The following is a 275,932-nucleotide window of genomic DNA, read 5'->3' as shown; positions in this document are numbered from 1 at the left end:
GTCATCTTATTGAGCTAAGGGGGACAAGGGGCTAGGACAGGCCTGAGAACCATCCCTTAGAATGTCTTAAGATTACCCTTTAGTTGGGAATGTAGGTTTGATTCCCATCTGTTAGTTAATTGACATAAACTTAGCCCATCAAACAATGGAAACTGTGAACTCTGTTGAATACTGGTTGTCAGACTCAAGGCTAGGACATGAATGCATTTTGTTGAACAGAAGACATGGTGAATTGGGCAAATCCTAGAAAAAAAATAATACAAGTTTTATAGCTTTCATTTAAAAGGCTTTTTTTGTGATGCTTTTTTTCAAGACCAAATGGATCTACTTCAAATTGACTTGATCACTGTAGCAAGATGGTAAAACTACAGGAATCTAGGACCAAGACACTGTTCAATTGGAGCACAATGAGATTGTCCTGAAGTCACCAGAAAATAATGACACATTATGTGGGAAGTACTGTAATAATGTGAGTTCAAGGACTGCAACAGAATCTAGGTGGATCTGAGCCTTAAATGAGTCATGTGTGCTCCAGCTCCATCGCCTGCTTTCCGGTGGCTTTCCCGTGTCTTCTCTTTTTTCCTCCTTCATTTGGTCAATACTCCTGCTTCTTTTTGTTCTTTGCAGTTTCTTTCAGGGTTTCCTTCGTGGCTCACTTAGTGCTAGGCAGAGGCAGTGGACACAGAGGACAACCTACTAACTGCTATTTTCTCCTGAGCCATCAAGAGCTGATTCTACAATATAGCGGCCAAGACCTGCTCAGCTGACATCCAACCACAGATACACACACTTGTTAGTTTTCAGATTCAGCAGTGTGCATTCCGTGGAAAGAGAGAAATGCATATAGCTATAGGAAACTCTTCCCGTCCAGCCTTCTAAGACGTGAGCTCTTGTATTCATCAGGGAAAGGGCTAACTAAAGGATGGATTTTCACACCTCTGCCTTACTGTCCAGGAATTTCCAGAGCGACATTATTGCCCAAGGAAGCACAAGAAACAGCAGGCACCCTTTCAGCTTCTTCTGAATGTATCATTGTTCTACACAATCATACACCAGAGCCAGTAAAGTTCGCATCCTTTCTTGAAATAGCTTGTGTTTTCTTTCTGGCCATAGGAGAACTAAAGTTCAGATTATTGTGAGATATGAATAACTCCCTACAGCTTTCCTCTTAGCCCCTTAGCACTATTCCTGCCCCAATGACGAGTTCGCAGCTCACACCAGGTTCCAGACAGCAACATTGTTGCACAGTTCCCCAAGCACCCAACTGATCTTTTTATTTTTTCATATCTATACATTAATTTTCCTCTATCTGGCTGCTTGTCTGTCCTTTAGACCTTAGTATATGTGTTGTTCCTTCATCTCAATACCTCTGTCTCTCTTCCAAGAAAGCTCTTCAGACCTTTTTATGTTATCAGGGCCCACAGAAATGGTGCTGTTTCATCTTGATGTAAGGTCAGAGAGTTCAAACCCACTATTGCTCTTTCGATGTGAAACCACAGAATGGTTGGCCTAAGGTGTGGCTATTGTGTGTCTTGCCTTGACAACAGGATATTTGGATTAGGATGCAGTTACTTGAGGTTTGGGGTATCAAAAAGGTAATCATGCTTGCTTGTTCTTTGTATCTTGGTAAGGAAGTCTCTTGCCTCCCCTGTACACCCCCCCCCACTTTTGGTTGTGATATATAAGAACTTTGAGTAATAAGCTTGGAGCTGATCCTGGTATTCACCAGGTGCCCTCCAGATTCTATCTCTTGTCCCTTGTATATTTCTTTCCTCAATGTACACACCCTCTCAGGTTCCCTGGACGTGACAAGTGCCCCAGCAATGTGGATTTGCTACACCCTGTGGGTTGAATTGCTATGGCATACACTGAATTGCATTACTGACTCTGCCAATTGTTTACTATCTGCTTTACTCAGCCACTGTGTTGTGTCTGCCCCTGAGTTCTTGTCAAATATTTGTTGAGTGGTTAATGAATAAAATATATTAAATCTCGGAAGTACATCTGATTATTATTGCAGCATCAGGAATAAAAAGGAGGCTTTAAAGTAAAGTAACATGCGATTTTATTTTAAAATATTTTAAAAGCAAAAATTTTTTATTTTAAATATTTTAAAAGCAAAAAAAATGTTAGGATGAAACCAAAAGTTGTTGAGGTCAATATAGAAGTAGATTATAAATATAAGCAAAACTGCTATCAGAATCTCCACCTACTTCCTTTAAATTAACCTAGAATCTGGGGTATATTTTTTTTCACAACTTTGTAGCACATTTATCATAAATGTCCAAACTCTACTATATGTCTCTGTGATCTATATCCTATGATCAAATACATGCTTATTCACATAATGAGTAAGGGAATGAATAAATGAAGTAGATATCCTCTCTAGATGCCATCAGTAATCTATACAAGCAAATAATACATGTTAGTCTTATAATATTAAAATAACTCTTTACATAGGTTAGAGAATGAAGATGATCACATGAAGAATAAAAAGAGGGATTTGGTGATTTTACTGAAAAGCTATTTCTATGATTTCTCTCAGTCATTTGTTGCCTAAATTTCATTTGTTTGAAGTATGAGACTATTCATCCAGTAGTAAAATATATTGCATAAAATAATTTAAGTATCATTTGATTTCATTGTGATTTTGTATTTATAGCAACTTCCAGTCTGATGATCTATGTTTACTAGTGAAGACAGGTCAAAACACTGAAGAAAGAGTATGACTCTTTGGGAAATTGGGAAATTGTGACATTGAAAGCACTCTACATATGTTCATTTCAGTACTAATTGTATTGACATGACTTTGTCAATTTTCCAAGATAATTTGAAACTACAACCACTAGAATCTTTCAAGTAATAACAATCCACAGGAAGCAATTGCCAATCACCAGTATCATGGGCCTCAATGGCTCTCAAAACTTGATGTCAAAGAAAAACGATGGAGATTAGATGATCCTGCCTTCTTATGAGCCTTTCCCTTCTCAGGACTTGCTCTGATACCTAAGATCATTTCAAGATTTTTTTTTCTCTAGGTTGTCTTTTTTGCTGAGTCTGTTTAATGTTGCTCATAAGTGCTCAAGATTACTGACCACCTGGAACTGGACAATTTATGTGGGAATTCTTCCTGGGAAGAAACTGATGACTGATGCTCCCTCAAAGCAGTCATTGACTTCCTGTAGTGCTCTTCATCTAGGAGTAAACTGCATAGAACTTTCTCTGTCCATGTTAGCATCTCATCTGGTGTTGCTGTTATACTGATCTTGTTCAGGCAACAATATTGTTGCGGTTTCTTGGGTGCATTTTCCTTGTTCTGTCCAGAGGACACGATCTGGCAGCAGAGGTCCTGGCCCTCTGCATCTTACAACCTCTCTGCCCTTCTCCCATATTTTTTTTTCAGAGCCCTAGGTGTAGGTGTTACATTGCAGATGTATATCCCTGAGTTCCAAAGGAAGGAATATATGAAATATATACAAAGTTATACGCTGTAAGGGGGGTTGCTGTTTATTTATTTGCTTTTCAATTTTGTTCTTACTGCAAAGGAGAGCGGAGATAATGAAACCTAAGATATAAGATAGTTTAACTAAAAAATAGCTAGAATGAGATTAATTCTAGTATATTATATTGATGTATGCATGAGTCATACATTTTTTTAAAAAAGTACAAGATAAAGAAATAAGAGCAACCCTGATAGCTGTTTTTCACAGATACTTAATCCACAGGGAATGAAGTATTCCATAAACATTGTGGAACCTATGGACTTTTAAGTGTGGCTATATTTAAAAAAAAAATTCAAAGTACAAATTCTGTCAGCTAAGCCATCTATAACATGAGCATATTTTTATTTTTGCAAAGCCCATCAGAAAGTGTCCAGAAGCATCTAAGATTGTAAGTAGCAGCCAGGAGAAAACCACTGCACAGCAGTATCTCTGCAGAGGGCCTAGGGCTTGGTCTCTCATTCTGTAAGCCCACTTTAGGCAGAAAATAATAGGTTGCACACTTCTGCTCTTTGCTACAGCCCCTCATGAACGCCCAAAGAGGAGCAGTGTGTCCTAAGACTTGGAGCATGCAGGAACCAAATGGAGAGGCTGAATCATGGGCATGGCATATCTGACCACATGCTAACATTTGGTCACCTAAGCTGGTTTCTCATGTTTTTACCCAACAGCCAATTTGGAATTCATAATTTATGCTCATTTCTTCTCTTCTCTTTTCTTTCCATCCTCACCATTCCTTAAAAAGTACTGGTGTTATTAATATAATTTAGTCCTTTCATCAAAATAGGATAGATGACAGATAATAGATAGAGGATAGATAGATAGATAGATAGACAGACAGACAGATAGACAGATAGACATGGATTGTATATAAAAATTCCAAGTGCTATCATCCAGAAGTAAAAACTCACTTTGTTGAATGCTCTTACAGATCGTGTCCTCTGCTTATTCTGTCTATCTGGACTATAATGTCATAGAGCCAACTTAACTGGTGCTCTAAAGTAAATAGTAACTATTCAAGCCCAAAGGTAAACATTTCTTTAAAATGAGAAAAAAATCATAACCAACTGTTATAAGTAGTTTTCCCACCAGCCTGGTCCTGTAGCTGTGTCAGCCCCAAATAACACAGAGATGCTGCATTAGATATAAAGCTGTTAGCTTGTTACTAGTGTTTCTTACTGGCTAGCTCTGTCTTAAATAGTAACCCATTTCTATTAATTTAAGTATTTCCATGTGGTCTTATCTTACCGGAGAGAGGGTCCAGAACTCTTCCTCTCAAGTCTCTACATCTTGAATCTCCTTACTACATCTCTCAGAATCCTCCTTGTCTCCTAGTCTCGCCTATCATGCCTTCCTGTTTGCCAACAGTGCTTTATTCACTAACCAATAAGAGAAACATATTTACAGAATGACATCTTCACCAATAATATTTATAAATGCTAAAAATGCTACATTTTATCTGTTTCATTTCTTACTTCTGCTAGGATGCTTCTATCCTGTTATGTGTGAATGTCAGTGTGAGCAAGAGAGCTTTTTCACATTTACATTCCATGTAATGAGACTTGCATATGCAAATAATGCTCTGTGTGTGTGTGTGTGTGTGTGTGTGTGTGTGTGTGTGTGTGTGTGTGTGTGTGCTATCTTCTTGGTGGATACAGGCAAGAGCTATTCTACTAGAAGAAACTAACATCATTTCCATCTGTACAACTACATTGAGCCAATGATTGCCAGAATCATCTTAATACAAAGGGGGAATGCATATTCCAAGCATAAATCCATATCTTAACTATGTAACCAATAATGCAGAGCATTTAACTAAAAGAATTTTGAGACACACAGAAAAACCAAGTACAGTTATTTATTTTAAAGAGATAAAATAGATGCATGAACAGAGAGTGTCATAAATCATTTAAAATTTTTGAACCTTAAACCGCTAAGACCATTTAAAAACAGTATAATTACTGTATAAGAATCTGGTAGAAAGTGAGCAATTTGCCTGGGCAGGTGTAGACTGAAAGAAAGAAAAACGGAAACAGAGCCGGTTGGCAATTCTTTATATCAAAAACACTGTATTAGTGAAGAGTTTCTGTGATGAACATATCAAGACATAGAATGTGAACCTGGAAGATAAGACAGTCAGTAGAAACAAATCTACCTCTAAGTGAGTGGCATGATAGCTGGGCATGTGACCAGGGTTACTACAATGAGATTGGGCTCCCAAAGAAGAAGCACAGATAAAGAGAATGTGCAAATGGCCAGCTAACAGTGCTGAGGGGCCACACTGCCCACAGACTAGGGACCTCCACCCAGTTGAGAAATATGCACTGCTTCTGATTTTTCCTTGGAACTTTCTTTCTGTGTCTACCAACAGGAGAGATACACATGTGAGTCCAAATATTGGCCAAGTTATCATCCCCTAGGTAATGTGAAATACCTTGAGACAAATATGGCAGTCAGACAGGAGCACTGGGGTTTTCTAACCAGCGGTTGTCTCAAGTCCCTTTTGCTCCTTTGTGTCTTCAATGAGATGATTTTGGTGCTTTAGAGTAAGATACAGTCATTGTGTGATGAGTAATGGCTCATTGCCCTTGTGGCTTCAAGCTGTTGCTGGAGTTCTCTGAGTTTAGCTTCTTGCTCTGCTTGGATTCTCGAAGCCTCTTCCTAAGAAGAAATAAGGAGAAATTATAAAGCTTAGTAAAAATAACACCAAACTCCGTTTCTCTTTCCTAAACCATTGGCTTGTCCTTACTTATTGTTCTATCGTAGCAACAGACAATCCCTGAACAATGCTTCATCCACACAGGTAAAGCCCACTTCTCATGTCTCTCAATTTTCACGCTTTGTCTCCCACTCCAGACAGCATGTTTCAGTCTCTGAAATGTTAGTGTCTGTAGAATTCCAACCCAACATGCCCTTCTTCCTTAGACAAAAAAAAAAGTTTACCTAGGCAATCTCAGTCACATACTACCGCAATTCCCATTTACATGCGGAATATTGTCAGGTATTTTTCTACAAGAAGAAGAAGCTGTGCACAGAGTGACACAGCCATCTGAGTCCTAGCTAAAGAGTAGGATCCAGGTGGCCACGCTTTGACTGACAGTAGTGATTGTCAACTCTGCCTTTCAGGAAAGCGCTGGGATATCAGAAATATGTTTGAGTAGTTACTGGTAAAGCTACTGCTTGTAAATATACTGGTCAGTCACGGGATGGGTAGGGATAGTTTATGAGTGTGGGGGGGGGTAGGAATGTCACACCATCTCTGTGGAGGCAGCAATGCTTGAGATCCTATTTGCAAGCTTGTGTGCTGCCAGTCTTTGAGTTATTTTTATGGAAATTCACTTAATTCACCTGGAAACTGGGAACAAAATAGTTCTGCTTCATGGCAGAACTATTAGATCAGATAATGCATACAAAGGGATTTGTATGTGTTAAATAGGAGAAATGATCAAGGCAAGACAGAAAAAAAAAGCCATGATCAAGACATATGATTGTCCAAGGCAAGTGACAGAATGTAGTTAATCAAGAAATGCCTTCAATCTTATTTAATAAGTGATAATGTATACTCTGTTCTAAACATAAATATTAAGTATTTATTATAACCTGGTAAAGTACATGTTGTTCCTGCCCCTATGTTGCACTGAAGTACAGAGAGGAAAGACAACATGCATAGACATACATTTGGTAAAAGGTGGTGCTTGTGGTTGACATCCAGCAGTCTGGCTTCAGGGTCTCTGCCCTGAGCTACCCTGTGAGACTGCCTTTCCCTGTGGGCCATCATACAGACAGGAGGCTGAGTAGCTGAGTAACATCTGAGGGGAAACAGTTCACAAGTACCTGAATCCTCTGTTTCCTGATCCTCTCTTGCTCTGCCAGGAAGTTTGCCTTGGAAATCTCTATTTGCCTCAGTTCCTCTTGATGCCGTCTCTCCTGCTCTGCTCTCCTCTTCTCTTCCTGGATTCGAACTGCCTCCAACCTCCGTGCTTCAGCCCTTGCAGCCTCTGCTCTCGCTTGTTGAGCTGAAGAGAAAGGAAAGTCACAAGCCTCTAGGATGAGTACAGTGCCCTCTCCTTGCACAGGAAGGCCATGTTAATTAGCCTCTTGTCATGCATTGCCTCCATTTATTTCTCACCTTTCCTCCTATTCTCATTGGCTGTGAGAGACTTGTCTGTTTGTAGAATTGTATTGCTCAGTTGTTCTTTGGCCTTCAGATATTTCTGCAGCACTTCCTCAGCCTGGGAACCCCAAAACACACTGTTAGAATTAGGAAATGCTCATTTGCAACCTGGAAAATGTCTTCATTTCTTCTCCCACTATCTTTCCCTCCTAGAGGATGCTCAGCCTGTACGTGATGGGTCTGCTCTTCAATCTTCACCCATGGGAATGATGCTGGCATGACCAATCAGAGCACCCAGAGATGCTACACCTAACAATCTTATTTACATGTAGATAAACACTGAACTTTGGGTGTTTTAAAAACTAATATGGGTGCTGGAATAGATATGCTTGCCCTCTTCTGAGATGTAAGTCTCTAAAGGCAAACTAAACTAGGGTCATGGAAGAGGATTTTGGAGGTGTGTGTGTGTTGTGTGTGTGTGTGTGTTGTATTGGAAAGTGGGGGGAGCTGCTTGAAAATGAAGCCAACAGTCAAGAAAATGAATGAAGGTTTGGGAAGAAATACAAGAAGGAAAATGGATGACATCATTTGAACTCTGGCATGTATCTATACTTGAAATAAAAACTTTTTAAGCCAGTCAATTATTAGCTTTCCCTAAATTGGCTTCACTTACTGAGATTCTGTCTTGTGTAACCCTAACCAGCCCCTTTGATGCTCATAAACACTGTCGGTTACAACTGAACTCTAGTGATGACAGTGAAGGGTTGCTTTCATCTAAAGCTGTGGCTGAAGTAGAAGTTCTCTGCTATAACACCTATGCCAAGTGCATTTCACTCAGCAGAAGAGTAAATCACAAACAGAGACATAATTCACATCTCTGCACCTGTACCAGGAATGAAGGGTACCTGAGTTCCTTTCCTTGGCTGCTGACGGTACTGTGCCTTCAACTGTTCCATCTTTCTAAGGAAGAGATTGTGGCCTCCTGGTCTAGCATAGACCCCCTGTGCCACTTCCTGTTCCAGAGGCTTAAAAATATTCTGAAGTAGAGTTGAGCAGTGGTTTTCAGAGGCTTCCATGTTCTTCTTACAAATCTCATCCTGCTTTGCATTCAGTAGGCACTTTAAAGAAAACATGGAGATGTTAGGTACACTTACTTCAGTGTTCCTGGAAATTGTTCTTCAAGACATTCTTACAAAGCTCACCCTGCTTTGTATTTGGTAAGGTCTTTAAAGGAAAACAAACAAACAAAGCATGGAGATGTTAGGCACACTTCCATGTTTCTGGGAATTGTTTTTCAGAAGAAATCTGCATTTTCTTAGAAACTTAGAGAACTGTATGTAAAAATCATATCCTTATCAAAGCTGGAAAATTTGCAAAGATAATACTGTATGAAAAGTTGTGTTTACTTGGCAGTTAGAAATGTCTTCCTTTTAAACAGCTGGTTTATTAAGTTGTTTATCAAGAAACAGTGATAAAGAACTTCTGTGAGTAGAATATTCTCTCTTGTTACTTTTGTTTTGTTTTGAGACAGAATTACTGTTGTGTGTATCCCCGACTGTCCTGGAACTAGCTCTATAGGCCAGGCTGCCCTTGAACTCAGAGAAGAGAAATATGCCTGCATCTGCCTCGTGAATGCTGGGATTAAAGGCATGTGCCACCACTGCCCAACTTGTTTGTATTTTCAATCTCCCCATCATATCTTGATATTTTCCAACATTTGTGCATTTATGAGGTTTACTCATATTTACCCCCACTATTTAACCTCATCTTTTCTGCTCCATCTACTGAAACCCTTCTTATACCCAAAAAGTCACTCTGCTGTGTGTGTGTGTGTGTGTGTGTGTGTGTGTGTGTGTGTGTGTGTTCCACTGAATTTAATAGTGATTACTTGAAACTCTTCTCAAGATGCTATTTCCACCTTAGATGTGATTTTATCGTTACAGAGCTCTCACTTGCACCCTAATTTTAAACACAACTGTTAAACATTTTTTTCAGAGTTTTTCTACATCTAAGGTATGTGAAATTGAGTCACTGGCTACACTATCTTCTTATTCTGTTAATCCTTCATCCATCAGAACTTAATAGATGAGAAGGCAAGTCTACATACTTGATCAATAAAAAGTAAATACATTGTTAATGATGATTTTGTGTGAGGTGAAAGAAATTCAAGTTTTTTTCATAACTATCACATAGTACATGTGAGGTGTGTGTGTGTGTGTGTGTGTGTGTGTGTGTGTGTGTGTGTGTGTAAATGTCCATACTTTTGAAGCAAGAATCTTTACAGGCTTTACTGTTTTCCAAATTAACTCATATTAACGCCACATAAATCATATTAATGCCAATGTAGTGGGAACTGATGTTTTTACTTTTACCAGTTGTAGAAGTATTCTTGCCTTCTGTTGAACCTGATAGCTACAAACAAATACAGATAATAATAACCTTCAATTCCTTCTGAAAACATTGGTCCTCGTCCTTGAAAGAATGCTTCCTGAAGATTTCCATGGCTTTGCTCTCACAAGTCCTGTGCAGGTCCAACAGCTCCTGGAGGGTCTCTGTGGGCAGCTGCACCCTCTGGCTCATCTGCTGGTCATAGTGGGCGATGGCCTTTTGCACTACAGCCAAGTTCTCTTTTCGGGCCAAGGTTACCACTGCTTTCTCTATGCAGGGCAGGGCCCCACTACTGATGGCATCGATGTAGGTCAACACCAGGCCTTCTAGACCTTCACAGAAGGAGGGATGTGTCTCATTTGTAGAAAAGGAGTCTAAGATCTATATATAATCATTCTGAGAATGCTAACTATGTACTTCCTGTATTTTTTCAGCATTCTTCATAGTATTCAAGAGACCCAGGGAAGTTTTTGAAGAACTATGAAATGAAGAAGCTGCGTAGTTCTTTGAGGAAAAAAAAAAACGTATAAAAACAGCAACAGAAACCTAATCAAGTTAGCTCTTTGAAAGAAGAAAGTTAGGCTGAAAGAAGAAAAAGAAGAATTCTCAAGATATATGTGATGACCTGCATTTTACCCTTATCTTTGGAGGAATAAGGTGATCATTAAAAAGTCGCAGGTATTCATCTGCAATCAGATGCTTTAGCCCTTTGATTTGCTAAGCTTCCAATACCTTTTCTTTTTCTGTTTTCTGTTTCATTCAAATATTTTTCCTTTTTGTTTTATTTTATCATGGTTAAACTGATATGAGTTACTTTCCCCCGTAAATAGGATCCAGCAACCTTCATCAAAACTCCTTTGCTTGTATTCCTTGCTATATTCTGCATGTAAGTAATACAGATTCCTTTCATAATAATTGCAAGTTCTAAAACATGGGGTTAAGGTAAACTGCATTAAAGAGCTTGTATAGACATCTTTCAGAATCCTAAACAATATGGGATTATATTCAACAGCTATAGAAATTTTTTAACAGAAAAATTCTTTTTCTACAGGAAACATGTATGTATTTATCTTATCTTGTGCATATCAAATACTGTGTCATATAATAAAAATGTAGTTAATGTATATTATGGAAACATTGTCAACCCACATGAGTTAATCTGTTTTCAGAATAAATGGATTTTCAGAATAAATAAATAAACTTCTCTAACTTGACATCTTCATCCTTAGGATTTTTTTTATGTAACTTTGAGAATTTACTGAAAGAACAGTAACAGTAGAGGTGTGCTTGGTATCTGCTGCAACTTTGTCAACATGGCACATTGGATTTCCATTCTGACAATGACTGATCCATTTGTCAATTCATCAACAAAGAAGCTCTATGCATCCTTGATTCTTTATGATGAGTTGGAATAAAATCCTTCTAAAAAGTACTCACGAGATCCATTGACCTGGATGCCCCCTGGGAGAGTCTTGGTCTTGGAATAGGTGAAGATGTAAGAACAGAATTCTGACAGCTCTTGCACAAATTCAGAACTCAGCTCTTCACTGTTAAGTGTGTGGAGCTGGGAAAGCTTATTTCTGTCAGCCGGGGAGTCAAAAACAAAGCATTTCTTCACCGGGAAGAACTTCTGAATGCACAATCGGGGCAGATTGAACATTTGAGTCCTTTCATCACTACCTGGAGAAAGAAGTACAGGATTTATCTAGAATATAGTTTATGGGCACTTTAATCTATTTAATTTAAATAAATATCCTGAACCCTAATGTTGCATTAAGCAAAAAGACTAAAACAAAAAGAGGAGGAAAACAAAGAGAGAGAGAGAAATTGGTTCAATAACTGAAGACTAATAGAATTTAATATTGAATCTATTAGTGCATTCTAAATTAAATACTCATTGTTACTTTGTAGAAGTGCTTGGTGGGTAAATACAGAAAATTATATACTTAGATGCCTGTAAGAAAACAAGTTCCTGGGTACTTTTCTTTCTTTCCTCCCAAGCTGAAGCTCTGTTACCTTGTTTCAGCTTCAGTGAGCTCTCCAGATATTCATCTGGTGTGATGGCATGGCCATTTGTTTCCAGACTCAGGAAGAAATCTCTCAGAGTCCACACCAAGTCTGGAAAGAAGCTCGAGTCAGCAGGTTCTTTAATTTCACTCAGGTCAGAGGAATTTCTTGTGTGGAGCAGATCTGTCAGTTCCGTCACATTGCTGAGACACAGTTGAGGAGATTGGCAGATCAGGGCTGTATCTAATGCTTCCTCAAATCTCTTCTTTTCCCTTCCGCGCTTAACTAAATTAACACTATGTTGGTGACACACATGAGGACTCATCTCCTTGTGTGCCTACTATGCACTATATTTTAATATGCGTGCTATAGAAAATTATTTTAACTATGTAAAGATGTGTTACATTTGTTTATGCTGTGGAATATTACTTTAACTGTGTAAAGGTGTGTTACTTTTGTACATGTTCCATTTGTTCAATTATGTAAGGATGTGTTGCATCTGTTTCATCTTACCTGATTGGTTCAATAAAAAGCTGAACAACCAATAGTTAGGCAGGAGAGGGGTGGGTGAGACTGCCAGGCAGAGAAAAATAAATAGGAGGAGAAATCTAGAAAGAAGAAAGGAATAATGAGAAAAAAAGGAAGAGAGAATGAGGGACATGTCCAGGACAGGAAGCCAGGCAGACACCGGCCACAAGAAGCAGTGAAAGTAAGACATTCAGAAATAAGAAAGGTAAAAAGCCCTGGGGCAAAAGATAGATAAACAAATAAATTTAAGTTAAAAGAGTTGGCCAGAAATGTGCCTAAGCTAGTCTGAGTGTACAAAACTAATAAGTCATCATGCCATGATTTGGGAACTGTTTGGTGACCTAAAAGAAAAAACACCTGGTGTGTGTGTGTGTGTGTGTGTGTGTGTGTGTGTGTGTGTGCATGTGTGCATGTGTATCTGTGTGTGTGGTGTGTGTGTTTGTATGTGTGTGGTGTGTGTGTGTGGTGTGTATGTATGTGTGTGCATGTGTATGTGTGTGTATGTGTGGTGTGTGTGTATGTATGTGTGTGGTGTGTGTGTGATGTGTATGTGTATGTGTGCATGTCTATCTGTGTGTGTGGTGTGTGTGTGCGCATGTGCATCTGTGTGTGTGGTGTGTGTGTATATGTATGTGTGGTGTATGTGTGGTATGTGTGGTATGTGTATGTGTGTGTGTGTGTGGTGTGTGTGTGTGGTGTATACATGTGTATGTATTTGCGTGTGCACTTCAGTGTGTGCAGATGTACATAGCTGTTGAGGCCAGATGCTGATATTGGTTGTCCTCTTCTAATTCTCTCTATTTTGAGACAGAATCTCTTTCTGAATCTGGGGCTACCTGACTGGCTCTATAGCTGTCTATCAAGCCTCGGGAATCCTACTGTTTTGGACTCCCCACACCCAGCCTTGGGGTAACAGGTACACACTGCCATGTCTGACTTTTTACATAGATGTTATGGATCCAAACGCATGTCCTCACTGACTGAACCATCTCCTTAGCTCCTGTTATCAGTTCAAAAGGTCTCATAGGTGTACGTATGGTGTTTTTGTTTTCCAGTGCAGTGCTTCCCTGGACCACAAAAGGATACTGCAGTAGGTCAATAGCCCCCTGGTCAATTTTGTTCATGGTGTTGTATACCAAGGTGCTACTGAGAAGGATTGCCAGTGCGAAGATCTGAATATCACTCTTTTCATCAATCTAGAAATCAGAATCAATTTAAGTTATGTCTCAGGGCATTCTTGGGTGAGTATCACCAAAAACAAGATGTTAATATACAAACATTAAACAAAACAGAAATAATTTGCAAGCATGCATTTTGCATGCTTTTCTCATTGGTAATTTTACACTGAGTTGTTCATTGCTAACTCACTAGTCTTTTTTCTGATGACTCATAGATAGATAGTTGCAAAATGAGTAAAGTTAATGAAGTAACCAGAACTGAAAATTAAAGTTTAACAGGGGCAAAACAAAACTGCCTTATACGCATGGTACATGTATCTGTGTTACTTGTTACTACTCTTAAGATGGTCTCATTAACAATCTTCTCTCACTCCAAGACAATGCTTAAGAATGAGTTTATAACTACTTTTCCCAGGCTGCAGATTGAGCAAATCAAGTTTAAATTATGGTTTGTCATCTGTGAATCTTGACAAATAAAAAAAATTAATGAAGAAAAAGCAAACAAAAGCTTTATCACAAATGACACTCAAAAGGAAGGTCTAGCTACATCCAAGAACCAGCCCATGCTGATTCACAAAAGACGTATCTTCCCAAGTCCAAATTGGACTCTTCATAGGAAACTTGAAGTCAATGATGATGGGAACTCTGGGGGAAAAGTGAAATGCTTTGGACTGAGTGCTTTATTCTTGGTGAGTGGTGTGTTAATGCAGCTAGACAATGCCAGAATGGCCAGTGTTCCCACAATGAGTCAGAAAAGACAAACAGGAAAGCATGTGGAGAGACTTCTTTTTTGTCAAAACAATGGAACTAGAGGCACTACAGGTATGATTTAGGCAACTCTATGTAGTAGCCAACTATTAGCCCAAACTCTCTGTAGGACAGGTTTGTAACAATGATTTTAATCCCACTGTGTTTCGGTGCTTAGGATGTAATTAATTGGTCATCATTGCTAATCTCAGTGCTGATTCTACCTTATGAAGAGATTTTCTCACTCCATGTATCCAAACTCTGACTGTTGAAGAAAAGTACACTCCGGTCAACTGGAAATACCAATTGTATGGGTGGGGAGAAGGGAAATCACTGTTGTAAGAGTATTTAATGACACAGGGAGATAAATCTGATAAATCCAATCCAAACAGAATCCTCTTTCCTTACCTTCTCCACATCCCCCAGGCCCTCTGTGTCAAGCAGAATTAGGGTGTGGTCTGGCTTCTGAGGATGAGGGACACACCACATCCAGATCCCCTTGGTGTGAGACTGCACAGTGGATCCAACAGAAAAGCCTGAAAGGCAAAATGAGTGATATTGATGGGAAGGGGGATCTGGAATTCAGCAGTTCCCTTGAGAATTTAAGCTAGTGTGTAAAGGAAACAAGATGATGAGACAGTAGAAAAGACAAGTGATGATCTAAATGGATAATATTAATGACTTAAAGTTAAGATCTGACATTCTTTTCATAAACATGATTTCATGCTTCTAAAAACAATTGCTTGAGTTTATTTCATTTAATTTTTCATTGATGTTTTACTTCCTGTAAAAGAAATATATTTTGCTTTTTCTGGGAAGATGTTGAGGAATAAACAAGCACCTGCTAAGTAACAGATAGCTAACTTCCCTTTATCTACTAAAAGATGCAATCAGCAACTGTGGCATAAACACTAGCTTTCAGTACTCAGACGGATCCCCAACTTTTCTCTTCTCTCACTCTGAGCTGGATGCTCACAGTATAGATGATAGAGAGGACTCAGAAAGCATTGTTGCTTTTGCTTACCTTTCTGCTTGCCAGCCAGCTTGTTCATCAGGTAGGATTTGCCAGTGCGGTAGAGGCCCACGATGGCCACCACCACCACAGGCTGTGTGATGGCAGACAGGATCTCCAGGGCTTCCTGGTTAGCCACTAGCTGTTCCCCATTGTTCCCAATGAGGCACATGGGTTCTGGCATGTGGGTCTCTGGAGCCATGTCTAAAAGATGTTACTTTGTCTGCAGGGGAAGAAATGGAATGACCTGAAACTTCTAGTGTTTAAGGAAAGATGTTTCACCCACCGGATCCTGGAACAGATTACCTGTTAGCATTGCCCAAGTTTCTGAGAATCTGAAAACTAAAAATAAATAACAAAACACAATGGTTTCTTCCTCTTCACAGACTTATAATAGCATATTCTACAGCCTCTTAAATGCTTGATAGACACAGGAACCCCGTATCTTTATCCTACCTACTGACAGTTTGAGCCTGGCTGGTGTGGATTGATTGACGTTACTAGTCACCACACTTGTTGCTTTTCCCTTCTTCAGCTATATAACCAACTGCACTACCGTATCATCCCCAAGCCGTAAGTATGACATATATCATTTTCGAAGAAACTACACATCTACTTATTAAAGCTGTACTTCAAAATAAAATACCATATCATTGCACAGTTATGAGTGCCCTTTATTAGACCCAAATTTGAAAACATAATCATTTTGTAATTGGCAAAATGCTTGAAAAGACATCATTGCAGATATCCTGACAATGTCTAATAAAGAGGTTAAGTGGAACGGTAAGGGTAACACATGCATTTCAGCTTCACTTATCAGGGGGACAGCTCTTTTCCGTTTTAGTACTGACTATGTAATGAAGAAGTTCAAAAGCCACGATCTTCATCGAGTTCATTTTTCATTACAAAATATTAACAAGAAAAGATCTGAATTGGTTGCACCAGCAGTCATAAAAAGTATGAGTTTTTGTTGTTGTTGTTGTTGTTGTTGTTGTTGTTGTGTTTAATGATCATAAAGACACATCTTTGCCTCATGTTCAGAGCCAGGGCAGCATAAATCATGCTTGGCATCAAGAAATTGAGCAGAAACTGGTTTGTTTTGTTTTGTTTTGTTTTATGGAAGCAGGCAGTGGGAGATACATCACAGATGTTGCCACATCCAGGCACAGACATCAGGAAGTGCCTTGTGCGAGGCCATGCCTGTAAACAGCCCTATCTCAATGAACTGAGAATCTTATGCCAAGTTCTTGTTCATTCTAACCATTTCTGCTGTCATGTTGCTACCCTGTATCAGCAGAACTCTGGTTGCCTTATTTATACACAGCAGGGATTAAAGGGATTTTTTTTGCAGATTATATAGATGTAGGAAGCTTTCAGTGATGATCTATAGTTAGGTAGGACAATAAAGGTCACATCTACAACTGATTTAGAGGCACTTGTGTTTTTGGATGATGTCAATAATGGGGGAAGAAACTAATTTGAGTGAATTTCCAGCCTTTATGAAGAACATTTGTACTATGTCTCTCTGGTAATCATAACATTTTACATGTTAGCACCAAACAGAATCTGGATAGAATCCTTAATGCTTTTTACTGAAGCCAAATCTCTGATGTAACTGCATATTTAATGTTCTCCAGCCAAATCCTAAATTCATTACTCTGCCTTGCATAGCTCAGCCTATGACTCAGGAATACATTTTCTGTAATTGTTAAAGTCCCCCAACTTTTAGGGGACTAGAGAGATGGCTCAGTTGTTAAGCGTGCTGACTGCTCTTCCAGAGGGCCCAGGTTTGATTCCAAAAACCTACATGTTGGCTCACAACTGACTCCAGTTCCAAGGAATCTGATGCTTTCATCTGGCTTCCATGGGTACCAGGCACACATATGTGACACAGATACACATGCAAGCAAGAAAAACAAAACAAAAACCAAAGCACCCATACACATAAAATAAAAATAATATTAAATAATATTTAAAATATTTTTAAAATCACATTTTTTGGCTTTGCTGTAAGTTAGACTAAGTTAGACTTCATTTCCAGCCTCTGACTTGCAACTGATTAGCATTATGATGTCACTCAACTCTTTCAGCCTGCTTTCTGCAAGTCAGATGTAAATAAATCATTATGCATTTACATCAGTAAAGGGCTGGGATGGAAGATGGCTCTTGTAGAAGACCTGAATTAGCTGAAACTACATCAGGTGATTCACAATTAACCCCAGTCCCATGGGACCTAATGCTCTTCTCACTACCATTTGATGTAGATAAATACACTCAGGCACAACACATTTTTTTAAAGGAAGAAGGAAAGCTTCACAGCGGGGTGTGTGTGTGTGTGTGTGTGTGTGTGTGTGTGTGTGTGTGTGTGTGTGTGTGTGTGTGTATGGGGGACTATGGAGAAGAAAAGTGCCAAGAAACCTGAGAGATGCTGAGGAGTTCTAGGGACAAATGTCTGGAAGAAAACAGGTCTTTGTAGCTATGGTTTTAGCTCAAGTTTCGGATATTTATGCTTATTTGCTTTTTTCTTATTTTGTATTGCTTCTGGTCTAAATTTGAAAAAAAAGGAGGAGAAAAGTACTCAGTTAGCAGCTAATGGAAATATTTAAATATGACATGCATAAGGCAAGAAGTCAAAACATAGTCAGACCATGTTGAGTGGTCCAGGTGGGCAATTTCTGAGTTAATCAATGTATGAGATAGAGACAACATCATAGCAGAGACAGAATCCAACACAAAGGGGGTTACCAAAAGTGAGTGACTATGAAGGAAAGGCAAACACGGAACCTTCAGGAGACAAGATGCTCAAAGCTAAAAGCCCACTGCTGTTTTCAGAAAGCATTTTCCTTGTAAACCGTTTCATTTCTGTTTGTCTTCAGCATCTTAGCTGTTTATGTTGCAATTTATGGTTTGCCCTTTCTCAAGCCAGTGGGGCAATTAATTGCCTGCTGTTCTTGAGAAACCCCCCCCCCGCCCCAGGCCACAGACTGAAAGGGCTGCATCAGGTTTTAATACAGAGGAAAGTGCAGCAGCGATTAGGGATGCCAAGAAGTTATGGCAGAGCAATGGGATGCAGAACAGCTGGAGAGTATGCCTAGCTTTCAGTCTTCACCCCACCCAGGCTGCCCTCTCACAGTCAGCGACAGCGACAGTCATAAGCACTCTGACTGCCACATGAATAATTGCTTGTCTGGCAACACTCCAATTTAGTCTTCAGTAGTATCCCTGCCTAGGAGCATCCGGTCCTGGATAGAACATTCTAAAAACTAAACCATAGACGACTCTGCCCACCCATGTCCCATTTCACCTTAACAAAAGTTGAGGAGGCAAGCCGAATTAATAGCTCGTGAGAAAGCTGCATCCAAGAAGACTTTGAAAGAGCCCAAGCCTGTTGTTCCCTTATTTAGCTGTGCTTGTTTCTTATAAATACTGATCAGCTCTGGGAATTTCCTTTCTCCTCCCAGATCTCTGGCAGAGAACTTGCATATGAAATGCCAAGCACAGGAAAAGCTAACAGGGTCCTCCAAACTGGAACTGGAAACTGAAACTATACAAGTTCGAACTATTCAGTTAAAGGGGTTTTCCCACAGTGTTGCCTGATAGAAGGCTTGGATGTCACTAAACTGAATACACAGAAGTTGCCCATAGTTGCTGAAAGAGGATTTTGAACTCTTTTGCAATTATCGCAAGTACAGTTTATTTTATTCCTTTTGTAACTAGGGTGATATTTTACCTGGTTTGGAAGTGGATACTTTTTGAGGGCAAACCTCGCATACTATTTCAGGACTAATTTCTTGCGATTGTGTCTGCATGCACTTAATATAGAATTTATTTCATTGGCAGTAGGCTCACCAAGGAGCACAGGGTCTCTTCTATGGGTTCTTAAATCCCATATATAAAAGAAGTAAAGACAGGCTTAAAAGAAAAGTTGAGAACAATTTTGTTGGAATTTAAAAGACAAAAAGCAACAGGGGAGACAGACCACAGATCTCAGCAGGTAACAAGGAGGGGAGAGATGGGTAAAGAGAAAGAAGATGTGCTTTCAGGGTTGGAGACTAAGCTATCAGGCAGGCTCAGCAGTGAAAGCCTGTGAGCATCTGCATGGGGTAGGGATGTCTCTTCAGACAGAGAATGAGAATGTCTAGAGCTTCAGAGCAACATGCTGAGGACTTTGACTGGTATTAAATTTAAAAAAAATATACAAAGAGGAGAAAGAAAGTTAACTGGGGGGGTCAATTACCATTTACAATGGGTGAGGGGCTTCTGAGGTATATAAGTACTTATCTCATTGAGGGAATAGTTTTACTCCACACATCTTAAGACATCTGCAAGTCTAACACGTGTCTGAAGTTACAGTGTTTTGAGGGGCGTTTTCCTTCCAAGGTGACTGAGATGAACTCTTAAGGAAACAACAACTTGTGTTTGTAATCTATACTGTTTGATGCAGTTTGGAAAGTCGAGTCTCCCCTCAAGGCTAACCATATGACCCAAGTCCTGTTCTTTTGAACAAAACTCAAGTAACAGAGTGAATTAAAATAATTTAAATATAAGTCTGCAAAATAGCTGTGTTTTACCAAGAAGTAGCCTTCCTTAATAGATCTTCAACAAAACCCTGCTGCTACCTTCACCTTGTTAGAACCCAGGCCAACATGTGTGTGCGTGTTAACCAGTCCTGGAGATGGCGCTGCTGTCATCACTGGAACAAGGGACACAGGCAAATGCCACATACACACAGAATCTTGAGATGTGGCTATATACAGCTAAGGAAGATGAGTCACATAAAAACCAAAAGCAGCACCACTGCATAGATATTTGCAGACTTTGTTCTGAAGCTCTCTGAAGAGTCTAACTCTAAGAAAGACAAACACTCTTAGATTACTTGGCAGAGTCAGTCACACAGCAAGCCACAGAATAAGAAGAGAAAAAAAAGTGTATAGAATAGAGAAAGATAAAAGCCCAGGGCCAAAATGTAGATAATTTAAGAGAAGCTGGCTAAAAATAAGTCAGGTGAAGGCTGGACAATCATAAGAAAGGATAAGTCTCAGAAGTCTCAGTGTGATTATTTGGGAGCTGAGTGGTGGGCCTCCCAAAGAGGAAAGAGCAAAGAGTATAAACAACCAAGTTCAGGTCATAAAAGCCAATGCTACTGCATTACACACTCTGATAACACAGGCAGCCCATTTCAATAGAAGTGTAAGCAACTGGGACTGTTCCCAAAGGCTTTATGCCCTCACATAGGAGGGTGGCAGTGCTTCAGAGTGAAGGTGTGGGTCAAAGGCCTTGTATCCAGATGACAGGGACAGTAGAACTATGCCCAGTAAGAGCAGGCTATGCTTCTGCATCTTAGGCTTCATAGTTGCTACCACCTACATTGATAACTTCAGGAAATACAGCCATTAAAACAACACTACGGCTTTGATCTGTGAGTGCAGGAAGCCTTTCCATTCTAGGGTCTTCATTAGCTTTTTTCTTGGTTGGTTGTTTGGTTGGTTAGTTGGTTGGTTGTTTTGTTTACATCAGTTTTTAAATGTCTTTTTTCTGTGGAGAGCTTTCAGCTTCTTGGGTTAGTTTATTCCTGACTGTTATTTTGAAACTCTAGGAGAAAGATTAACCACCATCCCTCTTCTCCCTCCCCCTGCAAGAATTCAGCAATTTATTCTAGTCTCTGCTATTTGCATCTGAGCCCATTCATATGGCTCCTACTGATAACTCCATTGGGAATGATGGCAAAGAAAATTTCACTCTCGTGATTTGTGATTACTATAGTAAAATATTCTAAGAGAATGGACCTCATTAAAGAAATGCCATGCATGTTGAAGAAAAGTGTAGTTCATGTTGATGTTAAGAGACACAATTCTCTGAGACTCCTTCACTCGTCCTCAGAGCAAGTCCATCAGCATGAGATGTCTTTACATCTTCTAGTGGGGGTTGTTTTTAATTTCTTTCTTTGGTTTTCAATTTTTTTTTTTACTTCAAGGTATTTCACTTTCTTAATTAGGTATATGCCAGCATATTTAAGTCTATTTTAAATGTATTTTTTTCTAATTTTTTAACAGTGTGTGATAATGGTATATAAGAATGATACTGGTTTTGAACGTTGATTTTGTATCCTGCAACATCACTGGAAGTGTTTAGCATCCTAAGAATTTTCTGGTGGAGTCTTTAGAGTCTCTTATGTATAGAATCATATCATTGGTAAGTAAGGACACTTGAATTCTTCAGTTTAGATCAGTATCCCTTTCATTCCCTTCTGTAATTGCTGTAGCTAAGACTTTGTGAACTATAATGAGAGTAGAGAAAGTCAATACTCTTTTCTTGTAATATATAGCCTTCATTATGTTGTGTTCCATTCCTAGATTCTTTAGGAAGTTTATCATATGTTTTATCACATGTTACATTTTTTGTCAAAAGTCTTTTGTTACATCTATTAAGATAATTGTGTAGCTTCTATCATTGGGTTCATTTACAAGCTATGTTACATTTATTAATTTGCATATGTTGAATTAATTTTTGCACTCCTGAGGATTCTCTGGTAGAGAAGTTCAGAGAGTTGGGGATGGAGACCTCTCTCATGGCAACTGTCAAGGAAGTCTCAATGTCGGGTTGATCCAGGAGACAATGACAGCCCTGGCTGGAATTTTGACTCTAGCCTGTGGGAGAAACTGAGGCAGAGGACACACTAAGCCAGACATGGACTCTGATGAGCTTGAGAAACTGTGACGTCAAGGATGCCATTGGTTCAATCATCACGGATTTGGAAATAACTGATGACTAATCGGGAAACATCTGATATCTAATACTGTACATGGCTATTGCTTGGGATTTTGTATTTGTATAACTTATCTTAATTATGAAGTTTCATTTAATTTTCTACTTCATCGGCCCAACATTTCATTTTAGGATCATTCAGGGTTTGAAGGTACGGTATACTATTTTGCATACATACCTAGGAATAGAATAAAATAGTCAGATAATGTGAATTTATTCACGTTATGGTAGATAGGATAAATCACTCTGCAGGGTGATTTTCCAAGTCAATGCTCCCACAGCAATAAACAAAAATTCACAGTGCACCACATATCACCATTAGGTAATGCAGACCTTTACAATGTTAACACTCTGAGGAATTCATAGTTTTAATTGAAAGGTTTCTTTTGCTTTGTTTGGGAATGAATTATATTTAGGGAATGAAGCCCCTTTTCTTGCCATTGCTTTGTCTGGATATGTCTATTCAAGACACTTCATTTGAAGTTTAATTTAACTACATGTTATTAATATGAGACATGTATTCTGCAAGCTGTTGTGTGCCCTTTTGTTTCCTTAATGGTGTCTTAGGATGATTAGGAGTTTTTAATATTAATCTGATTAAACCAATGGGTTCTTTGTTGACACGTAATGCTTTTCTCTCCTATTTTCCATCTTGAAAGACTTGAAAATAATGTTAACCATTTATGAAAATGCTTTGTAATTTACATTTTAAAAATTCTACAATCCACTAAATTGATTTCTCTGCATGTCAGTAATGTTAGAGTGAGTTTTATCAGTCTGGAATGCAGATGTAAACTGACATAGCATCACTTATTGAGAAGAGCATCATTCCTTTCCGGCTGCAATGTCTTGAATCTCCATGTATGTGGAGCCTGTGCGTGTGCGTTTATCTCATTATGCTCACAATCACATTATCCTGTGTTAGTTACCCTGGGCTTTGTTCTTGTTTGAAATCACTAATACAATTTGTGACCTTTTGTATTCCCTTGTTGTCTTGGTTGGGGTTCCTATTGCTGGGATGAAATATCATGAACAAAATGCAAGTTGGCGAGCATAAGATTTATTTGGCTTACATATCCAAAGACACAGTTCTTTGAGGAAGCCAAGGTAGGAACTCAAACAAGGCAGGAACCTGGAGGCAGGAGCTAATGCATATGCCATGAAGGGGTGCTTCTTACTGGTTTGCTCCTAATGGCTTGTTTCATCTGCCTTCTTACAGAACGCAGGACCACCAGCCTAGGGATGTCACCACTCACAATGGCTGCCCCCCCAATCAATCACTAATTAAGAAAATCTCCTACAGACTTCCTACAGCCACATCTTATGTAAGCATTTTCTCATTTGAGGGTCCTTCCTTTCCGACAACCTTAGCTTGTATCAGGTTGAATCAGGTTGACATAAAACTGTCCAACACACCTATGGATTTTATAAGCTGATTAATTTCCTCAAAAACAGTCATTGGAATTTTTCTTGGTATTACATTGAAAGTGAATATGAATGTGCATAGCAATATCATATTAAAAAATAAATGAATGTTATAATGCATATTCTAGATAGGTTCATTTCTTGATTCTCTTGAGTCTTCTAGAATTCTTGCATAATTATCAATACACAGTTCTAGAAATTTTAGCAGATTTAATGAGGGGTAAATTGTGAGTGAACTTGTCAAATACAACTATATACAAGGTTTAATAAATATACAGCTTCATGAATTTTCACAAACTTAACACTCTATCGGAAATGAAATGGAAAGGTAGAGCTTGCCAGGGGCTCTTCTCGCGTCCTTGTTCAGTATCCACCACCTCTGCTTTCCCTCTTCAATGAATTCAAAAGGCCCTTCCAAGAGCACCATGTACTGAGTGCTGTCTAATGACTAGTATCTGTATTCTGTGTTACCTTGTGGGACTTTGTTTATCTCCTTTTCACTTAGCAGACATGTCGTGAAACTATAGTTGGGTAATAAAACAAATTTCGTATCTTGGCTATTTTGTGTCTCTTTGTTATGACAAAGTGATATCATATACACACATATATGTTTTCAATATTCTAATTGCATGTGGTTATATTGTTACATAGGTTATGTGTGTTTATTGTTATTTTACCACATTTGCTTATTGAAACTAACGCCAGTTGTTTCTGTTTTTACATCTCATCTTTTTTTTTTTTCACTATTTGTAGATCACTCATGGTTTTCCATAGTGTGTCAGCATCAGCTCATCCTCCTATATCCCTGCTCATCACTGTCCTATGATGCCAGGACCTGGGCCTCTCGGTTCCTCCTCTTATATCTGTGGCTCACAACTGTCATGTGATACCAGGAGCTGAGTCTCCAGGAATTTCTGCCAGAATGCAAAGACTCTGATGAGAAAATAATTTTTTCAGCTGTCAGTTTCACCCTGTGTTTATCTAGAGAGTAAATGCAATTACAGAGTCCTGCATTTCTGAGATGGATGGCCACTCACTTCCCTAAGATTTCACCCTCAGAGATTCCCACAGGCTTCCTTTCTGTGGAGCCACTCACTTCCCAGGAAAGAGCGACCTCTAACTGGAGCATGTAGTCTCAGAGTACATGACCTCAGAAGAAAAGGCAGACTGATGGGTCATTTTATTTCCTGGTGTTACTTGAGTCAACTCAGAGGTAGACTGAGATGCTGTCCTAGCCCAGGCTGAGTTCTGCAGTCACTGAAGACCTGTTGCTGTCTTCTTGAGTACGGTGGCCCCTGGGTTTGAGGACAGTGGCTTAAGTGGTCACAGCAGGCCTGTTGCTATGTTCATGAGTGTGGTAGCCCCTGGGCTTGAAGACAGTGGCTTAAGTGGATTCTCTCCTTTGTCTTATTCTCCCTTTCTTTTCTATCTTATATTGTGCTTAGAAGAGCAGGGAAAGATTCTCCTATGGAAATTTGGTTTAGGTTTCTTCCAGTATTTATAATCTTCTGCCTCATGCCTATATGTATGCCAAACCCTCTGTGTCAAAAATTGTTGGGTCATGTTTTAAAATAACAAGCTTCTGGTCTTTGCTTTTTTTATGCTGTTTTTCCAGTGTTTATTCTCCGACAGGCAATGGGGATGCTGTGTGAGAACGCTGACAACTGAGAAACGGCACAGGCACCCTGACTTTGGAAGCCCTATGAAGGACAGCGGCACAGTCGACAGTCAACAGACACAGTGATGGCTCCAAGCATTTGGCCAAGTTCCCAGACAGCAACACTGTCCCTGCCATGAAGTTTATCTGGACTATGAACTACAGATTGTCCCTGTGGAAGAATGTGTCGAAAATAGCCATGAAAAGTACCCTGGCATCTGAGATATGACTCAGTAGGTAAAGTGCTTGCCTTGTCAGCATGAGGTCCTGACTTCAAATCCCCAGATCTCACGTAAAAGCCACAGGCTGCAGCGTGAGCCTGTAACCCCAACATTCCTAACGCAAAACCAGGAAGCAGCTAGGATTTGCCTCAGAATCTTGAGAGGCCACTAGCATATTTTATGAAGCAGAAAACAACAAAAGAGGGGCCCTGCCTTAAAGAAGGTAAAAAGTGACCCTCCCACACGAGTGCCACACATGTGGCTGTACTTACACACGGGAGCATGTATACACACACAAGCATACATACACACATACATACTAACAGAGAGGGAGATGGGACATGTGCAGAAGACAGAAAACACCACGGGGATGAGTGCTTTAATTGTCCTTGAAGTTTAATTTTGTCTTTGGCTGTCTCCTTAGATTACCTTTTAAAAGAAAAAAATCATATTTCCATTTTGCTATTAGAGAAAAGCCCAAATTAGAAATGCCCAAATTAGAACAGAAGTTCTGTTGCTTTCAGTTTCCATCCAAATTACATTCCAGGAAATGCCTTCGTAGGAGCTCGTTTTCCTGCGGGGAGGACAACTCTGCCCTGCTTCTTGAAAACACAATTTCTGGAAGGTTGTTCAGTTTGGAGGGAGGAAGCTCAAGGGTCAGAGCCCAGAACCACCTGACTCAGTGTTCCTGACAAGCTGATGTGTGGCACTGTTTGTCCAACATATTTCTTGAATTAGAATGTGTGTAAACTGTAGATGGGGCTGTTGCTAGGGCTTGTCACAAGCACTAATCACCATCGGGGCTGTTTCCACTTCATTCTCTGCAAGAGACACAGTTACTTAAAACACACGCACACACTGAATCGTCACATCACTTGCTGAATGGTACCAAACTCTATTGCTCAAGATAAAAGCCGGCGTGGTGATATACACCTTTAATCCCAGCATTAGAGAGGCAGAAGCAGATGGATCTCTGGATTTAAGGCTGGTCTGGTCTACAGAGTGAGCTCCAGGACAGCAGCCAGGGCTGCACAGAGAAAACCCTGTCTGCAGAAAGAAAAAGCCAGGCTTCAATGTCTTGCGCAGTCTGCCCCCTGCTGGCCTTTTTCTAAACCCAATCTATCTCCTATTCCCAACCTGCATCCAGAAACCACCAAACTCCTCCCCAACCTGGAGTTTTGCACAAAATCCTTCTGGCTAGAACTATTTTTTTTTTACCATTTTCTATCTGAGTAAATTGTGCTTCTCAAAAGTTTTTCTTAATTCTACATTTCTTAGGGGAGTGTCTCCGTGCAAAGGGTTCCCCTCCCTATTCTTACGCCATGCCTTATCTTCAGCTCCCTTTCAGCACTTAGCAGAAATTGAAATATTTAGTTTACTCACAGGACCATTGAATGCCTTATTTCTAAAATCCAAAAGAAACTTATTTCTAAAATCCAAAAGTGATACTTTGTCTTCCTTTCCACACAGGGATTTTGCTTTATGCACCTGAACTTTCAGCAGAAAGACTCCACCAGAGTCTGGAAACGTGGCTTCCTGCATAGATCTGGTTGCCATGGCATGTGTTGCCTTTACTGTGGTCATCAGCAGAGTCAGCATCTTCCCACCGTGTTAAATTTTGGTCTGGGAGTTCTGCTACCCCAAAGAAACACATAACTCAGAATAAATAAACAGATAAATATTTCCTTTACATTTAACAACTGTGCTGCATCTTCATCAAATACTAATTATTGAATGTTTTGAACAGAAAATTAAAGTAATTGTGAGACTTCTGATTTTGGTGAGTTTTTGGTGAGGAAACTTACTAAGCAGATTAAATGAAAATAATGTATCTGAGAATTCTTTCCCCAGTTCAGGGTGCCATAACTGTGTGCCTGCCTTTGGTTTCCAAAGGCCATGTCTTTTTTGTAGGCAGAGTTTTTCTGTATCCCGGCAGTTGCTCCCAAATAACCAAGAGAGACTTAATATTAATTGTAAAAGCTGAGCCGATAGCTCAGCTTGCATTTTAAATTAACCCATTTATATTATTCTGTGTGCTTCCCATAGCTCATGGCTTTTTACCTCTCCTGCATATCCTACTTCCTCTGTGAAACTTTTGCTCCACAGTGCCGTCCTGTACATTCCAGATGAAGTTAGAGACGAAGCATAGAAACTCTGGAACCTTTCAACCCATGACAACTTGAAGAGCTTGTCCTTGTCATTTCCGTGAGTTCTGACATATAACCAGAACTTATCTAAAGGAAGGAATTGTCCACATAGGACAGAGGTCCACACGACTGGGGACAGTCAGGACCTGGTGCCAGGCTGGGACTGAGTTTCTGTTGATTGAAATAAATTCTTTTAAAAGATCATCAAAGCTAAAAGCGTTGTTTTTGTAGAAGTCCAGCAGAGGGCGCCATACAACCAAAAGAATCTGGCTTCCTTCTGAGTGAAGCCCTGCAAGTCAATATAGACGTGAAATTTTCTACTAGCAAAAGCCAGTTTGGTGTCTGAAGTACAATAAACATAATAAAATGCAGAAAACACATTTTAAATATAAGACTTAAACATTTACATGCTTATATCCAACAATACCATAATTGGGAATGAAGACTCTTATTTTTCAAAATTCCCATTTAACCACTCCAACAAACTCACAAGCCTCCGAAATTTCCATATTAACCAATCCACCCAAAGTAAAGTTTAATGTGTTAACTTAAATGTATTTTAATCATTTAGCTGTCTTTGCAAAGCCTTCACCCCTGCCTCTTTTGTGCTAGCTTTGAGCCCACAATTGGTTCTGATCCACAGACAGCCCCGGCAGAGAGCATCACACGTTTATCTATTTCTTTATCGGAGCTGGGCAGGCAGCACACTCCTGTGGGGCACTGATCTGACAGGGTAGGTCACCCATTGGATGAGTGAGAATGAGAATTCTAAACCAGGCCTAGTTAGGATTTCTATTGCTATGATGAAACACCCTGACAGAAAGCAAATTGGGGAGGAAAGGGTTTATTTGGCTTATATATCCAGAGCCTCATCCACTGATGCGAGCTAAGTCAGGATCTCCAACCAGGCAAGAACCTGGAGGCAGGAGCTGATGCAGAGGCCATGGAAGGGTGCTGCTACTGAATTGCTCAGCCTGCTTTCTTGTAGAACCCAGGACCAGCCCCGAGTGACCCCACCCACAATGCACTAGACCCTTACACACCAATTACTAATTAAGGAAATGCCCCCATAGCTGAACCTTATAGGGGCATTTTCTCTATTGAGGGTCCCTGTTGTGGAAGCTCCATCTGTTTAGCCAATGGCATTTGGGTTTCCTCTGGTATGGGACCCAGATAAGACTGGAGAGGGGGAGTGGCTGTGCACTCTCTCAGGTGACCTGACCCGGAGGTTTTTCCATCCTTCCCTGGTGGATAAAGAGACGTCAGCTTTGCTTCCCACTATATTTGTGAGTATGTACTCCCTATTTCTTCTCAAGCATCTGTGGATTTCTTGAAATAGGTCCCTACTCTCAGATAACTGCAGCTTGTGTCAAGTTGATGAAACTAGCCAGCACAATACCCTAAACTAGGATTCAGTACAATCTGGGACATGGTGGGTCAGGTGCGTTTGAGTAAATCTTGTTCTCCTACAGACTTTGAGTTCTAGGATGAAAGATGGGAGAGCTTTAAATTTTTCAGATTCTCTCTGTTAGGTCACATGGGTTGTGGATAGCCTGCATTTCTCTTCTTGGATTGCTTCCGGATAATTCCCAAACACTTCCGTTTTGTCTGTTATGGCTCACTCTTCTTTTTAACAACCTTTATTTTCTATATACTTAAAGGTAGAAGACTATGGGAAAGATTGTTACTAAACAATCTGTTTAGGGCCAAATGTGCATTTTATAATTACTGAAGAGTACTTGTAAAGCAGGTAAGTATTAAATGCCTACTGTGTTTTTAACACCAAGGTTTCAAGAAATATAAAACATAGCCCTTGCCTTTGAAGCAATTCATCAGTAATTGTAAATATTACCACATACTGGCCTGGTCATTCATAGAGTCCAGCTCTTGTTAAAGACCTGAAATTTGACTTCTCTTCCTACCTCCTTCATAGCCTGGTCAGTTTGATCAGTGAGTGCTAAAGGCCGGGCCACATCCTGAGGTAGAGGGTCAATGGGGGTTTGAATGACATGTGGAAGGCAGACAGGTCTTCCATTGGCCTGTGGACTGGGGAGAGACAGTGAAAGGGTGTGTCTGGGTAAGGCATTTAAGGAAGACTGGAGCTCCAGAATGGGGGTAGGAGGGATAGGGTAGCCTCAGGCAAAGAGCTGCTCTTGGCAGTTGTAGCCATGGCTAGAAGAACCTCTGCTAATCCTCATGCAGCTTCCTACAAAGGGCAAAGGATCTCATATAGTTAAAGTCTTTTTAGAAGACAACGTTTTCATGCAAGGAAAGAACAACAGAGTAAAACCTGGGTGAAAGCAAGAAGCCCGTTGATATCATTAGGACAGACAGGGACAGCGTGAGGATGTCAGGGAGGCTCATGTTACAGTCTGTGCATACCTTCCACTCTGGCTTGCAGTGTGCTTTAGTTGGGGTTACTATTGCTTTGATGAAACACCATAACCAAAGCAAGTTGGGAAGGAAAGGGTTTATTCGACTACACCCCCACATCACAGTTCATCACTGAAGGAAGTCAGGACAAGAACTCAAACAGGACAGGAACCAGGAGCTGTAAGGCGGGTTAAATAAGGCAGGAGCTGCTGCAGAAGCCATGGGGGGGGGGGTGCTGATTGCTGGGTTGGTCCACTTGGCTTTTTCAGCCTGTTTTTTTTTTTTTTTTTTTTTTTTTTTTTTTTTTTTTAATCAAATTCAGGACCACCAGCCCAGGGAAGGCACCACCCACAATGGGTTGGGCCCTCCCCAGTCAATCACTAATTAAGAAAACATCCCACAGGCTTGAATACAGACAAATCTTATGGATCTTAAGGAGGTATTTTCTCAAACGATGTTCCCTCCTCTCTAATGACTCTAGCTTGAATCAAGTTTCCATAAACTAGCCAGTACACAGGGGCTGAACTAAAAGACTGTGGAGACAAAATTAAATAGGTATATAAGAAGTTCCAAGTGACCAGTAAAGGAATCTAATCTTTATTTAGTACTCAATAGCAAACAAGTTTTGCTTTACTTGAGCCAGTATTATTAGATATTTTATTTATAAGCCAGAAAATAAAAAGAACGATAGGAAAGGACCTTGTAGCATGAATAATCAAAAAACCCAGAGACAGATATTGGGGTTCAAGCTGAAGATCAGAAAAGCAAAGCAGCCAAGCCACTAGAGAGTTCTCAACTCCACCAAGGCTAAGACTGAAGGGGCGATCCACCAAACCTCAGACTTCCCAGAGCTCCCAACTGCAATCTCCTCAGATTCACTCAGACTGCACTGAGCTGTCTCTTCCCATTTTATATTCCTCTCTAGTTCTGGCATCATGGGATCCCAAGAGCTGAGATCACCTTTGTGTGAGCTCTTTTCTCTTCTTTTAGAGCTACTCTCAAATCACCCATGGTAACTTTTAACCCACAGAGATCTGTCTGCCTCTGTTTCCTGAGTGTTGGAATGAAAGGTGTATTACTGCTTGGCCTCCATGGCTGTTGCTAGCTTTGCACTCTGATCTTTATGCAAACTTTATTTGTTAGGTCATAAACAAAATATCACCACAGGACTGCAAGAGTGACAAAAGGTGTTATGTATTTGCCCATCTCAAATGTTCATCCACGAGAAACCGCTAGAGGGCACTGGCTATGCAAATGTGTGTGCAGATTCCCTCTTTGTGATACTTTAATTGTCCTGGGTTCCAGTGACCTCTGCAAAATGTGCTCCAGTGAGGTCTACTCCATTCAGATGTCACAACAGGAAACAAATTTTAAAACTCTTTTTTCAGTGGAGCATATACATAAAGTAGTACAAATAACAAAAACCTCTTCTGTTCCTAATATGTGTTCATAAGTTGTGACAATCCTGTTACTTATTCCCGCCACATCATGCTGTTCAAAGTTGCCATTTCTACTCTCAGAGAGAGGTAGAGTACCGTTTACTCAGGCCTTGCAGGTATCTAGCATTGGGCTAAGTTTTACACTTTGCCTTATTTAATCCCCATTAGTGACCTACAAGGTAACTATCTTTCCTGACCAGTTTTATGTCTACTTGACACAAGCCAGAGTCAGACCTGGCTGGGGGGGGGGGGCTTTTTTCTTAATTATTGGGACAGTGTGAAGGATAGCGGCTTCCAGGGATGCCAGCTAAGAGAGGAAGTTAGCCAGTTACTACTCTAACTCTAAGCTCACACGTTCCCCCTAGCCATTGAATCTTGAGTTGCATTACAATGAAAGAGAAGAAGAGAACAAGGGAGAAAGAGGCAGACATGCCAGGGCCAGAAGCCAGGTAGCCACAGCCAGACATCAACACAGTAGGAAAGTAAGACAGACGAACAGACAGAAGACTAAAAAGCCCCAAGGCAAAACGTAAAGAGAAACATTAAATAAGAGCCAAGATAAAGCCAAGCATTCATAACCAGTAAGAAGTCTCAGTGTCTTAATTTGGGAGCTGGTTAGTAGTTCAAAAGAAAGCCTGCACCAAGAGTCCAGACAGAACAACATACACTGACTGGTAATCAGATATTACATACATGCTCTTATCCCTGTTCTCCAGACAGTTCAGAACTGTGGTCATGAGTGATGCTGTTCAGATACAGGAAAGTAGAGTTAGTGGTGGTAGATTTATGCAATACTCTAATTGCACTGCCTTTGGTCCTATATCACAAGTCAGTTGTCACCGTTAAGCAATGACCTTGTGGCGAGTGTTTGACCACAGAAAAGATGGGTTTTCTAGGTATGGAGTCTAGTTCAGATGACCCCACTCAAGGTCCCAGAGCTAGCAAGTGACAGAGTGATGTCCAACTCCAAACCTCTGACATCTTCTTGCTAAGTTGCTAATTAAATATACCATGTTTTCTTTATCCATTTTTCTTTATTTATTCATGTTGAGGGACATCTACGTTGTTTCCAGCTTCTGGCCATTATGAATAAAGCTGTTTGGCAGGTGTCCTTGTGGTGTGATGGAGCATCCTTTGGGTATATGCCCCAGAGTGGTATAGCTAGGTATTGCAGTAGATGGATTCCCAGTTTTCTGAACAACTGTCATGTTGATTTCCATAATGGTTGTACACGTTTGCACCCCCACAAGCAATGGGGGAGTGTGCCCCTTACTCCACATCCTACCAGCATGAACTGTCACTTGTGTTTTACATTTACTCAGTGGAATGTCACTCTGCTGTTAAAAAAAAAAAAATCATCATGAAGTTTGCGTGCAAATGGATGGAACTTGAAAAAAATCATCCTGAGTGCAGTAACCCAGACCCAGAAAGATAAATACTGTATGTGATCACTCATAAGTAGATATTAGATGTAAAGTAATAGATAATCATGCTACCTACATTCCAGACCCAGAGAGGCTAACTAACAAGGAGGGATGGGGGAGGATGTAAGAATCTCCCTGGGGAGGGGGAAATAGAAAATATTTCAAAGGTGGATTGGGGTTGGATGGGGTTGGGAACAAGAGAGATCAAGAGTGTGTGTTGGGGGGGTACTGGAAAAGTCTATTGGAATTCAGGGACATTTGGGGACGAGATTGAAACCTAAAGCAATGGACACTCCATGGAATCTGTGACAGTAACCCTAGTAACTAGAGCAAAGCCTCCTAGTAATGGATGGCATGGAACCTTAACTGGTGATGTGTAACCAGGCAAGGCCTCAGTTAGAGGGATGGGGACACCAACCTAGCCACCAAACCCTTGACGATAGCTTGTCCTGCCTGGTGTTCTGGGACAGGAGGCTAGCAGAATCCTCGTCTAAGAGACCAGAGAGACCTCATCCAGCAACTGATGGGAGCAGATGCAGAGTCCCACAGCCAGATGTTAAGACTCACGGAGTCCTGTGGAGGAGGGGGAAGAAGGATAGGAGGAAGCAGGGGGCTCAGGGACACCACGAGAAGAGGTTTACAGAATCATTGACTGGGACTCAAGGGGTCTTGCAGAGATCAGGAAGCTTGTAGGGGTCTGACTTGCATACATGTTATGGTTGAGTAGCTTGGTGTTCTTGTGGGATTCCTAGCTGTCTCTGACTCTTCTGCTGCTGTGGGACCCTATTCCTCCTACTTGGTTGCCTGATTCAGCCTTGATATGATGATGTGCCTTGTTTTATTGTGGCTTGTTAAGCCATGTTTGGTTGATGTCCCTGGGAGGCCTGCTCTTTTATAAGGGGGGGATAGAGGGGTGAGGTATGGGGGAGAAGGGAGGTAGTGGCAAAGACTGAGAGAGTGGAGAGAGGTGAAACTGCCATCGGGATGTAATCCATGAGAGGATGATGAGGATGATGAGGATGGTGATGATGATAAAGATAACCATAAAGAAATCATTGCTGGTCATAAGTACTCTAGGCAGGAACAAGAGAGCTGCTGAGCTCAGAAGCTCTGAGCAATACTGTTTGCTTCCAGTCCACGGACGGCTCCTTCCCGAATGGGCTCTACTGACAGGTGCTGTTCAGCGACCAAATGAAAGCTGACAGCTGAAACTTCATCCTCCAGGATTCGCCGTTAAGAATGCCAACTGAAAGCCAGAAACGGATCCTGGTCCTTCCCCCGGGACTTAAGAGATGAAATTAAAGACTCAATCACCACTCAGTGAGTAGTGAAAACAGAGTCTCATTCAAGCCAGGTATGGAAACTGTGTCACAAGTAATGACCATCCAGCCATATTCGGCCACTGACACTCACTCATCTTCCAAAAATTTTAGTAATTACAAGATGCCTTTAGAGCTCATTCTTAAAATCCCACTGTAAGAAGCCCTGCATTGAGAAAATCCTAAGTGAATGTGATGGGTGATGTCATTCTGTAAATATGTTTCTCATACTGGTTAACGAATAAAGCACTGTTGGCCAATAGGAAAGCAAGATAGGCAGAACTAGGAGACAAGGAGGAAAGAGGAAGTAGTAAGGGGAGTCAAGATGGAGACACTGGGGAGACCAGACGCCGGCCCCATTCTCCGGTAAGATGAAACCATGTGGAAATACTTAGATTAACAGAAATGGGTTAATACTTAAGACTGAGCTAGCCGATAAGAAACTAGTACCTGGCCAACAGCATTATATCAAATACAGAGTCTCTGTATGTTATTTGGGGCTGGCACAGCGGTGGGATCAGACCGGCAGCGGGAAAAAACCTTACTCATACATGAATGTGTATTATTTGCTATGGAAGCGGCCACATCAATGACCCTAGCCTCAGCCCCATGGGAAATGGTGAAGCCTTCCCCCATCCCACAGTGAGGCTCAAAGGAATGGCAAAGCCTTCCCTCACTTGGAATGAGGCTTAGAGGGTTGGCAAAACCCTCCTCTGGTCCATGTGCAGATGCTGATGGTGTAGAAAATGTCCACCATGACTTCTTCCACTCCTCCCGTATTTACAGCCTGAAGACTGCTCCCCTACAGGGATTGCGCCTAGAGATTAGCTAAATCTGCCTCCTTGATTCAGCCATATCCATAAACCCCACCCCCTTGTTCAGCTGTCTGTCATAAACCATCTTGTTAGCTGTGTATAACAACCCATCTCCTCATTCAGCTGTATGTAATAACCAGCCTTCCTGTTCAACTCTCTATGATAAACATATTAGCTCCTAGCTGTCTTGGTTTCTCCATCCCTACACCACCTGACCCAAGTTACTGTGTGTGTGTGTGTGTGTGTGTGTGTGTGGTGACATTGTCTAACTCTTTTTAGTCTCTGCAAAGCATGAACATGTCCCTTATCTCTGACGCATATTCTAGCATTTACACATTATTAGTAAGAAGAATTTACATGCCCACTCTTTAGTGCCCGATGCTATTCCCATCAGGTTTGACCTATTTCTTTTTTAATTTTGCTTTTAAATGAAGGGATCTACCAAAAGTGAAAGGGTGGGATGGGTAATAGCCCATAGAGAGGAATTATTGTTTACAGTGAAGCTGGCATGCACAACAGACATATATCCCTCCCAGTTCTGGGTAGTTATCTACACGACCAATCCTTGAAATAAGCCAGAAGGCCCTCCCTGCTGCTGGTTAGAGCAGGATGCCAAAGGTCCAGAGTAACAGAATGGAAAGGGTGGCAACCAAAGGCTTGGCAAGATAAGGATATTTGGAGAGTGCATTCAGGACACTGAAATACTATTATTTTCAAAAAGCACTTTACATCTGGTTCATGTTTATGTTACTCTTAAGCCTTCCCAGAAAAAGGAACTGTGGGTTTTTTGTTCTTGTTTTGGTCTGCCTTTGCTTTGATTCAGGTTTGTTGTTGTTGTTGTACAAAAAAAAAAAAAAAACAGGAGCCTCAGGCTAGCTTCAAACTAGCTACATAGCCAATGATAGTCTGGGATTCCTGGTCATCCTGTCCCAACCTCCTGAGGATTGGAGTATAAGGCCTGTCAAAACATGCCCAGACAATGCCGAATTTTTGACACCTATCTTTAGCTATTACAAGAGTGGTCAGAGCTACATCCTCCATCGTCATGACTCTAGCTATCAAGTTGTGTCTCCTTCCCTGAGTTCTGCACACTCACTCAGATGATACCCACACTATTAGGGTACCAGTACACTACAAATCAGGGGTCTGATGAATTCTCAGGAACCTGCTGATGTTCAAGACTCAGGAGTGGCACACAAAGTCCTCCCTTAGACTCCGAGATGACACCATGAAGAAACTGACCCCAGTGCTTGCCTTGGGAACTCTCCATTTGTTTTTTCAGCCATTTCTTGGTCCCCACATGACCAGGGACTGTACTTGGCTCTATGTGCACATCAAGGAAGAAAACAAAGGTCTTTGCCCTTGGAGAGCTCACTACAAAAGAAAAGAAGTTAATAGCAGACAGTAAGTGATAAAGAAACAAACTACATAGTATTTTATGTGAGTACTAATTTTGTTTTAAATGTTATTCTTCAACAATTTCAAACTCACATATAACATTTTAATCCCATTTCTCCTATTATCTTCCCTTATCCCCTCTGCTGAATCCCTTCTGTCAAATCTTCTTCTTATGTACATGCCTCTCTGTTTTGGAGTGAGTGACTTGCATGACTGTGAGTTTTCCCTAATGATCCCAGTTGAAAGTGGAAGAGGATAATAGCAAGCAGGCAACTCTGGACATTTCAGCATCTGTTGATAGAATTTCTAGAATGTGTCTTTCACTTTCTCCCCAGACTCCAGGGATAAATATTGTCAAGGCAATTTCCCAATTTCCCCATTTTTTCCATTACTCCATTCTGTACTATAGGTTCCTGGAAGTGATTGACTAGTTCAGGACCACAGAAGGCCACAGAGTCGTGACTTGACACACAGTGATCATTTTCTCTCCTTTACCATTCAAAAGGGGACATTGGAATCCCTGTAACAGTAGTTACAGGCAGTTGTGAACCTCAACGTAGGTCCTGGAAATCGAATACAGGTCTGGAAGAAGAGCAAGTGCTCTTAATCACTGAGCTATCTTTCCAGTTATCGTCAAGAGCTTTGACAACCATACAATTATGAGACCACATTTTCTGGTTTGGTAAGAAGACAGTATCAGAGAGTGAATCATTTCACTATCTCAGAGGGACTATCAAACAGAAAGTTATTATGAAATGATGGGAGATGAACGAAATATTGTTAACTGTGATTCTTATTTGATAACTGTTATGTGATATATTTTGCCACGTTAAGGTTAAAACCCTTCTTTTTATTCTAGACAGAAAAGAGATGATGGGAGATGTCATTCTGTATATGTTTCTCATTCTGGTTTAATGAATAAAGCACTGTTGGCCAATAGGAAAGGAAGATAGGAGGGACTAGGAGACAAGGAGGAAAGAGGAAGTAGTAAGGAGGAGCCAAGATGGAGAGTCTGGAGAAAGCAGAATGCAGGCGGCTCCCCGGTGAGAGAAATACATAGATCAGCAGAAATGGGTTAATACTTAAGATGGAGCTAGCAGATAAGAAACTAGTACCTGGCCAACAGAATTATATCTAATACAGGGTCTCTGTGTGTTAATTGGGGCTTGTGCAGCAGCGGGACAAGACTGGCAGCGGGAGGAAAAACCCTACTCCCTACAATGAAATGTCTTCAGTTGTGTGGTAAAAGGTAGTAAGGATCAGAACTACAAATTCAAAAATAAAATCTATGTGGTAACTTTAGGACCTGACATTTATTTGCGATTATTGCTGTTATAATTATTATCGATTGCTGCTGTTACTGTGTGTTTGTTTGTATGTGAGGCGCCATGCCTATGGAAGGCAGAGAATAACTGTGGAGCAGGCTTTTGCAGCACCCTCCTTTACACATCACAGCTCTGGTTGTCTTTTTTTTCTTCGAGCACATTAATTTTGTGGGAAAACAGGCTTCATCCTGGCATACTCATCCATGCACGAATCCCCACTTTACCTTCCTCATTATCCATCCTCTTTCTAATTTCCTTTATCTTTTCTAAGAGTCTCTTTTCTATTGTTTATTTTTCTTGGAAATAGATTCTTCTCTCATACAATGCACCCTGACCTTCTCTCCAGTCCTTCAAGCTCCCCACTGCCCATCCTCTCCCAGATCCACACCCCCTCCACTTCCTCTTCAGAAAAGAGCAGATCTCTAAGACACGACAACCAAATGTGACAAAACAAGGTACAATAAGATGAGGCAAAATCCTCAGACAAGGCAACCCAATAGGAGGAAAAGGGTCCCAGAGACAGGTAAAGGGGTCAGAAACATACCTGCTCCCACTTTTAGGAATGCCACAAAACCACCAAGCTCCATTTTTTTGTTTTTTGTTTCTGTGTTTAGGTTCCACATATAGGAGAGCCATTAAATATTTTAAGCTTGATCATCTCAGTTCCATCCATTTTCTTGCCAATGACATGCTCCTTTCTTCAGCGCTGAATAAAACTTGCTGTTTTGAAGGGTATATAATATTATAGTTATGTATTCATCAGTTGATGTAGGCTGATTCCACAGTGTGGCTACTGAGAATTGCACTGTAAAAATATGGATACCACTTACAGTATACTGACTTTAATTCTTTTAGTATATACTGTGTTATTATGTATAAGCCATAAGGTTCAATGAAGGGGAAAGAAATACCCAGAAGGCAAATACTTGGTGTTGATTAGATGATATCTACTAATGATGAATGATAGTTTAATGAAACAGTTCCTACCTTTGTATTTACAGGTAAGGAAGGAGATAGAGATATTTCTCAGTCTAGTCATGCATGCTTTGGGTGCAAGTGTTGTTCTTCAAGTTGTCCGATAAAAAATGTATTTCATGGAATAGAAATCCTGAAGTGGGGGCTCAGTGGGAAGCAGTGAGTATTACACAAGCCTGGCAGCCCGAGTTCAATCCCTGGGACACATATAAAATGCAGAACTTGCAAAAGGTACACACACACACATACACAATGCACACGCATGCATGCGCATCCTGGAGAATTAATTAACTTTTATACTAAAGAGAATTATACATGTTTTTGAGTAGTATAAGTACCAGCAGAGTAGAAGGGTCTGGAAGAAGAAGTCATCTTTTGAAATGAGAGGCCTTGAGAGTTTGGATTACCAAAGTGTAAAGGCATATTCCTAAAGAAGCAAGTAAGCTTCACTTACTTAGTTTTGCCACTGTGTAACCGTGGAACATTGTACATGACATTAAATATTATACTCTCCCAGTTGTGGTGCCGCACACCTTTAATTCCAGCAGTCAGAGGCAGAGGCATGTGGGTCCCTGTGAGGTGAAGGCCAGCCTGATCTACAGAGGGAGTTTCAGCCCAGCCAGGGCAGCATAATGAGACCCTATCTCTAAATAAAAATTATACTTACTTCGTTCCCAGTGTTAAATCTGCTAAGGAAACACAGCACAAAGCAAAGCTAGAAAGAAAACATCATTCAGTAAGCACTCTGACTATCATTTCTGATGTAGTACATTAGGCAATAACTCATTCACAGATCAAGGCAGAGTCAAACTCAGCTTTGTTGCAGCCGGAGACAAAAGGAAACAACTAAAATATGATTCTATCACTGCTTACATTTTGATGTTTTTGTCTTCCTGGGTTTTCATAATTGATTCTTTTAAGTACTGCATTGATCATTTAAAACAGTATAAACGGAGATGGTGATACGCTAAATGAAATAAGCCAGGCTCAGGCGGGTACCTACGATGTGACCTGACTCAGATGTTATCTAGATAAAGCTAATATCATAAACTTAAAAGTAGCATGGTGACCTGAGGCAGGGAGAGGAAAAAAGGGGTTGAGATAGGTTTGGTGCATTAAGTTAGAGCCAGGAGAACCGCTTCTGGTAGCACTATTGTACAGCGGTTGACTATAGATGACAAACATCCACTAGACATTCCAGAAATCTAGAAGAAGTTTGAAAGTTTCCACTATAAAGATGTGATGAATTTTTAAGAAGGCAGCTGTACTTAAACTTATTAAACATTATACAATATATACACATATTGAAACATTATGTGGCATAAATTATGCATAATTTCTAGTTCTTGTGAATGGGTTTGAACTAAATTAAATAATACATCAGATATAATAAAATGAAAGGAAGTTTCTGGAGAGAAAGGTGAAATGAGGGTTGCAAGCCAAAAATAGTCTTTTAAAATTTTTTGTTTTCATTTCCAAAGATACCTAAATCCTTATTGTGATTTGTGAAATAGGTTGCCCTCTCGATTTCTTTTTGTTTTGTTTTTTTTTTTTTATGTTTTCCCATTTTCTGTATTTATTTTCTTTGAGTTGTATAAATTTAGAGTTCCCTTAAGATTTAAATAAGCCTAGTAAAAAATTCCTAGAGAAAGAAAAAAAAAAAAAAAACAAGTGAGGTAGAATAGTGAGCTGAATTTTTTTGATTCATTGTGGATTTTACATCAGGCACCCTGTTCACACACTTCCCCCTGTTCACTCGAAAATGTTGATGGCTTGGCTTTTGGCACTTCCTCAAATGGTATAACCTATCCCATCCTCCCTTCTGTATTGAGCAGTGAGGGTAGGAATGTCAGCATGCGAAGGCTATAGAAAGAACTCAGGGAGAAGACAAGAAACAGCTCTAACATACAAAAAAATGAGTGGCGTAGCATGTGGTTACTTGGTTAAGGGAAACACTACAGTGATGAGCAGAGAATTGTTTTCTTCTTCATCCCACAATAGAATCAGCTTATAAAATAATGAGAAAATCTACTTCTTTGGGCATATGGCTTAAGGTTGCATCCCTAATAAATGTATCCTTTCTACCCTAGAAGGCTGACAGAATTTTTTATGACACCAAAAAGTTCACTGCTCCAACATCACTTGAGTCTGATATTATTTTCTTTATCTAGTGTGATGTAATAATCACATTGCTAATCTATGGATATTATGACTTTATATATTCAGGAATATTAATCTTAATTTCTGTTTGAAATATATTTTTGACCTGTTTTTCAAACGCACCAAGATCATTCTTTCTCTAACGAGCATCTACAATCATGGAACATGTATTGGGAGGCTCAGTCCAGCAGACCTCTGTTACTGTCTTTAATGTATCCTTTACCTTTTGCTGAAGACTTTTCAGTCATGTGTATATGTGTATGTACATGTGTGTTTGACTGTGTGCATGTGTGAATGTGTGTGTATGAATGTGTGTGAGTGTCTGTACGTGTGTGAGTGAGTGTGAGTGTGGGTGAACATATAAGTGTGTGTATAGGACAGACAGGGTGTGTTATTTCTTTGTACTAGTATTAGTGAAGTGTCCAGAAGAAGGTGTGAAATCCCTGAGAGCTGGCATTACAGGCAGTTAGTTATAAGCCACCTGGCGTAGATGCTAGGAAGCAAGTCGGGTCATCTGTGAGAGCAGCAAGTATTTTAACTGCTGGACATCTCAACACCCTCCCTTATCTTTTACTATTCATGCAGATCAATCCCATACTCATTTCCTTGAGTATCTTTACTTCTTTTTGAAAACCTAATATTATATATTATTGTTGTATGTATGAGTGTGTGAGATAGCGAACAGGCATCCAAATGTTTGTGTGTGAGTCAGCGGACAGGTTTAAGGAGTCAGTTACCACCTTAGGTGGTGAAAGGTGGGACCCAGCTGAGCAATCTCCCAGCCTGCACGCCTTTGCTCTCTGTTACCCTGAGTCTTCTGTCAACTGTGGTGATGAAAGTCATGCAACCTCAGGCCTCTTGGGAGCTTCTCTGAGAAAAAGAATGTGATAATGATATAGTGATAACAAGAGAGAAGTCCCAGGAGTGAGGTATGTATTTACTAATTGTGATGCTGAGAAGGCGAATGTAAAATTTCCCCGTCTCATGACTTTATTCACCATAAAATAAATGTATAAAAATAATAATTTTGTGAAAAACACAACATGTAAACAAACTAAGAAGAAGTCTAAACTTCCAGTGGGAGCTTCATTATCTTCTTCTGAACCAAAGTACTGCAGCAATTGCGATCTTAAAGTTAACTCCAGTTTGTTACAATGCACTGCTTGTAGAGCCTACTGGCACATGGTGTTTTAAAGCTCTGTTTAGTGAGTTGATTGTTTAGGGTAATGATTATGGAGTCCAGTTAACCCATTGGTAAGAAAATCAATACTTGCAATTCCAATTGAACAGCCTATTAGACTTCTGGGGAATTGATAATATTGCCACCAGACTATATTTAAGGAAATGGGAAGAGGACTCTATCCTGAACATTGTTATATCACTAGAAACTGGTATTTCTGCCTATAGTCTTATTCCTTTAGATTCATCCTGCAAATTTCACAATTAAAAACAATGACTGTTTGTGCTCGAGAGGATGTAGAAAAAGGAAACACTCCTCCATTGCTGGTGGGAGTACAAACTTGTACAGCCTCTTTGGAAATCAGTATGTTGGTTTCTCAGGAAAATTGGAATCAGTCTACCTCAAGATTCAGCAAGTCCACTCTTAGGCATATTCCCAAAGCATGCACATTCACATAACAAGGACATCAACTATGTTGATAACAGCATTATTTGTAATAGCCAGAACCTGAGAGCAACCTAGATGCACCGCAACTGAAGAATGGATAAAAGAAAAATGTGGTATATCTACACAATGGAGTACTACTTGGTGGAATTTCATGATTAAATGAATCTTTCAAAATAACAAGATAATCACTAAACTCTTTTGCTTAAAACTTCAGTAACTCATTGTTCACAAATAGCTAACCCAGTTGGTTATAGTAGCGGTGCCCAAATGGTTTCCAAAACCAGTGACACAGAAACAATAAAGATGTAGGCATTAAAATATACATTTCCTCACACTATACAAGTAGATGTTTTATACATATCTAGTATCTTAAATATAAACATTTTATATTTATCTAAAATCTGCCCGTGGAAGCCAGAAGACAACTTGTGAGAGCCGGCCCTTTCCTTTTACCATGCTGGTTCTGAGGTTTGAACTCTGGTCAAATCTGTTTGTCAAGCACCTTTACCCACTGAGCCATCTTGCCAAAGTTCTGCTTCACTTATATAAATAAATTATTCTTATGGTTTTTAAGTCAAGGGAAATAAGCCAAACATTTGATTCTATGAAAGATCAGTATGTTTGGACAGCACACATGAATTGTTTCACTGTGGCTGGTTTTCTCCTATTTCATCAGGATTCCTTTGGAAGTAAGCACTGTAGCAAGCTTACTTATGTACCCAGGGAGGTTTTTTGAAGCACACTTTCAAACATATGGCAAAGCAAATACATAAAAGCATTTGGGAATGAATTTTTCCAGTCGTAAACATTCTGAGTCACACTCAGAAAAGTACAGAAGAAACATTTATAACTCTCTAGTGTTGATTTTATTTAAGATGGGAAAACGTTAGTAGTCATTTTCCTTGTGCTTTATTTATGACCTTCCCTCCTTCCTATAAAAGAGCATTTTAATGAAACCATAGTTGAAACTGAAGGAAGGTATTTGTAGATGTGATGCTGTTCCAATCTGCTTAGACTGTTGACTGTCCAAGTGCTCACTGTCAGGGTAACCAGTAGGCTTTTCTTCAGAACTCTTGACAAATTGCATTCTGATACACAGAACCTTAAACATTTTAAATTGTTCATGTTTTCATAAATTTCACACTGCCTCTTTCTGAAATGAATTGGAGTAAGAAAACACTTCCCATGTAACCCTGTGTCTTAGTTAGGGTTTCTAATGCTGTGAAGGCACCATGACCATGGCAACTCTTATAAAGAAAAGCATTTAATTGAAGTGGCAGCTTATAGTTTCAAAGCTGTAGGACAGGTCAGTGTGCAGCGGACATGGTACTAGAGAGGTAAGTTATAGCTTGCAGGTAACAGAAAGTCAACTGAGACACTGAGTGTGGTCTCAAAGCCTGCCTTCACAATGGCAGACTCACTCCAACAAAGCCAAATCTCCTAATAGTGCCACTCACTTTTGAGGCCATTTTTTTTCAAACCACCACACCCTAGGAATGACCAATGTGTGTGCTACTGCATTTCAGACTATGTAGTGATGGCTTCCTTCCAACCCTACCAGGAGTCCCAGTCTCAGCACCATGAAGATAGATGACATGCTCTAAGAGTGAACAACAGACTGGGTATTTCTTTAATTCAAGGTACACAGATTGAATTTAAATAGTCATTTTTAATCTCTATACTGACTTTAAAATATTTTGAAGTGAAGAATATTTATGTATATCACTCAAAATTGATAAAATGAGTTTCTATGTTCATTTATGAATAACTCTCAAATGCCTAAAGATGCTTTTTAACTTAACTGACACAATAATTCTCTTTTAACTAAGGCTCAAGGAAAACTGTAGAAAAGGGAACCAGAAAATTTGTAAGAGTCAGAGGACCAGGACTCATACTGAAAGATGTTATCTTCTAGACATGACAGGTATGCTGTACCCATGACGTCTTAACAAGGAAAAATAACAAAATGAGGGTTAAAGAGATGGCTCTGTTGGTAAAGAACTTTCCTTGCAAGCATGAAGATCTGTGTTCAAATCCCCAGCATCCATGTAAAACCTGGACATGGTGGCTCACTATAATCCCAACACTGAGGAGAGGAGACAAGAAGATGACAGCCTGGCTGGGTACATGCAGTAAAGTTTCAGCAAGAGATCCTGCCTCAAGAGTAGAAAGCAACTAAGAAAGATACCCAGCAGTGACCTCTGGTGTACACACACTCACTCCCACACAGTAGTAAAATGCCCGTGTTTGCTAATCTAGTAGCTCTTGCCACTGCCTGTACCCCATCAGTTACTCTCAAGCAGAAAGTTGCTCTAGTTTAAATGTGTGTCTCTAAAGTTCATGTTGAAATGCAATCCTGTTTGTGGTAGTAGGAAGTAGCAAGTCCTTTCTGGAAGTTCTTAAGTCATCAGACTTTACCTCTCCAAGGAAATCGATGCCCGATTAAAGAATGTCCAGGGCACTGTCTGACCTTTGTTTCTTCTGCCTTGTGAGAATGTAGCAAGACAGAGCCAGCTTGAAGTTAGAGAGTGGGCCCTCACTGCATAGAAAACCCGCTGGGACCTTGATTTTGAGTGTCTTAACTGATAAAATATAAAAAATAAATAATTTATAAATTACCCAGTAGAGGTTCGGTTTTTATTTTTATTTTTAGTTTTGTTTTTACAACATTGGGGAAAGTGAATGTTATTCCTGTTGTCAGAGACAAAGGAAGAGGTCGTGGGACTAAGAAAAAGTATTCTGATCCAAGCCAATTGTTTTACTGTTTATCGAAGCAGTAAGCTTGCCCCTCTGTGACCAATGTGTGTTGGTACTAGCAGTATGTTCTTAATTTAATCATAGGTTGCTAGTTTTGTTGACTATACAATCCCTGCTGTCTATAGGCTTCTCTGTTGATAATTATCAGCATGACTCAATTTCTTTTCTTTGTTAACATTACTTTCAATTTTCGTTCATAAATGTTTCATTATGATCTCTCCACATATATATATGTACATGTGGAAAGATCATATATAAATATTTATGTACATATAAATACATACATATATATACTTATACATACATATATATGCATATATATATGTATATATATATATATATACATGCATATATATCTTGCTCATGACTCAACTCATGAATAACCTCATTGCAGCCTCCACCAGCTTGCTGGAGCATCCATTTGCTTTGGCTTGTGCTAATGCATTTAATGGTGTTGCCTGAATTGTGTTTGAAGACAGTGGAAACCCTTTCCTGCCAAGCTCTCTGGCCTTACTGGAGCAGGTTTCCTAGGGCCTCTCCTGCACCGGCAGATGGATTTATGACCACCCCTAGATTCACCATATCAGCAGTTAAATGCTATACAATGTCATAAAAATATGGGAATTTGTGCTAAATGTAAATGTTATCTAGAAGAGTTTATTTAGACAGGACGTTCCTTTACTTTTGGAGAGTTATAACACACTTTGAGTTTCATTTACCTTCCATACTAATTGAAGTAAACATTCATCTTGGCTGTATAAGACAGTGTTTTTAAAATATATTTTCAGTGTTTTAGTTAAAAGGTTGTTTCAGTTTTGCAGTTATTTGTCTCAGAAATCTACAAACTGGGCATTTAAAGACTTTTCCATGTGAATATGGAAAGTTTTAAGGGAATCAATTTCCGTATTCATAACTTTTATGCATAACCTACTTTGAAGCAGCTCTTCCTGAGAATTTAACTGTGTCCAAAGAGGTGTGCCAATTTTCCTCTCCCAACTTTCCTTCCACTGCACAAATGTGTGGTGAGTGGCTCAGCCATTCTCTTTTTAATACTTACATTGTGCCAGAGTGTGAAAATACCTGTGAGTGCCAAGCGTAGTCAAAGCTCGAAGCTATGGCTGTCAGTGAAGCCTCATTAAATGAAACTGTAAATCCTCCATAGGATTCTACTTCATTCTCTCTCCTATACATGTGTCTGTGCCTGGGACTTAGAAACAGAGTATTTTGACTCCTGTTGTAATTCCTGAATTTTCACCTATCATAGAGTATAAGCAGCAAAAGTAGTGACTATTTTTTCTCTTTCTCTTTTTTTATTATTATTTTTTATATTCCAATCACAGTTCTCCCTCCCTCTCCCCCCCCACTGCCCCCTCCTCCCATCTGCTCTGCAGAGAGGGTAAGGTCTCCCATAGGAGCTCTACTAAGTCTGTTCTGTCATCTAGTTGGGGTGGGTGGTGACTATTTTTAATGGTCACCTATTTTTATCTTCCCTATAATTATGGAATTCTGAGGGAGGGGCGCCATGATGTGTACCAAAGGTGATGTTTCCTCATTTTATCCACTCAGCGATCTAGAGTTTTTAATCTCAGCCTCCATTGATCCTGTAATTCATTCTGTCTCAACCATTACCATTGAGAATCCCACACCAGGCTTTCCCACTTGTCACAACTATGGTACTTCCACAGGCACCCCCTCCACTAATGGTAAAGGTTGTTATTATGCCACAAATGAATGAGCACACACAGCTCCTTCTCTCACAAACTGGGGGCAGCCAATCCTTTTTACATGGGCAGATTTTCATCTCTTACCATCTACTTTCTATTAGTATCGGTGCTAGTCAGTGTCACGATAATTAAATGCCTCAAGGAGGTATCATTCACAGAGGAAAATCTCATCACTTTGTTTTGGAGGTTCTGTCCTATTACATTTTGGCCTCACAGCCTCGGGCCTGACCAACAGAGCACATCATGGCAGATGTATGTAGGGCAGCAGAAATGTTCACCTCACCAACACAAAAGCAACAGGAAAGGAAAAAAGCCAGAGTTGCACAGTCCCCTTGATGGCAAGTTCCAGTGGCCTAACATTTCCTACCAGGCCTCTCTCCTGGTTGTCCACCACCCCTGGGACACAGTCTTTGATGCATGGGTCTTTGGGAGACAAGTGCAAACATTCTACTCTTTCCATATCTCTAGCCCCAGATCCTCTGAAAACTACTCTCCCATTTTACCCTCATTTTAAACAAAGGTCCTGGAGAGAACATGCATGGCGATGAGGGAGCTGCTTTCTGGGGGGGTCAGTGCTTCCCTTCTGCCTTGACATAGGTCCCAGAGATCAAATGGGTCATCAGGCCTGTGCAGCAAGCACCCTCCTTACCTGCTAAGCCCTCTCATCAGCCCATCTCAATCTTAAAACAAGTTTGGAAATATTTTAAGTTGTTTCCTGAAATAATACTAAATTATACAGGTCAATATTTTTTTGACTCAGATCAATGACCAGTTTAAAATAGAGCATTCTCTGTATTTTGCGTTTTGGAGACAATGAAGAAATTCATTGAGAAGTTCCATGGTACATGCTTATGTGAAGATTTTTTTAAGACCAATTCAAGACTTTTCATATTGCTTTAGCTTTTTAGATACCAATCCTTAGTTAACTGTAAATCTTGGCAGTTAAAAGTCAATATAAAGCCTGTCTTTTAAAAAGTGGCCCTTTAGAAATTGAAGTTATGGTTGTGACACCTGCTCCTCCTGACTGCTCCTTCAATGTCTGAGATTGCAAGCTCATCTTTTCTCTCTCGCTCGCTCTCAAGTTCACTCACCTTTCACTGGGAAGTGCAGTTGGAGGGTGAGAGAGTCGGGTGATGGAGATGTGGAGAGAGAGTGAGAGATAGGCGATGGAGATTTGGACAGAGAGACAGGTGAATGAGATGTGGAGAGAGAGGGACAGGTGATGGAGATGTGGAGAGAGAAAGAGACAGGCAATAGAGATGTGGATACAGAGAGAGAGAGACAGGTGATGGAGATGTGGACACACAGAGAGAGAAAGAGAGAAAGAGAGAGAGAGGCAATGGAGATGTGGACACAGAGAGAGACAGGTGATGGAGATGTGGACAGAGAGAGACAGGTGATGGAGATTTGGACAGACAGGATAGAGATGTAGAGAGAGGTGATGGAGACGTGGAGGAGGGGAGAGAAACAGGTGATGGAGATGTGGAGACAGAGACAGGTGGTGGAGATTTGGGGAGAGAGAGGGGGGTGATGGAGATGTGAACAGACAGAGAGGCAGTTGATGGAGATACGGAGGTTTGATTTCATCTGAGAGAGTCCTTCCTGGTCACCAATAATGGCAGGAAAGCATGCCATCTTAATGTCATTTCCTCACTGTCACAAGAATTTTGTTTTACTGCATAGCCCTGACGAGCCTAGAATTTTATACATAAACCAGGTTGGCCTTGGACTCACAGAGATCCACCTGCCCCTGCCTCCTGAATGCTGGAATTAAAGGCATGTGCCAAAATGCCAGCCTTCAATTTGCCCATTAAAAACATTAGATTTAAAGACAATGTGAATATAAGTTTCTTTCTGTTTATACAGAACTGCATCCTAAAACATCCAACATCCATTATCTTCTCTGGTGTTTTATTTTTCTCCATGAATATCTGCATATAAAAAAGTTGATGTTTTTTACGACTGCTATCAGAATTCTTTATTGCTTAAAAAATAGCCTAAGTTTTCCAGTAAAGATACAAGATTTTCACAGAGTATAAAATTAAAATCACTCACTTATAAAATAAAGTGGAAACTTAGTAATCCTTGTCTTGAGAAATGTAGCTTGCTGGAAATTAATCTTGAATTAAAGATCAACCCTTTAATTTTTTAAAAAAGGAAAAGTTCTACTTCTCTTTCCTCCAAAGAGCTAAATTAGAAACCCAACTGCAAACACTTGAGGGCACTAGAATAATGGGTGGCCTGGCTGCAGAAAAGCTATGAGGCCAGTCTAGCATTTGTGCAGAGTGGAATGACAGGACGGCTTAGAATAGGTATAATTTATCCTGACTCGAGCAGAATCATGGTAGGGATCGAAACCATGACCCCAGAAAAAATATAGTATGTCAGCCCCTTCTTCAACCAGCTGCTGCTCAGACTGTCCTCAAGGCCTGAACATACCATTTCTTGTCATTGTGGAGAGAATGTTGGGGACAGCTCACAGCCTCAATTTGGTGGCCTACCAACGGAGGGGGGATGACACTCCTTCAAGACCTTGCGGCAGATCAAGCCATTGTCTCCTAAACCAAATGGCACAGCTCTCGGGGAGCCATTTGGGATCTGTCTGCACAGGAGGAGAAAATGTTGCTCACATGACAGACCCAGTGCAGCAACATTATACAGCACACCCGGTGCCTGCACACGCATGTGCCATCCCCAGGGACTGCTTAGTGAATGCTGGTGAGCAGTGAGCTGTTCTCCTGGGGAAAAAGTCATGAAAAGCAATGTGGACTTAGAAGCCTAATATTATACAGGGCTTGTGTTGAATATAGGTGATAATACTGGTGGATATTTGCTATTTCCACTGGGGAGGAAATGGGTTTTGGACTGGTTAAAAAGAAAATAGGATCCATTTTAATTCAATTTGGCAATAAAAGTCATGTTTATCAAGTGACCAAAGTACAAATGAAGAAAAATTCACATTATTAAATTAAAAAGAATGTGTGGCCTGGTTAAGAAGATGGTAATCAGAGAGAATGCAGATGGTGATTTATTAGTGATGCCTAATGTTTGAAGGTAGAAACGAGCCTCATTTAAATGAGAAATGAATTATGGGCAGAGATATAGCAGACAAATTACTGTCAACTGTGCTATGAATATTAGGGTCTTATATATAATTTATGAGAAACATGAAACATTTAGAATGCATAAGCCTGAATAAAAATGATTAAGAGTCTGAAAGTAGGTGACACAAAGGCAGGCTAAGTAGATGTGATCATCATCCAGTAGGAGAGAAAGGCATGGGACAACGAACGGCAGCCTGCTAATTTACAAAGGGATGGTGAGCAGATGGGGACCAGCTGTTTGTTCTCCATCCCGACAGAGCTGAACCGAAGGAAATGGCTCCAACCTTCAGCTTGGGAGATTTAGGTTAGATATGAAGAATAGCTTCCTCACAGAAAGCTATAAAATACTAAGCACATTCCCGAGAGACACTGTAGACTGTCCTTCCCTGCTTATCTTTTAAGAACATTATGTGCTTTTCATCTATGGGAATACCAGTGCACTGTAGAGTTGCAGAGTAGTGAAAAGAGAAAAAAGATGATAAAGCAATGTATAATAATACAACTCCTATCATATGAGTCAATACAATTAAATTTGGCCTCTTTTACCCACATAGATTTTTATATTTGGTTTTTTGTTTGTTTTCTGGTTTTGTTTTTGACAATTTTTTTTATTTAAATTTGAAATAAGCTTGTTAAACATGTCAAACCCAGATCCTTCACCTCCCTGTCCTTCCCTGTTCCCCCTACCATTCCATCCCCTTTCTGTTCCCCAGGAAGCAGACTTCCAAGGGGACTCTTCAAAGCCCATTGTATCATTTGGAGCAGGGCCTAGGCCCTTCCCCATGTGTCTAGGCTGAGAAAGTATCCCTCTATGTGGAATGGGCTTCCCAAAGTCCATTCATATACTAGGGATAAATACTGATTTACTACCAGGATCTGGGTTGGTCCTATGCTAGTTTCCCAGGGATCAGACAGGAGTCCACGAGCTCCCCCTTGTTCAGGTCAGCTGTTTCTGTGGGTGTCTACAGCCTGGTCTTGACCCCTCTGCTCATCACGTCTCCCTCTCTACAACTGGATTCCAGGAGTTCGGCCCAGTGTTTAGCTGTGGGTGTCTGCTTCTGTTTCCATCACCTACTGGATGAAGGCTCTAGGATGGCATATAAGGTAGTCATCAATCTCATTATTGGGGAAGGGCATTTAAGGTAGCTTCTCCACTATTGCTTAGATTGTTAGTTGGGGTCATCCTTATAGATATCTGGACATTTCCCTAGTGCCAGATTTCTCTTTAAACCTATAATGGCTCCCTTTATTCTGGTATTTCTTTTCTTGCTCTCCTGTATTCATTCCCTGACTCAATCTTCCTGCTCCCTTATGCCCACGTCTCCCCTCCCGCCATGCCCCCACTTTGCTTGAAAGATCCTGTCCCTTTCCCCTTCTCCAGGGGACCATGTGTGTCCCTCTTTTTTCTTCATCCATTCTTCAGTTGAGGGGCATTTAAGTTGCTTCCAGATTCTGGCTATTACAAATAATGTTTCTATGAACATAGTTGAACAGATGTCCTTGTTGTATGAATGTGCATCTTTTGGGTATATGCCTAAGAGTGGAATTGCTGGATCTTGAGGTAGACTGATTCCCATTTTCCTGAGGAACTGACATACTGATTTCCAAAGTGGCTGTATGAGTTTGCACTCCCACCAGCAGTGGAGTAGTGTACTCCTTTCTCCACATCCTCTCCAGCATAAACTGTCTTTGGTGTTTTGGGTTTTAGGCATTCTGACAGGAGTAAGATGGTATCTTAGCGTTGCCTTGATTTTCATTTACCTGATGGCTAAGAATGTTGAGCACTTTTTAAAGTGTCTTTCAGACATTTTGGATTCCTCTATTGAGAATTCTCTATTTAGTTCTGTACCCCACTTTTTAATTGGGTTACTTGGTGTTTTAGTAACTAGCTTCTTGAGTTCTTTGTATATTTTGGAATTCAGCCCTCTGTCAGATGTGGGGTTGGTGAATATCTTTTCCCATTCTGTGGGCTGCCATTTTGTCTTGTTGACATGTCTTTTGCCTTACAGAAGCTTTGTAATTTCAGGAGGTCCCAGTTATTAACTGTTGATCTCAGTGTCTGTGCTACTGGTGTTATGTTCAGGAAGCAGTATCCTGTACCAATTTGTTCCAGGCTACATCTCACGTTCTCTTCTGAGAGGTTTAGTGTGGCTAGTTTTATGTTGAGGTCTTTGATTTATTTGGACTTAAGATTTATGCAGGGTGATAGATATGGATCTATCTTCAGTCTTCTACAAGTCAGCACCCAGTTATGCCAGCACCATTTGTAGAAAACACTTCTTTTCAAAAATCAGGTGTTCATAGGTGTGTGGGTGAATATCAAGGTTTTTCAGTTCGATTCCATTGGTCTGCCTGTCTGTTTTTGTGTCAGTCAGTACCAGGCTGTTTTTAGGACTATAGCTCTTTAATAGAGCTTGAAATCAGGATGGTGATACCTCCTGAAGTTCCTTTATTGTACAGGGTTGTTTTTGCTATGCTGGGTCTTTTGTTTTTCAATATACATAGTTGGGTTTTTTGTTTGTTTGTCTGTTATTATTTTTTAGGAAGTCAAAGTCCTGTGGTTGGGAATTTTATTCATAGTAAAAAAATATTTTTATGGAATGTTAAAACATTATTCTCAACCTCATTTTAAATATTTGTGGCTTATTTTTACTGGTCTTTAAAAGTGTGTCAGCTCTGTAAAAACTTCATAGCAAATTAAATATTGACTTATTTGCTGTTTAAAAATGCTTACTGCTATATTATCACCTTGTATCTAAAGCACAATTTCTAGGAAACCAGGTCAACATTTTTAATTAGATTCGTATGTATGGGGTAGGGCATAGCTCATGTGTGAAGGTCAGAAAGCAATCGGTGGATCTGGTTCTCTCCTTCATTCCACAATGTGGGCTCTAGGAATTGAACCAGGACATGAGACCTGGTGGCAAGTACTTTTCTGTCCTGAGTCATCCAACCACCTCCCTAAACCAGCATATTTTTAAGTGACAAAACTTCCAATGGAACAAAGGCTTGAATCTGAGTTCTAGCAATAAGCACCATGGTATTTCATATTTACTTTGCATGTACTTAAACATTTACATTTGTATAGCTCTTTCGAAACAAGAGAGAATACCTAACTATGTTCCTGAGCATAGGAATCTAGCTTTATGCCTCTGCTCTGATTATCCGAGCAAATCAGGGAGGATAGATAAGTGTGAGGTTTAGTATCCATTCATGCGTGTGCAGTAAAGACTACCATTCAAGGTCTGTATTTGTCACTTTTCTATTGCTGTGATAGAATGCCACGACCAAGGCAACTTATACTAGGCAGAGCCTATTTAGGCTTAGAGTTCCAGAAGGCTAAGAGTCCATCACGGTGGTAAGCTGCAGGCATGGTGGTAAGAGCAGGGAGGGAAGAGATCACCTCTCAAAGGCAAACACAAAGCACAGAGAGCCAAGTGGGCAGGACCATCAACACTCAAGCCTGTCCCAGTGATGCCCTTCCTCCAGCGAGGCTATCTCCCAAAAGCTCTTAGCCTCCTGAAACAATGCCACCAGCTGCCACCCAGTGTTCAAATATCTGAGCTTATTGCAAACCAACACAAAGTCTGCTCATGGAGTTTATAAGGAGACAATTATATTGGGTATAGTTTTATAATTTTTATCAAATGGGCTATTATATAATGTATGACATAATGGGGGACTTGCTCACTTAATATAACAACACCATGTTTAATACTGAGTATGATAACTTTCCATATCTGTTACTTACAACTGATGTTTAGAACTAAGTTGCAGCTTGATGACACGCACATGTATCTCTGCAAATACAGTATTTGTCCAAAGTGACTAGTAATTGAAGTTAGAACTAGATTTTAGAGACTTCATAGACAGAAGCTTCCCTAAAACCACTTGTCTCTGGAATATTTCTCTACCATGAAATGTGGCATAACGTATGCCAGCACAGGTCCCATCTGGTCCATTGTGTGGCCCTGTGAGAAACATGTTTCAAAGAGCCTGGCACCAGAACTGCCATTCCCAGTCGTTCCCATGGCATGACTCTTTCCTCTCTGACTCGGGGGTCTGGGCCTGCTGCTAGCAGCCTTGAAATGTGACTGCCTGACTTGTTTACCAGCAGGTAAGTGAGTTTCATACCCTGTGCAGTTTCTGACAGTTAATCCCTCATCTGGTTTCATTCATAACCTCATGCTGATGCCCTGTGCCTCACAGACTTGTTCAGAGTTCCACACTACCAACCAAAAAAAAAAAAAAAAAAAAAAAAAAAAGAGGAAAGGAAGAAATTGTCTTGGATTATATATATACACACACACGCTCACACACACACACACACACACACACATGCACGCAAGCTCACACACATGCACACACGCTCACACACGTACACGCACACACATGCACGCACGCACTCACACACGCGCGCATGCACTCACGCATGCACATGCACACGTACATGCACATGTGCACACACACACACAGAGTCACACACAGAAACACACATACACATATAACACAGGAGAATACAAATTACTTATGGATAACAGCCCTCTTTTCTACAACCAAGAAAAGGCCAAAACTATCTTTGTGACATTTTCTCCCAATGTCCACTTTATATCCCCTTTGCCCTTGGTTGTTCCTCACTTCATTTGAGTTATTATTGATCTAATATTATGACTCATTGATACATAACAGTATATTTAGACACTGGGCATCTGCTTCAAAATGAATGAAAGTGAGTGGAAGGAAGACTCCTGGGAACTAAAGGGTACAGCAGGAATGACAGGACAGTGACATGGAGAAGAATAAACCAAAATGAAAAATATATGACAATCCCATAGAAGATTATAGAAGTAAAACAATTTGTAAAAGGAAAGAATGGCTCTCAAGATGTCTCACTGGGCAAAGGCACCTGCCACCAAGCCTGACCGACTGGAGTTCAATTCTAGGGAGCCACAAGGTAGAAGGGGAGAGCAATTGCTGAAAGGTGTCCTCTGACCTACACATACCCACTGCCACCATAGATACACAATAAATTAAAATTTACTAAATACACAAATAAAATTTAAAATGAGTGAAATCGGCAAATATAAATGTTGGTGAGAAAGTAAGCAACAGAATAATGCACATGATAAAGCGTTTACACTAAAACTGAGCAAATATGTCTTTATGGAAATATATGTACATGGCAAAGCTATAATGCAAGAAAGGGAGTGGGGAATATTAGGAACATGAAAGTCAGAACAGTATTTGTAACCTCTGTGGGAAGAGAAGAAATCTGCTTAAGTCTATAAGGCTTGCCCCTACCTTAATAAATTGAGCTTGTTGCTTTGACCTACAAAAAGAAACAAAAGAAACAAACAAACAAAAAAAAACAGCCTTCAAAAGCCTTGTCTTAATGTACACCCTGTCCTTAAGGAACTGGGGGTTGATTTTATTGATTTCTGTGTTCATCCCTTGTGGAGATTTTTTTCTGTAGTGATTGTTACAGAGTCAATACAATAACTACTGTTGGGTCAGCCCACATTTGGGATCATACTTCTATACCTTCCTAACACAGAGCCTCCTTCCAACAGAGGGTTTTAACCTCAAAGGCATTTTAGAATGCAATCAATTTCAGTGTATACAGAAGTAGCATTAATGAGGTTGTATCTAAGTGGCTTACATAGTTTATCCTTGGTGACATTTAATGATACTAAAAGTGGGGTTGGAGAGATGGCTCAATGGTTATGAGCACTGTCTGCTCTTCCAGAAGACCAGGGTTCAATTCCCAGCACCCACATGGTAGCTCACAACTGTCTGAAAATCCAGTTTCATCACAGCAATGCACATAAAAATAATTTTTTTAAAAAAAAATGCCATAATCCCAGCACTCAGGAGGCAGAGGCAGGCAGATACCTATGAGTTCAAAGCCAGACTGGTCTGCAGAGTGAGTGCCAGGACAAGCTCCTAAGCTACACAGAAAAACTCTGTCTTGAACCCCTCCACACACACAAAAAAAATAAAATGTTACTGAAAATGCTGACGTTCGAACGTTCGAATGTACCATGTAGTTAAGAGATGGATTTGTGTTGTTGTTGTGTTAGGTGAGCTTTCTCTAATTGAAATGTCAATAGGTTACCTTACAAGAGATGGGGGATGCAGCTTAGCATACAGCACCTGCCTAGCTTGCACAAGACACTGCTTTTTTAAAAAGATGATAAGAACATTGAAGATACAGTACCCATTCTACATCATCCTATTGATTTTCTTTCCCAGACAGGGTCTCAGCGTCAGCCCATGCTGACTCACCCTCTCCCAGAAGCTATCAACTACCAATACCTCCTTAGATAAAAGGTAGAACCTCCTGTTCCCCTCCCCCCCTCACGCTGGAATTTTGTCTTGTTTGAGCTTTCATATATCTTCTGTTTTCTGTCTCAACTGCTTTGAATTCTTATTTTCAATGGCTCTGTTGTGTCCAGAAAACACTGTTTCCTTGTGCTCAGCTCTTACAATCTTTCTGCCTCCTCTCCCGCCATGATCCCTGAGCCTTGGGTGGAACGGTGGGATGTAGGTGTCCCGCTTAGGACGAGCATCTGACATCTCTCATCCCTTGCACCTTGGTCTGTTGTGGATCTCTATGCTAACCCCCATCTACGGAAAAAGCTTCCCTGTTGAGGGATGGCAAATACACAAATCTATGGGTATAACAAGTCATTAGGAGTCAGATGACTACTATGTCCATTTTGCATAGTGGTAGGTTCTTCTCTAAAGACCCCTGGCCCATCTTAGCCACAGGTTGTTGGCCACAGTGATGGGGCCAGGTATGGATCTCAGCTTGAATAGTGGGACTTAGATCCAATGAGGAAGTCGCCAGTTACCTCTATAACATTTGTGCAGCTGCTACCCCAGTCTTGCCAGGCCAGCCATGGTTAACTGTTTAAAAGACTTACTTAATTTTATTTACGTGCCTGGGTATGTTCTCTGTGTATATGTGCACCTATGTATTCATGTTCCAGAAGATGTGACAGATCACCTGAAGCTGAAGTTACAGGCGGTTTAATCTTCCCAAGGTGGAGTATGTGAACCAAATTTGGCTTCTCTGGAAGAGCAGAACGCACTCTGAAACTCCGAGCCTTCTCTTCTTCAGCCCTCTTGTCTACATTTTACATAAGATACAACTTGCATAGGAGTAAGAATTATAACTAAATTATTACTTCTGTTCAATGTTCTCTTGTACGTAATAATTTTTTTCTGGGAATGAATGGATGGCACAGCTTAGAGGTCTACGTTATCCTGTAAAAATTTATAATCAATTGAGATGAATAGAACCAATATTCATTCATAAAAAGGTTGGTACTCTAAATCTGAAAAAAAAAAGATGAATGCATTTAGACATGATAATGGATTGCCTATTTCTCCTTATATAATTATTACACATTAAAATCCAGTCATTGATTGAGGATGTGTGAGCAGAGGCAGCCTGGAAAAATTTACAAAGGTGTAGTGAACTTCATTTATTTAGAGGTTTGTAATTATTCACAGGCTCTTATTTACTAACAGAAGATCATTCACTGTTTCTAGTTCTAAGTAGATATATGGTTAATTAATAGAAATCGATTAGCAAAGGAGAGGAATTTCTAAGTTCTCACAAACCTAATGCTTGAGACACTCACTTCAAGCCTAAGTAATACAAGTCTACTTGTGTCTGATCATTGTTTCTGTTCTATAAATAGGAAGAAACCAGAACATACCTCCTCACTTCCATCCAGTGGAAAAGTAGAGTACAAATAAATAAAGCTGAACCATGGAGAGCCATATGTGTGGAGCCTGACCTCACATAACAAGCATTGCAATCCAATTATCTCAATAACACAAAGGGGGAAACTGCACAAGCATCAGGAAATTGGGGTGTTGTTTCTAGTGGTTCAAAGAAAACATTTTGCCACCTTTGTCCCAGTTCAAATTACAGAGTATTTGCTGAAATTAACACAGGAAGCTTTGCCTTTTCCTTTAGGGGCTTTAAGCTTTGTCCACCTAATCTTACTTTTTTTCTTGCTAGAGAACACACTTTGAGTTGTCTGTGTTAAGAGTGTGTGGTCTGGCAATAATTTTGTTAACTGATGCTTAGTACCAGTCTGACACTTTTGAGCAGTTTGTGCTAAGCACACTGCACAAATAGATATAGAGAAAAAAGGGTTAATCAAGCCTGAAATCATGTTTTCCATCAGCAAATGAAAACACACCGCAGTTAATGACAGTTCTATTTGACTAGTGGAGTTTCTGTAAACTTTAACGATTAGTTTTATTTTTAGGCTGTGCATGAATCTGTCTCCCTATCCCTCACTGAAAACTGTGTCAATTGTAGCAAATCCCTACATTTAAATTCAAGGCTTTTATTTAAAACTATCTGCGGGGAAGCTTACCATTTTTAAGTAAGTCCAGTGTTTATCACAAATACAAAATCAGTTTATATTTTAAAATATGCAAGCAGAGGGGAGGGGGAATACTGGGAATTAAAAGTTTTAAGCAGAAATGGGGCCAGAGGGATAAAAGGGTGGGTATGGGTTATGGAAAAATACAAACATATTAAAAATACCTGTGGGAACAACCACTTTGCAAACTAATTTTAAAAAAAAATATTACCAGGGTTGGCAAGAAGGTCTGTGTGTAAAGTGCCTCCTGCCAAGCCTGATGATCTAAGTTTGATCCTAGAGGCCCATATGGAGGAAGAGAATACCAACTCCCAAACGTTTTACCTTGGCTTCCACACATGTGCACAGGTTAATCAACAAGAATGTCAATGCTAAGCATGAGATAGATACCTATGGGTTACTGCCAGGGAGGCCCCTCCCAAACTTAGTTAATCTCTATGGTAAAACCCTATTGGTGAAGTCACAACATACTTTGGTTACCACATACATGGAAATCAACCTCAAACTGACCTGGAAATATCCTCACTGCTGGATAGCTTACAAAGTTCCAGAAGGTGATATGCAGGCCACTGGGAAGAAAAGTCATCAAGGGTCTTACGAAGTGGTACCTCTACATGGTAAAGTAGCATGCTTCCAGGTAAGATAAGCCCACTGTTGTAGTAATGGCACAACTTATATAGGAGTAATCAACCACTTTCTGATTAGAGTCCTGTTCCTCAGGAAGAATCTGATCAAGAGCCTACGGAGGAGTTTGTAAGTCTTAGGGGATTATCTATAGTTTTGTGAAATGTACATGTTGTCAAACTACATTCTAAATATTTTTGCTTATACCTTTACATTGCTGTTTTCAACCTTGGTCGCAGAAGGTTCTTCTGCAGTAGGAGCAGTAAATGCAGAGACCCATACATTGTCGAGGTGATGAGAATAGGTTACTGTTGAGTTGTCACCCATAACTGGGACATCTACAATAACCCTGAATAAAGCTCAGGGCACATCACTGGGGGAAGACTGCAAAGACTGTAAGAGCTAAAGAAGGAGAAGGAGAGCTGTGCAATGTCTTCTGGGCATGGCGTAGCCATTGTGCCCATGAACTCAGAGCTGCTGGGGTTACCTGCACAAAAGCAAAGTGGTAAGACATCACCATGAAGGAGAAGGAGACTATGAGGCTTCACCACAACATACATAGCTGCTGAGGAGTTTCACTCAGCTGGTAGCTGCTGGAGGGGTGCTCTTTCTTTGTCAGGGAGGTTGCAGGGAGGTGGCCAGTGCTCTGGGGATGGCAGCACACACTCATGCAGGCAACGCGAGGTGGACTCAGTTGGAGGAAACCGTGTTCGGGCTTAGGGGCTGTGAGAGAAGGGCTTGGTGGTGGGAATCAAGGTATGTTGTATATGTGCATGAAATTGTCAAAGAGGTAAAAGATATTCTTTTATTTTTTTTATCATTTTGTGTATGAATATGTGTTTGTGTAAATATATGCAATGTGTGTGGTGATGCCTGGGGAGGCAGAAGAGGGCATGAGACCCCCCCTGTGACTGGAGTTACAGACAGTTGTACCTACCTGATGTGGGTGCTGGAAACTGAATTCAGGTCCTCTGCAAGAAGGGCAAGCACTCTTAGCTGCTCATCCATCTCTCCAGCTCCTAAAATATATTCTAATATCGTACAGTATATAACTTTTAAAGTATCTACAGTGATAAAAGTAATACTAATCAGGAACTCTCCCTCATAAACCCTCAAAATTAGTTTACTTTTTAAAAACTTGTACTCCTTACCAAAATTGATAAATTGAAATGATGTCTAAATCAATACTTACTACTATTCTTTTTTGCTGAATTTATAACTAAACAGTCAGAATTTAATTTGGGGCTATTTTGCTTGTTTTACTGGCTGTGTATTTTAATGAAATATTGTCTTTAACAGTTTTTAATTAAAGAAGCTCCTACAAAAATATTTCCCTGACATAGTACATTAGTTAGCAACAGCCCAAGGGTTTTCCATGACGTGGTGGTTTTCTTTATTTGTGCACAAATATAATAGTTACAGAGTCAGAAAACCATAAAAGATTTTAACTGGGGTCATTGTGCCAAATTCCTGAGGATCCCAGAGCTCTGTCTGCAGAGATAAGCTTGCTGAACTGAACATTTATGGGGTCATTCGATGGTTTTGGTTTAAACTTTGGGTCTCCTACCCAAATAACAAAATTGCTGAACAGTATCTCTCATCTATCACTAATTAACTGCAAACTAAACATCTATCCCCACAGAGAAACATCCTATTGCAGTGGGATTCAGGTCAGTGTTGCACTGTTTTTTAGGAAATGGTGTGTTTTTAGAATCTACTTGCAGACTGAGTTAATATTAGAAGACATTCACTCTGCCACATCATCCCACCCAGGGCTTGCTTCAGACGTTCCCTGGAGGAGTCTTCCCTTAACATACCACTCTTTATAAGTCCTGCCCTTGTAACATGTTTTCATCCCCTTTAGTTAAAAGGTTGTACTTTGTTTTAAAGGTTTTTATGTCTACAGGTATTTTACCTGCATGTAAGTGCACCACATGTATGTGGTCCTATGTCAGGCAGAAGAGGGCATTAGAAATTGGAGCTCTACAGGGAGGGTTATGCCTTCCAGGAGGGGTCAACAAAATCTGTCAAGTCATTTGGAGTAGGGACTAGGCCCTCCCTCCTGCCTCTAGGTTAAGGCAGTTATCCCTCCATGGGGATTGTGCTCCCAAAGTCCTTTTGTGCACCGGGGATACATCCTGGTTCCACTGTCTGAGGTCCCTTAGACTGCTCAGGCCTTCTAACAGGGGGAGGGGGAATCGGGGGCATGAGAGGGAGATAGGAAGGGAGGGAGAGGGAACTGGGATCGATATGTAAAATAAGAAAAATAATTTTAAAAGGGAGAAAAGAAAAGAAATTCGAGCTCTATGTAGTTGTAAGCCCCATGTGGACACTGGGAATCAACGAGGTTCTCTGGAACATCAGTCAGTGATCTTCACCTGCTAACCACCTCTCCATGCCCATCTGGCTAGTCTTTTATTTACATTTCCATTATATAACCTATAATGAGGTTACACTTGTCTTTATAAACTCATTGTAAGCTAAAAATGTTGGAAGTTAAAAGTGCATTAAACACATCTAACCTAATGGACATCCTATTTAAAGATTGTAATACAGGTGAAGTAGTATGTAATACAGGATGATTAACCTCACAGGAAAAAAAAAATGGGCATGGTTACTCATGACTTTAATTCTTGTGAGGCAGAGGCAGATCTCCTAAATTTGAGATTAGAATGACCTATATAAACAGTGCCAGGCCAGCCAGAGCCACACAGTGAAACCTCATCTCAAACAAAATAATAACTATTTAAATTGTTAGAGGGAATGTTTTTTTTTTATCTAATTATCTATTCGATGTCAATTAAGTACTTGGTATTATCTAAAGTCTTCCAAGGCATAGAAAAGATGCTACAGCTTTTGGGTTGGAGCATCTTACACTAAAGATGTACTGAGGCCCAAGCAACAACTGGCTAATGGATAACTATTACATCACTTAGTTTTTGCTGCAAAATGTGTCCTTTAAACCTAGTGACTTAAGATAACAGTCATTTCCTTAGCTAGCAACTCTGTGAGGTGACAGCGCTAACTGGGTAATTTTTCTTTTGGTCTGCCTCAGATATGTAGCTACAATTTGATGGCTGGGTTGTGGGGGGCAGAGTTCTAAGACAGCCACATTTATCTCTCTGGTGGCTGGGGCTTGCTGTGAGTTGGTGATGGCCCTGGACAGAGGAACAGTTTCTAGTGCTCTGCATGTCTCCATCTGGTTATGTCACACTTTTCCACGCAGTGCCCAAGCTTCCAGCAAGAGAAAGTGAGTCCCAGTGCCTGTGTAGATCTCTTGACAATATTCTCTAAGTCTCTCTCTCTCTCTCTCTCTCTCTCTCTCTCTCTCTCTCTCTCTCTCTCTCTCTCTCTCTCTCTCCCATTTATTTGCCTGTCAACTTTTTTGGTCAAGTCCCAAATCACTGTGGAAGGTCTTGTTGCAGAGGTGTAAATAAGAAAACACAACACATTGGGGTGGCTGTAGTGACATTCTGCCTCTGTCATTTATTCCTATTAAAATTTAAAACCCTCACTCTATTCTCGAGTAATTTCAAAAACGTCTGATAGCAGCTTGCTTTAGTATTATAAGCTGCTGGTGTGTAGTCCTGCGGTGTGTTGAGGCACAAATTTTGCATTCAGCACTTTGTTCTTTCACTTGGGTGACAAGATGTCATCTAATGTGTCCACAGAATTCTATAGCCCCTTTCTCTGCTTCTTATGTAAACTTCATCTATAGAGAGCAAGGGACCTGGAGTCTTGAGATATAAATTCACCAGAAATGAAGACATTGTGTGGACACCCCTCTATATGGCATGATGGTTCCAATAATGTGGCAGTGCAATGACAGCTATTCCTGTCATGGTCCCTTAAAATGAATGAAAACTGTCAGTGAGGCTTCCACATCCCAAAAACAAGGAAATGCACACATAAAGAAACTGTGGACTCATGTCTCAGACAAAAAGTTCCCCTCCTTCATTGCCATCCTCCCTTGTCACAATTTGCTCAAGTTTTATTCGACATCATGAGTCTTTCAGCACTATAATTTCCTTTCAAACAATCTTCTAAATACTGAAAATAATTTCATCTGTATGATCATTATCCTAGTTGGGGTTACCATTACCATGATGAAATGCCATGGCCAAAAGCAAGTTGCAGAGGAAAGGGTTTATTTGGCTTTTTCTTCCATTCTGTGGTATGTCACTGAAGGAAGTAGGATGGGACTTGGAATGCTATCTCATTCCAAGACCCCAAACTTGGTCACATCCACAAAGGCTGTGATCCAGCTCATCCAACAATGGCTGCCAATGAACAGAAAGTCCAAGAATACAATAATTGCTCAGTCCACAAGGTTAGCTGTCACAGCTGGTCTTCAGTATATGCTGGAATCCTGGAGAAATAAGCTCTAACACCAGTGGAATGGACTTGCTAGCAAGGCGAAAGCAAGTAGGTAAAGAAAAAAGGCTTCCTTCTTCCATACTCTATACACCAGCAGAAGGTGTATGCCAGGTGTGGATTGAAGATCTGGATTAAAAGTATGTCTTCCTACCTCAAAGATCCAGATTAGAAGTAGGGCTTCCTACTTTAAATTAAGCACAAATCCCTCACAGGTGTGCCCTCAATTTAGGGGTTTTAGTTCATTCCAGATGTAGTCAAGATGACATCCAAGACTAAGCATAACAATCATGGAAAATCAAGGAGCTTTTGTTTTAGGAGATAACATGTACATGCCCTACAGCCTTAATGGTAAGATGTTTTCCACAAATTTCATGATCATACATTACCATCCCCTATGCTAGTAGCATTTTAGAAGAATTATATTACTATTTTTCACATTTTGTTAAACTAAGTCCTGATGATACAAGCAAACAAATCCATAATACAGGCAGTCCCTGACTTGTGATGGTCAACTTCGCCGTTTTTTCAAATTTGCAATGATGATGTCATAGCTGGGTATCATTTTTAGGAACTGTACTCCCACTGTGTAAATGTTCGCTATTGTTGCTTGTTAGTTTGAGGTGAGATGTTGCTACATAGCACTAACCATTCCAGAACTTGCTCTATAGTCTAGGTTGCCCTTAGACTCATGGTCCTTATATCTTACCTCACCTAGATTCCAATGGAATGCCAAGATTCCATTCCTATACCACCAAAATGGGAGGCACTTTGAATTATAAATTTTGATACTCTTAATGCTGAGCAGCTGCAATAAGCTATAATCCCAGTCAACCACGTGATCACAAAGTCAATCCAGTTACACTCTCCTGTACAGCATCAAGCTATTGCCTTCAGATAGCCAATGATCAAACATGTTAAATGTAATTTTAGACTTCCCATGTTGTTAGCTTACAGTAAGAGTGTAAGGGTGAATGTGACCCCTTTCTAGGTAGGTAACCGACTGTATATAAAAACATAGTTAGAATGCGTGCCTTTAAACAAAGTAGAAGGAAACACTGACAGCATTCATCCAAGTGGCAGCATACAGCATTAACACACAGAAATAAGTAGCCTTCCTACATACAAATGACAAACAGACTGAAAAAGAAATCAGGGAAACAGTGCCTTTCACAACAGCCTTTAACAGAGGGCAAACCTGTTTAAGAGCAATACTGGAAAGGAAGGGTTTCTCCCAGCAAAAGCTGAAGAAGGCTCCACTAGGGGGAGGCTTACCTCTCATTTGCAGTAGCTAGTTTCACGTCTACAAAATTCCCCAGACCTCTAGCTGTTTTTAAATGTTTCTTCCTTCTAAATACTTGATTATCTTTCTTTCTCCAACAGAAAGGTCTGTCATGTCGTTTGGAAACCCAGTGGTTTAAAGACCTGAGTAACTCCTGAGTGAGCTGTGTTGAACATTTAGAATTAATTATGTTTTTATGAGTTGTCCAATAACTAGGAAAGGTGATGCCTAAGATTTGCGAGAGAAATAATCTCTTACACAAAGCACTACTTTACAAGTAAAATTAAACATGAGGGCTGGCAAAGTTAGACTTCTACCGGCGAACTTTGCCCTTTATCTTAAACAGGCAGCTGCAATGAGAGCCCCTTTGCCCAAAATAGCTCTCCACCAGCCGTCACTCTATCTGAAATCCTAGCCTTTTCAGAGTGAGGGCGCCTACAAGCCAAGTCTCACACAGACTATCTGGCAATTCTTAAATTCTGAGTGTATGTATAGTAACCTCAAAAGGACAGTATTTAAAATATTAAATCTCAAGAACTACACACATCCAAGTGTATTGAAAAGGTGGCAAAACAGACATACACGTTATTTATTGAACAGCAAGGTTCTTCCTCAAACAGGAGCATAAACCACAGCTGTAAATACGTAATCTGTTACTGACAGTGCAAGTTCTGGAGTCTGCAAGAAGGCACTCATTACCCTTATGGATTACAACACAAATTCCACTTTTGACATGGAAACATCTCCCTTTTTGGATCAATCCTTTCTGAAAACTCACCAATTCTCAGAAATTGGAAATTGTGTGTCTGTCAGCCTACAACTAAGAAAGCCCACAGTTCCTGTCGTTTGTTTATTAGCATACCCGGTATACCCCTGAAATTATACCAAGGTTAAAGATCTTCTAAATATCAGTGGAAGCTTGATCTCTCAAAGATGTTCCTTCCAAACAGTGTGTCTGTTTGACCTGAGCATCTTTCTCTAGTGTCCTACTGAAGTACGTAGCATGCGTTCTTAGCTCAAGTTTCCTGCAGGTTTTGACATCATAGATGAACCATCTCCTGGCTCTATTAGAAGGCTATCTGGTGTCATGGGGCAGTGAAGAGAGCCAAGATGCCAGAGCTTGTGTTAGTTGACAGCAAAGCTCTGCCACGCAATTTGGGGAAAAGTCAAATTGCATCTCTGACAATGCTAACTTCCTGTACACTCTGCTCCTATTCCTCACAGAAATTTATTAAGCAGAGGATCTAAAAGTTTAATTAACTAAAACAGTCACTCAGCTATGCAACTTTTAAGATAACAAAATGTAAGAAAGACCACATCCGGTAAAACCCTAAGGAAACAAACCTCAAAAGGTAGCGTTTGATTCTAACACAGTGTATGGTATTCCATACAGAATGGAAAAAAATCAATTATACTTAGGAAAGTATTTTTCTGTTAAAGTGGAAAAAGTGATTGTTTAAATATAGAGGAAGTTTCCACATGGGATGGAGGCCAAGGAAGAAGCTAATGTGTGAATTATCACCTACCCTAATAGTGTATGGCCCTTGTGGACATTGTAGCTCCATATTGTTCACATGGACAGACAATTTGGGTCACATTTTCATGTGTGGCCCTTTGACAGCAGTAGATCAAATTCTCCAGATTTGTATCTCCTAGGCTGAGAAATTCTAATTCAGCCAAATCTCTTTCTGAGGTATTAGAATAAGTTGAGTGATTTGCGCCTCATTACACCATTATCTTAGGTCACCCCCAAAAAACTACAAGCCTCTTAAGGTTTGTTCCATACAATGTCCACTGTCACAAAATTATACATGCCACCACATTGAGATGACAGATGGTAGAGAAGTCCTCTAGTTATCCAGAGAACTTTGTGTTCAAGCAAAATTACCAGCTAAATGTGGTTATGTTCTACACTCCACCTGGAAACTCGGGAAGGTTATTAGGAAAGTTATAAATAGAATGGCTACAAGCACTTCGGTATCGGACTTCAGGATTAAATAATGTTTAGCAGGTGTCAGACCAAGGGCCTCTTCTATCTGATGTTTTCCTCAGTAACGCACATAGGACCCTGGTAATCCTACAGGACACACTCATAAGAGCATCACACTGTTAAAGCCTGGCACTGTCTGCAGCCCACAACACCCACAGCCACAATCCAGCTCACTTCCATAGCTCAACCGATTTCATCTCAGTTGGTAATTCTGTTAATTACCATTACGTTGAGTAACTCCCGTAATAGCTCTACCAAATGCCCTAGAGACTCTAGATTTTTTTTCAAATAAGCTTATTGAAAATAATCCACTCAATGGGTATAATAGGCATCTCAAATTTTATCACCTAGATTGTTGCATCCTGGCAAGCATAACTAAAACTCTTCTAAATTTATAATTGATTTTAAAAGTAGCATGTTTGAAACTACAGTATGATTTCTGAATTATATGCTTGAACCCTTCTCAATATTATTTAAGCAGCCATTGTCAATTAATTAGCATATGTATGTACATGTGAAGAAATGATGTGTTTTCTGATTAATAAGTGAATATATTCTTATTTGGATATAGACACTAATATTTTATAATATCTCAAAACACCTCAGAGTTCATTATAAATATACCTTTACACACATATGACATATGTCTCTTATTCTCTATGGTGAAGCATGAAGGAGAACATTTGACTAGCTCTGGTCCCATGAAAGAGACAGAGCGGGTCTTTCTACTTTTTGAAAGTAACAAAACACCTGAAGTAAACTAGAAATTTGCAAATAGACATTTTAACCATATATGGTATAGTCTTAATGAATATAGAACCATTTGCTAAATAAAAAAGTAATGCCAATTGGAGAAAACCAAATGACGCTACTTAAGAGTGACCACAAATATCTGAGAGGTCAGGAGAGTAGACGGCCTCCTGCAGACTTTGGTGTTAAAAATATTCCAGTGATGTATTTTTGTAGCAAGCCAAGAGAAAATGTCCATAAATAGCCCTAGGAAGACTGGCCAGGAACTCAAGTTGCCAGTAAAAATATTAAATTAGCCATCATTAGAAATATTTCAAATTCAGTTAGTATTTTAAAGGGGAAAATATGGAAAAACTGAACCATGATGAGAAGGAAGTGGGTGGGTGGGGGATTTCTATTTGCTAGTTGCCATTCTTTCTCATACCCTACATACCTTCTCCCAGGTTTTAATTTTTACTCATCGTGTTGTTTTATTTTTATTGTTCCTGAGTGTGTGTGTGTGTGTGTGTGTGTGTGTGTCCTGACAACTTTCCTTTCTGAATTTCAAGTCTTTTCTAACATTGAAGTCATTTATTCCTTTTATGGAAAAACAATCTATATGGGTGGGGTAGGTGTGAGGTCACCAGAGGAAATGTCCACTTTCTGACACAAGATCTGTATCAATAAGGATTCCTTCATCTGATACACATTTCCTTGGGTATTAACGGCATTCAACCGTAAACTATCACTTGGCAGCCTTTGACGCTGACCCAAATCCAGGTTTGTGAAGTTTCACATTTTTTTCCCTTGAGAACAGCCAATGCTGAGTTAGTGCAATCCCACAGAGCCCAGATCTGTGAATAGCACATTGCTAGAGTCCATATAAGGAATAGGAAACTTGGCCCCTGGCAGCTGAGGAATGCCCAGCTCTTCTGAATACACAGCAGCCATGATGGGAGGTGGAGACTTCACTGCCAATCTGAAGGTTCTCTCCCATACTAGACTGAGAAAGAGGGCTTAACAGAAAACAAGGTGCTGGCCAGCAACACTTTACAAAGATGGTACATTCATGATGCCTACTAGTTTCAGAACAGTAATTATTTGCTTGTAAACCCAATTAATTAGACACAATTTAACTGGTTATATTTAATCTGAAAAGCTTCCTACATCAAGGGCTTGTGTCCTCCAGCTTCTTCCTCTGATGATTTTATGAGTCATTTTAGATTTCCGTTTATGCCTGCATTAGGGAAGATGCGATGAAAGGGTGATGGGACCGGGGTCCAGAAGGAGGAATAGAGCCATGCCTGAATCATCTTTCCAGCCTTTCCCATTTGGGCAGGAAATCCCTTCTATGCTACCTTCAGAGACAGTATTCTTCCTTGTCTTATCCTTTGTGTTTATCATAAAAAAATATTTTTAATTCATTAAACATATAAGATCTCTCATATTCCAGTTTCTTCTTTGTCTCCACTCTCACAAATCTACTAGTCAATACAGTAGACTTAATCTCAGATAACAATTTTAAGCATTCAAAAGAACAAACAAACAAAAACAACCAAAGTACCCTGGCTTCCTTTCTTATCATACTCTGACACTGAAAGCAACAGAAGTCAGTCCAAGCTTTTTTTCCCCCCGCTCATTGAGACTCCAAATTCTACTGAGAATTTCAACATAAGCAAGAATTCAATGTAAGCTGGCAAAAGGGGAGGCTGCCATGCTTTTCATACCATGATTCCCCCAAACCGCTGAGCTTCATAAACATCTCTAGGGTTATGCAGAGGTATGCAGAATGGCCAGAGACGGATTTAATTTGTTTTCCTCATTTCTTCTCTAGCTTAATCTAATGAGATTGTGGTTCAGGACTTGGAAAATTATCCTGTTTCAGAAGGTTGGCTCATGACTCCCTGACAATCACTGAGTGACAATTGATAACTGGGAGTCAAAGAGGAGGTGGCTGCTCTGCCTTCAGCAACGCGGGTTGGTCTGAGGACAAGTGGGGCCCATGCACTCTGCAGTGTAGCCCACCAGCTTTGCTGCCTTGAGCAAGAGTACTTAAGGCTAATAAAGCCCTTTGGAATTTTAATTTCCAAAACATTCCTGCCCATAAACTAACTGAGCTACCAGATGATTAGAAAATGGCACTATCAGGTGTGAACAATGACTCTTGTTTCCCACACAAAATGCCCAGCAAACAATACTGGGAACAGAGCCAAGACACGTCATTTCACTCACTAAGGACTTCCATAATAGTCTCCATCCCAAATGCTTTCCCTTGTTCTACCCTCTGACTAATCCACCCACTCAAAATCTTTCCTGTTTACTCTGTGAAAGAATGGTATTTATAGACCCATACTCCTTAGCAAATAAACATAAAGACTTCACAGTGGCATACGCAATAAATGTCATTTGAAATACTTTGAAAGTAGTTATCCTGTGGGGGGAGGAGGATGGGAGAGAGAGTACTGGGATTGGTATGTAAAATTGTAAAATAAGATTATTTTAATTTAAATAAAATTTTATCAAAAAAAAAAAAAAAAAGACATACATAGTGCAAAGAAAAAAAACCCAAAGCTCAATCCAGACACTTGACTGGTATAACTGCCTTAGAGTGTGCTAGGGCCTGAATGAAAATCCAAATTCTTAAAGAAATGTCAGTTACTCCCAGGGTTCTAGCCCACAGAATGGATACTAATGCTTCAGGAGTCCCAGGCCTCGTTTTGTTTTGTTATACCTTGCAAAACGGATCCTCCCAATGACCTATATTTCAGATCTTTGTTGAAGACATCATAAACATGAGCAAAGGTTTGTTTCTGAAATCTTAATCTAAAAAAAAGTAAACATCCCCCAACACAGTAGGTGAAGATCGACGGCTGTTTATTTCCCTTATAAACAAACTGCCTTCAACTGAGATGTCCAGAAACATCTTCAGTGGCTCCTAACCTGCCAAAGGTCAACTGGCTCGAATTTGTTTTACTTTCTTCCCTCTGTGGGAATTTTCAAAGCCACTGTATTTTTTACAAGAAGATTTTGTGTAGTTCTACGCACCATGAACTGCTGGGACTTCTGTTCTGTTGCGTAACATTGAAGCAATCTTACCGTTTTCTCTCTGTTCTCCCGAGGAACCGATTCTCACCCCCGCAGTCTCAGGGAGCACACAGAAGACTATTTGAATGGATCTGCTAGTCTTGTTTTGTTTTCTTTTTGTTTTTGTTGTTGTTTGCTTTTGATCTCCAACCCTCTCCCAATTCTACAAGATATGACAAAGACTGAGCCCATCTTACAGTAGGAAGCATGAATGTTGGTGTTCCAGTGTTGATTTCTGCCAGAGCTGCACTTCCTGCTATCACACTTGGCCACCATGCCACTGCCTTGCTATAATCCATTATAAAATTTCAAAGCCACTGCCAACTGCTCAAAGCTATGTTTTGCCTCCATTGCTTTTGTGGTTTCCAGAGCTGGAGTGTGAAGCTCTGCTGACTTATAGGCACCTCTGTGGTCATACCAGCTTCCATGGAAAGGCTTTTACAAGTCCTTGTAATTCACCCTTTCACATAATCCTTTGCCCTTAAGCGTCTCTCCCCATTAATCATCCTATAAGAAAGCAATCATAGCTGTAAGCCGCAGTTAACAATAAATGTAAGGTATCATTACTATACAATTTGACTAAGTAATTAACATCAACTAAGCTTTCTTCTTGTTCCCTGACACCCAATAAGCCAGGACAGGGATGCGAGGTCAGGTCTGGGTCCTCAGCTTTCAGCTCTCTGCTGCTAAGAGGAATCCCATGAGGAAATTATCTCCGAAGTCAGACCAGCCAAAGCTCACTCAATGACACTGATTGGTGACAGGGCTGGGCCAGGAGGGAGCTGGCTCTCTAACTCTGCTCAAAGAAATGAGGGTGTCAAAAGAAGTAGGGCAGGGCAGTAACTTCGAACACTCAGGCTTCAGCGAAGTCAGATTGGGTAAAGCAGGAGGTGAGCCACAGACCTGGAGAAGATGGACAAAGTATAAACAAACAGGTCTGCCTGATGACCACTCATATCCTGATGCTACCCCACTGTTGGTAAGCAGCTCCTCCAGATCTAAGCTCAACACAGCACTCACCTGGGCAGAGATCTCAAACACACACACACACACACACACACACACACACCATTACAGACTCTTCCTCTTTCCTTATCTGCTTCTCTCTCTCTACCCCCATCTCTCTCTTGTGTGTTTGTGTGTGTGTGTAGTTACTTATTTGGTTTTTAAACTACTGTTTGCTTCACTATTCTTCTTACCCTAAATAACCAAGACAGAAATAAAAGTCTGGGTGGGCCCCCTTCCCATAAAACATAGGATCTCTTTTTTTTTTTTTTTTTTTTTCAATTTCTCTGTGTTAATTTATTGCTGAAAATTCTTTGGGGGAAGGGATGCCTTTATTTCATTTTTTAAAAACTTTCTAGCTGCTTGGTGATGGTGATAGGACCTTCACAAGTGTTCTACTGCTCAGTTATGTCCTCATTCAGGGATTCTTTTATTTTATTTTATTTTATTGTTTTCTCATGATGACAGACACTTTCCAGTCATATAAAAATATAGACCAACGGTCTTATAAGATATGTTTATATAATGAATGTGCTCAAATGTTCAAGTAGAAGAATTTATCACACTTATTAGGGGAAAACCCCTTAGGGGAAAGTGAAAAGATGTGGTTAATTATGAAACTTGAAAGTCAACTATAAACAGTGATGGCATAAAGCAGTGATTGAACAAAGAGTCTCATGTCACCTGGAACTGGGGGGGGGGGGGACCGAGACTGGCAGACCCCTGTGAAATTAAGGCAAGCCTAGTCTACAGAACAAATTACAGTCCAGGCAGGGCTATGTAGTGAGACCCTGTCTCAAAATAAATACATAAATGGAAGAAAATTATACCAATGAATTTTATGTAATCTAATGTATTATTGGAGACTCTAACCTACATTCCCAGTTTCCCTTTAGATGTTTTGCATGTAATAGCTCATTTGTTCTTTAAAATGGTAACTATGAGATGAGAACTAGTATTACCTATTTATTCACAATATACTAATCAAGAATTAAATGAGACTAAGGCTCGGGGTTCAGTCTCTAGCACCTCCTGTGCCCGACTCCAGCTCCATTCAAAGAGTCTGTCTACATGGGGAACCAACAGCAGACCACAGTTCTACTATGGTTTCCATCTATCCAGCCAGTCCCATTGTCCCCAGCATAATGACCACTCTCAGACTCCCAGTGGAGCTCAGGATCAACAAAATGAGACTCCATAGTTACAATCCCAACAGTTGGGACTTAGAGACAAGAGGATCAACAGTTCATGGTCAGCCTAAGTTACACAATGAGGCTCTGTCTCAAAAACACAAACAAAAACCAAACAGATCCACGAGAGAGGACTGAGAAGTTCATCTGCATCAGTCACACCCATGCACTAAAACCGAGTGTAAATGCTTTAAGCACAGAGGCACTGACAAGAGAGGGAAGGAATTCAAGGGCCAGACCTTGATCCCAGCATTGGTTACTACAGCAACAGAAAGCAAACACACACCTCTCAGTGGCCTTCAGAAGTCCCTACCCCCACAAAGTCAAGGGGTCCAGTGTTAATGATACGCACAACACCTTATGGTCAAAGATTACTACATTGGTTTTTCCAACAAACATAATGCCCTCAGAGAAAAAGCCACCCCTCCACCCGACCCTCTCAATGACTGTCAATCACAGTCCTGCCTCAGGTTGTCAGTAAAGAAAGGGAGTAGGCAGATGGCATGCACATTCACTTTATGCTTAAATAAAACAATAGAAACTCAATGGGGCTGTATGAGGGAGGATCATCAGAAACATACAATAGCCTATCCAAGGTCACCTTGGAAGTAAGTTAGGGAGACGGGATGCAAAGGAGGGCAGCTTGACCCTCAGCATACACTGGAACTTCTTCACTGGCAAAGCTTTACTACAGACAGCAATCGGGAGAGAGGGGACCAAGGATCTCAGACATGATGCTTAGGACAGTTCATTCTATGTGTCAGCTTGACTCAGTGCAGTGCCCACACTCTCAGTCTAACATTATCCTGGGTGTTCTGTGAGGGTGCTTTCCCTGACAATGACATTTAAATTCATAGATTAAGTATAGCAGACGACCTAATCCAGTCTGTGAAAGGCCTGATGAGAACAAAAGAGCTGATCCTTCACCTAGCAACAGAATTTCTGTGGCCTGGCTGTCTCCAGACTGAGCTATCAGCTCTGCCGGGTACCCCGGGCTGCCAGTCTCTGGACTAGAATTGAACACAGCCTTCTGGAAACCAAGGCTTCAGACTACACTTGAGGCATGCTGTCAACTCTACTGGGTTCAAACTTGCCATGCATATAACCCCTGCCAGCCTTCCGCTTGCTCCCTCCTCTTTATTCACGGCAGATCCCAGACCATGAAATGGCTCTCACATTCAGGTTGGGGCTTCCCATCTCAACTGACCCACTTAAAAATTTTCTCACAGTCATAGCCACAGCCCAAACTAATCTAGACCTGGCTGAGATTCTTCCCAGGCATAGTGGTTTGGATGAAAATGGCCCCTAGAGGTCCCTAGGAAGTGGCGCAGCTAGGAGGTGTGCCCTTGTTGGAGTGGGTGTGGCTTTGTTGGGAGAAGTCTGTCAGGCTTTGACAGTTCAGAAGCTCAAACCACAGCCAGTGGCTCAGTCTCTTTCTCTTCCTGCTGATCCAGATGCAGAACGCTGGGCGCCTTCTCCAGCACTCTGTCTGCCTGTGTGCTGCCATTCTTCCTGCCAGAATGATAATGGACTAAACCTCTAAATCTGTAAGCCAGCCCAAATGAAATGTTTTTCTTTGTAAGTGATGTTGCAGTCCTGACGTTCCCTTCACAGCAATGGAAATCCCAACTAAGACACTAGATGGTGTCGAGTTGACAAGTGTAACTAGTCATTACAATAAATAGACCCGTTAGTTTCATTTCTATAAAGTGTCTTTATGAATTTTTAAGACTTCTTAATCTACATATGCCATGGAGGTGGAGGTTCTTTATTGAGGTCTTTGGAGTTGTTCAAAGGAAAAGTGAGTATTTCATCACTATCCTTTCCAAATGGAAAAACATACCTAGCCTTGTATTGTAACTTACAAGTCTAGAAGTTTTTAGGTATTTATATAAAAGCCGGTTTGAAGTTTAATTTCCAAAATACATAAGGGTTCAGCAATTAGCATTCACATCTCAATTTAGTCAAGTGACAAACACTCTAGAAGTAAAATTGGGATAAAGGCAGGCCGTTGCCTATGGAAGTTTGCTAAAATGTGGGGATAATTTAGGTATCTGGATGCCCTTGTGTTTTGCGTTGTGTATTAATTTGGAGAAAAGGGAAGCGGAATAAAGAAAGGGGAAGAATGTGTGTGCTTGCACCATGGTGGGCATCAGAGAACGGCTTGCAGGAATCACCTCTCTCCTTCCACCATGTGGGTCTGTGGTGGTTTGAAGGAAAATGGCCCCCAAGGGGAGGCACTACTAGAAGGTGTGGCCTTGTTGAAGTAGGTGTGGCCTTGTTAGAGAAAGTGTCACTGTGGAGGTGAGCTTTGAGGTCTCATATATGCTCAAGCCACACCCAGCGTCAGGGACCATTTCTTGTTGCCCATGAAAGATGTAAAACTGTCAGTTACCTCTCTAGCACCATGTCTGCCTATACACAGCCATATTCTATCATGATGATAATGGGCTAAACCTCTGAACTATAAGACACCCAATTAAATGATTTCCTCTATAAGAGTTGCTGTGGTCATGGTGTCTCTTTACAGCAATAGAAACCCTAACTAACACAGAGTTTTAGGAATCAAACTTGTCTTGGTAGCAAACACCTTCACCTGTTGTGCCTTCTTGCTGGCCCAATAGTAGCCCATTTTAAGGGATAAAATGGTTTAAATGGTTTTGTTTTGTTTTTTGGGGGGTTGTTTGTTTTTATTTTTTATTTCATTTTTGACAGTGTTCTTCCTCTAAAACACTTAATCTACTAGTCTGTAACTTGATTTTCTTTTAGGCTCAAGAAGGCTGTACCCAGTTGCTTCCTTCTTAAGCAAGTCTCAACTCTCCCCACATACTTTACAGGTTTTTTTTTTTTTTTTTTTTTTTTTTTTTTTTTGCATGTCTGATTACCACATGAGCTTTTGGACTTGATTTTCAACCAAGAAATCTTACTCTTGGGAGCTGTTCACTCATGTAGTTAATTGATCAAATACATAATCTCATGTTGAAATAGCATGTGAAATGTCAACAGCCTGTAGTTTAGTTCCTTATATGGTTATTTAAGGATAATTTATTCCTTTTGTTGATAAACAAGTTTTGACAAGAAACATGTCCTCTCATAGCTAGTGTTCTGAAGTCTAAATTAGATAAATGTCTAACTATTTCCTTTACTTTATGGCCTCTTAAAAATTGTTACTTGGAACATGAAGATTAGATGAATCTTAATCAAAACATTAAAAATAGAACTCAGAATATAAACTAATATGGTTTCCTAATGCTGTTATTCCTCTAATACAATACTTCAGATATAATTACATTCAGCTTTGTGCTTTTTGAATTGAATCAAGGGAGCTAGAGAGATGTTACAGAGGGTAAGGTCCTTGCTCTACAAGAATAAGGACTTGAGTTTCAACCTCCAACTCTAACCCCAGTATTGAGGTTACCCTTAATGAGAGACAAGTAGATCTTGAAAGCCCACTAGCCTAGAAAAACTGAGCTTCAGTTCTGTGAGAAATCCTTCACTATCTGAAGGCAATCAGATGGAGAGCATGGAGGAAGATACCTCATGTCCTGCTCTTACCTCCACACGCACACCCAAGGATACATGCCTTCTTACACACATGTGAAAACATCACTTCTCACGACTGACACAACCCCCCCCCAAAATAAATCAAATTAAAACCCACTCTTAGATTTTTTAAAACATTTTGGTATCTTTCTCCCAATAGCAGACACTCAGTTCAGAAGGATGTTTACATTATAAAGAGTAATAATTATAATTGGAGTCAGCTAATAGAGCAGTTTCAATAACTGTAATTTCCAAAAAGATAAAGGTAGTGGAAAATCTACTTCTGTACCACTAAAAAGATACCTTCTATTCAGTTGGTTAGACCCAAAATGAATTTTTTAAAAATGTAATTATGTTTTTGAAATTATAAGCACAAATAAATGGTTAACTGATAATTGTATATAGATATTTAGTCTTTAAAACAAGTACTAATTACTATTAATACTTTCCTATTTAGTTGCTGATTCACTTGAATTATTCCAACCCTAGTTATTTGGGAAAGGGATTATCTCAACAAAATATAATGATTCTTATGAAGTTATGCTGATTATTGTATCCCATGAGTGAATTTATATTACAAAAGATCCTTTTATTACTAGCTTTGGATTCAAAAATCAAGGTTTCCATTTTTTTTTTTTTTGTAGTCTTATTTCCCATGCCACCAGTTTCCAGGATGTGATCTTTTTTATTGGCTTTTGTATTCTTTTCACTTTCTTCTCTGGGGGAAAAAATGAAGACATTATGGAACATATTATTTTCAAGACATCAAGACATTTCTGTTCAGTGTGTTTGATTTCATTTGTGTGACAAGGAATTTGGGTTTTGTTTTGTTTTTTTCTGGTGTTGGTGGGTTTTTTTTTAACACATTACAGAATCGTGTGTGTGTGTGTGTGTGTGTGTGTGTGTGTGTGTGTGTGTGTGTGTGTGTTGAGAACACAGCTCCAAGTTTTTGCTGAATTGTTTGGTATGGAGTTCTACCAAAATAGGGAAGTATATGTAGTAGTTACACCTGTCCATTAGCCTAGAGATAGTGTTCCTAAGGTCACAGTATACTAAATCTGGTATTAAGAATAGAATGAAACCAGGATTTTACTTTATGTTTAACAGGACAATGACATGCTTGATTGCTGAGAGCATCTTAATATATAGAAACGGAGGACCTGATTCAGCTGTTTAGACTCCAGTGGGAGAAGCAGTTTGCAGAAAATGTTAGAATAGTTTGAGTTTAAGTAAAGGTTTTCACACATTTCATGTAAGGCTAATGTTACAAGCTATGGGTAATAGACTATGCGTAAGATAAGACCCCCGAGGAGCGCTACGGAGAATGCTCAGAACACATTGCTTCCCTCTGGTTATCTACTCTGACAAGATTAGGGGGGCTCTGGGACCTTGGTATTCTTCTGCATTGAGCCACAAGTCATACCAAAAACCACAAGACTGAGAGAACACAGAACCCTCAAAAAAAAGGGGGAGTTTGATGGTATATACAGGAGTGTTTTATTTTCATACTATTACTAATTCAAGTAAAATAAGCCATTGTTGTCTGTCAGATATCCAAGAAGAAAGGGTTAATTCAAGATTTTGCAACTGCCATTGTACATTAGTGATAGAACATCCGGGGTATACCAGAACACTTTTAAAACTGTCAAATTCCAGGGACAAAACATACAGGAGATGAAATAGTATTGCTATGATTCACTCTCACTGTGTCAAGCACAGAGCAGAGCACTCTCTGTTCTACCATGAATAAGCCTTACAGCAGCCTCTAACTTAAGAACCAACACCCTGACTGAACAGGTGAAAAAGTAGGTGTTGGTTACATAGCACAGCAGCAGGCTTCGAGCCCTGCTCTTATTGACTCCTTGCTCTCTGCCCATGACTAGGCCTGGTCTTGGCTCATCAAAGACGAATGTGTGCTGAAGAGAGAACACAAGCCTGTTTGACTCAGCAAAGGGTTTTAATTGTGTGAGTGGTTGGGGGAACTCCAGACACCACAGGGTGGAGGAACCATGTTAGGAGGTAGGAGTAGCCCAAGCACCAAACAATTCTCAGACCAGTTATTTTAATTTGGGTTTTGTTGTGTTTTCTTAATCACATTCAAAACAGGGATTTCTGAGAAGTGGGTAACTTTAGTACAAGCAGCAATTCTGCTCCCTCCAGCCAGGGCTGCACAGGCATCCATTTTGCCCTTTCTGCTGTGTGGGGATGGGACATGCTGGAAGATGAAAGCCCTCGCTGAATGTGAGTCTGCTGGTGCTTGGATCTTGAGTTTTCCATCCTTTGGGATGTAAAATGTGCACTTCTGTAATTTGTAAATTACACAGTTCATACCCACAGATCAGCTCTCATCAAAGAAATATCTACTTGCAGTAGGTGTGAATTAACACAGGGACCCACTACTGGAAGAGAGACTTTGGGGCACTCAGTCCTAAATGGAATATCTTCATTAAGCCCCTTCCCCACAAGCTTAGGGGTCTCTGTGGCAGAAGCAGAAAGAACCTAAGAGCCAGAGGTGGTTATGACCCTAAGGAAATAGTGTCTTCCAGACATAGCAGGACATATGAATTCACAGACTGTGGCTTTGTGAACATGACCTCTGCAGGTTCAAGACTGATAGAATACCAACACTGAAAAGGAAAAGTGGACACAAAGTTCCACCCCAACCAATAAGCTATTTGCAAATGATAACTGATAGGAAATAGAAAATTGGTTTCTTTATGGAGTGTCACTGGGTATATCAATCACACTCCATGGCAGGCAGGCAGAAGTAGTTGGTCCACACAAAATGGATCTCAAATTTGTTTGTTGGTTAGGTTTTGTGGACTTCTTTTCTTGTGTTTTTTTGTTTTTTTGTTTGTTTCATTGATTTTTATTTATTTCAAATTGATGCTGGTGTTATTATTTGTTTTTGAGAAAGAGAAAAGTCATGAAGTTTGTTGCTTAGGGAAGTAGAGGGGATTTGGGGGAGAGGAAAACATAATAAAATATATTGTATGAAAAAAACTAATAAAAAAGAAAGGAAATATATGTATATATTTCATTATAGAATTAAGACTGCACTAAAATAGTGCATTATCTGTAAGAGAAATTGAGTTTAAGACTCTGGTTTAGTGTCTTGAAGAACAGAACTACTGTCTTAGGGTTTCTACTGCTGTGAAGAGACACCATGACCACAGTAGCTCTTATAAAGGAAAACATTTAACTGGGATGGCCTACAGTTTCAGGGGTTTAATCTATTATCATGGCAGGGCATAGTGGCGTGCAGGCAGACATGGTGCCGGAAAAGGAACTGAGAGTTCTATATCTTGCTGGGCAGGAATCAGGAAGTGGACTGTGCCTATAATGAGCATAGCTTGAGCATAGTAGACCTCAAAGCCTAAACTCACAATGACACACTTCCTCAAATTAGGTCATACCTACTCCAACAAAGCCACACCTCCTAATAGTTACATTCCCTATGAGCTTATGGGGGCTAATTACATTCAAACTGCCACAGCTACAAAAGCACAAAACTGATTTAGTACTGATAGGGAAAATATTGCCCTTTTGTATAGTTAAGCAACCACTGATTTTGATTCTCATTTCTTTAGGTATTTTCGTTAGTGCTTTCCTTCCCAGTCAATGTTTTTTTATCATCTGTCTACTGAGAGATTTTTCTCTAATAGCTATTCCAAAATAGTATCCACAAGGGCTGTGCATATGTGTGCTTGTTTGTGAACTTGAACTTTTCAGAGTTGTGTAACATGAATGACCCAGAGACTGATATTGGGGTTCAAGCTTCAAATTGAATAACAGAAAAATAATGCAGCTGGCCACTAGCTTCTTACCTCTGCCTCAGGCTGAATGGGCTGGTCCTATCTCCACAAACTCTCACCAAGTCTCAGACTGTAACCTTTCTTCAGCATGGCTGGAGAATGAATATCTCTCTGAGACCTTGCTTCTGTCTTACATAATTCCATAATGTTGGGATTAAAAGTGTGATCTATAATTCTCTTTTAGACTGATTCACTCTTGTGTAGATCTTGGTGGCCTTGGACTCACAGAGATCAGTCTCTTAATCCTAGGATTAAAGATGTATACCAACACCTCCTAGTTTCTGGTTGCTGGAATTAAAGATGTGTATCACCACTGCCTGCTCTCTATAGCTTGAGGCTGACTTTGCTTTTCTGAATCCTCAACCAAGCTTTAATAAATCATAAATGATGTATCACTACACATGAATACAATACAAACTCATTTGTGTGTGTGTGTGTTCATGTGCATGAAAGGAAACTATGTAGCCCATGGCATACCTGTGGAGGTTGGATGACAACTTGGGGGGGGGGGGTCAGTCTTCACATTCCACCTCAGCTGGGTTTCTTGTAGCTGACCCACAAGTGTCCTGGTATTCTGTTTCTAATTGGAAATGCTCAAGTTATAGATGGACATTTCTGAATCTGATCTTACATGTGCTTTGGGAGCAGAACTTAGTCCTTGTGCTTTCTTAGCATCTTAGAATCTTTCTGTCTCTCCTCCCAATTCCTCTTCACTTCTCTAAGTACCCAACATCAAGCCATCTTCCTAGCCTGTTTGCGTTTTTATTATTATAGTTACTTTTTCTTTATCACATGACAAATGCATCAATTACATTTATGTATATGTATATGAAAATATTATTTTATAGCAATGAAAATTATTAAGATATGTGCTTCTGCTGGAATAGAATAACAGAAAGAAATTAACCTTCCATATTAAACAAATAAGCACTGAGAAATAAATTTAAGCTGATACTTTTCAGACACTGAACATCTGTCCTTTAGCACTGTTGTCCCACCGCATGGTTTGGATCTGGAGGGTTCTTCAGAGGCTGTGTCTTAAGTGCTTACTCCTCACCATGGTGCTATTGGAAGGTGGCGGGACCTCATACATGGTGGGGGTTAGTGGGAGATATTAGATCCCTGGGGATGGGTGCACTTTAAACTAGTACATGGAATTCCAGGTACCCTATCCTGTACCCCTTTGCTGTCAGGGCTGAAGCCATAAAGCTAAGTGAACCTGTGTTTCTGAATTGACAGTTTCGGGTATTTTGTTTCGCACTGGGAAGTTAACTGGCAGGGTTCTCACAGACAAAAACAATACATTGAGAAGACAGAACTCAATGCCCTGGGAGGGTAATGCACTTACTCTTACAAGATAGGAGCCAGTTGAAAACAGAAGAATATGCCAGGGTCTGCAGGGGTCTCCTGAAGGATTTGGCTAAGTTCTGTTATACATATGTATGAGATGAGGCTACCATTCACAGTGTAGCAAAGAAAGGCCTCTAGCAAACAATAAGCAAATAATTTACATGGAGCTGGTGATCTTGTATTCCCACCAGCCAGGGTGGAAAAGTCTTTAAATACATAGGCACTGGGTACAATCCTCAGAAAGATCTCCTAATCAGTGAATAAGATAACTTAGATCTATCTAGTCTAAAAGCCTCTCTGGATACATCCTACCAAAGACACAGCTAGCCTGAAAGCTTTAAACTAATTCTAAATAATAATTTAACTTTTTTTTTTTTTTTTAAAAAAAAGGCCTATACTGTTAAAAGGGATATGGCAAAATATAGCACAAGCTTTTCAAGTAAAAAAGCAAAAAAAAAAAAAAAAAATCACTATGGTATTCAATGACAGAGGAACATATACACACATTCACACATCCTCACATGTGTCATACACACAAACAAAAACCAAGAACACTGAGACTCACTGTAAATATGAATTCATGCTCAAAACAGTATGGAAAAGATGAATGATACAGAAATGTAGAAGACATAAAAAGATTCACAATTGTTTAGATTAATACAGTTTATACAATGTACAGTTTTAATTAGGTAATTTGTAGACCACTGAACACTATAGTAAGATAAATAAGTTAACATAACTACATGGCTACAGAAATTATTCTAAATGAACAAGGCAAATTTATTTTTACAATGAACAGATTTCCTGACATGAAATATAGTGTCAAATATTCTTTGTTGCTATTTTTGTTTGGTTTGGTTGGTTTGTTTTGTGTTAAAGAAAGAGTCTCATGTAACCAGGGTTGGCTTCAAATTTATTACATAGGCTGGGATGGCCATGAACCTTTGACTTCTGAAGAAGGCTGTGAATTACAGGTGTGCCAACATACCTGGATCCTGGTATTAAGTGTTCTGACATATATATATATATATATATATATATATATATATATATATATATATCCTGTCTCAGAACGGGAAGAGGAGCATGGAAAACTATTTGCAGCACTAATTCCAAATTTAACAAGAAACATAAACCCATAGGCTACAGAGCATCAGTAAACCCCAAGCAAAATAAATTCAGCAGGTCAACACCAAAAACACATTTCTGTGACTAGTTGGTGCATAGCTCAGTGAGAAAGTCCTTCAGTTCTTTGCTGGGATGAGTGACACATGCCTGTAATCCTGGCACCCAAGGGGCTGAGGCAGAAGGATCATGAGTTGCAGGCCAACCTGAGCTATATAGTACCCAGTATTGAAAGAAAGGAAGGAAGGAAGGAAGGAAGAAGAAAGTCATTGCATTGTGGTATAATCTCTTTGTACTCTGTAAAGATATGTCTCTGCCAACGCACCTTCTGGTTGATTTAATAAAGAGCTGAATGACCAACATCTAGGCAGAAGAAGACAGGCAGGACTTCCAGGGAGAGAGAGGAACACAAGGGAAGAATCTGAGGCATGCAGGGTTCACCTGTGAGGTGTAGAGGAGATGGGACACACGGTACTGCGGAGAGGTAATGAGCCATGTGACAGAATACAGATTAATGTAAACATGTAAATTTAAGTTTTAAGAGCTAATTGGGAGCAAGTCTAAGCTAAGGCCAAGCTTTTTTATTGATTATAAATCTCCATGTCATTATTCAGAATCTGGTGGTTGAAAGAAAGTCAAATACAGTATTGCTAAAGAAAAAAAATCTTAAAGGCAGCTTGAGACAGAAGAAAAATAAACACAATGTTAAAAATAATGAGACTTCTTGTCACTGAACATATTCAAGGGAAATGATGTGGACCAATATAATTTTAAATTTGTTTTGTTTGTCTGAGACAGAGTAATGTAGCCTAAGTGATCCTCCTGCCTCAGTCTCCTGAGTCTTGGGATCGCAGAACAAGGTCTTTAAAGGACCAAAGAGGAAGCAGCAAACCTTCTAATCTCAGATTGGCACACAACGAAAATCTGTTAAATCTATTGCAAGAATGAAAGTAAACTAATGACATTTTCCTGACAAATAAAAGCCAAAACAAAATAGTTAAAAAAGTAAAGGAAGTTCAGCAGACAGAAGTAAAGTAAAATAATACCAGATAAACACACTAAAGAAAAATCCCTACCCCAGAAGATGGTCAAACATGTATAAAAAGTAGGCCATATAGCAAGAGTATCTAATCCCCCCAGCACTGGTACAGAGCATGTATATGCCCACACACATAGAGGATTATAACATATACATTGTACACACACACACATACCAAAAACAAGCAAACAAAAAATAATGGTTCAAAAAATCACATCTTCACAAATACTGAGTTGACATTGTGAGCGGGTGGCCACGCTTTGAAATAAGATCCTAGTATGGCAACAGGGTAGCTCGCTGGAAAAAACGTGAAGCCAAGCGATCTAGCAGAACAGCACCCTGTTCCAGGAATTCCAGGATTGTGGGTACTCACAGAAGCCTAATCTGTTCACTATAGGAATCGGCTAAAATGTTCCTGACAGCGTTGGCTGCTCTCTTACCTAAACAGAAAGAGTGATTCATCACAGCTTGTCCACTAACTGACTTCATGCTGAAGGCATCAGGTAACATGGCAAGCTGGAACACTTGTAATTGCTACCTAGCTCCAATGAGCAAACAAACAGGCCTCGTCGACCTAATGAAGGCCAACTGGTTCTGGTCTTAGGCCTCACTGGATAAAGGACAGATGACAAATACTTTAGCGAGGGATGTGTGTGAACGATTTTAGAGTCTGAGGCAGAGCATATCAGGCTACGAGAGGAGCCGCGGAGAACGTAGCCGGGGAAAGAAAGGAGCTGTAAACTAGGGAATAAGTCAAAGTTCCTGCCAGAAAGCAAGTTAGAAGGAGTTGCACCTGACTGTGTTAAGACTCACTGAAGGCTAGTGTGCCTTTAATGCTCCGCTAAGCTTTTCTTTCTGGCTGTTTATTTACCATCTGGTTACTTATCTGCCATTTGAAGGCATTGATACGCATTGCATTGATACTATTTAGAAGGTATTCTGTACAAGAAAATCATGAGCAAGATTCAAAACCTTGGCTGAACAAGGCAGTGCATAGAAAGAAAACCAAAACATCTTTCCCAGCGTTTATTCTTGTTCCCTACCCTTGCTACCTATCCCTCAGTGAGCGTCACAACTGGGCCAAGTGACACCCACTCCTCTGCTGGTCTCTACATCTCTCCCATACACTCAGTTCCTCTCCCACTGGCTTGCTGTTTTCTTGGCCTCTTTGCAATGGTTGGTGAAAACATCACGTGTATGTATGTAACAATAGATGCTTTTATTCTTTTCTGAGATATTCTCCTTACATATTTGTGTTCTTCACTCTACTATATCACCCAGTGGTCTGTCTACTTACATTTCAGCCATTTAGAGAGCCCTTGCTCAAATATTACCCTTATGGTTTATTATCCATTATACACTATTACCTCGATTTCCTTACCCTTCTTCAGTAGTTTGTATTGCATTTATTGACATTTGCATGGAGTCTGTTCATCCTTTTTTGCTCACAAGACACACCAAAATGTTAGCTCCTTGAGAGTTTGGATTTTGCTTATCTCTTCGGTGACATCTGAGCAAGTACCCAATGAATGAATGAATGACTTTCAGCAAACACTGTTTTTCTTTGGAGAGGGATCTAAGAAAGCACAAATCAAAACTAACTGAACCAATGCCGTTCCTGGCTATTAAAATACTGCCAACAATCCACCAGTCTAGAAAGAGTGATTAATTATGTGTTGAAAACTGAGTCCCAAAGTAGGTAAAGGAAAAAAATCCTAATGAACACATTAATGTTTGTATTCTTGGAAGACCATTTCATCTACTCTGTTTAGATAGTTCTAAGTGTCTCCAGTAGAAAGCAGGGTGCATGTGTGCTGGCCACACATGTGTTTGCTATGAACAGTCTCCTGGTTTTCCCCAGGCTTCAGCTGTGCCAGACACACCAGTTCAGCTGGTGCTGGAACACTGCCAATACCATGGATGTCTTCAAAGGCCCTTTTCAAATGGCATGGCAGAGCTGTGTTCTCTGGGAACTTACGTGTGTTCTTCTACATAGAGATAATGACCTTTTTCCAGGCCCAGCCATTGCTCAAAGATGCCTGCAATATATTACTGACACAGGAACACACTACACAACCCAGAAAGATGAAGCCTAACTATTTTCCCATCGTTCTCTTTTAGCAAATGAGATGAGATACTGGAGTCAAAAGCTCCCCTATTAACCTCTGCCTGAGCATCTGTAGCGATTCTATCCTGTACCCTGCTTTGCCATTTATATGACAGAGGATACCTGGTGGACAGGGAAGACAGCTGGTTGAGGGAAGATTTTTCTCCATAGTTTCCAAAGAAGCACACAGTTTTCAAGGGATTTAGTATTTCAGTCTAAAACACCTATGAGAATGGAATAGTCAACAGCTCCACACACTTAGACGTTCTTCGCAAGTATGATATGGTCAAGTGGTTCTCTTTCTACCAGGGAAGAAATAGAAGTTCCAAACCACCTCTTGACTTACAGTAATTTTTTTTTTTTAACCTACACACACTAAGGAGTTGGATAGCAAGAAAGAACACAGCAAATCTGACTTTTAAACTTTCGCCTTGAGCCTGAGGCATTATAAACTCTGCCTAAACTGGTAATGGATGCAAACAGAAACAGCACTGCTGAGAACCTGTGGCTATGCTCCCGGCAGGCCTGCAAACCAATGGAAGCATGAAGTTGTATATGGAGATGTGACAACTGATTCATGCAAAACTCAAGCAACAATGGGATTTACCAAAGATTTTGTTTCCTACCTCCCAAGTGCCACCACTGCCTGGTAGGAGTTACCAAAGTTAAGTGTCCTGGTGCTTATTTGGTGTTTATTCACTTCAACTCATTGGATTATTTACTCTCCTGTTAGTGTCCTGTGTATACACACCACACCTTAGCCAGGAAATTGTTGGGGAGATCATGCTGAACCCATGAAAATTAAGCCTCGCCCTCAGCTAGCACACACTCACCAGTCAATAAACCCTTTCCCCACTTCCCACAGTATCTTATTTTAGAAATGACACTTGCAGGGTTTGTTCAGCTGTTATATCATGTTGTATTATCTTTTCCATTTGCTGGAAAGTAATGTGAAATAAAACACAAAACATGGGTCTATCTGCACTCTTCTACACACCCTCATCCAATTGTGCCAGCACCATTTGTTGAAGATGCTGTCCTTGCCCCATTGTATAATTTTAGCTGTTTTGTCGAAAATCAGGTGTTCATGGGTGAGTGCCCCTTACCAGCAGGAAGTAGTTTGGAAAGAGCGACACCCAAATTCCCAAATATTGTCTATAAATATTTGTTTTCATTTAAATGGACTTGGTTACATAATATATATACATATACATATATATATACATATACATACATACATACATATACACACAAAACATTTTATTCCCAGGCTTCTGTTACCGCAGATAGTCTATGGGTGTTTAATTTGCAGTTTCCTAACTTAGTGCTACGAGTTCAGTAGAAAGTTTAATTTTTTAAATTCTAGCCTCGGCTAGAGAGAGGTGGCGTGAGATTCTGAGCAGAAATGACCTACAGCTTTGTCAGAAACCTGCTCATGAGACTGAACAGCTGGGGCATTGCAAATTCTACTGCTAAACTATAGTGCGCAATACATTACATGTATATTATGAAGTGCATTTCCAACTTAAAATGTTTTCCATTTCTAATGAGTATATTGGGGTATGGCCTAATGTTAGTCAAGGATCATGTGATGATACCATTCTTTAAAATTTCATTTGTGTTCAGACACATGTGGTGCACATGTTAACCCCCGCACTTGAGACAGAGTCAAATGGACCTCCATGCCTTTGAGGATAACTGGGTCTACATACTAGAGTTCCAGGCCCAACAGAGGTACATGGTGAGACTTTGTCTCAAACAAAAGTGTTTATAACTTTAAAGGGAATGAAAAGGAAAAACAGCTCAGTCAGTGGTAGAATGGCAGAGCTAAGGTAAGGACCTTCGGCAATGCGCGTGTGAAAAGCAATAGTAACTCCATATTCAAATGCACTTAAGTTTGCACACAGTTCTCCACCACTATATAGCTCTGCACTTGCTTGCTGTGAGAGTCTTCCTTCTTATCGCAAGGGCTCTACAGCTTTCAGCCACTTGCTGTTCTTAGAAAGGAAACAACAACAAAGGAATCTCTCTGAAAGGAATTTATGCATGATTATACTCCTTTTTTTTTTTTTCAAGGAAATCAAAATGGCTTGTTAGATGAAAAAATACAATTGTATTACATAGTAATTGTATAAATCAATTACCACTGAGCTTTAACAATCACTGAACTCTTAAAAGCATTAAGAGAAGGAGAAATAGGGAGTTGTCTAATTGACATAAAGTTTTAATTACTAGGTTAATAAGTTGTAAAGCTCTAAAGTGGCTGTGAACTATATAGCAGAGTGCTGGTAGCTAATTATGCTTCTTGTACTATGCATTTAAACTGTTAAGAGAGTAAATCTCATGTTAATTTTATGTTCACCACTAGAAAATCCCAGATGGACTTAATGTTGGGACATGATAACCATGTCTATGTCCTTGATTTTGATAATGGTATCTTACAGGTATATACACATGTCCAAAGTCATCAAATTATACACACAGAAATTACTTCTAAACAAATTTTACTGAATAACACAAAATAAATCAACTTAAATAATCACTCAATACGGAAGTGTAAACTTTAGTCAATGCAATTTAGTCAATTAAATACCATTATGTGGCCAATACCCTTCTAAGACTTGAACATACAAAAAAAAAAAAAAAAAAAAAAAAAAACCAAGACCCAAAGTCCTGGCCCCTGTGGAGCCCATACCACATTCTTGTGAAGGAACAAGAGTTCTACTCAGAAGGCAACACCCTGGAGAATTACTTTCTAGAAGCCTTGAGGTTAGCAGTGAGATTTCTACTAATGTGCAGATGCAGTTTAATTTAAGAGATATGATGATACGATACACTTCATTACAAGCATGTTCTTGGCATACAGAATCTAGAAACAAAAGAAGCTTAGTGGTAAGAAACTGCAGATCTTTGTCTCCAAATAATAACTGAATATGAGAAGGGGGCTGGAGAGATGGCTCAGCAGTTAAAAGCATCAGCTGCTCTTTCAGAAGACCCAAGTTTGATTCCCAACACCCACATGCAACTTACAACTGTACATAGCTTTAGTTCCAGGATACTCAGCCTCTCCTGACTTCCTTGGACACCAGAAGATTCAACATGCAAGCATGAAAACAAGCATATACATGGAATACAATTACTATATTTTGAAAGAATTTAAGATTGACCTCTCCGGCATATTATTAACTTCAGTCATAAATCATGGGCTGCTTCATGATATGTCCACAGAAAACCCCAGAGTTTTAAATTAAATTGAGTTCAAAATAAACAGAAGAAACATAAATTTTGACACACACACACACTGTTTTGCATTACAACATTATGGGTCTGGGGATTTAGCTCAGTGGTAGAACATATGCTTAGCATGTGTGAGGTTCTATGTTTAATTACCAGCATGTGATGTACACACACACACACACACACCAAGAATGCAAAGTACAAGCTGACGTGCTTGACAGAGAGGTTTATTAGATATGTTACTATGGAAAATTACACTATGTTTCTAGACTCCTCACTGCTGTCCTTAATACCACACTACATTTTATTACTTTACCCCCTATAGTACCATAAGGAAAAACAAACAACGGAAATATCATCTATCTTTTTGAGTCCACAGAAATTAAGACACTAGTGATCTTGGCTACATTTGCCTCTAAGCGCAGCATGGAGAGGAAAGGCAGGCAGATCTGGAGAACTCACTGACCCACCAGTCCAGCTGAGATGAGAAGCTCCTGTTTCAGGGCCAGACCTTGCCTCAGGCCAGTAAGACAGAGAACAATAGAGAAAATGCACAATGTCTTCCTCTGGCCTCCACATGTACACACTTGGATGTGCATGCCTGCATGCTTGCATGCTTGCATGCATGCATCACACACACACACACACACACACACACACACACACACACACACACACACACACGAAAAAAAAAAAAACAAAATCAAAGTACTGTTTTATTTCAGTTGATGGCCAGTGGCATATGGAAATCGGAACGAGAGCGTGAAAACATTGACTTTTATCAAAAGGCATAAATGACAGTATGGTGTGATTGAGATCTTATACACAGGGGCCAGTGTGCAAGAATCTGATGCTGGGCATTCATTATGAAAAATGATGGTTCCTTCCCCAACATCTTCCCTACTATGTAAAGCAGAAAAATTACTGCTTGAAAAATAAACTTCAATCCAGGAGGTGGCGGTACGTGCCTTTAATCCTAACACTTGAGAGGCAGAGGCAGGTGGATTTCAGTGAGTTCAAGGCCAGCCTGATCTACAGCGCAAGTTCCAGGATGTCTCGAAAAACCAAAAAAAAAAAAAAAAAAAAAAGGAAAGGAAAAAAGAAACTTTGGTGTCCTCACCCTCACCTGTAAGTGTAAATAAAAATTGTAGCTCTGTCATTGAGTCATTGTCAGAATACAAATGAACCCCAGAAGACCAGAAGACTCCCCCAAACAATACCCTTGCCCTTGCTCTCCAGTACCCACCATAACCAGATGGCAAGACTCTCTTGCTGAAGACACAGAGCACTTTGGTTCCAGGGCACGGAGACATCAAGAGAGAGATGGAAGTGACTTGGAAACGTCCTCCCTGCTGGCTAGCTTTCAAAGTTCTAAGCAGGTCACTGGGAGACAGAACTCATCAATGGATTGGCCCAGCAGTACACACTGCATGCTATACTCCATAATAGTGACAATATATTTATGGGGCTAACCAACAGCTTCCTGATTACATTTGAGACCTGCTCCACCAAAGGGAATAAATGTCCTGTTCTGTAACCCAAGCTCAAGGCCAGAGAAGTTATAAGCTCTGTAGAGGAATCTACTGTTATTGTTTTTCTGAATGGACAAGCAGTCAAAGTGCCTTCCAAATATCTATGCTTGTATGTTATTTGTATGTTAATACCTCTCTCAACTTTGGTTAGAGTAACTTCTTTTCGCAGTGGACGGCAGTCCATGCAGACTCACAACTGGTCAAAACTCTTAGAATTAGTGACCGTTGAGTGCTTGGTCCGAAACGGGACATCTCTTTCAGCTCCTGCAATGTACAGTGAACGTCATGTAAGAGGGGGCAGGAGAGTGCCAGAGCTGGAGTATGGGGAGAGAGTTGAGAATTGCTGCCTTCCAGACATGACATGACTCCTGTACTCCTCAACTCACAGCTGCTGTCTGTCATGGCTGGTGCAATGACCTGTACCAGACCGGCACAAGATCGAGCCAGTCAATAATTCTACATGGAATGGGGAGGGACTCAGAACTCATGGTGCTCCATCCCAGCTGAGGGGTTAATGGCATTGGTAGCTGCTGCTGGAGTGGGAGGCATTTTTCTCTAGGGGTGTGGCCCCCCGTGGGTTGTCTGTGTACTTGCAGACAGGGTTACTTGTACTCGATGGGTTATTTTAAAAGAAGGGGAGGGCATGAGGGAGGGAGGGGCACATGTATATGTGTGTGGGGTGTCAGGAGGAATGGGAAAGGGAGTTAAGGGTGGATATGCTCAAGATATCGTGTATAGAATGTATTGCATTTTGAAATTGCCAAAGAATAAATTAAAAATGATTTAGAAAAAGAACATATATGTGAAACACTTGCCTCCTATCCTGAACATGGTCTATTCATAAGTTAAAAGGGGGGTCATTATTATGTGCTATTTTTGTTAAGACAAGTATATAAAAACAGTATATAGCCACACTAAAACATTTGCTTATTAAATATAAATTTAATGACTATATATCATGTTGCTTAGCACTTGCTTTTGCTAGGAATATATTGGTGAGCAACAACAACAACAACAAAAATTCTTACCTAATGGTGCTTAGCAAAAGTACTATTGGTAACAATACTCAACAGACTATGGGAAGAAAGTACAGGTGCTACAAAACCTAAATACAAGGTTGGCAAGATGGCTTAGCCAATAAAGGCCCTTGCTGGGATGTGATAGAAGAAGAGACCCAATTATTTTAGACTGTCCTTTGATTTCTAGATGTGTGTAGTTCATGCACACACACACACATGTGCACGCGCACACACACGCAAACACACACAATAATAAGGGAATATAATTTAAATTTTTCTGTAAAATATGAATCTAAATACATTATGTACAGGTATGCAATCTTCTCTCAGAAGGCTGACACCCCAAAGTAGCATTTGAATCAATACTACAGTCAGGAGAATAGATTTATAGGGATGGTACTGATGGAATATAGTAAAGTAACAAAAGGCCTCATTTCCACTGGAGATACTTTTATTTAAAAATGATAGAAAATGGTCCCCCAGAGAAGGGGAAAGGGACAAGAACTCCTGAACAAATTGGGAGCACGGGAGGAGGGGAAAGGGAACTAAGACAAAGAAGGGGAGAAGAGGAAGGGAGAGGCATTCCTGAGGGAGCAGGAAGATTGAGTTGGGGACAACAGAGGAGAGCAAGGAAAAGAGATACCCGTAATAGAGGGAGCCATTATAGGTTTTAAGAGAACTCTGGCACTAGGGAAATATCCGAGATCTAAAGGATGACCCCAACTAACAATCTAAGCGATAGTGGAGAGGCTACCTTACATGCCCCTTCCCGATAGTGAGATTGATGACTACCCCAAATGCCATCCTAGAGCCTTCATCCAGTAGCTGATGGAAGCAGAAGCAGACACCCACAGCTAAACACTGAGCTCCTATAATCCAGTTGCAAAGAGGGCGGAATGATAACCAAAGGGGTCAAGACCAGGCTGTTGAAACCCACAGATTCAGCTGACCTGAACAAGGGGGGACTCATGGACCCCAGTCTGATAGCTGGGAAACCAGCACAGGACTGACCCAGGCCCCAGAACGTGGGTGTTAGTTAGGAGTCCTGGGCAGTCTATGGAGCCTCTGGTAGTGGATCAGTATATATCCCTAGTATACAAATGGACTTTGGGAGCCCATTCCTCATAGAGGGATATTCTCTCAGCCTAGACACATGGGGAAGGGGCTAAGCACTGCTCCAAATGATGTGACAGACTTTGAAGATGCCTGACTTGCACTCCCCTCTGTGGGGAGCAGGAAGTGGATAGGATAGGGGGTCGGTAGGGGGCGAGGGAGGAGGGGAGGGAAAAGGGAATGGGGATTGACACGAAAAACAAAAGTATTTCTAATTTAAATTTTTTTAAAAAACATAAAAAACAAATAACAATAATTTTCCCTTCAGTCTGAAAATATTACTGAATATATCATTAAATTGTTATACTCAAAATCAACATAGAAAATTTTTATTTAGTAATGTATTAAAGTGAATTAATTTACATAAACTCAAATGTTGTGGGTTATAGATTCTAAAGTTTTAAACTTGAAGCTTACAAAAATCAAGGTTCTATGACATGTTTACGTGAAGATGGATTCGGCTTTATTTTCTTTGGAGAGTTTCTGTACATGTTTGTATTTTTGGGCATCACTACAGACTGGGAAAAACACTGACGTCAGGAGGTCTGGGTTCTATTTCTGACTGTTGATCTTCTCCTGGGAAGCCACGGGGGAGGCATTTCATTAAAGGGAGTATTACTTACTTAGGTCACAGAAGCTTAACCCAGGGCCACCAGCTCAGGACAGTATGTGTTCACGACAGAGGGTTCCTCAGACCTCTGTCCTCTTTCTCCTCGGTGTCACCCAGCTCTTCCTTTCAGCTTAAAGACCTCCTTAAGATTGGAAGGAAGGAAGGAAAGAAAAGGCCCTACCTAGCAGCTCTCAATAACAAATAATTAAGTATAATTAAACAGGAGCATAATGAACTTGAAAGAAAGAGGAGGAGTTGAGAATTGGAGGCTGCATGGGAATTTTCACCTCCTCAGTGGCTCTAAAGGATCTCTCTCCAACAACAATAGCACTGTTCTGAAACCCATTCTTGAATTCTCAGAACATCATTTTCTCCAGCTTGTTCTTTGTCAAGAAGCTAGGTGCCTTCCCTTACTCTGTTTATTCCGTGTTTCTTCTCCTTGTCTGTAAAGGCTGTTTTCTTTCCCTTCTTAACCTGTTTTCTCCTCATGATTGATTGCTTTACCCTGCAAGAATATGATCATTCATTAAAAGCTTTAGTAAACTACCAAAGCAAAAAAAGTCTGTCATAATAAAAGCCTCAAAATTTCCAATCAGTGTTATGACATCATACCAGCATAGCATAGCTAAAACGAATAACACCCAAAGGGCTACTCATTGCTCATGTCCCTAAGAAGAATTTTCTGGCTTTCTTGGGAAGTGGGGTGATGTGATGAGAGGTGTCTTCTCTAAAACTTAGCATAGGGGCACATCTGCAACACAATTCTTGAGGAGCTCCTCTGCTTCTTACAAGTAGAGCTGTTTTCCCCAATAATATTTCTCTATGACCATCTGCTTGTTCATCAAACTTCAAACCCCACAGGCTTCACTATGTCTTCCCCATTTCAGAAGACTGTATCACAAAAAAACTTATATTGTACTTGTGAGCTTTCTTTCCTTGGCAAGCTGTCCTTTATTGTGGGCAATTCATTCATAACACTAGCAATATTATCTTCCCTACGATGGCATGGTTGGTCGGGTCACATTCTAATGAATTGGCAAGGGCTGGGTTGGGAAGGAAGCAACACAGGACAACAAAAGAAGTCACAAGTTGTCTGGTTGTACTGGATGACTACATCTTCTTTGGAGGTTCTCTGTTGATGTGTATGAGACAGAGCTAATCAAAGAGAAATTCAGATAACCCAAACCCTCTAGAAACCATTGCTGTGTTCTCCAAGTGAGCCAGTGCAGGAGGCTAAGACAGTGGGGTAGTGAGTTGTTGGCCTTCCTGGACTGTCTCAAAACATTTCACGCTTCAAGGTATTGGTATATAGGTATAATCTAGCAATCTGAGATTGATATCATGGACATACATGAAGAGAAATCCATTTTATTAATTTTAAAGATAAATATTAACAGAGTTATTAAATGAAAAAAAAAGATAAAAACATCTATAACATTCACCTTGAAAACTAGGTAAGGACTTTGATTCCTTGATAAGTTCTCATAAAGATAGGTTCACTATTCTGCTCTCCTTTATTGATTGTCTTAATCTCTGTGTAATATGGTGTGTGTGTGTGTGTGTGTGTGTGTGTGTGTGTGCTACAGAGTAGACAAGCTCCAATGTCAATCCTTGCCTTCTACCTTATTTGAGTGCTGTTTGTAACTGAGCATGCCAGGTGGTTGGCTTATGAGCTTCCAGACACAATCCTGTCTTCATCTTCCCTCTTGCTGTAGGAGAGCTTGGATTGAAGATGAATCCAATCTAATGTGGGCTCTGGGGATAAATAGTCACCTGCTCTCAACTGTTGAGCTGGTGCTTTACTCCTGAGCCGTTTCCCAGCTCTCTTTTCTGTAACCATTTCAGGAAAATAGAAGAAAATAGACTAGAGTTTTCTCCCTGACATCTGGAGAATTAGGAAAATTCTGAGTCTGTTTTGTCCACATCCAAGTCTAAATGAAGGTGACAGGCTGTATACTCAGATCAATAGTAGCTGATCAGGTTTCTTCCTGGAGTTCAGCAATGTGCCTTGGAGTTTTGCTCAAGATGGAGGACTTCAAAATAAAATGGAATTCCTGTAGGCAAGTGCAGTCATAGTAGCAGCATGCCTCTGTGTTTCAGTAACAAAGAAACAGATACCGGGGATGTTGAAAAGAAAGATTTGAAACTCAGCCCTTTGGTGCTATCAAGTCCTGGGGGGAGGTGCTATGACTGTCCTACACTCCGCACAGATGTAATCACTCATAAGAAGAGTCCATTCCTTACAACAGTTATCACCCTTAGGTAGAGTCAATCCCTTACAACAGTTATTATCCATGGGAAGAGCCTGTTTCTTGTACTAACAACATGAGGCTTCTGAAATGCTTGCTTCTCCCCTTACTTCAATCTATATGTCGTCAATGATCTGATCGGTATTGTTTTTTTTCAGTTACTCTTTTCTTCACGTAAAATACCTGAAAGATTGATAGTTGCTTTATAAACATCTTTTTAGTGTAAATTAACAACAAGATGGCCTAGGTTTCTATCACCTATTAGCAAACTTGTTTACTAGCATAAATGGGTCTTGGCATACTTTTTAATTACGTCGTTGAACTAAATAAAAGTGAATTTCTGAAACTACTTAGTTCTAACCGAAAAACATCTCCCCCCAACACACATGTATTTGCCTTGAGAATTTCAATCTGAAAGGAACCTCTTAAATCCTCTCCTTGCCAGATTTTAAATCCAACATGAGTGAATTGGAACCCTTATTTTTTCATGTAACATTAGCAATAACCTGTAAGATCTTGTCAGGCATAATGTTTCATATAACTAAAATTATATGTAAAAATTCTTTTTTGTTACATCAGTGATAGTAATTAGTAAGTCTAGACATTGGATACATTGGAATTCATTATAACACTCTCTCTTTCTATTTTGTGCACATTTGGCAAGTCCATGACAAAATTAAAACAAGAACAAAAAAGCAAACAAAAAGACACACCAGTAGATTTAAAAGCCATCTTCAAAGAAATTCCTACAACTGAAGCAATGTGGTTTGTTCTCTGCCTGGATTCTTTCTTGTATTTGTCTCCACAACAAGGGAAACTCTAGCTCCTGTCCCATGTGCAGTGGCATCGGGTGTCTCCTCTGCCTCCTGCTCTGTGCTATTCCTTTGCCAGAAGGCACTATATTTGGATCTGTGTGTAACTGCCAACACTCTGCTTCAAGCTGTAAAGAATCAACTCATTTCTAGGTGGGATAGGTTCTTGTTTGCCTTTGCCAATGATTTTGAAGTATCTGTAATAGAGAATTTAAAATGTCCTAGGAGACGTTTCTGCTCTCCTGATAAAATAACTAGAATTTGTCTTAGAATATCAGTATCTTTCCCCCTTAATACATTAGTCCATTTTATTTAGATCAAACTCATCATTTACTTCCTTCAACTTCACCTGGGTCTCTCTCCCTATAGCCACCAGAAAACTTCTCTCTCTCTTCTCTCTCTCTCTTTCTCTCTCTCTCTCTCTCATCTCTCTCTCTCTCTCTCTCTCTCTCTCTCTCTCTCTCTCTCTCTGTGTCCCTCTCTCTCCCTTCTCCACCTAAACAAACAAACAAAAAAAAAAACCTTATTGAGTCCAACTAGAATTGCCTGCATATGGATGTAGGGCTGTCCACTGCAGCCTGCATAACCAGGACTCACTCTTAATAACCTACTTTTTCTCCTCCAGGAGCCATTGACTGTTCACAGGTTCCCAACTTGGAGTAGGGCCTTGTGAGCCTACTCACCCATCCCTAACTGGAATACTGACTAGGTAGACCTTGTACAGGTCTTTTGTAGTCAACCAGAGTTATTGAAGGTTCATGAGTGCAACTGTCTTTCACATCCAGAAGACACTGTTCCATGGCAGGCATACTTGACTCCTGGCTGTTGTAATCTATTGTAACATGGCGTTACAATGGATTCCATGGAATTCCTAGAGCCTTGTGGGGATGAATGTTATAAACATTCCCTTTGGGTATGTTCACTCATTTCTGCACTTTGACTGTTTATGCTTCTCTGTGTTAACTTCTGTCCATCAGAAAAAGAAGCATTTCTGAGGCAATGAGAGCTGGACTTACCTACAGATGTAAGGATAGTATTTAGAAAGAGGTTGGACACATATCAGTTTATCAAATTGTAGTAGTAAGTCCTCCCCTCATGCCTCTCTAGCCACAGGTTCTTGACCAGATTTCTCAGTTCATTTGCCCTTTGTATATAGGAGGGCTACTGGTGTGTGTGTGTGTGTGTGTGTGTGTGTGTGTGTGTGTGTGTGTGTTAATTTTATATCCTGATATTTCACTGAAAGTGTTTTTCAGAAATTTCCTGGTGGAGTTTTTAGTTTCTTTTATGTATAAAATGCTATTATTGCAAATATAGATACTTTGACTTCTTTGTTTTCTATTTGTATATTCTTGATCTCCTTTAGTTGTTTATTGCTCTATGTAAGAGTTTAAGTACTATATTGAGTAGGTATTGCGAGTTGGCATCCTTGTCTTGTTCCTGACTTTAGTGGAAATGCTTTGGGGTTCTCTCCTTGTAGGTTGATGTTGGCCATGGGATGGTGTAAACTGACTTTATTATGATGAAGTATGTTCCTTATATCCCTAGCCACCCCAAGATGTTTTATCATAAGGGGGTGTTGGCCTTTTCCGAATTCAGTGATGTGATCTTGTGGTTTTTGTCTTTCAACCTGTTTATACTGTGGATTTCGTTTATCAATTTATGTATGTTTAACATCCCTCATCTCTGGGATGAACTCATTTTGACCTTTTTCATGTACACTTATATTTGATTTGCAAGTATTTTATTAAAATTTTTTATATCTATCTTCATAAGGGATATTGGTTGTAATTTTCTTTCTTTGTTGGGTCTTTGTATGGTTTTAATATCAGGATAATAGAAGCTTTGTGAAAAGAATTTGGTAATGTTCCTTCTGTTTCTATTTTGTGGAATAATTTGAAGGATATTGGAAATAATTTTTCTTTGAAGGTCTGGCAGAATTCTGTGCTGAATCCATCTGGCCCTAGGATTTTTTTGGTTGGGAGAGTATTAATTACCTCTTTACTTTTACTGGGAGCTATGGGTCTGTTTAAACTCTTTGTTTTGTCTCCATTTAACTTTGGTAGGTTGCATATACCAAAAAATGTGCCAATTTTTTTTTTTAGGTTATCCACTTTAGTAAAATACAGATTTTGAAAGTGTGTTCTTGTTATTCTACGAATCTTCTCAATGTCTTTTTAATGTCCCTCTGCTATCTCTAAATTTATTCATTTGGAGCTTCTCTGTATATATTTTGTTTGGTGTGGCTAAGGGTTTGAAAATCTTGTTGATTTTCTCAAAGAACCAATTCTCCATTTCATTGTTTCTTGGTATTTTTTGGTTTCTGTTTCAACAATTTCAGCCTGAAGTCTGATAATTTCTTTCTAACTACTCTTTTTGGATGTCATTTCCTCTTATTTTTCTAGGCCTGACTGGTGTGTCATTAAGTAACTAATGTACAACCTCTCCCTTTTTAGATATAGAGAATTAGTTATACAATCTTGCCTCTTAGAACTGCCTTTATTTGAACCCCATTTTAGGTATGTTGTGTTTTCATTTTCATTCAGTTCTAAAAAACTTTAAATTTAGGTAGAAATTGCTTGATTGTTTTTATCCTCAGCTGTTTTTCTACATTAGTTATAATTAATAGTTTTGCTGGGTATAGTAGTCTGAGTGGTTATCTGTGGTCTCTTGGAGCTTTTAGAACAACTGCCCAGCTCCTTCCAGCTTTCAAAGTCTCTATTGAAAGTCAGATTTTTGAGCTTGCCTTTTATATGTGACTTGATGTGTTTCTCTTACAGCTTTTAGTAATTTTTCTTTGTTCTGTACATGTTTTGTTTTGATTATTATATATCCTGGAGAATTTCTTTTCTTGTGTTGTCTATTTGGAATTCTGTTTGCTTTTTGATAGATATCTCCTTCTTTAGATTGGGGAAATTTTCTTCAATGATTTTACTTAAAATATTTTCTGTATCTTTGACTTGGGTGTCGTCTCTTTCCTCTATCCCTATTTTTCATAGATTTGGTATTTTCATAGTGTTCCACATTTCATTTCTTGTTTGATTTTTGGTTTTTTGTGCCAGGACATATTAGATTTAACATTTTCTTTGACTGAGCCATCCATTTCTCCTATTTTGTTTTCAAGACCTGAAATTCTCTCTTTCGTGTTTTGTAATTTGTTGGTGAGGCTTATTTCTCAGGTTTTTGTTTGATTTCCTAAGTTTTTCATTTCTAGTTTTATTTTAGTTTGGGTTTTCCTAGTGATTCTAATTCTTTGTTAAATTCTTCTCTCAACTCATGAAATGTTTTCATGGTTTCATTCAGCTGTTTGTATTTTCATGGTCTTCATGAAGGTATTTATTATATTCTCTTCAAGGTCCTTGAATGTATTTATAATTTCTATTTTGAAGTCCCTGTCTCCAGCTAAATTGTTTTTCTCGGGGCCTATTGCAATAGGGTTGCTGGCTCCTGGGTGAGGCAATTGTCTTGGCTGCTAGTGTTTTTGTTTTCCCACTGAGACCCAGGCATCTGGAGTTATGATGTTTGAAGTGTTTCTTGGTGTAGATGTGTTGTCTCATCTTTGTTGGCTGTGTATTCTATTATTTGATTGCTGTTGCCCATTCTTGATCCTAACCAAGTGTAGTGGTTGTAGAATTCCTTGGGTCCCTTGTAGGAAATGTATCTATTGTCTGGAGGCTACACAAAAGAATCAGATGGACTAGAAGAAAAGGCTGGATGGGGTAAGGGGAAAAAGTAGGTGACCCTTGGTCCACACTTGGAAGTACAGAGTATGGAGACGAGTGGGAGAAGAGGCTCCTATAGGCAGGCTGCAACAGAACTAAGAGTAAGTCTGGAGACTGGAGTGGAGTACAGGAAGGGCAATAAAGGTCACCTACTGATTCCTAGCCTATGATGCTATTGAGGGTCCCCATTAGAGAGTGGTTCTGTGAGTCTGTGGGTGATACAAAGGAATAGATATGGGCCAGAAGGAAAGGCTGAGATAGGTGTCAGAAGACATCTAGTGAGACCCTGGGTCTGAATCCAGGGGTGTATTGTCAGGGGCTAGAGGTGAGGAGGGAAGAGAGGCTTTTACAGGCAGGCTGCAGCTGGGCTATAGAACCATATGTTTTGATTAATTATTAGATCACTTTCAGCACTCCATCCGTTAGATTTAGCAAAGAATGGCATGCCTCAATGCTTTCCACTGTGCCTACATGAATACCTTCCAATAAAAACAACAGTTCCCTTGCTTTCCCTCACTTATAAAGGGATTCTAAACACTCTTAGCAGAGGTACTATTTTTTGGATGGAGAGGTTTTACTGTAAATAAAGTATGGTAAGATTATGTTTCCCCAAGGATCTTCCTAATCCAAAATACTACTTAAGACCTCATTTGTCCATTTGCTTGCTAATTATGTCCTTATAACTCTACCCTTGATGGAGAAATGTGTGGAAAGTTATGACATTCTAAACCCACTGTACATAAATCTAAGAAACACTGTTTAATGAGTCAGCAGATTCATTTCTTGCCACAACCAATTAATAAAGTCTGTTCCTGATCCATTTTTTTCCTTTCTTGACTTCCTCCCCAAACATCTTCTTCTGCCAAGCCTTTTCAATTACTACCCACACATTGCCTTCAAAATCATTCATGGTTTTGAACCTCTCAACCACTCTGTGACAACTCAGTGAATTCACTGAGGAAACCAGAAGCATATGAGGAATATTCCTTTCACCTGATTTCAGTCACAGGGCTTCTCTGCACTCCTTTTCATTCTCAACTTAGTCATAACTTACCAATCCAATCTTTTTGCTCACTAGACACTGTCAGCAAGATGCACTGTCTCTTCAAGAGTATTCTTTTTCCTTCACTAGCAATTACTAATATCACTCCCAAAGGAGAGACTTGAATCACTAAAGCTAATTTAAAACTCTTCCTCTTACTCAGTCATACATTTCCTTAGTTGCCTAGAAGGTCTGGTTTTATATTCACTCTCATCCTTTTATTTCCTTCTGTTCTCCCCATACCTGCCTTAGTTCTGCCCCTCTTCCAAGATTTCTTGGAATCCTTTGATTCTCCTTAGAGTAACACAATCTTTTTAGTTACATCTCAATACTGAATATTAAAGCGCGAGACTAGATAATGCTGCTTTTCTGTTCTAGATTTTAATCACCAAGTAGAAACACCCTGCCAGGGCTTTGGAGACTTAGAGGACACATTGACGTAGAGTAATGTAGAAACTTTCAAAAGACTGGTGTTTATAAAAAGCTCATCTTGGCCATGTCATCTAGCAATTAAGAGTTTCTCTTACTTTGAAGGACTGTAAGAGGTTCTGAGTCATATATTGGATAATAAAATGCTAAAGCAAACATTTGTACACAGAGGTATATGCTATATTTAGATGGAATAGTCTATAAACTCTTTAGCCAAGTTGGATAATCTTTTTATCCCCACTCCCTTCTTCTCTCCTAGCTAGTTTTGGTGGAGTTTTGAATATGGTCTCAGCTTTGGCCAGTGCCTCATTTCTTTGCCTGTGAGAGTTAACAAGAACCATTTTAAGAAATGGTTGGCAGGAAGGAGATGGGTCAAGGGAGTCAGACGTGTCAGTGGCAGTTGACAATAAGGCAAGACCAGCCATCTATCCTCTGGGATGTGGTTCAGAAAGTTCATTATCCCTCACATGCAAATGACCAAACATTTATTTTCCTGTAGTTTGCTGTGATTTGTACATGTATGACCTCAGAATGTTATTAGTTTCTATAGCTTTTCTTTTTTCTCGGGTTTTAAAATCTGTTTATTAATTTATGAGCAGCGGCTGTGTTCTGATGACAAGAATGTAGTTTTTGGTGTAAGGCCTACTTCTATGGCAGTTATTTGCCATTAAACTAAACTAAAATTGGATATTTTGGAACATATTTTATTGATATTTTGAGAATCTTGTAATGCATACGATGTGTTTTGATCATATTCTCCCTCCATTCCTTCTTACATCATGTCTCCCTTCCCTTTCCCCCTTCCTACATAACCCACCTTGGTCTCATTTAGATTCATGGTTTCTTTTGCTTTATTTGTGAGTGGCACTAATAGGAGGTAGGACTTTGTTCGAGCAGATGTGGCCTTGCTGGAGGAAGTGTGTCACAGTGGTGGGGGTGTGCTTTGAGGTCTCCTGTGCTCAAGCTACATCCAATGAGACAGTTGCCTCTGCTGTCTGCAGATCAAGATGTAGAACTCCCAGCTCCTTCTCCAGCACCATGTCTGCCTTATGCCACCATGAAAATAATGGACTAAACTTCTGAAACTGTAAGCTAGCCACAGTTACACTTCCTTTGTAAGTGTTGCTGTGGTTATGGTGTCTCTTCACAACAACAGAAACTCAAACTAAGACATTATTGTTATGTACATACAAATATATGTATGTGTGTATGTATATGTATATGTGTATGTACATGTTACTTGTATGTATGCCTTTTCAGAACTGACCATTTGGTATTGGATAACCAGTTAGGGTGCTTTTCCCCGGGGGGGGGGAAGGCTAGTTCCCAGACTCTGAGAACTAGCACAGTTGCCTGTGCTTCTTTGTATGAGGTTGTGGGGCCTCAAGGACTTTCCCACTTCCATGCTGGCAAGTCACTTGCTGCCATCCTTGATCAGGTCATGTTTAGACAGCTATTCAGGTGAGCATAAGGGTATCATGACATGAGGGTTGCTGTTGTGGTTCATTGGCATCTTAGCTGGGTAGGACTGTGGGTGGCTTCCTTCCTTTGGAATTTCACATGAAAACTAGTTCTCAGGGAAGAGGCTTTAAGGTCAGATCTAGTTCAGGCCCTATGGGTCTTTGTGTCAGAATTGCATGGTGTCACCAGCAGTAAGGACTTAATTTCCACGTCTGGGGGGCAACCAAATGCAACAGCAATGACCTGTAATGTTTTGGAAATCTCTTGAAAACCCTGAGCCTCAAAAAATGATTCTCATGTGTTATGTGTGCCCCTTCCCGCCAGCCTCCTGGGTCCTGCTGCCGCTTCAGCCCCCAAATAACATACAAGACACTATATTAATTAAAAGCTGTTGGCTGTTGACTAGGGCTTCTTATTGGCCAGCTCTGTCTTAATTACTAACCCATTTCTATAAATCTAAGTATTTCCAAGTGGTCTTCTCTTACCGGACAAAAGGTCCAGACCATTGGAGACAACATCGAGTCTCCCTGTGCCTACACAGTAAGGAGGAGTCAGCATGGAGAGACTGGGGAGATCAGACACAGGCCCCATTCCCCGGTAAGATGAAACCACGTGGAAATACTTAGATTAACAAAAATGGGTTAATACTTACAGAGCTAGCCGATAAGAAACTAGTACCTGGCCAACAGCATTATATCAAATACAGCGTCTCGGTGTGTTAATTGGGGCTGGCGCGGCGGCAGGACAAGACCAGCAGCAGGAGGAAAAACCTTACTCCTTACAAGTCTATGTTCCATATGAGTACATGGGGACCTCATGGCTAGAAGAGGATACTGGATCCATTGGAAGTGAAATTACAGATGGTTGTGGGCTACCATGTGCACTCTGGGGATCAAACCCGTCTTCTGGAAGAGCAACTCGTGCTCTTAACTGCTGAATCATGTCTTGAGTCCCATAGCTACCATTAAATTTAACCAAGCCCTTCAAGTGTGTTTCCTTCTCTGAAATGAAAACCAAATGACTGAGATAATTACCATAAGATACTAGTACACCAAGAACAATAAACACAGCACATGTACAATGGGTGCTGAAGTTCTCCACTTGTCTTTTATGATACACCAATCTAATTACTTAATTAGAGACGTTTTATCTAGCTATCATTTAACACCTACTTGGTGCCAAGCATGCTTAGTATATATGGTCCACCCCTCTGTAGCTGGGGTTTTGAATCAGAGGGTTCAACTTCACACAGATGTATACTGTTAGAAAAGATTTCATGGCTATACAGAATATGTACAGACTTTATTTCTTATTACTTTCTCTAGAATGCAACATAATAATTATTTACCCTGTGTTAGGTAAACCATGTTAGACATAATTTACAAGTACCAGATCTGTATACATAATCTATATGTAAACTCTACAGCACTCAACACAAGGAATGTGAGCAACCAAGGACTTTTGTATTGGAAGGCATCATGGAACCAATAAAGTAATACAATTAGTATTACAATACTATGGGATCACTTGATAACCTGTCGTTAATGATTCCCTTCAAGATGAACCAACCGATACATGCTCGTCACCTAATCACTGACTACAGTTAACTGGGATCCAAGAGCATTTTTAGGGAACTATTTTCATGAATTTTTCTTTTCTGTGTGGTGCTGCTGATGCTGCTGGTTGGGGTGGTGGTGATGGTGATGGTGGTGGTGGTGATATTATTGAGGCTAGAACTAGAGGCTCACACATGCCAGACAGGTCCTTGGAAATGGGACAGGCAGTGTTTCTTTAAAAGGAAGTTTTTCAGAGCCATATCCAAAGATTTTGTCTAGATGAGACCCAGGAAAAGGCAACTTTCCGGAACGGCAACTGGATAAACACCAATTGATGCACAACATACTCTTTTTTTGTACTGGAGGCTTTGGATTGCATGGGGGAGGGGAGGAGGTTCAGTGTCAAATTTGCAATGAGGACTAAAATTTAAGTTACATTTGGGACACTATTTACTCCCAGCTTTTCCTTCACCGTCTCCGGATGCTTATTCTCTGTTGATACTGCTTGGAGTCCCTAATGAAATACCCTTGATACAGCCTCTATTTTGCTGTGTCAGCCACAAACAGAAGAGGGGGTGAAGAGATGACCTCTTTCGAGGTAACACTGGTGACTACTGTCCATCATGTTATGTAATCTGTTGCAACTTCAATTGTTAAAAATCATAAGTAGGGATGACATTCATCTCATGAAAGCAATTGTAAGGCTTACTATTTTGTTTCACACATGGTATTTGTAAATGGTAACTTTAAAAAAACAATTTCGTTTACTTTTGAATGAGATGTGAAAGATAACCTATATTAAAGCAATCTGAACTATAAAGCACAGGAGACAAATCTCCCATTAGTAAAATTTTCCCTGCCAACTAGTTATTTTAAACAACTGTCCAACAAAATTATTCGAGTCACATTTATGCTAAAATTTCTACTATACATTAAAAGATGAATTAAATTTTAATGTCTTAAATAAATAGATAATATAATTTCAGCATGTAATCAGCATATATACTTTTAAACAAAAAATTTAAAAAACCCAGTACATATATGTCAAATTAGGCACGAAATATTCACCAGTATAGTGAAATGTTCTACTGAAAGTTATATTTAATGGAAATGCTATCCTTGTTTCTAAATTTACATTAATTAGAATGCTATAACACATTTTCAAAGTGCATTAACTCCAACTCTAAAAACCCCAATAGCCACATTTCAAATGATAATAGTCACATGTGGCTAGAGGCCACGTCTTCATCAGCTTTGGTCCTATTCTAGAATTTTGCTTGAACTTCTAGAGAGAGGGTCATGAACTTCTGTGAGGTGTATTTTTGTTTGATACACCACTTGGCTAACACTTGTCTTTTTCACATTTTAAAAGCCAATTCAAAGGGTAAGAGAAAACTGCAAATTTCTTTTGGAGTGTTCACGGAACATTATTAATGTTTGCTTGTGCATAAATTCTCTGGGCAAAAAGAAAAACTTTCCAGAAGTAGGAAAATGTGTTGTTGATTTGGACTTAGAAAAATAAGCCGAAGATATAGTGTCTGAATCACTTTTGGCCTCTGCTTTCCATGGCTGTCTTCTAGCGTGACGACAGATTTAACTTCTGCCTATTAGGGTTAGCGATTTTCACCTTCCTGACAAGCGAACTTCAGAGTTTGCACTTCTCGCAGTATACAGAAGGCTTTCACAAAACCGGGCGGTAGTCACTGAACTTGCATCGCCAGGGATCCAGCCAAAGCCTCTTTCTTTCTATTTTTAGCTTAGATCAACTGCGGGTCAATTCAAGTTTCTGCAGAGTGAAAAGCGCTCCAATACAAAAGAGAAAAGCGGAAGCCTAGATCTTTGCCCTTCAAAATCTCCGGAGACTACACCCACCGAAACTCCACCGGGGAATTTTTTTTTTTTTTTTTGAGGCGGCCACAGCCAGCCCCAGCAAGTCCCGGCGCCCGGGCCGGGAGACTGCACTGCCTGCTAGGCGCGGCCCCGCCCAGCCCGGTTTTGGGGTGTGGCCAGACGCGGAGGGGGCGTGGCCGGCCTGGGGGCGAGGCGGGGCGAGCGCGGAGGCGGAAGTTCCCGGCCGGCCGGAGTGGGACGGCGCAGGCACTGGGAGCCACTTGTCAGCGCTGCTCGGAGGCGGAGGCTGCGCCGCGAGGGTCCGGAGGTGAGCGGGCGGCGGCGGGCGGCGGCGGGGCGCCGTGGTCCGCGCGGGGCGAGGAGGAGAAGCGGGTGGCGGGCTGTTGCGCGCCGAGGGGCGGGAGGAGGACGGGGCGCGCGTCCCCCGGGGAGCCGCGGCTCTCCAGGTGCCCCGGGTGCGCGCGGCGGCGGAGGTGGGAGAGGACCCCCGGCACCCGGCACCCGGCGCGCGGCGGGATGGAGCCCCGCAGCCCGGAACAGTCGCTCGGAGAGCCGGGCGCACCAGGGGCCGCCCGCCCAGAGCCGGGGCAGGCGGCGAGGGGCAGCAACCTCGGGCTGCGGGTGCACCGGCTCCCCGGGAGGCTCCGGCGTGCGGAGAAGGTGCGCCCGCACGGCCAAGCGGCGCTCGTTTGTTTGCTGGCTTCCAGGCTGGGCAGAAGCGTTTGCTGCCCCTCCCTTCAGTGTTTGCAAGTGTGTAACCTGTTAGGGAAAGGTCGCCGAGTGCGGAGAGGAAGCCCATTTAGCAAATCCGTCGCGGTCGCGGGAGTTTTGGAGCCGGTTTACTTGTTGGGGGCTTTTGTCAGACGGTGCTTCAGCTGCGTTTGACAATGAGTGGAAAAAGGAAGGGCGTATGGACTGGGCAGAACTTGGAAAGAAAATTCGTGGCTGGGCTGGGCAGGTCTAGGGTGTGATCGCCGGATCCTATCCCAGGTCCTCCTCCTTGACCCGAGGACGTCTGAACCCGCCTGCCACGGAAACTGCTGGCTGGGGAACCTTATTTGGCCAACAGGGCTAGGCGTGAACCTCAGCTGGGAACGTCTCCTCTGCTTTCCTCCGGTGCCTTAGTTCTTCAGCCCTCCCACCACCATATCTCAGTAGGTGAAAAGAACCTCTAGATAGTCTTCTTTAATTAAAGGGCTTGTCACTCGGGGTAGATCGCTCCCCCTTTTCACTCACCAAGGAAACTGACTTAGAAGTGTGGGAAACCACGTCCAACGTTCCTCACTAGCTCTAGGTGGAAGGCATAATTTAGATAGTCCCTAAAAGAAAATCCAGCCAGAGCTTTGCAGAAATTCCAACAGTTTTACTTGTTTGAAAGCAGAATAAGCTGTTATTTCCTGCCTGTTCTGTTGGTATTTTAGGGTTTGGACACTAATAACCACATAGGGGAGACTTGGAAAAGGCCAATAAAAATATTGCCATCGCTTAAGGATAGAATATTTTAACACAAATGAATTCCAAATGAAGCTAGCAGAAGAGGAACTTAGAGAGGAGGCAACCGGTTTTATGCAGTGGCTGACCTGGCCCCTGCTAGAAGATTTAATAACAAATGGGAGAAATCAGAAAGGGATTCCCTAAGAAAAGGGAAGTTAATGGATGTGGGTTGATACATACATTTTTCTCCTAGGGAAGAATGGGACCGCAGGAAGTTCAGTATAACTTTCACATTCTTCCCCTGGCACAGTTAAAGATTAAAAAAGGACAGTGGCCTGTCAAGTATCAGTTGGCTTACAGCTTTATTTGTACTATATGTCACTACCAAGACTGCCTCTGCTGGCCATTCTCTACAGCTCTTGCTGAGATCTTTTTATAAGGAGAAGGCGATTTCGTGTGGCATGTTATTCACTCCCTACCATTTGTTTTCACCTGCAGCTTCACTGTTTGACTTCTGGCGTCCTGTGGGTGGGTCTCTTTGTGTGGCCCCTGCTCACCACTGCTGTCCTAAAGTGACCTCACTGCGCAGTAGCCGTTCAGGACAGCCATCCCACCTGAAAAGTTCTGCAGTGTGCATTATCCCTGAAGTCATTTTTCTTTAGGAACTTGGAAGTGTTGCATCATTTCCCCCTTTTCAGGAGAAGGGATCTGTTTAAACGCCAGCTCCCCGGTGGAACATGTGCTGCCGAATTTGATCTGATGGCTAGACATTTGAGTGCATTTAATAAGTAGTATATTGAGGTGGTTGACTTAACAGTTCATTTTCTAAGCAGGTCTGAAATATGTTCTTGTTTGTTTTTTGCATTGGGAATTTTACCTAAGGTCTCATAAATGCTAGGCAATTTATATAGCTCCCATTGAGCTACATTTCCATCCCTCAGAGCTTGGTTTTGACAAGTGTCTTTAAAGTTATGAAATCATATACCTACCATATTTTTTAAATGGGAGAACTGTATGTCCTTAATATTTTCTTTTCTTTTCTTTTTTTTTTTTTTCATTTTTTAAAGAGGGAACAGCTCTCATTCTTCTCAAATGCCTCCTAATTACCAGTGGGACACTCAGGTAAATTTTAAAAGAGCTATACTGGAGTCATTGTGAGTTCAAGTACAGCAAGACAGGGGAAAAAAAGAGGGCTACATTATGGCAGTTTTCTAAGGTTTCAATTTAGCGTCATTAAGGTTGATCTTATACTTTAGTTATGGTTATTGTAGCTTCATTTACTCTGCTTTTCTGCATGATCTGTGAGGGTAAAAGAAAACAAAGCTTCAGACTAAAATACAACCTGTTCTTGAATATAGCCTAGCATTGCCTTTATGGAGGAACGATAAGGCCTTAGGTTCAACTCCCAGTACCAGTAGCAAACAAATAGACAAAAACAACAAAAATTTTAGACACACATCATACTTCTAAGAAAATCTGAACTGTTAAATCAGCAGCCTATCTTTCCTGCCTTAATATACTTTTCCACCTTTTAAATCCCACTGAAATTTCTATTCCATTACACCAAATTCAGAATCACATGTAGATAATCTGAACATACTGAGATTAAAACAACACTTTAAATTCCCTTAACTGTGGAAAATACCATATTCCTGTAGAAGAAGCTCACCTCAGTTTTAAATGATTTGTCATTTAAAAGACACAAATAGGACCATCAGATCTGTAGTACCTTTAATATGTTCACATAACTGAAGTGGGATTAAAGTGTTCTTGTTGATTACAGTTAAAAAAAAAAAGGATGCACAAGATGGAGGGAATAGGAAAATCACATTGACTTACAATTGAAATAAAATCTTGTTCTAGTCTGGGCATGTAATTCTTCCAGTGAAACATTAAGGTTTGTCTTTGGGACTCCACAAATTTGGTTTTGCAGTTTATAAATCTTGGCTGATGTCTAAAAGTGCATTCTGACAGGGAATTGACACAAATTGAGTGTTAATTAGCACATCGATTCCTTTTCCTCAGCTAAACTTAATCAAGAGTTTGCTAGATATAACCCGTGTGTCCTTTCATCCCGCCCAAAAATACCAAACAGTTTTGTTGGCTTGAAAGGCAGTGCATTTGACATGTGTAATTTGGTTTCTAATAGACATTTCCATTAACCATCTAATTTTCTTTTGTAGTTTCTCTCATTGTGTTTGGAACTGCACATTGAATCCTTGGAACCATGAGCAACTACAGTGTGTCGTTGGTCGGCCCAGCTCCTTGGGGTTTCCGTCTCCAAGGTGGCAAGGATTTCAACATGCCCCTGACAATCTCGAGTGTAAGCAACCTTTACAGATGTTACTATACACACTCGTTCACTGTTTGGTCCTGGGACCCTCAGGACTGTGCCGGTGAACTCTCTGCTGTATGCCCCACTTACTCCAGTTGTAGGAGTTTTCCCCCTCTTACCAGGGTTGGCTATCTCGTGAAGATGCAGAGAGACGGTACTTATCAAGGGCAATTTTAGTTCAGTGCAGCTTGTTTGCATTTTTTTCTGACATGAGCAAAACTAAAACAGAAAACATCTAGCCACGGAGCCACTTCTAAGGTTTTGAATTGCCCCTTGTTCGGGAAATTCTCTGGGTTTCAGTTGTTTCTTCAGAAGTACTTTTGTGGCATCGTACTGTCAAGTTTTAATGGCTCCTTTCAGTTCCAAAAGCTGTCCATTAACACTAGCGGTCATGACTGGTTTTGGTATTGTTTCCTCACCTCATATTCCGGGGGAGGTAATAGTTATGAGTAAGATGGAAAAAAGCTACCTGGATCTGTGGAGAGAATGAAGGGTGTGGATCTCCAGCTAGACTGTCGGCCGGTGAATAGTTGGGATTTGACATTTTACCTCATTTGGGATTTAGTTGAATGGTGTGTGTGTGTGTGTGTGTGTGTGTGTGTGTGTGTGTGTGTAGACACAGAGAGAGGGAGAAGGAAAAGGAGTGGGGGTCAGTAGAGAGACTGGTTGAGAGACTCACTGTGTAACCCTGGATAGCCTGTAGGCTTTGAATTTACAGAGATATACCTGCCTCTTCCTCCCGAGTGCTGAATAGAGGTGTGTACCATCATGCCTGGTCTTAGAATGACTTGGTGATTCTGAGAAAGGAATAATTATAACTTTTACTGTCAGGGACATTTTCACTCACCAGTAGGTAATTATTACTATTACTTATTTGCCTAACTTGCTTTGTGTATATATTTGCATGTCTGTATGTTGATGTGCACACTCTGGACAGGCTGGACAGGAGGTTGGACATCAGCTATCACTGTGCCTTACTGCTTTGAGATAGGGACTCACTGAACCAGACTTCCCCATCCATTAGGTTGGTTGGTTTGTGAGCTCTCTTGGGATCAGCCTGTCTCTGCACATTGACACAGCCATGCCTGACTTTTTATATGGGTGCTGGGGATTCAAACTCTGGTCCTTTGGCTGGCAGGGCAAGCATTTGTACCCACTGAGTCATCTTCACAGCCTTCTACTTGCATAACTTTGTAGAGACTTGTTGCATTTTCTTATAAATATGAACTTCATTTGTTGAAATGCTAGCATGTTATACATAGTTCCCATGCCTTGCTTTTCTGCTGTAAGTTTTCTTAGCATCACCATTCTCTCTATATCATTTTTCTTTCCATCCCTCCTTGTTTCTCTTCCTTCATGCCTCGTCTCTCTCTTCTTCCTTCCCTTCTTTGCTTCTTTTCTCTGTATTCTTCTTTTTTGACTTTTGGGCTAGTGTCATGCTGTACCAGATCCTCCTGTCTCAGCTTCCTGAGTATTGGGATTATAGGTATGTGCTGCTACACCTGTCTCTGGAATTCTTTAGTTACATATGCTTATATATACATATACATTATATGTTATATATATATATATATATATATTACATGTAAATATTTTTGTATATACTTTGTTTCAGTACATAGTAAATCCTACTTGATTTTGAATATTTTAAGAAATGTTAGTGCCCCCGGCTTATTGCAGATATCACAAATCCCCTATTTTTTTTTTCATTTTTTTTTTTTTTTTGAGACAAGGTTTCTCTTTGTAGCTTTGGAAGCTGTCCTGGAACTAGCTCTTGTAGACCAGGCTGCCCTCAAACTCCCAGAGATCCGTCTGCCTCTGCCTCCCGAGTGCTGGGATTAAACGCGTGCGCCACCACTGCCTGGCAGTTACAAATCCCCTCTTAAGTAATGGAGTTCCATTGTTTCTTGGCAGTGAATTTGCAAATAACTTATCTTTAACTTGTTGCAGATATTTTTCCAGATTCTAGTTAATCATATTTTTCAGGAAAGTGTATTTAGATAATATATAAGTGCTAAGACTTTGTGCTTAGTTTTAAGTGTGAGGTATCCATGTGAACATTTTAGTCACATGAGGTAGTACTTACACACTGAAGATCCGTGATGAGGGTGAAGTAGCATGGTTTTATCTTAACTTTATCTTACTTTAATGTTTCACTTCCTATTTTAATTTGCTAAAGAACTTTGCTTAGTTTGAAAGCTTCTTACAGTATCCTTCAGTCGTGCCTGTATGTGTGTGCACGAGCATGCCATGGTACGGGGTACAAGTCAGAGGACAACTCGTAGGAGTTTCTTCTCTTTCCACCTGTGAGATCCTGGGCCTGAGCTCAGGTACCTTTACCTGCTAAGCCATCTCAACACCCTTAGTTTAAAATATTTCAGGCTTTTCTGAGGAAAGGTTCAGAAAAGAATTGGTACCTAAGGGAAACAAACTCAGTCATTGCCTTGCTGTTTGCCACTAAAGATGTAAAGCATACTTTTATCTGTTGTGTGGTGCCAAGACTTATAGAGTTTCATGCACTTCAGTTCCCTGGCAGACAGGCTGAGATGCCTGAGATGTCAGCATCCGAGTTGTGATGCTGACACAAGGAACACTGCATACCTCCATACATGCCCTTCCCTGGCACAGAACTGCTTTCCCTGTGTAGACAGAGTGCTAATTAAAGGATTTTGAACATACTGATTAAAAGCGACCACGATAACAAAGCTGCCGAGTTATTTCTGTTCTCTTACAAAAGTGTCTGCCATCTCCTGTGACCTTTTTGGGCCTGTGCAGTGGGGCATGCAATTCATTCTGGAACTGGACAGGATTGGGAGGGGAGGGAGGGGAGGAGAGAAGGGAATGTTGGCTCAACTGGGCTGCAAGGCTCTTGGCCTTTTAGTGTAGTTATTTTTAACCCCTTGTATGGTTTAGTTTAAACACTCCCAATAACAGTGTCCAATGAAAATTTGTGCCTAATAATATTTATATTGCGTCAAAATTGTTAATATCACAAATGCCTTACTTATTTTAATGACCCCTCCGATCATATTTATTCTGCTTTTTTTATATAGAATTGCTGGAGTTTTTTTTTTTTCAGTGACTATGAGGTTCTTTAATTAATAGTGTTAAGAAACACTTACAACCTGACAGTATGCCTGAAAATGTGTAATTTAATGATTCTCGCATGTAATGATGCATGTGAAAAAATTAACAAAGGTTTAGTACATTAAAACCTCTCAATTGTTGTGTTTTGTAATAATATGTAATCAAAATGAAAGGTATTTCCTGGCTTGATACATTAAATCCCTCTGTTTTATTGTTATTATTTTTACATATGTTAAAAGTGAAAAAGATGAAAATAGAAGAGCAACCCAGAGGCTTGAACATCTTTATTTGTAGAATTCAGAAGCATACAGTTTTTCCTGTGATGAGATGTGAAAGCCATTTTCATTTCTTAGAACACTGGAATTTTGGGATATTAACTTAATTTTGAGGTAAATAAGCCACTGGCAAGGACTTGAACATTCCATTTCCTTGAAATTCTGTTGTCCTAATGTACAAATATGCCGACCTGACCTGGTTCATAAAGAATGAGAATTAAAAAGTTGTCATTTCACTGCACTTTATTGTGTAATATTTTGTGGGTGTCTAAGGTAGGCTTAGCAGCTCCTGCTGACTTTTCTAAACGAAGACAAAAACACGTCCATGCCATTGTCTTCAATTTTCTCTTTAAAATGAAGTGTTGCTGCTGGAGTTTGCTGGCCGCTTTTTATGACCCTATGTTTATGGGAATAGCCCTGAAGCCATGGAATGTGGGGATGGGTTTCTTTGTAGCAGTGTGGGTTTGTTGGTCTTTGCCAGTATATTTTATAAGAAGAAATAGGAGACTGGTTGCACAATTCAAGGCTATATTTTGGCAAGCTGTTTTTTTTTTTCTTGGTGGAGTTATAAGGACTTTTTGTATATAAGCTTCTTTTCAGTTCGTGGTCTCAAAGTTGCAGTACTTTGCTGTATGTCCTTATCTGAAGTGTGTGAAGTGTGGCCCAGAGCATCTTTCTTTATTACTAGTACTTGGACCTCTCCCATGATCTGCCGGTTCTCCACTAAACGTGTTTTAGAAGTGGCTTTAGAAGAGTAGAGTGAGGGCTGATTTTTTTTTTTTTTTGTATCTTTTTTAATACTTTATTGACTTTGACTCGCAAGGGTTAGAGGAGAATAAATTGGTATAAGTTCAGACACAATTTCATTTGGGCTTTAAAAGCATAAGAAATAGATCATTTTCTCAGGTATGGAACTCAGTTTGGGGATATGTCACAGAATACAGAAAGACAGTTGTGGAACACTGGGCTGGGAATTTATGTACTTGGAAGCTGTAGGCATTCCTCCTAGAAACTACTGAAGAAGATAAGAAGTTTTGGAAAGTACAGAATTAATATGGTAAAGAAATGAGCACAGTTCTGCCGGACTGGACAGTGTGCTACGCCTATCACGTGACGGTATTTGATTGAATGACAAACACGCTGGCCAGTGTTTTTCAGTTTTCGTGGGTGTAAATCGTTTGGAGGGATTTGCTTCTTCTAAAGGCATTAATTGAAGTGACCCTCACAGGATGGAAGTTGAACTCATCCAGGTTTCCTGTCATTTTTTTTCAGTGTGCCATCCTTGCTTGACTTCCAGTTGAGCTGCAAATGCAGTAAATGCTTCTGCACACAGGCCAGCTGCATTCGCTCTCCTGGGTCACAGACTGGAACACCCTTCAGTCCCTTCAAGCTGAAGGGACTGAGAGAGCTATCTTACTTTGAATGAAGGGGTCTATTGTTAGTCTAAAGCTGAGTCATGGTGCCCAGTTACACAGTTATTTTACTTTGTGTAAGTACATAGTGTATATTTCACATGTATGTTCATTCTCTGCTTTTAAATATTAGTTGCTTTCTTTCTTTCTTTTCTTTTTTTTTGTGGGGGGGTGTCTGCTCAGAATCCCTACTTGGCTGATGTGTGGTTTTCTCTTTTGTGGTTGCAAATGCCAGCCACCTTAAGATAATTCTGAAGATAGTTTTCTATTGTAAAGGAATGAAGATCAATATATTTTATTACAAATGAGTAATTTTCAGTAATTTTAAGCTTATTTACTTTTTACCAAATACTGGTTTTATAGAGACATTGTTTTTAAGGGGAATTTTACAGGTAAGGACTCTTTTTATCTCATGGACCAAAGTAAGAATAGCACTTTACACTTAAGTAGAGAAGGGTTTTCATTACGTAGGAGGGAGTGTTACTCACGTACGTGGAGAGGGCTGCTTGACGCTTGTGGTTTGTGTTGGTCAGTTCTGAGACATTTTGGTGGTGGTGGGCAGGGTACATATGGATATGCAGTTACCTGTTGCCTTTGTTTGTAGTTGTTCTTGCTGGGATTGTCATTTCCTCAGCCTGAGTCTTAGCCTTTTCTCCCAGTTACGATTGAATGAAGGAAAAATCTTGATAGGATTTTATTTTGCCGAAAAAGAGCTTTTCTTTGGCATCTTTGAGGGGATTATTGCGCTTCAGTTTTGGTAAGTGAGACTCTGCAGTGAAAACAGAGATCTAGTATGCAGTGTGAAACTTGACGAGTTGACTGTCATGCGGAATATCAGTATCTGTCCGTGTGGAAGTAAATGACGTAGAAGAAACGAAAGGGAAGCATTAGTCTGAGTCACTAAGGGCGGCCATGTCCCTGGTCCTCAGCTACTTCAGATGCTGAGCAGCTGCCCAGCCACGCTGAGAAGGCAGCTTTGATTTATACTATGGAAGAGACAAAATCAGTGCTTAGGTAATACATCAGATGGACACACTAGTTCACAGCGAAGTACACAGTGTTTAAGTGGACTTTCTTCTTTTCCCCTTAAAGAAACATTCATTTTTGCTTCATGTCTGAGTGTTGTTGAGCACGTCTGTGAGGGTACTGCAGGTGTATCTGGAACCCACAGAAGCCAGAAGAAAGTACTGGATTTCCCTGGAACTGCAGTTAAAGGTCTGTTGTAAGCCGTCATGTGGTTTCTAGGAATCAAACCTAGGTCCTCTGCAAGAGCAAATGATCTTAAACGCTGAGTCATCTGTCCAGTCCTTAAGCCGAATTCCTTAAGTTTTATGTTCACCTTGCCCATCCCCTTCACCTTTTTTCGAGTTGAGTAAGTGGGGTAATCTATAGTTTGTGCAGATACTCTGGTTTCTTTTATAGCCCAAAGATATGTCCTCATCCGCTTATCTGTCAATTACTGGGACACAGTCCACCCTGCTTGTTGGCATTTAGGAATTTAGTACTCAGGGCTAAACTGTGGCAGCGCGTGGCCCCGAGAGGCCTCAGTGTAGGAGCATAAAGTGAATGTTGTGCATTAACAGGAAAGAAAGAAAAGAGAAAATAGCTGAGACACAGTCAAATTTGATATTTAAGAAATCTTGTTTAGCTGGGCATTGGTGGTGCATGCCTTTAATTCCCAGCACCTGGGAGGCAGAGGCAGGCGAATCTCTATGAGTTCAAGGCCAGCCTGGGCTACAGACCTAGTTCCAGGACAGGTTCCAAAGCCATATGGAGAAACCCTGTCACCCTGTCTCCAAAAACCAAAAAAAAAAAAAAAAAAAAAAAAAAAAAAAAGTCCTGCTTGATGCTTTTACCCCTTACTGCTATGAATGTTTTCTTCAGTAAAGCATTCATGTAGTTTAGAATTTAAAGATATGAATGCTGCTGCCCTGTTACTTATTTCTTTATGAAACATCCAGTTTTAGCAATTTCTTGCATATACATCTGGAGATAATCTGTCCATGCATGGAAACAAGCACATATCCCCCTCTTAACACTAATACCTTTAAGAAAGGAAAGTCTTGGCTACACTGTGTTTGGATATGTCACAATTTGTATAAGCAGTGTCTATCAGTGCCTCCCTCCTCTCCTCTCTCTCACACATATACATACATTCTCTCTCTCTCTCTCTCTCTCTCACACACACACACACACCCTAGTATATTTGTTAGAATTCCTAGAAATGGAACAGTAAGATAAAGGCTGGTATACGTTTATAATTCTGTTGGTATTGCAAAATATCTCTGTAGAGACAGGCCTAACTGTGATATGAGGTTGCCTGTTTCCCCATACCTGTGCTGGCATGAGTCTCAACAGACTTTGATCTTTTTCAATCAGATGGGCCGAATTCCAGCTGTTTCTCCTTTTCAGGGTTTAATTGCAAGTGGTATACTAAGATTTCTCCATCTTAAAGTGGTTCATTATTTTCGATTTGCAATCAAACATATGACAGAAAACTGCCCTGCCTTTGGAAATAACATTGTTAATTTCTTAGGGATTTAAAAATTCCTTTATCCAGAAATTTTATTAATAATTATTTTCCTCATTTGTTTCTTTTTTTCTAAGCAGATTTCTCTCTGTTACCACAATTCTCCTGACATATAGCAGAAAATGATTGTGTGTGTGTGTGTGTGTGTGTGTGTGTGTGAGAGAGAGAGAGAGAGAGAGAGAGAGAGAGAGAGAGAGAGAGAGAGAGAGAGTATGCGTGCTGGGCACTTGCATCCATGCCTGTGGAGGCTAGAGGTCAGCAACTGATGTATGCTTTCTCAGCCGTCGAACATCTTATTTTTTGAGACAAGGTATTCCTCTAGCCGTGGAGCGCACTGATTTGGCAGGGAACCCAGGGATCCTCTTGTTTCTGCTGCTCCAGGGTTACAGGCACATGCTAGCATACTTGTTTTTGTGATTTGAAATGTAGGTGCTGACCTTAGATCCTCATGCTGGCCTGTCAAGCACGTTACTGACTGCTGTTTCTCCACTTTTATGGAATGATTTTTGACACAGCTCTGTCACAGCTGTTTGAACAGTTAAGCAACCCATATTTAAGAGTTTCGAAGTTGTTGACCTTTGGAGTTTCTCTAGCTGTCTGGTGAACTGCATGGTTTTGAATCCCACTCTTCTGTAGCTCTCCTTGAATGAGCTGTGAAGGTGCTGTCCATTATAAGGTGCTTGGTCAGCTTGTGGGACATAACAAGTTCACCCTTTGATGTACTGTTGTAAAATTCTTAAATGTGAAGAGTTTGAATTAAAGAACCCCTCATTTCTGTGAGTTCTTGCATGTGCAGACATATACACCACACACACACACACACACACACACACACACACACACACACACACAAATGTACACACACACCCACACCACACATACACCATACACACCACACACATGCATGCACACGCACACACACAGATACATAAACCACACAGATACACACCACATACATCACACACACACACACACACACACACACACACACACACACACACACATACACCACTAATGATCCTCAAGTTATTTTTCAGTTGCTATCAATGCCACAGATATATTTTAATTTACCAAAAGAGGAAGTGTTTATTTTAATAATACTAAAAATTGAACACCATTCACCATTAAGTGGACACAGGGTCTCAATATTGTGACTGTTCTGTGGGGAGTCTGTGTTGGGATTATCAGCTTCTAGAAAGGCTTTTTTTTTTTGGCTCCTTGCTTTCTAGACATTGCTTCCGATGACTGAGCATCACTCTTTACTTTTAGGACTGTGATTGGGAGCCAGCACATTGTGGTGGGCACACATATCATATCAAAATGAGGACACAAGATAGACTGATGTCTCATGATCCTCTTGAGGAGTGTGTCCCCAGTGACCACATGACCTCTTCTAGTTTCTACGGCTTCCCAGCCATTCCAACCTAGAAGCTTGTTTCTAAGATATGGGCCTTTGTGAGACAGAAACAATCCAAATTAAATCAGGTTCAGTTGATAATCCATAAAAACAAAACAAAACAAAGCAAAAACCAGTTTCTGAGACATTAACTTCTCTAGATGGTTAAATTACGACATTTAGTCAGAGGGGCCTGTGGATATGTTCTGCAGGTATTTTTCCTGGAGGACAGTGATCTTCGGAGACCAAATGCTTACCTCTCATGGAGGACATTTTAAGAGCAGTCTGGAGAAAGGAATCTCTAAATACAGCACCAGCATGGTCACCTGATTTTCTTGCTTTCAGCCTTCCCCTTGAAGTTTCTGTGCTGTTGACTCTATTTTACAAAGGGTTGTTTGTGATCCTCTCATGCTAGGATTTTCTGTTGTGTTTATATGTACCTCTTGTCTGTTTTAGCTGGTTCTTGTTACCTCGTCTCCAGTTTCTAGTGTGATAATTTTGATGTTAGAGGAGACTAGAGTGCTTGCAAAACTCAGGCTTACCCTCTTTTAGTCTGGTTCTTTATTCTCAGGAGGACACCTTGCCCAGGCAAGAATTACTGAATCTTCCCTTTAATCCTACCCTATCTTAGAACTCTTAAGAGTGTCACATTATCTGTTAAATTCTTGTTTAGCTCTTCCAGCTGGCATCCATGCTTCATATAAATGAACCCATTGGATACAACTGAGTTTACAATCCAAAATGTCAACTTTGAACTCTCAGATCTGTGTTCTCTATTCGTTGTGCATACTACATTTATTGTTCCATGTTATTTTTGATGCCCTACCTGTTCTTTGAGCCCCCCCCCCCCAAAAAAAAAAGGCTAGGTGCTCTTTAAAATGTCTGACTAGTCCCCCTCACTTGGGACTCCTTCCTTTCCTGTATTAAACTGTATATGGTGGAAATGTGCTAACTTTTATTGAGCCTTTGTTCTTGTCTAGGTCCTATTGCAGATGCTTTGTTCATGTGCAACATTTCCAGTGGAAAGTATCTTCATTTTAAATCACGTAATTTATAGATGAAGAAACATGGAAGTTAAATAATGTATCCTAAGTTACTTACTAATAACCAGATAGGCCCAGGACTTGGAACCAGTTGAACTAAGTAGAAATAATTCTTTTAATCATTATACCTTATCACCAGGGACAACAGAGTATGTGTGTGTACATTTCACAAAGAATAGATACTATTATGTTGGGTTCGGTGGTGCACACCTCTAATCCTGGAGATAGAGGCTGGTGGATCTCTGAGTTTTAGATTATCCTGTTCTGCATGGAAAGTTCCAGGCCAGCTATGCATAGTGAGCCATGAAGACTCTGTAACATTTGAAGATGACTCTTGTTGGAAGTAAAAGTATATTTAATATGTATTTGTTTTGAGAAGTTATTTGTAACACACTCATTATTTCTTTATACTGTTACTTGCACACTAATTGCATTTTTTCTGCTGCTTTAACTTTCCTCTGTAAGAAGAAGCTTGCTCCCCCAGATGGTTTCCGTTTTCACTTCCATGTGATGTTATGACCTTTTCCACTCTAATAAAGACATGCTGTACACACATTCAGGAGTTGTTTACAAGTTTTTCTGGTAGCACAGTTAAGAGCATGCCTCTGAGACACAGTGGATGGTAGGTTGTTTATCCTATATCATATCTGTTGTTTTGGAAAATGTTTTAAAATATGTCTATTATTATTATTAATTATTATTATTTTGTTTTGAGACACGATCCCATGTCGCCCAGGTTGGCCTTGAACTTGTTAGGTAGAGGAGAGTGAGCTTGAATTTTTCTAATTGTCATGCCTCCTCCCAAAGGCTGGTTATTACAGCTGTGGTCCACCATGCTGGCTTTACATCTGTCTGTTTTTAAGAAGAGTGATTTTAATCTGTTGGTTGATCAGGATAATGCAAAGAGTTGTTTTGATGACCTTTTAATTACTTCTGATGAAGGTTTAAAAATGTAGCAGTTCTTTTTATTTATGAACTCTCAGAGAGATTATTCAGGGTTAACATCTAGTTGATTCTTCCATAAACTACAGAATTCTATACCTTAGAAACATAATTAGACAAAAGTCATTGGTGGTGTGTAGAACTACTATAAAAATCATAGTGCCACCAGGCAGTGGTGGCACACACCTTTAATCCAGCACTTGGGAGGCAGAGAGGCAGGCAGATCTTTGTGAGTTCTAGGCCTACATAGAGAGTGAGTTCTAGGCTTACATAGTGAGTGAGTTCTTGGCCTACTAGTGAGTGAGTTCTAAAACAGCTAGAGCTGTTACACAGAGGAACCCTGCCTCAAAAAGCAATCAAACAAACATCGCCCCAAAGCCCATAATGTCTATGTTATAGAATAGTAAATAGTTTAACTGCTCGCTTTATGTTTGTAAGCTTTTTATAAATCAAGAAAATATTAAATTTATGAGTTTTGATGGATATTTTCAGAATATTGCCTAGAAAACCCATCTAGTAATTATCTATATTACATTAAGTAGATAAATCAATATGCCTTGTATAGAATATTACTTTTCTTAATTATTTTACCATATAATTTAAAGCAATGTAATTATAATTAATTTCTATCCTCAACAAAAATTTAAGATAACAGATTATGTAATGATGAACAGTCAAATATTTGTGAGTGTTTTATTATCAGCTAATTGCATTAGGTTTCCCTGGGGAAATAAAAACACACACAGTCTCTCTGTCTCCCCCTCTCTTCCTCTCTCCCCCCTCATTCTCTGTGTATCTCTCTCTCTCCCTGTGTGTGTCTATGTGTAGAGTGACTTATGAAATTAGTGTATGTGAGTGAAGGCTGGGCAGTCTGGTACTGGTTGCCGGGAGGCTGGAGAGCTCGAGCACCTGGTAGACTCAGTTCTCCATGTGTCAGTCCATTTGGAGCCCAGAAGCCTGGAAAGGGAAACCATTAATTTGAGTTACAAAGCAGCAGCAATTTTATAGAAAATCATGGTGGAAGAAGGTTGGTGGGAGATTCTTTACTGGTCAATCAGTGTTTTATCCATCAGCCAATAAGAGAAACATATATACAGAAGGACATCCCCCCTCAACTAACTGTTCATCACTGAAGGAAGTCAGGGCAGGAACTCAAACAGGGCAGAAACTGGGAGGCAAGGCCATAGAGGGTTACTGCTTATTGGCTTGCTCTCCATGACTTGCTCACACTTCTTCCTTATAGAAACTAAGACCAGTAGCCAGATAGGAAGTGTAGGTGGGGTTACCAGACCAGGAAGATTCTGGGGAGAGGACACAGAGAGGAACTGCCAGAGAGAAACACCATGTAGCTACTGTAAGATAGGATGCCGGCATTCTCTGGTAAGATAAGGCCATGTAGAAATATATAGATTAGCAGTTATAGGTTAATAATTAAGAGAGAGCTAGCCAGTAAGAAGCCTGAGCCATTGGCCAAACAGTTTATAATTATTATAAGTCTCTGTGTGTTTATTTGGGGTTGAAGGGCGGCGGGACCAGGCGGGAAGACCAGGTGGGAAAGAAACTCCATCTACAAACAGTAATAGGGAAGCATAAGCAAAATAAACCCCTTCCTTTCCAAGTTTCTTTTGATCATGGTGTTTCATCACAGCATTAGAAACCTTAGCCAAGATAGTGGTTCATTTCTTACTGCATCTGTCATGGCATAAACTATCAAAGAGATTTCAAAAGAAGCTCAGTACCCCTGGTACATACAACTAAATAGACGACTATTCACAGTGATTGGCATTCACTATAGTCTTTGGTTTTTGTTGTTTTCCTTTTAAAGTCATATGATAGACTATATTTATAACGAGAAGCAGTTGCATTAGGGAACAGTTTTTACTTGTGGTAAAGAATAAGTTTAGTTATAAAAGAAAATGTATAGACTAGAGAAGAAAGACAATGTCTACCATTTGTCCTGTTGCTTTCCAGGAGTGCTGGCAGTATTAACAGACTTTTGTGTGTAGGTTTCCATGTTCCTTATCTCTTGGCCCAGTCACAGCCAGCTAGCTGAATATGGGATGAATGCCTGACCGATATGCAGCCATTTATAGGAGACTGGTATTTGATCATGCTAGTTGCAGGCTCCAAGAAGTTTATGAAGTGTAAAGTTCAGCCAGTCTGAGCTTTAGTCACGTTAATAAATGTAAATACTGTTGCTTAATCTTCATTTATTCATTCCACAAATATTTATTAAATTTGTAATATGCTGGATATTTTCTTAGGAAATTGGACATAACAATACAAATTAAACAATGATTTTGACCTCTCACATCTATATTTGGGGATGCAAGGAAGAGACAATAAAGGCACTTGGTAACAAAACTGTAATATACAGTGTTTCAGACTGTTCAGTCATTTGTTAAGTACCATTTGAAATTGCTTTTATATATTTGCCTTTAGGAAATGCTTTGGTTTTATTCATTTACACTAGGCACTAATGGCCTCTTGAAGACACTAATACACACTAATAAACTTTGGATGGTACCCAATAGACACCAGAATTTCTCAACTTCCCCTTTCAAGCTAAAATTAAGACTGAAAGAAAAGAATCCTGTCATAAAGACCAAAAAAAAAAAAAAAAAAAAAAAAAAATTCTTAATGTTCTTGGATGTTAGTAGTGAAAACAAGTGTATGGTCAGCTTCCTATAAATTACCAGTGAAATACATTTCATTCATGGCCATTCTTTCTACAAGCGCACAATGCGAATGCCTGTGTTTACCTCTTGAAGCTAACTCATCTGATGAAGTGATATCATAGGTCAGTTCTCTTGTCTTCTGTTACACTCAGCAGAACGGTTTGGTTTTATTTTTAATGGGGGAAAATAGTGTTTGGGAGGGCAGTTTATAAAAAGTATTTTTATTTTGTTATTTCAAACCGTCATTTCCTTTAAGGTATAACTCTTGTATAACTTATCCTAATTTAACATTTTATACTTTTGCTATTTTATTACTCTTAGTTACCCTCCCCTCCGCTTTTGCCTAAAGGAGGCATAGAGGTGGGAATGTATATGTATATGAAATGTATATGAAATGAAAGCCAAAAACAGGATGCTCTGGTGGAAACTACAGGGTGGAGGAGGGGATAAACAAAGCCAATCATTTTTGAAAATGCGGTGATGAAACCTAACTCTTTGCTAATTAAAAATGATTAAAAAAAGAAAATTCCATATTAAAGGGAATTGCTATAAATAGAAAGAAGGAATCCATTTCCATTCCAAATTTAATTGACTGGCAGTCTTCTAGATACAGAGTGCACCCTTAGATGGTGGCTGGCAGTCTTAAAACTTCATTCTCAGAGATTATGGTAAACGTGGGTATTCTTTAAAAAATCTGGAGTCTGATTTAGCAAGTGGTTTACTTTTGTGAGTTTCTTCTTGGTATTTTGTAGATATAACAGGCACATGAATTTTGCTCAGATGTGGCTATCAGTATTAGGATTGTTACTATTATCACTCCTTTTTTTACCTAAAGTTTGTAGACAGAGGTTTCTGTCCTGCCCTGCCCTGCTGCTCATAAGAAAAATAGCAGTATTTTGACCCGGGCTGGACTTTAAAAACATGACAGAACATATATAGGATTTGACAAACTGATGTGATTTATATGTATGGGTGTTCGCCTGCATGTATGTCCATGGACTATGGGTGTGCATTGCTGGAGGGGCCAGATAGGATGTCAGATCCCCTGGGACTGGAGTTGCAACAGGTACCAGAAACTCACCACAGGGATGTATTTAGCTATAGCTGGCAACTGGATACTGTTATTTATTTAAATTGACTTCGTGTTTTGTGATCCACCATGTGCATGCTGGGAAGGAAACCTGGGCCCTTTGGAGAGAAGCGAGCATGGTTAACTGCTGAACCATCTCCCCAGCTCTCATAAGTAGTGTCATTTTATGCTTTTAGTTATGTGTTTGTGTCTTAGTCAAAGCTCTGCTGCTGGGAAGAGTCACCATGACCATGGCAACTCATGAATGAAAGCATTTAATTGGGGCTGTTAGTCTATTACTAACATGGCAGGGAGCATGAAGGCATGAAGGCAGAACATGGTCTTGGGAAGTAGCTGAGAGTTCTACGTCTGGATCCTGGTAGCAGGAAGAGAAGGAACTGGGCCTGCCTTGGGCTTTTGAAACCTCGACGCCCATCCCCAGTGACACACTTCCTCCATCAGTGCCACACCTACTCCAACAAGGCCATGCCTCCTATCCCTTCTCAAGAAGTGTCACTCCTGTGATGACTAAGCACTCAAATTAATATATGAGCCTATGGCGGCCATTCTTAATCACCCATCACAATTGGCCTTTGCTGCCACTCTGCTTTGTAAATGTTGGTTGGAGTGTGAGATTGATTTTCAAGCTTCTGTGCTCCTCCCCATTTCCTTTTGCAGTGCTGGGAACAGAAGGGCCTAACACATATTAAGCATGTGAGTACCGTGAAGCGGCACCCGCGCTCTCTCACCGTCCTGGCTTCCTTTGTTTCCAGAGAAGATATCAGTAGGGAAAGGGGAGATGAGACAGGTATAGACGTGTGGTAGAGGCTCACTAAAGTAACACTGCATTATTGAATTCTTAAAAATAAGGGTTCGGTTTTTGCAGAGGACAAGGCTAAGAAAGGGAAGTCTTGTGTGGCTCAGGGCATCTGCCTGTATGTTTAGCCCCTCAAATGATGTAGTGTTAAGAAAAATTGCTCTCTTTTTTTTTTTTTTTTTTTTTTTTTTTTACTGACATAATTGCTGCCTTTAAATAAATGCAGGTGGTGCATAGCTTTAATCCCAACACTTGGAAGGCAGGCGGATTTCTGTGAGTTTTAGGCCAGCCTGGTCCACAGAGTTGTTCTAGGATAGTCAGAGCTGTTACACAGAGAAATCCTGTCTCGAAAAACCGCTGTGTGTGTGCGTGTGTGTGTGTGCGTGTGTGTGTGTGTGCGTGTGTGTGTGTGTGTGTGTGTGTGTGTGTGTGTGTGTGTGTGAGAGAGAGAGAGAGAGAGAGAGAGTTTGAATGCTGGTCTCTAACCCCCTTGCCTGGCAAACAAAGGCACAGCTGCAGCAGTCACAACTTTGTGGTGTCTCTTCTCTTGAAAGAAGAGGCACAGGACTCACTTTTAGTAAAATGAAAACTCTAGAAGCTTTAAGGAAGACATTTTCATATGTGTTTAAAATAGATTTTGGTATACTGAGAAGGGCACATTGGTGGAAAAACTAAACTGAGCAACAGCTGGAAACGAAGGACCCTCATTCCCAGGGCTGAGGGATGATGGGTTGTGATGTTGCCAGAGCTATCTGGCAGGTGCTGGGACTGTGCAGAAGGCCTGGACTCCACTAGGACCTGGGAGCCAGGAGGTCTCCACTGTGAGTAAGAACTATCTAGATAATGGAGAGCTGGGAACCCTGGGGAATGTAATTCCTTGGTACACAGCAAAAGACAAAGCAAGGCAGGGATAGGCCCCCAGCAGAGACCAGTGGGAGGAGTTAAACAAGCAAACAGACAGACGAATTCTTTCCCGAAGCTGGTGTTATCAGTGCTTTTGTATTCCAAGATGCTCTTTGTTCCCTAAGGCTCAGGGTTCCTTATGTAGGAAGGAATTTTATATATGGTACATTTTCATGAATGCTTTGTATTTAATAGCAGTAAATTGTTTGCTGCATAATTTTTACCAGTCTCAAATTTTATTCCATTTGTTGACATCTTTTTAGAAGAAAATACTTAAAGTCTGGAAGCCATTTACACTGTGATATGTTACTTGTTTTCTTTCTTTTTTTTTTTTTTTAAGTTTTAAAAATATTTATTTGCTTGTTTTTTGAGATAGGATTTTCTCTCTAGCCCAGGTTGGCCTTAAGGTGTTTGGCCTTACCATCTTCCCAAAATTGGGATTAATGGCATGTTCCACCACACCTGGCTAATGGCATGTTCCACCACACCTGGCAGATTTTCGATATTTTTACCTATAAACTTGATTTTCTTTTCTTTTCTTTTTTTTTTTGGAATTAGTTTTGGCATAGGGTTAATGCATTATTTTCAATAGGTAGCTTAAAACAACATATAATATTTTATTTATTTTTAATCTCATTTTTTTCTCCTTACTTTCCTCTGCTGGGCTAATGTAAATTTATCAATAACCTATGGTTATAGTCCAAACAATATTTGAAATGTCATTCTATCTAGTTTGTCAATATATGGACTTAAAAATTACACTTTTGGTTTGTTTTGGTAGGAGCTATTAGCATTTTACCTTCTTTATATGAAATGAAATGTCCAGCATGTCAGGTGTTAGGGTTAACTGAAGACTTTTGATGTTAGCTAACAAATAGCTCAGAGCTCAGTGCTGATACTTGTGTATGATTTCATTCTGAGAGTCTACAAAGAATAGTTATGGTTGTCATTGTATCAGTTTAGTCTAAGGGAAGGTAGGATTTTGAGCAATGAGTGTCTAAGAGTAATGAGGCTTGGATTGATGTTTTGTAAATCAGTTACTATAATCATATTTTTTGGTAATTGTGTTTTATGGAACATTGTCTAAAAGTGGTAGACAGAAAGAAAAGTCCAAGCATCAAGAGAAGGGGATGATGATCATTTAATCATTAACTACATCAGTACTTTACTGACTTGTTTTGACCACTTTGGGGCTCCATAGAGACAGTGTTACTGTTTATTTTATTTGCTTCTGACACATTAAATGTTCTAGAATAGAACATCATATCAGTGTAGTAGCATAATTATTAACTTACTGTTTTCAAATGACTGGCTTGTGAGTAAGATAGGAAGTATTAAAATTGTATTATTTATCAGGAAAACTATCCTCACTTTTAATTTCAGAGAGAGAGATTAAAAAAACAATTCTTTTATGTTCATAATCAAATTTTGGCATAAACTTGTACTAATTAAAAGCTTATTAAAAAGCTAGAGTTTTTAATGAATTTCAACATATATAAAAGTAGAATATGATGAAGACTGTGTACCGTCCCTAATGTTCAACAGCATATTGTCAGTTTATTTTTCTCATTGATTGTTCTTCCATTTGAAGCCGGTTCTAGCAACTATATAATTTTAACTATGTATTTGATGACATATCTCAAGAAGCTTGTTCAGAAATCTTCATCTGGCGCCAGAGAAATGGCTCAGTGGTTAAGAGCACTGGCTCCTCCTCCAGAGGACATGGGTTCAATTCCCAGAACAACATGGTGACTTCCAGCTCTCTGTAACTCCAGCATCAGTGCATCTAATGTCCTCTTCTGGTCTCTGAGAGCAGCAGGCATGTATATGGTGCACGAAAGTACATGCAGACAAAAGACCCATACACATAAAATAAAAATAGTGAAAACAAAACATTCCACTGTTAGCGTGTTTCACATGTTAATATTTTTCCAGGACCACAGTATTTACATTTATTTGATTGCTACTCCTAAGTACATATCTGTTTGTGTATATATGTGTGTGTGCGTGCGAGCGCGCATGTGTGTGTGTGTGTGTGTGTGTGTTTAACATTTGAATCAGGATGCAGATAAGCTTCATAGTTTGGAATTCTGTAAATTTAAGTCCATTTTTTTTCCCCTTTAAGTTTCTTTTTCATAGTTATAGATCGGGATTTTATATTAAACTAGGCAATCTGTTGAGTAACACATTCTTTGATGGATAACTTACAGAAAAGCTGAGGGAGTGGCTTGATTTCAGTGTTTAACACATTGGTTGTTAGTGGCCATAGTCATAATTACTGACATATTCCAGGTTTGCCATTTGTCTACTTTTCTGATTATTGTCCTGTTTTTAAAATAAAACTCCATGCTCTGAAAAGTCACTCTAATTCATATTTGTAGAATCATGAATTTGATGTGTTTATCTTAACTATTTAACTCTGAAGTTAAACTTTTTATTCATTTACCTTCTAAAGTCACCTTAAATAGCATATATTGGGAAACATTGATGTAATATTAATACTTCTCCCATTCCTTCCTCACCTTCTGTGTTGAAATCTAATATGTATCCTAGGAGGGGCCAATTTGAAAGCTTTTTCCTGTATGTGTCCAGAAACAAGGCACATTTTGTAGAAAGCATGGTTTTACTAGCACAGTGCTAGTGAGACTTGTTACCAATATGAGACCCTGATTTAGCCAGCTCAGCAGTTTTTTATCTTTCAGGTTCAAATTCCATTACTGTGACATGTCGACAGTTTTACAGAGGGTGAAATAGAAGCAGGAGCTGTTGAAATCCCAAGTTTGTTATTGACAAATGGAGTAAAAAAAAAAAAAAAAAAAATGACTGGAAACATTATTCTTCTGAATAAGATTTTGTTCTTAGGGAAAGTTAAATTTGAAGATTATAAAATTAAAAAGATGTGACTTAAAAGGAACCTGCAAATTGTGAGGAAGGTCATACAGTCAGCTCTAGATAATTTGCTTGAAGTTAATGAACTTTGTAGGGAAGTAGGATTTCTTGGTATGCTTTATATATGTTTTTTTGCATTTAACTATGCCATATATAAATGGATTATTATTGTTTGCATTTAAAAGTAAGCATATTGTAAATGAATTTCACGTTGATGGAATTACCCTTATTTTTAAACTGTGCAGCTGAGGTTGTGGAGGACAGGAAGGGCAGACTAAAGAGAAGCTATTGTTGCGAGAGCTGACTCCTGAGGCTGCTTGTTACCTCAGGAAAACAGTAGCAGTAATCCCTATAAAGACAAATGCAGTGACAGATTCCATTTAACTATAGCCGCAGCCAATGTCTCCTACTTACCCTGTTAGCCTTAGTGCATTTTTCTTAGGCTTCACCATTTGCTAATGTTAGCACTTTAGGATTTTGAATACAGTATATCTTCTTTAGGATTTATGTTGTGTCGGATCTTTGCCATCCTCTGTTTGATAAAATAGCCCACAAAGATACTTATTTCACGCACCACGTGGCCTTTATAACATGACTTTAGGATATTATGTGGTTGAAGTTAAGTGAACCACAAGGAGTTCTATGTAGTTTGTAAGTCTTGTCTTCAATGAAAAGCTTGACTTCCAGTGGGCTTTTAGCTCTCCAAACATTAAATCAAGTGACAGCTGTGTGGGAAAGAAAGGGCAGCTGATTCTGAGTCAAGGTTAAGAACAGACAGGTGGCCTTGAAGCCCTCCTTAGGAACAGAGAAGCTCAGTGTGTTCCTATGAGATCACCTAGTTTCATCTCCTGGATAACCCTTTCCGTCTGTCCCTCTACCAGTGTGTTAGTTGCATTTGCTCCTCTCAACTGCGTAGAACAGAGCTATAGGCTTGTCTTGTCACTTTTTTGCTTGGTACTAGCATTCTTTCTGTAAAACGATCTTTGCATTTCTTTTTTGCACTTGAAAATACGACCAAGTATTAAAATACTATTTGTCTTTTATCTTGAGATGGGCTAGGCCAAGTATTACAAGTGGTCTGCACATTTATATCGTAAGACTCCAGTTTTAGGACCTAAAAGAAAGACATTGTAAGCAGACTTGAAGCTTTGGTTTGGGGTTTGACAGACACTGCATTTGCCTGGTAGGTGCTTTTTAACCCGTTTTCGGAGTAGAAGTATTTTCTTACTTTTAGGTCTCATCATACTGGCCTAAGATATTAGCTTGAGACTTTGCAGGGCATTCTAAGATGAGGTAGGGAGTATTACTATCCTTCTGAGTCAGTTGCCTGTTCTTCTCCATTCCCTATGGGATTTCCCCTCTGTCTGGAAAAGTGGACAGAGTACTTGGAATTTCTTCTTGTTATACTACGTGGTGATTAACTAGATGGAACCTGTGTAGCTGAAGAGAAAGAATGAAGGAGTTTAGACTAGTGACATCATTTTTGGTGTTTGAGACAGGCTCTCCTGTGTAGCCCTGCTGGCCTGACACTCACTAGGTAGGCCAGACTGCCATTGAGTTCAGAGAGATCTGCTAGCCTCTGTCTCTTGAGTGCTGGGATTAAAGGTGCATGCTACCATACCTGACCACAGTGATGCCATTTTGAAATTATCCTGGACTGCATGTCTTCACACTTCTCTTTTAGAAAGAAAATAGTTATTTCTTTTTGAAACGACTGTAGAAGATTCTCTATTACATGTAGCTGAATATAATCCTTAACGTCCTGCACAAAAGTTGCTTCATATATTGTGGTAATGTATTTGTTGTTAACCTCCCTAGACACTGCTGCCATGTAGATTTGTCAATTAACTTGGAGCCATTGAAGAACTTAGCTAGGATAAAGAAATTTTGATAAAAAGCAAATTTTCAGTATAATTTGAATGTAACATGATTCATGGCCCTGTCCAAAAGTTTGGATCTCATGTTGTTGATTTGATGTCCATGTATTGTTTTCAGGTTTTCTGTGTCTTCTTGAAAGATGAATGGGGCCAAGATGAGTGGCACACTGCTTTTATTCAGATTCCTTCTACTCTTTCCGATGCCAGCTTGCCTCTCTTCCCTTTGAAATATTCCCTAGAAACAGAGACTTGGTTTTGTTTTGGGGTCACAACAGCCACACATTGTTGTGTCTATTTTATATAACACGAAAATCATTTTATTTGGTGTGGTGATGGGAATAAGTAAGTTTTCTTGTGTTTGTGGATGGGTTTCTTAAGAAATGGAGCCAGGTATGGTAGTGGATGCCCATAATCCATTAATTAGGAGGTTGAGAATTGCAAGTTCAAGGTCAATAGTAAGACCATGTCAATGACCTCCTCTTCCCCCCCCCCCCACAGAAAAATGTATGAACAAAACTTGAGATGGTATAGAAGGGTATCTGGAAATTGGCTCATGGGCATCAGAATTACTAGGAGCTCTTTATGAAAATGCAGATAATTGGGGCCCACTCAACACTTAGTAAGCTTGCATATTTAGGGCAGGAGGTGGGAGGGGGGGAGGTCTTTTTTCTTCTTATTAGCATTATCATGAATCTGTGTGAGGTGGATGCATGTGTGCATGTGCACTGACTGTGGTAGCTAGATGTCAGGAGTTTCCTCCGTTGCTTTCCATCTTGTTTTTTGAGACAGGGTCTTTGACTGAAATGACAGTCACTGACTGGCTGGATTGGCTGCTCAGCGACCCTCTGCCATCCTCCTGTGTCCCTTCCAGTGCTGAGATTACAGGCACACAGCGGGCCGTGCATGGCTTCTTTTGATATGGATTTTGGGAATCTGAACTAGGCTACCTCCCTAGGCTCTGGGAGACTATTCTTAAGCAGTATAAGTGGTTTGAAGGCAGAAAAGTTCAAGAAATGCTGTTAATTTAGACTCTCGTAGATCATGCTGGTCCAACACAGGCCCTTAAGCTGTGCTTATATATTAGAATGTCCAATCAGTGTTTCCAGTTAGACAAGTGCATCTCCCTGTTGTTACTGACAACTCCCTGTGTTGCATTCTAGCTTGCTGAGTAGTGAGCGGCTCTGTGATGTGCAATCAGCTCTCAGGGCTTTTTTATTTTATTTTATTTTTTTTTTATGTGACTTCTTAGTATTTGAGGAAATATTTTTCTTGGAGTAATTGAAACTTTTGAATGGAAACAACCTGGTTTTCCTACAGTTGGCTAAGGAATTGGGTTTCCATTAATGGTGCTTGCCCAATTTGTAGGATTTATTTCAGGCTTGCTTTCCAGAAACTCTTTATTTCCTTCATTTAATTGGGGAGATCTCTCTCTCTTTTCCAATTTTTAGGTGTTAACTTTTTAGTCACTCTTTCCCTAAAGTACTTGCAGTTGAGGGTACATTTTTTTTAAGTGAAAAAAAGTATAGCTTACTTATTCTTTGACCGGTTCTTTAAAAACATAGCATTATTTCTAGACCTATTTTTGTCTTTAAATGCATATCACAGATAGCTATGGAACAAACAGGCTTTCTTTTTCCTGACATGAAATTTCACTTCAAATAAAACCCATAAGCAAGCCCACTTTTATAGGCACGTGAAGCTGTCCACAGTAAAGTAAAACGTTGTACATATTTTGAAATGTTCCCACCTGCTGTGTAAGCTCTTCAGTCTTGCTGGGAGATGTTTCTGAGGGCTTCTTGTTGAGCATCTGGTTTGCGTTCCTACTCCCCACCCTCTTTGTTTATTAGGCTTTTATTCATCCTAAAATGCTTTACTCTTTACTAAGCACATGCTATGAAGGATCTGCCTTGAGGGCAATTACTTTTCTATGAGTAACATACAGGACTAGTCTTATGGAGGTAAAGTAAACAGTATACTTCATCTCCTTTTATGGGAAGTAATTTTGCCGGAAGAATCACTTTGTCATCTTTATTGAGTCAGGCATTTCAGAAAATGGTCTTCTGGAATGGTACTAAAGGTGTCTTTTCATCTCTTGATGAAATATAAATAGACCTTGAAGATTTGGCAGTCCTTCACTCTTGGGTTTGTGGGCTGTCTTTGGTCTTCAGGGAATAGCTAGTCTAACGAGACAAACATCTATCCAAGCAACTATAATTCAGGCCTATATCAGTCTGGGACATTCTGTTCCTGGTTTGGGAACTTTACAGGCCCTGGCAGTATCTCTTTGTAGGTTACACAATATGCAGTTCATTGAAATGCATGTGCATGTCTGTGATACATACCTTGGACAGAATTACATAGGAGTGTAAAGTAGGGTGTGCATTGAAATAACTCTAGAATTTGTTGTTTTATGGTTTGGGTCACGATATAACCCTTCATAATTGGGTACAGGATGTCCAGAATATTTAGTGAGCTCTTGTAACAAACACATAAAACATAATCTAAAAATTAGAGGTTAATAATTTGTAAAATATTAACATTGAAAATAAAAGTTTCTAAGCCTCTTTCACCTTCTCTCTTGATGAAATCTTACGTTGTACTTTTTCTATGCCACTGTCCTCTATAAATGTATGGCCCACAGCTTTTCTTTATTATTTGATGTATAGCACAGGTTTAATTTTCAGATTAATACATATAAGCATCTATTTGTGCATCAATATTTTTGTTCATAGTAATTATTTATATAGAATTGAAAAAGTGATTTCTTATCCTTCCCTAACACATACACACCTCTTCATGTTTGTGCAAATAAGAACAATCAGATATAAAATATTATTCTTTGACTAGTGAGTATTATTTGTGATTTTAGTTAAAATTAACAAACATTTTGAAAAAGGCTTGGACAGTTTTATAACAATGGCTAAAATGTTATAATTCTGTTTATAAGTATGTTTTAAAATAATTTTGATACACCCCTACATGAAATAGAATCCTAATGATTGCATTTAAAATATTTTAACCCATGATATTATAAGTATTTGTATAGTTTTTATTTAGTTTTTAAAAATTAAAATGTTACTAAAATTTGTAAATAAAGTAGCTAAAATTACATTTCTATGATTATGTATTTTTTATGCTAATGACAGTTTCTGACCATATCCATGCTTTTAACAATTTTTAAAGAATAGTTGGATAACTCATAGCAATTTATGTTAAGGTTATTTTGTTTTTGATATTTCATGAGCTATCCTTTAAAAACTTTATTTTGTTTGATATAATCCTATTTTATGTATAATGATATGGCATTAAAATAACTCAATTTTTAAAACCACAATAAGTTTTTAATAGAAGAAATTTGAGAAAGGGAGATGTCTTACTCTTCTGTTGCTGTTACAAAACACCATGACCAAGGCAACTTATAAAAGAAATCATTTAATTCTCTTAGAGTTTCAGAGGGTTAGAGTCCGTGATAACATAGCTCACATCTTAGTCTACAAATAGGAGGCAGAGAGCACTAGCTCAAGATGGCACAAGGCTTTTGAAGTGTCAGAGCTCACCCCCAATGACATACTTCCCACTATAAGGCCACACCTCCTAATCCTCCCCAAAGAGTGGCCTACTGGAGACTTGTGTCTAGGCTTATGAGCCTGTAGGGCCCTTTCTTATGCAAACCACCACAGTAAAGTGTATGGGAGCCTTGTTTTCTAGTTTACTATTCTGAAAGTGCTCAAAAAGAAAACCCGTGGGGGGAAAAAAAAAGTAACAAAACACACCTGTTAAAAGAAAAGCTTTCCCTAGGTAGGTAAGTATTTAACAAGTCCAACTCAAGGCATCAGGATGCACTGTAGATGGTTAGGACACCACACGCTGTTATCAGATCTTGCTGATTTGTCTGTGGGTGCTCTACCATTTGTCTGGTGGAGCCAGGAGGAAGGACTTCTGAAGATTGATGTACTGGTTTTTCAGTCATTATAGGGATTTGCAAAAAAGTTTTTCTTTGCTGTTTCTCAGTTGTCTTCAGAATAATACCTTGACATTGTCTCAGGTGGCACATTTTGCATATCATATTATGGTCTGTGGCATTGTTTCTCTTATGACATTTAATTCTTTCATGATCTTATTCCTTTGAACACATTATGGACAATAGCATCTTCTACTGGGATGGCAAAATAGAGATTGGTAATAGGAAGACAGAACTCATCATCTAGGAAGTATGCTGGATTTATAACCACCATGTGAAACTTCCGGTAAAACCAAGCCTGTGGTGATACTTTGTTTATGATCTACAAATAAAGCTTCCTGAGGGTCAGAGTACAAAACTGGCCACAGCCATAGAGGCCAGGCAGTGGTGGCAGACACCTTTAATCCCAGAAGCCACACTCGTTAGCCATAGTGGCCGGGCAGTAGTGGAATACACATTTAATCCCAGCACTTGGGAGGCAGAGACAGATGAATGTCAGTGAATTCAAGGCCACCCTGGGCTACATGCGAGTGAATCAGCCTAAAAGAGAAACAGAGCTTACACCTTTGATCCCAGCACTTGGGATCACATGCTTTTAATCCCAGCACTAGGGAGGTGGAGACGGAAGTGATAAGGCTGGGTGGAGAGAGGAATGTAAGGTGTGGGAGCAGGCAGGGATTGAGGGGATCGCAGTTTGAAGCTTGGTGGAGAGCTGTGCAGTCTGAGGTTACGTGGCCTGCCCCTTCGGTCTGAGCATTGGTAGAGAGAACTCCCTAGTGATAAGCTGACTTGAATTTACTCAGAAGGCAGGGCTGGATTCTTTGTAAGCCTCATACCTGGTTCTTTTTATGCCACCATGTGAATATGAATTTAATACCATAAGTGACTGTATTCCATTTAAAAATTAATCTTTATTGGCAAAAAACTGAAAGCAAACCCTGATTTCCCACCTTTGTGATAAAGCAGTGCATCTCTACTGACTGGGAAGTTTTATGTGTAGGTGTGTACCCTTCTTGTGTTCACTAACGGAGTCTGCACATTTATTTAGGGATGTGGTCTCTTGCCCTTTGGAGGCACTGTAGTGATCTTCACTTCGTTCAGAAAAAAGCAAGGAATTGAATGACTGCCCTGTGTTCAGTATAACTGGCAGTGTAGTATTTGTGCTGGTATTGGTTACTATTTTTATTACTGTGACCAAACGCCTGAGATAAACAATCTAGAGGTACAATAGTCTGATTTGGCTCATGATTTGAAAGGGTTTGGACAATGGCTCCTTGGCCCATGTGCTTAGGGAGAGCATCACAATGAAGGGAGACTTGGGGAAGCTCTTAGTAAGTAGACAGCAAGCAGAAAGAGGTCCTGGGTCTAGAGGTCAGGTGTCACTGTCAATGGTTCTCCCCTCCTTCAGTGGGGTCTACCTCCTGCTGTTTGAACAACCTCCCAAAATAGTGCCACCAGCTGGGGACCAAGTTTCAAACATTTGAACATTTAACAGTCATGTGACAGTGCTCAAGGCAAGACAGTAACGCCTTCCAGTTCCTTGAGGTGTTCAGTGAGGTGTTTGATCTGATCACTTCTGAGGGCACTTCTTAACTCTGACATCCATCATCCTTAGCCTATATTTCAGCATTAACATTGTTACGTTGCAGAACTGTTCCCTGTTTCTTGTTCCTGCTTAAACCTTGGAATAGCTATCTTTTCTTCTTTTAGACCAAGAACAAATTGGTTATTAAATATTCTGTTAGGAATGTATCTCAGTGCCAGTTAACTTGTTGAATACACCACCACTGGCTTGTTATTTTGCTGCTCCTTCATGGCTTGGAATATTTTTCAATAACAACCAAGGTTTATAACCTTTATGGCTGGGAAGTATCAGCTCTTCTTCATTGAAAACATCAGTGACATGATCATCTTCAATTATCAGAATAAGAAGACTATCACTTTTATTATGAGAAATATTTTACCTACCTTAAAATATTGTGTTTTAATTATCTTCATTTGCCAGATCATAATTACATATACTTATGGGACATAATATGATGTGAGCAACATGGATTGACAAATTTAACCAAACATATCCATCATCTTGGTTTTTTTTTGTGTGTGAGGGCCTTTTTTGAGATAGGGTATCTATTGTTATGTAGACCTGGCTGTCCTAGAAATCACTATGTAGACCAGGCTGGCCTGGAACTCACAGAGATGTGCCTGTCTCTGCCTATGTGAACTGATGGGTTTAAAGATATAGATCACCACACCCAGATTTTACTTTTTTGTAGTGAAAGTCACATTTACCCAGGCATATTTGTAGATATATTATTAATTACATTTATACTGCCACTTAGCATCTCAAAACATAAACCTTTTATGTGAAACTTTGTATACTGTGTCAGTAATTCTTCATCCACTCATTTCTCTCAAATATCGTTTAAAAGTAATTCACATAATTGCCAGTGATGGTTTATTTTCAGCTTTAAGATGTTGAACTAAGCTAGGCAGTGGTGGCACATGCCTTTGATCCCAGCACTTGGGAGTCAGAGGCAGGAGGATCTCAGTGAGTTCAAGGCCAGCCTAGTCTACAAAGTGAGTTCTAGGTCAGCCAACCAACCAGAACAAACAAACAAACAAAAACCCAACATGTTGAACTAGGAGGAGTTATTCAGTTTTTAGAATTTCTTATCCCTTGCCACCCACTTTCAAATTGGGTATAAGCAATAATAGATCAGATTTTAAATTTATGAAGTAGTATCTTTATTTTCTTTCTTAAAACACATTGTACATCTTAAATACTATACGTTGGAATGATCTGACTTTGTGCTTTTTTAAAATCTGTAATCAATATTAATCTGTGGATATATTAGGTTCTTCAATATGAAATGAGCACTTTTGAAAGTATTAAATTCATGGAGGGTGGAGCTACTGATTTTATTGCCACCAAGGTGTCATTTCAGCACCTTCAGTGTTGTAATCTAGTTTCTAAACAGATGCATACCCAACAAGAAAGTCCTGTTCCTTCCCAGTAAGTAGTTTCTCCTCATTTCTGCTTCCCATTAGTCCGTTTTCCGCCTATATATTTACCTATTCTTTATATTTAATGTCTTTATGAAATTATGGTATGCCTTTGTCTTTGGGTTACTGTTGTTATAATGAAACAGCATGACCAAAAGTGAGTTGGGCAGGAAAGGATTTATTTGGCTTATAAGTTCTACAACATAGTCCATCATTGAAGGGGGGTTAGGGCAGGAACTCATAAAGGGCAGGGACCTGGAGGCAGGAGCTGATGCAGAGAAGGGATGCTGCTTACTGGCTTGCCCATCATGCTTGCTCAGCCTGCTTTCTTTAGAACACAAGACGACCACCCTAGGGATAGCACCACCCACAGCAGTCAGATGTTATGTAGGCATTTTCTCAATTGAGGTTCCCTCCTTTCAGACCACTCTGTGTGAACAGTTGACATAAAACTAACAGCACAGCCACCTTTTCGATCTGTTCCGTTTTCTTATAATGTTTGTGAAGTGTATTTAGTCCCTCATTCCTTACAATTGACTAATAAGTCATCATGTGGATAAAGCATTTGTTCATGTGTTTTTAAATGGTGGTCACTAGCATTGTTTGCCCTTTTTGGGCTGTTGATAATGCTGCCATGTTTTTGTGTGTCATGTTTTCACTGCTCTTGGGGGTGCATCCAGGAAAGCAATTATTGGGCCACATGGTAATTCTGTTCAGCCTTCTAAGGAGCAATGATACTATTTTGTCTAGTAGTAGCGTTGTTTTAATTCCTACCAGCAGGATATGAGGGTTGTGTTTAGTCCACACACTTGGGCGCCTGGGGAGATGGCTCTGCTGTCAAGAGCATTTGCTGTTCGTTCAGAGGATCCAAGTTCTGTTCCCAGCACCTACCTATATAGAGTGGCTCAGAGCTAGCTGTAACTGTAGGTGCAGGATATCTGTTGCTGTCTCTGGCCTCTTGCCAGCCCTAGTGTGTGCAAGGTACACATATATACATTCAGGCAAGCACTCACAGAAAAGAGAAAATGAAATAAGCTTGCGACTTGACTGTAAACTGTTAAGAAAATTAAACAAACACCGCAGTTACGTTACAGTCATTCTGATGGGCATAAAGAGCTGTGAGTGTGGCTTTATTTCCTTCTCCAGACTGATGATGATGGAGCATCTTTGTATGTGCTGATGTGCTGATTGGACATTTTTGTACCTCTGGGGGAGAGCATCTGTTTAGATCCTCTGTCCATTTTCAAATTGAGATATTTGCCTTTATAGTATATAGTGGCTTTTTTTTTTTTAAATTTTGTGTACTATATACTAAATAGAAGCCTATTGTTAGGTATATGATATATATGTTTTCCCATTCTCTGGGTATTCTTTATTTCATGTTAATTTTAAAAACTCAGCTTTTAATTCTTTTGTTCCTTGTGCTTTTGGTGCTGAGAAAGGCTAGAAACAAGCTAAGCTAAGGCTGGGTGCGCATTCATAAGTGAGAATAAGTCTTCCTGTGTTTATTTGGGAGCTGGTAACCGCATTCTTCTGTATGTGATTCCTAACACGCCCTGTCTTTGTAGCTTCTTTTGTTTGTGTGTTCATTTTGCTTTATTATGGGACAGGCTGGCCCTAACTACTGGACTCACCGGATCTTTCTGCATCAGTCTTCCCAGTAGCTGTAACTACAGGCATGTCTCACACACCCAGCTCCCAGTTTTAGTTTACATTTTCCTAATGACTAGGGATGCAGAATAGTTTCATTTGTTTGTTACCTGTGGGTTTCTTTTGTAATATGTTATCTATTGCTTTTCATGGGCTAAAATTTATATAGATCATATACTTGTAAACAAAGAAGGAAAGCTAGTTTGTTGACCTTTGTACTTACCAAATGATATTAATACATTGGACTATTTTATGATTTTTAAAACTGCTATAAAGATAATCATTTACTAGTATAGAAAATAATTGTCCTATATATTCTTAATTTTTATTTTTTAAATTCTTTAGGTGATTTCTAGAAGAATGGTTATTGGTATCAGAATTTCATGTTTTCTTTTTAAGTAATTGGATATTTATCACCAAATTGCTTTTAGAAAATTGATTGTTCTAAAATATTGGATTGCTTGAACTGTGAACAATTTCTATAAGCATATATTTATCATAATCCTGTAGTCTGCCTTCCATAAACTGTCTGTACTTGGGATTTTGGCTATTTACATTTCTTGATTACACTGTTTTTTACATGCTGCTGTATTGCCTGGCTGGTACAATTTTTATTTCCTTCTGTATATGTTTCTTATGAATGGTTGAGCTTCTGATAACTGCTTTTCTTTGTACTGCTTTGCATGTATGCCTTGAAATTAGATACCTTTTAAGGCTCAAAACACTGTGGTCTTTCTTATGGAAGCCCCAGAGTTCAAGATTACCCTTACCACATGCAGCATTTCCTGTATTCACCTCTGGATTCTGGAATTCTCCATCTTGCCATCTTGTGGTACCATCTTGGTTTCTGTGAGGTAGTGTCCTTCCCAAGCTTGACCTCACACTTGTTATTCTGCCTCATCCTCCATCATTGCAGGGGTTGAGATGGATTTTAAATAACTTTCCTTCCACTGAATTAAAAAGGTAAATATATCAGAAATTGATTTGAGTTAGGGTTGGGCCATAGTGCCAGCTTATTTGTTTTTATATCCATTCAAGGAGATGATTTGATTTACGGATAGTTTCAGTGGAATATAAGATGTCCAGTACTTTCCTCTTTTGATTCTTCCAATGAAATCAAAATATAAGAGCTATAATGATTATTTGGAAAAAAAAAATCAAACAACAACCAAAGCAAAACTACCATTCCTGACCTCCCCAATCTGAAGCTTGCCCTAACTCTCTAGAGAACATTTAGTGGCATTTGTTATTATTCTAGTGGTTTTGGACTAGAGCCATTTTTATTCCATAAAATGTGCTATTGACTTAGGAACATTTTGAGGAGTCTGTTTCCCATCTGAGAATTTCTGAGTAATAAGATGTATGTGTCAGCATGTTAGTCTGTGTCATGATACTATAATATTACGTAGATAGCTAGAGAAATGATAAAATAGAGTCTTTTGCTTCTGGAATGAGCATTTCCAAGCTTGGATTGATAGTCTCTCTTCTTTCTGCTTTGCTTGGAAATCCAGTAACAAACTCAATTAGAATGGCCAGCCGAGAATAGTAAGTTAACAGGTTACTGGGTGGATTTTCGTAGAAATGCAGTCTTAATGCTTAGCTTTTATGATGTTTATTAAAGAACTATTAGGATTATGTTAATTTATAAACTAGAAGAGTAGACTAACAGTCTCAAAATGAGTCATTTAAAACCTTTTGCTATCTGTTGTCAATTTTATGCAGAAATGAAAGGTGTGGAAATAGAGAGCTGTCTAATACAGTGCCTGGTGATTATTTAGACAGTGGGTAGGCATGTATATATTTTATCTGTCCATTATCCCTACTTAGCCTTTAAAAAAAATATAACTGTATATGACTAACTCCTCTCTTTCTGCAGATCTACACTAGTCTTTAGTTGTGTAGTATGGTATGGTTAATGTTAATGTTCACATCAACCATTTGCTGAAAGAATGGAACCCATGTCTAACAACTAACTCCAACTTCTTAGACTGTTGTAATAGTCTCTCACTGAACCTGGAGCTCACAATTGTGCTTGTGTGGCCCCCATTCCCCACCTGCTACTAAGATGCCTGCCAGCATGGCTGACTTTTCACTGGGGGTTGGGGATCGGAACTCAGTTTCTCACACTGTTGTAGCAACGGTTTTGCCAATTAAGACATCTTCCTAGCTCCCAAAGACTCAGTCTTAGAATATCTTAGTCCTGTATCTCATCCTTTGCCCTTTTTGTCATCTATCTGTCTGTCCATCGTCCACCCATCATTTATCTGTCTACCTTCTGTTTCTTTTTTCTTTCCTGGGCTGAGCTTAAATTGTGTATTTTGTTGTAGCACCAAGTCTGGGAGAGCCTGAAACACAGTAGACAATAAATGCTTCTCCTACAAATCTAGTAACTCATTCTTTTTCTCTATTTAGTTTTCAAGTGCTTTAGTGCATGTATAGTGTGAATGAATACGTATATAATGCCATATTAAATGTCAAAGGACTCAGTTGCTAGCATTGAAAATGATTCCTGTCCTTTAGATTAAATTATTCTTTAAAAAAAAAAATCATTTGGGGTCTGAAAAAGTAGAAATTCTAGATATTCCTGTCTCCGAGTAAGCTCTGAAATTTTGTTGTTGCTTGCTTAAGTTTAGGTTTAGAGAAGTGTCTGCATTGCCTGAAGAGACAAGAGAATAATTTGTTCTGCCCATCTAAGCTCATGTGCACTGTTTAAAAAAATTGTTCAATAACCTAGTAAATTTTTATCCTGCTCCCATCCCTGTCCCCCGCACCCCCCTCGTTTGAAGTAGTTTCCCTGTTCACATATTTTATATGCTTTCTGCTTTAACTCATACACACAGCCCAGATATTCTAGTAACTTACTTGGATTTCTGGATATTGGAATTTATCTTGATTTGTTTTGAGGAACAGTCTCTCTTAGGAAGCCCTGACTGTCCTAGAACTCATCATGTAGACCAGGCTGGCTTTGAACTCACCGTTTCTGTCCCCCTAGTGCTGAGATTGAAGGCATGCACCAGAAGGCTCGGCTTATCTTGATTCTTACTCACTTGTAATATTAATTTTGTCGCTGCTTTTGAACAGGTGCATAAAGGTTTTACTTTTGGTTGCATGGCTGGTTTTAACAATTTCATGCCAATCCTAAGAATTTTCCCAGTATGTTTTTCAATAGGGACATATGAATAATATATATTAAGCATTTGGGCAATAATAAAAATTTATTACAGGGAAAATAGCTACTAAAGGTAATGGCAATTAAATAAATGAAAGATTATTAACTCTGTAAGATACTTGTTGTCTTAGAGTTGAAAGAGATTCTAGAGTCATTTTATCCTACTGCCCCAAACAGCTCAGCAGAATGCAGAAAGATGTAGTGGCTTGCTCAGAGGCACAAATCTGTTAATGGCTGAGCAAGAACAGCTTTCAGGCTTCCTTCTAATAAAACGTTGGGCTGATGCTGATTATCACACAAGTACATACAGCTATTGGCTAAAAATACTCTGGATTCACGTTAGTGTTATCACACAGAAATACAGAAATCAAAAGCGTGCACATGAAGCTCATCTTGACAAAGGTACAATATTTTTCAACTATTTAATATGAGCAAAATGCCTTTGATTTTATACTGTACTATTCTATCAGATGCTTATTCTGTTTAATCCATTTATGGTACACTAAAAGGGAAGATGCGATGTGGTCATTTCTTAGAAGCAGCATTTATAGTTTGGTTTGCAGACTGGCAACCGTGTGGACAGACTTGAAATACAGAAATGGAGGGTAACTGTTTATAAGGCTTATGTAGTAGTTTAGTTGGTCAGGGTAGTGTGTGTGTGTGTGTGTGTGTGTGTGTGTGTGTGTGTGTGTAATATAGCTATCTGGAGTGAATACTCTTATTATTACAGAAATGTATTCAGAGTTATTGCTGTGTGGTAGACGAGGGAGAAAGAGAATGTTCATCATAAGCAGTCTGAGGAGCTTTTTGCTTTGTAGAGAAGCACATGTGTGAGCAGTGGGACTGTATAAAGCAGCAGAGGGCCATGCCCTTTTATATTTGTTATCAGGGTTACAGGCATTGCTTTATTGGAATAGTTGTTAGATGTGGCTTTATGCTATGAAGACTGGAGTTTTTAAAAAATCAAATACTTTAAACTATGCTTATCTCTTGCATTCTTCTTCGGGCATCCCTAACTTCTCCTGATGTTAATGGAGTTTTATCTTGAGGCATTTGATGATGCTTTGCTTGTGGGTTGTGGAGGGTTTTCTCCTCTCAGTACCAGTGCTCTGGTGCTGGCAGATAGGAGGCCTGCCTTGAGAAAGTCTGTTCTAAGGTTTCCTTAAACTGTAAGTTCTTCCGTTTTGGGGTCATAGATGCTTTTGAGAATTTGGGGAAAGTTTCATGAGATGGAAAAGTGTATGGATGTGCGCATATGATTTCAGATGACTTGTGAACAAAACCTGGTGGAGAAAGGAGGTTGTTTGCAATCTATGGTCATCCTTGTTAATCTGTTCTAGGGTAGACTAGAGTTCACTAATTCTGTTTTAACCTTTTAGTTAATTGTGACATTGTTTTTGATTTTTTTTTTTAAAGGACATATCTCTAAGTATTTCAGATAAGAACACTGTTTTTTTTTTTTTTTTTTCTATTTGTGCTAAGTTTACTTGGTTTTGAGATGCTAGTGGATGTGTTAATTTTAGTGGATGCGTTATTTTTACAAACAACCACACCTTTGCATTTCTGCTAGACTAACGTTTATATAGTAATTGCAAAAGGCAGGAAATCTTTGGACATATACACACAGATTGGCTCTAAAATTCAACTATTAATGCAGCATTTCAGTAGTAAAGCACAGCTTGAGACGTTTGCATTTTACTTGAACCTGGTGGGATAGAATGACAACAGCTGTCCACTGAGCTGGTATTAGCATGGGTCCTTGGTTTGAACCAGGTGGCTCAGTGACTCCATAAGGACAGAGGCTTAAGCACTGGTTCACCTCTGGTTTGTAATTCGTGTGACACACACTTTGCAGTATTCTCTTTACGGCTTCCATATAAGGTATTTTCCCCCTAACTTTTGGGTAAAATTGCATGTAGTTTGACTCACAAACCAAAAAAGCAGAACCCATAGTTAAAGTGTTTGCATGAGTCAGAGTCTCATTCTTTCCGTGAGTGAGGGTGTCAGTGAGTGCTTGCTAACTTCACCTTGCTACTGCTCCAACCCACACAAAGCCAAATCATTTCATTCCAAAGACAAAGGTATTAAAGCCGAAGCAAGCTCAGGTGTTAAAATAGACATCTGGTAGTCTACTTTCTGTTGCTGTAACATGAGTTATGGTTTGGGGTATTTTTGTAAAGGTAAGAGTTTGACTTAGCTTATATTATAGTCTTGCAACACATTAAATCTTTGTGCCTGGATATAAGGAGTATAAAATAAAGTGACACACTACATGCTTATATTTCTTAGGGTTTGGTGGGATAGAAAAGGAAGGTATTTCAACAAATGAAGGGAAATATAGTTGTCTTACTATTATTATAGCAGACTTGGGTTAGTTTTAGTCCAGGGTTCGACTCTACCTTGGTAAAGGCCTTCTTATCTGGGTAGCCATGTGGTAGATGGCATCATGTGGTGACTGTGTGTAGTGAGAAGTCCTGTGGCAAGATGGGAAGCCAGAGAGAGGGGCTGTCGCCAGCCTTGCTCTTCTATAAATGCATTCTTGTGGAAGCCAAGGGTTCAAGGTAATCCCTTCTGGGGATAGGGCATCAGGAGTGCTTTTGGTATGTAAACCATAGCCACCCCATCACAGATGCTGAACTAGTGACAGCCATTTTTAAAGTGCTCTTTAGCAGCATTTCAAGACGGCATCATGTACAGACAGACATTATACAGTGGCAGAAGACAAACATGCAGTACTCTATTGTAATATTGCAAGATACAACAATAAGGATTAGAGTGACAGTAAGCAAGTTGGGATTTGAAAAAAGCCTCAGCAAATTCTTTTTAAAGCAATACATCATGATTTTTTTTCTTTTTTTGGGGGGGCTCATTTATTTATTTTTACCTTTGATTCTTTTTGGTTTATTAGCCTCTAGCTGCTAATAAAACACCTCTGACATTTTATTTGTGATGTTGAGGTGACAGTCACTTATCGTTGCTAAGAAAACAAGTTCTCTGGTGTAGATAAGGCTTTTTACATTCTCCCGTGTTTTTGAGAGTTGACAATGAACAAGGTACATTAATTATAGTGCCCTGGGAAATGTACTGGAGTCAGGTTCTTAGAATGTTTCCCCCATAGACTCAGGTTTTTGGGTTCAATTTTGAAATTCTGTATGAGATACTGGAAAGTACATTTAAAACAAAATTAAACTGTACTTACTAATTAGATTTAAAAACCCTACCTTTTCCAGTTCTTTGTTCACAGATAGATAAAACTATTTAGAACCCCTGCCCCTCAAGTTTTGGTAACTGCCATTAGAAAAACAATAGCTTTATTTTCCCATGGTTTGGTTCTCATGGTCTTTTGACATGGGAAACTGGGAAACTGGCTGTTCCTTTCTGGAGCTATCTTATTTATTGTCCTTTTTTTTTTTACATTTACAAGTCAGTGGCATTCCTGCCATACTGGTAGTGCTTGAGTCATGTATTTCCAAGCATTCCGAATTTGTTGAAAATATGCAGAAGGCAGAAAGCTTGGATTTGGTAACGTCTCATTATGAGGTATATGTCTCCCACTTTTTACCCTACATACTGTCTTCATTACAGGACACTTCCCAAAGTAAATTTCTGCGGAACTAACAATAATCGCTATGTTTAGTGAAACCCTGAAATCAAAATGTTGTTGTGTCTGTTTTAAAGCTGATTTCTGCAATGAACTTGGGCTTACATATTTCCAGTATAATGTATCTGTTCTGGTAAAATGATTTTTTAAACAACTGCCCTATTTCCAGGTAAGGGAAAAAAGTTTTTTTTTTTTTTTTTTTTTTTTAAACTTGTTTATTGAGCATTTCTTCTAATCTGGAAATTCTAAGGGAATTCTAAGACGGAGTCAGTACTGAATACAGCCAGGCCTTGTGCAGTTTAGCAGCGGCTAGATGATCACTATAAAGGAGACTCTTGGGGTGGACTGCTGGATGTGGGCTCTTAGGAGGTTTTAACTGAGGAAAGTGTCCTCAAGTGGTAGCAGCTCTGGGTGGGTAGGAGTGACAGGACAGTGTCAACCTTCACAAGTCATTAGGAACTTCTTGGTGCTAAGATAGTCTTTTTAACCAGTGTCTGTTGGAGATCCTTGCGTTCTTAGTTTGCCTGTCTCAGGTGTTTCCATTTAAGTTTTATAAAGGTACAGTGCTGCTTTTTCTCTTTAGTTAAAAAAGTTCATGGAGGAAACCTTCCTGGAATCAAGAAGAACAAAAGCAGTTTAGGGACTCATAATAGTTACTAATTTTACTTACCTCCTTTAGTAAAATTTATTAAGTTAAATTCTTAAATTAAAAATCACTTGTCCTTCAAGATGTGAACTATTCCTGTTTAACGTACACAGTTTGCACATGTGGATGTGGATGCATATTGCGAGGCAAGGCTTAGGTGTGCTTTTCCTGTCCCTGGGGTGACTTCTCCCTTGTCCTGGCCCCCTGCTCCCCCTTCTGTGATCAGGGCCCTCTCGTTTTCCCCTCTGCTTCAGGACTTGCCTTACTTTCAACCCTTCTCTCACCAAGGCTTCCTCACCAGCATCCACCTAGAATCTGTTAGTCTCTTGGGTACAGTGATGACGAGTTTTACGTTAAGCCACTGATAGGTTATCATCATACTGTGGTCGTGGAGTTTGGATAGTAGGAAGCAGGACAGAAAGATGCTGAAGGACAACTGTGGACAGACTTTTCATTGGGCTACCAGCTCACGAAAAGTGACACGGAGACTTATTGTTAATTATGAAAGCTTGGCCTTAGCTTAGGCTTGTCCCACTAGCCCTTTTAATTTAAATTATATTTTATATAATATATAATACATATTATATGATTAATTTTATAATTTAAATTAACCATATTTTTAAATCTACTTTTTGTGTGTGTGTGTGTGTGTGGCTTGGTTATCTTTACTCTGTACTGCCCATCCCGTTTCCTCAACATCTGGCAGGTGACTCTGCCTTTCTTCTTTCCAGAGCTCTCTCTGTTCAGAAGTCCTGCCTATACCTCCTGCCGAGCTGCTGACCATTTAGCTTTTCATTAAACCAGTCATGGCGACACAACTTCACACAGTACAAAGGAATATTCCATAACAGTGAGTGAAAGAGGGGAACGGTTCGCCTTTCTTGTAGGAAGGGAAGGAAAGACAGAAGCAGATCTGACCAATATGATTAACAATAAGCTTTAACCAATAATACTATGAGAAAGTCAGAGAAAATGTCTGCAGTTACAATGGAGAGAGGAACAAGGACCCGGTAGTGGGAAACAGGCCTCACGAATAGCTAAGGGATATAATCAGTAAACTAGGACCTGCTAATGGAGAACAGGTCATTTACACATACCCAGGAGTGTAATTGTAAAACTCCAAATGCATGGGAGAAATCTGTTCGCAGTAAATGATCAGATGGTGCTGAACTATGGGCAGTAGATCCCAAGTTTGTTACAGAAAGGAATAAGCTACAGGAAGAATCTACAACAAGACACAGCCAATTCATTCATGACTATATAACACCAGGTACAGCTTTGTAATCGTTTTATCCTTCAGAAGAACCCTTAATTCTTCTAAGTTATTCGTGATGGTGATGCAAAAGCAGTGTAATTTCTGTGTGATCTTGTGGCTTGTAGCAAAGTTGTATTGTGTGTTTTAACATGTATCAGCATTGTGCTTGTCAACAAGAGGCTCTATGAAGCATGCAGGATTTTATTCATCATCTTCAAAGCTGGAGCTTAGAGAGGCCATGCCAGGTGGCACAACCAGCAAACGGAGGAGTGAGTATGAACTCATTCACCGCCTTCAAAGCCTGTGTTCAGTAATGCATTCTTACTTGCTGTGTGGATGTCCCAAGTCATTCAACCAATTGGAAGCTCTTTTTCTCAGTTGTGGAACAGAGCAAGAATATCTGATTGTAATAAAGACTATTGAAGGGTGTCCTGAAGTTCCTGATTTAATGTTGATGTTCAGTAAATAGTACTAGTTGCTTTGACTCTGTCCTTTCTTAGGGCAATAAAAGACATTAGACAGACACTACCTCCTACAGTGTTGGGAGAAGACTGATTTACTGTTGGGTATTGTTAGTGAAATTAAGATTTGCTGAGTGAAGCCCAAGGCTCTCATTTTTTTTTTTTTTAAGAGGAAAATGTAGTGTATAATTACAGCTAACGGGCTAAAATGTACTAATTCTTATAGATGAGTGATGATACAGACCTTTATACTCTAAGTAAAGCTACTGCTTTCTTTGCACACAGTGTCCTGTATTACCTTCTTCTCAACATTGGCCAGCAGAATTGAATTCAGAGCTAGTTCCCGTGTGCGCAGCCATATTATCTTGCTACCTCAATGAAACCAGATAGTTAAGGATTTTTCAAGAAGCATGTAGGTACAATTAAGTCTATAGAAAATTGGTGAACAGTACTGACAGATGGATAGAAAGAGTAAAGGGAAAAGTATTGTTCTGCCATTAGTTTGATTTTGGCTGAGCTTGACTCAAGAACCTCTGACGGCTGTTTATCCTTACATGTTGTATATTTACAGAAGATGAGGGACTGCTGTATAACATGTACAGGTTACACTGGTGATAGAAAATAATTACTGCTTCAAACACATGTCGCTATTTAGACTTTCTTTTATAAGTTGTAAAGGATGGGTTATACATATATATATATATGAGTGATTCTGTAGTCTCTCCTTTGACATTCACAGTTTATAGTGATGCTGTATACTACACAATTTAAAGAGCATGGACCTTCTGATGAGTGACTGCCTTACAGAAATAAGTGAAGCTCGTGAAGGATATTTAGTAAGGTGACAACTACTTAGTCACAAGTCCTGACTTCTGTACATTAGACATTTTCCATTTGTTACAGTTTTACTCGGAAACATGGGCGTATGCTCTGAATTGCTGCTATTATTTCAAGGGTTTTGTAGCCTTTAAGAAGTAGGGGACAATAGAAGTAGCTCACTGGGGCAGCACTTTGAAGGTTAGCCTTGCCTGATCTTGTCTATCTTTGCTTTCTGATCTGTCATGTGAACCAGAGGCTGCCTCATGCTTGTACAGTATGGTTAGGTCACTAGATTATGTATTCCTTGCCATGAAGAACTAAAATCCCTCTGAAAATGTGAGTCAAAAGAAACATGGATCGGGGGGGGGGGGTGAGTTATGGTGGAGATTCCACCCAAGCCCCTTGCCCTATCTCCCTGCAAACCCTGCTGCATCTCAGGAAGCCCACCAGATGATGACCCCTCCCCCAGAGATTCTCAAGACCACTCCCTCAGGGCATTTAAACTGTCCCCCAGAAAACAGACTCATGGTTTTCCAGTCTGTCTTTCCTGTCTCTTCTCTGGGGCCTGGAAAGCCATCTGGGAGTGTTGTATCCATTAAACACTTTTTCTTATTTGGTTTGACTTGGTCTGATTGGGATTGCTGCAAGGGTAGAAAGTCTTATCTGGGTGTGGAAACTTTTCAGTGGGATGGGGGGAGGAGGGGAAGGAGGGGGAACTGTGGTTGGTAAATGAATAAAAAATTTAAGATAAAATTATTTTGAAGCCAAAAAAGAATTAACCCTATAGTGGGACAGCATTGGTCCTACTAGACAACTAACAAATAAAAACCCAGTCCCAGAAATAGGTAACTTTTGGAGTTGTTAGACATTGAGGTTCCTCAGACCCATGAACATTTCACGCTGTTGCCTGTGTTCTCAGTAACCCTTCAGAACTGGCCACTTTGCTTTTCTGTTGCCAATAGTGCAGTAAGAGTGTTTGAGCTATATAGAGAGCAGTTTTATTTCGGCTTACCATTCTGGAGGTTCAGGGTTAAAGGACCACACCTGGTAATGGTATTCTTTCTGACAGACCCCATGGTGTGCAGATAGGATGTCACTTGGAAGGCAGGAGTGACAGGGCAGGCACTATTTCTGGTCTTTTTTATAGCCACCAGGATTTCCTTATGCGAGCTCTATTCTAATTACCATATTGAACACTAATCACAAAGGGCCCAGCTCCAAACATCATAGTCAGATTAAGTTTCTTAAGTCCTTCACAATGAAGATTAAATCTCCACACATGGATCCTTGGGGGCATAGTCATACCATATTTAAACTCCAGCAACCACCATTTTGGAAAGGTGCAATAGATAATAGGTAAGATAGAGGTGAAAGATGGTCAGGGTGTGGTCCGACAAGGAAAAGAATAAGTTATTTTCCTACAAATGACACTCAAGAAGGAGACAGAATTCAGGAAGCTGTGTGAGGTTTCTATGTTCTGTGACCTGAAGATAAAGATAAAGACAATTCTGAGAGAGAATGCTGAGAAGTCAGTTGTGAACATTTTTTGAGACTAAGCTAGGATCTCAGCATATACTAGGCATATGGCAGTTTTATTGATGCTGTCTTTGGGATTATAGTCTTTCTGCTTCGTGTATTACCTTTATATAAGTGCTGCAAAGAAAGTATTTAAATTGCTTCTGTTTATCATATTTAAAACAAGAGCCACAGCTTCCCCTGTGTTTTAAGGTTTCTGCATATGAGATTGCTGCGGAATTGAGCTGAATTTCTATTTCTAGTTCATTTTACTTGTATGTTTGCTCCCCTTGATCAAAACAAAGTATAGGATGAGCCTTTTAGTTTATGGTTGCCCTCATTATCTGGATTCTGAATTTTAATGTACTTGTTTATTTTAATAGGGAATAACTGTCCTTTGTCTTCTGGGCTATATTTTTATTTTGTGATGAGACCTTTGACATTGTAATGGTAGTCTGCATATATATAGCTGAACTTTAAAACCTGTGTAAGATGGAGAAGACCTTAAGATCATCTGGGTGTCTAGCATTTGTTAGTTGTTGTCTTATGTATTCACTGTAACAATCCTTTAAGTTGACTTTCCCCAGATCACATACAAAGTAATGGCATGATTGGCTCCAGCAACTCCTTCCTTTATAAATGAGCTTCACAGTTACTATATTCTAATTTTGTGCAATAAAGATGAAGAGCTAATATACTTTCTGCTATTAGAGTCAATTTTTTCTTTGGCATTTAAATTAAATTAGCTTTCATACTGCTTAACACAGTGAAATCATGTGAATTACTGAGTAGAATTCATGTTTAGTGGAAGTCTCTAATGGGTGAAATGCTAGTGCTGTTCATGTTCGTCGTTTATCGCTCAGCACCGTTTTCTTGAATTTTAGATCTAAATGATAACTTTTCTGTATTGGGATTTGTCTGCCTAAAGGAAAGAGTTTGAGAACTGATGCCATTGAAAACCTAAGTGAGCATAATGTATTTATTCCTTTGTCCCAAATTATATAGTATAGTACTCAGTTCTTTTCCTCCCTTTTTTATTTAAATTATTTGAAACAATATTTTTTTTTTTAAACAAAAATATGGAACGCTTCACGAATCCAGTTTTATATATGTGCTGCCGAAGCAAGCACAGCACTCAATTCCAATCTGGTAAACTAAGAGTTTATTTTCTTTCTTTGTTCTAATTTGTATTTTTTACTAAAATTTCCCTTTAGGCCTTAAAAAAATACTATGATGATGGAAAATGTAATTCAAGAGTTAATCACTTAAGTATTTTTAAGTGTACTATGAGGCTTTTTAATTGAATGTATTCTTAGTGTTATGTAGTTACCATCACTACAAGGGACGTTTATTGAAAACGTCCCTTGTTGCAAATAGGATCTCTAGAACGTTTTACCAGTTACTTTCTGGTTTTGGCCTGTCTCATCTGTCTTGCAGCCACCCAGTATAATGCAATAATTGTAATAATCTTCTTAGACTAATTGGATGCTGAGCTTGTCATTGAGTTAGAATAGTTCCCTTTGATTGTGTTTATCTAGCTACTTAGGGAAACTGCGTTGTTTTTTACGTATTGTAATTTTATGTTCGCTTCCTGCGGCAAGGAAATAAATACATTTGCAGTTTGTAGGAGATAAAACTAAGTGATGTAAGCATTCAGACATTTTTATTGGGTAACTAAAGAAACACTGGGAGTTAAGAACTGTGATACACAAAAGAAGGTCTGGCAGTCTCAAATCAATGCATTTTCTTCCCTTCCTGTTAGCTGCTTCAAGCAGGAAACACGCCCAGTGTAAAAGATACTTGGGCCTGTGATCTAAAAGATGTTTATCCCCAAATGCGGATGTAAGCTGGACTCAGGAGAAGGAGGGTCTTAAGACCCTCCTTTCATGTTTGGGTGCAAACAGAAATACAACAGTTTAAAATAAAACCTTACTTTTTAAATAATACTTTGTTCTAGGTTCTATCTTTTTCTTTTGCTAAAACTCGAAATTTTCATGGATACTTTTCTGTTCCTTAACTGTCACATGCTACTATTGCATAGTAAATAAACGGGGACATTATCAGAGACCATTTTTCAGAATATGATTTTTTAATAAAGAATTTAAGGAAAATCATGAAAATCAATTTTAACTCTTATCAGGCAAGGTAATTTTATGTTGCTCTCATAGTATATCAGTGCAGTTTTTTGTATGAATGAAGGGTAGCTATCTGCGCTAGTGTCCCTGTGTTTTACAGAGATGTTTCTAATGAGATTCTGTTTTTGCAGCTGAAAGATGGTGGCAAGGCATCACAGGCACACGTGAAGATAGGAGATGTTGTCCTCAGCATCGACGGGGTTAGTGCACAGGGGATGACTCACCTTGAAGCCCAGAACAAGATTAAGGGTTGCACGGGCTCTTTGAATATGACTTTGCAAAGGTGAGTTGCACTGGGTCAATGAGGGAGGAACTGTCTCTGTGTGTTTGGTTCATGCTGTGTAAGAAGCAGTTTCTATACTGCCATTTCAGGTAAATAAGTAAAAAACGCAGCGCCCCTTCAGTTGGATATTCATGCACCATGTGAAAATTTCCACGTTATCCATATCTTCACGAGCATTGGTTGTATGGTTTTAGACAATTCAAGAATTCCTGAAAATTTTCAGTAGGATTCACACTAAGGATTTTTAATTGTATATTTTTAATCATATACCAAGCAGTATATTAGGGTATGGCCCACTATGCTATGGTAGGGACTTTCTCTACTTTCTTTTTTACCTTTCTTATTTTGAATAGATAATATTTTCTAATATATACACTTGAATACTGGACTTTTTATGACTTTCTTTAATATGTTTTTCTGTCCTCAATAATAAATTGTATTCTTACTCATGAAAAGAAGTCAGATGTTTTGAGCATCCCAACACTGGGCCTGAGTTGCAATCACTATTTTATACTGATTCAGACCTGACATGAGGTTTGGAGTTATATGCAGCGGAGCTCCCTGTTAATGTCACAGATTTAAAGTGAGAGTTGCTGCGGTAACCCTGACTTAGGATGAAGGAGAATCAGCTCTGAATCTTATGTATAAGAATGGAGCCTGATCATTACCAGGGTCATAAGTCCTGGTTTTAATGATTTCTATTAAGAAATAATAGTATTTTTATTCTTTGAGAACTCATGCATACATAGAATGTATTTTGATTATTTACCCTCGCCCCTCTCTAAGTGTTCTCTAGTTTATTATATACCTAACCCCTAAAACAACTCATATTTCCCCATAAACTGTCATGTAAACCATGGCTCTTGAACAAAGAAATAAAAAACATATTTGATAAGGCTAGTGTTCTATGGGGAGCACTTAGGATGTCTCTCTCCTCTTTGCTGATGATGTCTCATGGATTAATATTTAGAGGATTTAGGCAGGACAAAATACACTTGCTTGTTTATATGAATTTTAGTGTAAAATTGAATAGGGAAAAATTTTAATACAGTTTGATTTACAGATCTAGATTTACAGATCTAGTTTGTTTTATTATTGTCTAACCTGGGACCACTGAGTCAGTATATATGTATGTATGTGTCTCACACACACTCACACACACACGCACATACACAGACACACACACGTATATGTAAGCTACACATTTTAATGTATGGAAACATAATCAATGAAAAATAAAACCAGTGTATTGCTAATATTTTCATGCTACCTGTCTATGGAGGCATGCAACATAGACATTGTTACTGTTTAAATGAAGATACTCAGTTTTCTTCATAGGCAGTTTTGCCAAGTTTGAATTTGAAGGGAAACAAGTAGTTAGCTTGACTGAGATATGAAGAATATAAAACAAATACGTGTGATGATGGCTGTTCTCACACCCTAAAACTGAGGCCATTCAGCCATGGACTGTGTGGACTTTGTGGACTGTGTGGACTTTGCGGATTTTGTGGACTTTGTGGACTGTGTGGACTGTGTGGACTTTGTGGACTGTGTGGACTGTGTGGACTTTGTGGACTTTGTGGACTGTGTGGAATGTGTGGACTGTGTGGACTTTGTGGACTGTGGTCTTTCTTTAATTCCAGCTTCCTTGTTTTCATATTGTCCTCTTGGTTTTATAACCCAGACACTGTAGTCCTTATTTTTATAAATCAGGACTCAGTATTTTATTTTATTTTATTTTGAAAACACCGAGTCTCATAAGAATAGATGAAAACCAGATGTTGCCCTGTTTGGATGTGTTTCCAACTCCAGCAGTCTGCTACTGACTCTAATAAAGCTACTGAAGTACAAAATCTGACTAACGTACAAAACCAACTCAATATTATAAACATTTGGGGGGATTCTGTTCTGTTGAATCTTATCTTTCTTTTTCCAACATGGATATTCAGGGACCCAGAATATAAGACAGAGTTTTAGAGTTCTATTGTAATTAATTATAGTTCTTTTCGTGTTTCTGGACATAACTTGTATTGTGTAATATGAGCTCTTTATGATACTACCTGTAACTTTGTGCATTTCTCTCTCTCTCTCTCTTTTTTTTTTGTTGTTGTTGTTCAGTTTCCATTGGCTTGTTACTTACCTTTTAGAACAGACTGGCCAGTTAGGCACTAACCTGCCTGTTTCCATCTCCTCAGTGCTAGGATTATGAGTATGGGCCATCACCTCTGGCTTTTTTCATAGGTTTTCATAGGTCCTTTGGCTTGTGTGTCAATCACTTTGTGACAGAACTCTCTCTCCAGCTCTATTATGGATATTTTTTTAAAGCATAGTACATAACATTGACAACTCTACTGAAAAATTACTTTTGCATTTTTTTTTTTTTTTTTCCTTTTCTTTTTGGTTTTTTCAGACAGGGTTTCTCTGTATTGCTTTTGGGCCTGTCCTGGAACTAGCTCTGTAGACCAGGCTGGCCTCAAACTCACAGAGATCCGCCTGCCTCTGCCTCCGAGTGCTGGGATTAAAGGTGTGCGCCACCAATGCCTGGCTACTTTTGCTTTTTGAACAGAAAATATAAACTGAAGACTTATCATTGGGTCTTTCTTCCCAAGGCCCACTCTCATTTTCCAGTCCTTTTACTTATATCAGCAAATACCCTGAACTTGGGTACTGTTGTTAACTCTTTTCCTTGCAGTCAGACTGTTTGTTCTTAATTCTGTTTCCACACTGAATTACCCACAAGGTGCTTGTGCTGTGGAACTTTTTTTTTTTTTTTTTTTTTAAATAATATTCTATGCAGATTTGTCTTTATCCTATTTTCCTAGAATCAGAATGTGAGAATAAGACTCCTGCAAGTGTCTTTTTAAAATGGTACACACAAGATTGTGAGTCATGCAGGGTTAGGAAGCAGGGGGAGAGCAGTTGGACAAAGATGTGATTTCATGGGGGATACCTCCCTTCTTGGATCTAGCAGGAAGCTTGGGAACAAAATGGCAACTTCCTTTATTTTGCCTTGAATTAGGGAACTGGACTTTGCTTCCCTTGTGCTGTTTTTGGTGACTAGCTCTCTTGGAGGGGCTAGGTAAGGAAGGGAAGCAGCAGGGTGGGATTAGAAGGTAGTTTCTTTTGGGTCCACCCAAAATTGCTAGTGCGAACCTTTAGGAGCAGTGCAGGCCCTAGGGGTTTGGTGTGCTGGGTACAGGCTGGGCAGCAGCCTATTGTGAGGGTTTTGCCCATACCTGAGGCCTCTGCTTACAGGGTTGTACTCTGTTTTTATTAGGGCTGGCTTGTCCTCTGTGGTCACCATTAGTCCTCACTGACTGCCCTCCATTCTGTTTGACAGTGGTTTTCACTTATCTCTCTGCAGCCTCATCAAATTCTTTTTGTCTGTTTGTTGCCAATGAATGCTATTATATCTACAAAACCCACTTGGATCCTCATCTCCTGCTGTGCTAGCTTGCTGTTCTGTACCTGTGACAAAACATGGACCAAAAACAGTTTGGGGGAATGAAGGGTTTATTTGGCTCACAGGTTACAGCCGATGGCTGAGGGAAGTCAGGACAGAGACTCAAGGCCAGAGCCAAAGCATGAACTGTAACAGAGACCATGACAGAATGCTGCTTGCTTGCTGGCTTTCTCCCCATGACTTGCCCCGTTTCCTTTCTTACACAAACAGGATCACAAACCAGGGTGGCACTGCCCACAACAGCTGGGTCATTAACCAGGCCAATCTGATGGAGGCTGCCTTACTTAGGATTTATTTATTTATTTATTTCTGTGAAGAGACACCTGCTATGAAGGGAAGCATTAAATTGGGGCTGGCTTTCAGTTCAGAGATTCACTCCATTATTGTCATGGAGGGAAGCATGTCAGCACCCAGACAGACGTGGTGCTGGAGAAGAAGCAGAGAGTTCTATTTGGAAATTGGCAGGAAGAGCATCTGAAACCTCAAAGCCCACCCCTTGGTACACTTCCTCCATCAAAGCCTCACCTCCAGTAATGTCACTCCGTAGGAGCCTATGGAGTGATTTCTTTCACACCACCACAGAGGCATTTCCTTAATCGAGGGTTCCTTTTCCCAGTTTGTGTGTCCAGTTGACTAAAAACTCACTAGCACACTTGTCTGTGGTCTCTCCACTGCCACAACCTACTCATTTTCCCTCTCTGGACTTGAACAAAACAGTTGCTCATTTCTGCATTCAATTGCATGCTAGGTACAATCTGAAATATTCAGGCTAATTTCATGGGTCATTTACAAATAAACCTAATTAGTTAATGGTCGTACCTGGTGCTGTCTGTTCTTAGGCTAATTATCCCATGAATTTTAGCTCTCCTTCTTCGTCTATAATTTGTGAAAGCAATACCATGCTTTATGCACTATTTATATTTGATGGTAATGTAGAAGTTTGTGTTTTAATGTACAAGGAATAATTATTTGGTATGTCAGCATTGCTTAACAAAGTTAGAATTATGTTTTTATTACATAAATATTTATTGAACTTTACTACAACACAGGCATTGATGTAGATGTTGTGAACAAAACAGACCCTCAAAAATGTCTTCCCTCATAGTGATGTCTGTGGGCAGACAAAAGTCCAGAAAACTGAGTGTATAACATGCATTGATGGCAATAAGTACCATCAAGGGGGAAAAGCATTCAGGGGAGATGGAAAGTGCAGATGTAGAGATTGTTATTTAAAATGGTGGTAAGGAAAGCTAGACTAGCTTATTGGGCCTCTGGAGCTCCGGTAACTGAGGCAGAGGGACAAGATAACACATTTGCTTTTCAGAGCACTGTAAGTGAAGGCAGTATTGTGCAAGGTGAAGTCAGAGTGTAAAAAGGGGGCAGAGGTAGATAGAACCTGTAGGGGTCATTATAAGTTTACTAGTGTAATTTACATTTGTTTTTAATCCTGTAGGGGAGGAAAGACATGAGAAACTTCTGGAAAGTTATAACTGCTAGAGCAGAGTTTGGGAGATAAAGTGACTTTGATACTGAAAAAGGGAAGGACAAACCATGTTTTTTTCCACATCTTGCTAATGGGCTACTACTGTCTCTTTTGCTTAGCCAGATGAAGACCCTTGATGCTAGCTAGATTCCTACCTCTGTCCAGGAGTCTATAGAGCATGTCCTTGTGTATGAGACAGAGAGAGAGAGGGAGAGATCACAATTAAAAGAAAATTATCAGCAGTTTTGTATGTTGTTTTATTTATTTATTTTTGCTATAAATATTACATAGCCACTATTTTTTAAAGTATTTCATTTATTTTATTTTTCTTATTTTACATATCAATTCCAGTTCCCTCTTTGTCCCTGCCTCTCCCCCCATCCCATTCCCCCCCCCACATACATACTCCACATGTAGGGTGATGCCTTCCTGGAGGGGTCATCTATATCTGTCAAATCATTTGGAGTAGGGACTATTTTTAAAAAGTAATCTTATCCTAAAGTTAAAACTTAATTATCATACCATGAAATTTAGAATTTAAGTAAAATTTAAGATTTAGAATAAGAAAAGAATTCTTGTTTGATATGATTATTGTGCAGATACTAATCCATATCTTGTCCAGGTTTTGGAGCATATAATAAGGAAACAGTGTGCTTCCGTAGTAACCTTAAAACACTCAGACTTGACTCTTGTTCTTCTTAGGTATGAATGTATAAACTTGTGAGAGATTTTCATTTCTATCACACCCTTTCCCAGAATTGGATTATTTATTCATTTATCTTTTCTGTGTGTGACTGAAACTGATTCCAAGAATACTACACTGGACTATGAAAAATTCTACTTAAAATTACTTCTCCAATTAGAAGGGATTATTTCAAAATACCAAGTCTGTTTTCTTTATGGTTTTTATCTAAGACAAAGAGGTTCATTTTAAAAATGGCATTATTTCAGTTAATGAATGAAGACAATTCTACACCAGTACTACTGGCTAAATAAAGTTAGATTCTACGAGTAAGACTTTTAAACTGCTTCACATTTCAATAGTTCTCCACATGGGGCATGATAATAAACTTGCTACTAACTGTATGATTTGGGGAAGGTCACTGAACTTCTGGGCCTTAATTTTCTTGACTATAAAATGAGGTCATTCACGATTTCAAAATCCTATTTTTGCAGTAAAACATCTAGTTCTTTCCTGGTCCTTCAACTGTACAGGGTAAGTTCCCTAGAGCTTGCCACTAGATCAAACCAATGTCACTTGCTTGTCTTGGCTGAGAGAAGCAAGAACTTAGAGGTTTTTCAATGGAGCCATCTTCCACTGTGCCAGATTAGCAAAGAGACTTGGAGGTGAAAGGCACGTTAGATAGATAGTACTTCATCATCAGAGCGTAGCGTACACTTTCATCCTTGTTTGTTAGTTTTTAATTAGGCCTGTTGGGACCATGGAAAATTTATGTATGGCTTTTTTGTTCTTCCTTGCTTTTCCTTAGTGGTTGCATGTCTGGGGGTTCTTTTTTAATCTTTTGTTTTTCTTCTTCAAATTTCACTTAGTGTATAACTTGATAAGATTGGAAACAAAAGGTCTAGAAAGGCTGAGTTTTGAAAAATATTGATGTACTCTTTTTCTGTCTCCTCTGTCTATATCCTTCAAGAATCAGCAAAAAGAAAATTGTCAGAGGTCCAGTAACTACTATTAATGAATGACAGATTGGAATAATTTAACAGGCACATTGAGTTACACGAAAAAAAGAGAAAGTAGCCTTGAACCAGACTGAAGCTATTAGTCATCTTCTGTTTTGTTTTACTGGATTGCTTAATACCCTGTTACTGTAATGTACGGCTTCAGCCCTACATTAATTTCACCAAGAGCATGGAGGGAGGTTTTTTAGAGAGTTACAAAGCTGGTTTGTTTTTCAAATCAAGAGTTTTCAGTTCTATATCTGGAGTATTTGAACTGAAACTTAAGTGAGGTTCTTCCCTTTCAGTAACTGGCGCGCCTTACTGTATGGAGCGCTGTTTTCTACTTGTCTTCTCACATGTTTTTCTAGTACCTGTTCTGCAACTTGACATTTACTTGTTGGCTGTGTTTCAGAGGGACTTTGTGATTACATCCCCACTTAACCACCATCACCATTTGGAAGTGCTGTGTAAGCATGTGTGGCCATTTGTTTTGTGAATGACTTTTCATACACACTACTTAACGCTTCAAAGTCAGTCCAGTAGAGGTTGGTGTTAGCATGCCCACTCTTCATAGTTTGTGTGATTTGCCTAACAAAGCAGTTTCAAAGGCTTTGCCTCAGCCCTCCCTGCCTGTCTTTTAAGAAACAGGGTCTCACTGTGGAGTCTAGGCTGGGCTTCGACTCATGATCTTCCTGCCTTGGCCTGCTGGGATTGTAGGCATGTAACACCATGCCTGGCTGCCATCTTTACTTTTCTTGTAGCAGGAAGCTTGGTGACTGGACGTATTCCTCCTGTATACTTTAAAAGATAGCATAGGAGCACAATAGGAACAACTGGGTCTTTCAGTTGAAAACCCTTTCAGTTCTGTACAAAGAGTGTTTTGGTTTCTCTCACTTTTCAGTAACCCACTTTCGAGAGTAGAACCCCATTGTTTTCTTTGGGCTTAGAAGGACCTTACAAGCACATAGGCTAGCCAGCCCTTAGACGGAGTATTTGGTGGTGGCTCTGTGTATTCGGTTGCCCACTCCAAGTTTGAATGTTACTTTTCTCCTAGGTTGACTGTTCTGCTAAATTCATATTTCTGTATTAAAATTTGGAATTTTTTTAAAAGTAGGTTTTCTATATGTTACTATGAATAGCCTTGTGTTCAAGAGTTAAAAAGTATCCTTTAAAAAGGACTATTTGCTTATTATGACCTGAAAAGAGATTATTCGTCAAACATAGACAGTAAAGTGTCTTATCTTACTTATCTGTCTCTTTGTTTAATTCAGCAGTGATAAAGACTGTTGGAAATAAACATGAAAATTCAGTATGTTCCATTGTTGAATTATCAGTAGTGCTTTGACCACAATTAAACCTGGTAAACATGAACTTCACATCTTGAAAGTGTGCAAGTGTTTTAAACATGTAGTCATTTATTGTTCAGAAGTAAAAAAAAAAAAATAATCAGTTTTATTATAAACCTTTGGAGGAAAACCCCTAGTAAAAAATTACATTGTAAGACTTGTTCTTCATTTGTAAATGGAACACCACAGTTTACGGAAGTTACAATGAAATAAAGTAGAGAAAGAGCCTGTGAAAAAATTCAGGTATTTTTCTTTCCTTTGCTCCGTCTTCAATTGAGGAGTGTTAATGCGGCATGCATTGTAAAATTGCATGGAAGTCATGTTTGTTTTGTCTCCTGGAAACAATGGGTGTGACAGGAAGAAGATAAACGAAAGAGCTCAGCTGGTAGGCACTTCTGAGAAAGAAAGATGCAAGTATTAGAAGATAGGGTTCTTTAATTTTCACACAAATGGTTTTTCCCATTAAAAACTTTTTCAGAGAGTGCATGGTCACAAACATCTTGCTTATTGCCTATCCACTACTGCTGTGGTTCACAATTGCTGTCTTCACCGGTGATTTATGTCCCATCTGGTAGGAAAAATAGTGATGCAAAGAGAAACCAGTACACGCCTACTTGCTTACTCTGTAAGCTCTCTTGTTCTCATTAGAGTTAGGGTTCTCCTCCCCTGTGGTCAAGTCACAAAGATGCACAAAAGGTGACTTTCCTTCTTTCACTTGCCCATCTTTTCTATTTTTCCATGAAACACAACATTCCTTTGTACTTCCTGTAAAGTGATTTCCTAGGTAACATTGAAATCAAGTAACTTTGTAACTTCTGGACTGTGCTTTTATGAAATGCTTAGAAATAATTATGTTTTAAAATCTAGTCTTTATCAATATGCTACCATTAATACTAAGACTTAGTTGGAAAATGTCAGTGTTTGTTTAAAAAAAGAAATGTACCTTTTCATCAGTTTTACCTTGTGACTAGCAGCTTAAAGGATAGATGGTGCTTTGTAATGTTCTCCTTTAGGAAGCTTGGAGTGTTCTTTACTGGGATAAGTCCTAGAACATGTTACATGCTCAAACGAGCACAAGATGCCATTCAGAGGAAAGGCTTCCTGGAGGGCCAGTTTCTGAGCGATGAAGAAGGTACCTCATAGCAGTGTGTCCTGAAGCAGTGTCTCGATGACAGATGTCCACCAGGACAACTAGACACATCGATAAAAACAAAGGGAGTACTTTTAAAGTCTTAGGACTAGTAGCTGTTTGGTCTACACATGACTGTTTAGCCACAGAACTTGGAGGAAGGTGAAGAGAAACTAGGGGTAGAGACATGTCACACAGGGGGCAGTAATCGAGGACTTGTGAATACTAATTCCATAAGCCACCCTATCATCCATCTGTTAGCTTTTCATATAACCCCAAACAGACTGTTTGAGACTGGAGTTAAATAGACTATGGCATCAGTGTGGAGACAGAGGCAGCTCCTAGTGTGATGGTCTCTGCGCATAGAAAAGCAGTCCTCATATTTGCTCCCAGGATCTCTAGCTTATTACCTAAGAACTTAACTTTTTTGTATGAAGCATTTTTTGGACAACTCTTTCCACCGCCTTAAGATAGTTCTGGTTTTAATGAACAGGAGATAGTGCAGTACTGTTTTAAATGAAGTGTAAGGTGTCTACACTTATGCACAAGTGTCCACATTTATTTGAAAAATCCGAATATATGTCATGGATCACTTGTGAAAGCAAACAAAACAATTGTGGTTCAGGTTGTGTTGCCAGGCCAAAAATATTTCAGGCCCTCAGAATGTCAGGGGAGGAGAGGAAGTTCATGAAGCATGAGGGTGGAGAAGAGTGTTTCCTGAGAAAGACAGTTCACAGGGCAGTTGGAGGAGAGTAACATAGGCATATTCTCCTGGCTGGATCTACTTGTCAGTAGATTAAAAGGGGTATTCCGTAACACTGGATCACACCAAGTTAGTCTAGTCTTTATTATCATTTCAAATTGAAAAAGGAAGCTCAATAGCGTTTTTAGGTGTAAAGAGCTATTCCCACCCAGGGGTGTTCCCTGCCTGCCATCCTGGTTGAAACAGAAGACGCCCACTAACTACATAGTCACTGCCTTGAGTTGTAGAGAATGCCACTCTTTAAAATGTAGCAATTTTTGCTGCTATTGCCTTATGAAGTTAGAATTGGTTCACAGGAAGTTAGTAGTGAGACAGACTTGACATTCTTCTATCTTTAATGTCAATAGTCTCCTTTGAGTTCCAAATAAGCCTCTTTGCCCATAGCTTAAGGAACCTTTGAAAGGGTTGAAATTCAAGCCATTCCCAACTGTTCTGCAGTGGCTACTGTTGCTATTATAGTCTCAAAGACTGAAATAGCTCAGGCTTAGAGGAGGTGAAAATTAAAAAGGCTTGATTGGCTGTGTTAAACACACGTGGGGCAGAGTATTTATACTGTCAAATTGTTGTCTAAAATTGCCTCTATTTTCCAAAAGAGAAAAACAAAAAAAGGCAGCTTTAAACTATATTGCCTAAGGACTCTTTTTCAATAACTACTTTTTCCTTCCATGATCCCTATTGGCAATCTTTCTCTGAAATCAATGCAAACTTTGATTTTTGTTGGGTAATTCAGTAAGAGTCTGTTTTCATATTATATTAAGCATTCAGTTGATAATTCTAAATTGAAATCCCCCTCTTATAATGGAGTTCCCTTTATCTTGGCTCTTTTGACAGACAATGCTAACACTGTTTTCCTGGGAAACTCATCCTGTTACAAGAAATGCAAGGGACTTTCCAGATCCTTTTGTTTTACTGGAATTATGTTATATATACTAGGCTTTGAAACAACAAATTACTTACTAGTCCTATGTGCTTTTGTTACCTGAAAATATTTTTGGTTATCCAATTTATTCTAAAACTTAAGCATTTTTGTGTTTGAAAAAATAAAACTAGTCTACTGCCTTAAGAATTTAAATCTCTTCTTACACTAAAATAAAGAATAATATGTCTTTTCCAGATTTCAAATACTCTGTAATGTTGGTATAGTTTCATTTTCTAATGTGAAGCCTGGTTCACTGTAGTGTATCAAAGATTTACTCTAAGGCATCAAAAATGAATTGTGAATTTTGTTCTGATGTTGTTTTATTTTTTCATGTAAATTCCCTTGCTGTGTGATGTTTACTGTTGAAGCTATTTTAATAGTATAGTATGCAGAAACCCTTTCTTTTTGTTTATTCATTTGAGTATGCTCATGTTAATTATAACAGTATTTGTGTTTCTAAGAACTTTTGATGATGGTTTTTCTTCGGAACTGTGAGGGAGAACATGTTAGAGTTGTTGGGAAGCTGTCTCTGTGTTGTTTTGGGTGTAGTGTAAGACTTTCCTAAGTGAGGAATATTAAAGAAGAAGGCTGTCTTTTCAAGATACTGAGCTAAGAACGTTGTATGCATTCGCCATTTAACCTACAGCATTAACATTCATGACAAATGCTACCTTATAATAGTTCATATGTATACAAACCAGAATTCAACCTTTCCTTAATGTAAATTATTTTTCTATATTAGTATTACTACACTGTCTTTTTGTTTGTCTGTTTTTGTTTTTTTAAGACAGGGTTTCTGTATGTATCCCTGACTGCTCAGGAACAAACTCTGTAGACCAGGTTGGCCTCAAACTCATAGATCTCCCTGTCCCTGCCTCTGCCTTCCCAGTGCTGGGATTTAAAGGTGTGTTCCACCACCACTCAGTATTACACTACCTTTTAAAATATAGAATTTGAAATGTAGTTCCTCTAAAAGCTGCTTGGTTTTTAAAATATACAGTAGTTTTGATATTAAATATATTTCAAAGGAGACAAAGTTTTGCAGTTATTTGACTTTCTGCATTTTAGTTGCATGGGTTATACTAGCAAGGAGTTAGTGCTGTTTGAAAATTTTTAATTAGAAGCTCACAAAATATTCTAGCAGCATGATTACTTCTTTCATTCAATCAACAGCCCCAATGAATAGATTTTTGAATGAGTTAAAGCAGCTTTTTCTATGGAGTAGTTTATCTGTTGAATGTAAAGGCATGACCAGGTTCATGTATAAAGGTGTCTTAGATTTATAGCACAAACAGACTTCGGAAGCCCGTTCCCTATGGAGGGATACTCTTTCAGCCTAGATACACGGGGAGGGTGTAGACCCTACCCCAAATAACTTGACAGATTCTGATGATCTCTCATGGAAGGCCTCACCCTCCCTGGGGAGTGGATGGGGGATGGAATGGGGGGAGCAGTGGGGGGGCATGGAAGGGAGAGGGAACTGGAAATGATAGGTAAAATAAGATGATTTATAATACATACATACATACATACATACATGCATATTAAAGAGTTAGAAGAAACAGCATCAGCCGACTTCATTGGTTTCTATTTATACTTTGAGGAAAAGTTGTGAACTTCCTCCTAGTTCTATGACAAGTCAGTCATAGCACAAGCCCCAGAACTGGAGTTAGGCAGAGGAGTAGCAGTGAACAGCAGATAGGTATTAGCCTTGTGATCCTGACCTTTGTACCTCTAAGGTACCAAAATGTCCTCTCAGTACTCTGTGTCTGAAACTTGAATAAACCATATGTAATTGAGTTGCAGAAAGGCCCTAGGTTCAATACCTAGCAGACAAATAAGTAAGTGAAACTAAGGTTTAGTAATGATGATTAGTATTTGTTACTGGTCGCGCAGAGTAAATGAGAAACCCTTCTCTGTGCCACACACATCTATTATTATTATTATTATTATTATTATTATTATTATTATTATTATTATTTTAACTCCTTGAGGTTCAGTTGCTATCACTGGTGTTGTTGTTGTTGGTATTCACTTACTGAGCTGATGAAAAGGGTGAGGGTCGTGTCTAAGCAGTCTGCATGTGATCACAGCTGGGATGTAAAACTCGGGTACTCTGTCTGCTGCAGTGCGCTGGGTGGAATAAAGGAAAGACCTAGAAGCCAGTTTCTCAAGCGTAGGTAGCACTGCCAAAGGCCCGCCTCGGGTGGAGAGCTGTAGCAGAGGGCTGGCTCCTGGGCCCAGAACAGGTTGAGTGACTTTCTGCTGACCTTTGTCCTCCCTGCCTCCTCCTGCTGCTCATCTTCCATTTAAAACTCGGCTCTGCTGTTTTGTTTGGTTTTCTCTTTTTTCACCTCTTATTATTAACACTCACTTAACAGATAACCTGCCAAGTTGGTGTGGCCCTGCATTACTTGCTGTTCAGATAGAGGAAGGGAAGAGCTCTTGCTCTGCAGGAGTGTATGGCGGGTAAGGGCAAGTATGTTTGCAAGCCCTGTCCCCGTGGAAATGGGAGAAGGGCTGTCTAAATGATAGCAGCTTCTGGGAGAGCCATTCATCCTTTGTTATGCTTGTCTTCCCATTGTATTCACAGAAAATAATTTGACATAAATCCGTATATGCTAGTAAGTACTCCAGCTGCCTGGTTTCCCTAGGATTAGACTTGGCCCCTTAATTGATTACAATTGATGATTGATTGATTGATTTTACATCCCAACCACCATAGTTTCCCCTCCCCCCCCCAACTCTTCCTCCATTTCTATTCAGAAAAGGGCAGGCCTCCCATGGATATTGACAAAACATCACAAGAAAACTCCCAGAATCAACTAACATGGGCCATGGGCTCATAGTGGCTCACAGAGCCTGAACCAACAACCAAGGAGCCTTCATAGGACTGACCTAGGTCTGCTGTTTACATGTGACAGTTTATAGCTTTGTCTATCTTGTGTTGACTCCTAACAGTTGGAGCAGGGCTGTCTCTGACTTCTTTACTGGGTTTCGGGGTCCCTATTTCTCATACTGGGTTGCTTTGCCCAGCCTTAATACAGGGCGAGGTGCTTAGCCTGATAACCTGGCCACTAATCTTCTCTCTGTACAGGTGCAGAATGCATCACAGCACCCAAGAGACCCCCTCAGTTTTCCAGACTCTTATCCTTAGGAGGAAAGGATCTTATCTTGAAAAACCTCATTAACACCTGCCTTGTGCCTTCCGTCCTGTGGAGGCAAAGGTCGTCCCTGTCATTTCAGTGTCTGCTTGGCATTCCTTACATACTTCCTGTCTGCTAAAATATCTGTTGAGCGGAGTACAGCTCTCGATGTGCAAATCCGAAAGTACTTTTTATCAGGAACTAGGAAATCAAAGAAGAGAAGTGAATAAGGTCACTGAGACGTGAAATTGTGGTGAGCGGTGAAAACAAGAGCTTACTTGGACATCCACACACAAGCCACTTTCGGGGAGAGCAGTGACTTATGCTCCCCGAGCTTATACATGGATCGTTGTGTCCTTAGTCCCTTTTGTCTGTCACCCACCGAGGAGTGAGGTTAATTTTCCTTTCCACTCCTACCCATCTTGAGAACAGAACTTCCGAACCATTTCTGCCCACCTCTTGGCTGATGGAGACTGAGCTTTCCCTCACCCAGGTCAGCCCTTGTCCTGGGAGTGTGCAGCTCACCTGTCCTTCCTTGGTTCTCGTAGACAGGGCCACATTCAGCAATGATTGGAGGAAACTGCCACAATAGGATGTTCTCCACATTCTACCTTCACCTTCCAGTCTCATATGGCAGATGCCCTGGGCAGAAGGCCTAGGTGGGTTCTTCTCTTTCTCCTGTTTCCATTTTTATTGGTTATTTTCACAAGTGACTCTAGTGAGGGTAATGCGAATTTAAACAAGAGATTCTATGAATCAGAAACTCTGAAGTTTAGATTATAGGGAGCTTGAATTTGTTTGTTTGTTTTGTTTTTTTAAGGGGTTGCGTTTCTCATTTGCTACCAGTTTCTTTTAGGGCATAGCCCCACAGAGTCAGTCACGAGTTACCTTCTCTGTGAGAAGGGATTTGAGGTCATGACTACTCTGTGAACATCTCATATTCCTTGAGCATCTTACGGTTGTGGTTGGAAGTTGTGGTTTAACGTGTTAATGGGTTTTCTGTATTAAACTATTCATTGTATTTTTACTAGTTTCTATTATTTCTCCTGACCTCTTAAATACTTACTTTATCCATTTAATGGGTTAGGAAAGAATCTTTGTAAGCTTACCTTTAGCTTAAGTGAATAAAATAACATGATAGGAAAGGGAATTATTTATCATTCCTAAAAAAATATAACATAACCATTATCATTAACTTAAATAGGACATAAAGCATATTTTTGTAATTTATTTCATAGAGAAGAAACATATTTCCCACCTCTGAGAATATAAGAGAGTATTAGTTATTAATTAAGAAAATGCTTCACAGATTTGCCTGTAGGTTAGCCTGAGGGAGGCTGTTCTTCATTTGGGTTTCTTCTTCCTAGGTGACTAGGTTTGTGTCACAGTGACAGCCGAAGCTAACAATGACATGTGCATGGTTAGCTCTCCCGCAGGGGAAAAGGCATTGCTTTGACAACAGCAGACTTGTTTTTCTTGTTTAGTGAAACTAATCAGAAACAGCAGACTTTTAATCCTGACTTCATCACATCCTGGCCTTGATGAACAGATTTCCCCGGTTGGTTTTTATCATTTGTTTACTCTTAAGATGGGAAACTGGTTTATTGTAGTTACTTTTGGGGGTTGGGGACTCGCTTGTAGTGCTGGTAGTTGAACTCAAAGCTTCCTACATGCTAGGCAAGTCCTCTGTCACAAAGCAGTTTCTTAGGCCTTAAAGCAAAGTTTTAAACATGATGTTAAGACTGTATTGTTGAAGATACCTGTGTTATTTGGGTTTCTCTAAAGGAACAGAACTGATAAAATGAAATATATACATACATGCATACACACACACTAATGATTTATTATAGTGGCAGTGGCTGATAAGCTGTGGTCTTGGTGCAGCCATGGCTGTCTCCTGATACAAAGTCCAAGAATACGGTAGTGTTCAAGTCCATGAGACTGGATGTCTTAGCAGTCCCCATACAGTGCTGGAATCTCAAGAATTCCTAGAGAGCTGCTGGATGTCAGTCTACATTAGAATCCCACAGCCCTTCAGTGAAGGAAGACCTCAGGACCAGGGTAGATGAACTTGCCAGTGAGAGTGAGGTCGAGTAGGCATAAAAGCAAAAGCTTCATTTTATAGCCTTTTATGTAGGCTGCCACCTGAAGGTGTGGCCCAGACTTAGGGTAGGTCTTCTGATCTCATGAGCCAATCAAGAAAATCCCTCACAGGCATGCCCAGCTTGCTGGGTTTTACTTGGTTCCAGGTATAGTCAAACTGACAACAAAGATTATCCATCACAAGATAATCTCAACTGACAGAACGTGGGGAAATCATGCTGGCACTGACAAGTTTCTGACTGTACTTAAAGCTCATTCCACAAGTTAAACCCATAACTGGTACTATTACTGTGGTCAAGAATGTGTGACTGGACAGGGCAGGACCGGCCACTTCTCTGCTAAATGAACATAGTCTTAAACCAGCTCTTGTGACTTACCCTGTACTCATAGATTAGTGCATTGCTCAGCCCTCATCAGGGAAGCTTCTTGCAGTAGCTTGCAGTTAACACAGAGACTTGCCACTAGTCAAGATGCAGAGAATAAGAGATTGTACATCTTACATAGGATATCTGTATTACATCCCTTCCTCCCAAGGCTCAGGAATTAATACATAATTGGGGGTGAAAGATTGCAAGAGCACGAGGCAGTGGATAAGTATAAGGAGATAGTGTTTTCTAGACACAACAGGGTAGCTAAACATACGGATGCACCATGATTAGAACAGCATGCATAAGACCTGTGCCCGCTCAAGCCAGACAAACCCCAGTATGAAGCAGGGAGATGGGCAATGCAGTCCTACCCCTAGCTGAAGAGGATAGCTTCTGGGAGAAAGAGGTCAGTTTTCATTAAGGGTTGCCTCCTAGTAGGTTGAACATGCTCCAGCAGATTGCCTCACACCCAAGAGTTATATGGGCAGCATAAATTAAACAGGTTGGATTTTTTTTTTTTTTTACATATTGGTCCCAGTTCCCCCTCCCTGCCTCCCTCTCTCCCTTCCTGCCTCCCTCCCTCCCTCCCTCCCTCCTTTCCTCACTGCCTCCCTCCCTCCCTGCCTCCTTCCCTCCCTCTCAGAGGCACTTCCACCCCCCCCCCCCACACTCCACATATAGGGTTATGCCATCCAGGAGGGGTCATGTAAATCTGTCAAGTCATTTGAAGTAGGGACTAGGACTTCTTTCCTGTCTCTAGGTTAAGGGAATATCTTTCCATGGGGAATATGCCCGTAAGGTCCTTTTGTGCACCAGGGATACATCCTGGTTCCACTGTCTGAGGTCCCTTAGACTGCTGCTCAGTCCTTCTAGCTGAGACCCATGTTCAGGGGGTCTGAGTCAGTCCCATGCTGGCTTCCCAGCTATCAGTCTGGGGGCCCGTTAGCTCCTCCTTGTTTAGGTCAGCTGTCTCTATGTATTTCTGCAACCTGGTCTTGTCCTCTCTCTCTACAGCTGGATTCTAGTTCGACTCAATATTTAGTTGTAGGTGTTTGCTTCTGTTTCCAACAGGTATTAGATGAGGGCTCCATGGATAAGTTAGTTGATGATCTCACTATCTGGGAAGGGCATTTATGGTAGCCTTTCCACGGATGCTCAAATTGTTAGTTGCAGTCAGTCTTCTAGGTCTCTAGACATTTCTTTGGGTTCAGTTTTCTCTTCAAACCAATAATGGCTCCCTCTTTTATGTCCTCTCTCTCTCTCTCTCTCTCTCTCTTTCTCTCTCCCCCTCCCCTTCTCCCCCCTCCTTCTATTCCTCTCCTGACTCAATCTTCCTAGTCCCACGTGCTTTCTTCTCCTTCCCTTCTCTTCTACTTCTCTCTCTATTCACTGCCTCCCCCCCCCAGTTTCCATGTGCTCTGGGGAACTTGTCCCTTTCCCTTTCTGTGAGGGACCTTATATGAATCTCTTAGAATCCAACAGGTTGAATTTTTAACAATTACGACAGCAGACAAGTTAGGTAGGTAAGGAATGGGGGCGTGGATCTGGGAGGAATTAGAGGGAGGATGAGTATGATAAGAATACATTGTATAACATTTGCAAAGAATTATAAAATTCAAAAACAACAAAATCAGAGTGAATCTAGTTTTATTTTTTGTGTATGGGTGTCAGCATGTCTGTACACCATGTGCGTGCAGTGCCTGTGAAGGCCAGAATTGGGCATCAGATCCTCTGAGATGCCACATGAGTGGTGGGAATTGAGTCCAGGTCTTCTGGAAGGGCAGCTGGTACTCTTTAATTTAATGTGTGAAGTGGGGGGGGGGGCTTATGTTTGGGGTCATTCAGTAACATCAGTAAAAGTTTGCTGATAGATACAGTGTATGGATGACTCCAAATCTGCTTTGTATCTGAGTGACAAGTGTTTATTGCCTGTTAACAATACTTAATGACGCCATCCAAGCAGGCCTCTTTCATCTTGTTCCCGTATCTCTGTGTGCTAAACTTCTAGAGACAGAACTGGTAGATGAGGTATGTCTGTAGAAAGTACTTTTTTTTTTTTTTTTTTTAAAGTAAAGCAATTTTTCAGCAAATGACTAAATACTCTCATATGAAACCTCCTCACTGCTTGTGAGTATGAAGCTTGGGAAGCATTTTGTTGCCCAGAGTGCAAATGAAGATCAGTTAAATTCACAGCATCATAAATGTGATCAAGGGCAAATGTGAACATGAATGATACTTCGTACAAATATTAACTTAAAGCAATCAAGAATGTAGGAAACTAAGAGGGGTAACCAATAGAAAAAGGGCAGTAAGACTGATATTATGTAGGCCCTTAGCATCTCTGAAGGTTTTTGGTTTTGTTTTTGTTTTTCTCTGCTCATAGACATAGTTCTAAGATAGTGGGAAGTTCAGGATTTACATAGTGAAGAAATTGAAACAAAACAGAGAGCATGACCGGATGAAGGGCATCAAATCACTGTGCAAGGCTTACAGGGAAGTAGGTATGTCCTGAGGAAGACTAGACGAATTCCTAGCATGCTTTTAAAGCAGAGGCCCTCGAGTCACTGGTAGAGTGTAAATGGGCACTTTATACTTGATTTGATGTCTCTTAGTTCACCTCTCAGTTCATTTCTTTTACCTTCAGCTTAGAAAAACATTATAAAAGCAGTCCAGCTTTTTTTGTCTCATATTGAAAATCAGAATGTGTATGAGTTGTTTCTACTGGAACTACTCAAATGTAGCTAATATCTCCTCTGTTCTCTATAGTGGCTCTCTAAATGAGTGAGGGGGAGTGAGAGTTGATGCAGTGCATTTCTGTCTTCCTGGTGGTAAAGAAATATGCTTAACGTTGGGACCATGCTTCTACTTTCAGATCATCTTTATAAAACTATCATGGCACATACACTTAAAAGGAAATAACACATCGTACACCTATGTGAGGACACAGTGTGGCTGTCCCTAGACCTTATCATTACTTCTCAGAATAACTTTGTTGTATTATCCCCAGTGCCATGCTAGCTTAATTGATGTAATTCAAAGTGTCCCTCAAAGACACCATGAGCTGATAGAGCGTTGATGACATGTAGGCCTATAATCACCTAGTTCGAAACCCTAAAAACATCTTGATTTCTAAAAATTAATTGTGAAATGCAACTGTGTCCAACAGAAACTTCTGTGCCCATGGTGCGAAACTAAATAGCTTTGGCATTTAAAACTTAATGATGCTTAATTATTTCTCAGTAAGATAATCCATCGTATCTGTGTGTGTGTGTGTGTGTGTGTGTGTGTGTGTGTGTGTGTGTGTATTGTAAGCTAGAAAGAAACTCATGAAATTAATATGTAACTTTTCTTGGAATGTCACCACCCAGGCTGAGACTAAGGTATTTGTTAGAATAAAATTAATTAAATGCATGTAGGAAGAACCTTTTAAAAGAACAGGCAGTCGTTAAGAGAAGGGAGGCTTGAATTTTATATTCTGATTTAAGACTTTAGATGAACAAATACAGCCCCGAGAGCAGTTTAGAAGTGATAAGGACAGGAATATAAGCTAAGGGCTGTGGGGAAATGTGTGACAGGCAGCCACACGTCATCTTAAGCCGAACTAGGAAAGATCATTCCTATGCCAGAGATTTTGTTAGGTGAGGGAAATGTAAATGGCTTTGTTGTTCTTTTTCAATGAAGCTATTTAATGTTTTGACAATATGCTTACTGTACGCCTGTTTTCTGCCAATGATGTTGGCAAGTGCCATAGAGTGAAAAGTGAGCCTTCTGAGATTGTTAGATGTACTCTTTGTGAGGTCTTGACCACAGCATTCCCCTTTCGGTTAACATGCCAAAGCCAAACTGTAGGAACTTATACATGATCAATATTTCAAAAGACATTTAGCCACTCCCAAAATAAGACCCAAAACCTTGACTGAGTTTGACGAGTTTGAAATGGACGACTAGTATCTACCCCAAAGGTAATGTTCTGAACTATTCAGGTCCTTGAAAAGACTCACTGCTTGTTGAACTGTATGATACGTTTCTAGTGTTTATAGCAACGTTTTGACAAACAGGTGATGTTAAAATCTGCATGAGCATGAGAATTTAAATCAGTGCACTGGTTATGTAACTAGTCACCTGTTCATGTATGAACTGTGACAAAAGTCACTAAGGAGAGCGGGAGTTACTCTCTACAAAGAAACACGGGCTGGGAGAAGCTTCCTTTTTCCTGAAGCCTTCGAAGAGGCTGCTGATGGGTGATTTTTTTCCCCCCTGTGTATGTATTCGTGGTTATTTAGATGTTAAGTAGGCAGAGATTGCACAGTCATGTTTTAGCTTTGACTCTGACTGAAGACTGAAGATTAATCATTTTCTTAGCTGCTACCTAATTCCTGACAAGAGTTTTTGCAGCTGAGATGATCTGTGGATACACACACACATTTTTACTACTTTAGTTGTAAAACAGACATTTTGATGACTGTTTTTTATGTGGTGCTGCAGTTAGCTGTTTTCAGAGTTTGGGGAACTTCACTCCCAGCATAAGTCATGTATTACGTTTGGTGACACTGCTTCTTGACGGTGTAGTGTAATTCTACTAGTTTTCACATGGAATGATAGAGATTTGCCCAAAAAATTGTGGCCAATATTCTTGTGGTTGGAAAAATTGGGGGTGGGGGGAATGTATTGTTTAAAAAGCCTGCATGATGAAATAGATTATATCTGAGACTTAGAGTCTTTAAAATAGACTAAATTCTAGCTCTTTTCTTTGTTTCTGTGTTTGAGGCAGTGTCCTACTCTGTAGCCAAGGGTGGCTTGAGCTCTTGATCGTTTTATGTCAGTCAGCCCGCAAATTCCGAGACTATAGGCACCTCACCCAGCAAGAGTATTCTACCTCACAAATATTATCTACTCACATTTAAACTCTGGAGGGCCAGTGTTGCTTTTGACTTCTGACTATGCATAATATGACTGCAGGAGGACATTTTTTGATCATCTGAGTGAAAATAGATATAAAATATCTTAGATTAGCTGCCTGTTCAAGGTGGAGATATTTTAATATGTAGTTTTCATATTAACATAGAGCAATAATGTGAAATCCTCCTTATGAGAACTGCATAAGGGAGTGCATCATGAAGGAAAGGACTTTTTCGAACTTTAGAATTCTGTTTATAAAATAGTGGTGTCTGAAATTGGCTAAAAATACAGAGATGTAGATGTAGTACCTGTGCAGGCACATGTGTGATGTGGTCACAGAATCTGGGGAGGACAGGAAATAGTCTTTGGAGGAAATGCCTGCCTCAGTCAGAGTGGCCAGTGATTTTTCTTGGCATTTATTTCTGTGTTTCTAAGAAAGAAACTATTACTAACTCCTAAATGATCAATTTGATTTACTTCTGACATCCTCTGTGGATAGGTGAGTATCTTCCCCTGGTCTGATGTCTATCTCTACAATAGAATGCCTGTGTCAGTGTTGGGTTCAGTCTCCAGCAAAACAAAAGTTTACTTGAGTTTCATTTCCTTTTTCCTCTTCTCAGGCTGTCATTTGAGGATGCTTTTTTTTTTTTTTTTTTTTTTTTTTTAAATAGTAATTTCAAAAAAGTCCTTACTAATTCTCATGGCAAATCATGAGAGATTTTGGCATGTCAGTTCATGGGACCCACAGAAGGCACCTGCTGTTGTGAGTCCAAAGGAGTGTGTAAGCATGTCCACACAGTTTTGTGGACTTCCTTAGTATTCTGTGCTGTGTGCCTCGTCACTGAGCTTACCATAGATTGTGTGCTCATGAGGATCTATACATTTGTAGTCTGCCTCTTGCATGTTAAGAAAACTCAGTTTTCCACAGAGCAGCATCTATATGTATGACATTAGAGGAAGAACTAATTTGGTAAGCTTATAGTTATGAACACATTTCTAAAAATTTTGTAAAGTAATTTCTTCTCTTTACTCTCTCAGTGTTCTCACTACACAATGGTCTTTGCTAATCACTTTATCATAAAAGTCACTAAAAGAGCAGTTCTCAACCTGAGGGCCATGACCCCTTTGGGGGTTTTGAATGAATTTTCACTGGGTCCCTGAGACTATCAAAAAACACAGATACTTACATTATATTTCATAACAGTAGCAAAATTACAGTCATGAAGTAGCATTGAAAATAATTTCACGGTTTGGGGACACCACAACACAAGGAACTGTATTATGGGGTCACAACATTAGGAAGGTTGAGAACCACCAAACTAGATAATCTCATCCCTTTTTATTTACTTATATTTATCAACTTTCTATTATTTGTACATAGTATTCACAATTTTGTATTTCATCACAAGTGATGGAGAATTACATTATCCTTTTCTCAACTATCACAGTCATCCCTGTTACAAAGGCTATCTTTCAGAAAAAGAAAGATAAGGAGAACAAGAAGATAGGCCTGTGACTCATACCTGATATCCCTGCACATAGGAGGCTGGGGCAGAAGGATTTGCATGAGTTCCAGGCCAGCCTGGACTGCAGTTTGAGGTCATAAGAGCATGTCTTAAGGAAAGAATCTCAGTATCATCTAGAGAGTGCAAACATATTTTAGTACATATACTTCTGGACTTTCCTCTCTGTGTGTGTTTCTAGGCACGTATACAAGCACACATACACAGAAATATCTGTAAACACATATGCTGCTTTTTCAGCACATCTTCAGGAAGACAGGCTCGTATGACTGCTGTGCCAGCTCATGAAAGAGACAACGTTAGCCACATAGTCATAATTTTGTGTAAGAGCATATTATATAAGAGTGTACAGAGTTTTAAGGAAGAAACATTTTGTCACTTGTAGAAAGCTTACCATCTTGCTGTACAGTGATACTCTTTGTCGCATGTCAAAAGCAGGTGGAGGTGCTGTCGTCTAAACCATTTGGAATTCAAAATATCTGTATAGTTTCAGATTTTGCAGTATTTGTAATTTCGTATTTTGGGATCAGAATTGCTTAAATGGTAGAATGTTTGCAAACGTTCTATGCATCTGAAGACCTTTGAAGTTGAGACACTTACTTCCAAGGATTTTTGATAAAGGACACTCATTGGGGGGGGGGAGAGATAGAGAGAGGGAGGGAGGTGTTTTCTACCTTTCCTAGTACATCACCCAAGGATGCTATGATTTTATTTGTTTTTCACAGCATAACTTGAATGATTTCGAGTACAACCAAGTGTTATAATACTAACCTTATGTGAAATTAAAAAAATAATAAACGAAGCTTTTAGGTTTGATTGCTGCTTTAGTTTTATTCTAGGTAAGATTATGTAAACATTGATTCTTCTGTTGTTTTCTATAAAATGGCCTATTATTTTCTGGGGGATCGGAAAAAATAAGTCTTTGTAAATGGATGCTGATCTTGGGTGTTCGATACCTAAACCTAGCAAATAGTTGTGATTACATTTCTTTGTCTAGAGCAGTGGTTCTCAACCTTCCTAATGCTACAGCTTTTTAATACAGTTCCTCATGCTATGCTGACTCCTAACCATAGATTATTTTTGTTTCTATTTCATAACTGTAATTTTGCTACTGTTGTGAATTATGATGTAAATGGCTGTGTTGTCTGGTGGTCTTAGACAACCCCTGTGAAAGAGCTGTTCAACCCCCAAAGGGAGTCACGATTCACAGGTTGAGAACCATTGGTCTAGAACATTTCATTTGAGTAAATTTGTCTGCTGTATTTGTAGACTAAAAAAACTCATATTGTCTAACTATGATTTTAATTTTATTAGGAATTCTTGATAGTTTGATAGAGAATTTTCCATTTTGAAAAGTAAGTAAAAATGGTTTATCATGACTAAAGTTTGTACTGTGTAAAGGAGTTCTGGATGGTCTATTAAGGTCTTTGTCTTCTTTTTTGTTGTTGTTGGTTTTCTTTGCCTCTCTGACCACTGATGAAGAGCTTTTTCAGGTTTCAGAACCTGTCATACTTGTTAACTGTCTAACTTTATCAGACATAGATTACAGAAGATATCATCAAGGGTACAGACATTTGGGGTATAATATTCTGAACCACATCTTCTGCTACTGCTCTCTGTCCATGCTCTACCTCTGTAAATGTTCCTTATAAGTAAATAGTCACTTTTAGCCCCTTTCAATTATATTCTAAATCCATTAACTACTAGTCTCCTCCACAGAATTCACCAAGCCTGGTGAGTCATCCTACATCTTGTTTTCATAGAGACACAGAAGTATAAGCATATGCTAGTGTTTGCTTTGGGGTAGTTTCCCCCCCCCCAAAAGATCAGTGAGATGCTGGAGTGCATGCAATCTTATGTGACAGAGAGCTGAAACAAGGCCATGGGTGAAAACAGCCGAACTCTTAGATGTTGTGCATGTCAAAACGCGAACAAAGATTATAATGCAAGTTCAGTTTTCTGTAAATATGGATCCCATCATTAATTGAGGCATGCAGCTCACCACAGTCTTGGGTGTGGTCCATGAACACAGCTGCTGCTTTGATCTCTAATTATTACATTTTATTGCCATGTATGACTGGGCTTTTGGGTTATAACTAGTGATGCAAATGAAAGAGAAGGACATGTTGGGTATACAGAAAGAAACTTAGAGGTTTTTGGCTTTGCTGTTTGTAACATCTTCATACTTTTTTTTTTTTTTTTTCATAAAACAACACAGTTGGAAGCACTTTGGGAGAAAAGTTGACATTGTGGTGTTTTTTTTTTTTTTTTTTTTTTTTTTAACACCCCCATGGGGATTGGGAATCACGTGTGTTTTCTCATAAGTCCTGTGGTAGCTCCTTTCTGTTTGCTTTATTTTTGAGATGTTAATATAATTTTTATCATTTCTACTTCCCTTCCCTCTCTCCAAACTCTACTATATATCCTTCCTTGCTCTCTTTCAAATTCATGGCCTCTGTTTTCATTGATGGTTGCTCCCAACACACACACACACACACACACACACTCTCTCTCTCTCTCTCTCCCTCTCTCTCTCTCTCTCTCTCTCACACACACACACTCTCTCTCTCTCTCTCTCTCTCTCTCTCTCTCTCTCTCTCTCTCTCTCTCTCTCTCTCTCTCTCTCTCACTCTCATATGAACACAGCCCACCCCGGCTGTATAATGTTACTTGTGTGTATGTTTTCAGGGCTCACCATTTGGTATTGAATAACCAGTTGATGTATGCTTCCCTAGGGAATAGTTTCTTATCTATATGCACTCCATTTCCGGTCCATAGCCCACATTGCACTGAAACATTGTCTGCATGCCATGTGTGGGGCTCCTAGGTGACTCCTTGTATCTAGAGTTCATGTGAGCCCCAAAGGAAGTACAGAAGAGAGTCACACAATTCTCAGAATTGTGTGCTCAGAAAAAATGTTTTCTCTTATGTAGCGCCATAGAAACAATGAGCATAGCCGCCGCAGCCCTGATATTTTAGAAAATGATACTAGATTTTACAAGATTGTATTGTTTAGTGTTAGTCTTCTCTCATAAAAGACAAAATGCTAGAATAAAATTAATTATAGCAGTTGTTCGCATTCAGCATCTCAAATTATGGAGATTGGTTAATACAGCTGATAGTTTACTTCTGTGGAAAATACTGCTCTAAGCCCATCACAGTCATTTTGCATTTAGTTTTCAAAATAGTCCTGTACAGTAGGTAACCATTGTTATCATTCCCTTCTGATTGAACAGTCAGTAAAGGGAGAACATAGGATTAGAATCTAGGCAATCTTCTTTTAAACCTGGTGCTACCCTGGACAGTTTGCTGTGGCTTTGATAACAGCTTATCAAACCACCTGGGTGATGAAAAGAAACACTGTTGGCTTTTCCCTGAGGCCAGTTTAAGTGTTAGATTTTCTCCGTAATCTGTTCCGGTTCTTCCTTCTCCTGTCTGAGAAATACATAACAGTAAAAAGTGAAACAATTAGTTAGTGCAAACAGGTCGACAGGATAAAAAAGAGAAAGAAAAAGAAAATGTATGGCCCAGTCTATGTGAAAAAGATACATGTGCTCTGAAGAGCTTGAAGAGACGTTGAGGACCATTTGATGGTGTCTTCCCCGACCCAAGTTCTGAAGCAGCAATACTGGCGCCGAAGGAGCATCACTCCTGCATGGCCATTTTAGTCACACATTGTACACAGCAGATATAGAATTATAAACTCACTCTTAGTATTTGGAAAGCACATTTTAACATGTATCTTTTTTATGTGCATGGATGTTTTACCTTTATGTATGTCTGTGTACCATATGTATATGTAAGTTAGCCATCTAAAAGTTAGTTTCCCTTGTCTACGTTTTCAAACAGGAAAGCTCGGTTTGCTTAGCTATGCATTGTGTGTCCCTGCTAAAGGACATCCATGTGGGAACAACACATAGACTCTGTAGTCATCATTTGTGTTCTTGGCAGTTATGTCAGAAGCAGATTTGGTAAGGATAAGCTTTAAAGATGCATTTTGTGAAGACCCTTCTGTTGCTAAGGGTGTTGTCGCGTCTGTTTATTATGTGCATTTGAGTTTATTGCTGCATGCAGTGTTCTTCCAAAGTCAAAACTAGTTTGCTGAGGCTTTACATGGGCGTTGTTTCAGGACAACTCTGAACATTAGCGTGTACATGCTATCAGCCAGAGCCCCAGTTTGTTAAATGTCCATAAAGCCGCTGTCTCAGCTCTGTCTTTTCTCAGCTCCCTGCCTTTGAATCCAGATTAGTGCTGGTCATAGGCTCAAGACCGGTATTCCCACACCCTGCCCACTGACAATTTCAGTTTTGTAATGAAGCGGACTAGAACCAAATGTATTTTGATGGGCCACACATGAAAGTGTGTATTTTAATGGTTCATAATTTCAGTGGGTGGATCATGACATTGCATTGTGACTATGCAATGACTATGCATTGTGACAAAAGGTTTGGACACAGTTGTTTTGGGGTAGAACTAACTACTCAGTTTTTTGTGAGCCCTGGAGTGGGAGCACTGTGCCTTTTCTGCCTTTGGTCTCTGAGGCAGATGGAGACCTGGAGCAGCATGCAGAGTTGCTTATAGTGGGGGGCGTTGTTGGACACTGCCAGGGCTTTCAGGTTTGATCGGAGGAGTCGCCACTGAGCACGTACAGACCAGTTTGGGTTTTGAGCTTCTGTGCTTATTGTCAGCAGTGTCCTGTTGAGCGCTGTTTTAGATTGCTTCCGAATGATATTGACTCAAGACAGTGATGTAGAGAGGTGGTTAATGTGGGTGATGAACTTGTCATTTATTGATTTAGGCACCCTGTGTGGTTAACTAGCTGTTGTCAGGTTTTTCTCTCTATAATGTGGAAAAGGGATTAGGGTTGCGAAGGTAATATATGTTTCATATGGTTGCTCTGTTAAAAAGAATTGGAATTTTGGCTTGTCCTAATTTTACAGCAAAGTGTTTTAAATTTTCAGTCAGAAATATAAGAGGTTCTGTGTTCGTTTACAAACAGCCCGATTTCTATAAACAGAAAGTTTCCTAATAACTAAAAGGAAAACAGAATGGGTTTATATTCTTTTCTCTGTAATCATAGAAATATGGATAGATCACATAGGACTTAGTAATGTTCAAAAGTATTTGTAAATTCAGCTGGCTGTAAATTTTCTTTTATTAGTTTTGAATATTATCACTTGGATTAATTTGAAATTCAGTAATGAGGATGCTGGACAAGATTCTGTTTCTTAACCAATAAATGAGAATTAAGAACTGGCCCTGAAACTTAAGCAAGTATAGACCTGGCCTGTGTATCTGTATCTACAAACAATATATTCAGGAATCTTAAATGACTCTGAGTGTCTTTCTCTAGATTAAAAATAAAATCTGAATCCACCCGTTTCTTAAAATGTTAAGCCAATGGAAAAAACTAAGCTCTGATATGCTAATAAATAAAACATTTAAATTTTGTATGTTTGTGGAGAATGTACGCCTAATAAGGCAGTGTTGAATACTGGAATGCTTATCCCTTTAAATTTTACTGAAATATCTAAAAATACCCTTTTTACAAAAATTTATAATGAATGTGCTTTGCCTAGACAGGAATGGCAGAGAGTCTGTGTCTGGAGAAAGTGAACCGCAGACAGTCTTGAGCTTAGGGCTGAGCAAGATGCAGAGGCACCCCAGGGAGCTTGGCCCACTTCTAGATGATTGACAGACTAACAAACAATGTAGAGGACTGGAGCTTTGCTGCTAACTTAGACTTATTTGTGCTGCTTCTCAAACAACTACCCTTACTGCTGGAGAGTCTGGAGGGAAAAGCAATAGTGTTATCCCTTTGGGACTCTTCTGAGTTTTCTACAGAGAAGAACAAGCTGGTCTTCGGGTTATGAATTGTGCCTGCCCTTGCCACCTTCATTTTTTTACCCAGGTTTTCCTAAGCAGTTAGTTAACTTTATCCCTCACTTGAAGTCTGTGGAAATAGTTATGACTATTTCTTAATCCTGCTTTCTGTTATAACATGAATCAGCTACATCTTATGAGCATTGTAGCACTGTGACAATAGAGAGAAAGATGAAGAATTATTAATTAAACTCGTCTTTGTTACAAGCAGATTGTTAACCAGGTGGGGATGGCTCATGCCTTTAATCCCTGCACTCAGGAGGCAGAGGTAGGTGGATCTCTGTGTGTTCGAGGCCATAATGGTCTCCAAAGTGAGAAATAAGTGAGAAATACTCTCAAAAAACAAACAAACAAAAAACAGACAGACAAACAATAACAACAGCAAAACAAACAAAAATAAGCACACTATTTTCATGTAGGTCATAGATACTGTGAAGATAAAAATATTGTTTTCTCTACTTCAAGACTGGAAGAGAAGATTTTTCTCTTGTGTTTTTAATAAACTATAAAGGTGCTAACCTATGGCGATAAAAAAATAAAGTATAGATTTGGTTGGCAGACGTGGGAATTATGTTGGTTAACCATTTTCATGCAAGAACACAGAGTATTCTTTCACTTGTTCTTTTCAGATATCTTACAACTGTTTGTAGGTGGAGAAGACAAGAGTTTTTAGTAGTGCATAAGAAATGAACTGAGATGCAGGGTAGCACTGTTGATAGTAGGCTTGAGCCAAAGCTATCCTCTCTCTAGACTTCTGGAATCGGTGTCTGGTCCTGTGAATTTCATTTGGATGGTGGGTGGACGTTTTGATTTATTTGCAAGCAGTGTGACAGTTTGAGCTGGAAGTGATTATACCATCACCAGCAGAAGAGTAACGGAACGTTCTCATTTCCTGTACCTATCAGCTGATGGACCTCCCGAAATGATCCTATCATTTTGTAGAACAATTCTGAGTTTAGAAATCCAAACAGCCATGGTTCTATAGGATTAGTTCCTGGATGGTTTGTTGAAGTCAAAACTGAAGCCACCTGAGGTCACACATCTATCACCCCTGATGCACCAATAATCCACCCCCACCCCCATTTTTTTTTCTCCTTGGTGAAAATAGCAGAACCATTAGATTGGCAAGCTTTGCTGAACTGACTTCACCCCCCTCCCTCTCACCATCCTTCAGCTCCTTAGCTTGATGTGTAGTTAATTGGTCAAAATTTCTTTTCAAATCTTTATCAAATGCTAATGACCAACTCACAAGTTACAGCCAAAGCCCTGCACAGAAGCAGTTACCAGGAGATGCCTTCCTGACCTTGACATCTCGGCGCCACACTTGATTTACAGCCCTGTGCAAGCACAAGGTCAGGGTCCTAGATACATGGGCAGAGCAGTTCCTGTGCACCTGTTCCCCGTTTCTTTATCTGTGCTTAGAGTCCATCTAGATTTGCATTCCTTCTAGGGGCAAACAGCGTGTTTTGTTAGTTCCTGCAGTTAAGAGAAGATGCGAATGGGGAAAGTACTTGGGTGGTATGTGTAAGGAGAGTCTTGATAGTGAATGTTTTTATGTCTGATACAGAACTATTTTGTACTTTTATTTACAGGATATATTCTCAAGTGATTTAGAAAAGTCCAGGAATCATTGCCACAGTGTTCAAAATGCTCAGGGTCTCAGTGCACGGAAGTGCAGAGGACTCTTTAAGAGGCAACCCTCTGCACTCTTGCACGTTTGCTTTCTTTCACGTTTGGACTTGCTTTGTTATTATAAATTGACATCGTTGTAATTAAAGTGATTAATGATGTGCCCTAGAGTTTATGGGTCCTAAGGTCATGAGGTCCAAAGATGGCCATGCTGTGGGAAATTTAGAGCTCACTTCGTAGAAGATGAACCAGACCCCTTATCCTTTCTGCATAACTATTTGTGAGCTAAATGTTAGATTGGGTTGAGGAAGCCTCCTGGTTATTAAAAGGAACGGAAACTAATGTTCATCCACGTAGTTCAGTTGCCTAATCCTTGTATTTAAACACTATCATTAAAGTTTATAGGCTGATTTGTTAAATGAATAATACATGACTTTGTAATGCAATATTAGAAAATGCACTAGTTGAAAACATGTAGCTCCAGTCATTGGGTTTCCAGAATTGCAGTTCTGCCTGATTCTTTTGGATCTAATCCATGATAGAGCTATTGCTAACTTTATGGTCATTTTTTAAATAGTCCTCGTCCTAACTAGGACATCACAGTTCTACTTTTTAATAGGTTTGCTACAACTGCAGACTCCTTTCAACTGTTAAGCTGGAAACTCTGAAACTGGTTATACCCACTAGGAAATATTTGTTTCAGATACTGCTTTTTAAAAACAAACAAACACAAAACTAAGGAATTTTGAAAAGCTCGTTCTGGCCAGAGGGACAGCTTTGTTCTTTGCATTCCATATTGTGGGGCTGGTACTGTGCCACCATGCATGCTTACTCTCCTCAGTGCTTCCCACTAGGGAGAGAGAACAATAAGCCAATTGTTGGGCCATGGCCCCTTGCCACTACCAGGACCTCAGTACACTGGCAACTCACCCTGCACAGGAGTGACTCTCGATCTCTGCTGTCTGAAGGGAGAGGCAGTATTTTGTGACCTTTTTTAAAGTTCTTATACCTTAGTTTTAAAATACTCATTTGTTTAAATGTTTTAAAGTCACTCTTTTTTTCAGGTGATCCGTGACATTGGTAAAAGAGAAAATGCTTACTATTTGTCCAACTTAAAGATAATTATAATAAATTTAATTTGAACAAATGGCTTTTCCATATTTGTATGTTTATCTTTCTCCCTGGAGAGTACTGAAAAATATTCATATGTATATTTGATGTGGGAAATAGAATTTTCTTCTTTAAACATGGTCAGATTTTGCTTTAGACAAGGCATCCTGAGTGTCTTATTAAACTCCAAGTTCAAGAGAGTACCAGAGACACAGGAAAGATAATTAAGCAAAGGTTTTTAGATTGTGCCTTGTAAAGTTTTACAATTGTGAACTGTAATATTTCTTTCCCTTAATTTTATCTCCTACTCCTGGGAGACTTGAGTAAACATTTCAGACATTGCAAAGATCTGTTCATTCTTTAAATATTTATTTTCAATGATGTTTCCCAAGCCCCACCCTCAACTCTGCTCTTGAGAACTATTCCTGAATAACTGTCTTTTAAGTATGTACAGACAACAATCCATAGTATTTTCCCTGTTATTTAAAGGCTTGTGACTGAGACACTGTATACCTTGGAACTTCATGTTTTCCATATAGCTTCCATAGTAGAATGCTTTGTTTAGATATTTACAAGCTAATTTACTATGAAATAAGTTTTCCTTATTATAAAACATACATATTCATTATGAATTAGGGATGAGGTTCACAAAAGAGAAGAAATGCATAGCATTTAAAGAGAACCTTTCCTAAAATGTTAGTAACAATGTTGGTGTTTTTAGGTGGATCAATATTATTGTAGGAAGAATTTTATCATACAGTGCCAAAATGAAAAATTGTTTTGAGAAGGATTTTAAAGTTTAAATAGGGAACTTTATTGACCCAACTTACAAATTTAATTCAAAAGGCAAAGTAAAACATTTTAACAGAATATTTCATACTTTACTGAAATTGTGAACTTCAATAAATATTCAGAGTTGTCATATGATACTCATGGCATATAAGAAACGTTTTCTTTCAAAACTTAATAATTCTATGGTTCATATGGTGGTTAGTGTTTAAAACATGGGGGATGATTTTTATTACACTTTGTGGTATATCAGCTGTTTCATTTGACATTTAATTGTAAGCCAATCTATTATTTCACGTACTGGGATATTTGTATAATGACCCACCCTGGGATTTGGAGGGCATGTTGCCATTCTCCCTGAAATGCTTATCTTGTTTCTTGTGAAACTTGTCAGAAGGCAAATGGGGTGTGTTCAGATTTAACTTTTTTTTCCCCTGTAAATTCAGTTGTTTTTCAAATACTGTGTTTGTAGAACTTTCTGTTAATAAGGTTTGATAATATTCATTCTGAACATAATAAGTTGTTGAAACAACAAAATCAGTAAAAATACAGTTCTGGGCCTTTGTTGTTGCTAACACTACTTAAATGAGAGGGAACACTAGAAAAATTGAAGGGATTTATTTTCTTACATCTAGGATGACTGTACTTATCTTGAGTGCAGGAACCTTGTGACTGTTGGCAGATTTTTGCTCGCTTACTTTGTTGCTGAGGATTCGATCCAGGGCCTTGAAGCTGAACTACATGCATCTTTATTTACACATTACATTGCTAGACATGCTCCATATATCTTCAGACATCTGGATGAAAGGGGATATGGCTTCTCAATCTTGGCAACCTTCAGTAGTGTCTTGGGAGGTTTTAATGAGTAGATCCTTTGCAATTAAATCGGATTGTGAAATTCCAATAAAAGGAAGATTCCACTGCTCCTCTCTTGAACTTGCCCTTTGTTGTAATAATCCTGCAAGCTAAAGAGGATTCATTTGAGAGAACAGATGGAAAGTTAGGCAGCAGTACAGGGTATAACCTGTACTATAGCAGCTGAGTCTTAGTACCCATTGTGGCCTTTCATTACGCCAGCTGCCTATTTTGTTGGTGCCTGTTATAGCTAAATTAATTCTTATTGGGAAATTCTGCTGCTGCTAAAATGTTGATCGAAGTTTATTACTAGGATATGTTTATTGAGAGGCCTAATATTCTAGGTTATTTGTAATCTTTTGTCTTTTTAAATAAACCAATCTCTTGTTTTTATATAATAAAATTATTATCAATTAATATTTGCCTACTATTTTTACATCCTTGGAATTCTACTTTGGTGCTTTATCCTTGAGGTGGTTATAGCATGAGAGGAATTAGATTGCTTCTGGTTTATTAAAAAATAACAGGCAGTAGGGAGATGGAGGGTAGGGGGTCAGTTTGATCAAAATGCATGCATGTATAAAATTCTCAAACAGTTCTTAAAAAAGGAAAAAAAATAACATTTTAAAATCAAGAAATACCCTATAAAGTGTCAATAGCTTCCTCAATCCTAATCCTAAGCAATTTACTTGAACTTTGAAGCACCTGTTTAGAAAGGTAAAGATAATGATAGTTTTATAAGAAATACTTGCTCCAAACCAATTATTGTTATTGTTTAGCCCATCATACCAAAAAAAAGACACATGGTGCAAAATATGAACAGGTTAAAAATAGCAATCCACTTGAAATATAAAAGCTGTCCCATGTCTGGAGTTTTGTTAGACCTTATTTAATATTTTCCTTGCACATTCATTGTTGGTAACATCTTAACCTGCCAGGTGCTACACTAACATATGGATAAAAACAGGACATAGTTACTGCTTCCCCTGAAAGCAACCTGTATACATTTAGTCTTTATAGTAATAGTTACACTTCTCATTGTTGTGACACATTATCCGGCAAAACAACTTCAGGAAGGAAGGGTTTATTTTAGCTGACAGTTTGAGGGCGTGGCCCATCACAGTGGGAAGGTATGGTGGCAGGAGCCTGAGGCAGCTGGTCACATTGCATCTAACTACAAATAACAGGTGACAGTTTTTGCTGTACTTGGCATGATGCTTCCCACGATTAAGGTGTCTCTTCCCATCCTTAGCTATCCTAAACTAGACAATCTCTCACAGACGTGCTCACAGGCATGTCTTCTGGGGGTTATAGATTCTGTCAAGTTGAAAGTTGATGTTAAGCGCCACATATAGCAAGCACATCAACTTGTTTAAGTGTTTGAGAACATAAATATAAAGAAAATTACTTAATAAGGGACATAGTTCACCCTGAATATAATTGCTAACCTTCAGAAAGAGACCCAGCAGCTGTAGATATGCTCGTTAGGAAAAAAGGGTAGAGATGAAGTTTCAGACTGGGTTATTAAAGAACTGCCCAAGGATGAGGAAGTCATGATAGTTTACCTTTTAATGTGCTGATTGCCTTAACCTAAGAATTAAAAGTATGGGTATGTTAGCAAGCAGGGTTGGCTGCTTTGTCTCCTCATTTGAGCTTGTAGGGCTAGAGAAACTGAAGAATGATAGGACATGAGAATTTTGGGTCTTGTGGCATTTGACTTCTAACCACAAGAATTAATGAAAATTGTGAATGGTGAAAACTATGAATTATAAAGGTATTAATTCTGATTATTTAACATCTTAAAGTATATAAATAGTAAAAGTCTGTTGATGACATTACTAATTTGTCAGAGGTTCATGGTTTTTTTTTTTTTTTTTTCTTCTTTTTCTCCTCAGAGCATCCGCTGCAGCCAAGCCTGAGCCCGTTGCTGTCCAGAAGGTGCGTTTATAGTCTCGGCACAGTTTTACTCATTCTTTTCTTTAAAAGACTAAAAGGAAAATAGAATATAGAACTTATAAAGTTATTGTATTTATCAGGGTTCTCTAGAGGAACAGAACTTAGAACAGATTTATATACATATACACATATATAGTGGATTTATAAGAATGGTTTACAGAGTGTGGTCCTAGTCTAGCTTGTCTAACAATGGCTGTCTACCAATAACACGTCCAAGTATCCAGTAGTTGCTCAAGTCATGAGGCTAGATTTCTCAGCTGGTCTTTAGTATATGCTAGGATCTGGAAGAAATGGACTCTTAACGCTAGTGACTGGACTTTCTAGCCAGGCAAAGAGAGAGATCTTGCTTTTTCAGTGTCCTCCATACCAGCAGACAGCATGGCCCAGATTAAGGTGAATCTTCCCACCTCAAATACTCTGGGTTAAAAGTGGTGGGCTCTGTTTTAGTTAATCCCAGACATAGTCAAGTTGACAACCAAAAATAGCCATCACAATTACCATGTGTAATAAAATTGTAAAGCATTATTTCTAGGCCCCTGCAGTGTCAATAATGCATGTCAAAATTCCTTTCATATTTACTTTGAATTTTTCTGTATTCTCTAAAATCATTAATATGTATCGACCCAAAACGAAGGTCATGCCACTCCAGAGTGTTCTTGGATTAGGTTGTTGGCAAATGCCCCACTTTTTATTACACGTCTCACATTATTGCCAACCAGTGTTTTTAATCACCTGATTATTCTCTTTGAAGTCTTTCTCCCCTTCTATTGGCAGTGTATTCATCTGTTCATTTAATCCATTTGTTTCAGCCCTAACTTATTTTTTTTTTCAGTTAATGAAAATTTAAGATTTATATTGCTCTCTTCCCTCTTGTATTTAAGCATTTGAGTTACCATTATGTATTTTCTTAAAGATCTGACTTTCTTCTGGGAAGGTAGAGAGAAAGATTTTTCTTTTTGTTTCTTTTTCTTCCTTCAGTGTTGCAGAAATACTATCTCATTTTAAAGGAGAAAGCTTTGAGTACGTGTCCAGATAAAGGTTTACCAACACTGGTGATTTTAGGAGGAATGGGTCTTTCTGACTTGTCTTTGGCAATGAGGAAAAAGCATAACATAACATAACATGTTTTTCTTCATGAGACTTCAATATTTTATTTGGAAAAAGGGAAATAGTTTTATTTTATCTCAGAATAATCACACACTCAGGAAGGGAAACAGAAGTGAATCTTAGGAGAAATGCAGGATAAATGTGGTTTGTTCATCTGTTTTGCATTTTTCTTCCCCCAAGTTTTTTATCCTAAATAGTTGTGTAACACATACTTTGAGTTAGGTGAATCCCTCATTCTTTTTTGTTATTGAAGAGTTTAAAACTTGGTGATTTTCATGACTCAAGTAATTACACTGTGGAGAGAAAGAACAGAATGTTAGAAAGATGGAATGGAATTATAATTGAGGCTCTGGGTATTTTAGAAATAAGATGTCTCAGTTAGTAAACTTATGTTTATGTGTAATGAAATTACTCCTTTAAAATGTATCTAAGTTGACATTTAATGGTCATCTTTAGGATTTTTCCCCCTGGTTTTCCTGCTCTGTTTCCTGAATATTTTGAAACTTGCATTTTAACAAATGGAAATGTGTTTACTGCATGCATGATTGACATGCCTGCTAAGCTCAGTTAGCACGCATGCTGTGCTATATGAGCTCGTTATTTGTCCTGAAAACGTATTTGAGCTGCTAACATAATTGTGTTTGTCTTTTTAAAATCAACTATGTGTTTGTTTGCACTCAGTGTATTTTGCATGTATTTGCTGTGTTTTTGTATATATTTATTTTTATTTTGCATAGGGTGAACCTAAAGAAGTAGTTAAACCTGTGCCCATTACATCTCCTGCTGTATCCAAAGTCTCTTCCACAACCAACATGGCCTACAATAAAGCACCACGGCCCTTTGGTTCTGTGTCTTCACCAAAAGTCACATCCATCCCATCACCATCGTCTGCCTTCACCCCAGCCCATGCCACCACTTCATCACATGCTTCCCCTTCACCTGTGGCTGCTGTCACTCCTCCCTCATTCTCTGCATCCGGACTGCATGTTAATAGCAATCTTAGCACTGACCAGTGTTCATCTGCACCAAACACTGGTAAATCTGCAGTTAATGTCCCACGGCAGCCCACAGTCACCAGCGTGTGTTCCGAGCCTGCTCAGGAGCTAGCAGAGGGGCAGAGAAGAGGATCCCAGGGTGACATTAAACAGCAAAATGGGTAGGTGGCCAAGGGTGGTTTCTGCTCTTTCAGATAATTTCCAGGAAACAATCTCCTTTTTCTTCAGCTGTTCTTTGAAGGAGGATGAAGTTATACTTGCTGCACTAACAGTGACCTTTATTTATTTACAAAAGTACTCATACAAAACAGTTAGAAACTAACCAAAACTTATTTATGCATTTTGATGTGTTCTGAGCCTGTAACATTACTCTGTAACGTTTCCCTCCAAGTTCCTGCACAGGGTTGAGCAGCTGGCACTTATAATGCAAGGCAAATCCTCAAAAATTTCCACCCTTTCAAAGGTGTAAGAAGTGTGATTGTAATTGTTCTCAGCATGTGTACACCTCTTTGAAGAGAGAGGGCATGAGTTTGCAATGATCTTTCCCCTCCAGGAAGTAGTCTGGAAAGCTGAAAACAAGTCAACTTCCAACTCACATCTCTGTATAAATTGTTAGCACCAAGCAACTCCCTAACATTCTTTTTAGGTATATTTTATCAGGAATTTATTCTTTAAATGCAATCAGTAATTTTAAAAAGTGAGAGATGTTCAGCACCAAAAACAATATATAGATTTTTAAAAAGATGAACATCTTTAAACTATGGAGGATGTTAAATAATACTAACATTTTTTTGAAAATTCAGTTGTGATTTTTATTTTGGGGTTTGGAAATTACATTTTTAAACATGTGTTAAACATACTAAATTATTTGAAGCCACACGTTTTATGGTTGCACATATGCTTTTGAAGCCTTTCATTTCTAGGTAGCTAATCTGGGTCTTTTGGAATTCAGTGTAGTCATTTGAAGGCAAAGTAATCTACATACAACTTTGGTTGGATTCATTGTGATAAAACTTACTTTGTAAGGGAAATACTATGCACACGTGATGAGCTTTGCTGATGCGATTCCCCGGGAAATTTATAATTAAAATAATTGTGTAGATAGGCCCATTCTGAACGACCTAACTCCTCTGGAATGTTAACTCACTTAATGAAGAGGATGTGCTTTCTGTAACATTGTTGCCATGGCAGCTCCTGGGCTTTGAAAGAGGAGGTGGCACAGCTCCAGGCTGCTGCTGAGGGAGCAAGGAGAGCTTCTGGGCTGTGCATCTGTGGCTCTGTGGTTGTGGGTAGCTCTTTAAAAGTATTAATGTAGACACTGGAGTCAGTTAGTGCCCTCCACAGAATGTTCTGTCTCCTCTTATCGAAGGCAAAGCATATATGTGTGTGTTTGGTTTTATTTATATACATACATACATACATACATACATATATTTTTTTGTATGTCTGTTTTAGGTAACCACAAGAAAATGATATTGCCTTTGAAATGCTGAAGCAGAAGTTTACTATGTTTATTAAATTCTAGTTTGAGTAGATAGAAAACTCACTGGAGATAGTCAGTGTCTTCCAAAACCTTTTAACACTCCTGGAAATTTTATAATAAAGTCTCCTTGAGGTCAAAGGAAAATGGAGTTATGGGGAAGGCTGGAATTTACAAAAAGTTTCAGGTTGTGCGTGGTAAACATTCCTGTAGTAATTGTGATGATACGAAATAGAGCTTATTTCAGGCCAAATGACGGTGCCATAGGTTCAAGGCCTTAGTGGCAGCTTCCTAATGAGTTGGCAAGTGTTCACCAAGCACATGGCCGGTGTTCAGCGCAGTGTGAAACTGAGGATAAAAGGGATTATTACATGTTTTGCATCATTAACAAGCAAGCTACTGCTTTGCAGTTGTGAACTGCAAGTGTTTAAAAATAGCTTGATTTCAAATGCTGTCCAGATGTTAGGACAGTGAGAATACAGTTTGGTGCCTGCCTGACTCTAGGGCAGATCTTTAGTGCTCTTTCTGTTATTGCTTTTAGACTAGAAAAGTAAAAACTCCCGTACTTGACCAGTCAGCCCTGCATCTTTCTTGGAGTTAGTGTTTCCTCACATTGATGTTCACCTCTCCACATCAGGTGTCAGACATTCGACTGGTCATCGTCTCAGATTTTTGTGACTTCAGTAAAACAAAACTCTCGTAAAGTTGAGAGTGATTGCTCTTTATTAATTACTTTTAAAATAGCACCCACCAATGACCAAACGATTAAAAGTTCAAAGGGATACAAAAGTAAATGGCCGAGTTGTGTTTTCCTCAAAGCATCAAGACTGTTAGTTTTTAAGCGATTTGAAATGGTTGGCTAATTTGCCAGTTTTATAGGTATCCCACTGAAATTTGTGTTAAATCAATAAACAGGAAACCCAGACAAGTGCTTATTGGGTGTCAATAATAAGATGTGGCTAGAATTTCCTGTATAGTAAGAAGTCTGAGTAGTGTATTGGTGGTTTTGAGAATAACTGTTAAAACTATGTAAGCATTCTTTTTCTTATAACTAATGATGATTAAGGCTCTTTAAAGAAACTTCAGACTTTCTTCTGCATATAAAGTATTGTTCTTGGCATGCTGTTCTCTCTGCTACCGCCTTACTCCATGAAGAACAGAACATGGTTTTGTATTCCTCACTGGAAACAAGCTGTTTTACATGAAACATTAACTGATTTGCATTTAACTGTACACATGCCCTGCATTATAACATGCCATTGCTCTTAGAGGTAAGTCTTTTGTGTGTCCTATATTTCAGTTTTCTTTGGCTGCAACTACTAACAGTTTGTTATGTTGTGTTTTGAAGAATCTGGCCTTGAAAGATTTGAAAGTTAATGATATAATCAAATAATGGTTTAAAATGCTTTTCTCTTTACAGAAAACACACGTGACAAAGTTAGTATCTGCATTACTGGAGAGGAAATATGGTGATTTATATATGAGTAAACAGCATGACTCCTCAGCTTTTTGCAAAATTAAATTAAATTTTGCAAAAGAATTGTACTTTAGAAAAAAAAAAAAACCAGTATTTTCGATAAGTTTGGTTTGCATTGTATGCTATAGTGAATTGCTTTATAGTAGTTAGTATTTAAGTTATATCATAAAAGATGTGTGGAGTTTGCTGTGCAGTGGCTGAAAGAGGAAATGCTTGGGGGACTTAATTCTAATCAGTTAGGAGTGTTACAAGACAAAGATGAGAAACTATAAAAGTTTGTATCATCAGTAAATAATATGTACAAAACTCAAGTATTTTCAAATTGAATTCAAAAGCCAGTATTTCCTAGATAAAATTCTCTAAGGCCTTTATGATTTTTCTGCAAAATTAAATCAGATAATGTTAGTGACACGTTTAGGTATCTTTGTGTAGTGTGTTTGTTTGTATGTGGGTAGTGAAAAGTCCATATATTTTAAAATTACTCTAAAGAAATAGTTACCAATTTGTTAAATGTCTCAGTAGAATAGGCATTGAAAAGCACTGGTATTTTTGTTTTGTTTATTTGTACCAATATTAGACTGACTAGCAATGATGATCTTAAAAACAAGATTAAATACTCATTCGAGCAATAACTTAGCATTTTTGTATTAATTGAGCTGTGGTTATTCTGAGCATTTGCAGAAGTTTCTTATGGCAGTATACCACAGTGAAGTCTCTTTGGAAATAGGGAATGTCAGTTTTGAATATATTCAAGAAAGTTAACTATTGAATTGTTAGAACACTTTCCTAATTTTCTGTAATCTATTGATTGACTCAAGCACATAAGTAAAACACTCAGACACTGTGAGTTAAAATTACCTTATTATATATAAAAACTGGCTAGCTAGTATATTCTAGTGTAGCACATAATTTGCTTGAAAAAAGGAAAACATGCCACTTGAAATAAAAAAAATAAATAAAACATTTATGTTAAATAGATAGCTTGGAAGCTCAAAATTCAGATTTGTTAACGTGTTGGGTATTACTCTGTATTTTACTGTGTCTGTGTCTCTAAATATGACAACAGCCTAATTCTCCTTTAGCTGAGTGACCAGGAATTTGCTCTCTTGTCATGCTTCTTATACAGGGGCTATGATTTGATCCCAAGCCAAATTTGGATGTGCCTTTCATTTTGCCACCTGTTGTCACTTGGATGTCTTTCTATCATTTTGATTTGGCGTTTACTTGTAGAGACTACAGACTCAAGTTGTGACTCTACAAATGAATTAATGTGCAGAGGCTGCACTTTGAGAGCACTGCTCTTGAGTAGTCATGGAGTATTTGCCCCTACAAACTAGTATTTGAAAGTCTAATGGGTAGAAATATGCAACCCATTTTACCACTGAAGCAAACAAGTCTCTTGCAGCTGTAATTAGCCCATGACGTGGGAAATCTTAGTTAGTATAGGTTTATCACATTGACATTGCTACATTCAAAGCTTATCTATTTGAACATTATTTTCTAAAATATGTGACAATATTTGTTGATTTCTTTAGGTTGAAATCAGCTATCTGTTTATATGTCCTTCAGCACAGAACATTGCCTCCACGATTTCATGTTAACACAAAACACTTTCCTTTAACTTTAAACTATTGGAGTGTACATCTACAATTGTATATAAGAGATTATGTTGCAAAGTGATATTCCTGCAAGATGGAGTAAAAAATGCTTTACCCCAGTGTTTCTCAACCTAGTGGACAAATGACCCTTTCACAGGTCATAGAACTCTTTCCTAAGACCACCAGAAAACATAGATATTTACTATTAATAACAGTAGCAAAATTGTAGTTATAAAATAGCACCAAAAATAATTTTATGGTTAGGATGGGTCACCACAGCACAAGGCACACTGCATTAAAAGGTTACATCATCAGGAAGGCTGAGAAGCACTGCCTCTACTGTGAAATACCTCATTGCTGTGCCCAGCCTCACTCAGTAGAGCTGCCCCTCTGTTTATGCTGACATCAACATGTAGAAATACCACAACTCTACTAATTTTTAACGTTAAAGCCAGTAGGCAGTTTTTTCTCACTTAGTTTATATTGAATTTCTACTCTTAAGTTTAATTACAGAGTTGAAGAGCCAACAACATGTTCTTTGACAAAGCAATATAGAATTTATATAGAATTTATACTTGGTTCTCTGTCCATGGTGGAACACAGAAGCATTTGTTTTTAATAATTCTGCCCCATGGTAGGCTATGTGAACGAATTGTGTCCTGAAGTTCCCCTTCGACTCATTATTCAATGAGTTCCTTCACCATATCAAATCAGATAGTCCTTTCTGAGCAATAAGTGTATCTCCAGCAAACAGAACTAGGTAGTTCCCACACAGTACTAAGGCTTCTGGGGTTTATGAATGAGGGTGGTGGTCATGAGTAGAAGGGAGGGGTGTGAACATTGCTAGAGAGCTCACTATTCCTACTCTGTTGTGATTTCTACACTTGTCTCAACCACTACATTTTTAAGAAGAAAATTCAGAGATTATGCTTGCTATTAATGTACTCATATAATGTGAGACTGAACAATTGGTTTTCTGATTTTAAAATGCACTCTAAACTGATTTCTAAGTGATGTGTCAAATTATACTTTATTATATGCTTTTGTAGGAAAATAAGAATTTAATTTGTACTAAAACTAATTTTTAAAAACCTAGGCATTTAAAAAAAAAATACATGGTTCTTTCTTGGTTTTCAGGAATTTAGGATTTGAACTGGCATTAAGAGATAAAGTTGTTTTGTGGGATAAACCCAGCTGTTAAACTATCATCCTTATAGTAGCAATGTCACAGGGTTTTGACTAACAATTGCGCTTACATGTCTGTACATCTGTGATTATTTGAAGCATGGTGTCCGTGTGCCATCTCTTCATTTTTTTTTTTTTTTTTTTTTTTTTTTTTTTGGATTCTGTTGTTTCTTTCTTTATTTCTTCTTTTTAAAATTCTTTTTCTCCCCCTTTTTGTTTCCCCTCTCCACCATCCCTGCTTTCCATCATCCTGGGAACCTCCATGTCTTCTCTGTCACACCTTTCCTGTGTGTACTATTCCTCCTTCAGTAACCCCGGCACTGTGTAAGTACTTAACTAATGGTTTGTCTTTTAATTTCCATCCTTCTCTCTCTCACACTCAGTGTCCACCCCAGAAAATCTTCTTAGTATCATCTCATTACAAGAATTCCTAAATATATTAAGGAGCATTTTAAAAGGGACTTTTCACACTAGAAGCCTTCATATGAATCTTTGAGTATGTTTGGAATGCCCACATCTGCACAGCAGAAAAAATTAGTAAAGCTAATACAAGGGGAGGGGATAGTATTACAAGTAATATGCACTAGATTTATAGATATAATTTAGGTATTCCTCTTTTCAGTATTGTTTTAAAAAAATAAGTGTGAGTGAGCTTCCTAATTTTGAATGTCTGTATTTTGAAATAAATTACCCTTCAGAGTTATTTTCACTCTGTTTTCAAAGAGTCTAAACCCTTTTTTAAAATCATTGATATTCCTTTTTAACATAACCCTCATATTCAGATTTTCACAATGAGGAAGAACCATGTAAATATTTAGAAAATCCCTGTTATTTAACCTGAGACATGAAGTCTTGGTGGTAAATGCCATAAGGTCTAAGATGTACTGTATTTTCTGTAAACATGTCATGCTAACTAATCCATGGTATTATGTTGTTATTCTTAGCTTGAAGCCATTGCTTTCATGTTTTTGTAGATAGAACTTGTACAGAGGCTAACACAAATCATGTGTTCCATCCCCATGACTGCATAAGCTGAGCATGACTGCACACACCTGTAATTCTAGTTCTTGGGAGAGGGAAACAGGAGGATTGGAAGCTAAAGGCCAGTCTGAGCCACCTACCCAGTTTTGAGCGCACCCTGGGCTGCACAAGAACCTAATAAAAGAGCAAATATTTAATGAACAGTGCTTACTGACTAATTACAGAGACGTTTAAAATTTAGTAAGTTTGTTGGCTGCTACAAAATTTTCAAGAACTTACATAAAATTAAGAGCTTTGTTTTTATACCAAAGACGGTGTTTTTATAAATAAGTTCTCTTTTTCTTAGTTTCTGAAATTTTTGTCTGTTCTTAAAAGGATTAGGTGTTGCTCAGTATTCATAAATATCTGTTAGGTAGTTCACTCCCATAGCAAAACTATGTGTTTTGCTGTTTTTCTGGAAAAAATACTGATTCTCTCTTAGATGTGACTTACAGCTCAGACGTTGCAGCTAATTTTAAACTCTCCCTGAAATCGTTTGATGACTTCTGTGGATCATATATCATCTACCTTACTTATTCCTCAGAACCACCTTTAAAGCACAATTTCCATTTTCCAAATGGGGACCATGAGAGAGAGAGAGCAGTTTTCTTCTCTAAGGACAAGGTCCTTCAAACTGTCCATGTAACTCCAAAGCCAGTGTTAGTAACTTGGAAAAGCTCAGGTGGGCTTTTGATTGTGTGACTACTAGAATGCGGGCAGTCAATCCTGTAGCATTGTGTCTATGGTTAGTGACCCTAGCAAGTCTTACATCCACATCTGGCCACATTTAAAACATTTGCTCTACTCAGATCTTAGGACAGCATTGTGAGAGATAAGACTTGCGGTCCTGTTTATTTTTCTGGATATTTGGTCTTATTTCAGGAGAAGTAGGAAATATTTATTTTGTTCCATCGACCCTGAAATGATAATTAATGGATATTGTGATTTCCTTAATATTTATGCTGTAGTAATAAAAATATGAGTGTGCCTGGCAAACTCAGTATTTGAATATTGTCTTTGGCATGTATTATCAGCCTTAATTCTCAGAGTCCTACTTTATGTTTTCTTTGTTCATGAGAACAGTGTGGGTCAATGAGATGGGCTTGTCCACAATCACACTTGTGAAGACTGACGGAGCTGGGATCTCAGCCCTGGCCTCTTAAAGAGACCCCAGATCTGCACGGTGCTAGCCTGTATTATATTATGCGTGGTTTAGGGTTAACTATGCTGTAGACACAATTGAGAAAGTCGTAAATCATAACATTTAGGGTCCTTTCCAAAATTTCCAAAATTTTTAGAATTGCTTGTTTATCCATACAGAGAGATATGATCATTTAAGTTGTGAAAGTCAATCCATTGAAGGGTTCTAGAGTAAATATTCATATTTAACTGGCTAAATCATAGTTCATGTTGTTTTATATGGCATAGTAATTTCAAGTTGTTGGATTTTTTCTTTTCTTTTTTAACCGCTGTCGACTTTCCATTGTCTGTTATTCTTATTCTTGTTCTTTCCTTTTCTTCATGTTGGGAATCTTTCTTCTGCTGCCCCCTTCTGTCACTTAAAAGGAAAATTCCACCTAAACGGTAATCTTGCTGTTCAGTACAACCTTGTAGCATTGTTTACACTAACCGGTAAATTTATTCTACTACTATGTGTCTTTGGAAGGGTATTTTAATTGAGTGTATTTACACAAACTGTGTGTGTAAAAGGAGTATTGAGGCGTCAGTGTATAAATGACAAATAATTCACCAGAGACCATTTTTATCATCAATGCAATTTAAATTGTAATTATTATTCCCCTCCTCCCCTTTTCTAGCCCACCAAGAAAACACATTGTGGAGCGCAACACGGAGTTTTATCACATCCCCACTCACAGTGACGCCAGCAAGAAGAGGCTGATTGAGGACACTGAAGACTGGCGCCCGCGGACTGGAACAACTCAGTCTCGTTCCTTCCGAATCCTTGCCCAGATCACCGGGACTGAACATCGTGAGTAAACTAGCGATCTTAGGAGAGGAATGTTCTTGGCTCTGATAGTACCTTCTAGGCTTATCAGCAGTTACAGAAAAACAGTCCTGCCAAGGATTGCATGTGAATTATGTTGTATATAGCAAGATTTCAGTTCAGGGAGTTGCCTTGAGAAGAGGGGATGCACTGGCCTTGGTGTATGCCAGTGCAAACATGGTATGGATTTTGTCTTAATTGCTCTATGTGGTTTCAGCATTTGACATTGATCCATACAGATACTTATGTAAGTGATTTTGAAGTTAAACTTTAAAATTAATTTTGGATCTTATTTACATTGCAGTGAAAGAATCTGAAAATGACAATGCAAAGAAGGCAAAGTAAGTTCTCTTTTAATGAATCGAGTGCTCTCTTTTCATGAATGGTCTCAGTTTGTTGTTTTCAAGCTTCAAGTGTAATGTTAGAGTTCTGTTGTTTTTGCAAATAGAAACTAAGCATTTAACCCATGGTGCCTTTAGTGTGACCTAAACATGCAACCTACAGATTTCAAAATTAGATGATGTTGTCTAGATTGTATGTCTAAAGCATATTCTCTTTAATACTGACATAGTGAATGGGTACAGGGTACTTGGGGGATATTTTACTAACAGTACAACCCTCAATGAATGGGTTCCTGTGTGGTCTTGAACTCCCTTTATTTGGTGCATAAAAGAATGTTTCCAAGAGGACTTTGTAGACTAATTTCTGCATTTCCAAAAACCTCTCTACTTTTAAACACTGCTATTTTTAACACAACAGCTGTCCGGAATTAAGCTTTTACAAGGCATGTTTTCTGCATGTTGAAATTAGTATAGAATCTTTTTCTTTCACCTTCTTATGACTCCTCTATCACTCTTTTTTATTTCCACAGGGAAAAGATACCCCTTCACGTCTTTAGTCCCAAATATACAAAATTGCGTGACTGGCACCATGAAGTTTCAGCACGTGCTCTTAACGTACAGTGACCATGAGCCTTGCTTCCCCCACCCAAGCAGCCAGCACGTAGCTCTCACTCACCTTCTCTTCCCTCAGTCTCATAGCAGTATCTGTTTTACATCTGTCTCATGGGAACTAGGACGTTTCTGTACTTCCCTAACAATTTCCAGTTACGCAAACAAAAAGATAGAACACGTTTTTGTCCCAATTAGTCGCTCACAAATGCAAAAGCAAAGAAAGAAGAGGAAGTGACTAGATCTCCTCAGTGTATTTCCACTGTTCCGGTCCTTGGGTGTGGAACAGGAAGTCTTTATGCAAGGTTGATCTGGTTCATCGGTTGTCTAATTAGGAAGTGATTCCCTTGTGTTATTACATTTCCCAAGTTTACTTTCAAGTTCATCATTAAGGGATGTTCAAAGTTGATGGTAAATTCTCCTAAGAGAACAAATGTGAGGAGGCGGATTCAGCAGAGAAGACTGGTAGCGCTCATTCTGGACTTGGGTATCTTTAGAACCCTATGGCTTAGGTGTCTACAGAAAAGATCTTTTGCCCTTGCTTGCAGTGAGGAAACATAGTATTCTTTAATTTTAGTTAATTTTAAAGATCCTGTCATCTACTAAAAATGTCAACCGTAAGACATGTAGATGATAGCTTTGCTTCATCTTTGTGTTGGAGGAAAATAGCATAAAATAAGTTTCAATTTAAATGTTTCTGATATTGGGGAAATATTTTAGTATTATGAACTACTGTGTGCTGCTGCTGTTCTTACAAAGCTGTATTTTAGGCAATACAGGGAAATGCAATATCTGATTCTAAATGCTTTCTGACTTGTAATATATATATATTAGATTTAATCTCCTTAATTAATGCATTTTGAAGTTTGGAAAGAATTGTAATAAAGTTGTCTATACCTTACCTCTGTACTTGTTTCTTTGAGGCTAGTGACCTGCTGTCCAGAGCTTGTTAAACATTAATTCAATAAGATGAATTTTCATGTGGAGCATGCTTTCAATTCATGAAGTTACCAAATGCGAAAGTAACATATGGCAAAAACCCACCCTACCCTTTTGTCTTCCTGAGTTGTTAGTCATTTAAGGCAACATCTTATGCGAACAATATATAATCAGTCTTCCTATAACACCGCCAAGAGTCCTTCCTTGTATAACAGTGACTACTGGGGTTCTGGACTACATTCAAGGATCAGTTTTATTTTTTCCAGTGTTCTCTACTTCTGTTACCATGGACTAGAAGTATTGTGGACAAACGGAAGCAACTCGTATCGGTTTCACTTAGTGATTTGTTATTATACAGCAGTCGGCCTGCCAAATGTTGTATCACCTCCCTTCCCGCCATGGCATGAAGGATGTTGTCCCTTTATCGAAGCATTTCCTCAGATATGTGAAGGCTTGCCTACTGGTGTCTAGTAATACTGACCTTAGTCCCAGTTTTTATCGAGTCTCTGTCCTATAAAAGAAACTCTTTCTTATTACCAGGCTTTTCTATTTGTGCTAATTATTCATTTTTTGAGAAGACAGTATTGGAAAGAAGATTGAGTTAAAGTCACTTAAACATGATGTATCAGAATAAAGATAGTATATTCCCACCAAAATCCAATTTTCTTGAATAACTATAGAGTTTGAGGAACCATTAGAAAGAAGTTTAGATAAATACTATTCCTAACACAAAGAACATGTGTAGAACTTTTTTTTTCTTGAAATAGATGGTGTTAAAACAAAAGAGTTGAGTGCCTTGCCTAATGTCGATAGTGTTTATTTAATGATTCATCACAAGTGCAGATGACTGAAATGATCTGCCTAGGAGTGGGAGTCAGCGTCCAGCCAGCGTCAAGAAGATGTTCCATTCTGTCCTGCCAGAACCAGGACTCCTGAGTCCAGTCACTCTTCTGGGACAGTGTATGTTCCTAGCTCAGAAGTCTCGCCACATAGTATAAACGTTTATCAAAGTATTTTGCAAGGATAGTTAACCGATTTATGTCTTGTCTGTGTCTCTCTTATTCAGACTTCGTCAAGGCTCTTTCTAAATATGAAATTGGGAAATTACTCTCAAATGATTCTCAATATACTTCTCCCAGAGTGTTTTACCATTCAGAACATGGGTGTGTCTTACACAGTCCTATACTTTTTCTTACCTTCCACATACATTACCCTTTTGATCAGGGTCATACTCATTTCATTATCATGATGCCGTTTAAGAGAGCTCAGATATATATGGATATATCTGATACACACACACACACACACACACACACACACACACACACACGTACATACACATGTCAGCCTAGTGCTGACTCTTCACAGAGAATAAGAACTAGGCCGCGTGATGCTCCCAGGCAGCACTCAAAGGCAAAGCAGACAGGTGGAAAACAATGCCAAGTCTGTAGATCAGCGAGCGCAGCGCAGCTGACACGAACAGAGGAAACAGACACGAACAGAATTCTTAAGCATGTAAGCAAACAGTTTTTATGCCAGCTTTGACCACTTGAGTATGAAGAATCAGGGTGTTGGGGGTGGATGGGTTGCCAGCCTGTTTTATAACGTGCATACCTGTAGTCCAGCCCTGACTAGTGTCAATTTATTCTTTTCTTCTATTGAGATGCAGTGAAGATTTGGGGGGGGGGAGGTGAAGGTTTGAATGTCTAAAACTTGACCTGTAATACAGGACTCATAATTTAATTGGTTGGTTTAATGGTTCTGTCTTATGTGTAAAAAGCTGGCCTGATTTATCCCACCCATTTCAATATCATTCTGCAATGAAGTATTTCCTTGATGATTCCTTGCAAGATAGGCATCATAGCTCTTATTGCTATTAGAAACAGCAGACCAGTTCTGGGTTTTATGCTCAGATTTGGAGCTTACTGAGTTTTTCCTTCTGTGGAGGACCTGATAACTGCTTCTGGAAATGTGTGAGCCAGCAAGCCTTAGTCTGTCATTCACCTCAGTGCCCACATTCAGTGGCTGAGCCTGTTGCTTTGGGGAAGAGGAGATAAAAAGCCCAATCATTTCAGCATACCAGAGACAGCTTGTAATAGCCATTGCCTCTCCACGGCTACCACGGAAGGTCAGCCGAGGCTGCACACCTCCACACAATGGCAGTTCCCCTCGGGTGAGTCCTGCCGTCTGGCCCCTCCTTCACCGCTCTTGATTTAAGAGGCATTTCCTAGGAAGCACCTTCCATGCTGAACCCCGAAAGCTAGCCGCCAGACTTGGTTACACAGGCTCTACAGCGTGGTCCTTTTCCTGATCTTCTCATCTCCATCTCCCCCTTCCTTTTTCCTTGATCTTTGACACAGGCCCCAGCCACACGATTAAAGGAAGTCTTTGAAGTAAAAGATTAGTTAAGTTAAAAGATTAGTGGAAACTAAAAGGAATATTCAATTGCCTTGAATAAAAAGTGTTTCTTTGTTGATGACGTTACAGAGCACCTAGACTTAATGAATGGGTGTTGTAGTTAGAGCTGTGTCCATGATGTCAGTAATGAAGACAGAACTCTTAAAAGGAAAGTGGTCAAGCGCGTGTAATGCGAATCTAAAGTAGTCCGGCTTGAATGTTGTAAGTGTAAGCGCGCAGCATTTTAGAATCCCGTGTGTGTGTGTGTGTGTGTGTGTGTGTGTGTGTGTGTGTGTGTGTGTGTTTTGATGAGCCATTTAATACATTGATCTGGGTGCATCTGATCTCTGTACATTGCTAGCTCTACTTCCTGGTCTCTCCTAAAAGGGATGCTACTGTTCGTATCTGTTGGTAATGAGGTGGGTAGTGTGTGGATACACAAGGCTAGCAGGCACTGCTAGGGAGAAGGTTACCGAATGTCTTGTCCACCAGTCGAAGACTTGCCCAGCCCTCAGGGCCAATGGTGTGCTACTGGGAACGGCAGGCTTGAGTGCTGCTGTTCTCTATCATAATTTCTTATTCCGTCTCACAGCTTCACTTGCAGAGTCTCTACAGTTTAACTCCCCCCCCCCCCAACTAATTCATTTACTGTGCAGATCTTAACTCTCCTGATGCCTCTTTCTGGGTTTACTGATGGCCATTCGCCTGCATATCCTGATTTTGTCTCTGGAAGACAAGGGTCTTCATATAAAAATAAGGATGGGAAGGAAAGGCACTGTCATAGGTGTATAGTATTTCCTCCTGGGAGCATGCCGTAGTGAGTATATAAGTAAAGGCCTGTACAAGCCTATGCAGAGATTCACCTTGAGGATGGGTTAGGATGTACGATTCTTCTTGGTGTACCTCCTAACCAGAAATATGCTGTTTCAGGCAGCGCTGGTTAAGTAACTTAAGCAGATGGATTAATTTTCCACATAGTTCTGCAGCTAGAGTCCCTAGAACATCATACCAGCAGGCTTGGTTTCTGGTGAAGCCTGTCTTCCTGGCTTGCGTATGGCCACGTTCTCGCTGTCTTCATCCAGTCCCTTTCTCTGTGTAAACTCACAGGCTAGCATAATAGAAAACATGGCAGACAAAGAGTTAGCATTTTAAGTTTCCCTTCTTCCTCTTCTAGGACACCGGTTATATGGAACTTGGGCCCCATTTACCCTTAATTACAAATGTAAAGAACTTACGTCTAAATTGAATCACACTGAAGACTTGAGTGTGTGAATCAGGGGCAGTCCAGTCCAGAACGGCACACATGGCCTTTCCTCCTGCTCATTTGACAGATAATCTCTCAGGAAGCGAGTGTCAAGTACAGTTGCTTGCTCTGGAATCATTTGTAAGCACGGCCACTATCTTTAGTGCTGCTTTTTCTGCCTTGGACAGCAAGTATTTGTCTCCACACCCTATGTCTTCAACTAGAGAATGTGTTCCTAGAATATAAGCATCTTAGAATTCTCTATTGTACTAGATAGTAACAGCTCAGTTACTAATTGACTGCGTTTGCCCATTTTTTCTTCTCTGCTAAATAATTAGGAAAGTTTGTTATACAGTAGTACATCATTCCAATTAAAGAATCAGTAGTAGGTCAAACCTTTTGTTATATATTAACATATTGCTTACATTAGAGGTAAAAAATCGAACCGTCCTGTTTCTTGAGTGGAAGCTTATGGTAACCCAGTCATGTACTTGCCTATAGTTGATGCTTTTCTCTTATTGCTATCAGTTCGTGTTTGTTTTGTTTCACTAAAGGAGCCATTGCTTCATAATCTTTGTTTTGTGTTTATGGGATGCTTCCACAGCATTCTCCTAGGTGGAGAAAACAACTAATCTTTGAAACACATAGATAAGACACTTAGTGCTCTGATTGGAAAAAGGAACAGAACTTATTTGTTACTCATATGTAAAGAACCTACTTTATATTGTAGACTTAAGAAAGGCAGCAGCAGGGCCAAGATGTAGGTAGAGCCCTTGCTTCATGTAGATGAAGTCCTGGGTTTCGTCTCCAGAACTGCAAATATAAATAAACAAGCCAAGAACCATCATGCTAGTAACACAATAGAAATAGAGACGATGGTGTACTAGGAAGAAAGTTAGAGGAAGCCTTTGAAAATTTTATTTAAAAATGACTTCCTTAATAATAATTTTGTCAAATGTGATACAACTTATTTAAAATTGAAAGATTTTCTTCTTGGCCTCATAATCTTTCTACTGAATATAGGAGTATTACTATTTCAATATGCAGTTTATATATAAATAAATATAAATTAGCATTTCCCTTGAGCAAGAGGAATGGCATAACCTTGTTAGGGTCCAGCATAGTCATCAGTTTTTGTATTATCTCCCTTTCGTAACGAATGATGGATCTTGAATACTTTACAATGAAGAATTATAATGTACTGCGAAGGTGACTCAACAGGTAAGAGCACGTACCAGAGCATCAGGACCAGAGCTTGAGTGTCCAGCAGTCATGTTTAAAAAAAAAAAAAAAAAAGTCAGGCATGATTGTCTGTGCCTGTAACTCCAGTGTTGGGGGACAGAAAGACGGCCAGCCAGGCTAACAAAATGATGAGCTTCTGATTCACTGAGAGTGATATGTAGGAGAAGATATCTAGCATCTTCCTTTGTGTCCACATGAGTGTGCATGGGCACCCATACACTGACATGTTACAACACACACACACACACACACACACACGCACATGCACACGCAAACGTACATAGCATCATAGCACAGGATGTGGCTTTTCAGTTTTCAAAGGATTAAAATGATTGGCAGGTGACTGAACTGTTTTCCCCCTTTGTGTAAAAGGCTGTAAACTGGAGTGTCCAGTTACACCACATGAAATAGTTATAAAGAATGTCCTCCTCAGGGCTGCCTGTGACACCAAGTAATATCCTTGATTCCTGGTTTATAGCTGTCAGGATGGGATGTTGTCCAGGGGAAGAATTACTAAGTTACTTCTGAACACAAACAAACCTGTCATATTTACATACTCATCAACAATTTAGAAAGAAACCGAAGGACATTTCCCTAACACATTATTTTGTAAGTTAATCATTGTTTGTTTTAATTTCTTCACTGGTGAATAAGTACAAGCCTATAAAAGTTGGAAAAAATTTCTGGCGAGTTTCATGTCTTCGTTATTTTATTTCAGAAACATTGGTTTCTTATTAAATGTTAAGATATTTAAGGCACGTTGCAGGGGTTGGGCAATAATTTCCATCAGAAAGGGCTTGCCCTGCAAGAGTGAGGACCTCAGTTTAATCCCCCAAACACATGGAAAAGGCCTGTTGTAGTATGTGTTAGTGGGTGAAGACAAAGGTCTGGGGCCTGCTGACTTCTGGCTTCCATATGCACATGTGCACAAATACACAAACACACACCTGTATATACATACATGCATACACACACACACACACACACACACACACAAGGCTACATGCTAACTAGGCATATTTGTTACCCCAAACTGCTATCCCATAAGCTTTGCAGAAGAAGTGAGAATTTTCCCAATCTGATATTTGCATACATTTTTATGAGATCCGTTAACGATCACATTTAATCTCTAAGGACAAGAATGCCAACACCTCCACATTGGTCTAATTTTATAAAATGATTCTGATAATATCTAGCTGGAATTCCTCACCCGCTAATGTCTCAAATATTTCTATGCAGTATTTTCGACAATCTGAAAAGGATCATTGGTCAAAAATGGGAACATGAACAAGTCGTTTTTTGTGGGTTGCAAAGTACAAAGTATTTGTACTTGATCTGCCTTCATGTTCGACTGTAATGCAGATGCCGCCATCTGCTGGACTTAAGTGATACTACACTTGAGTTCCTTCTGAAGGCAGTCCTTTAGAGATATTTCCTAAAAACTGTATTTTCGTGTACAAATTGTTCTCTGGGTAGTTCTAAAAACTGCCTTATGACTTTGGCAAAATAATTGTGACTTGTTGTCTTTTATGGAGCTCTTTTATTAATGAAAATCAATATTTGTGTTTTGCAAACTTGACTTATGTGTAGAGTTCAGAACACATGCCCAGTGCCTTAGAACATGGACAAGCTTATAGATTAGTAACCCTTATGTTAAGATACTGCTAGGGTTCCTCATTTTCATCCCTACCTTTACAGAGGTAAAACAGGGTGTCGTTATTGTCAGTTCAAAATGCAATATGAAACACGACTCCTTCGGTCTTTCTAACATAAACAAGCCACAACCTGGTCTCCATTTGACCTCTTTTCTTCTAGTTAATTTCACACAGGTCAACCATACTGACATTTCAGAGTACTTAATTATTCTGCTTTTACTATAGTTATGAAAATTTGTTTATTATGGTAGTATGATTTTATAAAAGCAGTTAAGCTAATACATTGCATAATAAAAAGTGAAAGATGGGGAAGGGTATTTTAGCAACTATATTTTTCTTTCCTTAAAGAACTTGATTTTTAAATTACAAGTATCTTATAGCCAGCGTTGCTTGCCCCTTCTCCTGCATTTCTCTGCTACAGTACGTACTAAAAGCTATCAGTAGCTGCCCTGTGTCTGCCTTAGTGATAGGTGCTCACCTCACAAGTGCAGTTGACTGTTCTTTGGGGGTCTGGGTTCACTTCTTTGCACAGAATATGTCAAGGGTGAATAACCCTGGGTAACTTTTAAGGTAACTTTGTCTTTTCATGCGTTTTGTTATCTACAACAGTAGACTAGCAAGTCATTAAAAGGAAACTGAATTATCTGAAAGGTTTAATACCTTCAGATACTTGTATATCTTGATTAGGCAGTGGTTAAGTTGAAATTTTAATACAGAAAAGGAACATGTTTAAATAGACATAAAATCAGTGGCATCACACTGCAAAGAAAAAAAAACCAAACATTTGTAGATGTTATAAAAGAAATTGGAGGCATATCACAGGATATTAATAAAATATATGCCTTGTTCTAGTTTTCTCTCTGGTGCTGTGATAAACACCATGTTCAAAGGAAACTTGGAGAGGAAAGGATTTATTTGGCTTATGCTTTCCAGGACATAGTCCATCATTGAGGGAATTCAGGGCAGAAGTTGAAGCAGAAACCATAGGGGAACTTGTTAACTGGCTTGTTCACTGCCTCAAGCTCAACTAGCTTTCTGACATAGCCTAAACCCAGCCGTCCAAGGATGGTGCAGCTAGCAGTGGTCTGGGCCTTCTCACATTAATCTTGACCGAGACAGTTCATCCCAGACATGGCCACAGGCCAGTTCTTTAATCGAGACTCCTTCTTCCCAGGTTACTTATAGTTGTGTAAAGTTGCTGATGAAGACTAATAAGCATATGCTTCTATCTAGCTGAATAAATAAGGTAAAAACTACCTAACAGCATTAATTTGGGTCATTACAAAAAGGAGGACATAGAAACAGAAGTGGGATTTTCAGTAGAGGTCATGAAATTTGTGTTATTGCTGAAAGATATAGGGAGCAAAAATAACCCAAACTCAGAGGCACATACTGGAAAAGTTTTGTTTTACTTTCCCCTGGAAGGATCGATGCCCAGATATAAGCTGATTCTAACTAGTTCTCTTTGATCATATTTTTCTCAGTGATTTACAGAAGATTGCTAAGGAGTATTATCTCCTTTTTTCTTAAGCTGAAAAATGGGAAAGAAAATAGAATAAGAAGACATACATTCTTTTTCAAAAGGGAAAGATTAACTTCTAATTCGCATACTTGTTTAAATTTGGGCTCACTCAGCAGACATTAAAAAAAAAGAGAGAGAGAGAAAAGTCCAGCCAAAGCTCATGAAGTACTTACTTGTGGCACTCACTGTCCCGGGTACTGGGTCACAGCAGGAAGAGAGGACTGACAAAGCATACAAGAACATACAATGGGACAAAAAGTGCAAAGGTGGTTTTGCTTTACAGTGGTGTGTGTGTGTGTGTGTGTGCACGCGCGTGCGTGCGGGTGCGCACGTGTGTGCGCGGGTGTGCTCGGGTGTGCGTGTGCGCGCGTGTGTGTGCGCGCGTGTGCGTGTGTGCGCGTGTGTGTATGCTAATATGATGAGCACAATGAAGAGAGAGGGCTGTGATAATTAGATGCTAGTTAAGGATTCTCATTTATTTGGAAGAAGAATCTAAATTCCTTAGCATAAATAACTTCACTCAGCTAATCTGTCCCTCCCTTTCTTTACTAAGCTTCATTGAAATCAGCCGCCTTTAAATTCCTGGAGATCACCAAACTGATCTGTCCCATGGTCTCAGCTCTGGGTCCCTGACCTCGGGCTTTAGTGAGCCACGCCTCAGTCTTGGAATATGACAGCTATGCAATCCGAATTTCAGGGTGATGTGCCCGAAATCTAGATTAAGCACTCTTCTCCCGTCATTCAATCAGTCTTTTCACTGAGCTAAATTGGACTCTTCCTAAATGCAACGTCATTTCCAACTCTCTCATCCCCCAGTATTTCTGCAGGCCCAGTCCTCTCCTAAAATGCCAAACGAACTCCACAGCTGAGGGTAGGAAACTCAAGAAATTCAAGGCCTGTCTGGCCATCGAGTAGGCTCAAGGCCAACTGGGAGACTCGGTGACAAGAGTATCTTAAAAGCGTCAGGTTTTATGCTCAATAGGGAGTCGGGCAGACAAAACAAAAAGGCATAGCGACTGGAGCAGAAAGGTATAGCGTTTGTGAGTTCTTGCGGGGATGAGGAAAGAGATGAAGGGGTCCAGTATGAGCCTAGGAAGTGATGGACTAGCAAGATGAGAAGCACACGGGGATTCTTCTTTCAGGCCTATTGGAGGAAATAGGCTCTAGCATGTGACCTTTTGAGGCGAGGACATTCCACCCGGATTAGAATGTATGAGGATAGACAAGATAGGTGTATCATGGGGTAAGAATGCATGTAATGCTGTTGTTGTAGTTACTGTTGAATGAATGAATGAATGCAGTGAATGGTTGAATAGAAAAGCTTGGCTGTTGTAGATGTTGGAAGGACACTGTTACTGGAACTCAGCACTCTGTGGTAGCCTTCTCAAGATACCTGCCCCAATACACAGTTGGTAGCTGTTGAATATAGTGTGTTTAGACAGATACATTTATTACTCCAAATAGATGACAGATTAATTCAGCACTGTTAATACTTTATCATTTTATACTAAATTAGAACAGTTCCTTTTAACACACACACACACACACACACACACACACACACACACACACATATAAATAGAAGTTTGCCCCACAAGAGAGCAAAATCTCTTAAGTCTGTGATAGGAAAGATCTAGTAAAGGCATTGATGATTGAGTTTACCAACGGCCAAGATTAGTAGTAAGTGCTCTGCAGTTACCGAGGAAGTCCAGCTTACATTTGAGAATTGTTCCATGAGATTCAAAAGTTATTGTTATGCCTTAGACTATTCATATTGTGTTTTGTTCATGTAGTATTAAGCATATTCATCTTTATTTATCCTGTTCCTAGACCCTATGGGATATTTGTTTTTCTATAGAGGTCAAAGCATAATGTGTCTCCAGAGTTCCTAAATATGAAGATTAAACATATAGTATTCTTTTTCATACGTTTGTTGTTGTTTGTTTTGGTTTTTCATGACAGCGTTTCTCTGTAGATTTGGAGCCTGTCCTGGAACTCGCTCTGTAGACCAGGCTGATCTGCCTGCCCCCCCTCCCCCCCCCCCCCCGAGTGTTGGGATTAAAGGCGTGTGCCACCACTGCCAGGCTCTTTCTCACGCATTTTACATTTTTTTTTTTTTTTTTTTTTGGTTACTGATATGTGACAAAACTTTTCCTGGTGAGATGAAACACTCTTCTACTCACCCCAGATAGGGAACCCATGGCAGACCAAAGTATAGATAGCACTAAAGTCTTAACTTGGTGAACCAATGAGCTTTATTGAGGTTACTTACGAGAGTATGGGTGAGGGGTCACTTACAAGAGCAGAAATGACTCAAAGACAGCGGCATCTCCCAAGCCCACCCAGCATGGGTGACAGCTCACAACTGCTGGGGACCTGGAGCCCACTGCACAGCCTGCGGGCAGCTCAGTGGCTGCCTCAATTGGTCTAAACCCCTTCCGGGCAGCTTGGCTAGTGTCTACTTCTTCGGGTCTGGTCTCAGAGTCTCTGTAGCTTTTCTCCGAGAGTCCTCTCAGCTCAGTCTGTCTGAATCTTAACAGGCCAGCTTTCCCTTTTCCCTCCAAGAGGAAGTTGCAGCTCTTATAGCTTACTCTGGCATGGAGGGGCCTAGTGAATCTGGTCAGTTTCGGGGAGTTCTTGAAGCTGTATTTTACTTGGTTAGCTCCCTGCTGATAGAATGTTTTGATCCCAGAGGAAAATGTTGTCCAACAGTTACCACTAAGGTTTGTATGCCACTACTGTATTCTTAGGGCTGCCTAGCCATACTGATCATCGTTGTGATTTCATAGACATCATAATTGGATAGTTAGTTGCTTCCCTCCTTTGGCAGCTTGCATGGAACCTTCTGGTATTGTAAAAGCTTGTCTTCAGGAAGGGGTGTTCAGGTCAGTCTCGAACTCAGTGGTCTCTGGGCCTTGTGTCTGAAGTGCATGGTGTCATCGGCAGTAGGGACTTACCTTTTACCTCTATGGGGTAATGAAGGGCAAAGCAATAACCTGTAATGGTTTGAGAGGCCCTTGGACAATTCTGGCCAACAACTGGATAGACTTTTTGTGCCTGATGGGGTTTTCGTTAGATGGTCTTTGGTTCTTGGAGGAAGCTTTGTCAGCTCAGATGGGAAATTTTCATTTAAATTATGTATATATATTGATACACCAACTTCATGTGTTATAGGTATTTTTAGGAATAGCGATTCTGCTGTAAGATGTGTTTCCTAGGAATGTCAGACACTACAACCAGAAAGTCTCACCAGCACGACTGACTAAACATAAGTTCAAAAAGGACAGAAGCAACAGGCATGCTAACGAGGATGCAGGAAAGACCCTTAACTGTACACTACAGGGTTTATTGACCCTACTAAAGAACTACAGGGAGAAATAGCCTTCACCAAGGAAGAGCACACTAATTAATTATCCAAAAGTGATGGTCAGCTCTGAGAACATACTACATACGTGTAACATTATACAGGCTGAGTAGCTTGTACTTGTATTTAATTTTTAGGAATGGGTGAGTGTGTGTATACGTGTGTGTGCGCGTGCACGCATGTGCGTGTGCGCACATGTGCTCACGTGACAACAATTAATGAAAGGAAAGACCATGAGTTTGCAAAAGAGCAAAAAGGGTCATGAGAAGGGCTCGGGAGGATGAAGGGAAGTGATGTAGTCATAATCTCAAGGAAAATAAGATTTGCTTTTGTGGGGGATTCATTCTTGCATTAATTTACATCGAATTCCTTCAAAATATGAATGTGGGATTATATAACTTCTACGTATAAAATAATGAGAAAACATGTTCTTGCCTTATTAAAATATTAATGTTGTGTCAAATGAAATTAATATTACAAGTTAGTAAGAGCATTACTTGTGGAAGACGTGCTTTCAGAACATTTAATGCTGTAAAGTGAATGGAATATAACAAATAAAGGAAAAAGTTTACAAACATATGTGAGAGAGCTTGCACAGTCCACTTGGCAGATTGTAGAGCATGATACGGATTTTGGATATTGTCCTAAGTACAGCAAGTACTCACTGAAGTTTTTAATACTAAGAATGAGATGAAAAAAAAAAAATTAAGGCACTTTGAGTAAATCAAGACAAGACTAGATTGGGCAGAATTTGGTAAGAGTGAAGTAAGAAAGAGAGTAGTTAACTGTTTCACTGATGATAAAAGTACTTAGTCTCTACGGGCAAAGGATGATACTGTGATAGGGAACAGAAGGTAGATTCAAGGTGCCCGTAATAGGGGCGTGGTAATAGAACATGAGGTCTAGAGTATGACAAGGATTTCGTTTCAGGTCCCTGATAGTATGGCCATCAAATGTCAAATGCAGTAACTTTTTTTTTTTTTTTTTTTTTTTTTTTGAGACAGGGTTTCTGTGTAGCTTTAGAAACTGTCCTGGAACTAGCTCTTATAGACCAGGCTGGTCTCGAACTCACAGAGATCCTCCTGCCTCTGCTTCCCGAGTGCTGGGATTAAAGGTGTGCGCCACCGACACCTGGTTGCAGTAGCATACTTTGGGGAAAGTCTTAAGAGTTTATTTTGAAAAGAGTTAATTTATTTTGGCATGAGACATACAGAAGTAGCTTGAAAGTGAACCCACAACACAGGCTGCTGTTGACAGCTCACTTAGAGATGCTGTTACATTGCCATTTAAAGATACGAAAGAGCATAATGTCAGTCTCCAAACTTTATTGCCGTGACAGTGACCCACAAGAATAGGAGTAGCCAGTGAAATAGTGTGGCAAATAAATAATGGGTTGAGGCACTGAAGAAATGAAGTTGTCAGCTACATCAGATACTGAGACTGGGTAACTAGATGGCTCCCCTGTGTAAGGTGTCAACAGTGCCAGACTCACGTAAACAACGTAGAATTGTAGAAGGGGTTAGCATTGCAGACTTGCAAGATGAAAACATTTTGGAGTTGTTTCATAATGTTATTTATTTAACAATACTGAAATATACATTAAAATGATAGCACACTCATGTTTTGTCTTTTTTTTTTTTAACCACAATAAAAACATGATAAATATAGGGATTTTTGTTTTGTTTTATGTTCTGTATTTGTGTCTTTATTTTTCTCTCTGGAGATAAGGTTTCCTGTGTAGTTTTGACCGACTTTCTCTGAGACTAAGCTGGAATTAAAGGTGTACTACCACCACCAACCAGCCTGATTAGTACAAATTGTGAATCCAGTTTAGTCACAAAGAAGTCCTTAATGATCTTGAGAAGAAAATGATTCTATTGGGGCTGAAGTGTGACAAGGGGTAAGTGGACAGTTATTTCAGTTTGACTGTAAAGGGACATACAGAATAGGACATGAAGGTAGTTTGTTGTTCATCACGATTTCGTTAAAAGAACCCATGGCATTTATTGAGGAAATCTGACTTTAAACAAATTAGCCACACAAGAAATACAACACATTACATTCAGAAAAAAAATGCAAAGTGCTGTGAGCATGTGTAACAGTGACATCACAGAGGAGATGCCTTTTAAACTGAGTTGAAAGGATGCTTAGAAGTTAACCCATTGAGGTGTGATACAGCAAGGTATCAAAAAACACGGTAGCAGAATTTGGTCTGTTTCCAGAAGAAATGTGAGGCCAGATAGAGAGAGGAAGTGCTCGGCGAGAATGCTGGAGAACAGGTAGCACAGCCAGCTTTCCGTAGGTCAGTGCTGGGAGAGCTAAGCAACACATGACGAAGTTTGCACGCTAAGTGGGCAGTGTGATGATAGCTGCACGCTGTTCTCTTTCTCTGGGGCAAAGCTCGGCAGCTTTTTTTTTTAAATCTGTTTTTGACTTAGTAAACGTCAAGATCACAATTACATTGAGGTTTGTGGGAATTATAGAGGGCCATAATTTCTCATTTCTCCACGTGGTATGAAATAGCCAGACCTACAGAACACACATAAATAAATGAGCTTAATAGTATCACAATAAAAATTTTTATATACATGCCAAAATATGGATGCTATGTACTTTTCATGTGTGAAGTCCCGCAAAATGCTCTTAATTTTGCAAAATAAATAAATAAATAAAACCTTTTAAAATGTGGAAACGATTCTTAGTTTGTAGCCTCGCAAAAGGAAGGGGTGGCTGTTTTGTTCATTGTGCTGTAGTTTACTAACCTGTGTTGTGTAATTTCTCTATCTGTTTCTGTACATCTCGTAATACTTCATTTCTGTATGGCACCTTCTCAAGTTGTTTCTAGTTTTCAGCACTTTCGTAAAGAGATGACCAATTCTAAATGGAAATGAGAACATAAGCACCCCTTTTGCAGTTCTTTATCTTAGCATTATATTTTCCATGTAAGAATCAGTGTAATATCGTTGATCCATTCCATTTTCCTATGTATGTGCTTTTAAGGGAACAGTTGATTTTGTATTTTTCTTGTTTAGTTTCTTCCAGTGTTAGATTTGGTACTTGCTTGCTTGCTTTGAAACCAACATTTTGCTGTCTTCAACTTTTCTTTACCTGGCAGTATTTTTTCTAAATTTAATGTTGGCATCATGTAAATATTTAAAAGAAAATGAAGGAAAGAAGCAGTTAAAAATACAACAACAACAAAGCATGAAAGTAGGAGAGAGATTTCGAAAGGAGTTTATTGAGGGGGGTTATAAGCAGAAAATAGATGACTTTGATCAAAGACCATCTATGAAATGTAACAGTTAAAAGGGGGTATGTAGGAATTGAGAAGATCAATATAATAACTTGTACACAAGTGCTATAAAATCTTTAATTAAACAAAAAAATCATCAAGATGAATACCACCCATATGATTTCAGATCTATGGAAAATGTTTGACATACTCCTACTTGCTTTCTTGTAGTACATTAGCCATGCCAGTGGGAACAGTAAGGGCAGACTTAGTCAGTCATTTGACCTTTCCTCTGTGTGCAGTGTTAGACAGCTTAGTAAGTTCTTGGAGCTTAAGTTTTCTTAAGTAATTCTTAACTGTATGGTCAATGAATGGGAATTTCTACCCACCTTTCCCCTTTAAATATAATCTTTTATCACATGCCTGTAGCCATGTTGAATGATTTTGGAGAAGAGCAGCCTATATTTGGTGTTGGGGACAGTATTTGTTTTGGTTTGTAGTCACAGAGGTAGACAATAAAAATCAACTAGGTCAATGGTTCTCAACTTTCCTGATGCTGAAACCCTTTAACAAAGCTCCTCATGTATTAGTGACCCCAACCATAAAATTATTTCAGTGATACTTCATAGCTGTAGTTGTCCTACTGTTGTGAATGGTAATGTAAATATCTGATATGCAGAATATCTGATATCCAACCCTAAAGAGGACATGACCCACAGGTTGAAAAGCACTGAACTAGAGTGTTCCTACATGTAAATTACTGACATTTAAATGACGGTATACATGGTGAACATGTTCTCAACTTTTCATTAATCTTTCCTTTGCCTTTTTTTCTTTTTCACTTCCGAAAACTTAGGTTTGACAGTTCTCTGGAAGACCTACTTAAGAGTGGACCTCACCCACCTGCAGCTCCCCAGGTGTTAAATATTCGTAGTCAAGTAGCCACACTTTCTAAAGTAGCAGCCACTTACTCTAGGTAGAGTTCTTTCCTTCTCAGTTGTCTCCGTTCCAATGTTGGTGATGAACCAAAATACTAAACTCACTGAAAATGAGAGCACAATCCTGGATTAAGGGGCTGATGCCATTATGTATAGACACACTCAGCCTCAACACACCGCTTCACACTGCCTTTATTTATATTCTCTGTATGCTTTGGTTTGGCTTTTAACTTCTAATACAGAATGAGGAAGTCTGTGTCTTGTTTATTTATTCACTTCGTGATTGTGGAATTAACCAAGTTTGGCCTAAGTCTGCTCTTAAGTTCAGTCAGGTACCTCTGAAAGAAGAGCCGCATAGTCCAAACATCCCAGACATGTTCTCAGACTCTAGAGGTGCAAGGTACTATCTATAAGACGTTGATAATTCTTTATATTCTTTCTTTTACCATTGGATAGAGGAACTTCATTAATTTCCTCTTCTCCCAACTATAGGATGGGTTAGCTCATGTATTTTTAGCTGGCTATTTTATACCTTGTTTCTGTTTATTATTCACCATTTCTTTTCCCCAATGGCAACTGCTGACTCAAAGATACAGATTCAGAAACGGAAACAAGCATTAAATCACTAGGAGACTGCTCCTCACCTCGGCACTCAGGCTTCTTCATCCCACTGAAAGCATCTTTATTCACTATTCGTAGACGTTGTTAGAACTTAGCCGCACAGTTTGCTTCATCGTCCTTTGTTTCTATATTATGTTTCAAACTGCCCTCCTGTATCTTCTGCAATTTTCTGCCTAGTGGTTTTTAAGCTTCATTGGTGGAGTTGGGAGCTTATCAATTTTTTTAGAGGAGAGAATAGACTCAGGTCCACCCTCACGGCTTCTTACTGCTGAGTTCTTAATAACCTGTGTTGGAGGTGGCCTGTCACAAGCTTTTAAGACAAAATAGTGATATTAGTATCTTCCAGCAGCCAAAAGAGGTAGGTTAGAGGCAAATCCCACACCATACATTTTTAGACTATCCTATTTAATTTTTAAAAAACTCGATTAAAATTTGATAACTGCTTCTGAGAGTACCACATTCCTATTGCTGGAGTGTAAATTCCTGCCCATATATTTTACTGTTTGAAAAAAAAAATAATGTTTTAAGTCATAAGGACTCTTCTGAATATGAAATTCTATCTCATTTAAAAGTCTTACTGAGCCAACTCAAAATAGAAATGGGGAATATGGCAAAGAAGGTGATATTTTGGTTATTTATATTCTTGTAATTACTGTTTATTTTTTCAAAGATTCTTACCACCCAGAATAGTTCAGCTTAGATTATTTTAAAGTTATGTCTGGTTCATGCTAATCAACGTTGCTACTTCTGAACGTGTAGGCAGTTCTGCTTCTAAAAACATATTTCATTAAAATGTCATGGCCTTGGTGTGTGTGTGTGTGTGTGCTCGCAGACAGCACTTCTCATGTAAAGCCTATTTAGGAAAACCCCCTTACCTCTGCTTATAGAAACACAATCTTTATTTTTCACATTCATTCTCTACTTAGTTGTGCATGTATAATTCTTTAAATATGTGACATATAATTTCGATGTCGTATAATAGGACTAGCTATAACTGACATTTCAGAGTGCTTGGTGAAAACAGACTGTTTCAGGTAGGCTTACACATTAAATTTAAATGTCTGGAATTGCGGACATAATGAGTCCTAACACCTAAGCACCTGTCACACCTTTAATGGCTCACCTTTGTGTGTAATACCGATCTACAGCGAGTGCTAACTTGTGTTTATTCTGCTGCCTTTTCCGGCTTTCATTTTCTCTTCCTCTGCCTTTCTTTCCCTGTCAGTGTAAGCAGATCTACAAGGACTGTAGAAGGTTCTGGAAAAATTTCTGCCTTTTCTCCTCCGGCTAGATACAGTGTTGCCGTAGTCAGTGGTGCGGCTGCCACTGTGTCTGCTGCTCTTGCTGCGAAAACCAGGTAGACTTGTGTGTGCTGTGTCTGTGGGCCCTGCATTCTCCAGTGTCTGACAGGTCACTTTGTAGAGAACAGACCCCACCCGTCCAGGTGCAGAGTGCTGTAAGCCCCCCTCCCCCCGCCTTTGTGGTGAGCATTTCATACAGGTTGTGGGTAAGCCCATGGGAGTGTCCTTTGAAAGCATCCCTGTCTCTCTTTTCACAGCTACCACCCATTATGTACCGTGTCCTTACAGACTTTAGACTTTTACAGCTTTCACTTGTCGTAGTTGAGGCAGAATCGGGAAATTCTGTGGATGCTATCTTTTTCCACAACCTTGGCGAACTAAAGCCTAATTGCTCTCAGAAACAGCCCTTCTGTCCGTTTTGTTTCTACAGTTTTCCTATCACATGTGTGGCTTTAAATGCTTTTGAAAGCCAGTCTTGCATGCCTAGTAAAAAATTCATCATTATTTTTTGAGACAAGATCTCTTTGTGTAGTCCTAGCCATCCTAGAACTCACCAAGTAGACCAGCACGGCCTCAAACTCACAGAGATCCACCTGACTCTACCTCCCAGGTACTGGGGTTAAAGGTGTGCACCACTGTGCCCAGCCAAATTTCATCAGTTTTATATCAAAGAGCAAAATAATAAAATGAATTCCTGGCACATCTCTGCTCATCTTTCTCCCGTGCTTTCCACTTCTTTTCCCGCCCCTCCTCCCCGTCTCTCACACTCAAAGGAAGTGTTTCAGATCGTAGGCTGAAGCAGCACGTTCTTCTGTGGACACTGGGAGTTTTCACTGACGTCCTTCTCTGGATGCTTGCCAGGCTCTCCGGCCCTGAAAGCTCCCAGTCCCTTCTGGATGCACTGTGCATCGGCACTGTTCCCAAGCCTCTAGCTTTTTCATGTCTGCAGCCCTCCGAGAACTCAAGTGGCTCTATCCATGTTAAGAAAAACAGGTACTACGGGAAGGAACGTGGCATGCGGAGGTTTGCTTCCTCTAACAACGTATTACTATGGTAACAGGCCAGATGAGAAAATCCTAGAATTGACTTATCCAATTTGAGTTAACTGTAATTTCAGTGTAATGCTGACACACATGCATGTTACTTATTTGCCTGCCAACTCACCTCTTGATCCTTTGTGATGTCTTTTAACAGCCCACTTGATGTTTGGTATGAAGTTATGAGTAATTGTGCCAATATTTGAACTGTAGTGGAATCCTGACTTTTATCACTTGGCTACTGCTGTAGTAGCTATACTTCTAGAAGTAGAGTCTCTACTTCTAGACGCTTGAGTGAATAAATATAAAATGCTATATGATAACCGCTTGCCATATCCTTCTGTTAACTAGATGGAGAATTTGGGTGCTTGCAAAAGAAGGTGGAGAGGAGTACCTGTTGTAGAAAGTCTGGGCGGGGAATAAAGGAAATGTACAGAGAAAAAGGATGTTCAGAGTCTGTAGTTTTGTGACTCAGCAGCAGGGGAGCTCATTTAGGTATATAGACTACAGCGGTGTCTTACAGGCTCCAACATGCTGAACTGTGATTCAGCTCTGCACTCTCTTAATACCCATGCCCACTTTGGTGCTCCTGTCGCCTGCCCGAGTGCCTCCCATTGAGACAGAACTGTCAGTTTGTTAGACATAGATTTGTGCTTTGAGTGGTTTTCCATATTAGGATTGCTTCCTTATTGAACCGACCTTGCTGCAGATTGCATTCGTGAGTAGTACACAACAGATAGCCACATGGATGCGCAAGTATTGCCAAGGCCACTCCAGGTCTCTTCATACCTTGGGGCACCCAATATTGCTACTTCTGACAAGCAGTGTCATTAGCCTTGGCATTGGACTGCTGTCATCCAGTTTACTGCCGTAAGTTTGGCAGGTGTCCTAGAAGTAAATTTCAATTCCTTCAGATGATTAAATGGCAATGATTTGGGCTTTAGTATTTCTGGATTTTTTTTAAGATTAGCTTGTTTTTAAGAGTTGCAACTATTGTTATTTTTGTGATAGGTATAAGTTATTTAATCTCAGAATAGAAAGTTCCTATATATAGTATTTTAAAGCTAATATATTTGTAATGAGTAAATATATTAAAAATCATTATTTTAGTATTTGGATATGGTTATTAGCCTTTTATGTGTTAAGCTCACATTCTATGCCTGAAATAGGCTAAAGAGCTTATATTAACGTATTCTATTTCAGCTGCATGGGATTTTTATCACCAAAGTATTCCCTTATTTACAGTTTAGACTGTGGCCTCTAGAAGTGAAATGATGGCCTCTCCCAAAGCCTTTGAAAGATAGTCATTTGTCCACCATCCAGAAATCTTTTACCTGTTTCCATTCATGTGTTTGTGTTGCCTTTAATGTGTTCAGCATTCCTGTTAAGCAGCGTGTTTTTACTATACTTACTTATTAAAAAAAATCACCAAATTTCTTTAAATTTTCATTGGATAGTATGTTTTAACATGTAGCAGGTTTTAACTTCTCATTAAACTAATAAGAAATAATAATAATGGTGGCAGCATTCAACTTAAACTTGAGAAAGCAAAAGTAAGGAATATTTCAATAAAATTCAAGTATTCTATGATTTCTCAAAATTGTTTAGGGCCAAGTGTTCCAGCCTACCGCTAGGCTTTACATTTCACCTTAAGGACCCGCGTGATTCCTGTGTAGTGGTACACACATGGCTGAGATTTATTACAGAAAAAAAGAAAAAGAATGAGAGAGAGAGAGAGAGAGAGAGAGAGAGAGAGAGAGAGAGAGAGAGAGAGAGAGGAGAAAAAGAAAAAGGGTCCTGTGTTAAAGCCTGGCAGTAATAGGGCTCAGGCCGGCAGGGATCCTGTACCAGTGGATACACATGAACAAGCTTTGTTCCTGCAGTGGGGTCATAGCAAATGTGCACAGTGGTGTCTGCTACAAAAGCCCATTAGAGATGGACAAAAGGTTTTTATCAGGGGCATATTATATTAGGCACTCTGTGCCAGATGGTGCCAAAATTCTAGGCTCTTGAAATGACAGGTGTCAGCATAAGCCATTTTGCTTATACAGTTTCAGACAGTGAGCCAACCATTACTTACAAAGAGTTTGATATCATTGTAGGGGACAGTTTACCCAGATTCCCTCATGCTAGCCAAAGCTTTGCAAGTAGACCTCCCTAAGGCTAGGTAGTCACATATCTATCATGCTAAAAGTTACTTGAGATTCAAGAGGCATTAGGGAAGAGGGAATACTCTCAATCGTTTGGTAATGTAGTAGGCAGTGAATCTGAAATGTAACTGAAGCACATGGTATAATGTATTTTACTGACGCCATTAATGAAGAACCCTATTTTTTGTAATCTCTTCCTCCAATTGTTTATTTCAGTTGTCTGTATTGTAAAGCTTAATAGTAATAGGAAGATTATTTGTGGTTGTTGTTGTTATGCCACAGTTTAGAAAAATAACCACTTTCACATTAATGTGTGATTCCAAAGCATGCATGTTATAGTTTGGGACTGCTCAAATTATTACTGTCTCCCAAGATACATTTATGATTATAAATAGCAAGCGGTTTAGTAATAAAAGCTATATTGACCTCTAAACCAAATTGGATACAGCACAGATAAGGCCTCTGATAGGCAGTTAACTGATGGAGAGATCATGGTGGCTGACTAATTCCTTGTTGCTATGAACTCAGAACACCAGACATTCTACAAGGCAGGAGGTACTGTCTCTTTGCTACAGCATCTGGTATTTGGTAGGTGACTAAATACTACTGAATGACTGAGTGACTGCAGTGGGAAAGGGTGACTGGTAAAGAAAGTGTCAGGAGCAGTACATAAAGTACCCGAAGAAAGTAAAAAGAGCAACGTTGATCCGTTTCATAGACTTATCAAGGGTACTGCAGAAACCAATGGTCTTGATAGGATGGTTCTTCTGAGGGTTACGATAGGAATAGAGGGGAATCCACCATTGCAAGGATTGCTTATAGAATTCCCAGTAGTACAATTTGTTTTTTGTTGTAGACTTGTTGCAAATAATTTACAACAATGAGAACAAATGTTGCCTGCTTCTTTTTCATCTTGACAAGGAGAAGTCTTTCAAGATTTCAGAATTATTTGTATATTGTTTACATGTAAAGTAATGGGCTTCCTTGTGGCAACTTTTGTTGTTGTTTTCCTTCTCTGTCTCAACACTTACATTTTCCACCACCCGTATTCCCCCTTTCCACTTTCACAAGTGTTCTATTCACTTTCAGGGTTCCCTTCTTTAAAAACAAAAGTCCCTCAGTTTTTGTTTTCCTTAAAACGGTAAGAGATTTGGAAGAGCAGTTGTTGTTGCTGAATTAGATGGTTGCCTCCTCACCACAGCTGTGTCCTTATCTTCCTTTCAGCAGCCCCGACGAGGCTTCTCAGCCATCAGCGTCACCTCTGAGCAAGTCTGAGGGCCAAGAGAGCCCAGGTTCCAGCAGGCCAGGCGTGGCAAGCCTCAGGACCGCTGCTGCTTTCAAGCCCGTAGGAGCCAGCAGTGCCGTCAAGTCACCAAGCTGGCAGCGTCCGAGCCAAGCAGGTATTCAAAAACAAAACCTCACTCTCGGCTTTTCTTGGGTGAAATGATGAAATTGTGTTCTAGCATGTACGATAGACTTTGGCAGTGATAACCACTCTCAGCCATTTAAGGTTTAAGAACTGTAAAGAACGATAAAGAACATTGCTTCACTGTCTGAATGCCTCGCCATCATCCTCTGTGCCTCATACAATTGCCCTTTGCTTGTTCTGGAGAAGTAGAAAGCAAAGGGGAAAGGAGGATAAAACACTAGAAACTGTGTTTGAACAGAACAGAACAGAACACCTCAGGCTCAGCGAAGAAAACTGAATCTCAGGCAGGACTTTAAATAAAATTACCTTTCTGACCCTTGGTCTAAACCACGTACTGTTTCTCCAACATAAGTAACGTTCATGGTTATGTGACAGAAGTAGCTCTGCTAGGAGTAGGAGGTAACTTAGTTACTCAAGTCCTTACCACATCAGCCAGAAGATCTGAGTCTGGTCCCCAGAACTCAGTATAAAGCCTGCATAATTGTGTGTGCTTGTAATCCCAGCATCAGGGAATCTGAAACAGGAGGATCCCAGCACCTGCTGGCATGCCTACCTGGCCGGATCAGCATGTCCCAGGCCACTGAGAGACCCTGTCTCATAAAACCAGAGAGATGGCCCCTGGGAGTCAGTCCAAGGTTGATCTCAGCCTTCGCGTAGCACATGTACACACATACACGCGACCTCTGTTAAATGAGGGATGAGGCTGTACAAAAATGTCGCCGTGCCCAAGCTCAGCTTCACACATTCTCAGTCTTTTCCCTTGTCCTGGATGATGTTGTCATGTAAGTTCTTTGTACTACCTGGCCATTATTTACAGTCTTGTATCTGATGATCTCCAATATCTTCAAGCCCATTGACATGCTTGCTGTACGGTGGTAACATTTCGAATGCAGCCTGTCTGAAAGTGTGATTTCCTACCCTGGAGGATGGCGTGTGCACTCAGTCATCAGCACACCCCACTCCTAACCCTACGGTGACTAACACCACTGGCTGTCCAATATAGCTAGTGTTTACTAAGCATTTTCTCTCCTTTCCCATGAGAACCACTGCTGTGGCTCAGACCCTCATTCATCGTCCTGTTGTTGCTTATGTACTCTGTGTCATAATGGTGTGTGTTACATTACATGCTATTGATTCCATGGAGAGGCTCCGTGAACTTTGGTCCCTCAGTATGCATGGAAGATTAAGCCTAGGCACACTTGCAGATGCGCAGATCTCTTATTTGAAGTGGCGTAATATTTGCATTCTCTGATGGCAAAAGATGTTGAACACCTTCTTACTCATTTGTGTTTCCTCTCAGAAAGAACTCTGTTCAGCTTTAATGCCCATTTGGGGGTGGAGCTATTTGGGTTTTTTATTGTTGTTTTGTTTTGATGTTTGTTTGTTTTTTTTAGTTTTCTTCTCTAGACATCAGTCCTCTGTTAGCTATATCCTGGTAAAAGTTGTTTCCTTATTCTGTAGGGGTCCCATTACTTGACTGACCATTTCCTTTATTTTACAAAAGCGTTTTGATTTCATAGAGTCCTGTTTACCAGTTGTTGGCCTTATTTTCCAAATAGCCAGAATCTTACTCAGAAAGTCTTTACCTATCCCTATATCTTTAGTGTACTCCCTACTTTTCCTGTTAACCAAGAGCAGCACCAGAGTTAAACGCACGAGACTCACACTAGATTGGGCCCATTACTGTTCCATACTAGTTTTGGAAGACGTTATGAGTCCTCACCCCTGCCTGGGAAGCTGATAACATGTAGTGGGTTTCCAGGAATGGGCACACTAGTTTTGTCAACGATATAGCCACTGATTGAGTTGACCATATTCAGTGAGTAGATCTCCATCCACGTTCATGCTTTCAACCCTTGAAACTCATTGAGTCCCCAAAGTATACATACATCCTTCTACCTTAACCTGCCTCTAGATTACCTACACTACTTAATATAATGTAAATGATCCATAAACATTGTGAAACTGTACCATTTAGGAAATATGATGTGAAAAAGAAGTTTATAGATGGTTAGTACACACTTCTTTTTCTCCACAAATGTTTTCTATCCACTGTTGATAGAATTTGCCAGTTCAGAAACTTCAGCATGGAGGGCTGGCTGTATCTGTGTTGTGATAGAAAGGGGCTAGAGCATTGTACATAATACAGACTACTTTAAAAGAAATTATACTGCTGTATTATTTCCAAAAATAATGCTCAGACTAATACTGGCTTCTGATACGTGTGGGCCATTGGCATAGCAAGACCTATTTCCTTGGGAGGAAAAATGTGATAAATCATAGCCATAGTTATTTCCATTTATTTCAGACCCTTGCGTGATGACAGGGTCTTACCACAGTTATTGTGCGTGTGCATTTAAAGCCAAAAATAATTTTAAGAAAAACGTTGATTTGGTATCATTGGAGGATGACAGGACAACATCTTATAAAATGAAAAGCACTAAATTCCTGAGGTTGAAACTGAAGTGCTGCTAGAAAACAGATAATTAGGGCAGTTCAGTGAGAATTCCTGGAGGAAACACTACATGAAAATTACCACATGAGGGCGATGGAATCCTTTCTCTGCCGAGTCTAATAAGACTAATCAAATCAGACAACTCAACTGTAATCATGACCCATGTGCTTAGTGTTTAAAACATGGTATTTTTGTAGAAACCATAGGTAATTTAATATGAGAAATATTACAACGTGGTAAAACGTATGTCGTATAACATAAAACAGCATTAGCAAACAAAAATATGTTTCTGTTGTGAAATTATAATTGAATTACATCATGACCCTTGGCTCAAATTGGAAAATACTTTTGAGATAATCCTGTTATCTTAGTCCAAGGACCTAAAAATAAGCATTTAATGTTTTCTTACTGATGGATGCTAATTAATTTACATTATTTTGTAGAGTTTAAAAAAAAATCTAATTCCCAGGCTTTCGTGTTTTTATTATACTGTACCTGGAAGTATGCCATTTAAAAAACAAAAAAACCCAAAGTGAAACCCCTTTAGAATCCACTGTCCGTTCTAAGCGATTCTTAATGAAGAATTGAGCGTCCTTTGGAATTAGGACATGGTCTCAGTTCACCTGTGAAAGCAGCAACTGAGGTCAAAGGGCTGCACAGTGCAGGTCCCTGAACCGTGCGACTCAACGGCATGGAAGCCGGTGACATTGCTGCCGCCACACTAAGAGCTTTGTGCTTGCTTTTCTAGTTAGTTCATCACTTTGCTCCAGTGTCCAAAAAGGAAGGAAAACCAGGTTTGATCTTAACCTGCTACCAAGTGAGTTGTTTTAAAATAAGTCCAACAGTTGTGACAGAGAGAGGATCAAAGTCACCGAGTTCTGGTCTGATCAGCATAGTTGACTCTGAAATCAGTTTAATATCTGGGAGATGGCGTTTACTTAGCTTTGTTTCCCTTGGGACATATTTGTCCATGTTTATGAGGTACATTCTGATAATTTGGCTCATGTATCCAGTGTTTGATGATTGGATCTGTAGTAAGCTCTCCCATTTCTTAAGAAATTCATCATTTCATTGTGTTGGAATTATATACTTGTGTGTAGCCAGCATGGCCCCAAAATGGATGGTGCAGAACATACAGAGTATTGTGGTGTGCTATTTTAAACATTCTGTAATTGTCATTTTATAAACATGCCTCTGCATCTATGTGCCCGTGTGAGAACATGTGGCTATGTTCACAGGCTAGCACACACAGGTGTGCTTTGGGTTTTAATGGTGAGGAAGGGTTTTCCCCACTGTGCTTTGCAGTTTAAAACATAGTTTGAAAACCTCAGAGTTTAAAAATGTATTTCAGTTGTGTTTTTCGTTTATTGGATTGGTAATACACTTTTAAATAAAAGGCTAAAAATCAAAACCAAAGAAGGGCTTCATTAAATTGGTCCATGGGAATTATAGGACCGTCTGGCGCGCTCTGAGACTGTGCTTCTCTTCTGTAAGTCTCCGGAGGTTCTGTCTTTGAGCCTTGGATGCTTTTCTTGTGGTGTTTAGCTTGAAGGTCTCAGAACGCTCAGAACCACAGTAACACTAGACCAGGATGGCGTGCATGGGGCAGCATTGTAGTTTAAACTGGATTAGGCACATAGTTTAATGTACGCCCAATCATCATTTAATCATTAAACTTGCAAGCCATTCACAAAAAGCTAAGTATTTTAGGATTCAAGGTGTTTAAAAAGTTCGTAGTCTTGATGAGAGTGTTAAGATATAAAAGAAGTTTAAGAGTCCAAATTGAGTTTGGAGTCAGCAGCAGTTTGCTGTCTGCTTGCTTGTATCTCTGTAAAATGACTTTCATGAATGACATGGAATGACCCCTTTAGAAACAGGGACTTGGTTCTAGAGAAGCGTATTAAAATGTGAGGTTTTTTTTTCTTGTTGTTGTCAGAATTGAGATCTGTGTTTTAGAAGCTGTATTGAATTCACTTTTGTTTGTTTACAGTGCTATACCATTGAGCTACAGCCTTCAGCCGTGGTATTCATATAGCTTATTAAATTTTTATTCATGGAAGCGTCATATTATATAAACACAAATGGTTAGATGAGTATTTTAAACCTTTGCAAATTTAATAGTAAGAGTTTAAAATATACTTCTGTGTCTTTGGAGGTGAACTAATTTGGTATGTAAAGTTTTTTCTAGATTCCTAATAAGTTACAATTACCAGATTAGGTAAATTTAACTTACTAGATGCAAATACATGTATAAAAATATTACGGTCTTACCAAATACAGTAAAACATATTTTTATGAAGACATAAAGGGCCAGTTTTTGTTAGAATATATTAATTAGTTTAATCAAACACAAAGTGAAATGAATTTGCTGGAATACAAGCAATACCTTACTTGTCAGGCACCATTGTTATTGAACACAGTCGTGTGTTGTTCGTGGCTTTGATGTGTATAATGTGTGGCTTTGGGATATGAGTTTTAGAAGGCTAATGTTCCTGGTTTTTCCAGCAGTCCCTCATTGTATGGCCCAGGCAGACTTCAAACTGGAAATTCCTCTACTTTTACCTCCTTAGGAGCTATGATTGTAGGTCTGTAGTGCTGTGCCCAGCTCTGAGGCAAACACTTTTGAGCCTACAGTTTCTTCGTTAAAATAAGGATCTTAAAGTACCTTTGTACCACTGTTATGAACAGGTGACAGGCTTGAGAGTAAGACAGAGTAAGAAGGGTTCTCATTCCACCCTTAAATTCTTCATAACAGTGCCGATAAGTTATACTGTTACGAGCCAGCAAAAACAGATGTCATATAACCTGCATGTCTGTGGAGGTTTTGAGCTTCCTGCTGCCGTTAGTGTGGCTTCCTTGGGGGCCTTCAGTGAGTGTCCCTCTGCCTTGTCATCTTTTGAAGCCTCATTTTGTATCATTGCTCCATATGTTTCTGCTCAGTCCTGCTAAGTAAAGGGTCCTAACATTCTTTGTTCATATACCTTCATACATTGTGCAGGCTGCTCTTATGTGAAATACTTCACTTGCCTTTCTACTCCTGAAACTCTTCCATTCAGCAGCCATTTGCCACTTTTGTACAGTTTCATTGAGTCTTCTGGCTGGACCCTTATTCTTTCTCTTGTGCAACCTTGGTAATGTCGTTACCATTAAATCCATCGTGTTCATTTTAATTGTGTGTATCTTCTAACACTGTTTTTATAGCCCTTGAAGGGCCAGACCAAGGCTTACCAATCCTTGCTTTAGAACACCTGCCCGATACATGGCAGTTAGTGAGTGCACAGACCAAATTGCCTTATTTTGGAACTCTTCATGTAATTTTGGGAATACAACATTCATTTTTTGTGATGCTGTTCAATTCTCCTACTGGGCTTGAAATTCCTTGGAACTCTTCATGTAATTTTGGGAATACAACATTCAGTTTTTGTGATGCTGTTCAGTTCTCCTACTGGGCTTGAAATTCCTTTAAGGGTTACTGAACAAAAGCAAAAACAGTATCTGACAAAGCAACTATTTAAAAAAATACCAAAGTACTAAGAACAAGGGCATGCTAGTCTCATGAAGCATTAAATTAAGTTAAAAGGTGGTGAACATAAGCAATACTGTAATTAATGCTGTTTTCCATGTCCAGTAATTCAAAATATTAGCAATTCTTTAACCATGACCAGATTTTCTATAGTAAGCTTTCTTGTTTGATTACCTTTGGACTGCCAGCCTGCAAATAAAAACCAGGAGACTTATTATTAATTAGGAAAATTTGGCCTTAGCTTAGGACTTATCACAATTAGCTCTTATAACTTAATTAACCCATATGTATTCAATCTACATCTGCCATGTGGCTTGGTTACCTTTTCTTGGTATGGCAAGTCTGACTTGCTCCAAGTCTGCTAGTGCAATCACCACCTAATTTTTCTCTCTGTGTCCAGAAATCCTACCTATTCCTCCTGCCTAGCATTTCATTACGCCAGTCACAGTAATACATCTTCACATAGTGTACAAATATCTCACAACAATTTTCTTTCTCTCAAAAAAAAGTAAGGAATTCTTCGTACCAAAGAGTTCAGGGAACAGAGTGCAGTGGGAATATTAGGGAAGTGAGTTCACCTTATTTTTGGACAATAAATTTGGATGCTAAGCATCACTATATAGCATAGAAATTGGCAACAGAAATACACAGAAAAGTTAAGTCTATTTTTGGATCTATATCAGAAAGCATGGAGGTCTGTGTCAGTGGAAAGGCAGTAGAAAAGACTTGGATAAAGAATACTGTTTGGAGGTGAAAAATATATTTGTGTATGATGACATTTTATTTTATTCAGGAATAAGGTTTTAATGTTTGTCAATACACACATACAAAAAAAAGTTTGATTTCTTAAAGGAAGTGCAGGTTGTTCAGGATGTATTAGCGGCAAGAGAGAAAGTAGGGTTAATGGATTAATGAGGGGCCTGGCCAGAAAGTACTTGGAGATATCAGTATGGGCTTGCTTCTGGAAGGAAGCTATTACAAGATCTGTAATCTGTGTATTAGCAGAGTCAGATTTGCTCTCTATTGAAAGATCAGTACAGCATTAATGTGCTTAACAGCACACTGCTGTCTCTGTAGTGACTGAGAATGGAGTTCAGAACCCTGGGTTAGAGGTTATTTTGGTGCTCCAGTGTAGAAGTGGTTGATGATGGATATCAGTCACCCTAGGCACTGGTGATAGGAATGGAGACAGTGGCAGGGTGGACAGACCTGTGACCCCTTAGCATCTTTACCTGACTCCAATGCAGTGTTAAACACTGTTTTCCCGGGGAAATACTGTGATCACAATCATTGAACTGTATATGAATCAATAGCCAATTGAGATTTTCTGTTTGTGATTTTCTTTAGGTGAAGAGGCATTAAAAATGAAACATTTTGGTGTGTTCTATCTTAGCTAGGGTTTCTTTGCTGCACTAAGCAGCATAACCAAAGCAAATGGAGAGGAAAGGGCCTGTTTGCCTTGCAATTCACAGCACAGCCTCTCACTGAAAGATTTTAGGACAGGAACTTGAACAGAGCAGGAACATGGAGCAGGAGCTGATGCAGAGGTCATGATGGGATTTGTTTACTGGCTTTCTGCTCCTGGCTTGCTCAGCCTGCTTTCTTACAGAACCCAGAACCACCCACTTTTGTTATTAAATGCATCTAGGCAAATGTAGCTGTTTGGATGAAAACAAAGGCATGTAACTCAAACACAGTGGTCACATGTCACATTGTGTTCAGCATTCTTTACATCTGATGTTACATATTGAAGAAATATCAATGTCCATGCCATTTTAAATAGAGCCTTGCTCTGTAGCCTTTGTTGGCTTCCAATTCACCTTCTATCTACCCTCCCAGGCACTGAGATTATAGGCAAGTACCTGCACACACAACGTTCCTGTTACGTCATCACTGTCTTTCTATCAATCAGGTGACACACAGTTCTTCTTAATAGTTTGCTTTGTGGGTGTGCTTGGCTGTGCATGCCCGTCCCTGTGGAGGGCAGAGGTTGGCGATGGGTCTCTTCCTATTCTCTGTTTTACGTTTCTGTGCCAGGGTCTCTCACTAAGCCCTAACCTCATGATTTTAACTGGATTGTCTCCTCACTTCTCCCCGTTGCTGGGGTCATGGGAGCATGCCACATGCCTGATTTTTACATGCGTGCCAGGCTCATCAGCAAGCACTTTACTTGCTATCTCTCCAGTCCTTGACTTGCTTTTCTTTCTGTGAAACAAAAAAGCTTTGCAATGCAGTAAAAGCAGGGCATCTTAGGTAATGTGAAAGTATAAAATCAGTGCTTTCTGAAGGATATACATTGTATTTTGGTCAAGTACAATATAAATAAGCTTGCTTATTTTGTGTAATATAAAACTGTGATCAGCTAGAAATAATTTGGGCAAAGATAAATTTGGTAGGGTCAATTGTAAAGGGAAAAATGACAAAACATAGTTTACAAAGTACTTAGTTGACTCTCACATCTCTTACACACTTCATTGAAGGAGAACTTATATAGCAGTAGCCTGGAAAGGAACAAACTGTATCACCTAACAGTAAAACATTATCACTGATCATTAACAATAATCATTTTAACAGTTATTTTCAGTTTCAAAAATTATCTTTATCAAGACTACACCTTAAGTCATTACATGTATCTAGTTAAAAGGCTCTGGGAAAAAGTAAAAGGAACTGTCTAATTTATAGTATGGCGAACTTTGACCCCAGATAGCACATTTCCTGTGTCACATGATAGCGTTGATGATTACGTAAGGAGGACTAGATCTTGTAGAGCTGCAATAGAAGGGATTCTTTTTGAGGACAGATAGAATTAACTATGTGCCTGGATTGCATGTCCTTTGCATCTAAACTTTATGTTTGAAAGTTATATGACTTAGTTACAATTCTAGTTAATTTACCCCCCTTCTCATATGATGCCTTTTCTGTGGGATTCATTTTAGAAATAAAATACAGCTTTTTTTTTTTAAACTTTATTATAGATAGATAGTGCTTGAGAGAGATCTGATATGTTATTTTTCTCTCCAAGAAAGACTCGCTTATTTGAGAGATTTGATTAGATCAAAGACTGAATAATGTTCATCCCAGTTATAAGTAGATATAAATTCTGTCTTTATTTGAAAGTTAAAGTAGATAGGGGTGAGAAAGGAAATTACTGTTGCTGCAACCACCCCAAATTTCATTGTAGGCCCTGTGCTACACTAATAAATCTAGATAACTAGATTTGCTTAGCTAAGATGGATGGATTTATTGTTTCTATTTTTAAATGTTTGTATGAGTAAGTAAACTGCTACCAGTTACATGAATTTCATCTCTTCTAATAATATTTTATTGCCATCTGCTCTCTGCATTTTTACATCGTGAAATAGTTCACTTGCCACAAAGGCCTAAGTGAAGTTATCCACTGTCAGAATTGGGGTGTGATGCAGAGAATATGCTTGCTATCTGCATATAGCAAAATCATAGGAAAAAATGAAAGTAACACCATTGATTATCCCCTTTCTTATGTTATGAATGTTTTCTTTGGAGGTTTTGTTTTGGTTTTGGAAGCTGTCCAATGTTGTGAAGGTACATCTGTAGAAGCCCTCCTTCCTTCCCATTTTCCCTTCATGCTAGCATATTAATCTTTTTATAAGATAAAATCATAAGATTCAGTCAGAAATGCTTTTCCTAAAGAGTTGCCACTCTAATTATTTCACACATGTGGTTCAAATGCCCTTGATCACATCTGGCCTACTTACCATCTGGTTTTGTTAATAGCTTTACTGAAGTGTGGCCATGCTCACTTCTTTACATATCATCATCCATGGCTGTTTTCAGGTTTCAGTGGCATAGTTGAATATTTACTGTCTTAGTTGGAGTTTTATTTCTGTGAAGAGACTCCATGATCATGGAAACTCTTATAAAGGAAAACATTTAATCGGGGCTGGCTTATAGTTCAGAGGGTTAGCCCTTTGTGGCAGGAAGCAAGGCTATAGTGCAGGCAGGTGGTGCTGGATAGGTTGCTGAGAGCTCTAGGTCTTTATCTGCAGGCAGCAGGATGACACCGACCTTGGCTTGAGCACTTGAAACCTCAAAGCCCAGCCTCCATCAAGGCCGCACCTACAAGTGTCATTAATACTGCCACTCCCTGTGAGCCTATGGGGGCCGTTTTCGTTCACACCACCACATTTGCAAAAGAATCAAAAAGTAGCACCAGGTCTGAAGTAGTAATTTCATGGTTCTTTACAGAAAAACCCCAAGTCTAGATCCATACGTACAAGAAAAATGCCACGTTTCCCAATTCTGTTCAGTAGATATAAACGTTACTGGGCACGGGAAGCACCTTCTGCAGTACCAACTCCGCTTCGCCTGGGTTTCTCCTTGGATCATCAGTGTCAACCTCCAGAAGATGTGGAGGCAGGACTTATCCCTGGGTATATCTTTCACATAGAGTTGTTGGTGCAGATTGTTACGAGTAAGGTTTTTCACGTGGTCTTATCTTACTGGAGAGAGGGGGCCGGCGGTTCTGCTCTCTCCAGTCTGTCCATGCTGACTCCTCCTTACTACTTTCTTGAATCCTCCTTGTCTCCTTGTCCCGCCTATCTTGCTTTCCTATTGGCCAACAGTGCTTTATTCATTAACCAGTATGAGAAACATATTTACAGAATGACATCTCCCAACAGTATTGTGTCCCACCTCTAAGTAGTGTTTGGATGAGTGGCTGAGTTAATCTTATGAAGTCCCTTGTTGGCATTCAGCACCTGACATTTGGGAGGCGTTCTGTGTACACTCTATAATGCACTTGACACTTTGTTTACACAACTTCATTTTAGTTTTTCACGTTTTATGGCAGTTATTGTCTTCCAGATGGGGAAAATGAGCCCAAATGATGACCTTTGTGATGCTACAGTATTGTGTAACATGACGAAATCTTGCATTTTCTTTTCTTTCTGTATCATTCCTTCTTTGCTAACTTAATGAGGACACTGTGTATATGGGTAGCATGAGTCCTATTCCTTTTCTCCCAGGTTAGGCTGCTTTTTTGTTGAGAAAATGGTAAGATTATTTTTTTTATCATGTCTTTGGAAATAATGAAATAATCTTATGTATATACTTACATGTTTTTTTTATCCAAATGTGAGCAAATCTACAATTATTTTTATAGTCACTTGAAGTTGACCTTGAACTCATAATATAATTCTCTTGCCTCAACATCCCAATGGTAGGAGTGTACGAGAGAACCACAATACCCAGCTTGAAATTTAATATTCATTGTGGTGTGTGTGTGTGTGTGTGTGTGTGTGTGTGTGTAAGATTGTATACGTTAAGGATGAAGGTCAGTTTCATGTCTTCCTCAATGCCTTAACAGCAGTCCATTTTGAACTTTTTTTTTTTTTTTAGATAAGGTGTTTTAGTCAGGGTACTCTAGAGGAACAGAACTTTTAAAGTGAAAATGAACGCGGAATATCCTGGAATGGCTTACAGTTTCAACTAGTCCATCAATGGCTGTCTAAAACCAGAGGTTCCAAGAATCCAGTAGTTGTTCTGTCCACTAGGCTGAGTGTCTCAGCTGGTCTTCAGTGTATTCCAGAATCCCAAAAAAGTAAGCTGTAGTAACAGTGAAGGAATACACTTGCCAGCAAAAGTGAGAGCAAGCAGGCAAAAAGAGCATCCTTTTTCTCTATCCACTATAGAGGCTGCCAGAAGGTTTGGCCCAGGGTACAGGTGGGATCTGGATGAAGTTAATCTTCCCACTTCGAATGATCTGATCAGACTGATCAACCCCGCTATCACCCAGGCCCAGAACCAGGGTTGAGTTTGCCCACCCCAACATCCACTCCATCTGTGGATGTTGCTGAAGCACATAAAGGGGCCAGTCCTCCAGACCCAGAGCTGCAGGATCCCCAGGACACAGGACAACAGCAGTATCCAAGAGGAGTCCCAGTGAGAGCCCATTATCAATAGTGCAGCAGAAACCAGAGGCTGGGACCAGACCAGTGACTCATTGCATTGAACATTGCAAGATGTATGCGCTAAAGGGTGTACTGCATGACTCACTGTGTCCACGACAAGATTTTTCTCAACAGTTCTTCTTTTCTTTTAAAGTTTTATCTCTCAGAGTAGGTTGCAGGGGCAGAGGGCGGTGCACAGGGATGGGGAGATGAATATGATCGAGCAAGATACATGATATGAAATCCACAAAGAATCAATAAATTAGGGGGGAAAAGATCCCTCAAAGGTGTATCTAGCCCCTTGGGTTGGGTTTTAGTTTATTGCAGATGTAGTCAGGTTGTCAGCTAAGAATAGCCTTCACACAGGGTCTCCTCACAGAGTCTCTAGATGGGCTTGGCAGTTACCCTTTACTTCCCAGGGCCGGGATTATAAACAGGCATTTGTCACTGTGCCTGGCTTCTGTGTGGGTGCAGGGCATCCAAACTCAAGCCTCATGCTTGCGTGGGAGCACTCTAACAACTGAGCTGTCTCCCCAGAGAAGTTTAACAATCCCTGTTAAGATTCCTGAGCTATGGGGTACACTTCCGCTTTGCCTTTTAAGATAATGCTTGTGCTGTAAGATGGCTGAGCAGCTAAAGGTGCTTGCCGTCCACCCTCTGAGCTCCCTTTGATATCTAGGACCTACAGGGTGGAAGGAGAGTTCTGACCCCTGCAGCTCTAATCTGACCTCCTCATGAGCGCTGTGGCACACACACAAGTGTGCAGACACATGCTGAATAAGTATTTAGACTTTAAAAAATAAATATTCTACCTGGTTCCTCTTTGGCATCTTTTCTTAATGCTCTTACACTTTTTCATAATCATATTAATGAATAACACTGGTTTCATAAAATTAAAGTATGAACTTGTTTTCCCACCATATGGTACTTCACAATGATAATGAAGTCATTCAGAAAATGCTGTGCATCTTGTGATGAATGAATTATTTGTTGACTCGACTCTAACTAATGGTATTAAAACACTCTGTGTTAACAGCTTGTGTTGGTTTTTTTTTTTCCTTCTTTTTTTTTATGTGCTATGTAATTGTAACTATGTCCCGGAAAATATTTTTTTTGTGTGTGTGTAAGCTTAATACAGAGAAAAAGGCAATCCTATGTACTGACTAATATTAGGTGACATGAAGTATAAAAAAAATTAAAAGAGAGTGGTACCTAATCAAAGTCCCTATATTCACTTTAATTAAGCTGTTCTAGATGCAGTTTAATCTGGGTTCTTAGAGTTGAAAGGGTGGCGCTAATGGAAGACCCTGGCCTTGTGAGGCTGTGGATACTTGATACTTAGCCCTGTGCGCACCTGTTTCGATTCTTCATGGCATACATGCCAGCATTCTCCACTGCTCACATAGACGATAATCTGTCCAATTTAGCTTTTAACCATTGAATTAAGTAAGTCCTTTATTCCATTTAATAAAAACTGCACAAACCTCAGCATGTCCTCTGATCTTAGATCTTGGCTTAACTTTTCCATTTTTGCTGGATATGATCTCACGCCTGGATTATGAAAAGTAGACTGTTGTTTATGCTTTTAACATAAAGAGACTGATAGAGAAAAATATGCAGACCATGTGCATTTTCTCTTGGCCACCGTCTGTTTAAGCTGGTTAGGGAAGCAGCAGAGAAGACTTGCTGTCCTGTTATATGCATACGTGTTGCTGTACTACTATTCAGTTTTTATATGTGAAGTTTCCATGATATCTTTGAGAATATACTCTGTTGCTGAATTACAAGTCTTTATCTCCCTAAGAACGACAGAGTGTCACTTCAACAAGGAGCATTTATACAAGCCAGGATTAGCCTCAGTGTTTCTAAGAAGAGCAGCCTATGCCATTCAAATGGTAGTTTCACATTATAACTCATATATGACTTCTGTCTGGAGACATCCATATTCACCGATATTTTCAGTACCAGCCTCACTCTTTTGATGGTGAAAGTACAATATTACATGATTTTTCTAAGCAATCAGTTCTGTGGTTTTATTCATAAATATACAAACAAAAATGCATACTACTTTTCAATGTTTTTTCAAAACGTAGGATACAGCCTTACATACATATGCCTTAGTTAAATAATTTTGCATCTATTAGCTTTAATGCCGTTAAAGAATGGGTAGCCATGTCTGGAGAAAGAAAAAAATCACTGTGGAATATAAAATAGCCTATTACAGAGTATACTGTCTTAGTATAATTTAAACTGTTAGGGGCACTAGGACAAGCTTGTTGTATTTTGACTGGTCATTTTATAAGCAAAAGGGAAAAACTAGTAATGCTGTCATACATTATTCCTGAATTATCCACGTGTGTTCATTTTCTGGTTTGACCTCTGTTGCTGTGATAAAGTACTCTGACCAGAAGTAATTTGAGGAGGAAAGGGTTTATTTGGCTTAGACTTCTAAATCACAGTCCATCATTGAGGGGAAATTAGGGCAGGAACTAAAATAGAAATCATGAGCAAAGGCTGCTTGCTGGCTTGTTCTCTTTCTTTCTCTATGGCTTCTGTACCCTTATTTAGCTCAGGGCCACCCAGGTAGGCTGGTCCCTTCCACTCAGTCATCAGTCAAAACTCGCTCATAGACGTGGTCTTGTGTGTGTGTGTGTGTGTGTGTGTGTGTGTGTGTGTGTGCGTGTGTGTGCAAAAGTGTGTATAGTAAGAAATGGAGAGATATAAGAAGTCACATATAAAATAAATGTGACAAATATTCTTGAAACTATCAATTCAACTGCTTTTCATTCTGTGTATTTTACTTGATTAATCTAACAAATCCTTTTTGCATGCTGAGGGCCATCTAGAATACTGATAAATTATTTAATGCCTGTTTGACTTATTTGTGTTAATCTCTATAAACACCAAGTGTTGGAAAGCAAAAAAGATGGATCAGTGTCATTTATAACCCTTAAAAAACTCAGGTAGCAATTTTAGTTGATGAAAGGGACAGTCTTGTGGTCTAGTGACTAGCTAAGAGTTTTGCTGAGCTGGGCAATAGTGGCGCAAACGTTTAATCCCAGCACTTGGGAGGCAGAGGCAGGCCAATCTCAGTGAATTTGAGGCCAGCCTGGTCTACAAAGCTAGTTTCAGGACAGCCAAGGAAACCCTGTCTTGGGGTTGGGGTGGGGGAGTTTTGCTGAAATACTTTTATTACAAATGGAAAACATTTCAAGCAAGGTTCCACTCAGGCGGTGATCCTCTAGAAAGAATCCAGATTTAATGAGAACTGTTCAGGATTAAGGTTGAAGAAATCTAGTCTAAAGTGGAGCTCACTTCCCAGTATTCTCTAGTAACTGACTCATGACTGACTTGTGGCCTGTATTTCCACATTGTGAAATGGGGCTGATCCCATCTTCCTGTGTGGTGGTCTTACTAGAAAGTAAAAGGAAAGAAAAAAAAACATTATAGACAAGAACATTATCATCAAGATGGATCATTTTTACAGGGGGGTTCAGTACATTTGAAGCATTCGGTCTCCACAGAGATGGCGCAGTAGTTATCATGGGAGTGGGACTCACTTTATTTCCATTGTGTGTCCATCACCCATTACCTCGTGTTCTTACACCTCACCTTGCCAAGTGGCTAGCGCCATACATAGGCTGGCATAGTTGCTCAGATGTTAGCTGCTTCTGTACTACACAAGCGTGAGACCGAAGAGCTCCTGTTTTATCCGTATCGTCAGTAAGTGTGCCTTGGAACTGCTCAGGGCGCAGTTGGTAGCAGGGACTGTAGAGCTCTGGCCAGTGTGCTGGCACACAGCAGCAGGCAGGTGTGAGCCTGTCCTTCACGTCCCAGGTGGCGTACATGAGGCTAACAGAAAGCCTCATTCGTATTTAAGATGCAGCCATGTGCTTTGTGAATAAGTTAGTTCCTCATGTTCCTTCGTGAGGCCAGTGCCGTATGGATTATGTCCCATTCTACAGTGACTTTGAGAATTTTTGTACTCATTTATTGCTTTACAATGTCCGGATGACTCAGTCCTTGGGGGCTTATGCATAGATAATGTGATACAGTAGATGAAAGGGTTTCATTCTCTTTGAGGCCTGATTTCCAGATTTTCCAATTAGTAACTTTCCCGTTTGAAACCCTAACCCTAATCCACATTTAAGAAATAGCTTTCTGTATAGTCTAAGGGCAGAAACAACAAAGTGAACTGTGACAGTCCCTTTTCCACTTAATTGTCTTGTCACTTTCTGTCCTTAAAGCAATTTTCTAGTGGGAGAGAGAGAGAGAGAGAGAGAGAGAGAGAGAGAGAGAGAGAGAGAGAGAGAGAGAGAGAATGAATGTGTACACGGTGCAAGCATGTGTCAAAAGAAATTGGGAAATGGACATGTCACAGATTGCCGCAGGAATAATGACGAAGCTTGTCTAGACTTAAGGAATCCAAAACCGGAATTCGAATGATAGGCTACAGTTTGGATAAAGCGGCGGAAGTGGGAGGGTGGGTGTTGGATTGACTTGAAAGCATTTACTATGAAGCATTAGGGACATGGCAAGCAGAATGCCCACCATCTGTGCCAGCCTCCATGGGAGATTTTTAAAAAGGGAGGTTCTTGGGCAAAGCTGTGATGTGCCCAAGAGCAGACCCATTTACACGTTTTAAACATAAAGACTTCCAGATTGAGCGTGCAAAATGCTTTCCAGTGTTTCGGGAGATAGCAAACCTGTACATCAAAACGGAGGGCAAACGAAGTACCAAGGAAGAAGATATGCAAAGTGGATATAGCAGTAATGCCCTTTCCCATTTGTTTAAGAGAATATGTGAGCCACAGAGAGTGGAAACACACTCCCGCCCTGCCAAGTTCCCCAGTGTTGAAAGCTCCATTACATAGAGTGAGCACCACACACAGTACCATAGCAGTATGGGGCTTCTGGATCTGTGGTTGCAAATCCTTGCAAACATGTTTGATTCTGATGAGGGAAAGACATCCTTATGGCTATCTCAATTAATTTTACACAGCTCTAATCACACCTTTAATAAATGGTGCCCACTTGTATGGGCATATGTATCACATACTATTGGTTTTGTTATATGTGTAGGCTTTTCATTTAAGTTGTTCCCTTTAAACCATTTAAATGTGTGTGTTTTCTAGTCTATTAGACTCTATTGTTTATGGGTAAAGAGAAGGCCTCTCCATTGGTCTCAAACCGATTTGTGCCTACTCATTAATGTATTGACTGGTTTACTCAGTAATTCAGAGATTGTATTTATTGGAGAATAGGATTGAGAGTTCTTGGGAACATGCTATGCTGAAGAAGAAAACAAAAAGAATTAGTAGTAGAATAATTAAGGCATTCATGGGAAATATGCGAACCTAGGAGAGAAACATTTGATGTCTGTTATGTGGAAGGAACTATGATAGATGTGGGTCAGGGAAAGGGTGTCACGTAGCTCACCAAGGAGTTGAATCTTAAATCCTATGTGGTAGTTGCTATTGCAAACAAGCAGAAAGGGCAGAAAAATAAAATGGTGTTACTAGGAGCATAGACAACCTGTCCATAGACGATCATATATGCAAAAAAAAGTGAGGCGATTCAGTATTGCTGTAGCACTGAGTTGATGCAGTGTTGGATAATGACATGGAGGAGGATGTCCCTGGAGGAACTGTGAACAGTGTACAGACATGAACTACATTCACTGGTCAGAGGGCAGGGAGACTCTTAACATTTTACAGAGCTCTGGTTTGATACTTCAGTGGTCATTGGGGGAATGGATATAAAGGATGAGATATTTTGGCAGTTAATCCAGAAGGAAAACATTCGGAACCTCAGTAGGAAGCATCGTAGAAATGGAGAAGGGAAGGCAAAATCAACAGTTGTCTACAGAAATCTGGACCTGTTCTTATCAGAGCTCCCCGAGAAGCATCTGGGATGGTCTTTGGAAACTAGCTGACATGCCTGGTAGCGGATGATGTGTTCTTCTTGGGTAAAACAACCTAGAAGAGAATAGAGTGAGCTCTTTATCTTCAACACCCTGAAGTTTCTTATGTGCCTGTGATATATTTAGAACTAAGTTTAATTAGTTAATGTGAGCAGTGATAACAAAATGGAAAGAAATATGTCACCGACGATGGTCACCTGACGATGTCTCCATGTGCAAGAAGAAAGGAGTACATTCATGCCATGGCTGTCAGTCATATTATGTGCTAACCCTGGGGTTTGTGTTCTCTGTTCACATGTTTAACCAGAGCCCAGTGCTTGGGTCATAACTTTGCCACAATGTCGGTGGATAACCAATAGTTTTGTTATCGGGAAAAGTTCGTATTTGGCTTGTCCTCATTTTGATTCTCTTGCATTTAACTCCTAGCACCTTCTACTGGAAGAGTTACAAACAGTGCGACTTCTTCAGGTACAAGAGTACCTGTGAACTCAGCTGTGGGGGCGCCCCAGCCAAGTGACCAAGACACACTCGTGCAGAGAGCCGAGCACATTCCAGCAGGGAAGCGAACACCCATGTGTGCCCACTGTAGCCAGGTCATCAGGTCAGTCACTTTTGATGGCTTCTTCAAGATGCGTAATACCAGTGTGGCTATCTTTTAATGCTCTGTAGTAAAAATAGACTTGCTACAACTCTGTATTAGCATGTATAAGCATGTCCATTTTAATGAAAAGTTACCCCAGGTTCCCTGAAAATAAAACGAAAATATGTGTCAGCCATTCATTTCTACCAGATCTAGAAAAATAGTCATTAATATAGGAGCCCTTCAGAAATATTAAAATTGGAAGGCTTAAAGGGACCCTAGATCATTTATCTCAATCTTATTATTTTACAAAGTATACAAATGAAGACTTCCATTTACTGGACAAAATTGTAACACAAAAGAACTTTGAGCCCTGGAGAAAAGATTAGCTTTTACATACAGAAGAATGGCAGTAGACCTTTGTAATATCTCTTCTCAAGTACCATGAGTATTAGAATGGGTTAGGACCTGCGTCTTTCGAGGATTTCCTTCCAGATCTATTTTATTGTCTCTTAAATTCCAAAAGGGGGAAGTGCCCAGAGATCTTTTAATCATATTGTACTGGAGCTTATTAAATCTCAGCATCCTTATGAGTGGCTTTTAAAATGTTATAAGGTGTGTATGTGAATGCTGGTTGCAGACATCTCACCAGAAAGACCCTGCTGCCTCTTTGTGGGTTGCCTTGTTGGCAGTAAAAGTAGTTGCTTGAAATTATTGTTTACATTTTCTTGTTTCTAAACTGTCCTGTTTGGAAACACTTGAAACAATGGGGCCTACAAAGGCAAGTCAGCTTAAGACTACATTTCCCTTCTTGCTGTTACATTAATATTGTCTAGCATTTTATTTCTAGGCTACTTTTAATATGTAAGATAGGATGCTCCAGTGGCTTAAAAACAAAGTATAATAACATTCCTCTTAACCTATCAGTAATGGATACCATGTCAAAAACACGTACACAGCACAAAGACTAAAATCTATTCACACTTTCGTTTTCAAGATGTCCATTACATACTCTAGACTGCCCTTAGACTCATGGTGATTCTTCTGCCTCAGACGCTGAAGAGGTACAATTCTACTTGTGACACACCTTGCCCAGCCTACTTTTTAGGCATGTACATAAAAAAAAAAAAATATTGTCTTATAGAAATGAAATAGATTTGTGTTATTTTTCATGTCATATGGAAGAGGAAAATTTCACAAGGCCTGGCCCCAGATGAAGAATTATTGCCAAGTAATGATTGCCAAAAGAGGGGGAATTAGTCCTCAGAGATGAACCCCTAATTGGTTATCCAGTACCAAGTGGCCAGCCCTGAAGTCATGTACACATAAATAACACTAAACAGACTCAGCATTGTGTGTGTGTCTGTCTGTGTGTGTGTGTGCGTGTGTGTGTGTGTCAATAAAAAGGAGGTCATGAATTAGAGAGTGAGGGGGAACAGTACATAGGAGGAGTTAGAGGGAGGAAAGGGAAGGGGGTAAATGATGCAATTGTATTTTAGTAAAGAGAATTATCCAGTAGTCATGGTGGCAGTGAATATGATTCTTAAGAGAAAAGCCAACGCAGTGAAGGTCTCCAGTCTAGGGCAGCATGATTTGAGCAGAACTGACTTCAGAGTTGAGTTAACCTGGTTTTGTTTGGTTAGTCATTTTACTACGAGTTTCTGTAGGGTTACTGTTTTTTCCACATAAAATCTAGTGTAGCACTGCCTTACTGTAATTAGTAAAACAATGCTTTTAATTACTGCCCGTACTTAGTTAAATTTTTAGATTTAATGGTAATACAATTAAACTCTGACATAATATGGTTTTCTACAAGTTACCTTACTGTGGTTACCAATACTGGTGCTAAATGATATGATATTCCACATCCTTTGTGGAAACAGAAATCACTGCTTTTGTGTGCTATTGTAAGCTGTTGCTTAATACACTAGAGTGTCAAAGCATGTCATTTACTAATTCATGTCTGATTATAAACTTCCATGCTCTCCTATAATCACAACTTTTAGTGCCTCTTTTTAATATGGTGAAAATAGGAAGCCCAAAGCAGAAGCATCACGCACCATTTCTCTTTGCCTTAGCCAGATTTAGTGGTAGACTGAATGATGTACAGACATTCTGTTTTATGACATAATTATATATATAGCTAATGAGATGAATGGCCATCACTAACTGTCCCCTCATCTCCTGAATTTTACATTGTTCTGTATTACCCAGCTCTTGTTATCATTTAAGCATCGAAGCTTCGATTACTAAGGAAGTTAACAGGAATGGGGATTAGCTCAAGTCAGGATCATGTAACACTAATTAACATAGCACATTTGTCTGGTGCTCAAGTTTTCCAGCAGCTTGCATACCCAGCAGTCGGCTCAGAGCGCTGGTCAAAGCATAAGTCCTGTTCTTACCCTCGGTGTCAGTTTTACTTACCAAAGCAAGAAGGTGTTGGATCGAGTGACATTATCTGGGACACCTGTTTTTAAAATGAGCTGCAGTTGTAGGCATACCACTTTCAACAGAATATTATACCCTGGCAAACTGAGAAGGATAAAGTTGAGTTTATGTTGTTAGTATTATATTAGCTAATTTTTGCAAGAGTTGGCTGTGTTCAGAAGATACATAAGATCAGATAAGGCACACCTACCCATACATGATTTTTCATTTTGTCTTAATATTTAAGTTTTGTGTTTATTTGAATCTTGAGAAGTTTGTGGGTGTTGTCCCTAACTTATATTTAAAGGCATATACTTTGATTAGTTACAAATGCATAAGGTATTATATTTAGAAAGTTTCCTGAAGATTTCAGTTTGTGATAGGACATTTCTAATCCAGCTAGGGTCGAACTAGCATTTCTTCATCTCTCATGTGAATATATTGACTGAGTATAAGTGTTAAAGCAACACATATAGAAGATGATGAATGTAGCCCAGGCTAAGTTCTGTTTCCTGAGGGAGCAAAAAGCATATGAAGGATCTAGCCTTCCTAAATGTAACATCTTGTGTCATTAAAATCAGTTGTCATGCATATTGCACAGGGTTAACTGAAGTGCTTGTGTTTATTTTCTTAAGTTTTGAAAAAGTCAGGATTGCTGATCTTGGATTTCTTCCTAGATATAGAAAGTTAGCATTGACTGGTAGTGATGCTACTGTCATTACATCTTTGCCTACAGCACAGTACCAGAGCCACATTCAGGCAACTTGGTGTTTATTCCTTAGAGAAAAGGAATTTTTGTATTATTGAGATGTTTTGCTCAATATTTTTTAAGCATTTTCACAAGGAGAGCTGTCCTGGAGAAGCACACATTTCAATCTCTGAACTCCTTATTTATAGGTCTTTTTTTATTGTCCCTTCTGGTTCCGATTTTATTTGATAGTAAAAGGTTTCCTGCCTTAATGTATCAGCTGCTGAATTTAAGAAAACAACTGAAAACATTGGCCAAGATTTATAAGTAAGATATAAACCAAGATTTTATTGTTCACTATATAGGGCAGAGAGAGAGAGAGAGAGAGAGAGAGAGAGAGAGAGAGAGAGAGAGAGAGAGAGAGAGGGAGAGAGAGAGAGAATGGAAGAGTCTAGCATCTATATTTCCAATACAATGTCACCCTTAAGGTTCTGTTTGGAAGACAGTGTTACAGATGTGTATTTTACCCAAATATTCCTTACCCCCTTGTGATTACATTTGCTATTGATACTGTGTATCTGAGGTGAGGAGACTGAAGCACAGACAACGCACACATTTGTCAGAACTGCTTAGATTGTAAATAACGGTACCCAAATTTTAGTTCAGTTCTGTTTAACTCCATTTTCTTCATGTCTATACCAACATTGCCTGGTTACATGTATTAAAATGACAAAGGAAGTATAGAACTATAAAATAGGGATCAAACAAAGTTATACACGATAATAATTGAGCCAGCTGTTTATTAAGTATCATTGATAGAGCCCAAGAGCCTTATTGGTATTACCCTTGTGTCTTTAGAGTAACTCCATGAAATGGATCCTCATGGACAAACTCACAGAACTGATAAAGTGGTAGTACGGGGACTAGACTCCATGTATGTTTGGTTATGAAATATGTTAACTAATTAATTCATTGAATATTTATTTAACCACTGTTTTCTTTTTCTGAAAATAGAATAGTAATAGTATATAGAGTCAGTTTACTTTACCAAAAGAACAAAAGGGACAATGCCCAAAGTTAACATTATAATTCTTAAATCTGTTGAGTCATTGTGGTTTAATTTCTTCTCTACAATATTCTGAGCTCTCTAAGTTATTACATACATATGTTATAAATAGATAAACACACAGTTATATATCTTACTTATTATCAGGAGAAAAATAACTTAAGCCCTAATAGGTATGGTAGTATATTTTGTTCATACATTGAATTGTACACATAAATAAGAAAGAAGATAACAGCTACATTGAATAAACATTCTAAATGACTGTACAGTCTGCATGCATTCCTAAATTATAAAGTTATCCAATGTCTCACATTTATGCTTTCTTATCTAATGTTGGATTGTATTTATTGTGTAATGAAACAATCTACTCAGACACCACTGATAGCAGCATGGATGACATACCCTCTTCCCCAAAGAGGCTTACTTTACTATTATGAACTGAGTTGTGTTCCACAAAATTTACATGTTGAAGTAGTAATTCTTAGTCTCTTTAGAGTGTGACTGCCTTTGGAGCGCTGATCTTTAGTCATTAGATAAATCCCAGAGACAGATATTGGAGTTTAAATTTCAAGCTGAAGATCAGAAAAGCAAAGCAGCTGGTCACTAGCTCCTACTTTACCTCAGACTGAAAGGACTGATCCTGTCTCCACATACCCTAGCCAAACCTCAGGTTGTTGCCTCTTCTCAGTGTGGCTGGAGAATCCTGAGACTTCAATGTCTTCCTACCCTCAGTGTGGCTGGAGAATAAATGCCTGATGCTGATTACAGAAGACCCTGCTCCTATCTTTTATACCCTCTAGTGCTGGGATTAAAGGTGTGTGATCCCAGGTGCTGAGATCATCTTTGTGTGGGACGTTTCTATTTAGGACTGGATCAGTTTCGTATAGACTTGGGAGATCCATCTGCCTCTTAATCCTGAGTTGTAGGATTAAAGGTGTGTACCATCACTTCCTAGCTTCTGGCCACTGGGATTAAAGATGTTTATCATCACTGCCGATCTCTATAGCTTGAGACTGACTTTTACTTTCTGAATCCTCAGGCAAGCTTTAATAAGTCATAAATGATATATTACCCTATCATATCCAACACACCTGAAAATGAAGATACAACAGTGACCATTTACACACCAGGGCCTTAGAAGGAACTGACTCTCCTCCTTTTTGAACTTGGGACTGTAGCCCTGAGAAACAGAAGAAAATAAAAAACTCTGGCAATATGTCAAGGCACTACTAGTGAACTAAGTTACACTGTAGTAAACACACACAGAGAGAGAGAGAGAGAGACAGACAGAGAGAGAGAGAGAGAACACATGCCAGCTAGCAAATAACCAAATTAGTGTGTTCAATTCAAGTAGAGATCATCTAGGATTGTATTGGTGCAAAGATAAGTAAAGATTATCTAACTTCAACAAACTAATACCTTGATTGGAAAACATGGAAAGCACTAAAGTTCAATAGTATGTTTATATCAAATCATTTTTTCATGTGAAAATGACCATTGTAAACGTGTGTGCAAATTGATTGGTATACAGCTTTCCATTCTGAGATACTAGGTAAGGTGAATATTAAACAGAAGCAAGCAGAAGACTAAAGAAAGGATTGCAGCAGAAACCAGTGAAGGGCTCAGCGGTTATGAGCACTTGTTACTCTCGCAGAGGACCTGGATTTGATTCCTAGCACTCATATGGCAGCTCACAACTGTCCATGGCCACCCAGTTTCTAGGTATCTGGTACCCTCTTCTGACCTCCGTGGGCACCAGTCATGCACTTGGTGTACATACATACATGTAGGCAAAACATTCATACATGCAAAAAAGAATGTAATGGATAGAGAATTAAAACAGGAAAAAAAAAAAAAACAGTAAAACCAAAAATTGATTCATTGAAAGACATCAATAAGTCGATGATCTTAGTAATTTTTTTTTCATTTCAAGATTGCTTTATGCGATACAATAGGATCAGAATTGAGTGTCCAGTTTCTGTGTGTGTGTCAGGAGGAGGCCTTGGTATGGGTTAGCTGAGTCTCTGCTGAGATTTCACCAGGCTGACATCAAGGTGCAGTTACTTGGTGATCTGACTCTTCTTCCAAGTCCCTTTGGAGTGTGGCTGCTTACAAACTTGAGTGTCTGAAGCTGGGGTCTGCGTGGCTCATCCCCTAGAAGCTGCTCTCTTCCTAGGCAGTGCGAATGAGTATTTGCTGTCTTCCTTGGCACCCAGCAGAATCTCAGCATCTGCTGCTGCTCTTTAATTTCTTACAGAGCTCCCTGATTAGGTCAGGCACATCTAGGGTCCTTTGTCCTTTGATTAGCTCAGCGTCAATGAGTACAGGAATCCTTTTGACAGATTATGTAATCTAATGATAGAAGCTGTGCACTATTTAACATCTGATGGGAGAGTTCATTCCAGGCATATATATGCCTTCTCCCTCCGTCCTCTCCATCTTGGTTAGTAATATCCCTGATCACAGTTGCGCAGACCTTTTGTGATCTGTCAGCAAATGCATTTGGTACATATGTATGTAGTGTGTGTGTGTGTGTGTGTGTGTGTGTATGCATGCATGTATGGATGTGAGTATGTGTGTATGTATTTCAGTCTGAATTTGTCTCCTAGTGCAGTTCTAAGCCAAAACACTGTCGTTTCTCATCCAGGGCAACAGAATTAATTTCTATGTAATCTCTCAGCTGTGACCTTGCCGTGTAGCTGTCTTTCACCAACACAGTCATTCTATGAATCTTTTTTCCTAATTCAGAACTACTTTATACATTAAGTACGTGAAGTAGGCAAAACTAGTTTACTTATTCAATAATAAGTGCTATAGTAATTATAGGTAACATCAACTTATTCAAAGAAATGGCACTCACTCTGTTTTACAGTGCATATAAATAACTTGGTTTGAGGAACTACCAAACTTTCTTAGTATCTATACCATTTTGCATCCCATCAGAGTGTCTACACATCGTCTTCAGCACCTGCCCAAACAGGTCTTGTCAACCCTCTGGTTTAACATTGTGTACAAGTGAGAATCTATACAGTGGATCCCCGAAGGCTCTGCTTAGTAGGCTCTGCTCCATCCCACTTCATTATTTCTCTCTGGGGTGGGATGAAATGGACGTTAGTGACAATGTTACTAGAGATAAAGATGTACATTGTGAGATGCTTAATCCACCAAGATGGTATAACAATTATGTAAGTATATTCAGCCATTAATAAATCAATCTATACCATCTGGGCTTTGCAAGATTCTCACATTGTAGTTTGTTGTTTACATGATTTTGGGAAAATTGGCAAAATTCTGTTACCGAGGCTGCTATAGGGATCAAATAACAAGAGAAACAAGCAGTAAGCACTGATAGATCTGTTAGCTTGTGCCCGTTGAAGATAACGGTTTCTTTTCCCTTTCTTTTTGTAAGTTTTTCTTTTTGTCTGAACTCAACTTCTTCTTTTGGAGGCCCAGTTTGAGTGTGCAGTGGTCTCCCATCTCAGCCAATCAGGATGCCTTTACTCTTCCCTCCCTGCCCTTTGTCAGCCAACATGTCTTGAGTAAGGGCTGAGGGTGTGGAGTACCATAAGGGGAGATGCATATTTAATTCCACCTTGCAGTTATCTAAGCTTGTCATTCCAGTTCACAGGTGGAAACCCAATCCCATCTGGAGCAAGAACTTCTTTAGTGTTAATCCGCTGTTAATGAATTTGTTAAATTAGTGTTTGCTGACACGCAGAAGTAAGTGCTTCCTTCTACTAAGAGGCTTGCTGTTTAATCTGCACACACCCCAGGGGCACAAGGGGAAGTGTTCTATCACTGCAGCAAGGAGGATCCCGTTTGGCGGGCAATTTCCCTCTTGGTACAGGTATAGAGGAAGGAGCTCTGACAGAAGCAAGACCATTTTCTCATATTTTAAAGGTACAGGGTCGTTCTTTACTGTCTAGGATTTCCTTTACTGCTCGTGTTTGAAAAAAAGAAACAGTGAAACATTTTAGAGTTGTTCTATTAAGACCAGACTGTATTTTTCATTGTTGATGATAAGCTTTATGTCAAAAAGGTATTTTTAATGGCCTTTTAAAGAACATATGCAACGTGGTGTGGAAGAGATGACTCGGTGGATAAAGCACTTGATGCTAAAGCGTCAAGTCCTGAGTTCAGATCCCAGAACCAGGGGAAGGTGCGGATCCCCAGTGTAGCATGAATAATAAACACCCAGGGACAGATAATAGTTCAGACTGAAGACTAGAAAAGCAAAGCAGCCAGCCAGTAGAGTGTACTTACCACTACCACAGTTAAGACCAAAGCAGGAGGTCTGTCCTGTCCTCAGAGCGACTGCAATGCTTTCCACCAAACCTGGAACCGCATGCTGAGCTTTGTTTCTTATATGCCTCTCTCTCTAGTCCTGGGATTAAAGGCACACACCACCACTGCCCAACTTCTATGGCTAACTGGTGTGGCTGCTGGGATTAAAGGTGTGTGCTACCACTGCCTGGCCTCTGTGGCTGTGGCTAGTTTTGTATTCTGATCTTCAGGCAAGTGTTATTAGATCATAAACAAAATATCACCCGCCCTGGGGCAAGCTAACTACTGAGTTCAGATCCCCAGAACCATGTAAAAGGCAGGATCTCTACGGCAAACTAACTAGCTAGACTAACTGGGATTGGCACACTCATAATTCAGCAAGAGAACCTACCTCAGTAACAGTGGGGAGAGACCCCTGATGTCAGCATTATGCTTCTATACACACATGCATACATATACGTGTGCATATACCACGTTTAGCTGCACCTAAACATGGGAGAGCACTCACGCACAAGCAAATAAAGAAAATGTTAGTCTTCTGATTTAAAAAGGGTACAAGAATAAAAACCATGGGTGGAGCCATTCAGGGTGAAGTAAATGTTGAGGCAGACAGCACTCACCATAACGACACACCCATGATCAGGCTACCCATTTGGTTTTTGTTTGTTGGTTTTGTTTGGTCTGGTTGGTTTGGTTTTTGTTTGTTTGTTTTATTTTGGGTTTTTGTTTTTGTTTGTTTGCTTGTTTGTTTGTAATCTACTGCTTAATGTGATAAAAAATAAATAAAATGATGACTCAAGGGAGTCTAAACTGTGCTTGTTACAGAAGTCAGGTAGGAAAATTTTCAAGGAGCTCATGTGAACCTGACCCTGTGCTCCACGAGGATCTCATATCAGTTTTCAGAAGAACAGGGATGAATAGCGTGAGGCTGCCTCCTATAGCAACCGTTAATACAGCTGATGTGTCCCTCCAAACACGGCTCATAAAAGGGATGATTCTCTGAGGACCAGGTCTGGTTCAGTGCTGTGACTCACATACCCCAATTCTCCTGTGTTCTGAATTAGTCATAACACATACTTAAGAAAATCTAGGAGATGGGTTGTATGTTCCTTACTCAGTTATTAGATGACTGTCACCCCAACCCCCACCCACACCCACACCCACACACCCAGAGGAGCCTCCTCAGCTATTTGGGATTAGTAGCTGTGTCTCAGGAGCAAACCTTTTGTTTCTAATCCAAATCTACTCCCGTATTTACATTCAGGAGAATGTAGAGTCTGAGGTTGAACTGACATCTTTTGAAAACTGAGTAACCGATTAGGATACTGGCCTCAAGGCCATTGAGCTTGTGACCAGGTGAGGATGTTTCCTAATGAAAACAGCCTAGCATTGTAAAAACATTTGCGTGTGTCTTTACACATATATATCCATTCAGTATGTGACATAAACACCAAAGTCCTACCATATATACCCTGCATTGTAGTCACAATAAAGTTTATCCTGGAAGTTTCTTTGATCTACACGTGCAGTTACCTAGCTGGTGGGAAAGCTTATAGTACTTAGAACATTATATTCAGCTTTGAGAATGTAATTTCTTCATTGACATTTGGTAAAATTCTTGCCAAATATACTGAGAAAAATAAATGAAAGAATTTGCGGAGCAAGAGTATTTATAAAGCAGGGATGGTTTACTGGGGTCATGTATGACCATGGTTCACACAGCCATGTCTTTTCTTTTTGAAATAATTAACAGATGCCCTCCTTGTTAGTCATTGCAAAACTCCAGTACCTAAAGCATCCTCCTGGTCGCCTTGAAGTTTTAATAATAGTAAACTACTTACCTTCAACAAAGCAGAGTCACATGTACAAAAACACATCAAATTCTCAATAAACAAGCTAAGAAACAATGAAACTAGGAAATACTTTCTTTGCTTCACAGGAAAAAAAATAGTTTAATTTACATCAGTGTTTTCTGCTGCCTGACTCTTTCAGAATTGAAGGTTGGGTCCGAGTTAACAATAGTGTTTTTGCTAAGAAAATTAGTGTGTGGATTTGGATATGTTGATACTAGACTATTGGTGGTAGAGAGCAATGACCAAATAGTCTTCTCTCTCTCTCTCTCTCTCTCTCTCTCTCTCTCTTTCTCTCTCTTTCTCTCTCTCTCTCTCTCTCCCTCCCTCCCTCCCCTTCTCCCTTCCTCCCCTCTGTGTATGTGTGTGTGTGTTTAGTATGAGTGTGTAGATGCATGTACTCATGTGTGAATATGCAGAAGCCAGAGAAAGACACTACACACATTCTCTGCTCTATTACCTTAAGACAGGGTCTCTCTCCCTGAACCAGAACTCACCTTCCCAGCGACACCAGCCAGCCATAGAGCTCTCAGGTTCTCCTTGTTCCCAGCCGCAAACTTTAGTTACAGGCTCATGCAGCCATACCCTAGGAGATAGCTGTTGAACGCAGATTTGTGTTTTCACAGTGTAGAAGCTGCTCTGCCTGATGCCATTGCCATGATACCCTGTTACTACTCTGCCTAGAAGTCCAGAGCTGCGTGCGTGCTTGCTAACAGTCGCCTGTGGTTGTCCTGTGATGTGGGCTGCCAGCAGTGAGATGGAAAGCCATCTCGGTGGACTAGAGTAATGCATGAGGAAGTAGATGCGTCAGCCCCTAGCTTTGGCTCAGTCAGTAATTGTATGTTAGCTTTTGAATACTCTTTGGCCGTGCCACTCCATCTGTTCAACTGGGTTCATAATAATTGCCTGGTCTATCTCACAAGAATGCCGTATGAACAAATTAGATAAGTGTAAAAGTGCCTTGGAGGTAAAGCCACTCCATGAGTAAAAATTAGTGTGATGTAGCTACTGAAAAGTGTGTTACAGAGGCTAGTCTGCTTCATCTCCCAAGGCTTCTAACTAGATAAGGCTTCATAATGGGTTCCTGTGCGAACCAAGCACATCTTAGCGGTTCATGACTGTAGTATTCAGGCATCAGAAGTCTCTATACAAACACTTGCTACCTTGATAAAAATACACGTTAAAGTCAGTCTTAGCTGGGCATGGTGTAGTTCACACCTATAATCCTGAGTGCTTGGTAGGCCGAGGCAGGGAGGATCATGCATTTGAAACTACCCAGGACTGCCTATTCAGTTTCAGGCCAGCTTAGGCTACAACGGAAGGTCCTGTCCCTCCCCCACCCGCAAGTCTGTCATATTTAGAGAAGGGGAAGGAGGGATTGGTAAATGTTACATATAAAACTTCAGTTAGGCAGGATGAGTGGTGTCTGGAGATCGCTGTAGAAGGTCTGACTATGTTTGATAGCATTGTCATGCATATTTAAATACATTTGAGAGTAGATCTCATGTTTAATGCTCTTAATGCAATAAAACTTAAGTTAGTCATATTTGAATGAAATAAAAGCCTTCCAACTAGCTTCAAACAACTGATAGTGTACAGTTCAGTTTCCGTGGTTAGTTCAGAAGCTGAATTTGAAACATTTAATAAACTCGGGAAAGAAGCATATGCCGTCCTATGCAGGGAAGAAAGGACTGGGCTTCTCGGGAAATCATTACCCTTAAGGACCTAACCTTGCCAAGTTGAGATTTGTTTTTCCAGCGTTGCCTCTCCTGCCTTTAAACGTGTGTTGTTCTGGTGCCTCTTCTCTGCCACAGTTAGCATCCTCCCTCTGTCATGGCGATGCACCCAGAATGACTCACTGCAACTCAGCTCAAACGTGCCCCGGATCCCAGGCAAATGGGAAAGAGGACAAGGGGCTTCGCTAGAAGGATCTGGCAAATGCTGTCAGCCCTCTTCCCCTTGCTCCTCACACACAGTCTCTGTGCAGGTTGACAGTACCACCATGCCCAGTCCTGAAGAAGGAAATCAAGCAGGCAGTTACCTACACAAATGTAAGAAGACAGCCTCCCCAGGCCAACACCGCACACTTTCGCCTCTGAGTCAAGTTGGTCTCTTTCCTTTGGCAGGGGGCCTTTCCTCGTGGCTCTGGGGAAGTCTTGGCACCCAGAAGAATTTAACTGTGCTCACTGCAAAAACACGATGGCCTACATTGGGTTTGTTGAGGAGAAGGGAGCACTGTATTGCGAGCTATGTTATGAGAAGTTCTTTGCTCCTGAATGTGGCCGGTGCCAGAGGAAGATCCTTGGCGTGAGTGTTTAAAACGACTTCTTTATGTGTAGTGCATCCTAAAGCCATGGAGATTATGTAATAAATCTTTCCATTATTTTTACTTTTTATTTTCTTCTTGCTTTATCAGCCTTTTATGCTTTCATTAGTTGTACGTATTATAAAACAAAACTAAACAGACCCATATCAGACTCATGGGGTTAGCTGCCTTTGGTTTTGTTTTACTGAGCGCTGGCATGTCTGGTGAAAGCCTAGCCACTATGGGAAAAATAATTTACTGTGGGTGTGCTACCCCAGCAGGACTCTGTTCGCTCAGGAATGAAGAGGTCGTCCAGGACCACACACACAAGCTTTCAGGACTGACACCTTCACTGGTTTAAATTAAATTCCATAGCTTTTATAAGAGCAGCCTTTCCCTACTTGTCAGAGTTCAAGCACAGGACACTGATCTCATGACATATATAAAATTTGTAAAATGTGAAACATAATATTTTTATTCAAATAATATAATGTTTAAAACTGTGACTTCAGTTACAGACATGTACATGTGATAGGAAAAGCTTTTCAATCTATACTTTTTTGACAAAAGAAAGAATGCATACATGCCCATCATGTTATAACATCCAATTTTCAATGACACTGAAGATTCAGGTGTCTACTGTAGGTGGCCAGTAGTGGGGGGGAAGTTTGATTTTAGAAGAAACCAGTGTTCTTGGCTTTAACATGTACAAGTTGGAATGGCTTTGCTTGATTCTACCTTAATTCTCAATCTGAAAATACAATAGTGAAATTCTAGAAAAATATGAATTATGGAGAACATACTTAAGTAGGTCTGAAACATTAAAAATAGTTTCTATGACCAATTTCTAAACTATTAATTTGTACATTGTATTGGCAATAAAGGAGTATAATGGCTTTCCCGTCCATAAGTGATGACAGATTATCAGTTAGTAAACTATACGTCAAGGTAACAGAATAAACATTCTGTGGATTAGAGAATAATTAATGAAAGTCAAGAATGGCAAAAACTTTAAGACTCTAGCAAGTGAAAGAAAGAATTCCCGTGTTATTAAATATTCTTCAGAACTTAATTTTTAATTGCTTTCCCTCTTCTTAATTGAATCCTTAAAACAATTTCTTGAAAAACTAACAACTTCAAGCTCTTACTGATGAAATCTCTTCCAAGTTTTGCATCTTGGGGCATTTAACAGGGAGCCATAGTGGACTGGAATCCTTGCTTTTACTGTTCACACTCTACACTGTGGAGTCAGTGCATAGTACAGTCACAGCTGATTCCAAAAAGCTAAACACTCAATGGGCTGATTGGATTATACTGATTACATTATTGCTTCCATAATGCACTGGAGTTTAGGTTTGTTTTAGTTTTTAAATGCTTTCCCCTCCTTCATGACATTTTCAAGATAATGCCATGAAAGTTTTTTAGGTTAATGCATCCTGACGCCCTTTGAAAGAAAGCAGAATGTGCTGTAGCAAGCCTTTCTGTAATACTTCCCTTATGTGCTGTGTGTATAGATTTAGTAATAGTGATTATTCTTTGTTTATGGATTTATATTTATGAAAAGTACACATATTACTATAGCTTTCAGGTAAGCATCTCTTGTTTCTTTGATGAAAACTTCAAGACAAACACAAAATACCTGCGCCTACACTGAATTAGTATGGTTCAACAATGAGAGTAAGTATTGGTGTGTTTATTTTCATCTTTGAATCCATCCACCTTTCTATAACAGGAAGTCATCAATGCTTTGAAACAAACCTGGCACGTGTCCTGTTTTGTATGTGTGGCCTGTGGAAAACCCATCCGCAACAATGTTTTCCACTTGGAAGATGGAGAGCCATACTGCGAGACTGGTGAGATAAAAAGCCATTAGTGCCTTATTTAAGAATGAAGCTAAAACACTCATGTTTCTGTAAAATTAAAAGAAAAGTTTAGGTCAACAAGATTTCCTTATTATTTTAGAGGTATCACATATTATTATGAATATGTAGCAAAACAAAAATAATAATAACTCTTCATGAATTTGTCAGGATGAACATCTCCATCTTCATTATGAACATTAAGACATGAAACTTAGCATTACTTAGTAGGAAAACATGTTCAGATCTCCAGTCATTTATAGATATAAACTCTACTGAAAATGTAGCATCAAACCTCCTATTGTGGTAAAGAATACCAAGTGGTTATAAACATGAGAAATGTTCAACATTCGAATGTTACTACTTTGCTTTTTAAAGCCACAGCCTTGGAAATAAATTTGAAATCCTTTGCTACCATTATTGAATAGAAAAGCAATCCTGGCTTAGATTTCTCCCTGGTAAAGATGTTTGATGGGAGATGTCATTTTGTATATGTTTCTCATACTGGTTAATGAATAAAGCACTGTTGGCCAATAGGAAAGCAAGATAGGCAGGACTAGGAGACAATAAGGATATAGGAAGGAGTAAGGAGGAGCCAGGAGGGAGAGACTAGGGAGACAAGACGCTGGCCCCCTTCCCTGGTAAGAAGACCACATGGAAATACATAGAAATGAGTTAATACTTAAGACAGAGCTAGCCGATAAGAAGCAAGCAACGGGCCAACAGAATTGTATCTAATACAGAGTCTCTGTGCATTATTTGGGGCTGGCGCGGCGGCAGGACAAGGCCAGGCGGCGGGAGGAAAAACTGTACTACTTACAGATGTTTGTAATATTTTAAGTTCCAAGAGCCTGTCTACTCCCTTTGTTTGTTACCTGAGCGCTTCCTTTTCCTTTGCCACATTTGTGTTCTCACCGTTTACTCCTTTCAGATGCTGCTTCCACAATGGCCATTTCAGAATAGGAAACACACTTTACTTCATTCTGCCTCTATTGACTGAGTTCCCACTGTTGAGTTTTCCTCTTATTTTAGATTGAAATTCAAAGCGCGGTCCCTAGAAGAAGGGGTTTTGCACAGTGGAAAAGTTAAGAGACCATCAGCATTTGCCTGAAGCTGGTTCAGCATCACTTACCTTGCTCATTCCTTACTCTTGATTTCCACCTTCCCTTTAACCCCTTTGTTAGGAAGGGTTTGGCTCTGTTCCAGATTGCTCACCAGGAAGCCCCAGAACCTCCAATAAAATGCCCTATGTGTTCTTAACCATGTAAGTTGGCTGTAAACTTCCTAATGTCTTCAGAGTATCTCATGTTCTTCGGCTTGTTTTTTCTGGAGAAGACTTGGTTCATGTTTGGCTGGTTTGTGAGTTTTAGCAGTTTTGTAAGACATTCTGACTAACTATGCAAAAACATAAACATCTGTCTATCTAACCTGATAATGTGTTTTAAGAAATCATAATATAAACGTAATCCATTGCTAGCGGAGGGGAATCATGATCTAATTGTTATTCTTTTTCCTTACCCTTCAGTCAATTCTTAGCAATGTTCCCATCTCAGTAGATGGCTGCACTGTCCAAACACCTAGGATTTCTCTTTCTCTGTTCTTCTGAAACAGAATCTTAGCAGGTGATTCCTAGCAATTCTACCTCCAGTGCATATTGGATAAGCATTCCTGTCCATCTCCAGTGTTGCCACTATGCCCAACTTGCTCTTACTCTTTGCCTGGATTTCCCAATAGCAGCTGCAGAGAAATTGGTGCAATGTCAACCATGGCAGTCAGATTGAGCTTGTATTCTGTAACTGCTGTCTAATAGAATAAGAGCCATCCTCCTTTCAGAACCCGCCTTGCCAGATTTATCTCCTGCCTCTTTACATGCTGGCAGTAGATTTAACCCATACCTTATCCCTTTGTTACTTCTGAACATGGCTAAGATTTTATTTCTGGCTCCAGGGCCTTCATATTTAAAAATTTCATCTGACTAGAATGTTCTCAGTGTGATTCCTCCTTGTTCTTCAAGTCTCATCATGACTGTTTTATACCAGAGAAGGTTTTCCTAACCCTCTTATAGTATAGTTATTCTATAATATAATATAATAATATAATATGTATAATATACTATAAGTCTATAATTATTCTATATCCTAGAGCTATTTTTGCTTCATTGTACTTATCACAGTCTTAATCAAAACCTCATGATATGAGCATCCACACCTGTCCTTTTTGCCTCTCCACCTCTGTGTGCCTGGAGCACTGCCTGCTAGCGTCTGTGGGGGTGTATTCAGCACGAGGTGCTAAAGAATATTTGCATGAAACTGCATATTATAGAATCCCTCCCCTCCAACTATGGCTGGACTGGCATTATTAAAGGCCAGAAGTTGGCTCATAGGTCAACACAGCAGTAAGGAAGTTGAATGAAAAAGAAAACTGTGACAGCGTTCCTTTTTAATAATAGAGAAAGGACAAGGCCACTCTTGTCAGAAGGGAATTTGTTAGTGTTTTAGAGCTGTCAAGATACTCATGTTGTCTGACTAAAGACTTCCAGTATGAGGTCCTAAAATTAGAAGGAAAATGTAACAGAAGAAGTTGAGGCCGATGTTATTGGCATGATCCAGCTAGGGACTCAGTCACGGTCCTTATTTGTGAAAGTGTCCTAAAACCTGTATTTGAAAGCTAAGCAATGTGATTTGCCAAGTTTGTTCTCAGTCTCTATTCACTAGGCTCATTGCTGCAAATCATTCAGAGTCCTCTTACTGGTCCTCGACACACCCAAGTGTACTGAACACTGCACGCAACAGTGATCTCTGTGGTTCTTCTGTGGAGATTGTCTTGTCTCCCATCCAGCCCAGTGAGGGATCCCAGCCAAGCTTCCCCACCCCAGTGGATGCCGTTTTCCCCACTTCACCTCAGTCTTAACCTCTGTGTCTGACCTGACATTCCAAGCCTCACCGTGTTTAAATTATGTCTCTCTCCTGACCTGATGCAGATTATTACGCGCTTTTTGGAACAATATGCCGTGGATGCGAATTCCCCATAGAAGCTGGTGACATGTTCCTTGAAGCTCTGGGCTACACCTGGCATGATACTTGTTTTGTGTGCTCAGTAAGTAAACTGTAGTGTTTGATTGACGTAACAGCACTTCTGTCTTTCCCTCCCTTAAAGCCAACGAACACTGTTTTTCAGTGTTCTTAAAAGTTAGGTTTGACATTATTTGACATCTAATAAGGTCTTACCCCAGAGAAAATATAACTTTTAATGCATTCTTTTCTCTAAGGAGCTTTTTGCCTTTTTAAAACATGAGTTCTTTTCTTAAATTCCTTTATTAACCAGTTTATTTTTGACACATTGGATATTTCTTAAAAAATGAATTATAAAAAACTAGAGAGACAGAAAATTGGCTGTTTTCTTCCTAAGAAATAGCTCGTGGATTTTCTTTTCTTTTTGTAACTATGAAAACATACAAAAGAAGTTTACCTATTACACTTGCTACTTTAATGCTCTTGGTTTTGATTTTACTTATTTCTGGTGTCTATGTGTGTGTTTCTATGTATATGTATGTGTTTATGTGTTTGTGGGGACTGAAGGACAACCTCAAGTGTCACCTTCAGAACACTGGTCCTCTTCTTTGAGACAGAGTTTCTCATGGGACTGGAACCCACCAGTTGGCCCAGATCAGCTGCCAGAGAGCTCCAGGAGCCCTCTTGTCTTCACCTCCTCAGCCTTGGGGTTATAAGTATGGATGTCCCATGACACCCAGCATTTGTACATGGCTTCTGGGGATCAAACTCAAGTACTTTATTGGCTGAGCTATCCCAACAGCTCCTTGTGGAGACTTGGTCTCAATGTGGAGCTCTGGCTGATCTGGAACTTGCATTGTAGATAATGGGGCTGACCTTGAACTCATAGAGATCCACCTGCCTGTGCTTCCTGAGCTCTGGTACTAAAGGTGTGCATGATTGTACCTGACCTTCTGATTTTTACTTTTGATGTTCAAGATAAGCCAAAGGTTAACATTAACCTAAGATAAAGCTTATAATTTAGAAAGCCAGTATTTAGTAAAGATGTTCCATTCCATTACTTGATCTCTGTTACTGCTGTTTGATTTTGATACCCATTGTATATCTAATATATATATCACAGTGAAATCAAGCGATTTCTGCAAACATTACCTTTGAGCACTTCTTGTTTTTAGTTCATCTTTTAGACTTCATGAAGTTTATAAAAAGCAGCTTTTACCTATCTACTTTCTCAGGAAAATCTTCCCATGAACATTGTCATTGGCAAGGCAGCGGAAACAACATGAAGGCAAAAGTGTGGGTGGCCTCACCATAAAACCACTCAGCAGGCAAATGCTGGCCAAGATGTTCACTGTAGAATCAAGTTAAATCAGTTCTTTCATGAATGAATGGTTTTATCCAGGAAGTAAATTAGAACCAGCCTATTGGGGCTGGAGAGATGGCTCAGTGATTAAGAACACTTGCTGCTCTTGCAGAGGACCCGAATTTGGCTCCCAGGGCCCTCAGTGCATTTGGTCTCCCAAGACACCTGCCCTCACATGCACATACCATACTTAGACTAATCCACTCAATAAAATGTAAATTAAAAATAATAATCAATGGCCGGTGAACAATAGGACAGACTGATACTGGGCTTGGTCATTCGTGGCAAAGCAGTTGAGCTGTTTCTTTTTGATGCTTTAATTCTTTGTAAAAAGGAAACCTTTAAAAGATTGATTAGAATTTGTATTTGATGTATTCAAGTTTTCGTTAGGACTAAGTGCTGCCCTTTCGATAGAGAAAAGCCGTCATCGGTGATTTAAATAAATCAGTCTATGTTTCAGGGGAAAAAAAAAAAGTCATTGTTTGCTTTTCCAAGAAGACATGAAATGTCATAGGAATCGTGAAGTGTCCGGGGTCTCACTCAACAGACTAAAGAGCTTGTGTTATTTATTCATTTGGGACAGTCATTCCCCTTTGGGGGATCTGAGTTAAATGATGACACTCTTGTAAGCAATGCCTCTCTTTTGCAGGTGTGTTGCGAAAGTTTGGAAGGGCAGACCTTTTTCTCCAAGAAAGACAAGCCGCTTTGCAAAAAGCATGCTCACTCTGTGAATTTCTGAAAAGTCAACAGTTCCAGGAAACGGGAGAAATTTGAAGAAAAGGGGGGAAACTAAAATTACCATTTAATTTTTAGTTGTAATATTTATATGGAGTTCTAAAATAATAGTAGCCCTGAATGGATAAACTCTAACATTAACCAAGTCTGTGAGAGAATGTTTGGCTTCAGAAAGTCACAGACGGTTTGGGATTTATTATGACTAGCCTGTGTTTTCTGCCCATGAAGTAGCCTTTATAAGAGTCAATTTCCTGACTACTAAATTCATCTTAGAATAAATTAGCAAAGGACTACATTTTAGAATTAAAAACTCTAGCCTCTTATGCTGAAGTGATTCTTTCCTTGTCAGGTAGCTGTGAGACTCCACAGAAGGCAATAAGAAGTGCCTTACATTTTACTAATAAGAATAACTGTTTAATAAGCCCATTTTATCTTTAAAATAGTAAATGGGAGTTTAAATAAATTTTATGAGTAGGTGGTATCTTTCTCTTTGGTCTTATCATTGGTCTTTTCAGTAAGACGGTCCAAGGCAATTTTTGACCCAAGTGTGGCATGCCCTAAGAGATACTGTGATCTCTGGTTCTTCCAGAGGCTGCCATGTTGCTTAAAGGTCAAAAATGCTGACCTTCCTTCAGATGGGGCAGTTTGTTTGTGTAGTGTGTGGCTCACCACCTGGGCCAGGCTGCCCTGCTTCTCATCTTATGCCGAGCTGAAGATAATTCAATAGCGTTAGGGCCCCCCCCAACCCCCCCCACCTCATCCCCACCCCTCAGAGAGTAGGTAGAAGATGAAGGCGCTAGAAATTGGGAAAAGAAAGCAATTGTACCTGGAAAGTCAAAAGAACCACTTCCCCCTTTCAGATAATGAACTGCTTAGTTTTTACAGTTGTGTCACTGACTGAAGATTCCAAAACTCCTCGCCCAGTGATTTTTTTTTTCTTTTTTCTTTTTTTTTTTTTTTTTTTGGATTGAGGGTTATGAAAAGATCCAAGTTTTTGTTGTTACTGTATTCTTTGCTTATTTGGAGTTGTTCTGGGGTTTTGTTTGTTTGCTGGTTTTTGTATGGGATTCTTATCTATCAGTAAGAAGTAAATCCCCTCCAATTGTGTGATCCTGGAGTTAGGCAACCTTTCTTCTCTGGCATCCATTACTCACATTGTCCTGCCATTTGTTCTCCATGGTTGGGCAGAGCATTGCTAGGTACCACTTGTCGTCAGGAAAGTGAGTGTGAGAAAGCCATGCAGTGTGGCCCACTGCCCAGGGAGAAAACAAATCATGGCGTTTAATACTTTTCTGTGTGTTTCCACAATGAATGAAAGCTCAGTGGTCCTTCTGAGTGATAGCTAAATCTGTTGGGAGTACGGTCCTTCCAATATCAGACAGGTTGAGTGCCCCATCTTTTCAGAGCACCTGTGCGTCCATTTGTGTATGTGTGTTTGTCACACAGGAATTCTTAGGCAACAGTATTTGTTTAACCTCCCTAAGAACTTTCAAAGTTATATGTCCTGAAAGCTGCTAATTTATGCTCTAGTAAATTTATGTTATATGCAGATAATCTCGAACTGAGGGATAAATGAGCAGGAAGGGTGACACACATCACGAACCGGAAGCTTCTCCAGTAGCAGCCCAGACTACCTCCTTACCTGTGCCTGTAGGGAGGCAGGAAGTGTCTTCAGAAGTCAGGGCTGGAACTTTGTGCATTAGATCTCATTGCTGCTTCAGTGACCAATAGCAGGCTCGATGGCTTAGGTGCATTCCTTCTGATCTGAACGTCCAGCTTTGGCGTTATATTACAAAATAAGTTGGTGATTTTTTTTTTTTTTTTTTTTTTTGATGTGCAAGTTTTGGTTTGTCTTTTAGGTGATATGCCATGATAATATTTGACAGCTTATTGGCATTTGCATATTCAAAAAATTTTCTTTGACTTGGATTTCTAATGAAGTTATCTTCCTTTAAGGTTCTCATTTTTATTAACCCCTTATTTCTCTGTTGTTTGTGGAATGTAATGCTGCATTTTTATAATGCTATATTTCTCCACATTTAATTCCTAAAAGGCTAGTGTGGCTTGCTAACTTGGCATTGTGTCTTTTTTCTTTGCCTATCATATTGTCCGGCAAGTTTTGTATCTGTTCCTAACACAGTGGCTCCTGGGAGACGAATTCTCACCGTAACCAGAAGAGTCTGTCCACAGTGAGGCTCAACTTGCCTCGTTACCAGCATGGAAGCATGGAGCTTTCAATACCTGGCACAGCACTTTACCCTTCTGGCAAGCTCCCTGAGTTTTTATTATCAGTCTTCTGTGTCCGTAGCATTATTTTTCTTTCATTATTACTATAGAACATTGAGTTCTTGTCATGCTAGATGTATATTTTGAAGGCTGTACTTGTTAGGCCCCATATGTAAACAATGGTACATGATTCTTAATGTGCCTTATTAGAGTTCTCAGTTTTGAGACTTTGGTGGGCCCAAATAGATACTGTTTCTCTTAAATGTTCTGGATGACTGTTGCCTGTTGAGGTAGCAATCTTTGCTTAGTGACTTTGTGTTTCCCATTGATAGGGTTACCTTCACCATGTAAAGCTAAAGCCTAATTATTTGGCAACAGTATTAAAACAAAAGTAATCCTTTCTCTTTTGAATATTGATAAAAAACTGTGTTTAAAACCATCTACAACAAAATATGCTCCTTTCCAGGAGCCCTGGGCTAGAAGGGCTTCCACAGAAAAGTAATTGCTACAGTGTGAATAGTTTCATTAGCATTTTTTTTGGCATTTGCAGTTCAGTCTTCTCCTTTGGAGCAGGAAAACAGAAGATACATATTTCAGCCTGTCCCTCTCCTCCACATGTCTAAGTTATTGGATGTAGACACTTATTGTGTAATTTGCCATGCCTGTCGATTATTGTCTTTTGTTTCTTTGCATTTTTAAGTTTGTGTGTAGCTGCTCTTTTGCTTTTGGATATGTTTTCTAATTAAAAAAATTCACACGAGAAATACAATCTGTATAGTGATACCTAATGAACACATACTCAATAAACAAATTCTATGATGTCAACACACGCCTGCTTTTTCTCTCTGGGTGGTATGTAGTTTCACTTAAGTGAACATGGGGAGAAGTCACGTTCCATCCTCACAGGACCAGAGAAGTGTTAATCCCTGAAGAGCCTCTGTCATGGTATTGGCCAACCCCAGTGCCCCAGAAACAGGACATTTGAAAATACTACATTTACTCTGTTATTTACTTTGTGCTTTGCGTATATAATGTATGTAAGACATGTTTATAAGTTAGTAGATAGGCTGTCTTTAAATATGTTCATTGCTGAAATTATTCATCAGAATGACCTACTATTGTGCCTTGTTATGTCACATATCCTAAGCAGAGAACAGATTCCTTGCTCTTTACACTTGGCATGAGAGCCAGGATATGTACAGTTCAGTCTCATTAACTGACTGGCCATTACTAGGTAGGCTCACTCGACTCTTACTCCTTTGTTTATCAGCTAGAGGGAGATTTTTTTTTTTCTAACTATAAATTAAGAGGGCTGTCTGTGTTTCGGGCTGTACTTTGGGAATGGTAGAGAAACTCTAGTCTATTTTGCCCACAGTATATTAAACTCCAGAAGCCAAACTTTTAAGGGCATCGAGTCTGCATCTGACATTTTAATAGCTGCTGTTTGGTTTCTGTCAATCACGTCATTGCACATTAAAATGCACCAACAGAAAAAGAGATCTGTCATTCCTTCGTTAAGAAACAGTAATCCAGTACAAGATTTATAGGTTTACGTCTCAACTGTGTGTTCACAATAAACCCCCCCCCCCCTTGAGTGCTGAAACCAGAGCAAGCTCTCTGCCAGTCAGGGTTTTCGACTCACATGTCCCCAATATAAGATTATCAAAGGTTTTCTAACTCAACTACATATAAAAACCCTTTGGCCAGCAAAAGCTTAATTTAGGTTGGCAGTTTCCCTTTCTGAGTACTCTCAGACAAGATCTTGGTTATATCAGAAACACATAGGCACTGATGTATTATTAGCAGGCCTGGTGTTAATTAGGGAGAATTACCAGAAATAGTTTGCCCTGTGGAAATTTATTACAGAATCACACTTGACTGATGGCAGAATAGGAGTTGCTGAGAGAGAGCAGCTCCCACTCATAACCACTAATTAATAGGGTGCCAAAATTCCGCAGAGAAGGTTTCATCCCAAGTGTGGGAGCCTCACAGGGAAAATGGTTCCTGTGCAGTACTTAAAATTTAACAGAGGAAAGGAACCGGACACATGGTTACCTAACAGAATAGCAGGCTGCGGGGGCATGTGCTGTATTATTGAGAGGGCTTAACTCAGTAAGTGCCGAGCTCCAGAGTGGCCTGTGAATATGGAAGGGTTATAGTTATACATTGTGTTGTGTTTCCTGACCAGATCTCACGGTGTAGCCCAGGCTGACTTGAAACTTGAACTCCTCCTTCTCTGCCCTCAGTCTCCTGAATCCTGGGATGCCATGCTATGCAATGCCAAACTCATGCATATTGTGTTATTTTTAATGTGGCAAGTATCTGTCATTTTATGAAGAGAACTTAGTGCTTGGTCTGTGGTATGTCATTGAATTCCTGAATTCTTGGTTCCATAATTTACATGCAGGTTGTCTGTATAGGTGGCAGGATTGCACAGTGCTTAATAAGAAAGGTGTGGCTCCTACCCTTGAGTGTGTAGTAGGAGGAGAATGAGGTGTGTCTAATGGTTGGCACTAGTGGCTGAATACTGGGGGGAGACGTCCTAAATTACAGCTTGCCAAGAAAGCAATTTTTTTTTCCTGTCTGTGACTACAGGTAATTACACACAATAAAGCTGGGAGCCGATGTTTAGTGTAGAAGAATAAAACATTTCCATGTCAGAAAACCACTGATCACTGACCTCAGGGAGAAAAATAAAGTGATTTACAATTCACAGAGGGGCTAATTCTTCACTTTGTCAGTTAAAACAACTTCTGTGCCAGGCCCACATATGACTGACACCGTCTCTTAGGCTTTCCTGTTTCAAAAGACAGTTTCTGTCTCTGTGTCCAAAGTGTTCTAATTAGATTCCAAGTTAGTTTTTCAAGTTCATGTTCTAAACTCATATTTTCCCCTGATTCAAATACAACTTGGTTTTTTCTTCTCTTCGCCCTCCCCCACCCTTTTGTCTTTGCTTGTCCCCACACATCTGGCACCCTTGTAACTGACTCAAAAGTCTCTGTTTCTGGCATCGAAATCAGCTCTGGTACCTTACAGGGCCCCGTGTGCCTTTGACACTAGCGTATCACTGATAACCTAAGGTGTCTCTGGGTCGGTGGGAAAGTGGATGGCACTCCAGTGACATCATAGCTCATTGGTTTTGGCATCGATCGTGCCTCAGGACGCTTTGTCCTTGTTTGCTTGGGAGTGCTATCGGTGTCCATCCTGGATGAGGCAGAGACCCGAAAATATGGAGCTTTGTAACTGTGAACTTTGCTGCGTTGAATTGTGTTTCCACACTTGACGCTTGTCACTCATTCCGCTCTGTTAAATCGCCATGCTATTACAGAAAGGGTTTTGTTTTGTTTGGGTACCATTAATAAGTGTTTTGATTTTTTTTTTTTAATGAATTTAACCAGCAGGCAGGTTGAGAGAGGCACTTTGTTCTTGAGAAAGGATTCTAACCCATGCACATCTGTCATAGCCTGCTGATTCCTGATCTCACAAACTTTGATGCCTTTTAACAAAACCAACATAGATTATAATAGTACAAACTAAAGCCAGAGGCAATGTGTGTTTGCCTCTCTAGGTTACATTAGTCTGGATCCAATCAGAACAGGAACCACACAGTAATGTAATAGAAGTTGAGGAATTTGATTTAATGAATTATTAAACAGATACAAGATAGCAAAATAATGTTGCAAATACACTGACAAGTCTAAAGGATAACAAAGAATGAGCTCAGTAAGTAATTCGCACAAAAAAGAAAGCTCAAGTTCAGCCCCCAGCACCATGGAGAAAAGTATATAGTACAGGTACAAAATGGTAACACAGTACTGTGGAGAAAGGCAAATTTCTGAGGCATGCTGGCCAGCTAGCCTGGCCTAATCTACAATGGAAGACCCTGTCTCAAATCATGCACCCAGGAATATTATAGATATATACAATAATAAATAACATAGTAAGTATCTTGAGACTGAGATGTAGGGCAGCTTGAGGCTCTGTCCCTATGGTGAGGGATCACACCTTGTTGGAGACAGCGGTTTCAGTCCACCGAATGACAGATGTTCTCTGCGTTGCTGAAACCAGAGCTCAAACTCAGTTCTAAGCACCAAGCGGGGTGGATGCATGGGGGGCCCAGGCGCTACTTTGAGCACAGGTCTGGAGTAGAGAGTGGCCACCTCTGGTTGTGATGAAGCCCCAGCCAGGCAGGTGACATCTTGAAAGATCTGCCCTCTGGACTCAAGTTTGGGTAGTGCACCATCGTGTATTACCCAGCCCACACACATGCAGCACCTTGAACCACAGAAAAACAAAAGCAAATCAGAAGAGATGTTCCTTGCTGCTGCAGCATGCTTCTTGCACGACAAAGCTTAACACCCTGACTTCATGCAACAAAGGAGAGCTGCTTTGAGTGCAGTCCAGTGTCCTAGAGCAAACTCCAGAAGTTTGGAACTGGAAGTCACTGAAGTTAGTAACTGACATTGGATTCAAAGGAAAACAAAATTCTCCACTAAACCGACTTCCATAATGCAGAACATTGTGCATATTGAATTGCAAAGCCAGACAAACTGAGGCTGGAGCTTGGTGGTTAAACACTTCCTAGCACACCAAAGGCCTGGGCTTAACATTGCAGAAACACAGTCGAACAAGAAATGTAGCCTGCTGTAGGAACTCACACCTGGAATCCTGGCACTCGGGAGACTGAAGGAGGAGAATCGCCATGACTTTAAGGACAGCCTATACATAGTGTAACTTTATTCTAGGCCAACCTGGGCTGCCATTTATTTAAAAGAAATAAAAAATAAAAATAATAAAAGAAGGATGGAGGTGTGGCTCATTTCCTAGAATACTTATCTAGCCTAGAATTTCACAAAGCCCTAGATTTAAGCTCCAGCACAGTGGTCCATGGCTATAACCCCAGCACTGAGGAGGTAAAATCAGGGGCTCAAGGGGTAAAGGTGTCTTTTGTCTCACATAGAGAACCAAGACCACCCTGGGTTAAATGAGGAAAAGGAAGGGGAGGGGGGAAGGGATGGGAAGAAGGAACGGGTAAATTAATCAGCAAAACCTACTTTGTTCTGTATTGCCAAAAATCCTTGAATAATATACTTTCAGTGTAATTTCCACTGTTTTTCAGTCTGTCCTTCAAGTAGCAGTTCCAATTGTTTAAGAAACTAATTAGGTGGGTACTAGAATATGACCAAAGAAGGTATTCCATGCGTTCATATACTACCATAATGCTTTTCATGTATGGAAAGGCTTGATTTGTGACTTCAGTGTGGTAGAGTTCTTCTGTGTGAACCTCAGTTGCTATTCCATATACACATGACACTTTCATAGTCCTGTCCCACAAGGAAGGTCAGTGGCTCCCCCTCTGCAGTAAAGGACGAGAGAGTACATGAAATCTTGTCTGGTCAGGAGTTAGATTTGTTTAAACACACTGTAATTTGTGTGGTGTCTTCGAGGAAACACTACTGTTCAAAGCCCTCACTACCTGTAACGAAGTTTACTCTTTTTACCAGTCAGTTCTATCCTCATATCAATATGATGGTGAACCAATAGAGTGTAATTGAAATACAGTGTTTCTGAAGGCCAGTTTAAGTTACTGTCACAAACAATGATAGTCATGTATTTTTAATCCATATTTGAAATTAGGAAATGAAATAAAAGTTCTTTTCTAAAAATACCACACCTATTACCTGGATTTTTTTTTAAACTAGACTAGGGAGAAAATACATTTACTCTGAATTGCTCTTACTTTCATAGCTACGTCCACAGTAATAGTAATGCCAATGTCAAGAAAGACATGGCTTTGATAGAGCACACAGCACTGAATGCTGTATCCGCCCGCCCGGCATGCAGTTACCCACTGCACAGATGTCACTATTTGGGAGTCTTGCATTGGACCATCTGTTCTTCAAGGGTATGTGTAAAGTGATAGTCCTCTCTGCAATGTGCCATTTGCTGTCCTTTCTGTTTCCGCCACATTTCACAGTCCCCACTCTGTGGTGCTAAGAAGCCACGGGACTCAGGAGAGAGAGAGTGATCTGAAGTGTACATAACACCAAATGTGATTATGATCTACTTGGAAAACTGAAGGGATGAAATGAATGCTGCTTCCTCGCGGTGAAGTTCATGATGCTATGGTTAGGACGGTAGAAAACGAGTCAGCATGACTGGCACAAGAATGCTCCCTTATCTGTGTGATGGGTGTAGATCCAAGCAAGACACAGAAAATGAAAGATGGAAAGAGTAGAGGGAACAAACCAGAAGACACAAGGTTGTGTAGATCCTGGCTTTATTCAGTCAAGACGAAACCTCCGCTGTTTCATAATGGCTCACAGCAGCACTAAGTCCACCAAAGCAAAGCTGGAAAACCCAGCTGCCCACACATCTGTTTTGCATGAGCCCTCAATCATCTACCAACACTTCTGTCGTAGAAGTGGGTGTCTGGGTAGGTTATGGCTATGTGCCTTTCTAAGCGATCACTCTGGAAGACATTGAAACAAAATTCACGCATGCCATGTCCTGTGCCCAGAAATTATAGACTTGCCTGGCTGGTGTTAAGGATTTGACCTATTGAGTGTTCTCACACCTGCTTCTTACATTCAACTTGTTAATCCTTTGTTCAGAAAATGAGACATTGTGAAATATGTGGACAGGCTGCTATGACTTAAATCCAAAGTGTTTAGGCTCTTAATCTGGCTGAAGCTAAAATAACACTGATGGAATAAAGTGTTTGTACTTGTATTGCATCCATCATGCTTTACACACCTTAACTGTGAACATTGAGTTCTACAGCTTCGTTAGAGTGTCCGCTTGAGCTCTGAGGGGTTGAGCATCCTGTTTAGTTACTTACTCCAAAATAATTTTTTCAGCTCGATTTTTGAGCCAGGGCTTGTGTGACTCCATCTACCTGAGATTTGCTATGTAGCCAAAGATGGCCTTGAATGTCTGATCCTCTTGTCTGTATGTCCTGAGTTCTGGGATTACAGATATACCATCCATGCCCTGATGAGTTGTTTTATTTCCTCACATTTTCACACGCACACACACACACACACTGTATTTTGGTAATATCCCCCCCCCATCACAATCCTCTTACTTTAATGTCACGTTTGTGTGTGCTCATGGCCTACTGCCTCTAGTTCAGGCTGCTGCATGATCTCGGGTGGGTTTATTCATTTGAGCAAGGATGACTTCTCAGTAGCTACACTACTGTGCACTATCACTCCCCCTTCCCTTTTTATATGAAAAGAAAATCATTAAAGTGGCTCTTGAAAGGATTGTGATGAAATGTACTCATTCAACTAATGCACCTTCTACAGCAGTATGATGAAGAGCCACTGGAATATGATCAAGACCAGCTTAAACTGTTGCCAAAGTGAAATCAATAACCAGTGAAAATGGAATATAGCAATTATGCCTAAATACACAAGTCATATGCTTAGTGGGAGGAGATCTTGTTTAGGAGAAAATAACACTAGAACTTGAGAGGCCTAGGCATTGTGAATGCTGACTACACTCTGGTAGAACTTATGCATATGTCTCCCGTAGGCTGGCCAACAATTCGAATCATAACCAAACCAACACTATTGCTTTTAAAAAATTATCAGCCATATTGTACATGACAGAGATGCAGAACACTTTGGAAATGGAGGGGAAGGAGAAAGGACATGGTGGATGAAAGCTGCCTGCAGAGATGGGACTGTCCAAATGCCCTTGTTCCCTGGCCCTGTTCTGCCCTCTACACAGCCCTTGGGCCAGCACTGCTGGTTCCCCGAGTCTCCCTTGGAATAGCAACCCCAACCAAACTTCTTACCAGTGTCTCCAGTTCAAACCCATAAAATTCTCAGCCTCAACTCATCGAGTGACCAGTCGTTATTTCTGCTCTCTAACATTTCCAGAGTGATGCTTGAGACTTCCCAAGGACTGTGCCAGTCGACGGAGGTGTTTTATGTTGCTTCTTTTTGTTTTTCAATTGATATTCCCTTGTTTAGGGAACTTGGAACTTTGAGAAAGTGACAGAGCTGGTTGAGTCTGTGTTCTCTCACTGATGTCCGCTGACCCTCTTGGAGGAGAGATTGCCAGTGTTCAGCAAAGGTTATGACATTTAAGGGAGGTGGTATGTCTCTAAAACAAAGAAGCCCACACAGCCCTGGCCACTAGAAGACAAAGAGGCATTATACATGAAACAAAAGACCTAACTCTGTGTTTAGGAAATATTCTTAAGGAATATAAGAAAAGACGTAACCGAGTTTAGTGATCCCTGCATAGATTTCAGGTTACCATCAGCCATCTAATGTGGAATCAGAATGTGCAGTTTAGCTGCACAGTTTTGCCACTAACTTAAACTTAATAGAAGATTTTCCAAAGACATTTGACCATGCACTACTCTATTTGATGGACACCTTTTCTTCTTGTTCATTAACTAATTAGTTAAGGGTGTTTGTGTATGCATGAGCACACACCACGGTCAAAGTATAACTCTTTGGAGTCCTTTCTCTCCTGCCACCTTGTTGGCTTGAAAATCTGAATCTCGGGTTGTCAGTCCTCCCTAAAACTGTTCTTTGCTGCCTGAGCCACCACACCCCCTCAAGAATACCTATTCTACATAATGCAGTTTGGGAAAGCGTGTCCTTGCTCTTGTAGGTTGTCTGTCCTTTGCTGAACTGATCTCCATGTTTTTAGACCAGTGGTTCTCCAGAGTGCTCTCAAAGTCAAAGGAGTTTGCCTTGCCCTGCATCTCTGGCCTTAACGCTGAGCTTTCTGAAGTAATAGGTCTGGACCAAATAGGTCTGCCTCTTTACTGGGGAAGTATACCCTGCCACTCAGCAGCTGGAAGCAGCTCCTTGAGAAGCCCTCCAGCAAGTGCATGCAGACCATCCCTTCTCACCACAGTGAGTGTCTTGGAGCTCTTTTTCCATGAGAGGCTAGGGCACCTCTCCAAACAGCCTGATTCAGTAGGTGTGGGGATGGACATCAGGGAACATATAATTGCATTTCTAACAAGGCCCAGGTGACCTGCTCTGACATCACAGAGGGCTTGGGCAGCATGAAACAACACAACAACCCCTTTCCTAGCCTGCCGATGGTAATATCTCTCTCCTTTGTGCTTACTAAAATCACACTTAGACTTCTACAAGTTAGATGCTTAGAAAAATATAATCTACATTGGGAATTTCACAAGTTTTTTCTTTCCATGAATTTCTTTAAGAGTTTTATGGCAGGATGGGGGGGGGGGGTGTGAAACAGTTGACAGACCAGATTTGTTTGAGACAGAACTCCAAATACCTGCGATGACCATGAACCAAATTAAGAGTTTGCAATTTGGGTAACTCACAAATGGTGGTGTTTTCCCTGCCATTTTTTTTAGGAACGTTTACCTCCCCAAACTTTTATGACTGCCCCTATAGTTAATCTCTATGGGCATCTCCAGTGAAAACCAAAGCAATGAATTCTGAAGGCTGTTCTAAATGTGGCACACTTCACCAGCTCTCACCAGAGATTTCTTCTTGTGCTGCCTAGTTTTATGTTAACGTAAGCCAGAGTCATTTTGGAAGAGGGACTCTCAATTGAGATTACCCCCACCTGCCGCCACCACTAGATTGGCTTGCTGGCAAACCTGTCATCTTGATTGATGACTGATATGGGAGGAGGGTCCAGCTCATTGTGGGCAGTGCCCTCCCTGGGCTACTATACCTGAGCATTATAGGAACAATGAAACTGTAAGCTGAAATGAGCCCTTCCTTCTGAGGTTGCTTTTGGTCATGGTACTTTATTGAGGCAATAGATACGCTAACGAAGGCCTTTCTCTGTCTACTCCCTCAGTGGTCTCACACTGGTAAGCAACTCGTAACATATCCTTTTCAGAGACCAGTATCTGAGTAAACAGCTGAGAGGAATTGCCATGGGCTTCTTGACCTTTTAGGTGAATAGTTTTAACTTGGAAAACCATGGAAAGAATGCCAAATTTCATCACCCGCTTTGCTTGGAAGGCCTTGTGAGTATCTCCTAAGATGAAAAGCACTGTGGGTCAGGGCTGCATGGTACACAGTCATTTGAATTCCCACAATGACACTGGCCTCTCTAAGAATAGTTTGGTTTTCGTTTTTGAATTATGATCTAGATCTCTGGCCTTTCCCCACCTTAAAGTTAACAAGCTGATTTCCCCCACTTTCACCTCCAAACTATTGAAACTTGCTTTACTCCTGGTAAAAGGAAAGGCTGACCACTGCCACAGTGTGTGTGTGTGTGTGTGTGTGTGTGTGTGTGTGTGTGTGTGTGTGTCGGTGCACGCACGCATGTGCCAGTGTGTAGTGGGGGTGGCGGCAGGAGAGTATAGCAGGGTGGTCCTGGGAGTTGTTTAGTAGTTTTCTTTTCTTAGCTGTCTTGTGCAAATGAACTGAAGGTTTAACGCTTAGGAACTATTTGAAGATGTAATGCCACCGAGCTCAGAGTGGGGTGTCCAGGAACCCCTTACTCAAGGCCCCCTCGGTACAGCTGTTCTGAGAGATGCAAAGCTAAACCTGTGTTGCTATGGGCTTAGGCCCAAACAAACCCATGCCTGTTCTGGTATGTAGATTATGTTCTCCAAGGACAAGTCTCTCACTTATTCCATGTCCATCTGTGGGACCTTTGGGTTTCAATCATTCCTGCACCGTGCCCCGTTCTAAAGCTGCAGCTTGTTACATGATATAGTGCCTTGTCAGTTAACGGCAAGCTCTGGCGGGTTTGAACCAACCCTGGTCCTCCTGCAGTCCCTCGCTATACTGGAGCCTCTGTCCTCAGGGACATTGCTGTGGGACCACCTTGCAGGCGTTAACACTTTTCCCACTAAACCTGCTTGGATGGAAGCCAGCTTGAATGTTGCATTCAACCGGGTGATGGAGATTCCAGGACGCCGTTTCGATCTGAGCCTCAGAGTACAAAATTGCATCTCTCTGGAATCTTTGCTTGTCCTTAATTTATCACTTCCCTCTCTGACTGTTCACATTCTGGGAGGTGACTCCGTGTGGTTTCTTCCTGCACCTGTTGTGGAGTTCCCTTCATTCTTGATGACTCAAAGAAGTTTTTAAGGCCTAAAAGGTCTTCTAGAAAATGGGTAAATGGAATCACCTCTCATTCACACAGCCTGTTAAAGAGGTGGAGCATGCATGCACACTGCTGAATCAAAGAGTAATCAGCAAGTTTAACACAGAGATACTTTTCACCAGAACCCTCTCCTGAGTTTGCCCACGTGGACTCACTTGCTGTGGTTAGGGAACTAGAGTGGTATTATTTTCCAGACAGCCAAGAGAAAAGTGTTCTGTGTCTTGCAGTCAATTAAAGACATGGTGTATACTTGTTCCTCTACAGAAATCCCCATGCCCTGCGTTCCTGGAAGAATTGCATTGATCCTATGTGAGCTACATCTCAGAATGTGTAGGAAAGCCATTGTTCTTATCCCAGAATGCTTTTCTTCAAGTGACAGAGAAAGGATGTGGTCCACCCAGACTGCTGCTGCATTTCAAGTTCCTCTACTAAACAACTGAATTTGAAATAGTGAAACAACCATACTCCACTTCAGTGTAACAACAGACAGCAGCCCTCTCTTAGTTCCTGAGTTTGCATTCCCATGAAAGGAAACACAATACACAAAAAGCACTGGAATCCAAAGAATGGCGGGTGTAAATGGCAGCATCTTGTTAGTAAGGCTGTGGGGCAGAGGCTGCAAGCCAGGGAGAGCCAGAGGAAGTAAGCCACAAGGAGTTTGGGGATAAGGTTGTTCCAGGCAAAGAAGAGAGCTTGGCATGTTCAAGAAACAGCTAAAGCCAGGGTGGCTGGAGGCAGCAAGGGGAGGAGAGATTGGGGAGGCAAAGACTAGGGAGGCCACTGAGTTAGTTACAGACATTGGCTTGGACTCTGATGATTAACAGTGAGGTTGGTAGATGTTATTCATACTGCCTGTTCCCTTCTCTTCAAGGCAGGTCTTTGGCAACTGGCAACCCGCATTCCCATGTCTGAATGAAAGAAGGCCTGAGTGTTGCTAACACTTTTAACCATCTCTGCCTTTTACTGTGGTTTGCTCACAGGGCAGGGCTTCCTGAACACTCTATTTTTGGCTTGTAAGAAAAATTATGTAGTTCTCATCTTAATGAAATTTCACAAGTCTGGACTCTCTATAATTTCCGTAATATAAATTT

At 39.7% G+C, this 275,932-nt stretch overlaps 2 protein-coding genes across 6 annotated transcripts; one reads left to right on the top strand and one right to left on the bottom strand.

Annotated features, from left to right (window-relative positions):
• Positions 1–5,341: 5,341 nt before the first annotated feature.
• LOC127229551 (guanylate-binding protein 5) lies at positions 5,342–15,682 on the bottom strand. The gene is made up of 10 exons (XM_051194635.1): positions 15,487–15,682; positions 14,871–14,998; positions 13,624–13,733; positions 12,019–12,212; positions 11,440–11,682; positions 10,054–10,334; positions 8,520–8,732; positions 7,630–7,732; positions 7,335–7,516; positions 5,342–6,161 (listed from the first exon to the last, which is right to left on the bottom strand). Exons 1-10 carry the CDS (start codon positions 15,674–15,676, stop codon positions 6,042–6,044), a joined length of 1,764 nt encoding a protein of 587 aa, XP_051050592.1. The 5' UTR covers positions 15,677–15,682; the 3' UTR covers positions 5,342–6,041.
• A 90,928-nt stretch (positions 15,683–106,610) lies between these two features.
• Positions 106,611–264,588, top strand: Pdlim5 (PDZ and LIM domain 5). 5 transcript variants are annotated; one of them, XM_051194613.1, is made up of 15 exons: positions 106,611–106,731; positions 110,042–110,181; positions 153,461–153,612; positions 188,596–188,638; positions 193,659–193,675; positions 196,808–196,822; positions 199,085–199,102; positions 199,336–199,508; positions 199,828–199,864; positions 223,339–223,514; positions 241,798–241,972; positions 254,393–254,573; positions 256,304–256,424; positions 259,411–259,526; positions 261,454–264,588. In XM_051194613.1, the coding sequence occupies exons 2-15, from the start codon at positions 110,086–110,088 to the stop codon at positions 261,541–261,543; spliced, it is 1,410 nt and encodes a 469-aa protein (XP_051050570.1). In that variant the 5' UTR covers positions 106,611–106,731; positions 110,042–110,085; the 3' UTR covers positions 261,544–264,588. The 5 variants fall into 5 exon arrangements, with proteins under 5 accessions (XP_051050570.1, XP_051050562.1, XP_051050560.1 ...); XM_051194605.1 differs by lacking the exon at positions 193,659–193,675 and adding an exon at positions 190,828–190,919; XM_051194603.1 differs by lacking the exon at positions 193,659–193,675 and adding an exon at positions 190,501–190,919.
• Positions 264,589–275,932: the final 11,344 nt, after the last annotated feature.

Source organism: Phodopus roborovskii, unplaced genomic scaffold (genome assembly GCF_943737965.1).
Source record: "Phodopus roborovskii unplaced genomic scaffold, PHOROB, whole genome shotgun sequence".
Taxonomy (NCBI): Eukaryota; Metazoa; Chordata; class Mammalia; order Rodentia; family Cricetidae; genus Phodopus; species Phodopus roborovskii.
Note: the sequence above shows the minus strand (reverse complement) of the source record. Positions and strands in the feature narration are given on the sequence as shown.

Excerpts from the sequence above, each read along its gene's own strand:
- LOC127229551 (XM_051194635.1), bottom strand. The coding sequence starts at position 15,676 with ATGGCTCCAGAGACCCACATGCCAGAACCCATGTGCCTCATTGGGAAC. Across the intron at positions 12,213-13,623 it reads GGGGCTATTGACCTACTGCA|CAATGTGACGGAACTGACAG; the intron begins GTATCCTTTTGT and ends ACTGTGTCTCAG. Across the intron at positions 8,733-10,053 it reads GTTTTCAGAAGGAATTGAAG|TGCCTACTGAATGCAAAGCA; the intron begins GTTATTATTATC and ends TTTTCTTTAAAG.
- Pdlim5 (XM_051194603.1), top strand. The coding sequence starts at position 110,086 with ATGAGCAACTACAGTGTGTCGTTGGTCGGCCCAGCTCCTTGGGGTTTC. Across the intron at positions 188,639-190,500 it reads AGCCCGTTGCTGTCCAGAAG|GGTGAACCTAAAGAAGTAGT; the intron begins GTGCGTTTATAG and ends TATTTTGCATAG. Across the intron at positions 254,574-256,303 it reads GCCAGAGGAAGATCCTTGGC|GAAGTCATCAATGCTTTGAA; the intron begins GTGAGTGTTTAA and ends TTTCTATAACAG.